The sequence below is a fragment of the Phocoena sinus genome, chromosome 11 (assembly GCF_008692025.1).
Source record: "Phocoena sinus isolate mPhoSin1 chromosome 11, mPhoSin1.pri, whole genome shotgun sequence".
Lineage (NCBI taxonomy): Eukaryota > Metazoa > Chordata > Mammalia > Artiodactyla > Phocoenidae > Phocoena > Phocoena sinus.
The window spans coordinates 42,931,201-43,197,426 of record NC_045773.1 but is presented as its reverse complement, the minus strand read 5'-3'; the positions used below and the strand labels follow the sequence as shown (position 1 = coordinate 43,197,426).

At 45.0% G+C, this 266,226-nt stretch overlaps 5 protein-coding genes and 1 pseudogene across 19 annotated transcripts; 3 read left to right on the top strand and 3 right to left on the bottom strand.

Annotated features, from left to right (window-relative positions):
* The first annotated feature begins 13,729 nt into the window (after window positions 1–13,729).
* CSRNP1 (cysteine and serine rich nuclear protein 1) lies at window positions 13,730–25,994 on the top strand. Of its 2 annotated transcripts, none has more exons than XM_032649459.1 (5): window positions 13,730–13,916; window positions 20,332–20,583; window positions 22,650–22,909; window positions 23,421–23,735; window positions 23,831–25,994. In XM_032649459.1, the coding sequence occupies exons 2-5, from the start codon at window positions 20,370–20,372 to the stop codon at window positions 24,809–24,811; spliced, it is 1,770 nt and encodes a 589-aa protein (XP_032505350.1). In that variant the 5' UTR covers window positions 13,730–13,916; window positions 20,332–20,369; the 3' UTR covers window positions 24,812–25,994. The 2 variants fall into 2 exon arrangements, with proteins under 2 accessions (XP_032505350.1, XP_032505351.1); XM_032649460.1 differs by lacking the exon at window positions 13,730–13,916 and adding an exon at window positions 18,446–19,472.
* A 2,003-nt stretch (window positions 25,995–27,997) lies between these two features.
* On the bottom strand, window positions 27,998–58,417 carry TTC21A (tetratricopeptide repeat domain 21A). Of its 5 annotated transcripts, XM_032650219.1 has the most exons (30): window positions 58,261–58,287; window positions 56,802–56,931; window positions 55,948–56,058; window positions 55,114–55,280; window positions 53,646–53,768; window positions 51,640–51,797; window positions 48,634–48,718; window positions 46,643–46,741; window positions 45,490–45,682; window positions 41,793–41,890; window positions 41,434–41,634; window positions 40,632–40,761; window positions 38,576–38,733; window positions 38,152–38,367; window positions 37,099–37,337; window positions 36,238–36,310; window positions 36,027–36,137; window positions 35,554–35,692; window positions 35,266–35,369; window positions 33,871–34,059; window positions 32,583–32,693; window positions 31,824–31,905; window positions 30,898–31,048; window positions 30,511–30,672; window positions 30,173–30,353; window positions 29,864–30,088; window positions 29,262–29,382; window positions 29,037–29,104; window positions 28,869–28,951; window positions 27,998–28,081 (listed from the first exon to the last, which is right to left on the bottom strand). In XM_032650219.1, the coding sequence occupies exons 1-29, from the start codon at window positions 58,285–58,287 to the stop codon at window positions 28,874–28,876; spliced, it is 3,930 nt and encodes a 1,309-aa protein (XP_032506110.1). In that variant the 3' UTR covers window positions 27,998–28,081; window positions 28,869–28,873. The 5 variants fall into 5 exon arrangements, with proteins under 5 accessions (XP_032506110.1, XP_032506112.1, XP_032506113.1 ...); XM_032650221.1 differs by lacking the exons at window positions 27,998–28,081; window positions 55,948–56,058 and having other exon boundaries at window positions 28,225–28,951; window positions 58,261–58,417; XM_032650222.1 differs by lacking the exons at window positions 27,998–28,081; window positions 56,802–56,931 and having other exon boundaries at window positions 28,225–28,951; window positions 58,261–58,396.
* A 64-nt stretch (window positions 58,418–58,481) lies between these two features.
* Window positions 58,482–69,675, top strand: GORASP1 (golgi reassembly stacking protein 1). 4 transcript variants are annotated; one of them, XM_032649425.1, is made up of 10 exons: window positions 58,499–58,624; window positions 59,322–59,367; window positions 62,677–62,762; window positions 63,266–63,469; window positions 64,928–65,014; window positions 65,158–65,288; window positions 65,526–65,763; window positions 66,504–66,654; window positions 67,109–67,261; window positions 67,515–69,675. In XM_032649425.1, the coding sequence occupies exons 1-10, from the start codon at window positions 58,562–58,564 to the stop codon at window positions 67,802–67,804; spliced, it is 1,449 nt and encodes a 482-aa protein (XP_032505316.1). In that variant the 5' UTR covers window positions 58,499–58,561; the 3' UTR covers window positions 67,805–69,675. The 4 variants fall into 4 exon arrangements, with proteins under 4 accessions (XP_032505317.1, XP_032505318.1, XP_032505316.1 ...); XM_032649426.1 differs by lacking the exon at window positions 59,322–59,367 and having other exon boundaries at window positions 58,482–58,624; window positions 62,682–62,762; XM_032649427.1 differs by lacking the exon at window positions 59,322–59,367 and having other exon boundaries at window positions 58,496–58,624.
* WDR48 (WD repeat domain 48) lies at window positions 69,615–114,745 on the bottom strand. Of its 3 annotated transcripts, none has more exons than XM_032649421.1 (19): window positions 114,665–114,745; window positions 102,279–102,419; window positions 100,035–100,113; window positions 99,221–99,303; window positions 99,011–99,140; window positions 96,992–97,080; window positions 96,509–96,610; window positions 91,586–91,810; window positions 89,833–89,907; window positions 88,794–88,896; window positions 87,880–87,977; window positions 82,716–82,823; window positions 82,308–82,404; window positions 80,154–80,249; window positions 77,517–77,622; window positions 76,526–76,613; window positions 74,099–74,175; window positions 72,472–72,664; window positions 69,615–71,638 (listed from the first exon to the last, which is right to left on the bottom strand). In XM_032649421.1, exons 1-19 carry the CDS (start codon window positions 114,710–114,712, stop codon window positions 71,543–71,545), a joined length of 2,034 nt encoding a protein of 677 aa, XP_032505312.1. In that variant the 5' UTR covers window positions 114,713–114,745; the 3' UTR covers window positions 69,615–71,542. The 3 variants fall into 3 exon arrangements, with proteins under 3 accessions (XP_032505312.1, XP_032505314.1, XP_032505313.1); XM_032649423.1 differs by lacking the exon at window positions 114,665–114,745 and adding an exon at window positions 114,261–114,476; XM_032649422.1 differs by lacking the exon at window positions 82,716–82,823.
* Window positions 114,746–115,839: 1,094 nt separating this feature from the next.
* On the top strand, window positions 115,840–246,135 carry SCN11A (sodium voltage-gated channel alpha subunit 11). Of its 5 annotated transcripts, none has more exons than XM_032649419.1 (30): window positions 115,840–115,977; window positions 118,723–118,838; window positions 146,405–146,452; window positions 168,258–168,392; window positions 175,223–175,496; window positions 178,994–179,112; window positions 180,131–180,232; window positions 183,297–183,425; window positions 184,861–184,964; window positions 188,684–188,851; window positions 189,637–189,700; window positions 197,436–197,577; window positions 198,213–198,410; window positions 199,315–199,488; window positions 202,129–202,258; window positions 203,286–203,524; window positions 207,836–208,021; window positions 210,284–210,652; window positions 212,259–212,690; window positions 215,209–215,328; window positions 216,090–216,204; window positions 218,592–218,746; window positions 221,947–222,120; window positions 226,868–226,969; window positions 227,450–227,719; window positions 228,413–228,466; window positions 231,015–231,152; window positions 236,979–237,083; window positions 241,038–241,308; window positions 244,257–246,135. In XM_032649419.1, exons 2-30 carry the CDS (start codon window positions 118,816–118,818, stop codon window positions 245,276–245,278), a joined length of 5,562 nt encoding a protein of 1,853 aa, XP_032505310.1. In that variant the 5' UTR covers window positions 115,840–115,977; window positions 118,723–118,815; the 3' UTR covers window positions 245,279–246,135. The 5 variants fall into 5 exon arrangements, 4 of the variants coding, with proteins under 4 accessions (XP_032505310.1, XP_032505309.1, XP_032505308.1 ...); XM_032649418.1 differs by having other exon boundaries at window positions 244,251–246,135; XM_032649417.1 differs by having other exon boundaries at window positions 231,015–231,156; window positions 236,983–237,083; window positions 244,251–246,135.
* LOC116762984 lies at window positions 164,966–165,088 on the bottom strand (annotated as a pseudogene).
* Window positions 246,136–266,226: the final 20,091 nt, after the last annotated feature.

Here is a 266,226-nt window from a genome sequence, read left to right as displayed (position 1 = left end):
CAAATCTCCCTCCACTGGAGTATCATCTCCATGCCAACCACTTCTCATGTTTATTGTTGCATCTCCAGTGCCTAGAATGGTACAGAAGCACATAGTAGGTGCTCAATCCATGTTTTAGAGTGAATAAATGAAGGTTTGTCTTTCAAGGAGTCATTTGAGCCCAGTTCTTCTCCCTGTAAGTATAGTTCCTATCCCAGCCCTTGATTTTGGCCTGGTCTGCTCTGGAGGAAGCCCAGTGTTTGCGTTGGAAGGTGGGAATCACATACAGTTTTTTGTTTGTTTTTTGTTTTCTGGCAGGGACTGCAGGTGGGGGAGAAAGGGCAGTTATTGGGGATTGAGCAACATGTAGCCAAATGAGATTCTGGAACAGTGTTCTACTGTAAGGGGTGTTGAAAACCCAGTCTGTTTCTTCTCATTCTGAACTCTGGAAATGCCCAGGTGAGGACTGTGGTTTTGTCTTCTGGGCCATCTGGGCAAGAGGTGGCCCTGAAGCCGCCCACACACCTATTAAGGTATGCAAACTCTCCCTGCTTTGTGACTGGTGAAGGACCCTCCATTTGATCTTCCCAAAGTCCTGAAGCCGGTACAGTTTCTCCTCTTGTTTTCTCCTGTCCAGGAGGGATGAGCCAGAGAAGTCAACCCAGGCTTCTCCAGGCCCCATCTCCTCACATCAATCTGTGGCTTACCCTTCCCCCTCCCTTCCATCTCCACTGTGGCTCAGGAAGAGTTTGGATGTCATTACAGCAACAGCCATCCCAATGCCCTTCCCACCTCCAGTGCCACCCCCAAACTGTCAATCCTCCAGTCCAGCCCTGCAATGGCTCCTCACCACCTCCACCATAAAACCCACACTCCTCACGTCATTCAAGGCCCTTCTTGTTCAGCTGCTGCCTGTGTTTATTGCCTCTCTCGCTCCATTCCCCCAAGAGAATCAGAACTTCCAGGTCCTTTAATGTTCTATCCAGGCTTTGTCACACCACCCTGGCTTTGTCCAGGGTCAGCTTACCCACTGGGCACAGCAGGCATGGATGGAGCCTCAGGCCCACAATACTTGATGGGCCCAACAGGAAAAAAAGAACTTTTGGGTAGAAGAAAATGGTTTAGTATATAACATTAGTAACCACCACAGTTGTTAAATATATTCTTTTTTTTTTTTTTTTTTTGTGGTACACAGGCCTCTCACTGTTGTGGCCTCTCCCGTTGTGGAGCACAGGCTCCAGACGCGCAGGCTCAGCGGCCATGGCTCACGGGCCCAGCCGCTCAGCGGCATGTGGGATCTTCCTGGATCGGGGCACGAACCCACGTCCCCTGCATCGGCAGGCGGACTCTCAACCACTGCGCCACCAGGGAAGCCCTTAAATATATTCTTAAATATTTTTTTATGGAGGAAGGAGCCCATGAAAGCCCGAGTGCCTAGGGCTTACGAAAGTCATAATGCAGCCCCCCTCATTTCCCCCTCCCGTTCATTTCTGTAAGCTTGGTGTTGAAGACACAGCTCTGAGGCAACCTTTTGAAGGAAGCAGAAGCCATGGAGGGTGTCCTTCTCTGACCTCTCAACTTTATGCAGTTTTGTAGCTTGGAAAACACCGTTGTAAACTTTCCGTTTTGTACGTGTCCCCCTTCCCCCCCCACTGTTGGTACCTGCGAGTCAGCGACACACACACACTTTTTCTCCCTCATGAAGGTACCCGCTCCCCACCTGTGGCAGAGCTGCCAAGTTAGACAACTATCTAACTTCGGAAGAAAATTCTGGCTGAGGCTCAGCCTGGGGGACACAGCAATTGGCTCCTGGTCCCAAACCTGTAGCGTCGGGCGCCCGGACGCTAGTCCCGGGTTGGCGCGCTCACCCGGCCGCGGTGGGTGTGGGGGGCGTGGGGGACGTGGGGGGGCGTGGGGGGGCGTGGGGGGCGGGGCCTCGGGTCTAGCAGGCGGCCGCTCGGCCTCACGCTGCTGCCAGCTCCACCCACCCCCGACCGGAAGCAGGAAGCTGCCTCTGAGTAGGGAGCTCCGGCTCTACCCTGACGCACCCCCTTCCTCCTCCCCTCTCGCCTCTGCCGTTAGTTTTCTTACGAAAAAGTGCTGCTGAGAATTCCCAGAAGGTCCCGGATGTGAAGTCACCGGCGTGAGGTCACCGAGCCTGGTTCCAGGAATCTGAAGCTTGTGGGGGAGGAAGGAAAGCGCCGAAAACAGGGGAGCAGGGGGGGAGCAAGTGGAGCCGTAGCTATTGTTGGCGGGGGCCCCCTGGCTCCCCTGAGTCCCACGCTTGTCTCCAGCTGGGTCTTCTGACCCCAAGAGAGGTTCCAAGGGAAAAGATGCTTCACTTCTCCCATAGTATAGAAATGCCAGTTGAAACCAATATACTGATCTAAAAGGAGTGTTTATCCACTTTTGGGAGGCGGAGGGGTGGGAGAGAAGTGGAGAACAACCTGGCGTTAGGATCAGAATTTTAAATGAACATACCCTTTGACCTAACAGTTGCGCGTACAGTAGCTCTATCACCTACTAACTAACCTTGGAAATCATACAGTATCACTTGCACATTTTGTTCATGATAGGTCACTAAGGCTGGCCCATATTCAAGGGGAGAGGAATTAGATTCCGTCTTTTGATAAGTATGAAAGAATTTGCAGCCATGTTTTTAAACCATCACAGCTGTTATTATTGTGGCCCTTAGTATACTCTAGCTTCTAGTAAGTGAATTATCTCACTTCTTACCTATCAGCTCCACGTGGGAGAGCAAGGATTCATTTGATTCTTAAGATCTCAGCCCCTCATCGCTTCCCAGTGAACCTAGGGCCCTGTTCACTGCAGAGCTCCATAGATGGTATAGAAATGAATTTCCTCTTGCAGGAGCTGGCCTTGGATATGGTGCTCCACTTCCACTGGATGACATCCCTGTTGGCCCCATAGAAACCATCATTGACACATGTGAGAATTGTGAGTGTAAGGGGATATGAGTGGGGCATGGCAGGGTCTGCTACACAGACAAGCAATTTTGTTCACATACATTTCATAAATGTGGGATCAGTGATCATTTCCACAGAAATCCCATTACCTTTGTAATCATCATCATGGTCTTGTAGGCACATCTGTACCACGAGAAGTGAGTTGGCCAGTTCAGCTCAGTTCATACTAAAGAGAATGCCATGGAGTCTAGTTTAGCTTGCTAAGAGATTTTTCACACCATTTACATGTGATTGTTTACATGTGTTATATTTCCATTTTATTGTTACTATTATATGGTAGTATGGCCCCAAATCATAAAGATGGATCAGTAGTTCAAAAGAGGTTCATTGGGCTTCCCTGGTGGCACAGATGGTTGGGAGTCCGCCTGCCGATGCAGGGGACGCGGGTTTGTGCTCCGGTCCGGGGGGATCCCACATGCCGCAGAGCGGCTGGGCCCGTGAGCCATGGCTGCTGAGCCTGTGCGTCCGGAGCCCGTGCTCCGCAACGGGAGAGGCCACGGCAGTGAGAGGCCTGCGTACCGCAAAAAAAAAAAAGAGGTTCATTAAAGTATAAAAATAATATTGAATATAGCAAAAAAATACTGCAATATAAAATATGATCATATATACCAGAGTAAATGAGTGTGTAGAATGAGATAATTTTACACAAGGAGAAAAAGAAGTGTGACTCAGAAAGACAGATATGGGAATGATATCTGAAACTGGGATTCTGTTAGCTGGTAATCATTTTGCCCTGGAGGCATCATCTCTTATGAAACTCTGTCAAACAGTGGCAGGAAGCCCACTGAGACTTTTGCATCCTCTTCACATCAGATCCCGTAAGCTAGTTAGAAAACCAATCAAGTCCTTCCATAATATGGGTAAAATAATACCGTCCAGTGTGTTCAAGATACATTTTGTCACTAAAGACAGAGAAAAGATCAAAACCAGAGAGGCATCATTAAAGGTGTCCAACTTACAGTGAAAACCTACACACTTCAAACTATGACATGTAAATTAAGTCATAAACTACTGAGGAAAAGCAGAGCAAGCTCCTGGCAAGATTACTTGACCAAACAAGACTTATTTTTTAATTAAATGAGTCTTTTTATTTACTTGACTTTTTAATATTTTCATTCTTTTTTTTAAAATGGTGACTCCTTTTCTTATTGATAAATTTATTTATTTATTTTTAGCTGTGTTGGGTCTTCATTGCTGCGCACGGGCGTTCTCTAGTTGTGGCCAGTGGGGGCTACTCTTTGTTGTGGTGCATGGGCTTCTCATTGTGGTGGCTTCTCTTGTTGCGGAGCACAGGCTATAGGCATGCAGGCTTCAGTGGTTGTGGCACGTGGGATCAGTAGTTGTGGCTTGCGGGCTCTGGAGCTCAGGATCAGTAGTTGTGGCACATGGGCTTAGCTGCTCTGCAGCATGTGGGATCTTCCTGGACCAGGGATCGAACTCGTATCCCCTGCATTGGCAGGCGGATTCTTAACCACTGCACCACCAGGGAAGTCCCCAAACAATACTTTTGGATGTCACATGATATAAATGGCACATAGTGTGAAAGAGCAATGGCTGTCCTAAGTGAGTACTAGCAGACAGTTGGCTTTGTTGTTGAATACCTTGTTCATTGTTGATCCAGAAATTTATTCCGTCCCTTCTTTCCTGATTTTGATCCATACACCAAGGTCTCCAATCTCAGGCAATTAATTACAAGTGGTCTAAATCAATCATGACCAGCCCATTTCCCACTTTCCCAGTCTCCTTTGCTGCTACATGAGACCCAGTTCCGGCCTATTAAATACGATGAAAAGTCTGCTGAGGGTACTTCTATCTATGAAAATTTTTGGTTTTGTTTTGTTTTGTTTTGTTTTCAGAAAATGGGTATACGTGCTGGTACCCCCCCCTTCCCTCTTATTCCTGACTTAACTATGGTCATGATGCCTGGACCTGGGCAGCCATCTTGCACCTATGAAGCAACCAGCACAAGGTAAAGGCTGAGAGAATTCTAGAGACACCAGCACTGACACTATTGAATGTCAGTGGCTGCCACCTTCCAGCCTTCCCATTACAGTACACAAGTAAACTGTAGTGAATTCTCTATTATTGGTAATTGAAAGCATTCCTAATGGGTGTACCACTGATGTGTCAGCTTGCCACATATTTTCCAAAAACACAGGAAGGAAATGTACCTGCTGACTTTTTGTTCTATGTATCACTGAATTCCTTTGCAAGATTAGATGAATGAGCTTCTGGTTTCCAGTTGGGTTCAGCCATGGGGAGATCCAGCAGGGACAGGAGAGGGAAGCGAATGAGATCAGGTATTCAGTTCTTTGGTTTCCTGCCTGTGAGTCTCCATGGGTTGGATATATTCTCCAGTGGGGGGGCCACTGGTCCTCCCAAGGCAGCCAGCCCACTCAGTTCTCTCCCTTCTAGTGACCTCTCCCTTCCCCCCACATTTTCCCTTCAGGTCTATCGGTGGTAACAGCTCTGCTGCTGCTCGTCCAGGTTATTGCACCATTCCTTGGGGTGCTCCTACACCTACATGTTTGTAAGTAGTACCATTGTAAATAAGCTTTCCTAAAGTGATCCTGTTTTGAGAGTGCCATTATCTGATGGTACACTGACTGTCAGATTTAAAAGAAAACACACACACACACACACACACACACAACTTGCATCTGAACACCAACCACACACCACTGTATTCACAAAGACCAGCTGTCAGGCAACAATCTGGCTCCTGATCTCGATATGTGTAGAAACAAATAGCAAGAAGAGTCAATGCCCTCTATTCATGCCTCTCCGACTATGCCTTTTCAGAATACTGTGTGGAGAAATGGACAGCAAGTAAAAGACACTGTTGAACAAAGTATGCTGGCTGTTGAGGGAAAGATATTCACATGAGGTTTTGAAATAAGAGATGAGATACAGCGTCCCTTTGTGGTACCGATAGCTCTTTGCCACAGGTGGCTCGCTAACTCAAGAAGCATCTCAGTGGCACGTTCAGTATCTTGGTTACCCTGAACCTTTGGGTTCAGGGCGAGACTATCACTATTTTTCATGTTGAGGATATCAAGAATTTTGTTTTGTTTTGGTTTTTGTTTGTTTGATTCTAAGGATATCAAGAATTTGAAGACAGAACTGTGGTGCCAAGGCTCAGCCTTTGAGAATATGACTCTTTCCCTACATTTGAAGGTTTTCTTCTCTTGGCAGAGAAATAAATCAATATAAAGGCAACCACTAGAAAAATTAAAAACAGACTATAAAACTTCAAATCATCAGACAAAAATACAAACACATGTGAGCACACACACATACATATCAAAGAAAACAAAAAAAATGCATGTAAAACATAGAAAACAGAGGAAGCATTAAAATGGAAAACACAGCAGAAGATAAGATGACAGAAGTAAGCATAATACATGTTATATCAAGAAATGTAAATAGAATAAACCCATATTATAACAGAAAAAAAGATTATGAGATCATAAAACAATGTTCTATTGTATGTTGTATAGAAGAGATGCATCTTTACCAGAATCACTCAGAGAAGTTAAAAATAAAATATAAACCAAGGTATACAAGAAAATACTGAGCTGAGGCTGCAATGTTACTATCAGTCAAGGTCAAATTCAAAATAAAAATGCTAAATGAGAGAAAAGGAAGTTAAACAGGAAAGACAGCAGTATCCACGTTAAGAATCTAGTTTTTTGAAATCTCTAGCATAGCTTCAAAACCAAGAATAAGATATGAGAGTTGAGAATAACAGTATACATACAGAAAATGCAAAGAGAAATTGGATGAGACATGAGTACATTTTAACTGACCTCATGGGCTTATGACCTAGTAAGAAACAAAAGATAAGGAGGAATGTGGGGAATGCAAATAGTAATTAGTAATTAAATATGATAGAACGTGAGGTGCAAAAATCTCAAATAAAATACTAGCACATATAAATCAACAATACCTTCAAAGAATCATTCATCATATCCAAGTAAGTTCATTCTAGTAATGCAGGTGGCCCAACATTAGGGAATTTGTAATAAAACTGACCATATTAATAGATCAGAGAAGAACTATGTAACATCTCAATACATGCCAAAAAGACATTTGAAAAATATCCCACATCAATTCCCACTTAAAACAAACAAAACCATAACAGAATAGCTAAATTATGCATAGACGATATGACTGAAAAATGCACAACAGACAATAAGAGAATTCAAAATGATGGCAGTTTACAAAGCTTAAGTAGCCTTCCTCTACATAAAAAACTCAGTAGCCTTCCTCTACATAAAAAAATACAATTTACCAGAATATATAATAGCAATTGCACTTATAATAGCAATCAAAAAGATAAAGTATTCAGAACAATACTTAAAAGACATATAAGGGCCTTTATGAATATTAAAATTATACAGGGAACATTCTATACTGACCTTTTGAATAGAAAGACCCAATATTATAAAAACATCAATGCTCACTTAATGTATCAATTCAATGTGATTCTAACTAAAACACAGGATTTTAAGGTGGGGAGCTTGTCAAAAAATGATATGAGGGCTTCCCTGGTGGCGCAGTGGTTGAGAGTCCGCCTGCCGATGCAGGGGACACGGGTTCGTGCCCCGTTCCGGGAAGATCCCACATGCCGCGGAGCGGCTGCGCCCGTGCGCCATGGCCGCTGAGCCTGCGCGTCCGGAGCCTGTGCTCCGCAACGGGAGAGGCCACGGCAGTGAGAGGCCCGCGTACGCAAAAAAAAAAAAAAAAAAAAAATGATATGAAACTCAAATGGGGAATTAAATAAGGGGCCGGGAAAGCCCTGTAAAAGAAAAGTAACACGATGCGGCTACACCTATCAGATGACAAAACACATTATGAAATTGTAATTTGTAAAGAAATTTGGTACCCAAAGATGAAATAGACAACCCAGTGGACCAGAGTAGAGAACTAGAAACAGACTCCAGAACACATGAGAATTCAATTTCTGTTTAAGGTGACATTTGAATTAAAAGAAAAAGGTGGTAGGAAAATAAATCATTTGGGGGAAAAAATAAAATGGAAACCCTATACCATACCTTAAGTCAAAATAAATTCCAAATGGATAAAGGATTTATATATTTAAAAATAAGACCGTAAAGGGCTTCCCTGGTGGCGCAGTGGTTGGGAGTCCCCCTGCCAATACAGAGGACACAGCTTCGAGCCCTGGTCCAGGAAGATCCCACATGCTGTGGAGCAACCAAGCCCATGCGCCACAACTACTGAAGTCCATGGGCCTAGAGCTCGTGCTCCGCAGCAAGAGAAGGCACCGCAATGAGAAGCCTACGCACTGCAACGAAGAGTAGCCCCTGCTCGCTGAAACTAGAGAAAGCCCGTACGCAGCAACGAAGACCCAACGCATCCTGATAGGGAATGCAACACACAAACACCAGGATCCCTAAGGTAAATATTTAAGAAATTTGGCTACATAAAAATTTAAAACTTCTGTATGATAGAACATACTATCAACCTGGGTAAAAAGCAAACCAGGATTAAGTGCCACATGTGTGACAGACAGAAGGGCTCATCCCCCTAATCCTCAAAGACCTAAAACAACACAAGATAAGTAAAGAATATAAACCCGTGGTTTAGAGGGAAACACAAACGGCTTATAAGAGCCTCAATTTCACTCATAATTAGAGCAATGCAATTAAAACAGTAAGATCTCTTCTTGGTTTCTCCTATCAGATTGGCAGAGATCAATAAGTTTGATAACACTCAGTGCCAGGGAGGGTGTTGGGAAACAGGCACGCTCAAATACTACTGGTTGAGAGTAAAATTGGTGCAACTCTGGGGAGGGCGATTTGGCAATATCAGTCAAAATCCTTTGACCCAGAACTCAACTGCTCAGATTTTCAATCCACAGATCTACACTAAAAAGTCTTCCAGTTTAGATGAACAAGAATGTTCAGGAAATGTGCTTGAAGACGTTCCCCTCTCCTGGTTTTCGCTTTCCACAGCCTTAGCTCAGTGGGTCCCAATCTTTGATGTGCATCAGAATCAGTGGAGGGCTGGTTAGAATGCAGGTTGCTGGGGATGCTGCCAGAGTTTCTGATTAGTGGGTCTGGGGAGGACCCAATAATCTTCATTTCTAACAAGTTCTCGGGTGATGTTGATGCTGCTGGCCTGGGAGCCACACCTTTAGCCTGTTTGAGGGACTAGGGTACGTGGAGGGATGGGGGCTTGGAGAGATGAGTTCCTTTGCGGGAAAGGAGGAGGAGGCAAGGTGGAGAGGAACAGGATGCTCCCCAGGACTGGGCAGAGGAGGAGGTGGTAGGCTGAGGTTATCCCCAGAGGGATGTTTGAGCCTCCTAAAGAGACAGGACTTAGTCCCCATTCCCAGTCTCACTAAAGACTCCTTCCTTCCCTTCCCACAACCAAGGTTGGCTCAGAAACAGCAGAGCCCACCTACTCTCTGTGAATCCATAGGCGTGGATAGGGGCATGCTACCCATGAGCAGAAAACATGGACTGAAGATCAGAGAGCCAGGCCATCTGGGACAGAGAAGGCATCCCCACTCCTCAGACAAACTTTGGAGGCAGCATATGGGAGAGGGTCCCTGCTGACTGAGGTTGAAGTTCTCCTTGGGACTTAGCTACTTTGATTTGACTTTGAAAAATAATATTTTTTCAGCCAGGGTGCTGGGAAAACTGGCTATTCACATGCAAAAGAATGAAGCTTGACTCTGACCTTATACCATATACAAAAATTAACTCAAAATTGATCAAAGACATAAATGTAAGAGCTAAAACTATAAAACCCTTAGATGCAAAAACCATGAACCTCCTTGCACCTAAGAATCATGGTGGAATAAAACTCTTACAGTAATTTAGATGGAGAGAAACCTAAAGAGCTGAACCTGACCTGTGAGCCCCAGGTATCCCTCACTGGTCAGGAGGTAGACTTACTGGTGGACAGCTGAGATCAACCGCATCCCTTTCACAGTTATGGCACTATGATTGTCATCCCCTCCTCCCCTCCTTTTATCAAGGTTAGACTTACATACAGTGACATAAACAAATCTTAAGAGTAGACCTTGAATTTTTACGTATGTATATGCTTGTCCAAGCATTGTCCAGAATAAGATATAGAACATCTCCAGTACCCCAGAAGGCTCATCACCCTTCCTAGTCAATACTCACAAAGGTAATATTATCTGTCACTGTGCTTTAGTTCTGCCTATTTTTAAACTTCATATAAATAAATGGAATCATAGTTATTCCTCTTTCGTGCTTGGTTTCTTTTACTCAACATAATGTTTTAAAGATTCATCCTTGTCGTTATATGAGGCAATTGTTCTTTTTCATTGCTGTGTAATATTTCATTGTATGATAAATCGTAGTTGTTTTCAGTCACCTATTGGACATTTGCGTTGTTTCTAGTTTCAGGCTGTTATGAATAAAGCTGCCATAACATTCTTGTAAGTGTCTTTCGTGGACATAAGCACCTTTTTTTCTCTTGGGAATATACAGAGCAGTAGAATTATAAGATCATAGAGTCTGGCCTTAGTAGGTACTGCCAAATTATTTTCCAAACTGTATCAGTTTACCCTCCCAACAGCAATGTATGATAAATCTGATGAATTCTCAATCCTGCTGCATTTAGTACTTAAAAAAAAGTCCTTTTAATTTTAATCTTTTGGATGGAAATGCATCATTAATTTTTAATTTAAAAAATCTATTTAAAACTAGTAGTAATTTTTTATTTACCTAAAATTGGGTGGTCCATGGATGCTGAATGTTTGAGAAACTTGTGGGACTCTCCAAAGTATTCAAAAATTCCCTGAGGGTGTGTGGGTGTGTTTTTGCCTATGTATGTGCCATAGTCACAGATGGATGCTGCTCCAGACCCACCCTCCTTGCCTTGGAACAGACCCTTCATTTCCCTACCAACAGGAAGAGCTTACTTGTGATCCCAGAGGAAGATGTTTCTCATCACCAGCAACATCTGGGGAACATCTGGTGAGCCCATCCCAGGACAGGGAGATGCTTTTCTAGAGAAAACACATCACTTATTTGATTCTTTTTATTCTCCTATGTTTTCCCTTATTTTCTCCTTCTTTTCCTGCCTCCCAAACCCTGTCAACCATTGGCCTCCCTGCTCTAAGCCCCCTCTCCAGCCCTTGCCAACTCCCTGCTCTGGTCTCTGTCCTGTCTGGTTTCCCTCATACACAGCCCAGCAGGATGCAAACTGAGACAGCCTGAGAGACCCTCATTAACTAGTGCTCAACTCTACCCAGTTCCCTGATCAGCAGGCAGCATCTTCTAGAAACTAGCTCAAGGAATGTTGAAGGTAGTGGAGTTCTCTGGTCTAATGCCCCCATCTCACAAATTGGAAGACTTGAGAGACAGAGACAGAGAGAGACTCACACACACACACACACACACAGAGAGAAAACTAGAACTCCACTGTAGGTCACAGAGACCTCCCTGTCTCCTGAGGACCTACCTAGAGGATTAGAGGCAGGAAGGAGGAGGCAGTGGAAGAAGTGATTCCTTGGGACCAGCAAGGTCTATCACCCAGAAGCCACAGGAGACAGTGCAGCTGAGTATTTGAGGGGGGTGGGAGTGGGTGGGTAGCCACCCGCCTCATAGCCCTAAGGGCTGAGTCATCTCTAGCAAAGGACACAGCTTTGTAGCCTTTCAACTCCCTCCAGAGATGTCTCAGCCACACCCAGGGCTTCAAGGTACCGGCTGTCTGCTGATGACCCTTCCATCCCCACTTCCAGCCCTGCCCTCTCCTTGAGCCCCAGCTCCCTGTACACGTTTACTGCATAGACAATTTATTCAATATGTTCTTAATGAGCACGAAGGATAGTCAGACATGGTCCCTGCCCTCCCAGGGCTCACAGACAACTCACATGGAAATACACAAGGAAACCATACAACTAAGTGGGTGCAAGGCAGGTGCAGGCTGGGGAGTAGCATCTTTGGAAGTTTAAATCAGGATGAGCAGGACACACCCCAAGAACTGACTGCTGGCAATCAGAGCTGGAGTGCAGTTATCAAGGGCGTGGGGTGGAAGTGCAGAGGTTAGGGTGGAAGAAACTTATGGAGGTACAGAACAGAATACCTCGTGTGTAAATTAAAACTAGGTTGTAGCAATGTTACAAGCACAATGTGCAAGTAAAAAGACGTGCACACATTAAAGACAAAATGGAGGAGCAGGGAAGTGAGTGGGGCGTGGGAGTTTGAAGAAAGAGGTGAGGTTGCAAAGGTGGGCAAGGACCTGATTATTCTGGCTTTGTAGGCCCCACAGAGTTGAGACTTCATCCTGAGGGCACTGGTAAGTCACTGAAAGGTTGGCTCCAGCTGTCCAGACACCTCCCCCCTGCAGGCCCCCCAGGTACACACATTCAAAGCATCCAGCAGGAACAGGGGCTGTAGCTTCCCCCAACCTGCATTCCTCCTAGGGTTCTTCCTTAGAAAGGTAAAGGGCAGGCAGACCCCTCCTGGCCCCCTCCACATACACACCTGTGGCTAGAGAGGCCCTTACCATCATCTCTACCCCAGATGCCATCCAGGCAGGACAGGTCACCCCCACCCGCCACCTGGAGTGAGGTAGAAGGGAATCCTGAGGGCTGGGCTAGTCACACACAGCGTTCTTCTAGGACAGTCAAAGAACCCAGAATGCAGCGGGAGCCAGACTGGGAGGGGGGAGGGTCAGGCTCCCACGAAGGCTCCCTGGAGGAGGCAGTGCAAGCTGAGACCTTAAAGGCGGTGGGATTCTGGTAAGCAGCGAGAGGGCAAGAAGGCGTTCCAGGCGAGAGGGACACCTGCAGGAAAGGTGTGAAGGTAGAAACGCTCAGGGCACGCGTGGTGGGTAGGATCTGACCAGCGCTTGGGAAGAGGGGTGGAGGGTGGGTTCCTGGGTCAGAACTCGCTGCCGGGGCATGCACACACTTTCCCCGGCGCAGTAATACTGGGAGAGTTGGCCCCTACCCAGGAAAGGCCTTGGCGGGAGCAGAGCGGGCAGTGGGCCATTTTAAGTGGCCAGGGTTTGGCTGAGAAGAAACCAGCCTTTTTTTTTTCTTCTTTTTAAAGAGAGGGATCGGGTGGCGGTGGGGATGGGGATAAGCTGGTTATAGGAACCCCTAGCTCAGGGCTTCTGCAGAGTCTCTGGCCCATGCAGAGGTGAAGGTCGGGACCAAGGATGACCTTGTCCCCCAACCCCCTATCTCTACTCCCATCCCCCACCCGTTTCATCCCCAGAGTATACTTTCCAGGCGATCTGGGGGTGGGGGGTAGGAAGGGGGCAGAGGAGGGAACGTTTGATGGGATTATAGTAAACTGCCTCGGGCTCGGTGGCGGTTAGGGCGTGTAGGAGGCCTGGGCTCTGCCACCGCCGGGTGGCCTGACGGACGCTCCGCGCTGCTCCGGGCCTCAGTGTACCGATCTGTAAACGGGGGCCGCGAGCAGAGGTGGGGATCTTCCCGACCTGCTCGGCCTGCCGGGAGTGTCAGAGACTCCCGGAACGCACGCGGGAGAGGGCCCGGGGTAGGGCGGCGAAGGGGCGCGGGAGAGGCTGGGGGCCGAGAGCGCCCGCGGCGCTGGCGCGGGGTCAGAGTCCACAGGGAGGCCCGCAGCCGCTAAGTTGGCTCGGGCCGGGAGGTGCGGTGCCTCCGGGGCAGGGGTGGGGGCGGTGCCACGGGGCGGGGCTGGGCGGGGCGGCGGGCGGGAGGCCCGGCGTGCGTCAGCGCCGTGAGCCCCGGAGTTTTCCACTGACGAGGAGGGCGGAGCTGCGGGCGGGGCCGGGCGCAGCCAGTCTCCCGCCGCCGCCGCCGCCGCTGCCGGACGCGCAGAGCGAGGGGCTGCTGGGCCGACGGCTGCCCACCGAGCGAGCGAGCGAGCGAGCGCGGGGTCGCAGCGCAGGGGGCGTTCCCGGCCAGGACGAGGGTCGCGGCGTTGCCCTTGGCGAGCGTCCGGATCGCAGGTGAGCACCGTGGGCTCCGGGCCGGGCGACGGGACCTTGAGGAGGGGGTGTCCCGCACGGGACGCGCTGCTTCCCGGACCCTGCCGTTTGCCCCCCGCCACTTTGAGCGGGTGCCGGGGCGGGGACAGCCCGGCCCCGGACGGCGCGCCACGGCCGGAGTCCGGGTCGGGAGACCGGGAGGCGACAGTCTCAGATTGTCCGCTCCCCTCCCCGCCCCGCCGCCGGGACCCCAAGAGGTCCCGGCGCCCCGAGCGCGGGGCGGGTGGCTGCCCCGTGGTTGCGCGCTGGCGGCGGGCTGGCCACGGGCGCGCGTCCGCGGGTGAGTTCCCTTTTGACCCAGTTGCCTGAGAACTTTTCAGAAGTTCCTCGCATGGCCGGAGCAGGTGACATTTGTCGCCTTCCTCCTCGGGCTCCCCCCGGGGGCGGGTGCCGGGGCTGCGGCGAGTGCCCGGCGTCAGTCAGGGAGGGAGTGGAGGGGTGAGAGTGGAGTGAGGCTCCGTGAGTCACGGACCCCGGGAGGGAGGGAGGAGGAGGGATTGTGTCGTACGCTCACCTGTTTGTCAGTCACCGTCACACGCAGAGGCCACCGCTGTGAGTCATGGGCGCAGCTACACCGGTCACCCGCGGGCACACGTAGGCTTCCCCCACGCACGGCTCCCTCCCCAGCACGTACTTCCTACAGGTCCTCAGTTTCCCCTCCCGGGGGCCCTTACACGGGCACGGCACTGTTGAGATGCCCACACTACAGCAGCCGTCACACACTTAGTCACTCCTGCTCCTTGGCACAGTCACACACAGCCCACACTCCTGACACAAGGGGGTCCCTCCCGGGCTCCACTGCCCACTCGACACCTCCACTCAGATGTCTCACAGTCCTCTAGAGCGGAACTCATAGCTTACCCCCAAATCCTCATCATCACTGCCTTCTTTGGTCCCCACCTCCAGAGGTCACCGGGTTCCCTTTCCCTTTCTCCTAAGCCTTTGGCTTGTCATCTCTCACCTAGCTCTGGCAGCTTGGTCCAACCGGTCACACCCCCTTCTGTCCCTTGCTGAGCCATCTTTTTAAAATGCAAATCTGGTATTGTCACTCCCTACTTCAACCCTTCTGTGGCTTCCTGTGCCCTCAGGCTAAAGCCTGCCCTGTCTGCCCTGGCTCCCTGGCTCCTGAAGCCCCCTCCCAGGCCGTCCCTTCCCCCTCACCTCTCTGCCTCTTCCTCTTCAAGTCCCTCCCGCTTCCTGTGCTCCCCTCTCTCTCTGGAGCTTTTCCTACATCCCATCCTTTACTCCAAGAGATCTGTCTTCACCCCCAGCTGTACCCCTCCCACCCTCCATCCTACCACTCAGCACGGTTTGTAACTCATTATACTCCTCCCCGCTAAACTCAAAACTTCAAGGGGGCAGCACTGGTCTGTGTCTTGCTCCCTGTATGCCCAGGTGTGTGACAGAGTGCTTGGCATGTCTTAGGTGCTGCATAAATATTTGTTGAAGGAATGAATGAATGAGAGTGAAGGGGGCCTTGCTTAGGTGGAAGAAGCAGTCTCTGTCAGGTGCAGTTTCCTTTCTGCAGGAGCAATTGCCTCATGTAGCCAGCAAACGTTTGGCACCTCCCCAGTGCCAGGCCCTGGAGACCAAGGCTGATGAACTGTCCCCTCTCCCGGGGATCACTTTTGGAGGGATGGGGGGGGAGGGGTGAGCCAAGGCTTCCTGCCTGCCCTCTCTGGGCTGCCTTGGCTGCCTTTCTAGCCAGTCCCCGTGGGGGCCTGAGGTGCTCAGAGGTGCTCTCTCCTTCTGCCAGTAAGTAGTTCCTGAGGATCCGAGGTCATCTGACCCCAGGTACTGGGGGGAGCTGGCCTGGCCTGGCCAAGGCCTGGGGCTCTGAGGTTAAAGGACATTCTTCAAATTCCTGAAGGAGGGTGGAGGCAGCTGAAGGTGCCCCCTTCTCAATACCAGCTCTCACTGGGGGCCAGGGCATTGGGACAGCTGTGGTCGAAGAGGAGTTGGTGTGACTTTTCAGAGGCCTGGGGATTCCTGCCCCCAAACAGCCTTTGTTTGCCTGGTATCCAGGGTGAGGTGGCCTTCCCTTGGCTCACATGGTGTGGCCTGAGTGTGTAGATAGTTGTGGCTAGTAGGGTGGGGAGGTGCCCCTCCTCCTCCTGGGCTGTCAGCTTCTGTGGGTGGTGACGGCAGGGCGGCCTGATTCTCAGGGCCCAGGCAGATCCCGGAAGAAGCCTGGTTCTCTTCGATTCAGGGCCTGTCTCCGGGGCTCCTTGGGGGTGTGGTATTTCTGTCTGAGCAGGCTCCTGGGAATTGCTTTTCCTTCCTCCAGGACCCTCGGAGGGGGCTGTGCTCACCCTGGGAACGGTGCCACGGTCAGGATCTTGATTCCTGGGTAGCTGCTGAGGGCCCCTCCCCCACCCTCTGACTCACTGTCTGACACTTTTCTTGGACTCTTTCACTATCTTTCATTCCTTTTCTGACTTGGCCTCTCCTGTCTCTGGCTGAGTCTTTTTGTGTCATCTGCCTCTGCCTCTCTCAGCCTCTGGATCCCTAGGTCGGGTGGCGGAGCACAAGAGCCAGGGGCTCTTCCTCCTCCCCAGTGTCAGGGAGGAGATGATTTCCCATTTCCAGGTCTGCAGATTTTGCTGGGTGCTCATCATTAGAACCTGCACCACGGGCTGTAGCTTTCCTGTGTCCCCGTTTCCCTGTCTGCAGCCTTGGAGTTTATAACCCCCTCACCTTAAGCTCCCAGTCTGTAGACATCCCTGAGGCAGAGCCAGGGTGTCTGGCTTGAACCTGCTTCCTTAACACTCCTTCTATTTGTTTACTCTTGGGGAACCTCCTGGGATGCCTGTGTTGGCACCTGCCTGCAGCCTGAGCTTCCTTTTCCTGCTCTCAGAGCTACCTCCTTCTGGGTGCTATTCTTACTCAAACCCTCAGGCACAGGTTGGGGGATGGGCACATCCTCCCCTCCAACTAACTGTGACAGGAGCAGGAGGAGGGCACACTGACCAGTGCACCCCCGTGACCTCATGTGCCTAAATTGTTTCCCTGTGTATACCTGATCTGCAGCGTCAGCTGCCTACCTCTGATGGTCCTCAGGAGGCTTCTCTGTGCCAGACTCTATTCCAGGCACAGGCACAGTGCCGATCAGGCCGAGAGGCCTTCAGCCTGGCATGAGGGAGATGAGCAGTGAGACCATTGCAGGAAGGGCCCGTAAGGGCTGCGATGGGGGAATCCCAGAGCCCACGGGAGCCCAGAGAGGCATGTAGTGGGGAGGAGTGAGGGTTTCAGGGAGGCCTTCTTGGAGATGACTTCTAAAGGGGAGTGAGGCTGGGTTCCAGCTTGTGCAAAGGCCAGGAGGTGAGCAGATCATGGCCATTTGGGCAACTGCAAGTTCAGCTGGAGCATAAAGTGAGGGGGCTGGGGAGAGTCTTGCATGATGAATCTGGAGGGGAGGCAGCAGCCAGGCCTTTATCAGCCTCTTTGTGGACTTGGGGAATTGTGGACTTGATCCTAAGGGCTCCCATTAGGGAATGATTTTCTGCATGGGGGTGGCAGTAGATAAACACGCGGTTTAATAAGATCACTCTAGCTGTAGGGTAAAGAGTGGCTGCGGGCAGAGGGCAGAAACAGAGGCAGGGGACATGGGTAGTAGCAGTGGAACAGAGACAAAGGGGTAACAGACTTACAGAATTGAAGGTGACATACGTAAGATGCACAAAGTATATGAATCTTATGTGTACAGTGAGATGTTTTAGACACTCATGGAACCACCACCCAGATCAACATAGAATATTTCTAGACACCCCTCACCCACGACCCCGCCCCCCCCCCCCCCCCCCGCCCCCGGGAAAATTCCCTCATGACTGTCCCCAGTGCATGCCCTTCCCACTTGCTGGATAACCACGATTCTGAATTGTATCATCACTGATTGGGTTTGCCTTTTCTTGAACTTCATTCACATGTAATCTTGTGTCTGGCTTCCGTCACTCAACATGATATCAGTGAGATCCATCTGTATTGTGTGTATCCAGGAGCTCTTTCTTTCTCAGTGTAGAATGACACATTCACCAAGCATTTACCGCTGTTCTAAGAACCTGACATGTAATGATTCACATAAACTTCCCATCCCTGTGAGGTTGTAAGACAAAGAATTGAAGACACAGAGAAGTTAAGGAACTTGCCCAGGGTCACCCAGCCAACTGATAGCCAAGACAGGGTTCGAATGTAAGCAGTCTGGTTCTGGAGCCAAGGTTTTCTTAACACTATGCTGGGTGGCCTCCGTGATACCTACCAAGTCTGTGCCTGGCCTTTTGTGGCTTAAATGAGCTAATGTGTACTTCCAGGACTGGGTGACTGGATGTGGATGGAGGGAGACAGGAAGGAGTTGAGGATGACTGCAGGTTTCTGGCTTGAGTAAGTGGGTGGGTGGCAGTGCTGTTACTAAGATAGGGAACACAGGAAGAGGAACAGATGGCATGGGGGGTGGGGAACAGAGACAAGGGGTTCGATTTGGGGCCTGCAGAATTTTGTTTCTAAGGGATGGCCAGGCAGAGAGACCAAGTGAGCCTTTGGTTCGGGGGAATCTCAGGCTTAGGTGTGTGATTAGGACAGCATTCAGCACCCTGTAGACAGCATCTAGAGTTTGGGAAAGGATGGGGTCTCCCAACGGGATTGTGGTGGGGACAAGATGCGTGGGTTGTGGTTTGTCCTTGTGTGTTTCTGTGTCTGGGTGCCTCTGTGCTCTGTCTGCTTGTGTATATGTGTGTGTATGCCTGCCTCTGGGCCATGAGTTCCCGCATCTCCTGTGAGAGCCTTCAGGTCAGCGGAGAGCTGGGTTGTGTTTGTTTGTGGTTTGACCCTGGGGGGTGGGGGGTGGTGCCAAGCCTGAGAAACTGTTTGCTGAGAAGCCCCCGGAAACACCTGTGCGTCCTCCTTCCCTGGGACCGTTGTTGTTGGAGGGTTGGCAAGTCGGGGAGCTTCTCTTGCTGCTCATGTGCCTGTGGGGAGAGGCTGTCCCTGGGATGAATTTCATCTAGCAAGTTGGTTGACGGCATACTGCCTGGGTCTGGGATCCACAGACTTTGTGGAAGGCTAGGCAAACGGGGATAGGGGTGTTTAGAAAGGACACCTGAGTAGGGGAGATCGCCAGCCTTCTGGTTGGTTTTTCCTGTTCACTCTCATTTCCTGTGATGGCAGTGGGGGAGGGGCTCTCCAGCACTGGGGCCTCTGTATCGTTTCCCCTTCCTCCTAGTGACCTCCTGGGGCCCAGCCCTGAGTGCTCAGGAGGCACAGAGAGACAGGGTAGCTGGGCTCAGCCCTAAGGACCGAGTCCTTTGGGGATTCCCAAGCAGTGGAAGGGGTTGTTATTTGCTGCAGCATTTAAGGGAAGGAGCCCCAAGTGCCCTCCACTCGGTTGAGGCCAGCCAAGCTGTGGGAATCTCTGGTTGCACTCCTTTGGAGGGCTGAGACCCCTAAAGGGGAGACACAGCGAGCAGTGTATCCTGGGGTGCTCCAAGTCACCCAGCTACGGACGGGAGAGTGTCGTCTTGGCCGGTCAGTTTTACTAGAAGAGGGTTGTTTTTTTTTAAGGGGAGAAAATAATTTCCCTAGGAAGTTATTTCAAACAAACAGGGTTAGATATTGGAGTGGAAGGCAAGATGAAGGTGAATTTTGAAGATCAAACAGGAGATGCTAAAGAGACACAAAGCCCAGGTGGCTCTGGCCCCAGTCAGGCCTGGAGGCCGGGGACTTCTCTTGTGGGCGGGGGTTTCTAAGGGAGAGTCCAAGCAGCTCCATCACAGGGAAGTTGGACGTTGGAAATCGGGGCTGGTGTCAAAGCCACGCTGTTCCCTGAGTCCTGGTCAGCCTGGCCCCTAACGAGGGCCCGTTGCTGGGGTGTGCGGGTGGCGTGCCTGTGGGTGTGCTAGGGGCAGGAGGAGGAGGAGGAGGAGCCACTGTACGAGGGCCGTGCAGGCTGTCGGCGTGCGCCCAGCCTCACACACACAAAGGCACACAGATGCAGCTGTGTGAATCACCCAGCCAGTGAGTCAGCCCCAGGATTCCTGCCGGGGAATGAGCGTGGCCAGGCTGAGGTCTGTCGGTCCATCTGTCGGTCTGGCGTGTGCGTGCGTGTAGGTGGGTTACAGGAGGTAGAGGGGAAGGTGCCCGGTGCTGTCCCAGGAGGGCTTTTGGGCAGAGGTGGCGGGAGTCTGTAAGGGCCAGGACGAGGGTTTGGATCTCAGTGCTCCGTCTGGTGCAAAGAAGCCTACTAGAGATGTGGCCCTGGCACGTAGGGCTCCTCGGGGAGGGCCTGGGTTGCCTTGGAGGGTGGGTGGGAGAGGTGATGACCAGGGCTGGGTGCCCACCTCCGCCCTCAGGCCTGCCATCTAGAGCTTTCCCCTTCCTGTTCCAGGCTGTCTGTGCCCAGACCCCAGAGTACCCCTCACCACCATGACTGGGCTGCTGAAGAGGAAGTTTGACCAGCTGGATGAGGACTCCTCCTCACTCTGCTCGTCCTCCTCCTCTTTGTCCTCCTCGGGCCGCCACTCTCCCTCCTGCTCCCCGAGCTCTTCGGCCTCCCTGTCTTGGGACTCGGATGAAGAAGGCCCCTGGGATCAGATGCCCTTGCCTGACCGCAACTTCTGTGGCCCCCGAAGTTTCACCCGTGAGTCCCTTCACCCTGGGAACGCATTACACCCCTCTTTCCTTCCTGAAGATGAAATTGGGGGGCCCTGATGAAGTCGTTCTGGCCTCTGGAGGTCGTGTCCCCATGGCTTTAGCTTCCCTACTTGACTCCCCACCTCATCCACTTCCTATCCTACAGGGGTCACTTGGGAATGCCCCCTGTCCAGAGGCACTTGGGTCCAGCTACATTCACCTTTAACCTTGGGACTCTCCAGCTTATAAGTCATCATGTTCAGGGCAGGGCTCCTCAGTGGCCCTGGGGCCTTCCCGCCCAGCTCTGTCCCTCAGTTCCTGTTTTGTTTCTCCAGCTGGCTCCCTATCCTCTACCAGCTGAACTGCCCGAGTCCCACACCCCACGCTTCTGTGCTGAGGGGCCTGTCAGGCCGGTCCCTCGCCTAGCAAAACGCTGTTTGGCTTTGCCTGAACGCAGTGAAAAGGTTTTTTCCCAGTTATTTTTTCAAGCTTGCCTAAGTCTGATTCCAAACTGACAAAGATGGCCCTAGAGCAGTGTTTCTCAACCGTATTTTTCATTATTGCACCCCAAACCCCAAGGAGCCCACTGAGACATTTTCTTCCTGATCCTCCCCACCATGATGTCTTAATACCACAGATATGTCTATTTATGTACTATATGCATATCTGTACATTATACATGAAAAAGTATAATTTTTACCAGATAGGATCTAACAGTACATTAACTGACTAAACTACTATGGGTTTACTTTGGAAATACAAGGGTGGTTTAATACTATAAAATCTAATCAACATAGTTTACCAAATGACTATGTCAGAGGAGGAAAAATATAAGAGCCGCTGTAGATACTGAAAGAATATTTGATAACATGTAATATTCCTTCCAGATAAGACCCTCTGTATGATAAGAATAAGTAAATTCTACCTTAAATGATAAAAAAAATATATGTCTCAACCTAAAACCTGGCATTACAATTAATGAGGAAATACTGGAAGCAGTCCCACTTAGTCAGGAACAAGATGAGGACACTGTCTGTCACCACTGTTAGTTGACATTGTTCAGGAAGTGCTAGACAATTCAGTTAGCAAAGAGAATGAGAAATATACTGGATTGGGACAGGCGAAATTGCCATGATTTGCAGGTGTTCGACTACATGATAAATTCCAGAATATGTATACAGAAAACCTATTAGAAGGGAATTCCCTCAGGTAGCTGGGTACAAAATTAATATATTAAGTTTAACTATATGAAATTGCTAAGATTTGATTATTTCATGGTAACTTCTTATGGTTCAACCTAATAAAAATCAATAATATATATACCAATATATATATCGAATATGCCAATACATAGCTTACTAATCAACATACTTAATAACTTATAAAGGGTAGACCTTTCTGAGCTTGTTGCAAAATACAGAAGCTATAAAGGAAGAGCTCAATATACTTTTGATTATATAAACCTTAGAAATTATTTCGTAAAAGCCCACAAGCAAAAATAAAGGACTAGCAGAAACTAACACAACATTGTAAAGCAACTATACTCCAATAAAGATGTTAAAAAAAGGACTAAAATATTTGCACAGATAGGTTAGATGATTAATGTCTAATATTGAGTATATATAAAAAGCTCCTACAAATAAATTTTTTAAGAACTATAGAGGGACTTCCCTGGTGGCCCAGTGGTTAAGACTCGGTGCTTCCACTGCAGGGGGCACGGGTTCCATCCCTGGTCAGGAAACTAAGATCCCGCATGCTGCATGGCACTCACCACACCCCCTGCTACAAAAAAAAAAAAAGAACTATAGAAAACTGTGCAGGGGAACTGTAAATGGCTACTAAGGTCGGGAAAGATATTTAATGCTCTCATTTGGACTGGTAAATAACAATGAGCCAGTGTTGACATAGGGTGATGTTGCATTTTACCAGCTCCAGTCTCGGCCAGGCCGGCTCCTAGGCTCAGATCCATTTCTTTTTTGGGGTGTGAGGAGAGAGGGTTCAGCATCACCTCCTGGGGGTTAGGCCCTGCCTCACAGAGAACTAATGCCTGCCCCTCCCCTGCCTGCCTTCCAGCCCTGTCCATCCTGAAGCGGGCCCCCCGGAAGCGCCCAGGCCGGGTAGCCTTCGATGGCATCACTGTCTTCTACTTCCCTCGGTGCCAGGGCTTCACCAGTGTGCCCAGCCGCGGCGGCTGCACCCTGGGTATGGCCTCCCGCCACAGTGCCTACCGCCGCTTCTCCCTGGCCGAGTTTACGCAGGAGCAAGCCCGGGCACGGCAAGAGAAGCTGCGTCTACGCTTGAAGGAGGAGAAGCTGGAGGCGCTGAGATGGAAGGTGGGGAGACCCTCTGCATGGCCCTCGCCCTAGGAGTTGCTCTGAAGTCCTAGCCTTGGGGGGACAGGTGTCAGGGTGGATGCCGATTTGCTTGTTGTGTTTGTGGGAGGCCTGTGGGGCTGTGATTGGCCTGATCAGGGTTTGCTGCCAAATTCTCTGCAGGCAGATGGGTATAGAAGGTCTCCTGTTTGCTGCAGGGCTGGGGACGTGGTGCCTGAATATGCCTGACCTCACTGGGAAGGGGGAGTGGATGGGACAGGGGGGGTCGGTGTATCTGTCTGGGGGAGGGGGTTTGTCCACGAACTGGGGGATAACATGAATACGAAACCTGTTTGCAAACGCCCTAAGGGTGTTTTCTTGGCTGTCCCATTCACTATGGCATCCACAGTGCCCAGCCCAGAGAGAGTAAGCACGTGGCAGGGGGTGATTTATTATTTATCAAGTGACCGATGCTGCCAGAAACTGCATCCGTGTCTGCCTCTCAAGTCCCTCCTCTCTTCTCTGGACACAGCTTTCGGAGGCCGGGATACCCAAGACGGAGGCCAGCCTGCCACTAACAGTGGACACTATAGATGATGCCTCTGTGGAGGAGGATTTGGCAGTGGCCGTGGCAGGTGGCCAGTTGGAGGAAATGACCTTCCTCCAGCCCTACCCAGCCCGGAAGCGGCGGGCTCTGCTGCGGGCCTCGGGCGTGCGGAGGATCGATCGCGAGGAGAAGCGAGAGCTGCAGGCCCTGCGCCAGTCCCGGGAGGACTGTGGCTGTCGCTGTGACAGGGTCTGTGACCCTGAGACCTGCAGCTGTAGCCTGGCGGGCATCAAGTGCCAGGTACGGGAGCCAGGCGGGGCTGGGAAGGCGAGCCTGAGTCAGGGCCTTCTCCGGGCTCTGCTGGATCCTCACCTGCACCTCTGCTTTCTTTGCAGATGGACCACACAGCGTTCCCCTGTGGTTGCTGCAGAGAGGGCTGTGAGAACCCTAAGGGCCGTGTGGAATTTAATCAGGTGCGAGTTCAGACCCATTTCATTCACACGCTCACCCGCCTGCAGCTGGAGCAGGGGGCCGAGAGCCTTGGGGAGCTGGAGGCGCCGGCCCAGGGTGCCACATTCAGCCCCAGTGAGCAGGTCCTGGCCCCCACGTTCCCACTGTCCAAGCCCCCCATGAGCAGCGAGCTGGGAGACAACAGCTGCAGCAGCGACATGACCGATTCGTCCACAGCATCGAGCAGCAGCGAGGCACCCAGTGGCTCTGCCCACCCGGCCCTGCCTGGCCCCGGCTTCCAGCCCGGAGTGGACGATGACAGCCTGGCTCGGATCCTGAGCTTCAGTGACTCTGACCTGGGTGGAGAGGGGGAGGAGGAGGAGGAAGGGGGTGTGGGCAGCCTGGACAACCTCAGCTGCTTCCACCCAGCTGACATCTTTGGTACCGGTGACCCCACTGGCCTGGCCAGCTGGACCCACAGCTATTCCAGCTCCAGCCTCGCGTCAGGCATCCTGGATGAAAACGCCAACCTGGATGCCAGCTGCCTCCTCAATAGTGGCCTTGAAAGCTTGGGGGAAGGCAGCCTCCCCGGCCCCCTGGTGCCAGCCATCACGGATGCCGGCCAGAGCAGCTCAGTGGACCTGAGCTTGTCCTCCTGTGACTCCTTCAAGCTGCTCCAGGCCCTGCCAGACTATAGTCTGGGGCCCCACTACACCTCCCAAAAGGTGTCTGATAGCCTGGACAACCTCGAGGCGGCCCACTTCGCCCTGCCTGCCTTTTCTCCCCCTGGGGACGCCAGCACATGCTTCCTGGAGTCCATCATGGGCTTGTCTGAGCCAGCCGCCGAGGCCCTGGCTCCCTTCATGGACGGCCAGTTGTTTGAGGACACTGCCCCAGCGTCGCTGGTGGAGCCTGTGTCTGTGTGAGGGTTAGGGTGCCTTTTCCCGGCCCCAAGAGCCCTGTTGCTGCTTCGTTGTAATTGGGGGCTCCCTGAGGTCTGCCTGTATGTAACCGTCTCCCGTTGGCTGGCTCCCATGTGGGCACTCCTAATTTTCATGCAACACTCTGGATTTATTTATTTATTTTTGTAACCTTCTGTGCTGAAGCGGGACGGGGTGGGGGGGGCACTTCCCCTTTCAGCCGCCTGGTCCCCCGTATGCCCACACCCTCTCTTCCACTTCCATGGCCGTGCCAGGAGCAGGAAGAAATGTGGCTCCCCTGGAGCTTTGCAGACTCTTTTTTGGTCTTGTATGATGTTCCTAAGCCCAAAGACAGCCACACGGGGCTGAAATCAGCCACTTCTTAAGGCTTCTTCTGCCACCCTGAGCCCTAGACTCATGGGTGGCTGAATTCTCTGGACTGTGAAGACTATAATTTATTTCCATAATTTATTTGGAGACTAGGTGGCTGGCAGGCAATGCTAGGGTTGGGGTGGGGCACAGACCCCTGCGAGTCTCTTTGCCTTTTAGTCCTGCAGCCCTGCCCTTGCCGGGGCTTTGGTGTAGACCAGGCATGGATTTGAGCCCTCTGTCTAATGTGGCAGCTGCCCTGCTTTGGCTGGCTGAGCAAGCCGGGGCTGGCCTGGGACAGCATCTGGGCAGGGGGAGGGGCTGGGCTGACCAACCGTGACCAAAACCCTCTTCTGCCCCACACAGCCCCCTCTCCTTCCTGTCCTCTGCCCCATCTTCCCCCTCCCCAAAGGCTGCAGCTTTTATTCCAAGCCCATCAATGTAGGAGGGGGAAGCAGGAGGCCCAGAGAGGGCAAGGGGCTGCCCCAGGGCCTGTAGCACGCCCCTGACCACTCAGGGCTTTCCAGGCACGCACTCCAGCCTGGTCCACCTGCCTGTACCCTAAGGCCAGTTGGCCAGGGGCAAGGGGTGGCTCCTTATGGCTTTCATGCCCTTTGTTTGCAGATGTTGAATTTCGCATCATAGTTTCTATATTGTCCCTGAGTATTAGAACTGTAATTTATTCATTTTTCTGTGTCTGTGCCAAGAAGCCCAGGCTCTGGGCCTGCCCTCTTGCCTAGGAGGCCTTGCCAGCCTGCGAGCTTGTGGGAACACCTTGTACCTGAGCTTACAGGTACCAATAAAGAGGCTCTATTTTTCAGTGTGGTCTGTTTGTGGATCTGGGAGCACATTTGTGGGACCAGGAGCACAAGTACACCCTCAGGTGGCAGTGAGGAGGGAGGAGGAGGGGGAGGCAGGCCCTGCTGGGCAGTATGGACATTGAGGCTGTGTTGGGGATAGAAGTGGGGGACACTGGCCCTCTCCATGCCAGCCAGTCAACTCAGAGACAGGAAGCCAGTGAGAAGAGGCTGGCCGGGCCGATGGAGCAGTTTTCCCCTTGGATGAAGCCATCTCCAGTGGTCACCTGGATGGTGGTGGGGAGCAGCAGGGCAGTCTTCTGGGACAGGGCTGTCTGTGTGGGATGGGTGTGGGCTTACTTCTTCCCTCTCACCCGTACTGAGCTGGGGCCTGGCCTCGAGGGTGAAGCGGGCAGTGGGATATGGCTGGTGCAGGCCTTATGTGGGACTGAGTTGCTGAGGTCCTTGGGGACCTGAGCACCAGAAGCTGCAGAACCTCATCCATCTGCACCAGCCAGACCTGTCTGACCTGTCTCTAGCAGGTTGGGCCAAAGGCCAGAAGAGCAGGCTGCACCCTGCCCCAGGAGGCCCCAGTCTGGGGGCCTGAGGAGCAAGGTTGACCTCCCCTCTAGGAATAATAATGATTTATATAAATGCTAGGAGGGGTCACCAAAAAGACCTGACTTGGGTCTCCCTTTTCTTGCTCTAATTCTCTGCCTATGCTGGGAACCCCTTATTTCCTCTCTATGGCTTACTGGTTAAGAGCACAGACCCAGAGTCCCAGGGTTCGAATCCCAGCTCTTATACTAACTAGTGAGGTGACTTGTGCAAATTACTTCCCCTCTCTGTGCCTGGGTGTCCCCCGTATTGTCCAAATAATAACACTGCTTACCTCACAAGCTTGCTCAGTTATATGCACCCAGTGCTCAGAGGAGTGCCTGGAACATGTAAGCCTCGGGTGCGTGTCTGACTTCCCATTCTGTTTTCATGTGTCTGCTCTATTTCTGTATGTTTTATCCTCTTTTTTTTGCCAGTTCTGTCACCCTTTAGGTATCTATCGCTTGCCTCAGGATATGTGTAGACATAGTCACGTGGTCATGTCGTCAGTGGAGTGGCTGTTAGAGAACTCATGGCTTGGAGTCTGGGCTATGGTGGGGCCGCCTGTCCCTGGTACCAGCTTAGGCAGGGACAGCCAGGTCTTAGGCATCTCAGGGTGGAGTATTCTGGTGCATCAAGTTGTCTCGTGGCCCATCTCACTGATCCCTGGGAGCCCTATTGTAGAGATTGCTCCAGCACACATGATCCAAAACCTGGGTCTCTCCAAGGGTCCTGAGGCTCTGCTCTGGCCAGCCTGGGGGTCTGGGTGGCAGCCCCCGACAGCTCCAATACTCTGGCTGGAAGCCCCTGCAGGCTCCTATCCCGTGGCCACAGCCCATGGCTGGACTGAGCCTACCCACTCCCCATCTAGGGCCCCAGGGTCACTTGGGTTTTTTTCTCAACATAATCCACCCCAAGAAACTAGGTTGTAAAGCAGATCATAATAAAGGCAGCTGGCTTCCCATAGGAAGGATGGTGGTAACCTGGGGAAAACATTCCAGATCACTGACTCATACCAAAAGGCCATGCACGAGATCAGCAATATGTTATAAAGACAAGGCTCGCAGCCATCAGGGATGACTTAGGCTGTTCTAGAAGGGACCTTTACCCGTTCACTGTTCCCAAACCTTAGTCACTGGACAACTTATCTTGAAAACTTTGCCATATCTGCATTCTACTCATACTAAGTATTTTACTTTATATCAATTATATCAATATGCTTAAAAGTTAGAACCATTCTACGTAACAGCACCCGCAAATTCATGAGTTTGTTGTACTATTTTTTCTATAAGGATGATACTTAAACACATAGTTATTAAACTTTCAAATGTTTGCTGTGTATCATTAGCAGGGATTTGTACCATGATTTGGGAACACAGAGATCTAGTCTAATTTCCTGCCACAGATGGGGACACATACCCAGAGGGGAAGGTCACACAGGGAGATTCTAGGCCTCCTGACTCCCAGTTCAGAGTTCCTTCCCCTGAGGTCAGACTGGCCCATTACTGCCATCCTGCAAAACAGGAAGAGAGGTACTGGGAGCACACCAAAGGTGACCTCGGTCACCCTCTTGCCAGTTACAATTAACACTATTCATCTACACAGGGACCCCTGCTTTTGTCCCCTGAGGTGTTAATAAGGGTTCCTCGAGGATGAATTAGTTGGTCACTGTCTTTTACTAAAGATGAAGTAGGAGCTAGTTTTACTTGGGATGTATTTTCCTGCCAGAGGCAAGAGTAATCAGGGTTTGTCCCAAACTGGTAAGGACCGGCAGACGCCGGCTGAAGACTTGGGGAGGGGGAGGCAGAATGCATGGACAGAGTGGGCCTGTTTGGGCCTCTGCCAGGGAGGACGCAGCGGGCAGCTTGGCAGAGAGGAGCAGTTGCTTCTTTAATCCAGGATTCCAGGGACCAGACAGGAGAAGAGAGGCTTGTACGGGCCCACATAAAAATATTAAAATAGCTGGAGGGTATTTTTTAAACCACCTCTTTGCTCCCCTTTGGCCTCTGAGAGTCTGGGATAAAAGCGGAGCCCATTAGAAGTTGCCCGGTGAGCTCAGTGGAAGCTAAGCTGGTTGATAACTTTCTTCCCCAGAGCAAAATTGCTTCTTGTGCCTTAAAAACATAAAGCTTCGGGACGTCCCTCAGACCAGATTAGGCATGATTCAAATAAACCACACACAATATAGAAATGGGAAGGATATGTCATTTTCTGACTCTCTTCTCCACTGACCCACTTCCCACCCCCTCCATGAAACTTCTGTAGGTTGGTAGTTTCCACCCACCCTGGCTCCCACTGACCACAGCTAGGGCCTCAGAGACCCTTGGGCCTTTTCCAAAATTTCTTCTCTGATTCTGGGGTAGTTGGGGTGCTCCTTGAGGACCTGGGACCAAGAGAGAAAGGGTGTGAAGCACCAGACAGGGCTCCCCGCCACTGCAGCAAGCCCCCCACCACTGTCGGGGGCTTACATCGTGGCAGACTTCGATGGCCTCCACGAATCTCTTGTCCTTCAAGTAGTTGAAAGCGAGTTTGAAGCCTATCCAGGAGCAGGGAGAATGCAGACAATGGGTGGCAGTCCGACGACCTGAGAACCCCTCTGGTTCCCACAACAGCCAGAACATAGGCCTTGTGTTGCGGGGTGAGTTTGTTGTCCTCCGGCCCAGCACCCACGCACACCTGCCTGGCTGCCTTACCGCTGGCAGGGTTGGCATGATGGCTGTACTTCCAGGCCAGCTCATAGTTGGTGGCTGCGTCCTTGTATGACTGTTCTCTCTCCATGATGAAGCCCATGTACTCGTAGGCCTTGCAGCAGGACTGCAGGGAAAGCCGGTCAGAGCCCCTGTGTAGGGGAAGCCACATCCCATCCCGGTTGGGGCAAGGGATGGGCGGTGGGTGCATTCACCCAAACCACTCAGGGACTCCAGCAGCACCACCCACCTTGGCGAGGGGTGAACTGTGTACCCTCTTCTCAGCTGTGCCCACTCTGACAGGACCCCTTCCTCCGCAGCCCTCCTGCCCTGACCTGCAAATGCCCCTCCCGGCCCCACCAAACCCTCCCTGCACGCTGCCCGTCGACCTCATGAACCCTTCCCATCTCTCCTCCCCATTCCACGTTCCCCCCTTCCCAGACACTGTGCGCCTCCTCTTGCCTTGCTCCGTGTTCCCATCCTGCTCTGTGGTCCACAGGAACCCTCTTGTCCCGCCTCTTCTCATCTCCTTCCTACCCCCGCATCTCTGCCCCCAAAGCCCATGTGCCCCTCCCCCGACCCTGCCCCGACAGCCGTGCGCCCCTTGCCTTGTTGTACTGCATGCAGCGCCGCAGCAGCTCCGAGGCCAGGTCGAACTTGCTGCCCTGGCAGTAGATGTCGGCCAGCAGGAGCCAGCTCTTCTCCAGGTCCTCGGCCTCGGCCAGTGTCCATGGGACCTTAGCCAGACGCTTCAGCTGCGTGCGTGCTTTGGGGACCTGCTTCAGCAGCGAGTAGGCCTGTGCCATGGCCAGCAGGGCGGGAATGCTGTCCTTCTGTGAGGGTGGGAAGCAGGTGTTGCCTCGCCCCGCCCTCGGCCTCCCCCCACCGCCTGTCCACCCAGTGGGCAGCTGGTGCACCTCGGCCTGGGCCATCTCAGTGAAGGTGCCCAGCGCCGCCTCCACGTTAGCCTTCTCCCTGGTGGCCAGCAGGCACAGGCTCTGCAGCAGCCGCAGCTGGGTCTGGCCCCAGGCCGAGTGCGGGTAGAACTCCCGCAGCAGCTTCTCAGCAGTGCGCACGCCGTGCTGCTCCAACTCCTTCCTGTCAGTGGAGCCGCGGGCATCGGATGCCAAGCCGGAGGGCAGAGGGCACTGGCCTGACAGCCTGGCCCTCGCCTGGCCTTGACCCAGAGGCCGCGGGCTCTCTCTGCCTTCCCCCAGGTCCCACCCCTGCCCTTGCCGGCCAGCCGGGCCCTCACTTGCTCTCAGTCACCAGGTTCTCGAAAGCCTCTCCACCCACGATCTCATTGTCTGGGTTCAGACAGATTTGCACCATGTAGTAGGTGGCGCTCTGGCCCCAAGTGCTGTCCTTGCGCGCTTTGTTTAGGAACTTCAGGGCTTCGTTGGGTTGCCCCATGTGCCTATAGTGGAGGAGAGAAACACTAAGAATCAGACAGGGAAACTGAGGCCCGAGGAGTACAGGGACACACAGGGGTCACTCTGAATCTGCACAATGCAGGGGCAGGATCGCTGGTCTCCCTGCTTCCTGATCTGGAAGCTGAATTTCTGCTTCCCTAGCAAACGCCAGCATGTCCGTTAGGGACAACCTCCTGCACATAACTGCCAACACACCCACCCCAACCCACCAGCAGTAGATGCCTCTGCAGTAGTTGAACCCTGGCTCTAAAGGCACCCGGCTGGACACCTTCTTGGCCAATTCAAAGAAGGCAGGGGCGTCCTCAAGTTTGCCACTTCTTCGTAGCAGATCGATTAGTTTGTTCAACACAGGAAAATTGTCTAAAACAAGAGAGCAGAAACCTTCAGGCTGTGATAACCAATAGCTGAATCAGGCAGGGAGAGGCAGGGAGGACCAGGAAACACTACCCATCTGGGCTGAGCAGGGGCAACCCAGTGGCTCCAGTGTCTCCACTGGTCTCCACGGAGACACGATAAAGTAGGTACTCTTATTGTTCCCATTTACAGATGAGGAGACTGAGACACAAAGGAGTTAAGTAATCTGCCAAAGGTTACAAAGCTTGTAAACAGAGGACCAGGATTCAGACCTAGACAGTCTGGCTCCAGGACCCGAACTCCTAATAGCTGTGATTGCTGGGTGACTCTGGTGTGGGCCTGGCTGGGGCTCTACCCTGAGCCTCGTGTCTGGCCCCTTCCCCAGCAAGAAGCAGTGGTTTTATGTTGCAGTGAGTGGGAATGGAGCTACACGTCAGGGGAGAATTTCTAGCTACCTCTAGGTGGCTGTGACCTCAAAAGGGGACTTATGTTGAGCCCCAGTGTCTGTGATTTGGGGATAGACAGGCTGTCTTGGGTCCAGTGCCAAGCACTGCCCTGCCTGAGACCAGGAACTGGCCCCTTGGACTCGGGAAGGGCCAGCACGTTCCACTGGGCCTTTATCAGTTTCCTGCCTCTCTGGGAACAATCAGAGAGGAGGGGGCTTCCTCTGCCCAGTCAGGAAGGAGGGGAGAGGGCCCACCCTTCTGGGGGGAGAGCAGCCCTCGCTTGGTGGGAACCGACACAGGCAGTCTCAGTGGGTAGGCTTGATGCAGGCAGTTACCTGGCGCTTTCTCCAGGACTTGGTGGTAGAGGTTGATGGCAGCTTCGTATTTCTGTTTTCTAAACATCAGGTCAGCCATCATCTATCAGAAAACACGCGATGCTGGGACAGCAGCTTGCATGGGCATGGCGGGGAGGCTGTCGTGGGAACGGGGTGGGTAAGGAGGGAAGGTAGGAGAGGATTTCCGAGGTAGCCTCTCTGGGCTCTGGGAGAAGCTGCCACGGGAGAAGCCGAGAAGGCGGGGCAGCCTGGGGTGGGGGAGCGGGGGGCAAGGATGGAAGTAGGAAGGAAAGGCTGGAGGTAGACATGCGAGGAGCTAGGCCCTCCACCCCCATCTGAGAGCTACCAGCTCCAGGCAGCGAGGTGGAATGGGGGCTCCCCACCTCTGCTGGGGCGGCCCTGAAGGTGGTCTGGGTGACAGGGTGGAGAGCGGCAGGACTGGGGATGGCTCTTCCCACACACTTCCCAAAGCCCCAGGAGCCTGTCCCACCCCTGCCTTCAACAGTTGGGTGTGGTTTCCCCCGGAGTGAATCAGCCTCACCACCTCCCCTCAGATTGGCCCGGGAGGTCGCTGCTGCCCCCTGCTGCCAGCCCGCCCCTCCCATCCAAAGGGCAGCGGGTCCAGTGCTGAGTCCTGCTGCCCGACAGCCCCTCAGGGCCGGGTCAGCCGGGCACCTGGGGTTACGGGGTTAGGAAGCAGCCCGCATGTGGTCGCAGGGACCCTGGGGAAGGCAGGGAAGAGGGCCCGGAGCCTCTTACCACGGAGGCTGTCTCATGGTTCTTCTCGGTCTGCAGGAGGATGGCGCAGTGCTGCTCGCACAAGTCCAGGTGGCCCTGCAGCAGGTAGAGCCGTGCCAGTTCCAGCACCACCTGGACAAGACCAGATACAATAACTAACCAGTGCACGTCATGGGAAAGCTCAGGGACCGATGCCTCGTTCTCTCACACCGAAGTTCTATCAGCTCTTCCTTCAAAATATGTCTCTGATCCCCTGGGATGGTGTCTCTGGCTTTCCCCTTCTCCCACCCAATACTCTAGTCACACCGTGCCTTTTACTAACTAACCGCTGAGAGTTGGGGCCTGGTTTACTCATACTCATCCTTCAGCTTCAGCTCCAACCTCATCTCCTCTGGGAAGCCCTCTGTGCCCCAGACACCGGGACAGGTACCCCTCTTCTGAGCTCCCGCGGTGTACTGAGCCCCATGCGGGTATCACATGGTATGAGAACTGCATGTGTACTTGTCTGTACCCCATGCCTGAGGGCAGTCTATGGGCAGAGACCGTGTCTTGCCCCACTGCATCTCCAGGGCCTAGGTCAGTACCTGGCTTGCACATATTGGGAATCTGTTAAATGAGAGCATATTAAATAAATGAATGGGTCTGTCACTAGGCTCTTCATCTACCCTCCGCCTGCGAGCTCCAGCCACCATTCCCTATCTGAAGCCACACCTCTCACAAGACTCTAAACCTCCTTGGAAGCTTAGCCTGGGCTTCATGCCCAAAGAGCCCCCAGCAGCCACGCTCTCATTGTCTCTCCATCTGCAAGGGGGACCTGAAAAGGGCAGACTTGCAGCACCTTTCAGCAACACCTTCCCTGCTCCACCCTCCACAAGTGGCTGTCCAAAGCGAGGCTTCCAGGGGACTTCCCTGGTGGTCCAGTGGTTAAGGCTCCGTGCTCCCAAAGCAGGGAGCCCGGGTTCGATCCCTGGTCAGGGAACTAGATCCCGCATGCATGCCGCAACTAAGAACCCGCATGTGGCAACTAAGACCTGGTGCAGCCAGATAAAATAAATAAGTATTAACAAACAAACAAACAAACAAAAAAAACAAAGCGAGGCTTCCAGTCTTGCTCCGAGGGCTGTGGTGGGTGAGGGCCCTGGGGTCAGCTGGAGCAGGCCCCCCCGGCACCAGGGGTCTGTGCCCCTTGCAGGGAGGCACAGAGAAGGAACTGGCCTCCGTTCCTAGTCAGGGAGCTCTGCGAGGCTTCGCGGCCCAAGAGAAGGAAGAGGGTCTCGCTCTTGAGGACCCACCTTATTTCAATCCCCACCTTATTGTCAATGGGTGAGTAGGAGAGGGCATCTTTGTAAGACTGCACTGCCTTGGCATACTCCTTCTCTGCCAGGTAGTACTCCCCAAAGTGGATGCAGATGGAGGCTGCCAGTTGCTTCTGGGAGGGGATCATTTCTGGTTGCTCCAGGGGAACACGCTTCAGGATCCGAGACTGGAGGTCCATGGCCTTGGGAAAGCAGTAAACTCTGCATCAGAAACCCAGAGCCTGATGTGCCAGATCTCAGGCCAATTCACAGCAAATCCCCAAGCTCTCAACTCAGGGCCAGCTGTCTTAGCAAGGGCATCTCAAGTGCCCTTGAGCAAATCTGGGTCGCTCTGGACAGGCAGGGCCACTGGCTGAGTACCCAGGAGGTGAACTGGCACTGCCTCTGGGGCAGGAGCAGAAGCAAAGGCACTCAAACAAAACACTCTATTGTACTTGACTTGTTTATCTGTTTCCATCACACCTTGGTACTCACTGTGTCTAATTTGCTTCAGCTGTCCTACAGGCTAGGACAAGCACACCGTAGGTATTCAACGCAGGCTGTGTTTTGATGGGTGCATTTGTTCTGAATACTGCCCTGCTGCGAACTTGAGGCGGCCCCCACAAATGTCCATGACATACAGTGATCAAGTGAGTTAACCAGAGAGCATTGGGGCAAGAGGAAATGAGGATGCCAGGGTTAAGTTTCGGGAAGTGGGCACAGATCAGCCCCGGGTTCCCTAAGGGCCAGACTGAGGAATGGAAATCCAGAGGGGAACAAGGGGATAAGTCACCTCAAGCAGTCCGAGATGTTCTACAACCACAGAATACACCCCAGGGGCAAGTGCCAGGCCATACCCTCGGGTAGAAAGAGTGAAGGAGTGGAAAGAATGGCCAGGAGTCTCCCAGCAGGAGACTTTGGGCTGGGACAAGCCAAACCTGGTTCAAATCTCAGCTCTACCACTTACTAGCAGTATGACTTTGGGTACATTTCTTAACCTCTTTGAGTCTTATCTGTTAAATAGGAATGTCACAGTGCTTAGCTCAAAGGGCTACTGTGAGAATTAAATAAGAAAGCAAAAAGCCTAGTACAGAACTCAGCACAGAGCATTCAATGCATGGGAGCCTGCTGGCATTATCTATTATTATCACCACAAGCATCCTTGAGGACAAAGGCACTGTCTTATGCCCTGCATTCTCCAGCCCAGCCCAGGCGGGCTTAGAGCACTTCCGTGCACAATCAATAAGAGAGCAAGGCTGGGGGGATAAATGCAAGGTGGAGGTCGGAGGTGTAACCTAGATCCTCTTTTGAGGACCAGGCCTGGAGCCTTCCAGACCTGCAGTCCTATCCTATCTTCAGCTCCCATCAGGAAATGGCAGATAAAGAGCTTGAGTCTACTTGTCAATTACCTTGTTCAAAGTGTCCATCACATCTTCTTTCTTATGGCTCTTGTAAACCTTTGCCAGCAAAAGCAAGCACCTGACATCATTCATCAAGGATGGGATGTCTTTGACTGCAAAATGGAAACTCAAAGTACTGTTTTCTGGCCCCTGGGAAGCGGGGCATGGGGGAGGATGGAGGCTGGGTTCAGAGCCCCAACCAGTGCCCGTCCCCTGCCCCATTCTGCAGGAGAAGAGGGTGCGGGCCGGGGGCAGTCTGTCTGCTCCAAGGCTAGGGGAGTGAGGATGCTGACTCACCAAAGTCATGATCCAGTGCCTGCTTCAAAACTTTTTCTGCTTTGTTGAACTTCTTTAACTTCAGGAGCAGTTCAGCCAGATCACAGCACAGAAAGTCCTGTCCACTAATCTTCTGGGCAGCCTCATAATAATTAATCGCCTTAGTGCACACAGGAAATATTGGCATCAAGTCTGGTTTTACTTGCGAGCACCTCACAGCGTGTGCACACCGCCCCACTCCCCGCCACAGCCACTGTGCCTGTGTGCCCCTCCAGATCACAGAAGCCTCAGGTGCAAAGGCCTCCCTCCTGGCTCAGGGCCCAAGCCTTAGCCTCGGCAGGTGGTGGGGGGTGGTGGGGAGTTGCTGAGTCCTCCCCTTGGCACCCCGTTCAGCGGGCTCTCCCCTCCCACCCAGCCTCCCACCCATGCACCCTCCTCCATCTTCCCTGCTGGGCCGGCCTTCCCCACCCCTTCCCACCCCAGCCCAGCCTGACCTTGGTGTACTGGTGGGTCTTCACGTATGCTTGCCCAATCCTGCTGATCAGGGATGCGTCGTGTGGGTTCTTTCTGTAGGCCTCGTCGTAGACCTCGAGGGCCTTCTCGGGCTGGTGGGGAAAGGGTCCGCAGTCTCTCTCTTCCCTCTCACTGGAGAAGTAAGTTTTTGGGGGGGGGGGCACTTGGTGAGGTCATGAGACCTTCACTCACCTCCTGAATGTTCATGAAAGCATCACCCAGTAGCAGGCTGGTGTGAGGGCCAGGCAGATGTTCACAGAGCTCCCTGCAAAAGTAAGCAAAACCTTAGCTCAGCCCTGTGCATCCTTCCTATTCCTGAATCCATCTCCTCTTCTTTCCCACTCATTCTGGCTGACATTCTTTCATTTACTCATTCATTCATCACTCAATACTTATTGGCTCAGATGAGGCATGGTGCTAGCTCCCTTAGTTCAGCCTCTCCTCATCTGTCATCTGGACCACAGCTGGCACTTCCACCCACTCCTCTGGCCTCCACTCCCAAACCCCCAGACCCCTCTTCATGAGGCAGCCTGCTCTTTCTAAACCTCCAGTGTGACTATGTCACCCTACTGCTTATTGGTTTCCCACTGCTCTTGGCATCACCTCCCCTTCCTCCTGAATTGCCTAGATAGAGTTTTGCCTGAGGAAGGGGACCAGGGCAGTACCCTTGAAGTCCCAATGTCAAATCGTAGAGACAGTAACTTGGGGCTTCCAATCCCTGCTCTCCATCCTCCTTCACTCACATTGGTACATCTAAGTCACTGAACATTTCCTCAAGGACAGGCAGAGCCAGGGGCTGGGGCAGAAAAATGATTCCCACCAGGATGTGACCCACAACGAGGGGCAAGCAGGGCTCAGGGCAGATTTACCCTTGTATCCTCACAAGTCGGCCGCAAGCTGCTGACTGACCTAACCCATGGGAAATTCCCTACTTTCATCAAACACACTCTGAGGACACATTCTGAAGACCCAGGGTGAAGAAGACAATCTGGAGAAAACACTCCCTGAGATGCCACTGGGGCTGGGGCTGTCAGTGCACTGCCCAGGACTCACCGGTAGCACCCGATGTAGAGGTGGACGTCCTTGCGGGTCTGCAGGTAGATGCTGGCCATCTTCTCCTTGGCCTCCGTGTAGCAGGGTTGCTTGGGTGTGATGTTCCTCAGAATGCTCAGTGCCAGGTCTACGTTCCCCTTGCTCAGGGCCAAATCCACGTTGGCAATGGTGATGCGGATCTCCTCCGGCGTGCCACTGAACTCGTTGATGGTGTCCTGCATGACCTTAGTGGCCTCATGCTAAGACAAGGGAACCCAACAGACCCTCCATTTGCTGTCACCCACCACTCCTGGAAGCCAAGGAGAGGATGGCCCACCTCCACCTCAGAGCAGCAGGAAGGAGAGAGAGCCCCTCGGCATCCAGGGCCACTGTTCCTGGAGGGCAGGGCCAGCGGAGGGGCACGAAACCCCTGACTGTAAGAACTTGTTCCCGAGCACCTCAAAGTCTGTTGGTGATTCCTTCCTATGGGAGACCTATGGACGCCTCTCCTTGTACCTTCCTGCTTTCAGTCAAAGATATTTTAACGTTATGGTATTGGGCACATAAAGGTCTATTTGAATTATATCTTCATTGTATACGTACCCTTGATTATTCTAACAAAGTTACTCTCTTTGCCCATTTTGGTGCTTCCTGCCTTTGCCCAGCCAGACCTTCCAAGGTCCCAGGGCTGCCTCATACAGTTGAGCAGGTTGTACACTGCAAAACTTCAAGGGGATGTAACTGGCATCTACTGGAGCTGTGCATTGCCCAACCTGCACAACCACCTGTGGTGGCCCTGGTGGGCCTGTGTGCTCCACCTCCCAGATCCTTATAGGGACAGTGATGTAGGCAGGGGACAGATCATGCAGGACTCAGTAGGGTTTGGAGTTTATCTTGAGGGCAATGGGAGCCACTGAAGCCTTTTAGGTAAGGGAGAGGGATGCTCCCAAATGAATAAAGGCTCAAATAAAGCACCAGGAGACATCAGCCAGAATCAAAGAGCCTTGTTCCCAGGCCTACCCTGGACCTCCAGCATGCCCCAGAACCAAGGGGAGAGAGCAGCACATTTCTTACCAGCTCCCCATTCATCCGGAGGGCATCTGCCAATTCCAGTAAGATGGATACCCGCTCGCTGGGCCGCACAGAGGGCCCATGGAACTTCTTGCTTTCTTCCATCTTCAGAATTGGTAATTTTATGATCATCTTCAGTGCCTTTATGGCTTCTGGGTAGTCTCCAGACTTGTTGAGGGCCCTGGCCTTGATGAAGTGGTAGAGGGGGTGGTCTCGGACCTAGAGGAGCATAAGCAAAGTGTGGGGCTCCAGCTTCCAGAGGGGAGAAGGCCACAGGAGCCCACTGAGCCTGCTCCCGCCTTTGGGCCAGCAGAAGGGGCTGAGGGATGCAGGCAGCTCCTGAGGCTACTCTCCTGAACCAAGTGGGGGCTGATGTTAGCTGGGCTGTGGGATGCTGAGCAGGTGACAGGGTATAAGGGACCCCCACCTGGAAGTTGTAGCTGACGCCCAACTCCAGGCAGTGGAAGCACATGGCAAAGTTGCCCTGAGCCAGGTAGATCTGAGACATGAGGAGGTAGGCGTCCACGGAGGTGGGGTCCAGCTCCAGGCAACGCTGCAGGGTGCTCTGGGCATTCTCTAACTCTCCTAGAAATAATAAACAAATCTCTACATCCAGGGATCCTTGGGAATCTCAGGACCCACTATGTAAAGGCAGAAGGAATTTTACATGTCCTTTTACCCAGAAACACCCAATAGGGCATTTTACCCAGTTCTGTTCTGCTTGACTCAGAGGTTTCTTCCTAAAATTAGAACTACAGTTTTTGCCTTGACCCAGACAAAAGCCAGGAAATTCAAACCTTGGTGTGACACTTCCCTTCTCTCTGTACCCTCAGGGAGATGGCTAAGTTACTTCACTGCTCCCTCTGGAAGCTCAGGGGAACACTGAACTCTCGATTCCCACACCTAAGGGCACAACAAAATCTAATAATAACAGCAACCATAATAGCCACAACTTAAGAAGCACCTGCTCTGCACCAACACAGGCAGAGCACTTTAGAAAGGCTGGTTTAATGTCTACCCAGCCCTGCAAGGTTGGTATTATGATGCAGGACTGAAACTTCAGTGATATGTCACTCAGCTTGGAAGGGACAAAGTCAGTATTTAAATCCAGGCCTATTGGCTCCTGAGGCTGAGCTCTGAATGCCTTGGCACGTTGAGGCTAAGAGGCCTCCCTGCAGCCAGGCTGGCCCTAAGCAGGTGGCAGTGGCAGCCCAGGAATGGGGTACAGTGAGGTGGTGGGAGAGCCCTCCTCCCTCTGCAGCCAGGTCCCTCAACAGCTCCTGCTTGGGGTCCATCACCAGCTGGTGGGGAACACCTGCTTCTGGGTCCCCAACTCCCTGCTCCTTCCCTTGTGCTGCAGAAACGTGAAGATGTCACCATGACAACCTAAGCAGCTGGAGACCTTGCTTTGTCCCTAACGGTGCTGGCAGCTGCCAGCATCACTGTGTGTATGTCGGGATGGGGGCGGTTTCTGCCCTCCCCTTGTACCCAGGAGACCTTCAAGAAGTGGGCAAACCTGGCAGCCGGATGAACACTGGGAGGGCCGAGGATGAAGACCGGGGAGCTCTGGACAGAGTGTAACCCACACAATGCAGAGCCAGAGGACACAGGCACGCCACGGCATTCTGGAGCCTTTGGCAGACGGGGGTGAAAGGCTGAAGGGAGCAAGGACTTCGGAGAGGACAACAGGCCCCCACGGAGGGCTCTCCCCCTTTCCCTCTCCCTCCAGAATCTCGGTCTTGAGATGGGACAGGATGGACGGGGACTGTTCTGGCTGCTGGAGGCTCTGAAAGTCTAATGGTACAGGGGCTCCCCTCCTCACAAGGTCTTCCTGACCACCTTTTAAAAACTGCAACCCTGGCACCCCCGCACGCCCTCCCCGGCTTTCATTTTCTCCATTGCACAATCGTGCCCTAACAACAATACTACATTTACTGTCCAAGTCCCCTCACTAGAACACAAACTCCATGGTGGAAGTTTTGCCTGTTTTGAGTACTGCTGTCCCCCAGGATCAGAGCAGTACCAGCACGTAATCAAGTTCAGTGACTATTACCTGGCACAGATCAAGCAAACCAGGGGTCCCCAACCCCTGGGCCACGGACGCGGCCTGTTAGGAGCCAGGCCGCACAGCAGGAGGTGAGTGGCGGGCCAGCGAGCAAAGCATCCTCTGCCGCTCCCCATCGCTCGCGTTACCGCCTGAACCATCACCCCCGACACACCCCGCTTCTTCGTGGAAGAAAAACTGTCTTCCACGAAACTGGTCCCTGGTGCCAAAAGGGTTGGGGACTGCTGAAGTAAGCTATCAGCAAAAGGGTGGGTTGGAGAGACCCCTGCTGGTGAGGAGTCAGGAAGGTGTCTGGGGGTTAGAGGCTGGAAGGAGTGGGCCTGCCGCCTGAGGGTCTGTGTGTGTGGACTATCCCAGGCAGGGAGCCTGCGGACACTCACCCAGGGGCCCCGCCGGCCATGAGGACCCACAGGCTCACCTGAGAGATACTTGACCTGGGCCATCAAATACAGCGGGTCGATCAGGGCTGGTGCTGCCTTGACTACAGGATTCAAGATCACAGAGACTTGTTTAAGAAGAGGAGACACAATCTGGCCTGGTGACCGGGGCTGTAGGAACACGGGGGTCTGGCTGTGCGGTTTGCCCTATTCCAACGGAGACTCCTGGAGTGCTCAGAAAACACTCTCGCAGTGTTTTACTTTTTTCCACATGTATATACCATCCACTCTGTACCACCTAGTGCAAGAGCATCAGCTCCCGAGAATGGGGACTTCCTTTTGTTCACTGTTTCATCCCCCCTACCTAGCATGGCATCTGGCACATGGTAGTGCCTTCAATAAATATTTGTGGAATGACATTACAAGGCACTGGGGGGATATTAAGGCGTATGAGATATGATCCTTGCCCACAAGGAATCTTGACTGTCTGGGAAAGCCAGACCAACAAGGAAAGACCAACATACTTCTTAGAAGACATCCGGCAAAAAGGGAGCCCAGTTCTTCTCCAGGATAAATGCAGACACAGGGGCCAGTGCCCTGCTCCTCCAAGTGCGGTACCTGGACCAGCAGCATCGGCATCACCTGGGAGATGCAGGGCTTGTGCCCCACTCCCTGGCTGACTGGTGCGCTGCACGTGCAAGTGTGAAAAGCACTGGGCTCCCCAACTGCCAGAGGCTCAAGCACCCTGGTGACTTGCCCGGTAGGTCCTGCCTCCGTCCAGACCTGTCCTCAGGACCAACCCCGCTCCCACCCTGCCGCCATGAAGATGCACTCTCCTCTAACCTGCTTGGGGCAGAAGACCAAATACTCCTTGGCGATGCAGACCAGGAAGAGGGGGTCAAGCCTTTCAAAGTACTCGGTGCTCAGGGGGAGGGCCTGTGTGCTGGAGAAGTGCAGCTCAGCCGCTTCCTTCAGCAGTGCCGCGGCCTCCTGCTCTCCCTTGTGCTTCTTGGAAGCCAGGAGGGCTTGGAGGAAAACCAGCACCTGTGGGAGGCAGGCCCAGGTCTTGGAAGCAACACCCTCTGCGCAGAGTTGCCAGAAGCCCGGGCTGTCTTGGGTGCTTTACTGGAAACTGGGGGTGGGAGGAGGGCGGGTCGGGGGGCACGATCCTGGAGCAACCCCAGTGCCCAGAGAGCTCTGACCTCGGACTTCCCAAGGGACTGCTGCACCTCCTTCAGGAATTCCAGCTGATGCTCAGCCTCTTCCAGGTGGCCGTCTAAGATCTGGCACCAGATGACCCCTGGGATGGGGCAAAACTAGGATGAGCAGCCAGCTCTGCAGCAGAGCCAGCAGTCCAGCAGTCCAGAGGCAGGGACGGGAGAGTGGATGGCAGGGGCCCTTCCCGACATCTTCACAAACTTAGAGTGGCACACACTCATGGTAAAGAATTCATATCATAAGGCAAGGAAAACATCCCTAGCTCATGTTCTGGCTGTGTCTCTCTCTAGAAAGAACCAACATGAACAGTTTGGGGTATACGCCTCCAAACATCTTTTGAAGCATTTATATGTTATTAGCATATACCATGTTTTCCCATCAGTTCATACAAATCTACCCCATTCCCTTTAATCATGACATAATATTCCACTGTGGATGTAACCGTTTATTTAACTACTGCCCTACTGAAGGACTCCTCATTTCACATTTAGTTTGTTTTCAGTGTTTAAATATTACAGTGCCATGGTCTACATTTGTGTGTGTTCTAATTCCTGAAGTAGAGCCGATGGGTCAAAGGGCACGCATATCTAAAACATTGATAGATAAGGCCAACTTATCCTCCAAGGATGTCTGTATTAACATTCCTGCCAAGAATTTGAAAGTGTTCTTTCTTATCTCACAACCTCACAAACATGCTTCACTCTTTACCACGTTAAAGAGTGAACAGTAACTCATTTTAATTCACATATAAAAAATTTTTTTAGGGAGAATGAACATCTTTTTATATATTTAATGGTCTTTTCTATTGGGAATTTCCTCCTGATAGCTTTTGCCTGTTTTTCTTTGGATGGACTTCTCTCTCTCTCTCTCCATATATATATTTTTCTCTTTATATATTTATATTCTCTTGATATATAGTCTTTGTTACATTTTCCATTAGTTCGCCTTTTACCTTTTAACTATTTTATTGTGCCTTTTGCCATCCATTAGTTTTACGTTTTTACGTAGTCAAATTGGTCAAATATTTTCCTTTACAGCTTCTGAGTTTGTGGTTAGGCTTAGCATCCCCCAGGAAACCCAAGTCCAACTTAATTTTTATGTTTAAACACCTAACTCATCTGGAATTTATTTTTGAGGATAGTGTGAGATGGGTATTTACCTTTATTTTTTTCATAATGGAGAGTCAGGTGTCCAATCACAAGTTATTGAAACTCTATGGGTTTGAAATGGCATTTATATCATAAGACCTGTTTCTATCCCATTTATCTATTTGTTTATTCCAGTGTCGGCCTCAAACTGACTTAACTACTTTTTTAAAAAAAAGCATTTAGTATTTATTTATTGCTACGTTGGGTCTTCCACTACTTTTTTTTAAAAAAACATTTAATATTTATTTATTGCTATGTTGGGTCTTCATTGCTGTGCGTGGGCTTTCTCTAATTGCGGTGAGCAGGGCCTACTCTTTGTTGAAGTGCACGGGCTTCTCATTGTGGTGGCTTCTCTGGTTGTGGAGCACGGGCTGTAGGTGCACAGGCTTCAGTAGTTACAGCATGCGGGCTCAGCAGTTGCAGAACTTGGGCCCTAGAGCCCGCGGGTTTCAGTAGCTGTGGCGCATGGGCTTAGTAGTTATGGCTCGCAGACTCTAGAGTGCAGGCTCAGTAGTTGTGGCGCTCGGGCTTTGTTGCTCTGCGGCATGAGGGATCTTCCTGGACCAGGGCTCAAACCTGTGTCCCCTGTATTGGCAGGCGTATTCTTAACCACTGCACCACCAAGAAGTCCAGACTTAACTACTCTTGTTTTGAGACACGTTTTGATATTGGGAGGACAAATCCCTTCTCTTCCTACTATTCTTCTTTTACAAGATAGTCCTTGGCCATTGTGGTGCAATTATTTCTGTCTTCCTAATTACCAACTTGGTTTTCAATTATATCCATCCCACTATTTGGCTCATCTATGGAATTTTTTACTTTGCAATAATCATATGTTAAATTTTCAGCAACTCTTTTTTGTTCTCTGTATTTTTTCCTAGTAGCATGTTCTTTACTTACTGACATAATACCCTCTAGAGCCAGCCAACATGGGAGGGGTTTGGCGGAAAAAGTCTTTTCTGTATCTGGCCTTAACTTTGCTCCTCAGATGGGCACTGCTTTGCATGTTCCACTTGGTCCCTTTTTCAAACTGCTAGTAGATTTATAAATGGACAAGAGTGATGAGTATTAGCATCTGGGGCAGATTTCCCAAATTGTTAGGGTCACTGATTTTCCCAGACGGGCCAGATAAGATGGATGAATCCAGGACACACAAGAGTGGGCTCGGCCTGGGCTGGAGTGTATGGACTTCCCTTTTGGCTGATCGGCTGGGGATCTCCCTTGAATGAGGAAGTGGGGAAGGACTCAGCCTGGTGGAGGAACATTTCGGGGGATTTGCCTATGTGCCGGGCATCCAAGTCTTTTGGTCCTTCATGTCCCTGATGGTGGTGGGATGTCATGGCGCGGGGGGGGGGGGGGGGCTCTGTTTTGCTCCCTCCTACCCCACCACCTGGTAAGACCCTCCCTGATCCCATTCTCTGGCTCTCAATAACCCTCCTGTTATCTCAATGACTACCCTATGGCATGTTTTGCTCCCAGCCTCTGGGGACCCTGAGCTCATGTTTTTAAAATTTTCTTTTTCCTGGAGCCCTTTGGGGAAAGCTAATCTACTCATTTCTTTAGCTCTACCCCAACCCATGTTGGCTTATGGGTTTCTAGACCTGCTTGGAGTTTCCATTTGTTGGATGCAATCTGCTTTATATCTTCTAAAAATGAGAAGTCCTTCAAAGTTCCTGGTAAACCTAAGGCACCTTTCCCTGTTTCTGGGGCTGCTACAGGGACTCATTATCTTTTTAAAAGGTCGCCCATGACTTTTGTGGGATTTGGGGAGGGAGGAAGAGGCGATGACGGATGAGTCAGCCTGACGTATTGAACCAGAAATCAAGACTAGTCACTTGGATTGCTTTTTAGATTGTGCCGCACAGATGAGGAAGGAGCCTGGAGTGTAGACAGAAGTGACTTGCCCACAACTCCTCAGAGCCAGGGCAAGAAGCCAGCCTGCCTGGAGCACTGGTTATGAGGCTGCCCCCACTAAGATCAAACACTGCTGCTTCAGGATTCACCAGATACCACCGATTTGAGGGCTTTGTGTAAAAATGAAAATCGGGCTCTGGAAAATTCATTTGACATTTAGATAAAGCCGGAGGGAAGCACTGGGACAGACAGGGAAGTAAAACTCTCAAAACTGCTCACTCTGGTGGCCTTTCAGCTCAGTGGCCCGAAGAGGGAGGGTCTACAGAGGTGAGGCTAGAGGCTTTGGGGAGGGGTGCCCTGGCAGTAGAACCTTCTCCCACGCTGGCCTGGTGAGGCCTGAGAGGAGGCAGGGCTGACTGAGCGTAATGGGCTGGGTATGGCTATTGGAGGTCGGCTGTAGATCAGAATGGCTTTGACCACTTTCGAGAATTCCTGTTCCTCTTACATCTATACTTGTAGATCTGTGGACAGGCACCCCATCATACAACGCAGCCCCAAACTCACACACACCCTGGGGAGAATGCTTCCCAGCCCACTCTCTTCTGGACCCACGGCAGCCACCCTGCTTGGCTCCCAGCCCCCGCCCTACCACCCCTCGCCCTGCCCTGCCTGCACAGACCAGTCAAGGCAGCCATGCTGCTCTCGTCCAGTTTCATGGCCTCCGAGTACCACAGAGATGCCTCCTTCACTTGGTCCTGCAGGATAAAGAGGTAGCCCAGCTCTGTGGCCACGTGGGCGTAGGAGGATGTGGCCATGAAGGTTCGCTCGAGGAAGCTACACACCAGCTGCAGAATCGCCTGGTGCCTCCCAGACTGCAAGGCACAGACACGGGAATGGGGAAATCAGTCAGGCCAGCCTGTCTGAGCACGGCCGTGTCACTCTGGTGGGACTAGGGGTTGCTCAGGAGAGCCCAAGAGGTACCCTGTGTCCAGGCAGCTGGGTCCGGGTAGCTGTCCACCTCCCAAAGGACCCCCCGCTGGCCACATCTGTGGAACCCGCCTCCAGCCGCAGGCCCTCTGAGGGACCCAGCCCCTGTCTGGCCACAGTCATTAGTCCAACGAGTCACCAGGAGGTTTTTCACAAATTGAAGTTGCATGAGAGAAACTCTTTGTGTCCCACTGATGGAAAGTGGCTCTGAAGGCTGCGAGCAGCCACTTTCCCTGCCACACGTGGAGAATGAGGCAGAGAAAATCAGACATAGTTGTGGAGGACAAGAGGGTATCCCAGTGGCATTCGACTCCCCAGAGCTGCCCCTGTTCTTATGGCAATTCCTTCTAGTAAATCTGGCTCTGGGGCTCAAGGGTCTGACACAGACAGATTGTTTGGCAGCCTGGTCTGTTTGCACCTTGCCTGGCATCAGAGAGGCCTAGGCAGGCCAGCCTCACCAGGTCTCTTCCACAGAAAGGATATGGGAGTCCGGTGCTCCAGCACCCTGAGGTTAGAGCTGGGCGTTGCTCTGCTGTACCACAGCTGTGCCACTGCCCTCTTTCCCCAAACAGGGCGCCTCCCTCTCTGAAAGCACTTCTAGACCTCACCTCCGTGATCTTCATAGCATCTTTGAAGGACATGTAGGTGCAGGCTACAAAGCCCACAATTCAGTGATTGGCTGGAGGCAGGCAGTGGCCCCGGGGTCTGGGCCACCAGCCTGAGAGGCCAAGTTTAAGCCAGAGAGGGGAGGGGCAGGGTCCTCAGGGAGCTTCCAGGGAGCACAGGTCTCCCCTGGGGAACATAACAAGAAGCACTCGTTCAGAAACCAGGGAGCACCTTCTTACCAGTCTGCCCACCACAAGAATTTTTTTAAGATGCAGGCTTGGATTTTGGGGCTCTCTTGTTTCCAGCGCCTTAATCAGATTTCTAACACGCTCGGCAGCCTACAAGAACAAAACACAATGTCAAAGGCAGTATATAAAAGGGGAGTGGGGCAGAGGTTCTCAACTGTGGCTGCCCGTGAACACCAGCTGGGAGATCTTAAAAACACCCAGGCCCCCAAGCCAGCCCCAGAGATTCAGAGTTAATTGGCCTTGGGCGGGCCCAGGCTTCAGTATTACTTCAGAGCCTCATTGGCGGAGCTTTCAGGAACATTATTCATCCCAGAGCTGGCACTGTCGCTTTGTTCATGAATTTGTGAAAAGCAGCTGCCCTTTGGGACACCCCCAGGCAGGGCCAGGAGCCACCTGTCATGGTGCCCACATCACAGCCCACCAGGCTGGCAGCAAACCACCTGGGCTGGCCCAGGAGCAAATGGTCAGGGCAGGTCCCTGGCCCCAAACCCCTGCTCCATTTTGACGTGAGTCACCACATTGGCTCTTCTCTGTCATTCCAGTGAATGCTCCCAACGACCCTGTAAGTCAGTGTAACTATAGATACCCGAATTTTTCAGTCCAGCAGATGAAGGGTCAGAAAGGTTAGGTCATTTTCTCAAGGTTACCCAGCCAACGAGGTGGCTGACTGACTCCAAAGCCTGTGTTCTTTCCAATGGACTCTTCTGCCCACTCTCTATGTGGGAGTAGGGAGTTTTTAATCCCCAGCTGCAAAGAAGTGCCAGAAGAGAAGCCCGGGGTAGGGTAGATCTTTTCTGCAAGACAAGAACTGGGCAGCCCGAGCTGGGGCGAGGGGCAGATCCCAGAGTTTGAGGTGGGAACGAAGGAGAAGAATTAAATGCTAATTGCCCTTGGGCCTAACCTTCAGGCCAGGCCTTAGGAAGGCCTGCCCAGGGCTCTGGGGTCTCAGGGAGCAGAGGACATGACTGTTCTCTTGTTCTGACCCAGAGACAGTGGTAGAGCCCTTTTTGAGGGTTCCTCCCAAATACGAACGGTGCCCTCCACCTCACCTCACCCCACAAAATCCGTAATTTCAGAGCTGGCCAGATGGAACCAGAAACTTCCTCTTCCCACCATGACCCCTTACAGCCTCTTGATATGTCACACTTCCTGCAGAGGCAATGTCTTTATTCAGAAGGCAGGGTTTTAGCTGAATACACAAACTCTTTTTGAAAATAAGAAGCTGTCTGGGCATGGAGGTTTTCATTAAGAATTCTAGGTGCTTCTGATTGGATGTGAGGGCTCTTTGGGGTTTCTTTGGAAAACTACAAGGCTTAGGAGCAAGTCTGGGGCCAGGTACTGCCTGGTACTGTCAATACCTGAGCAATTCCAACCATTCCCTAAAAAAAGCATTTCCTGAAATATGAAATACAACTGTGGGGAATTCCCTGGTGGTTCAGTGGTTAGTACTCAGCACTTTCACTGCCGTGGGCCTGGGTTCAATCCCTGGTCATGGAACTAAGATCCTGCAAGTCGTGTGGTGTGGCAAAAAAACAAACAAGAAAACCCCAAACAAACAAACAAAACCCCCACAACCATGACTTCTATCAGGTAACATGGAGCAAATTATTGTAGTACACCGGGCACTGTTCCCAGTTGTCCCACCTGTCATCTTAGTCCTTATGACAAGCTCACGGAGTGGGTGGAATTATCTCCATTTTACAGATGAGCATCCTGGGGCTCATTCAGGTGGAGACACCTGCCCAGGGTCACACAGGGAACATGTGGCAGAACCAGAGTTAGCCTCACTGCTGGCCTTTGGAACTCTGTGGCTCAAAGACCAGACCAGAGCAGACCTCCCTGGCAGGGAGTATGGAGGAGGGGGCAGGGAGCTGAGACCCAGGGAGCCCCCTCCAATGCCTTGGGGGTGGAGGTGCTGTGAGGGGTCCCTCCTTGGCTGTGTTGGTTTCAAGGCGTAACTTCTGAGTCTTGAAAGAACTTACTGTGGTTATGTTTCCTTCTCTTGCAAGCTCATGCACAGCTAGAATTTGGCAGGCATCAATATTGCTTTCATCTTTTTCTAGGATTCTGAAATAGGAAGAGGAGCCACGTGAATTGAGAATGTTCAGAGGCAAGGCTAGGAAGGTGTGGCGGCAAATTCTGATTGTCTCCTAACATCCATTCTCCCCTTCTCAATAATAGAACCCCCAAACTGTTGGGGCACGGGGCTACCGGAAAAGACTACATTTCCCAGCCCCCCTTTGCAGCTCAGGAGTGACCATGTGATTAATTTCTGCCCAATAGGATGCAAGCGGAAGTGCCCAGGATATATCCAGTGGTGCCCCTACAGCATGCCTTCCATTTCTTCTCTTTCCTCCTTCCTGCTGGTTGGAATGTGGACCATGTGAGCAACATTTTAGGAACAGGACAGCAACGAGAGAGAAGGGGCCTGGGACCCTACAGAGTTAAGCTGTCATCCTAGCCCTGGCCCACCACCCAAACTTTTCCCTGAGAGAGGAATAACATCTTATGTTATTTAAGTCACATATTTGGGGGTGTCTTCGTGACAGAAGCCCATTATGTCCCAAATAGCACAGGTATGACCGTGGTGCCAAGGTCCAGGGGGGCCAGAGAGGTGCTTGGGGGGCAGTCTGCAGCTGTAAGATGGAAAGGAACCTTGGTTTCCATCATATGTCCTTGGGAAGATGCAGCTCCTGATCATATTGTGGAGTTTTCTATATTCTGTTTCTTTTCTTTTCTTTTCTTTTCTTTTTTGGCCACACCGAGTGGCATGCAGGATCTTAGTTCCCCAGTCAGGGATCGAACCCATGCCCCCTGCACTGGGAGCATGGAGTCTTAAACACTGGACCGCCAGGGAAGTCCCAATATTCTATTTCTTTACAGGAAATTTCCTATTTTTCAGCCTGATCAGGGAATGGCCCTTCTGCTTAATTGACGGTTACTCTAAATGACATAGAAAATTCCAACACGATTAGGCGCAGTCAACAGTCAAAGACTTCTAAGCATTTATGATGAAGTTGAAGGCACTGTGAACCTCATAATTTGGAAATTAAAAAAAACTTTTAAAAGATGTATGGACTAAAAAAGAATCAGAACGAATGTTAGAAAATTTTTAGAACCAAAAGATACTGAAGATACTACTGAAGTATCCAAATGTGTAGATACTGTTAAATGGTACCTCTAGGGACATTCAGAGACTTAAATGCTTATCTTCTAAAAGAAGATTGAGAATGGCCAGGCATCCAACTCAAGAGTCAGACAATAACAACAGAGTAACTCCACAGGAGGTAGTTGGCAGAAAATAATAAAGAGCAGAAATTAATAAATTAGGAAACAAAGATAATAGCATCAACAAAACTCAAAGCTGGTTCTTTAAATGAAAGAGACAAATTATTTTAGTATCAGTGGAGAAAAATAAGAGAGAAGGAAAAAATAAACAATTTTTAGGGCTGAAAAGAGAAACACACCTACAGAGAGCAGAGATTTAAAGAGCAATGGGGATATGTATAACTGACTCACTTTGTTATAAAGCAGAAACTAACACACCATTGTAAGGCAATTATACTCCAATAAAGATTAAAAAAAAAAAAGAGCAATGCGGGAGGGGCTTCCCTGGCAGTCCAGTGGTTAGGACGCCGCGCTTCCATTGCAGGGGGCATGGTTTTGATCCCTGGTTAGGGAACTAAGATCCTGCATGCCGTGTGGTGTGGCCAGAAAAAAAAAAAAAAATTAAAGAGCAATGGGGGAACTCTATGAGCTGGGAAACCCTCCATGAGGGAAGGTGTTGGGTGTTGGACTCAACCCACTGGCACCAAACACCATCTCCCTGCAGGTGGATGCGGCAGGGCCTGGGCAGGGAGGCCGCATACACTCAAGGTTGAGGCCTTCAGCCAGGTGTTTCCAGGTATCCTGTGGGCCCAAGGCAGAGCCTCCAAAGCAAGCTCTTGACCCAGCTCCTGCCAAGGACACCGGCCAGGTGTCAACTGTGAGAGAGGGCTGCTGAGGACCTGCCCAGGCCTGGCACAGGCTGGAATCACTTTCAGTTTCCTACCAGCGCCTCTTTCTGAGACTCAAATTCCAGCTATCATCAGAGGAGTTATCATCCCTCCACAGGGAAGGAAGAGGTATGTTTGTGTTTTGTTTTATTTTTCCCACACACAACTTAGTAAAAACTTGTAGTGGTGACTCATGGTCACTCAGAAAAAAACGTAGTCCACTAACTCTTTTTAGGAAGAAAATTGGTACTGTATGCTTTAGGATTACTGTAATAAAAATAGTTAAAGCGTTAGAGGTTAAAGAGATAAGCTTCAGTTATCTAGAAAATTCCATTCTACAAAACCCTCCATCAAACATCCCTCCCCTGAAGCCATCTTTATCTCTATTCACAGTGAAAGTGCTTCAGGATCACCCTATACTTGGCGTCTGGCTTCCACAGACCGCATAACTCCTGAACCCTAGGCTGTCTTCCGGATGCACTCAGCTTGCTACTAAAGTCTTCTCTCAGGCAACAATGACCTTTGTCCCCTGAAGTTTTTATTAACGCATATCACACCCACAGTTTTTAAAAGTAACTAATACAGTAGTCCCTTTCTCCCTTTACTCTCCCCTCCCACCACTCCTCAGAGACAACTGCTCTTTACCCTGTAACTCTTGTTGCTTTGGGTTCCTTTGGTAGTTCCCTCCATCTCTCTCCTAAACACTATGCTTAGACCTCTTGACAGGCCTATTTCTTGATTCCTCCACTGCAGGTCTCTGCTGTTGGCTTCCTGCTATGACAGGTAAGTGTCTAGTTCACGTCCATCCTCCCTCTCCTCCCCCACCCCCAATGTCATAATGTCACTATTCATAACTCCTGTTGACAATACTGACTTTTGTGTTTTACTCCATCAAGTACACAGCAGCTCCCATCTCGCCTCTGTGTAAGATGGGAACGATTAGCCCCCTTGGCTAGCAAAGGAAGGAAATAGTAGGTTGGCCCCGTTCCTCACCTGTGTCCCATTTCTACCGTTCGCTCCCAGTCCTGCCGAGCCAAGAACAGCCGCATCTTTAGGACCAAGGCCGGCAGGAAACTGCCCCAGGCGACGGTGATCTGGTTCACCACCTCCAGGGCCCCCGAGTAGTTCTGCAGCATCATGAAGTACGTTGCCTGTCGAAAGCCAAAGAAAAGAGTCCCACTGGTGCCCACGAAGGATGGAGGGGTGTCAGGGTCCCCACCAGGACAGGAGCAGAGCCTGACATGTGGGCAGGATCCATCACTCAGAGTGACAAATCAGGGTCCACAGCCGTCTTGGGTTCCTTGAGAGACAAGGCAGGGGCTCCAGGAGATGGCTGAGCCCTGAGCAGGCCTGGGACAGAGCAAGGTCATGGGAGGGCCCCCCCGCCTCCCCAGCCCCCACCCCCAGCGGAGAAGCTGGAGTTGCTGGGCACCTTCCAATTCCACATATGGCCCATCATTTCCCATTCACTTTCCTAAAATTCACCACTGAAAACTGCTCACTGGGCCAGTGCAGCAACTCGGAGTCGGTTAGGGTTTGCAGGTAACCCTCCCCTCCCCACGGCAAGCCTGCGGTGCTTTTTTGCTCTCAAGGCACACCAGGCTGGGGTCATGGCCTCTGCAGGCAGCCAGCCACCAGGCTCTCCTGGGTGAGTCATGACACAGATGCCTGAGGGGCAGGGGGCAATGCTCCCAAAAGGCTTGAAATTGGACTCTGAAAGGATGGCTTCAGTTTACAGTAACTCTCCATTAAGAGACTTATTAAAAACAAGAGGAGGATTATTCTAAATAAAGATATATGCATAAATGTGTTCACTGTAGAACGTTCTAAGTGTATAACTAGAAACAATCTCAATATCCAAACAATAGGAGGCGGGGTCGGCAGATTACATTAGGCCCACACAACAGGGGCCTGGCTTTACGCAGACATTCAGAATGACACGTGCTTATGATATAACCTTACATGAAGAAAAAGAGACCAAACGGTAAGATGCCCTATGATTACAACTATATGAACTACCCACACTATCTCCCACCCCATGGTGGGTGCTGTGTGTGACCTCATTCAGGAAAAGGGGAGTTGGCCGCTGACAGCTCTCGGGGGAGTCTCCCTCCTGGGATCACCCGTGGCTGCAGGGAGCTGCCTGGTACCAGGTCACACACCTCCACGAGGGGCAGGTCACACAGTCAGCATCTTGTCAGTGAGGGAGTCAGTGAAGGGCCATCCCAGCTCCATAATTCCAAGCAGATCCGGCTGAGGCCTTCACTGGAGCTGCTTCACAGCCCAAGTTCTCGCTCCTGCTTCTTTCACTTTCTCCACAAGTGTTGGTCGCAAGGGCATAACCTGCTAAACCTCCTGTGAGATAACCTCATGGCCTCTGCTCCCCAGAAAACCACCGAAGGCACACCCCGAACCAATGCGTAGAAGAAAGACTCGGAGACATGGCCCTAAAATGTTAACATGGGTTGTTCGGGGGTGGTAGGGCTAAGGATGCCATTTTAAATCACCTTTTGACCTTCTTAGACTTCTGGTTTTTTAATGAGTAAGTATTCATTTTGTAAGAAAGGATATACAAACAGAAGAGGATAAGAGGATGGTTTTTCCATCATAGATTGATTCAACGAGGGCCACATCAGAAAAAGGAAACAATTTAAATTAAGGTCAGAAAATACAAAACACATACCTCCCTTCTCTTATGGCCAACTAAGTGAATTTAACAGGTTAGATGAGAAAGTGTGAAAGAAAGATGCATAGAAAAGGGGCAGTGGGTGAAAACAAAAGGCAAAGAGACAAAGCCTGCCAGAGCTGAGGGAGCCTAGCCTCCAAGAAGACCCCACACAGGCAACAGAAACTCAAGACTGGGCAGGTAGCAGGGAGGACTGGAGCAGGCTCGGGGCTGTTCTGAGTCCCTGATGCTCTCCAGACCTTTGTTCCTCATCCACCAGCTGGAGGGTCTAGAGACTGAGGTCTCTGGGTGGGGACATTCTTGCCCCTCCTACCTTTCCCATCAGCCCCAGAACATCTTTGGTGTCCTGAATGCCATGCTCGAGGTACTTGATGGATTTCTTCACAGTGTGGGGTTTGTCTGAGCTGAGGTCCACCCAGCCTCTGAGCACGTAGCCCTGGCATAAGAACAAGGGGAAAGATGAAGTGCTTGGTCCTGTATCGCCTCCATCCAGACTGCCTCTCCTGCCCACATCCCGCCCTTTGTCATTCCACTCCCTGAGGCCCTGCTGGGCACCACTGCTCCCAGATCCCAGGCGAGCCCTGCTCTCTCCCTACAGGCCTTCATACCTCTTGCTCCTTCGTCTGGAATGCCCTTCCCAGTACGCGCCCCCCAAACCAAGTCCCTTCATCTGATTAACCACCACCAGTCTTTAAAACTCAGCCGAGGAGGCCCCTCCTGTAGGAGGCTTTCCTTGACCTTCCAGGCTGGGTTGGGGCCCTCCCTATGACCCCGATGGTTCTCTTGCCCCTTATGGAGGCACTACCACCTGTCTTGTCATTGCGTGTTTATTTTACACTGGGGTCAGGGCACCAGGGTAGGGCCACTCCAGCTCTCTCCACTTCTTAGACCAGCACAGGGCCCGGCCTGCATGGGAAGCCGGGAATGCCCTCTGAGCGGGCAAGTGGCCATACTGAGCTCATGGGCCTTGGTGGCTCCCCTTCAGCCTTCATCCCGCCTCGCCTGGCAGGTGCCACAGGCCAGGCCCAGGAGGCAAGGTTAGAGGGGTGCTTGGAAGACCCTGCCCTTAAGCATCTCTCACAGCCTAGAGCAGGTTTCTCAATTCTTTTCCATTACTGCCCTCCTAAGGAGACTTTTTAGTCATTTCTCCCCCAATCATTCCCTCCCCCTCCAAGAAATTTTAATATCACAGATATACCATTTATGTACTGTGTTTATATCTGTGTTTTATATACAAACAGTGAGTTTTTTTTTCACCCCATCCTCTAAGAACCAATTTTCACCCCCTTGGGGGGCTGGGGGTGATATATACCCTGCTGAGATGCATGGCTTAGACTGAGGCTTCTAATTCTACCATGTACAATTCTACAACACATGACATCCACTGCATATGAGATCTTCTGTGTGAGCCACCGCTGACACCTAGCAGATCACTGCAAGGAAGGAATACAGGCCCGGTGTAGTCAGCTCATCTAGTTTTTCAAAAGAACCAAGAAATCTGGACTTTTAGGTAAAAATCTTCTGATTTCTAAATGTCAGCAAACTAATTTAAGATTTTAAAAATATATAGTGCAGGCCACAAAACCTATCTACAATCGGACTCTACGGACAAAGGCCAGTGTGTAGTTGTCTAAACCCTGAGCCAGCATGGGTCTTGTTGGTGTCTGGGTGTGGCCCTCCCCCAGCCCCAGGGCCCTCCATGGGAGTAAGGGCCACGCTTTAGGATGTGTTTGGACACTGCTTTCTTCGGCTGTTGCCCCCAAAATGCCCAGGGCTCGTACCTCTCTGGAGCTGCTGGAGACCTTCAACGTGCGATCAATGTATTCCTTGGCCTTGTCATGGCGGCCCATGAGCCACAGGAAGAGGCCGGCATAGTACAGGGCAGTCCCGCTGGCTGTCTTGCGGATTTCCTTCAGGCTGCTCTCAAGTTCCTGAATCGCGTCTCGGTCTGGGAATCCGAGAGAGAGGAGGAAGGGGACAAGTTAGGATGGGGAGGTCTGTCTGGCCCTGCCTCTCCACGCTCTGGGCCTCCCTCAACACATGGAGCTGACTACACGACAGCCCAGGGCCTGGGAACCAGGAACACTGGCCCGTGTGATGCCACAGGAGCTGCCCAGCCCTGGAACTGGGTTTGCTGGCTGAGATTTATCTTTTCTCCTCTGTGCCCAGCAGTTTGCTGGGCAAACAGATCAAACCTGAACCCCCCACCTCAGGCCCACAATCCATTCCGGGTGAGGAAATTGTAGTTTGTACGTGGTTTCTTAGAATCTCTTCCTGACTCTAGAGAGGTGCAGATGAGGGGCAGAATTTTTTATTTTGGCTTGGTTTTTCTCGACAAGATCTTGGCAAGGGAAACCAGGGTGTCTCCCCAGCTCTTGGGATGTGGAAGGAGGACCCCTCCCACTGTCATGCTTTCTGCCTGCGGCTCCCACTCAGTTGGGCCTGGGCATGGGGTCTTCTTTGAGGTCTCCATGGGGAGGGGAGGGGACCCACTCCTCACAGCACCTGCAGTCTCGGGCGCACACACCTCCTGCAGCCCAAGAGGGGCTATATCTCTGGAGTGGGGCTCTCTCTTCCCCACTGGGCCAGGCCTGGCTGAGCATGGCTGCACTCACCGATGGTTTCACAGCACTTGTGAGCATAAATGAGAGCCATGACGGAGCACAGGGACACATCTGGGTGATTCTGGATGCTCTCTAGGCTGCTGATGGCATCCTGGATGCGCTCTGTGAAGACAGCCCAAGTGGTTATTCTCTGGGGCTCCATGCTCAGAGGGCAGGAGGCTCCATGGCAGACACAGGGCTGACCCAAGGCTTGGTACCACCTGACCCAAGACTTGGACTAACTGGTCCAAAAGGTCACTAGTGGCCCAAGTTCCCCGAAGACTGAAGCTTCCTGAAAGGGCTGCTGGCGCCATGGTCCAGGAGTATGCACAAGGATTCCTGTAGGTTGGTTCTGAAGAAGGACCTCTGTGCATTCCCAGCTAGGTGCTCAGCTATATTTATCCTTCCATGTCCATTGACATTGGCCATGGGCAGCTCAGCTGGCCCCCCGCCCTGGACGACCTTCTAAATGTCAGTGAGTCGCACCTCCATGGGCCCCACTTCTCCCCCTGCTCCTGTCCCACACCTGCCTGTGGCCACACCTACCACTTCCTCCTTTTTCTGCACTACTGGCTCTCAGTTTCCAAGCCTGGGATTGGTTCAACAATCTTGCAGTCATCTTACTCCCAACTCATTTTACAGATAGGGAGACTGAGGTGCAGAGCAGGGGTAGTGAGGTCTCTGAGGTCTCAAAAGTCAACTAGATATGGATTACATTCTGTGGATTAACCTGGGAATCTAGCTACTGAGTGTAAGACTTTTTCCATGGGAACATGATTGGGGTAGAAGTAGGCATCCAGGTGGAGCCAGCACATTAGTGCTGGGCTAGTGCCTGAGGTCAGAAGGCAACACTGACGAGTCCCTACCTTCCCTGAGGACTCCATAGGCTTTAAAGAACTGCAGCACTGGGTCACTGCTGAATTTTTCCAGGCCCACGGCCGCGGCCTGCTGCACATGGCGGAAGTACTTTTCTTGGCTGTAATAAATGATCCCAGCCTACGAGGAGGAAGACACTGTTGCAATAGTCCCAGCCCCTTTTCTGTCTGTTCTGACCTGCACCCTCCCCTAGTCCCTTCTCCTCTTCCAATTCTGTAAAGAGAAGAGAAAGAATATTCAGACCTCATCCCATTCCTCCCCAGCCCCAGGAACAGCTCCATACAGTTTTCTTGGGAAGGAGTTTGGAGATGTTTGTTTTGGAATTAACCACAGATTCTGGTTCAAATGTGATGGGGAGTTCAACTCAGGTTTTGCCTTAGGAAGGGAATAAGAGGGAAGAAAGTGAACCGATAATAAGAATCATGACGCCAGTACTTAGAGGTACAAGTTATTGTGGGCTAACCACCTGTGGGGAAGTGTACCAAGGGCTTTACGCCCATCATCTATGCATTATCCTCTCCATATCCTTCACAGTTAAGGAAGCCGAAGCCCATGGAGGCTGTGGCTTGACAAAGGTCACATAGTAAGAGGCGCTGAGATTTCAAAGTGAAGTCTCACTTCCCCTAAGGTTTGTGGGTGCCGGGGTTGGGGACAGATGTGGTTGGATTGTGAACAGCCTTGTGGGCCATATGAAAAAGCCCAGACACCATCCTGAGGGTAATAGGAAGCAGCTGGAATGGTTTTAAGCGTTGAGCACGGGGGTGGGTGGGTGGGGATGTACTCAGGTGTGTGTTTTTGCAAACACTCTGGCGTGTGTGTGTGTGTGTGTGTGTGTGTGTGTGTGTGTTGGGGTGGTCGTGGATGTTGGTGGCGGTGGTGGTGGGGGGGGGGGGACTGCTGGTGAAGAAAGCCGAAGCAGAGAAACCAGTTGGGAAGGGGACTGTTGCAGGTGCCCAGAGGGGAGATGGTGGTGATCCTGGACTAGGAGATAAAAAGTGGGTGATCTCAGGAGACATTTAGGAGCTGATACTTCCTGCCGATAGACAGGATCTGGAGATTAGTATGGGAAAGAGTAAAGGCTGGGGGATCAAATGGTGGTGCGATCCACTGAGGTGAAGGACCCAGAAGAGGCACAGACAGGGGAAGGGGAGATAATGGCTAGGTGATGGAGCTGGGTTTTTATGCTTTGGTCTGGGGCAGCTCGGGGATAGGACTGGGTGGGGATGATGACTGTGGGCTCAGAGAACACTAGAGAGGATGCGCTTGCCACGGAGAGTGAGGCGAGAAGGGACGAAGGCAGCCTGAAGAGGCCGGGGACAGCGAAAGGCGGGTAGCGGAGGCAGCACGAGCGGTCAGAGAGGTAACAGGAGAGCTGCAAGGCGCGGGGGTCACCAGGCCAGGGGCGGAGAGTCCCGGAGGGAGCGGCTGGGCAGTGCTCGGGCCACGCACCATAAGGGAGGAATCATTGATGCTCATCTCCGGGCACCCGCGGCTCCGAGTCCGGGTCTGGTGGTGCCTCGCGGAGCGGGACTCCCAAGTCACAGTCCCGGTCGCGCCTCTCGCGGCCTGCTGTTGGAGGCGCGCGCGTCCTTGGAAACGGAGCAGCCTGCCGCTCTCTAAGGGCTTCAGAGTTAAGGGTGGGCGTGGCCATGCACCCACGTGACAAGGCGCGGGTAGTCGAGCGCCGAGAGGGCGAGTACGCTGGTGGCGCCGCGGTCCCGGGCACCGGCGCCCCGAGCCGACAGTGGCCATGGGCCTGGGCGCCAGCGCCGAGCAGCCCGCGGGAGGCGCCGAGGGCTTCCACCTGCACGGGGTGAGTGGCCCCTGCGGCACCGGTGGCCTTGGCATGGCGTCCCCACCATTGTGCGGGGGACGTCCGATCACCGGTCTGGGGGCGGTAGAGGCGGGGTCTCGGCCTTAGTGCGGTCGCCCGGGGGAGAGTGATGCCCCTTCCCGGTAGGAGCCGCCGGCGAGAGATGGCGCCACGGCATTCCTGGGCCCCGGCCCGTCTGCGGCCGCGGGTCGGCCTGGCGCCAGCCCCAAGTGCCAGCTCTGCAGGAAGCTGGAGCGTTTCCTGGTCGTGTCGGGCCGCCCCGGAATGGCACTTCTCCCGGTTGAAGAGTGAAAGCACCAGGTCCAGTCGGGACGCATTTGTGCACTTGTATGATCACATTTATGATCGCCTGTTGTGCACTGCGCTTGTTACTGGGCCTGGGGAGAGAGCCAACTAAGCCCAGGGCCCGGCTGTCCCCGCCCTTGGATCCAGGGGGTCGGGGCAACCGAGTGGACGCCAGCTGCGGGGAGCCTGCCAGCGCGCATCCTGCCTGTGGTGGGGTCGAAGACCGCTGAGAACCAGCCCGGGAAAGTGGGAGCGGGAGAGCCAAGAGAATGCGGCAGAGGGCTCGGGGAGAGAGTTTGCGGGGGATGGTGGGGGGAGGGCTCCCCGGTGGAACATTGCGGAGAAGCGCGGTAAGGCCGCGGCTGATAATGTGCCTTCGGTGTCGCCACAGAGGTCCCGGGGAAAGTGGAGATGGAGTGGGTTCCTAGAGCCTGAAGGTGAGGAGAGGGGCCCGCAGCAAGATGGAGATTTGGAGTGATTTGTACTGCGGAGAAGGAGGGGCTGTAACAGAGCTGAGAGGGGCAGGAGAGTGTCCGTCCCCGGCGCGCCGCGGGGCAGGACTCCCTTCTCCCTTGTGCACGGTGGATGGCAGCAGAGATGGGGGTAGGCAGACAGGCTTGTCAGTTTGGTGCTTGGCTGTTGAGCGATTTCTGCATTGTGATGGGAGGCTCTGTTAACAACTATGGGGGAGGGGGGCAGCTAAAGAAGAAGTTTCCTAAAAGGAAAGCCAGGATGGCTTCAGGACCCAGAGGTAACAGAATCTGTGCTTGGTGGTGGGCTTTCCCTAGTGGACGTCATGGTGAGGCACCGGACAGAAAAGGTGGACAGTGAAATGCATGCAGCCAGAAGAGTCTTACAACAGGTTTGATGGAAGGCAAATTGAGGATATCGACAATGGCGGGTGGGGTGGTGGTGGTGACGTTGGTGACGTTGGTGATGGTGGTGATGGTAAGAGTGAAGATGGGAAGGGCCTGTTGGAGAGGGACAGAATGGAGAGACTGGGGAATTGGAGGTCTTCATTCACAAAACAGTTTTTTTCCCCCCGTTTCATACGTGTAGTTTTATTTAGTTGATGTACAATATTATATATGTGTACAATATAGTGATTCACAATTTTTAAAGGTTATACTCCATTTATAGTTATTACAAAATATTGGCTGTATTCCCTGCATTGTACAGTATATCCTTATAGCCAAAACAGTGATTTTGAGCACATATGCTGTGGCAGGTAGAGTTCCAGGCACTGGAGATAAAGCAGTGAGCAGAAAAGATATTGTCCCTTTTCTCATGGAGTTTACATTTGGATGCCAGCAGAGAGTGAAGGGAGACAGACAGGAAATATATGGTAGGTGGTGATCATTGCTAGCAAGAAAAGTAAAGCAGAGTGAGGGGATCCAGAGTGATGAGTGGGTGCTCTTGTATACAGGGGTCAGGAAAGGCCTCTGATCAAGTCACGTTTGAACAGACACCTTGGAAGGAAGTAAGGACAATACAGATATTTGGGGGAAGAGTGTTCTGGGCAGAGGGAGGCCCTGAGGTGGGACTGTGCTTGCTGGGCTTGAGGAGAAGCAAGGAGGTGGGGTTGGTGTGCTTGGGTGGCGTGGCCCATGTGAGGAGAGTGCTAAAGCATGAGGCCAGGTTGCTTGGGGCCTTGCGTTTTGTCCTGAGGATTTAGGATTTTATGCTGAGCTGTGGAGCCACTGGGAGGTTTTAAGTGGAGGTGTGACACTGCCTCCTAAACATTTAAAAATAAAAACGAAGAGCAACTGTGCTGCCTTCCCTAAATATTGGCGTTCCCACGGTGTGCTGGGCATGGTGGAGGAGTCACTGACTTCGGCAGTGGACAGGAGCAGACTCTGGGTCAGATTTCCTGGGGTCAGGCTGTTGCTGAATAACTGAGTGCTTTTCCTCCCCTGTCAGTTGGGGTTAGTGAGACGGTTAAATGACAGGGGAAGCAGGTGGTGCAGTCTTCTGGCACCCAGCCAAGCCTCAGAAGGCGTAAACTGCCATCGTTGTTTATCACTCTAGGTGCCCTGATGGGAGATACAGGGGGGAGGGGGAGTGTTATGAAAGCAGCACTCGTTGTGGGGCTGCGGGATCTGGGGTGATGGGAACGCCCAAGGGAGAGCCAGACAGAGGGGACGCTTGTTGTGGGGCCGGGGGTGCGGTGGGCAGCACCACAGGTGATTTCCGCTGTGGAGCCATAGTGGGTGATGACAAGGCCCAGAGCAAGGGGCCTTGACAAGGCCAGACTGAGGACAAGGCCACAGGAGAGGGGAGGTGGAGGCGCTGGGTGGGCTGGGAGAGGGCCTGGCCTGCGCACTGGGGGCCCGAGCCTCTGAGCCTCATTAATGATGGAGGTTGGCAGACACAGTGTTGAGGAGGGTAGAGGGCAACCGGCCTCTGGAGTGGGGGCCTTACCCGAGGGAGGTGGAGTGGCCCAGAGCAGGGAGGAGCAGCTCCCTGCCAGCTCTCCCTGGCGAACTGTCCTCTGATTCTCCAAAGACCCCTCATCCTAGCTTCCCCCTGAAGGGACGGAGGGGCAGGCTCCAAGCAGCTGCTCTCTGGGCCAGGCCAACTAGGGCTGGAGTTGGTTTCTGGGCTCATTCTCACTGGAAGCCATGGCAGCTTCTGGAGGTGGCAAGGTGGGGCTCTGTCGGTTCCACTGCCCTGCAGGGAGCCCTCATTCCAGGGGTGAACTGGCCTCGATCCATAGCCTCAGCGGTGAGCTCTCCTTCAGTGTGGGGACTCCAAGACTAGAGGGGCTAGTGGGTGGCAGAAGCCATGGGGGCCTTCCCCTCAAGGAAGCATCCGGAACCTGAGGCCACATGAGCCCTGTGCCCTGTGGGCTGCTGGCCTGGCTGGTGCCTGACCAACAGGGCATCAAGTGCTCACAGCCAAAGGCCTGAGGGTGTGGGGCCCATATTCGGTCCAGACCTGGGGATAAAGGCTGCATTGTTTGAGCGAAGCTCTGTGAATGGGGCCTTTGAGATGGATTTCCACCATAGCTGCAAGCCTGGTTGTGGTGTTTTTGGAGACAGCAGGGAGTTCGGGAGTTGAGGGCAGGGCAGGAGCCCCTTGGGCTGGGAATGGCCGCTGGAGGAGCTCTCCTGTGTGGGGAGGTTGGATGGTGAGGGGACTCTGCGCTGCTCACCAGGCTCCCTGGCTCAGGCTCATTCCAGACCCTGGGGTCTGCTCTCCTCAGCCACCCCTCCTCAACAGCTCCTATCGCCCCACCTGTGGAACTGGGCCAGGATCTGTCACCACAGGGTCAGGGGCTCTCTGGGATCTGGCCACAGGCTGCCTTCTGCACTCCGTCTTTCTGGGCATGGCCCTGGCTCCATCCATCCTGGGGCACTCCCTTCCTGTCCACATCTAAACATTTCTGGTAAACCCTTCTGGCTTTCCAGCAGCCCCAGCCCAGGCTTCTGGGGCAGCCATCTGTGTCACCCTGTCTCCGTGTGGCCTACTGCTCTGGGTTCTCCTATGAGGCATCTTTGGAAGCATCTGTGGATCATACTCAGGAAAGAGTCATTTTCCAAAAGAGGAAAACCTGTGCCCAGGAAGGTAGTGAGAGAAGATGGAGTGAGCCTTGACCATGCCCATGTGTGGCCTGCCTGGAATGGTTCATGCTGGTGTCTCTGTCCTCGCCGGGACACGGGGAGTGGTGATGGTTTCTCGAATTGATGGCTGGGGGCTTCTGGGAGAGTCCCGGGGTCAGCGCAGTGACCGTGGCCTCTGTGCAGCACAGGTGCAGGAGAACTCCCCCGCCCAGCAGGCAGGCCTGGAGCCCTACTTCGACTTCATCATCACCATCGGGCACTCAAGGCTGGTGAGGCCCCCCTTCTGCCTCTGCTTTGCTTGTGTGTGTCTCCTGCTGTCCCACAGGGGCCCCAGCCCTGCTCCTGCCTCCCTTTTCTGCTGAAGGGAGGCTGAGCCCCATCTCCCCTTCTTCCTGAGCCTGATGGGGGCCCTGCCTGGAGCTCAGCTCCCGGGCTCTCAGGGGTGGGTTGGAGCAGGTGGACTCCTGGCACTGGCTGCAAGGTCTACGGGGCCTGCCCAGAGGGGCCTGAGAAGTGTGAGAGCTCTGGAAGGGGCAGCTCAGAGTGGGCAGTGCTGCAATGCTCTGGACCCCGGGGGCTCTTTGCTTACTTTGTTGTGTTCTCCGGGGGGACTGAAGGAGGAAGGTTTAGCAGGGCTTGGGGGTGCTGGGGGTCACAGTGGCTGCAGGCCCAGCCACCAAGGCCCTTGCCCCATCTCAAACCCAGACTTGTCTGGGGGGCCTGGCCGGGTGTGTGTGTGGGGGTCCGGGAGTCAGCCCCGCTGCCCCTGCAGAACAAGGAGAATGACACGCTCAAGGCCCTACTGAAGGCCAATGTGGAGAAGCCGGTGAAGCTGGAGGTGTTCAGCATGAAGACCAATAAGGTGCGCGAGGTGGAGGTGGTGCCCAGCAACATGTGGGGCGGCCAGGGCCTGCTGGGTGCCAGCGTGCGCTTCTGCAGCTTCCGAAGGGCCAGCGAGCATGTGTGGCACGTGCTGGTGAGTGGGCAGGGCGTATGGGATGGGTGTGTGGTGGGGGCCTCCCGGGAGAGGCCAGCAGACAGTGGGTCTATTAGAGGGTCCCAAGGGCAGGGTGTGGTCTCCCCTTTCCAGTGTCCCAGAGAGCGCAACTCCTCTCAGCCCAACAGTGCCCTGTGACTTAGGGCATTTTCTTACCCTCTAGACGTTGGCTTCTTCTTTGGAAAGGTGGGGGCGCCATCTGCTGGAAGCTTGGTTGTACTGCCAGAAGGCTGCTGCTGCGGCTGCTTTAGTCTTTATCTAAAAGAGTGTTTTTTTCTGGTGTACTCTAGGGGAGGGGTCCCCAACCCCGGGGTCGCAGACTGGTCCCCAGCCTGTTAGGAACCAGGCCTCACAGCAGGAGGTGAGCAGCAGGCGAGCGAGCAAAGTTTCATCTGCTGCTCCCCATCGCTCGCGTGACCGCCTGAACCGTTAACACCCCCGCCGTCCGTGGAAAAATTGTCTTCCACAAAACTGGTCCTTGGTGCCAGAAGGGTCGGAGACCGCTGCTCTAGGATATTATGATTTTTCTTGGCAGGTCCCCTGAGAGCACCCTTGGGCACTGGGCTGGTGCCTGGGGTCTGAACCTTAATGAATCTCTGTGACTGAGTTGTCACAGATGTTGCTGTTAGTGTTTGTTCATAGACACACATGCACACGTGACATGCAGTCACTCATGGGGCCCAAGTTCTTGAATGCTCGGTCCTACGGCTTGAGGGACAGAGGGTGCCCTGAGCTGGACACTGGCTGATTTGGTCTCTAGCCCCTTCTATTGCTCACTGACTCCTCGTGGGAGCCTTCTCAACCTTTTCAGCCAGCCTCAGTTTGTCCATAAGTGCAATGGGGGTGGTGATACAAATCCCTCTATATTTCCCGGGAGATTGGGGGTTGGGTAGTGGAGCTTTCCAAGGGAGAAGGCAATCCTCGTACCCACTTCTCACCACCCTCTCCATCAACCTCCCCCCACCCGCCACCCCATGGGTCTTCAGTTCTGTGCCTGCAGCCGTAACAGCAATGCAGTTGGGCACTTACTGTGGGCCAAGGTGTGGTTTTCATTCAGTGCATATATTATTTTTTTTAATCTTCTCAGCAACTCTTGAGTGAGCACTACATATCCCACTTTTAATTGTGGGGAAACTGAGGCCGAGGGGTTAAGTGCTTGTCCATAGCGCCCTAGCTAGCCGCTGGTGGAGCCAGGAGTTGGACCTAGGTAGTCAGATGTGGGAGCTCCTGCCTGTGGCACGGTGCTGCCCTCTGCTGGACAGGCTGTGGACCGGGGGAGGCAGGGGAACCAGGGGCTGGGCTGGGAGAGTCTGGGCTTGAGGTCCTGGCCTGGGGACAGAGGACAGGTGGAGAGGCAGCTCCTGGAGAGGCAGCTTCCCACCCGCCGCCCCCCAGAAGCAAGGCCGATAGTTGGATAGTTCGTGATTCTTTCCTCAGGATGTGGAACCCTGTTCCCCTGCCTCCCTCGCTGGCTTGCGCCCCTACACCGACTACGTGGTTGGCTCAGACCAGATCCTCCAGGAGGTAAGGAACCACACACAGCCTTCCCCCCGGCCCCCTGGATGGGGTGTGGAGAAGTGGGTACTGTCCATGAGAAGCGTCTTGTCTTGTGAGGCTTCCCATCCCAGGGTGGGAGCAGGGCTCAGGTGCCATGTTGTCTGTCGTAGTCCGAGGACTTCTTCTCACTCATTGAGTCCCATGAGGGGAAGCCCTTGAAGCTGATGATTTATAACTCCGAGTCCGACTCCTGCCGGGAGGTGACTGTCACTCCCAATGCAGCCTGGGGAGGAGAGGGCAGGTATTTCCTGGGGTTGCAGGGCTGCAGGGTGGGGCCCTGGTGGGGCCGTGGGGGACCCTGGCCATTGGGCATGGACCTGGAGTCCCATGGTGGGGATGGAGGGATGGGCCCTGGGCCCAGGGGTCCTGAGGCTGACAGTTGGTCCATGAGGCCCCCTCATTGCTGGTGGATGGGGGTGGCAGGGATAGGAAGGGCTGTGGGACAAGCCCTGGAGTGAATGTTTCTGGTCTTCGGCAGCCTGGGCTGTGGTATCGGCTATGGGTATCTGCACCGGATCCCAACCCAGCCTCCCAGCCACCACAAGAAGCCATCTGGTGTCCCACCACCTGGTGTCCCGCCACCTGGTATCCCGCCACTTGGTGTCCTGCCGCCTGGTGTCCCGCCGCCTGGTGCCCCACCACCTGGACCCACCCCGCAGGACTCTCCTGCCCCTTCTGGCCTGGAGACAGGCTCCAGGCAGGGTGACTACGTGGAGGTACGTGGGGAGCACCTGCCAGCTGTGGCGAGAGGGGAGCTTCATGTGGGCAGAAGGGCCTGCAGCTGGGAAGAGGAGACTGGGGGCTGTCCTCACTGGGGGCCTGCCTGCAGAAGCCTTGGGAGGCCCATCTGCTTGTGGGACCCAGTGGGAGAAGATGGGCCCATCCTGGGACAGCAGAACCTACTTCGGTTCTCCTGCCCCTTGGGTCTGGAGGTGAGGGTAGTGTGAGGCACTGGTTGTCATTTTCATTTCATGACTGGGAAACTAAGGCCCAGAGGTGGGCAGAGACTTGTTCTGTGCCTCCGTGAGTCTGTGGTAAAGTTAGGCCAGGGGCTGGGTGTCTGTCTGGGTCTGCAGCCAGATCGTGGCTGTTGAGAGGTCCCCCAAGTGCCTCTGGGCATTGGGCTGGTGCCTGGGGTCTGCATGGGGGCCCTTGGGGACTGCTGTCCAGGCATGGACTCTTCCTGTGGGTCATGGATGGGGCTCCGTCAGGTGGGCCCTTGGGGCTGCTCATCAGAGTGGGAAGGGTGCCCCGAGTCCATGTCCGCACTGCACGGGAGGCCAGCCAGGCCCCTCTTGCCTGACTTCACATCTGCTGTAGAGAGAGCGTTAGATGCCCAGGGCTGTTTGCTCCCTTGGGCTGAGTGGTGCTCCCGGTGGGTGTGAGCTGGCGGTTAGGTTTGACTACCCTGTCCAACAGGCCCCTCCTGTTCCTTTTTTTCCCTGGCTCCCTGTAGGCCCTGCTGCAGGCACCTGGCTCCTCCAAGGAGGAACAGCTCCCTGGGCCCAAGAGTCCTGGCCATAGCACTCCAGACCTTGACGACCTTCCCTGTTCCATGGAGATTCCTCTTCAGTCTCCGCCTCCACTGCAGCGAGTCATGGACCCAGGTACCGAGCAGGCTGAGGAAGCTGAGGGCCTGCAAGCCCTGTGCTGGAGCAAGTCCCGGGCTCTGGGCTGGACTTCGGCAGACCCACTGAGCCCTCCTATCTGATATCCGTCAAGATAACTGCAGGTGATCCAATCAGTATACGGATGGCAAGACTGCCGTCCAGAGGAGAGAGGGGGCCTGCTCAAGGTCACACAGCACCCTGGGCACAGAGCAGGGTCTGGGCCCTCTGCCACTGGGCTATTCCCATGGTACCCAACCCCAGGCCCCTTTCTTTCCTCAGAAACCAGCAGTGGGGAACCTCTGGGGTTGGCTGGGGGCATTGCCACGGGCTGAGGAGGTTACGGTCTCTGGCCGGGCCAGATGCCCCAGGAACAGGGTGCCGTGAGCCCAGGGCGCTGGCCTTCCAGTGGTCAGGGTTTTGTTCTGGTAGAGAACTGTGCACCTTCCCCTAGGCTTCCTGGACGTGTCCGGCATCTCCCTCTTGGACAGCAGCAACGCCAGCGCCTGGTCTGGGCTGCCCTCCTCCACAGAGCTGACCTCCACTGCGGTCTCAGCCTCAGGGCCGGAGGACGTCTGCTCCAGCAGGGGTTCTCGTGAGCGTGGTGGTGAGTGGCCGGCCGGCACCTTCGGAGGCCTTCTGGGAAGGCCCCCGGGTTGTGGGGAAGGCGGCCCTGAGTCTCTCAGCTGGGTTAGAGGCTGACCTGCAGGTGGAATGCAGCCGCATCAAGGCATTTGTACGCTAAATCGCCCATCCCCCATCAACGCTGGGGGTGGGAGTTGAGGGTCAGCGGGGTTACTGCCCCAGGCCACACTGGCCCTGGTCTGTGGGCCTCCTCAGCTCCACCCCGTGTGTTTCAGGTGAGGCCACCTGGTCTGGGTCAGAGTTTGAGGTCTCCTTCCCAGACAGCCCAGGCGCCCAGGCGGACCACCTGCCTCAGCTGACACTTCCCGACAGCCTCACCTGTGCAGCCTCACCAGAAGATGGGCTGTCCGCTGAGCTGCTCGAAGCCCAGGCTGAGGAGGAGTCAGAAAGCACAGAGAGCCCAGATTTCGGGGCACAGGCTGAGGGGGCAGCCAGCCAGGCACAGCTCTCCCCCCCCAGAATAACACCCCAGGCACTAAGAAGGGCCTCTGATGGCATTTCATGAGGCCCAGAAGTGGGAGGCAGCTCAGGCCACACTGCGTGGCCAAGCCCCCTGCATTACGCTTCCTAGGCTGCTGCTGACAGGGGGTGGGGGGTGGCGTGGCTTGTGTCCACTCAGACGCTACTGGTCTCCAAGAGGTGACCTCCCAGCATTCATTCTGCCTGATGGTCCTGCCTTTGGGGAATTGGCCACTTGTTTGAGAATCTCAAGTACTTTTGGGGTAGTAGGGGGCTGGGAGTAGCACCCAGGTTAAATAAGTTTTCCAAGAGATAGGGTCGGAGAACAAAGGATTCTTTGCCGCTCTGGTAGGGTGTGGAACTTCAGTGGCCGTGGGCCTTGGGGAAGGGCATCTTTGGGCCACGTACCCACTGCTTGCTCCTGCTCTGTGGGTGCACAGAAGGTAGCAGAGTCCAGGCACCATCAGGTGTGAAGATGGGGTGAGGGATGAAGGGCTTGGTGTGGAGTGTTTGCCTGATCGCTCTGTAGGGCTTGTAGTGATTCTTTCCACAGAGCTCAGCCAGCTCTATCTGTAATGGAAGGCACCCCCAAGCCCTGGGGACCCCTGCCGCTCCAATTACCGTCTCACTCTGTGCCACACAGCACAGTTGGCTCATGCTAACCACATATTCCAGCCATGGTTGGAGGAGAGGCAGTGAACTTGCCCACCTCTTCTGAGGGAGGATGGTTGGAAATTCTAGGCCCTTCAGCACACTCACCTGTGCTTGGACCACGATGCTTCTTCTTCGCCACCGTCTACACCCCACAGACCTGGGGACACACAAGTGTCCCCAGTTGTGACTCCTGTCAGCTCCCAAACTTTTACAACCATCTTTTCTAAATATAGAAGTCATCCAGCCAGCCCCAGTGGTGAGTAAAAGTTACAAATTTAATTTCACCATCCTAAGCAGACTCTCAGAGCCAGTCCTCCCGACTGGAGTTCTTCACACACAGCTCCCACTCCAAGGGGAGATGAGGGGCCTGGACAAGATTGGGTAGGGGCCCTTCTGTTCTTTCCTGTAGTACAGGAGAGGGCTGTTCCCCTCACCTCCAGTGCCTTGGGAGGCTAAGACTAGGTCGAGTCTTTTGCTCTGCCTGGTTCCTGCAGGAAGAAGAGGGCTCCATCCAGGGATGGCCCCCTCATCACTTGAAGTCCTCTCCTCTTTGGCTAGAGTCCCTCACCTTCCCACAGCCCTCGCGGAGTACCATGAAAGCTGCCTCTGGCCTGGCCTTCTAGTCTCGGCCCAGTCGAAAGTCCCACCTTTACCATTTGATTTGGAATGTGTGCACTTACAGGGAATTCAGAGTTCTCTTAGGCTCATAGGACAAGGACTGTATGCTTTGGGGGGCACAGACCAAGTATATGGAGGGAGGGCCCCAAACCAGCAAACACTTCGCTTCTAGCACTGTGACTACATTTAAAAAGCAAGTCTTTGTCAAGTCTACCAGAGCAGCTGATAAGCCCACAGAACAGGGAGGCATTGTGTCCAAAGCCAGTGCTGGAGCCTGGTTCCTAGATTGTCTGGGAGCCCAGTGCAGCAATCCAGGAAGTAGAAAAGAATCACCATGGGCCTGTTCTGAGGCCAGCTTCCCTTCACTGTAGCCTGGCAGTCCGACCCAGAGTCACCCTCACCCAAGGGACCTGGTTCTTCCCTCCCTCACTTTCACACACTCCCCTCCTTACATTGGGGGATAAAATGGATAGCAATGCTAATTATTTCCACGGTAAACACAAAACCAGAAGTTTCTTCCTTTCTCTGTAATCTGCTATGAAGGAAAATGACAAGTGAAAATAAATGTGTACTACACTTTGAAATATTGTAACTAAAGCCTTTATTCTATACAACTGTGAAATACAGATTTTTACCCTTTTGGCATTGCAGACTGTCAAGATTTTCTGGAAACTATTACTGGTTTGACTGGAACAACAAAAAAAACCACAACCATGCTGGGGGTGAGATCTATGACAGGAAGGGAGCACAGCCGCCCCTCGAGGCTCGGCACTCAGGGCAGCATGGCCCAGCGAGGCCCATTCCTTCAGCCCAAGGGCCCCTCGTGCAAACACAACTGAGGGCTGGTAAATGAGTTTTTTTGTTTTGTTTTGTTTTTGCCATTAATTCACAACTATTGCTAAAAAATGTGCACCAAAAGCGCACTGTTGTATTCAACAGATAGAAAGGATTTTTAAAAACAGCCGGTTGCTCTCTGCATAAGGGAGACAGGCTCACTGGAGATGCGGCGTGTCTTTGCGCACTTCTTCAAAGTGTGGCGGCAGTGACCAGCCCACTTTCCAAAGGAGGCTGACGAGCAGTGAGGAAACCCTGCCTCTACGGTTGTGCCGGTCGGAATATCTCAGATAGTGAGGTCTGGACTCAGGCCACCAGCTGCCTCCAGCTGAACCTGTGAAGGCGTAGAAAAGAAAAAACCTTCCCCACCCCCTCCGCAGTCCCTGCTGTTGTGGGGACGGGCCATGCTGGGGAGGCAACTGGACTGGAATAAACTGCCCTCTGAAGGCACTTGTGCTTCTGGCTTCATCCAGGAGGCTTGTCTTACGTAGTTTTATGGGGGTGGACCATTGTTCTATTCCAAATACAAATGACCTTGGGGAGAATCCAAAGTATTTTTTTCTGCCAAAAGTTGAAGTATTTATCCCCAATAAGTTATATTCTGTACAAGATCCAAATGATTCTATGAAAGCTTTAGATTGTTAGAAAGAACAGTGAAAAGAAATCTGGATACAGGTACAACAACAAAAACCTGCATATAAAACTGGAAAAAACAAACATGTATACTTCCAGGATGTGAATATCAAATTAACTCACTATAATACCCTTTTACTCTGACACCATAAATATTAGGTAGCATTTAAATGAAGTTAAAATCTCATCACAGTCTTAAGTTTTGTTGGTGTCATGCTGCTTACCCAGAGCAAGAACCTGTGGTGTCACCTGGCTTTGCCCATAAATAAAACGACACAGTGGAGGAAGGAGTAAGAGAGCTGCACCTCCCTGTGGCCGCCAAACAGTCCGTTCACCGTGGGGGTATCACCGCTGGGCACAGGCTGGGCGTACTCTAGGCTGGCAGTCCCAGTGCTGTGATCCAGCACCTGGAATTTCAACAGATCTTCCTACAAGAACACATCTGAGATGCAATATTAAAAACAAGCCCAACAATAATCATTTATTATGAAATGGGCTGGCTCTCGAATTGTGCAGCAGCAAATTCCTATTAAAAGTAACTGTCTTAAATGGTGAAAACAACTTGTTTTTTTTTTTTAAATGACAAACTTGGAAAAAGCCTTCATAGGTACTGCATGAGTGGAATGTACTCTTAGCAAAGCTCAAGAGTGTGGGTTTGGAGTTGAAACACAGTGACAGATGTGGCCCTACCAATGTGTTTCTAACAAGTGCTAACAGATCAAGATAGGGTCCTCTGAAACAAAAGGAGGAAGCAAAGTCTGCGCTGGCCTGTCGTTAGTTCTCTGTACACCTCGCAAGACACAGTCTGCTCGGGGCTCTTCTGCTCTGGCACTCTGCCTTCCTGGGGACAGCTTAATCTACACATGGAGACTGGTTTCTATATTACATCTCGATTAGTCACTTCAATTGAAAGAGAATCTCAGTCCATACCAAATCGGCCGTTAGAAGTCTTGTTCCCGTTGGGGCTCAGTGGGCTTCCTAGCACTACTCTTGGGGCCATAGAGGAAGGTCAGTAAATGAATACCCAGGAGCGTTCGCCCACCCTTCACGTGGACTTCTGACGGTAATGGAGGGTGAGGTCACCACCACTCTTCCATATGAAGTGTTTCACTGTTCGAAGGTCCATATTTGGATCCAAAACCTGAATAGCAAAAAATGAATAATAAAAAAGGTATATCTAAGGCTTTTATCGTTAACTCTGGGACTCTCCTTGCCCATGCCTGGTGGCCTCTTCTTGCTGACACAGCTGCTTTGCAAGCAGGCACGGATCTGGGCATGGTAAGATGTGCAGCTTGTGTGGCTAGGCCAGACAGGCCATGTTCAGTCATTCCTCTGAAGAAATACCTTGAGTGCATCTTCATTTACAACATCTCCACCGATGCTCCACCCACCTCCACTTCAAATCTTAAACTAACGTGGCAGATGCTGCCCTGCAAATAAAGACGAGCATGGGGCATCCCTGGTGGCGCAGTGGTTGAGAGTCCGCCTGCCGATGCAGGGGACACGGGTTCGTGCCCCGGTCCGGGAAGATCCCACATGCCGCAGAGCGGCTGGGCCCGTGAGCCATGGCCGCTGGGCGTGCGCGTCCGGAGCCTGTGCTCCGCAACGGGAGAGGCCACAACACTGAGAAGCCCGCGTACCGAAGAAAAAAAGAAAAAAAAAAAAAAAAAAAAAGACGAGCATGTATCTTTCTCGTCAGAAAAAAAAAGCCACCAGCACGTCCACATTTGTCTGTGTGTGGATTTAAGTCTCCATGTCCCTTTCCTAAAAACTGCCCCAGGGATAAATGGAAGCTTTAAGGTGGGCTCTAGAGCCCTTCAGAAGGGGCCTCACAAATAGGTGGGAGAGACCCAGTGTTCCTAAAAGCAAAAGCCCCCCAAAGGCAACAGACTTGGAAACTACAATCCCACCACATGATGAAATTCTGAGCACCAGCACTGGAAAAAATGGGGCTGTGTCCTCAAGTCCACTTACCTGGTCCTGGCACAAAAGTTCAATTTTCTCCTCTGCCAACACAGCAATATCCTCTTCTTTTTCCTGTTCTCCTGGTTTTTCATTATTAGAAGAGCTAGTGGTTTGAGACTCATTATCCAAGTTGATGATTTTCTCATAGACGTGTTCCATTACTTTCCGGACTTGAAGCATGTCACTAGCAGAGAGTCTATCTCTGTAAAAAGCAAGGGCAGACTGTGACATCAGGAAATCACTGGATATTATCTCTTCCATATTTCTTGGTGTTAACATTTGACAAAGATAAAACATACCAGAGAAACATAAACCAATAAATGTTCTTAGTCACTGCCGTAATCCATTTTTAGAATCGCCAATAGATTTTCTATAGTGTCCTCCCCTAAGACAGATTATGTGCAAATAAATGAGATTACATACATATCCTTAAACCTTCTATATACATAAGGAATAGCCGCCTGGGTTTTATTCCCTTAAAGACTTTCCCAGAGCATGGGCAAACTAAATGCTCATGGAAGGGAAGGCAGCCCCTGGTGCTTACCAGGCTCCGATGATATATGTGCTCATTTCTCCCAAGGCTTCCTCCTCCTATAGCCAAGCCCTTGAGTTTCAACTGCCTGTCTGATCTCCAGACCTACCAACACAACAGCTAGCTAGGCAGCTCCAGCTGGATGTCCCAAAGGCACCTCAAACTCTACATGTCCAAAACTAGATTCAGCAATTTCCTTACCCCCAAGCCTACTTCTGTATCTCTGACATCAGTTAATAATGGTCAAACCAAGTAGCTAAGGCTCATACTCTGAAAGTCATCCTGAACTTCAGTCATTAAACCTAGTTGAAGTGATATCCAGAACTTGCTTTAAAATAATCTGTGTGTGTGTGTGTGTGTGTGTGTAGGCAGGTGGGTTCAGTGGGAGGGAGGGCAGGTAGAGGTATAGATGAAACAAAATGTTTAGCCATATGTTGAGAATTATTTAAGCTGTGTGATGGGATAATGGGGGTTCATTCTCCTATTGTCTTTTTTTGCATATGTTTGGAAATCTAACAAAAGGTTTTAAAGTCCTACTGATTCTACTTGCTGGGATACACATCAGTGAAACCTTAAATGTTCTTTCTGACTCCCCTCCTAGCATCTCCTGGCCACCCCTCCATCCTATGCTGCAGCTACATAGGTCCTTGACAATTTCAATATCTTATGCAGGCTCCTACTTCCACATCCCTGATCGAACCATTTTCTGGACCTGGAATATCTCTCTTTTGAAGTTCTATCCATCCTTACATGTCCAGCTCAAATTCCATGTCCTTCAAGAAAGCTTTCTGGAAAGCTACAGCCAAAAATTCATTTCTTTCCCCTACACTCATCATTCCGTAAGTATCCATAAAAGCAGTTACTATACGCAGACTGTGTCCTAAACTATGAGAGACAAAATCCACGTTTTACTTATTTTGAACATCTGCAGCCGGCCACAGTAGGTACTTGGTATATGGTTAAATTATATAAACTTTCAATACTATGAAATTAGCCTTAGATCTAGTACTTGCCTCCTGTGCTATAAAAGCAACTATAAGGAATTTAAAAAACTCTCTGGCAATAAATTAGATCGAAGTATCACACAACACTCCATTTACTTACTTTTTTAAGGTTTTTGCTCCTGAAGATGCATGAGGTTGGAGGTAGAAAGGAATTTTGTTGAATTTGGGCATATTTTTCTGAAACATGAAAAGTGAAAAAAGGTAAGATAGTTTCTGTTAGCTGATAAACTAAAATGATGTCAACAGGAAAACTATCCACAAGTTATTTCACAATTAAAAGTGACTGTCTATGAAATTTATAATAAGCTATCAAATTATCTACGTCAGCCTTAGTGAAAAGGTATCAGAAAAGTATAATGTTTCATTTTGTAATAAAAGATACATAAAGACAAATTATATGCAATGTCAGTGGCAATATGAAATTGCAGCATGGATCTTCTCAATTAACAGTTCAAGGAATGAAAAGGAAACAAATTTTAATTCTTTAAGCCATACAAACCAAAATCTGAGTTCTACATTAAAATGCCCAAACAAAAAATTAAGTGTCTTGCGAGAAACCCACAACATTCACCTTTGAGCAAAACCATACGCTCTACGCTGTTGAGGCCCATTATCCAACTGAAAAGGCCAATCAAAGTCCTCCCACTTTCTTTTCCTCTGACATCAGAGTAAGGTCTGAGGCTTTAAATGAGTGGAAACTTCAGCCAACCACCTAGATGTCCACCATGAGGTAAACCACATACTTAGATGAAGGATAAAATTAATTGCTCATCTTTTCTCTGGGGATTAATCCTCTCCGAGCCTCCATATCATATCCTGTCTGGATGTCTCCTCTGAGGAATGAGCCACAGGCATAAAGTCAGCAATGCATCCAGGTGAGTTTAACACTCAAAGGAAGTTGTGGTTTATGGGGAGCTCAGATTTAGAGAAGACCACAGAATATCTATCAGGTGTCAGACCAGTTTTAAGTTCTTGGAGATATATCTGGGACAGAAAATGAATTTTCTGCAGGTTCTAGAGATTAAATCTCTTCTCATATATCTTTAGAAATATAGGTCAACAGCACATAAAAGAGTCTAGAAACAGACCCATGTGTGTATAGAAATTTAGTATATGATAAAGATAGCATTTCAAATTAGTAGCAAAAGTTTATTCAATAAATTGTGTTGGCACACTGGCTATCCATTTGGAGAAAGTTAGCATTCTACTTCACACCAAACAGAATAAATTCTAATAGATTGAAGATCTAGACACAAACCATTATCATAAACATACTAGAAGAGAATACAAGAAGAGAACATTTTTGCTACTTTGAAGTGGGAAATACCTAAGCAAGACATGAAACTCAGAGCCAAAAAGGATCTGATCATATAAAAATTAAAACTCTTTGCCTGCCAAAAGACATCATGAACAAAGTAAAATTCAATTGAGAGGCAAGATAATAGTCAAAGGGTTAATATTGAATACGAAAAACGCCTACAAGTCAGTAAGAAAGACAAATAACCCAATAGAAAACAGTAAAGAATGCAAATAGGCAATCCACAAAAGAAGAAATAAAAATGGCCAACGTGAAAAGATGCTTAACCTCACCACAAATTAAACCAAAACCAAAAAACACATTAAAACAATGAGATAATATCTGCCTATAAAACAAAAATCTGCCTATCTTTCAGCAAAGATTATAAGTATCCAGCATTGGTGAGGATGTGCAGTACTGGGCACTCATACACTGTTGGTAAGAGTGTAAACTGGTACAGCCTTTGTGGAGGGCAATTTGGCAATATCTATCGAAATTTAAAATGTGCATACCCTTTGATCCAGCAATTCCACTTCTAGGAATTTATCCTAAAAAGTACACAAAGATATATGTACAAGGATGTTCACTGAAGCATTGTTTGTAATAGAAAACACTGGGTACAACCTAAATGTCCATTTATAGGGACTGGCTAAATAGATCTTGGTACATTTATACAATGGAATACCTTGCAGTCATTAAAAGGAATGATCCATATACAGACATGAAAAAATGTCCAAGATATATTTTTAAGAGAGAAGAGAAAAAAAAAACAAACAAAAAAATCAAGTTGCAGAACAGTATATATAGTAGGAGATTTTGTGCAAAATAAAATCTATACACACACACAGATATACACAAATAATATATGCTTGTGTACGCATAGAAAAAACTACTGAAGGCTATGCATTAAACTATTAATATTTACTACCTCTGGGAAGAAGAATAGGGAGTGAATAAAAGAGAAACAGTGATTGGGAAAGGGATGGGAATTTCACCTTATTTATTATTTTCTTTGATAAGCATGTATTATTTATATAATTTAAAGACATAAAGAGATATATAAATAATTATTAATACTTCTTCTGAAACTTTGGAACTGCAGGGAAGCAGAAGAGGATTCCACTTGGTAGTGTAGTTTTAATTAAAGATTACACCGTCTAAAGTAGTTCTTAATTGTCTTCATGATTTGGAAAAAAATAAAAGGGCAAAATGGGAATGGAGGATACTTACATCCACAGTGATGTCAATTACCCATTGTGGCACTGTCTCATTCAGAAGCATGGACTCAGTCTCACCCCCAGAGTCTCGGCAGAGCAGCCTAAACATAATCCAACAGGTAGTAAGTGACAAAACAAGCACAGATCCCCAAATCATTGTCAATAAACGTTAGGGGGGGGGACTGTTACAGAGTTCATTTAAGGATAACCCTCACTTGACAGCTGAGGAAATAAAGTGAAGGCAGGCAGAATGACTCACTCTGCTAAGAGGGAGAGCAAGCCCTAGAACTCAGGCCCCCAGATTTTGAGGCCAGACATATACTACAGCTGCCTGATTCCCTGGGTGAGGATAGGAACCTGGGTATAGGCAAAGCACTTGAGAAAGGTCGTCTGCCAGTGCTATAGAGTGTGGCACTCCACACACAATGGGGGTCAGGTTTATCTTTGGTAACCACACTCTCAGGAAACCATCATAAAGGAAGAAAATTCTGCCCTCAAGGGCAAGACAAACATTTTTCTTACTTCTGGCCCTACAGAAGACTCTAGTAGGCTTTCCCCCATGACTCTCCCTGGGCCTTGGCTGGCAACTTGGAGATGAAGCCAGTCTAGCTCTTGTGTGCAGGGCCTCATGAAGGACTGCCTCACGCCTCAGGTCGGGCCACTGTTGGGCACAACAGTTCCCAAGAGCAGCCCAGTCCATCTCCCCTGGCCAAGCCTGAGGGAAGTTATCTACTCTGATGCTGACCTGTGGGCAGACACTTCCGGTGATGGTTTCCTGCAGAAACCACTAAGAAGCTGCCTCAAGGCAAGCTATCAACCTCATTTGAACACTAGAGGCTCAGCTCACAATTAGAATGGGGTCTAATAGCACCAGACACTTAACTATGTCATGGAGATGAAGAAGCTTCCAAACCCCTGACACCCCTAGAAGTTAAAAATAAACATGTGCTTGAATGAATACTTCTTGGCAAACAGGATGCCCTCTTAGCCCTTCTTACCCATACCTGAACAAGGTGCGACCTCCAGCTTCACCAAAGATCACAGGAGTGTGTGGGGGCACCTGGAAATAGCCATTTCCCTTCTGTACTCGGTTCTCCTGCTCCCCATTTACTAGGAAAAGGTACAGATGGTGTCAGGATCCAGAGTTAGTGCTAAAAACACAGACTCTATAAACATTTCATTTCCACAGAGCCCAACCATTGCAAGATTTTTTAAGTCAAAATCCTGTACGTCAGTCAGAGACAAAAATAAAGGTAAAAAAACAGTTAAATTCTTGAAAATAAGAAATATGGCAACTTGGGATGTACCTCATGAGAAATGACTACATTTTAGAGGATTTTAACAGAAGAGATTAATGTCTGAGATTTGAGACAAAAACATAACCGTCTATTTCAGCCACAGGTAAGTACAGGACAGCCTCTTTATAAACGATGATCTCTTTTTTTGTTGTGGGGACAGGATGGGGCCGGTAAAATGCTGAGCTCAGAAAAATTTCTGTCAGAAAAAACTTCATGGTTAACGGTAGTCACAACTAATGGCAGAGGTAACAGTGAAAAACAAAACCTCAAAGAGGTAATAATCTCATTTTTACTGCTCTCTGCAGACTTCATTTCACTCTGCTTTCTTTGTAATCTTTTGAACGGAGTGCCGTCGACCCCCACTCAAGTGCCAGCTTGTACAAAAACACTTCCCTGACGCATCTGGAAGCAGTCTTGCCCTCTGCAACCTTACAGCACTCTCAGAACCTCTCTCACAGAACCTACTCTCTGATCTCATAATGCTGATGTAAGCGGCCCTTTGCCCAACCAGAATGCCAGTCCCTGAAGGGTAGGGTCCATGCCCATTTATCTTTATTACCCCCACCTGCAACACAATACAGGCCTCAGAATACTTGAGCTGCTCCCTAAGTATAATCTAAGCAGCTCTCGAGTATCCACTGAGCATGGTGCAGGTGTAGCAGAAGATTACCAGACACGTAGAGTGTGCAGTGTCCTGAGCTCTGGCTGGGTCCTGCCCTGCCTTTACTATGCCAGTTTGATTTTAAGGATGATTTGGGGTTTCCTGTGACTTTTTCTTTATACCCCCAACCAAAGCCTGGATCCAGGAGGTGCTGATTGTGCCACTGTTTTGTTTTTTTGATCTTTTTTTTGAATTTTGTTTTATTTTATTTTTATACAGCAGGTTCTTATTAGTCATCTATTTTATACATATTAGCGAATATACGTCAATCCCAATCCCCCAATTCATCACACCACCCCTACTCTGTGCCACTGTTTTCTGTTTTGTTTTTAAAGATTTTTTTTGATTTTTTTAAAGTCTTTATTGAATTTGTTACAGTATTGCTTCTGCTGCTTTATGTTTTGGTTTTTTGGCTGCGAGGCATGTGGGATATTAGGTCCCCGACCAGGGACTGAACCCGCAACCCCTGCATTGGAAGGCAAAGTCTTAACCACTGGACCACCAGGGAAGTCCCTGTACCACTGTTTTTTCATTACTTAATATGTATTATTGCTACTTGGGCCTCTGAGGGCACCCTGTCATGTTACAGATGGAGAAAGACAAGCCAAGAACAGGAAATGACATGCCCATAACTACATGGCTGATAAATGGCAGAGCCTATACCAGAACCTAGCTTGCTCAACCCTCTGTGAAGAGAAATTTCCACTGAATTTCTCTGGCTCACAGCCCACTGTACAATTCTAAAGGGGAATAAAGTGGGCCAGGTGACAAAAGAAATGACATCACGGGTGGGGTCAGTGCCCTCTCTATGACAGGGAAATCAGGAGACTGGCTTTCAGAGAAAGAGGTATGTCATCCTTGCAAAACAGATTTAAACTCCAAAAATCATTCTGGATGAATCAGTCAGCCAGAACAAAGTCTCTGGCAGGAGGTCCTCATCACTGGTGACCACCGTAAGTGGGCAATCTTCAGAGAATCTTCAGCAGATAAGTCCTCAGTGGGTGGGACTTAAGGTTACATATGAGTTGTGAAATTTTAAGATTTCTTTTCCCCTTTCTTTAATGAAACTGAGCCAAATTCTCCTCTGCTTCCCAGAGAAAGTTACTGCCGCTGCCTGTGGCACACAAAGCTTTTCAATGCCCTCAATGACATTAATTCTTTACACATACTCATTCACTTAACCTGACACTTCTGAGTTGGGATTTGAATTTTTGAGCCAAGATCAGGTAGATCATCAGACTAGGTAATATCTACATTTCAAGCCAATGTGAAGTTTGACTACACAAGGACAAACCTGGCTTTTTGATGTTAATTAGCGAGCACTGGAGGTAAATCTAGCCGGTCCATGGATACCCTAAGAAATATCTTTGGAATAACCCTGCTAAGCTGCCTACGTTTAAGGACAAAGGTCATTTGAATACACAGGGTTTATTCTATATATCTTGTGTATAGAATCTCACTGATTAAAAGCTCTCTTGGAATCTCAGTTAAGACTGGATGGATGTTCTCTAGGATGTGGAAGGGAGGGCAGTAAATTGGGCACATCACATATATTTATTATGTCACACTTTAGCAAATGCTTAATTTTTTTTAAGAAAACATTCTCAGGATAACACACAATCTAAGTATCCTTAACTTCTGAGTAAAATTTAAATCAATTATCCTGATATAAAAACACGAACCATGGTTTACTTCATTTTCTTCTTCATCTATTGGATTCACATGCGTCCTAGGCCAATATTCTAGGAGGGCCTGGAGTAAAAGTCCTCCTAAGTTCACTGCAAAAGAGTTAATATAAAAAAGAAATGGAAAAGAGAATCATTAGCTTTAACCTAAAAATAGAGGGAAAGAAGTAAAAATTACAAGTTTCCACAAACTCTGATGTTACATTCTTAACCCAATGCCAAGGATGTTTAAAAGCAAGATTTAGAGATATCACGAAGTCTATTAAAATTTTATCTTAGAATGTTTAAAGCTGTGATAATATGGAGCAAACACATACTCTATTTGGTTGTTCAGATACAGCCATTCTTTAAAAATGAACAAACAAAAACAGCAACTGTAGTCTTTAAAGGGCTATTTCCATACAAAGCCAATACACTATATTTATATATATCAGGTATTTCTACATGCTACATTCATAATCAACAAAATATAATAGACTCTTGTGAAGATGAGTCTCTTCTCAACATACACAAGAATTAACTCAATATGGATTAAAGACTTGATGTAAGACCTGAAACCATAAAACTCCTAGAAGAAAACACAGGCAGTAAGCTCGCTGACAATGATCTTGGCAATGATTTTTTTGGATCTGACACCAAAAGCAAGGGCAATGAAGGCAAAAATAAACAAGTGGGACTACATCAAACTAAAAAGCTTCTGCAGAGCAAAGAAAATCATCAACAAAATGAAAAGGCAACCTAGTGAATGGGAGAAAATATTTGCAAATCATGTATCTGAAAGGGGTTAATATCCAAAATATATAAAAAATTCGTACAACTCAATAGCAAAAGAACTGAACAATCTGATTAAAAAATGGGTAGAAGATCTGAATAGACATTTTTCCAAAGAAGACACACAGTCAACAGGTACATGAAAAGATGCTCAACATCATTAATCACCAGGGAAATGCAAATCAAAACCACAATGACGTATCACCTCACACCTGTCAGAGTGGCTATTATCAAAAAGACCACAAGTAACAAATGTTTGAGAGTACGTGGAGAAACAGGAATCCTTGTACACTACTGATGGGAATGTAAATTGGTGAAGCCACTGTGGACAACAGTACAGCAGTTCCTCAAAAATAAAACTATTATATCTAGTAATTCCACTTCTGACTATTTATCCAAAGAAAAGGAAACCACTAATTCAAAAAGATATATGCACCCCCATGTTCACTGCAGCACTATTTGCAATAGCCAAGATATTAGAAACAACCTCATTGTCCACTAATGGATGAATGGGTAAAGAAAATGTGATACATACACACACACACAGAAATATTATTCAGTCATAAAAAAGAATGAAGTCTTGCGATTTGCGACAACAAGGATGAACCGTGAAGGCATTATGGTTAAGTGAAATATGTCAGACACAGAAAGACAAATACCACTTATATGTGGAATCTAAAAACAAAAAAGCCAAAAAACAAAGCTCACAGATACAGAGAACAGATTGATGGTTGCCAGATATGGGGAGTAATGGAATGGGTAAAATGGGTGAAGGGGGTCAAAAGGTACAATCTTCCAGTTATAAAATAAATAAGTCATGGGGCTGTAATATACAGCGTGGCAACTGTAGTTACTAATACTGTATTGCATATTTGAAAGGTGCTAAGAGAGTAGGATCCTAAAAATTCTCATTTAGAAAAAAAAATTTTCTGTGTATGGTGATGGATGTTAACTAGACTTATTGTAGTGATTATTTTACAATATATACAACTATTGAATCATTATATTGTACATCTGAAACTAATACATTATATGTCAATTATACTTCAATAATTTTTTTTTAATTGGGGGGGAAAAACTGTTTCCTAGATTCACTTTCCTAACCTAACAGACTTCCCACATGGTTTAAGGGTAGAGAGTGTGCTGCATGTTTAATTGTTAAAGCTAAGCCATAGATTGTGAGAAAAATCAAGACCCCCAAAACATTTAAAATGAATAGTATTTTCCATTTCCATATGAGAGAATATACAGGTTTCTTGAAAAATGATTTTTGAAAAACCCAAATATTGTTTAAAAAAAAAAGATGAGCACATAAAAAAACAGCACAGATCCACCTTCTCTTTTGGAAGGAGAAAGGGAAAGAAGGACACTTAAACTCACGTTTTGGATCTGACCCGTCAGGGCTGCTAAAGCCAGCATCTTTTGCAGAAACCCAAGCAGCAAAACAGTCACTCTCATCCAAAGTAATTGTCAACATCTGTCAAAAGAAAAAAATTGTTAGTGACATTCCATGTGAATACATTCTCCAAATAAGGCTCTAAACCATTACTTATTTGTACTATTTAACTGAAGTGCTAAGCCACAGAGTCAGAACCAAAATGTGTTTCTGGGTGATTCAATGCAACTACAATTTAATATACTGGCATATGAAAAGGCATTTAAACTGCATAAAATTTTTTCCTTTCATACATAAAAACACAGGACTCCATAACTAATAATACTTAATTTTGAGCTATATTAGAAATTTTCAACTATCCCAAATCGCACAAATATCAATTGCTAACTTACCCCTGTTTTTAAGTCTACTGAGAACCAATTTGGTACATATACCATCTTAAATCTTTTCTTAATTTCATCTTCAAAATCCACTTTGCCCAGATCTTCAACTTTACATGCCTATACATCAAAAATAAAGTATGATAATTATCAATGTTAAGTGGTCAACTGATTTGATTCTGACTTAGCTACTCAAAATTTTACACATTTGCCTAAATATAATGGAGTCTTAAATACATTCCAAAAAGAACATGGTCAAATATTTTTATCTTAAAGCATTTACCTTTAAGTAACTACGTCCTATTAAAATTTTAAATTAAGAAACCACAAACTGTTCTTTTTTGGGAAACTGTAACCTAATTTTGCTCATACTGATATAGTATACCACCACACTTATCAGGAAGCAATGTCAAATGAAGCAAAAAAAATCTTCAAGGAACAAATAACAGTTTATAAGCACTTTAGGAGAATTGTGAAGCTATCAATACCTTCAGACAACAGCTATAATATAGGCAGCAATTTTAAGTTTCTCTTTCTTGACCATTACAATCCTTTTTATTCATTCCCTAAATATCTATGCTCCCCAAAAGTATGTCCTGAACTTCCCCTCGTGCCATGGAGCATTTCCAATCACAGTTCATCTCAATCCTGAACAATATCACAGAACGTTCCCTCTACCTATTCTTCCTAACAGCAAACTGGCTCTTTCCTGAGGGTCCCATCTCATCAGCTGTCTTCTCAAAGGGTGACTCTGCATCATCTCCTACATCCCATAACTCTCTAATGGCATACACCATCACTATGTAAAAACTCCTATTTCTTTGAGCCCATATCATTTAGCTGCAGTAAACCGTACCCCTTTTCCTCACAGCCATCTAGCAACCTCTGTGCTCACTCTCCCTCATCTCCCTCATTCAATGGCAACTTGAGCCTGGCATAATGTCTTAAAACCCATCTTGAGATCTTGCTTGCATCCTGGACAATATGAACATCCACATGGACAACACACAGGACAAGATGGCCTCTCAAATCCTTGACAGTATTCCCACTATAAATATACAGTCATTAATGCTACCTGGAACTTGTTTCCAAAGTCAGTCCTCCACAACATCTTTGTCAAATCTCTACTCTCCTCATACCCCTGACCTTGCTGCCACCACCTCCCTCACTACCCCCAGCACATGACTCTGACCTCTACTTCTCAAAAAAAGAGAAGCCTTGACAGAATCCTCTTAACTTTCTGCTACTGTTCTTCCTGGTGCAAGGAAAAAGGTGCCCCTCCTTTCTGTGCTCTGGATCCCCTCACCTCTTGCTTCTTGGGGACCTTGTACCATCATTTACCTTCTCATGTGTCTATGGGCTTCTCCCCATGAACAGTGAACCACGATCAAATTTCTCCCATCTTAAAAATGCCTAAACACCAAAACAAAACCTTCCCTTGCTTGACCTTCTCATGCCTAAATCTTCTCCAGCTATTGCCTTTCCTGCCCATCTCACCAAAGTCAAATTTCATCTAAGATTGTCTCCCCTCAAATTCTGTTTCTTCACCTCCCAAACACTATTCAACCCACTCTATCTGGCTTTTGCCCTTAGATCTCCCTAGAAACTGCTCTCCCCAGACACCATCCTCTTTATTGGCTAGATCCATGTGCACGTTCCATTCCACTGTCTCACACAAACTCTCAGCAGGCCAATGCAGCTAACCACAAGCTCCTTTCTGAAATGCTTAATTAGTCCTTGAGCTCTTCGTTTTCTTACCCCTTTTTATTACACACCTTTGTGGCTTCCTCTTTTTCTAAAAATTCTTAAAAGGGAGATGACTTGGTTTCTTCTATTTTCAGTATAGATGTATCCCTTAGGAACTCTGACCTTTCTCATGGCTCCAATTATAATCCACAGCTGAAGACGGCTGAACCGATTTCTCCAGCCCAGTTCTTTCATTTGTGCATTAGGTTGTATAGCTCTCTGCCCAGCAAACACCTCTACCCAGATATCTCACATAAATCCAAATCTGTTGTCTTTCTCACCATGTCCCTTTCGCCCAACAATGCTTTCTCCTCTTACGTTCCCTGTATCACTTCCACTCAACAAACTAATCCTGAAACCTAGGACTAATCTCTGCTCCTTCCTTTTCTTGATACTCCCTTTTATTCAAGCATCACTCTTATCTATAGGCCTAAATCTCTTTCTAATCATTCTGTTTTTTTCCCCTTGTTCCCACCCCACTCTAGAGGAATATCCGATATTTCGCCTGTATTAGTACAACAGCCTCCTAACTATTATGTGTCAGTCACTACAGTAAATACTCCTCAAACACCCCCTTAACATTACCAAGAAATATGGACCATCCAGATTTTACGAATAAAGACAAAGGTAAGCATATTCTGGAGATCACTTGGCTAGTAGCTGGCAGAGCCAAGGTCAGAATGCAGCTCTAACTCTGAGCCTATGGTCCTAAATACTCCTGACTTCCATATTTCTGTATAATGCCATGTCTATTTTGCCTGATCACTTGATCTTAAAACCTCAAGGTCTAGTGTCTGGATATGGGAAGCTGCCAGGGACACAAAAATGCCAATGATGGTGCATGCCAGCTGAGCGCCCCATCTAAGCAGAACTACCTCCCATTCAGACAAAAGGACTCTACTCAGTCTTCAGCTAATTAGACCAAGAGAGGACATCAGACTCATAGGCAGAAAATCAAAGAGGAACTGGCTCGATTTGACTTTGTTAGATATTCTGGAGAACGTCAGATGCTGTGCAGCATGAGGTAAAGCCTAGCCACAGGGCAGAGCTAGGGCCACATTAGTGGTGAAGCAGCCAAATTCCTACTGATGAGGTCCTTTAGAGCTACTCTGGATCCTCTCCGTCTTCACAGAACCCCTCTCTGAAACAAACGTGAGTTTCTGGTCCCCTGACAAGCACATCTCTACTGTAGGAAAAAAACCAATTGGAATTTTTGGAGCCTACTGCAATTAAATTTTCCACTCAACTAAGGTCTCTTGTTCTGAAGCCATGCTCACCAAGCAACTGTTCTGTAATGTGATTTCCCACACAGCTGCGCTACAGGGAGGGGATGTGTTAGTTAGGCCAAGGTTTCCATTCAGAGACAGTCCCCTTTTCCGAGAAAGAAATGTGTTTATTCTTTGGATCCAGAAGTTAACTTAAGTGAACCTCTGTTCCTTATAACCAGGAACCTAAACAAAATACCAGATCTTTTCAATTCTTCCTTTAAAATATACCCAACATCTGTCTCTCCTTTTATTTTTGGATCAAATCGTCTTATTGAGGGACTCCAGGGGAGGGTGGAAGGCTTGGAGGACAATGAGATCTGATGTCTTCGGTCTGGCCAGGATCTCTCCAAGGCTTCACAGTGGCCAAAACTCATCCATCTCTTTCTTTAGATCCTCAAGTCATTATGCTTAAGACAACTGACTTCCTGACTTCCAGCTTCTTTCCCATGATACGTACTGCTACTGCTCTGAACATAGGGTTTTCCTGCTCTAAAATCATCTATGATTAAGAATCTTTAGGAAGTACCAAAGAAAGGCCAAGCCTGGAGCCTGAAATTCATGACTTTTTGGTAAATGACGTGAATCTCATCTTTCATCCTTACACACCCCTACTACTCTTATACTTACTCTGGTCTCCAGCTATACAAAACTGTTCACCTGGCCCTGAATAAGTATGTTTTGATTACCTTCCTCTTGTGCCTTTGCCATTCACTCCCTCTTCCTAAAATGCCCTCCCATAATCCATCTGCTGGAATCCTTTAAGGCCCTGTTCAAATGATTTCTCCACTGTGAGGTTCTCCTGATTTCTCCAGTTGTAAGTAATCACCTTTGTCCATAAGCTATCTTGTGCTCTGTTGTCCCTCCTACAAAAAGGGATCATGAAATATATTTTTTCATCATTTGTGACCCTCAGCACAGTTCTGTGCACACAGTATTCATTCATTCCAGAATTTTTTTGTTTTTTTGTGGTATGCGTACCTCTTACTGTTGTGGCCTCTCCTGTTGTGGAGCACAGGCTCCGGACGCGCGTGCAGGCTCAGCGGCCATGGCTTACAGGCCTAGCCACTCCGCGGCATGTGGGATCTTCCCAGACCAGGGCACGAACCTGTGTCCCCTGCATCGGCAGGCGGACTCTCAACCACTGCGCCACCAGAGAAGCCCCAGAAATATTTTTTGAACAAATGTAACAACAACACTAAGAAGGAACATTTGTCAGGATTCTAAAAGCAAACTTTTCAATCTGTCTATAAATTCTTCAGTGCTATTTATAATGTGGTTGAACAGCTTAATACATCTCAATTATCCAAGGAGTCACTGTAACATGACCCAAAGTAGTAACTGCTGCTCACAGTGATGGCTATAAATCCTAAGAAATGGCCAAACTTATTTTGTGTACTCTAGTGGTTCTCAACCCAGGGTGATTTTGCATCCTTCTTCTTCCTTCCTCCTCCTAAACATTTGGCAATATCTAGAGACATTTTTGGTTGTTATAACTGAAGTGGGGGATAGGGATGAAGGTGGTTACTGGCATCTACTGGGTAGAGGCTAAGGGGTGCTCCTAAACATCCTACAATGCATAGGACAGATCCTACCCCGCCCCCCCCCGCCCCCCTGACAAAACGTCAACAGTTTCAAGGATGAGGAACTCTGTTGTTTTCATTTTAAGGGAAGGCAGCACAACACAGTTTGTAATACACTAAACAGAGAAAACGGTTCCATTCAAATTCTGGGTACTTAAAAAGATAAACTATGGGGCTTCCCTGGTGGCACAGTGGTTGAGAGTCCGCCTGCCGATGCAGGGGACACGGGTTCATGTCCCGGTCCGGGAAGATCCCACATGCCACGGAGCAGCTGGGCCCACGAGCCATGGCCGCTGAGCCTGCGCATCCGGAGCCTGTGCTCCGCAACGGGAGAGGCCACAACAGTGAGAGGCCCGCGTACCCCTAAAAAAAAAAGATAAACTATGGCCTTATCTAATATTCACATAAGAATATAAATATCCACCCCAAAATAAGGCTGCAATTAAATCTTTATTTATATGATAATTATCTTGGTTATTTGATACACACACACATATAACACATATACACATACAGACTACAATAAAAAATAAAGGGATACATAATCCAATAACCTATATTTAATTACAAAAAGATACTTACCTTTAATACATCCCAATATGCCACATTATTATTGGTATCTTTGGTTAATATATGTCTCTTATCATTAAGAATGTGACACTGAATAATACTAGCACCCCCTAAAGGAAACAAATCCACACAATTAGGAAAACAATCCTACATTTAAATTCACAGTACAGCAATAATGTTAACTGGCATGTATTGTAACAGAATGTAAATCATACTAGCCCCCAGAAAGGAGAAGGTAAATCAGAATACCATATAATTATACCTAAGGCAATGTAAGGCTAACCAAAGAAAAACTGTCTGATTTTAATAACAGATTAAAAGACTCTCCATTCACTTCAAGGGTCTACTAGTGGAAAATTATTAAGAACAAACCCCTTAATAATTTTTTTACCCACTAGGAAAAGTCCACATGATGTAAGGAAATCTCTGAATTAGTCCTATCTCTCATTAACTTTTGTTTCCTATCTTCCTTTTCCTGAATGGACATTCTATCCTAAAGGTCACAGCGTGGACATCTAACTATAGATAAACACACCATTCAATACTCTTAATCCCCTTGAAGTCAGAGCTGTCACTTGCAGTTGTAGCATGCAGAATTCAGGGGCCAGATCTGACCATTCTGGCTTGTGCCAAAAGACAACATTAAATCTTATATCTTTTACAAAGCGGTTGCTGGCTTTACCAAGACCATGATTATTCTAATGCTGGGCAAAAAGATTAACTCAAGAAAGCTCAATTTTTAAAGTCACTAAAAAGCATTTAAAAAATATTTTTCTTCTATTAAAAACAAACCAATATACTATTAGTCTTTTGTTGACATCAGGATTACATTTAAAGGAAGGTCATCTTCTTTATTTTTGTCAATTTCTTCGCAAGTATAATTAACTTCAGTAAAACGGACAATACCTTCCAATATCCTTACTTACCTTTAATAACCTGGTCGGGTTGTGTACAAAGGGGTGTTATAGGATTTGTACAGTCATTGTCATAATCTCCAGAGGCTCTAAAATTATGAATTCCTTTCAATGTCTAAAGGAACAAAATTCATTATTTAATCATTTTATGCCAATTAGTTTAAAGTGGCAAGAAAAACAAAGAACAAAAAAGAAACCAACAACAAAGGACAAATGAGAAAAACCGACAATAACAACATCAATCAAAAAATACTTAGTCACAAAATACAATTACCTACCATGATTAAAAAAAATACAAAACAAAAATTAAGAAGGGAATGTTGTCTTTTTGGAGAGAAGACTAGGCACTCTTCCAGGTAAAGCTATGTTGATCTCAAATTGGCACAATGAAATTTAAACAAGTTATATAACATTTTTTTTTACAAGTACAGAGAAAGACCACTTGATCTACATATAAACAGGAATAAACGCAAACACTTTCTCTTTTGTTATCCACAAACAGTCTGGTAAGCGAGAAAACTTTAATCTTCTCTAATTAAGACTTAAGAATTAATAGTACTTTTGTGATTTCTCTCTGCTTATCCTTTATTTCTATACCTGTTCTTCATGCTATAAAGAAAAAGGAAATGAATTTGAAAAAACAACTTTCTGCTTTCTCTACGTTTAGAAAAACAGAATCCTAGAGTTTCCCTGCTGTGTTGGTACTTGGGCTGCCTCTTTTCAAATACAGCTTCATGAGATCAGAAGCTGTACTACTTTAAAGCTGTACTTTACTGGTTTTATCAGGGAACAGTGCTTATTCTAAGCACATCAAATGTGTATCTTGGCTCCTGACAAAGAAGTCAGAAGCTGCATTCTGACTATGACCTTAATTTTTGTACAATCCTTAGGATCACACCTGCATTCATAGGGGCTTTCAGATTTTTGTCACTGTCCAAAAGCATGCTGAGAGTCAGGCTCATACTGAGCATTTGCTACTGGTACCTGGGAGGTCCGTGATAACAAACCACATGTTTATAAACCTTTGCCAGATATACAGTGGCTCACTTACCCATTTATTTACTGTAGACTTCGTTGTTGCAACCCAGATTGCAGGAGGGGGATCAGCTGATCTGTCAAGCTCCATCTGAAATAAAGCACAAAAATATTGCTTTGTGGAATGTTGGCTCTTCTGAACTGCCAGGACCAGCTATACACTATTAAATATCAACTCCTTCATTCAACATCTGTGTGCTGACGATACCACAGCGTGTGTTAAAAGCTAGCGATGCACAGAAGAATGAGTCTCTTTGCTATAGGAATTCATAGCCCTATAAAAGTGTAATAGGGGTGACTACTTACCAAAAACAGTGGCTTAAAGTTTCAAGTGTGGATAATTTAAGGGTTCTAGATGGGTACAGTCAAGAGGATGACTTACTATAACTTTTTGGTTTTGTCACTCCTGTGTTTGGTCTTCATGTTCTTAGTAACAAGGAAATATGTTTTTTTCTTGGAAAATGTTTGTAGCAAAAACCAAAACAACCATTCTAACAACACAGCAAAAGGAAAAGTACCCACATAATGTACCCCCCCACACATTTGCTTAAGGAATACAACTGTACTTTGTGAACAGTTTACTGTGTCCTCCTATATTTTTAAAATACCATACATATAAAAATACACATATACCCATGTATACATTATGCAAATGGAATGACTCTACATTTGCCCACTATTCTTCCTGCACCAGGAAATTGCAGGTTTTTAGACATGGGGACAGGGCTGAACCACTAGCAAGTAGGAATCCTCTTCAGTTCACAGTGATGCTCCTTACAACATGGTTATGCCTGTGCTAAACACTTCTAGTCTTTTTATCCACAGCCAAGAGATCCTGGCAGCTGCAGGACTCGCAGTGCAGTTTCTCCTCCATACGTGATTCTCCCCATCAGTGTGCTTCCTGCACACATGTTGTGCCTGTATTTTAGCCTCCACTCTCTTGCTTCTCTAAAGGATTATTGCTTTTGTCCATTAGGCTGTGCCATCTGTTTTAAAGAACTGTAACTGGCCAGTATTATGTGAGCTCTTAGACCATAGGCATCCTCTCAAGTATCTCATTTGACCTCTATTCCCTTTTTCAGTCCTTCCTCCTATACTGTGGTTTCAGATGTCACTTAGTTTCGTAGATGATGAGTATTTACAATTGTTTCCTGCTTTCCTTGTTGTTTTCAGATGATTTCTGAGAAGGGGTGGGGGGGAGTGCTGCCTTTATGCCTCCATTTTAAACCTGGAAATCTCCTCACCGTTGTCTTAATGTGCAATTCTGTGAACATCGGTGAGACTGAACATCTTGTCAATGATGACTGGCCATTTTCTAGGCTTCACTTTTAGCAGGTGTCAATTTGGATGGCTTCTCAAGTACCCTTTTACCCACCACCCAGGACTATTTTGAGTCAGTGATGGTTTGGAATATGAACCAGCTTCCCCTCTTCTTCAGGAGAACTCTTCTACATCCTCCTCTTGAGGCAGTGGACAAATTTCTGCTTTGCTGTCCACTCTCAGATACCTGAACTCCTCATATTCCTCCTCTAAGGACAGGTTAGGAAAGCCAGGAGAGCTCAGGAGCACTTTGGGGCCAGCTCACTAGGATTCGCCAGTGCGAGAGCCATCCATCCCTGATGTACCCATGAAATCGCCATTTCTTCTATGGGTGACTAACAAGTATCTTTTTACAACCTCACAGTTGATTTGTCTTTTAATATTGATTTTGCTGTATTTGGCTAGCACATGTAACAATCTTAATCATAAAACTAAAACATATGACATACCTTGAGAACTGGTGCTTTTTCTTCACAGATTAGCACCCGAATGTCAGGGTTTCTTAGGTCTGTACAATAAATCTTCCGGTCCCTTCCTCCAGAGTACACATGTGTGAAGGTGTCATTGACCTGTAGAGCCCAAACACCTTCATCATGCACTCGGTACGTTGCTATACATCTCTGCTGGCCAAGGGACCAAAGGCGAATTGTCCCATCAGAACTGCCGGAAAGGCACTGAGAACAAAGAAAGCTAAGGTTAGAAACCTGCCAAAAAGTTCCTGCTTTCTTGTGCTTTGCACTTGTCTTCGCTCTTGACTCCACAATGTCAAACACACACCTCTAACAACCTGTATTCCTGACTCTGATAAAGACTTCTGACAAGCATACACCATAGCCTGAAACGACCAAAGGCAACAGTATGGGCTCAAGCAGGGGAACCCTCTGAGCAAAACTTCCTCTGTCCTGTGTACCTGGCCACTTGTTGCATCACCATCCCTTGGGAACATGTTAAAAATGTAAATTCCCCGTTCCCATTCCAGACCTAATGAGGCAGAAACTCTGGTGGGGCTCAGCAATCTGTTTCGACAGGCTCTCCAGGTCATTCTGGTATGCCAAGTTTTTTTTTTTTGCGGTATGCAGGCCTTTCATCTTTGTAGCCTCTCCCGTTGTGGAGCACAGACTCCGGACGTGCAGGCTCAGCGGCCATGGCTCACGGGCCCAGCCGCTCCACAGAATGTGGAATCCTCCCGAAGCGGGGCACGAACCCGTGTCCCCTGCATCGGCAGGTGGACTCTCAACCACTGCGCCACCAGGGAAGCCCTGGTATGCCAAGTTTGACAAGCATTGCACTAGGCAAGGAAGCCTTCTGCAGCCCTGGGTCACACCTCTGTTTTGTCCCCCACCTCACAGCTCTGGATTCCTGATGGCCTGCCAGGTCTCCTGGATTCTACTGACAGGAACCAAAAGCAAAATCCAGGCTTGCCACTCACTCTGTGAGCTTGGATACTTTCTATATGAGCTTCAAGTTCAACATCCATTTTTATAGGGCTACATTAATACAAAATGTAGACCCTCGGCATTCAGAGTTAACATTGGCAATTCTGACAATTTCTAAAGGCTCAGGAGTGTCAACTACATAGAAGTTGCAGGTACACAAATCAGGGCTGAGCACACAGAGAGTGTGACAGAAACAGGCAGAATCAGCCACCCCACATTCACATTCAGCATGCCTGGTGTTCTCTACTAGTTACTGTGGTGACCTGAGGAAAGGGATAAAAACTTATTTCTTTGGGGAAAAAAATCACCCTGAGGGGAAAGGAACTGCTGGTGCTGGTGTATGAAATTAAGCAGGCAAAGACCTTCAAAGAAGAGAAGATAGTTGTGGGCTTGGAGACCTGGACAGTGTTTGAACAGATGAGGCCTTCAGGAATATTAAGGATTTACTGGCCTGCTCTGACTTGAAGGGGCCTTCAGACATGTTTAATTAAACAAACACCATACTAAAAGACTCCCCCATAAGCTGTCAGGAGCATCAGTGCTTTAGTCACCAATTCCAACTAGTTCAACAAGAGAACCAAGAGACTAACCAATAAAGAAACTGTCAGGAGTAAGGTGGCAAGCAGACCTTCATCACGTGTGTAGGAGCACTGTGGCAGTCTGATGGGGAGAAGGCAGGGAGGAGCTCTCCACTCCAGGAAGAGATGCTACTCTGTGGTGGCAAAGCTGTTAGTAAAGCTTTGATCACTCAGATTCTAGACCATATATCTTCAGGGAATAAGGTCTGACAACTTTAGGAAAAGGAAGGCAAAGATGATGGGTTGAAAGTCCTCACAGGCTGGGTGACTTACAGCAGTAAAGAGATAAGTTCCAAACCCAGAATGCACAGGTGAAAGTGCATGAGGAAACACAGTATATTAGAGTTCTATATCAACCCTGATATAGAATACAAAATAATCTTTGATGGTAGTCAGTATTCTAAGACTGCTAAAAAGCAGGCTCCCAAATAGACAGCAATCACTTTTAGAGTAATATGCAGGCGAACATCTTTGTAGCATCTGGTAGTATGGTTGAAGGATGTGCCCATTTTATAGGAATTCTAGTACCTGATATCCTATAGGAGCTAGAGGAGTCATCAAAACATTTCCCACTGTCTCCACCCTTCCACTGGATAAAAATGAAGACCCCTTCATTATGAGGTGGCCTCTGGGATTAGGACAGAATGCCCCAAATGGTTCTGCTAAGTCAGACTTGGGGGAACAGATTCTATAGCCTGATCAGGTGCTCTGTGCTTCTGCCAATGGACATGAGAGGTACCAGTGTATTGGGGCCAGGCTGCTGTTGACCAACACAAAGTGTTTCTGAGATGGTCGCTTACACACAATTGTAATTGCCAATAGAGAGCAGCCCAGTGAGCAAGTGAGGGGCAAGGAGTGACCTAATGCTCAGAGACACCCCCGACCTATGAGCTAGGTTCAGCAGGACTTGTATTACCAAGGAAAACCCTGTGAGTGACACACAAGGATGTGACTGACTCAGAGCAAGATGGCAGGTTGTCCCAGATCCTCAAGCAACTGCCTGAGTGAGTACAAGGACTGAAAAGTCAGCTGGCTTGGCCCATGAATGTTGGCACAATCAGAACAACTGCCATGGTGACAGACCTCAGATAGTAAGACTTGCTAAGTATCTTACTATCAATACAACGAAGGAAGTGAGGCAATAGGCTGACATCGATGGGATTCTTTGGTCTATTATACGTATCTTATCATAAGTCCCTGACTTACAACGCCAGCAGAGACCCTACATTAGAAGCTTGCACGGCAACTCTACAAGATGCAGTATATACTCTGGTCCAGTAACCGATGGTTACTTCTTCCATGTTGCAAGAGTTTGTGAATCAGTATGTAAAGGTTTCTTTTTTCCTCCTCTCTTTTCTCAGCTGAGTAGCTATTACAGATGTTTTCTGATCAATTCCCTAATGTAAGGATGCCGTGTTGTTGGTGGCTAAATCTACATTTAGTCTCTCGTTGCCAATAAGGAAAATGGATGAAGAAGGAACGAGAGGAGGAATGGTATCTGCTTAATTATTTACTCTAAGGCTGACAGGCAGTTTTTTTTTTTTTTTTTTTTTTTTTTGCGGTACGTGGGCCTCTCACTGTTGTGGCCTCTTCCGTTGCGGAGCACAGGTTCCGGACGCGCAGGCTCAGCGGCCATGGCTCACGGGCCCAACCGCTCTGCGGCACGTGGGATCTTCCCGGACTGGGGCACGAACCCGTGTCCCCTACATCGGCAGGCGGACTCTCAACCACTGCGCCACCAGGGAAGCCCATGACAGGCAGCTTTTAAAGTAGTACTACATCACCTTCTCTGCTTTCAGTAAGTGGAACTGACTACAGGTGAAGTGCATGTGTAAGTAAATGTGCTACCTAAATCGTCTTAAGTAAAAGCACATTCATAATTGTCTATATAGGAAACAAGGCATGGAGTGTAATAGACAGGAGGAGATTTAAGAAAGTCTGACAGGCCCACAGCCCATTTCTGGAAACCATCTTGTCTATAGCCTCTAGTTAAGCACAGTCCCATGGAGACCATATGATCTAGTTCAATCCTGGACAAAGCTAAAAGAACTAGGCATGGAGAACCATCTCAAGTGTAGCCTAGCAGCTACTGCAACAGTGAGGAGCTAACTGTACTGGGCTTTTTTTGGCCACGCCTCACGGCTTGTGGGATCTTAGTTCCCTGGGCCCTGGCAATAAAAGCATGGAGTCCTAACCACTGGGCTGCCAGAGAATTCCCCTGTACTGGGCTTCTTAGACTCACATGAAAATGCTGCTATGAAGAAACTCAAGAGCTCTAGAAAATGCCATGGCTTACAGACAAGAATATACTTATTATTTCTACTCTTCTCACCAATTACACTAACTAAATATTATGACTCCCACTTTGCAGATAAGCAAACTAGGGGCCAGTAGATTCCTCTCCTCAAGGCCACACAATACTTTAATATCAAGATCCTTCATCTCCAAAGATCTCCATGGGAATATTCAAGCTTCTCTGCCTGGTTCTGAAAAAATAATTTCTTTCCTTTGGCTAGTTTTTCAAACCTTCCTTTCACCTCTGGAGACAAAGGCTTCTCTAATTCATGTGTGAGGCAACTTCCATGACATAATTTCCACAGGAGTAACAGACCAATGGTGTTTCTCATCTCATCACATTCATACTCTCCTTCTTCTAAACCAATCACAATCAATTCCAATGATCCCTGCCCTATGCAAAAAATGGCAGCAGTACATGGTAGAGGTATGTCATAACATAAAATGGTGCTCAGTTTTTGTTTTTTATTATCTACACTGATGAAAGATCATTTTTCTACTGCTACAGGACAGAATTGTGATATATAATTCACAAATTATGTGGCCAACAGAGTATTAATACATGTTCAAACATTACCAAAATGTTTTTCTTTGAAATGTTCACTCTAAGTACTATGTTAGACAACTAAATCTACAGACTGTATCTACATAGTCAACTGACAAGATTTGCTTGGAAAACAGACCCAGTGTGAGGAAATTTTGCATTTACTACACTGCCAGAAAGCATTCAATACCAAAGCTTCCTTCTGCTTTACACAAGGGAACATTTTAAATTATTTCAGCTATACATATCATAACTGCATATACTCACTTGCATTAAAATTATTCTTAGGAAATCCTTTGCTTGGTCTTTATTTAAAAGTTAGGCAAACAGAGAGATTTTGAAATGTGGATTATTATATGTGCAACTGAGGATTTTAAGGATTTAAAAATTAGACCACAGTTTCTAATATGTGTGGCTTTTGGTTCAAACCAACTATGCAACAATATACAAAGTGGGGGAGCTTCTGCTGTATGAAATTTTGACAAGGTCAGTAGGTAAATGTTCATGTGAACTGCATACCTGTGTGCCATCTCTGTTCAACAGCAATGCTTTAACATTATCTGTGTGCCCTTTAAGCTTCATTAGTTTTGCACATGTTCTTGGATCCCAGACTCTTAAAACCTGTGAATTTTAACAAAGTATCATACAAATGATCAAAGTTAAATAATGGATGACTTTTATAAATCAAATGACAACTATTAAATTCTGAGAGGGAAGTACTACTTCTGCCAATAGACAGTGTCCAAGGCTCCCAACTTTTTTAAGTAGGAGGAAGTCTTTTTAATGTCAAAAAAAGCACAGGCTTCCCCTACTCCACCCTCCACCTCTGTTACCACACACGACAGTAATTATACAGTTATACTCTTATTTGTTCAAATAAAACCTTATTTTAGTAGCCACCAGGCAAAACCGCTGTCTATATATTCTGTAATTACCCAGATCAAATTATTTTGGTTTCTTTACTTTCTAGTGTTAAAATATACCCTTTAAGTTTCCCCTTACCTTCTCAGTGGACCCTGATACAATGATTGTTCCCAGTTGATTCATTGCCAGGCTATAAATGGAATCTTTGTTCCCACTTAAAGAAGAAGCTAGTAAGGATAAATGGAGCTATATGTTAAAATCATAGCTGTTTAATAACTAGTTAGCACAAATTGCAAGTTTCATTATTCGATTTAGAAAATCTTATCTTTATGAGTACTCTAAGGAAAAGAAATCCCTATAATGGAAATAATTCTAAATCATAATATTGTTAACAAAATTTACATCTCTTCTGGATTTGAGCATACACAAGTGCTCAATAAATATTTGCTAAATTGAATTGCACTGCCATTTAAGAAACTATATGCATAAGTAAAGTATTTTCAAAGATGCACATGTGCCAATAAAAATGAAAACTATGGCTACACTCATTATTTACAAGAAAACACAAATCAAAACAAAAATACAATGTTCACCTACCAAATAGATAAAAAACAAGGCAATACTTAATTCTCAAAAAATACAGTTAAAATGGCACCCTCATACATTACTTGTGGAATGATAATTTGGTACAACTCTTCTAGAAGGAAATTAGACAATGTGTAGCAAGAATCATATTCATGCCCTTTGATTCAGAACTCAATACCACTGAAGTATGTATATAAAATTGTCTATACAGTATGATTCCAACTGTACAACAAAGAATAAATTTAAACAAACACACCGAGATGCTGTGAGTAAAGACATGTAAAGTATTTAGAAAACTAACTGCTTGTATTAAATGCTCAATGTTAGCTATTATTATTACCTCCATAATTATAAAAAACTTATTTGATATCCTCTCTAAACAATTCTAAGCAAGACATATCTGTTGCAGAATCTATAACCACTAAGCCTCGTCTCTGACCTTGGGACAATCCTGATTTTTTTGCTTCGTTCCTTCTTGTTAGTGCCTCTTTCAGGCAGGCCTTACATCTAGAGAGAGCTAAATGATGTATTATGACAGCCCCCAGCGGGGACCAGCTGCTGAATCCCTGAGATTGTGTACAGGTGAAAAATCACGGAAAACAAGGGAAGAACAGTGTTTAGACCTTCACATATTTCCTGAGAAAAAGGGCAAAATAATATTTAAGAAATTATAAACACCGGTCTCCCAACCTACTCTTCTTGGCACACACTAGATTATATTAGAACTGTTAGTTATATCAACATGAGTATTCCACAGTCATGACAAATTGGACCTGTTATGTAGGAATGTAGATAGTTCAGGCCCATATCCTGAACACAGACCTTCTAGGCCAGGCTTAGCCGTAAATGTGCTCTCAAGAATCCCTACTGACACCTGGCCTAGAGAACTATTATTGGTTGGGCCAAGTGTGAGCTGAGTTTCAAGTCTAGACCTGTCTGGATCTGACTGGGTAATTGAGATCTCTTAGTTGATGAGGCATCCATGCTACTAACCTGCTGTGAATCTCTCTGAATTGCCTCTAGATGTTAGGTTAGCCTTCCTGAACTCTTCTGTTCAGGAAGAGTTGGCTGGATTCTTTAGGGCTGCTCTGAAAGGGTCCCACAATATTGGCACTAAAACCCTTTCTTTCCTTTGGGTATTTTCCAAGTTGGCCATTAACTCAAAGGCTCTTAGTATACAGTAACACTTTTAAAGTCAAAAACTGCCTACTTTTTGCCAGGTAATCACCACCTCCATCAATAATATCTGCCTAGAGTGTGGCTTTGGGCCAGGCACAGCTGGGATATACAAAGTAATAAGACAGGCGCTTCTGCCCTGTGGAAGCTTACACTTCAGCTAGGGAGCTAACACGTGCACATGTACAAAAATAACCAGGTTACACCTGGAGAAGTTACCATTTTTAGATTGCAGTGAGAAACTAGTTCCTTGTTGTTTAATCATACTCTTGGGGGCTAGAACGCTGTAGGTAGAACCACTCTCTTAATGCAAACTTATCAAACTTGTTTTATAAACCATTCTTTATTTATGTCAATTGGGATCACTTTCAAAGAAATTTTTTTCAAACACCTTACTTGTGACAGTGTTATTTGAGGCAGTCAATGCTGTTAGAGTATTCACATCCCAAAGGAATATTTGTCGGTCCAACCCAGCCGATGCTACCAGTTCTTTATCCTTGGCATATGCTAAGGCTTTTACATAATCCTGCAACAAAATACACATACTCTGATCTACTCTGTAGATCAATAAGCAAATGACATTGAAAATTGTGTTAGTTGTTTTACCTTATGAGTCCTTAATGTTGACATGCAAAATCCCTTATGTGCATTCCATACTTTTACTGTTGTATCAGAAGAAGCAGATATTACTAGAAGAGGCAAAGAATTAAACCCCTTAGTAATGTGACTTAACACCATTTTAAAGAATTAACGTAAAACAATGTAACATTGTCTCAAACTTTCACACATACATACAAAATGTTCATACATAAATATTTGAATATTTATGTGTATTGAATATTTATAACATTCCTAACATTAATTCAAACATCTTAATATTCATAAACACATACACATATACATATATATCTGAAAGTTCTTTCTAAAACCTATTGTATTTTGTCTCAAATATTTTTTTAGATAGGCAAGACAGACTTTTTTTAATGTTTCAGTTGAAGGCACAACTAATTTGATTATGCAAAGTTTCTCTAACACAGATTGCAAAACCAAGAAATGGATCTTACCATAATGAAAACAAAAAGAGATATTAATAAGGTTAAAAGAAGGATACATGTTGTATGAGTCTATTTATATACAATGACAATGCAGGCAAACTAATCAATAGTGCTTGTAAGACATGAGAGCAGTTACCTTGGGACAAGGGGTAGTGACTGAAAGGGTGGCATAAGGGGGCTTCTGGTAATCTGTTTCTTGATATGGATGTTCACCTTGTAAAATTTTAATGAGCTGTACTCTCGAGGTGTGTGTGCTTTTCTGTATGTATGTTATACTTCAATAAAAAGGCTTACATAAAAAAAGAAAAATATATCAAATTGAATTAAAATCTTCCAGCAGCCCCAAAATTCAAAGAAATACTTACATGTTTTCCCATTACAACAGAGTACAATGTCATTTACCCAATCGGTATGGTGTTCCATAGATGCTATATATGGATCTTGCTGAAATTAAAAGAAAAATCATAAAAATGTCTTTAGTCTACATTAGAGGATAAAATATATCACAAATTATAGATATGTTTATATTCTTCAATTAATGTGACACATTGCTCTAAGGTCTTAAAATTGACAACTGAATTCAGAGTAGAATTTCATCAAACAATTGATGCTTCCATATGACAGATATAAACAAGTTTTGTTTCAGGACAGTTTTATTACTGATGAAAGTCCAGGTTTCCAGGAAAAATGCTTAATTTTTATGCCCTGAGTTAGTGAAGGCAACAAGATCTGGGCTAGGCACTGTGTGTGACACGAGTGCAATAGGAAGGGGTTCACTAGAAAGGACAGGACATGAACAAATCTGCAAGCTGGGGGGATCTGACTCAGCAGTGGTGAAGGCTCAAAGCTGACAGCAGGGACAGAAAGGAAGCTGATGAGAGTGGTGAGAAGCGTAGCCAGACTGCAGAGAGGGATGCACGCTTCTGCTCTTAGCTGCCTACTGCTGTTTTTATCTGTGAACTAAACATTTTGTCACAGTATCTACAGTCCTTCAGAGAAGAAATGGAAGCCAAGGGCTAAAGGATCATCATTTCAATTCAGTAACTCAAGATTTTTCTATTCCTCTCACTTGGCTTAATCACCAGAAGAGGACTTTTGAAGAAGAATATTTGGTTACATCCTACACCTAAGACAGGCAAGTTCAAGATGATTCACGGGCAAAAAGAACAGCTCTCTACAAGTCTAGTTGAGAAATGATGCTATTCAATCTTGTCATAAAAATGAGGACCAGAAAGAGATGTCTGAGGGCAGGATAGGCAGCTTTCTAATTCTTCCAGGCTAGTTCTTGTGTTTTCCTTAATTTGTTTGAAATATTGTAAATTTCCAGGAAAGTGACATTCCAATTCAAATATAAGTTCCAAAAAGCATTTCAGAGCCATAGTTTTCTTACTTTCCATGTTTTTAACATTGGGCCACCACTGTTTCCACTGGTTAAAGAATTCAAAGCCCGCTGGACCAAAGTCCATTTAAAGAAACTATCCAGGAACCGTGCAAAGTAGTGGTTCCTTTTCAGATGGAGCATCAGACTTGTAGAGCTTGCTAAAAGACACAGACTTTTAAAATGACAAGGTCTAACATCAGGGTTTCAGGGTTAGATTGGGTTCTAACTCTGTCATGAACTAGCTACTTAACCATGGGTTAGAGTCTCTGAGTCCGTTTTCCCACCTATGAAAATGGATCTTAATATCTGCCTTGAAGGATTATTAAAACCATATTGGATACGAAAGTGCTAAGTGTCTGGTACATAGCTAGGAGTTCAAGAAATGCTCCTTCTTCTTCCCTGAATCTTTCTTTCTATGTCATTCATAATACAGGCATTCAAACAAAATACAAAAAGAACTCCTTTCCATTTGACTGGGGATTTATCTTCACATATCATTAAGTCCTGCTCCTGTTTTCATAGTTTTACACCAACTTATACTATATAATAAGGCCCTATGGGTTTTGTGGGCACCCTAATCACTTTTTTTTTTTTTTTTCTGCGGTACGCGGGCCTCTCACTGTTGTGGCCTCTCCCGTTACGGAGCACAGGCTCCGGATGCGCAGGCTCAGCGGCCATGGCTCACGGGCCCAGCCGCTCTGCGGCATGTGGGATCTTCCTGGACCAGGGCACGAACCCACGTCCCCTGCATTGGCAGGCCGACTCTCAACCACTGCGCCACCAGGGAAGCCCCCCAATCACTTTTAAATGAAGATATCAAATACTTGTTCAAGGTTAATTATAAATGTAAAAGCATATTCAATCTTTTTTTAGTAACACTGAAAAGGGATGCAAGAAAGCTTTTTGGGAACATATTTAGAACAGAAAAATAAATTGTTGCAAAGAAGCTCCCTACCAGACAAATCTCTTTGTTCCTTTGCAGCAAAGGGCTCTTATCACAAACCTAGTTTATAGAGTCCCTGTCTTAGCTAAAAACACTTCTGAAACTCCCCTGGGGTGTTTTTCTCAGCAGCTTACTGAATTCTGGTTGCAGAGTCTTTATTTATAGAGTGTACCAAATAACTCAGTGCTCAAAGAGATTAAATCTGAAACTGTGAAAGGCACCATATTAGACAGACCAAAACTTACTGAATATAGATTTAAAATATAAACTCAATCCCTGACTTACCTTGTGCTGATTGACACTCCATATTCTTATGATGGAGTCTCGACCTGCCGTGAAAAGTCTGTTTAGTGCTGGGTCCAGTTGCAGGGCATTGACCCCATTTCGGTTGTACTTCTCCACTTCATCTCGAATAACATAGGAAACCTGACAAATATGTCAAGATTTGCTGTTTATGAAGCTACAAACATGTGATAATAAAATGTAGCCTTCTAGTGGCCAATCTGAAATTCAAAATCCCATGTTTTCTAATATAAAACTTATTTCCGAATCCAATAAAAACTTTATTTTACTCTATAGAGACTGAAGGGCTGAGGAGAGAAGAGTGACATTAATAATAGCCTAGACCAAGATAAGCAAGTTTGAGGCTAAACCACTGCAAATATCTTCTAACTGGACTTTCTCTCCTACCCTTGTTTGTCTTTAATCCATTTTCTACAAAGCAGCTGGATGAATCTTTAAAACATGAATAGAAATATCTTTTTAAAATGTAAATAGGAATATCGCTCCCTGTTCATAAACCCCTCTGGCTGCTTACTCCACTAGACTCAGGATTGGATCTGGACTCCTCAAGTGCCTCTCCTGCCCCTCATCCTTGCTCACTGCTCCCACTCCTTGCACATACTGTGCCTCCAGACGGGCACATGTGCTGGTCCCCTCTGTCTAGAAGCTCTTCGCCCCACTCTGTCTGGCTAAGCTCTTCCTCCCACTCTGTCTGGCTAACTCCTACTGCAGTCTTTAGATTTCTGTTGAAATGATGCTTCCTCAAAAAGACCTTCTCTGACCTGCTAAGCAAAATGAGGTTTTGCTCTCCAATAACACACTAAACTTTTCTTTCAGAGAACTTTTCCCTACTCTATTATGGTTGATAACCTCTGTCTGCTCCATGAGAAAACTGAAGAGAATCAACCAAAAGCAATTACAATCAAGAAAAACTCAACAAGCTGGCTGGCAGCCAAAAGCAAAACTTTTCTATTCTAATGAAATAACCAGTTAAGATATAATGGGGGAAAGGGGACCCTATTTACAATAGCAACAAAAATAAATATCTAGAAATTCATTTTGCAAAGAAGATACATAATCAACAGGACAAGGTACATAAAAGAAAACTTGAATAAAAGAGACATACCATATTAGTACAGGAAGGTAGTACAGGAAGATCCAAAATAAACAATTTTTTCCTAACTTTGTGATTTTAACCCAACTGTGGTCAGAGTCTCACTGGATTTCTTTCTAGAAGTTGACAAAATATATACCAATAGTACAATGCTTTGAGGGGACTACCCAGTCACTTTTTTAAATGAAAGGATATTCTTTAAATATCTTAAAAGGTATTATAAAGCTACCAGAATTACAAAGGAGGACCACAATATGAATATATAAAAGGATCAATGAAATAAAACAAAATTCAGAAACATATTTTCCCATTATACATTTTTTATTTTGATATAAACAGATTTTGAAACAATGAGGGCATGATAAATTATTTAATAAATTATCTAGGAACATCCAGTGATTCTATTGCAAAAAATAATATCCTCTCTCCAAATCTTAAACCAAAATGAATTTTCATATGGACTAAAAATTGAAATTTAATAACCTAATCATGAAAATACTTGCAAGTATTTACATAGTCTCTACATAGAGAAGGCTCTGGTAATGTGACAAGAAAGACCACAATCTTTGCAAAAGAAAAGGGCAACGCTGATCTGACCAAACACAAGCCAAAACTTTCTATACATACACAAATGTTCACAGCAGCATTATTCACAAAAAAGGGAAACAACTCAAATGTCCATCAACTGAAAAATCCACAGACAGTAGATTAATGGTTTTCAGGGGCTTGGGGAAGAGGAGAATGGGGAATGACTACAATGGTGTGCAGGATTTCTTTTTGGGGGTGATGTTCTGGAATTAGGTGGTCAATGCACTTTGCAAATATATTAAGAATCACTGAGTTGTATACTTTAAAAAGGTAAATTTATGTGAATTTTATCTCATTAAAGCTGTTGTTTAAAACAAAGCAAACTTCTGAATGTCAAAAAAATAACATGAGCAAGGTTACAAGGCAAACACCTAACTGGGGAAAAAACGAATACAAAAGACAAGAGTTTACTCTTGACAACATACAAAGATTCCTCAGATAACAACAGAAAAAGTCAACCTCTCCAACAGAAAGAAAAACAGAGATCACGAAGAGGAAATTTTTTTAAAAGAAAAGAAAATGGCCAACAAACACATAAATAATAAAAGATGTGAAAAGGGCCAGGGTTGTATACACAAAGACAAGGATGTTGTTTTAACCCGGCCTTTCGGTGCAAGTAACTGTAACTGAAATCTACTCAAACAAGCTTAAATATTTTTAAAAATGGAGAATTTAAGATGAGAATTTAACAAGGATATCTAACAGAGCTCAAGGGCAGGAAATTCAATCATGACTCATAAGAGACATTTTAAAATAAAATCATGGCACTTCTCTACTTAAGCTTTTCACTGCATTTAAAGTCAAGTCCAAATTCCTCATATGCTTTGGTTCTACCCTGCAAACTCACACTCACCTCAAACTAACTTCCCCTACGCTCTTTGACGACAGTCGTACTAAACTCCTTCCTGTTCCTCAAACACATCAAGTTCTTTCCCATCCTAGGGCCTTCATATTTACTTTTCCCTGTGCCAAGAAGATTCCTCACCTCTCCCATCCCCACAAGAATACTATTCTCCCAGCTTTCATCTTGGCTGACTCACCCTCACCTTCACACTCCAGGTCTTAGCAGAAAAGTAATCTCCTCTAAAAGGCCTTCCCTGATCTCCTTCCCCTATCACCTCCCCTACTCCATTTCTTCTACAATTCTTACCACGCTGCATATTTATCTTTTTTGCTATATCTTCTCCATTAGAATAAAAGCTGCAAGAGGGCAAGGAACTTGTCTGCCTTGTTCCTCCTACCACAGTATCCTTAATATAGTATCTGGCATACAAAAGACATCCCATAAATATTTTTTGCATGAATCAGATACTGAAAAACCATCAGGAAACAAGCTGGCTTCAATGTTAGTTTCAGTCTCTCTTAATGCCTCTTCCTCTGGGGCTTCAAGGCTCCTTATCAGCTTTTCTCAGTACATTTCCTATTTAACGAAGATGAGGTAGCATATATGAATCTTGATTTTCAAATTTCTGGGAGATGATCTGATTGGCCCAGTGGGAAAGGGTCAGAGAATAACATGATTGTCAGTCCTCATTCCAGGTGGCAAGGAATTCTCAGCAAAACAAGTTTGGACCAAGCTCTTTAAGGGCATCTATTACAGATGTGAGATTAAAAACAGCAAATAGGGCTTCCCTGGTGGCGCAGTGGTTGAGAGTCTGCCTGCCGATGCACGGGACACAGGTTCGTGCCCCGGTCCGGGAAGATCCCACATGCTGCAGAGCGGTTGGGCCTGTGAGCCATGGCTGCTGAGCCTGCATGTCCGGAGCCTGTGCTCCGCAACGTTAGAGGCCACAACAGTGAGAGGCCCGCGTACCACAAAAAAAAAAAAAAAAAAAACCAACCCCCACCCCCCCCAACCAAAATAAACAGCAAAAAACTAGAAGTATCCAACCTAGTTGGGTAAATTTTGGCACACACATCTATAAAAGAGAATACTATTTAATCATTAAAAATGTTGGTGTAACTCTAGACTGATTAATATGGGAAGAAACCCAGGGTATATTTAAGTGAAGTATGCATGGTCTAACACAGTAGTGTATAATAATCATTACTGTAAAAATGTTGCATAATATTAAATATACATATATTTAAAAATAAACACACAAGTTTAGAAGGATATACACGTATAAAACTACCAGTAGTTATTCCTGAGTGATGGAATTATGGTGACTGTCACTCACTCATGCCTTTTTAATACAGTATGAATGTTTTATAATAGGCATATATTACTTAGTTTTTTGAATTTATAATTTAATTCTTATCCAACTAATTCTTGCCTGTATTCAGAAAATCAAATAGTACTGAAAGACAATAATGAAAAACCATCTCCCTACTGTCTGGTTAAGACTCCCCATACCCAGTCTTAATCCTTAGAGGTAATTAATTTCAACTCTTGGTTGTTTCTATTAGATAGCTACTGCATTTCTCGAAATATTGTGCTTATCCTTATCCATTTTAGACATCGCCTATTTACTCAAGCTATGGTAGGTTAGGAGGTAGCTCTGAAACTTGCCTCAGTAATTCTTCCCTCTACTCTTCTGATATCGATAGATCTATCACTGTTTTTGGTTGATTAAATAATCAGTGCTACACTGTTGGACTGTAATTGCTATCTACTGACTAGCCAAGTACTATATTATGAATACATTTCCTTCCTCAGAGAGCTCTTCATTTTCCCTAGAGTTCCTTCTTTCCTTCAATGGCTCCCTCTACTTTAACTTCAATTTTCTTGAATTACTGCAGCATATTAGATAGTCCAGCAAGAACCCACCTCCAACCCCCACTTTCCCACAAGGCTTCCCCCTCAGAATTTCCCACATTCTCACTCTAATCTGGGCTGGCTGCCCTCTCAGTCTGCTGGCACAGTTGTCACCTTCGGTGCTTCCCTTTACTGCTTTCCTGGGTTAGAGCCATTGTTTCCTGAATTCCAATGTCTCTTTTCCTTGCTCACTTCCCAGTACGGCAGAACTACATCCCCAGGACCTTAAGAAACTAACATAGAAGAAGGTACATGAGAGGTGACTTAGCCCTTGCATGTCTGAAAAGGTCATTACCTTGACACTTGATTTGGCAGGATAAAGAAGTCCATGTAGAAAAAAACTCAGCTTTTGAAAGCACTACTCTAATTTCCTCTAGCATCCAGTGCTGCCACTGAATTCAATGCCAATTCTGTTTCACTCAACTTTAAGGTGATCCCATTTTCATTCTCTCCCGCACCACCACCTATACAGCCCAAGATTTTAGGATCTTCTCTTTTTACTTGGTGGGGTATTTTTTTGGGGGGGGTTCTTTATCATGATAATTTTTGGTCATTTTATCATTAATTTTGCTGTGTACTTTGAAAGCCCTTTCAATCTAGAAACTTTCAGCTCTGGGAAATCTTACATCAATTCATTAATAACCATCTCTGTTTTCTTTGCTCCTTCTTAAACTCTCATCAGTCAGATGCTGGAACTTTCAAACTGATCCTTCATCTTTTATGCATTCTATACTATCTATCTCTGTCTTTTTGCTTACTTTTGTAAGACTTCCTTTACTATTTCGTAACTCTGCTATTAATTTTTTTGGTAAATTTTTAGCATGATGGACAAAATAGGAACAATAACTTCAATAAGAAAATGGCTAGGTCAATTATGGTCCATCCATTCTATGTAGTCATTAAAGAATAAACTACACACAATGATATATTCCAAGACATATCACATTAAAAACTTGTTAAAGAAAAAAAAATTGGCTGTAGACAGAAGAAAAATAGGATTCAAGTCTTTCAACAAATACTGATTAAGCATCCACCAGTTGCCAGGCTCTATTCTAAATGCTGAGGATACAATAGTGAGCACAGAAGCCCTCCGGGAGCTTTCATTCTAGTGGGGGAAAGACAGTAAGTGAAGTTTTTTTCTCAAGATATAGGCAAGCTTTGCAGGCAGAAGAGATGGAAGTAAAAGAAAAAGAAGAGTAGAAGGTGCTGGACACAGAAGCAATAAATGAGTGAACAAAGTCCTGGAAAAACTTCATTTAGGCAAAGTCAAGAGTACAGGCAAAGGCAGAGAAGATGAGGACTCATTTCTGCCTTGATTTGCTTAAAAAAAAAGGAGGGGGGGGGAAGGAAGACAAGGTACTATAAGGACTCTGCAAGGGATGGGAAGCCAGAAGCCAGACCATCAGTACGAAGTATGCATTTGGAAGAGACAGTTAAAGGGACTCTGACAGGGAGAAAAATGACAGGGTATTTCCCCCAGTAGCAATATCCAGTTAGGTTACGCTAGGAAAGCCTGCTCCCAAGCTCATTCAGGTTGGTGGCTGAATTCAGCTCCCTGAAGTTGTAGGCCCGAGGGCCCTGTTTCCTTGCTTGCTTTTAGCCAGGGATTCATCCTTGCTCCTGGAGGCTGCCTGCAATCTTCATGCTTTCTATGTGCCTTCTGCAACAGAAGGGCCGCCCTCATGTCTCACATTTTTCTGACTTGGTCCTCCAGCGGAGAAAGTTCTCTACTTTTTAAGGGCTCACATGATTAGATTGGGCCCACTGGGATAATCCAGGATAATCCTCCTATTTCAAGGTCTGTAACATTAATTACAGCTGCAAAATCCTTTTTATCATGTAACCATAACATATGCATAAATTCCAGGGATTAGGGCATGGACATTTGGCAGTGGTGGGGGGCGGGCATTCTGCCTACCACAGTAACAATTTTTTGTATGAAAACAAATATGGATATATTACAGAATGAGTACAGAATCACAATATTTTTAAGAAAAGAAAGGAGACTTAAAAGCATTTCAGGCTCACAAAGAGGACACTCTGGGCTATTCCCCCCAGGTTTCCCGGAGGTGTGCATTAACTCATTTCCACTTGGATGTCTAACAGACATCTTAATCACGGCATGTCCCGAACCGAGCTCCTGACAGTTCTCTCCAAATGAGCTTTTCCTGTCTTCCTCATTGATGACGTTAATGGCAACTCCATTCTTCCAGTTGCTCAGGCCCAAAACCTTAGTGCCAGCCTTACTTCAACTTCTCTCATCTCACATCCTGTCAGCCAGTTTTGTCATCCAGAATTCAACCCATTTTCACCACCTTGGGTGGAGCCACTATCATATAGCACCTGGATTTCTTAAATAGCTACTGGTCTCTCTGCTCTGCCCTTGCTCACCTGCAGTCAGGTGATCCTGAGAAAACACATTTCTTCTGCTCAAAATCCACCAAATGCTTCCTACCTCACTCAGGAGTAAAAGCCAAAGCCCTACCATGGCCTGCAGTGCTCTACATGATTTGGCCTGCAGTTACCTCTCTGATTTCAGCTCCTACTCCCTTCCCCTCACTCACTCCATGGCAACCACAATGGCAACTTTATTATTCCACAAATAGGCCAGGTACATTCCCACCTCAGGACCTTTGCATTTGATATTCTCACTGGAATGCTCTTCCCCCAAGTAACAATCTCATTTCTCTTAGATTCTTACTCAAAAGTCAGCTTCTGAGCAAGGCTTTCTCTGACCACCACAAAAAAATTTCACTTTCCCTCCTCTGCTGCTTATCATTAATCATTTTTTGACATTTAAAGGTTATTTTTCCCCCAACATCGTATTATGAAAAATTTAGAGAACATATAAACGTTGGAAGAATTACACAGCAAACATCCATATATCCATATGGATATATTCTACAATGAACATTTTCTATCCATTTGAACATACCCATCCATTTGATCCATATCATTTTTCAATGGCTTTCAAATTAAGTTGTGCATCATTAATAGTATTTCCCCCTAAGTACTTCAGCATGTATATCATTGACCAGAGTTCATTATTTATTTATGGCTCCTTTTTCAAAGGTAAGATTTACATTTAGTGAAATGTACACATCTTAAGTATACATAGATACGTCTGACAAATTAATACACCTGTGTAATACAAAATTCTACCAAGATATATACATCACCACCCTAGAAAGTTCCCTCATCCTCTTCCCAACCTCTACACCCCACCCCCAGACAATCTAGAACTGACCCTTTTCACCATAGATTACTTTTGCCTGTTCTGTAACACCTTATAAAGAGAACCACACAGCTCTTTTGCGTAAGGCTACTTCTAGCTCTCAGGCTACATCAGGCTAAATTTGGCCAAGAAAAATTGGCCAAATATGAATAATTCTTACATGTGTTTTTTCCTGTTCAACCTCGTGGACCATGACTTTCTGCTTGTCCCTATGTTTCGAGAGTGCTGATTTTAAAAAGTATTCTAAAAAGCAGTCTTGCAAATAAAAATAGGACAATTTCTAGCCTGACTTCTCTTAGTCAGGGGTTAGTAAAAAAACTTCTACAGAGGTTAGTAAAAAACCACCCAAGGACCAAATCCAGGCCAAGGTTTGTTTTGTAAACCAAGTTTTAATGGAACACAGCCACACCTATTCATTTGGATATTGTCCTATTGCTGGTTCCATGTTATAATGCAGAGTTGAGTGGTTACCAAACAGGAGAATAGCCTGCAAAGCCTAAAATATTAACACCTGGCCCTTTAGAGAAAAAGTTTACTGACCCCTGTTCCACTGGATATCATATTGGCACTGAATTTTTTATTACCATCCTATATAAAAGTAATTTACCTTGGACATATGGCTAATTTATAAGGGTCTTTCCTTGAGAAACCAGGATTTGGCATCATCCTACTGCTACCTTAAGAAAGTCTTGAAGATTAAACAACCCCAGAATTGGGGCTCAGAATGAGGAGTAAAGACCACACTGAGCTCTGACTAGGTCTAGAATAACTAAATATTTGGCAGGGAAAGGGGATTAGTACTGGTAGAACAGACATTTGTTGGTTGCCTCTATATTCCCCCACTGCTCCCCAATATCTTCCTCCAAAGCAAGCAAATGCCAGAAGAAATTGTGTAGGGACTATTTAAGGAGACTGTTTACCATGGATAGTATGGGGAAAGGATTTGAGGTCTAGAAACAGGTGCAGCCACCATGCCACCAAGAGGGAAGACCCAGATCTAGGAGTTTGGAATAGGAGAGGACAACTTGGAGGCAGCCCAATGGTAAAGGTGACTTTACATCACTCCTCAGGGTAGAGAGGTCACAGTGAATCTGCTGGTTCAAGATTTGCGTGAAGCTAGCACCACCTCTTGAGTTATCATTTATATGAGCCAATACATATGTTTATTGTGTGAACCCGGTTATGTTGGATTTGGGGTCATTTCCAACAAAAGAATCATCTTGTTATGAAAGACCAAGTATTTACATTCTTGGACCAACACTGAGTACTAGGGCATGGTTATTGCTCCTAAACCATGAACACTAGTAACTTTTGTCCAACCTCATTCCAAGAGTTCTGAAGCAAGTAAGGAAAAGAGGCCACAGCTGAAGGAAAGATGGAGACAGACAGCCAACCAACCAAACCCAGGTTGCTGGAAAATCATAACATTAAAGGGATTGCCAGGACTGAAAAGCCTTGCTGTGATATCCTGATTACCAGGAGAGAGCTGCATCATATATTTAAATTCACACATTTGTCTGATCATGTTTCAGACAATCACAAATCCACCCCTCCTCCGCATACTCACCTCCAGTCTCCTTAGAAGTTTAAGATGGTAGGACATGTGCTCATTCTTCATTGTGTCTATAATTAATAAGTAGTATGCTTGGACCCTTCTCCACTGGTTATTTATCAATATTATAAGTCTCAACGGTTCTTTCTGGCCTACTATTTGATAACGGAGCTCAGGGCTACTGCCTCTTAGTACAAGAAACAGACAGCCAAGAGGCAAAATAAATTACTGTAGCCATATATATTTTTTCCAAAATGGAAAGATTTTTTAAAAATTTATAAGAGCAAAGAATGTTGTAAAAAGTTAAAAAATATAAAGGTTCATTATTTTAAAGTAAAAGATATTCTGTTTCCCACCTTACCAATAATCACATAATGTAATATTCCAGAGATAATCACTGTTGATATCCTTCCAGACTTTGAAAATGCCTTATTTCCTTTGTGGAAATGGGACCATGCTATGTTGATTTCCTATTTTGACTTCTGGACACCTTTCCTTTTTAATAATATATATCTAGCTTATCTTTTAATTGCAAACTAGTCTACTATATGAATGTACCTAACTTATCTGCCAATTTACTACTGATAAACATTTAGATTTTTGCTTTTCACAATGACAGCATTCCTATAATAAACACCCTTGCATAACGAGAGAAAGATATATGCATACATACTTTTTTTTTTTTTTTTTTTGTTGGTATGTGGGCCTCTTACTGTTGTGGCCTCTCCCGTTGCAGAGCACAGGCTCCGGAATGCGCAGGCTCAGCGGCCATGGCTCATGGGCCCAGCCGCTCCGCGGCATGTGGGATCTTCCCCGGACCTAGGCACGAAGCCATCTCCCACTGCATCAGCAGGCAGACTCTCAACCACTGCGCCACCAGGGAAGCCCTGCATATGTACTTTTTGTAAAACAATTTTTTTAGACAAGGAATTGCTGGGTCAAAGGAAATGTGTATTTAAAAATCTGACAAACAGGAAGACACGAAACAGTGAATATCATGACTCCACTTAGAGTAAAAAAATCACCTAAGTCGGGTACACACACGAAGAAGTATAGAACATTAGTTTTCAACCAGCAACAACTCTGCCCTCCAGGGGACTTCTGAAAATGTCTAGAGTCAATTTTCGTTGTCACAACTGGGAAGGTGCCAGTGTCTAGTGGGAAGGCAGGATGATGGAAAACAACAGTCCTCCCACAATTAAGAATTATCCAGCCCAAGATGTCAATAGGGCTCTCAGTGAAAAACCCTTAGCTAGGATTATATCTCACAGTCTTCAAAGCAGTTTTCTTTGAAGAGTGGAAGACAATTATCATTTACACTTTTGTTTGTGGGGTTTTTTTTTTTGCAATGAACATGCACTAGTTTAAAAAACATTTCCATAAACAAAAGTTCTCCCTTGTGTTGAGATAAAATCAATCTCTGCGGCTTCTCATACTGGTTCTACACCTTAAAGACAAATTCTGAAAGCAGCTAACAAGACTCATTGAATCTTCTCTTCAGCAGACTGATCTTATATGGTTCTTCTGAATGCTCTTCCTAGGAAATAGCTTCAAGTCACTTCACCGATCTGATTGCTATACCTATTAAGAACAAGGTGCTAAGTGCTGATCCCCAAACTCTAGTTTTGTACTCTGATCAGTGAAGAGTGAAATGATCATCTTCCTCATTCTGCATACAATGGCTCATACTCAGCTTATTAAAACACTCAGTTTTTCCACACATGCTGCAGCTACTTTACATTTCCCCCATCCAGTACTTTTATATTGACTTTTAAGTCTAAATGCAAGAAACTAAGACACTTGATTAACTCTCCTTACTACCCTAAGGAAGGTGGTAGCACTCTAGTGTCTAGAATATAATCAAGTTACAATTTTGAGTTACATTTTAGTCAGGAACAGACATTCTCACCTGACTTGGATGCTGGGGTTACTTAAATCCCATCACTGATGCACTTAAAAATCACCAACAAGGTATGCTATTTTAGATTCTTATTAATGTCACTCAATTCAACAAACATCTAAGTGAGTGCCTAGGACACTGTACTGATCAATGAGATCAATAAAACAAAGAAGTGAACTGGCCAGAAGACTTTATGACCTACAGCCATTTCCTCAATGAAGGAGCCCCTTGTCCGGACTACCTATTAAACACTGGCTGATTTCAACCTGTAGAACTATATATAATGCTGTGTTTTATAAAGAAAGCTTGGGTGTTACTTATTCCTGTACTCTCTCAATTCTTTGCACATTTTGGGGCCTAAACTAAGTGCTCAGTGAATGTTTAATAAGTGCACCGTACTGTCACCACTACATACAACATACCTGCAGGTAAACACCTGTAATAGGGCTTTTACTCCTCAGATCGTTGAAAATAATAGAGAGCAATAACGCTTAAACGTACCCAAAACAAAACTGGATTCACGAAGGCATAAAGCACACACGGGCGGGTTAGGTAACTCTTTACCCATGAATAATACATTAGAGAAACAGAAAGAAAGATTCAAGGATGCACTCTGAAGAAGAAATGGTGAAGACGAAATTAAATTCCAAAACACTGAAAATTATAATTCCCCCACTAACACCAGCATACTCCCACGTCATTTCCACCGTGGGGGTGGGGGGACGCTCCCGCATAAAAGGAGGCAGGGGGCTCCCACATGCAGACCCCTGCTTAAAAACCCTGCAGGGCTCCGCAGCCCAGCCGCAGCCCCGCCACGCCCCCGCACGGGCCCACTCACTCCGCTGCCCGCCCCGCGGGGAAGCTCCCGCAGGCCTCCGCTCAGACGCCGCTGGGCACAGCGCTTGGGAGACAGGCAAGGGAAGGGAGGCAGACGGGCGGGGAACGAGCCCAGCCCGACCACGCAAGCCCAAGCCTACGAAACAGTGGACGACCGGCAACCCCAGGATCCCAACCGCGCGCCCAAGGGTCCCGGGACGGGGCCCCGGCGGGTCCAGTCAGCCGCCCCCCGCCCCTTCCTCAAGCCGTTAGAGCCGCAGCCCCACCCCTAGCCGCCGGCCGCGCCCCGTCCCGCTCGCCCCAAGCCGCTACCCCGGCCGACCGCGGCCCGAGATATCTGCTCGCTGGAGGTGGGCCCGGGGATGCCTGCCACGCCCGGGAGGTCGAGGAGCCGGGGTCCCCTACCTGTACTTTCCTCCGCCCTGCCGTGTTCTGCCGGTGATGGGCCGCCATCTTGCATGTTGACAGTCCTACGTCATTTCCGGAAGTGGCTTGGACCGGGCGGATGTCCCGCCTCTTCCCCTTTGGCCGAGGCATGGTGGAGCTTTTCTCGGGGACGATTTGTCGCTGCGGCCGGTGACCCTGTGGTGCGGCAGAAGCACTTAAAAATCGTTGCGTGCATATAGTGCTGGCGGAGAGAGAGGCAGTTTGTGACCCAAGGGAGCAATCTGTATCCAGCTCTGTGTGGGCCTGGACCCTGGCTTGCGCTGTTCTCCTCAGAGGCCCAAGTAGGCATAAGAAAAGCGCTGAAAGAATTAATGTTGGAGATGGGCGCCATGGACTCCACCTCCACTCCCTCAAACATTCGTGGGCAGCCAAAGGAACCGGCCTATTTGCCATGAAGTACCTAAAAAAGGCGGAGGATTATAAACTGGCCTGGAAGGAGGAGAAATAGAAAGGTTTGCAAAGGAGGTGGCCCCATCTTATGGAGGCGCACAGTGTTCGTTTAAATAAGAGATGGGGAATTCCCTGGCGGTCCTGATTAGGATTCAGCGGCCAAAAAAAAATTGATGTTATAAGAAGGCAAAAAATACTAGTTAAAATTGTTTACAGCCGGACTTACCTGGTGATCCAGTGGTTAAGACTTTGAGCTTCCACTGCAGGGGGCATGGTTTTGAGTCCCTGTCGGGGGCGGGAAATAAGATCCCGCATGACCCACGGCAAAAAAAAAAAAAAAAAATGTTGACAGAGACGACTAAATTCCAAATCCTGAAGGAGTTGGGGCTCATTCTAGTATCTGGTTTAAATCATCTCATACTGGGACAGTTAGACCTTTCAGGATGAAGGTCTGACCTGAGGAAATTTTCCTGACACTAATTGTAAGTCTTGATGGTCCCAGGCTAATTATTTGGCCAGTTGGTCGAGGACATGGAAAGAGCACGATTGGAGAACTGGTGACAAGGAAGCCTTGGGAAGGGATATGGTGATGGACTTTGCAGAATGAATCTTAAGAATCATATGGATGAAATGAACAGCTTTGTGGATTAAACTCAGCCTCCTTTTCCAGGCTCAGTGATTGCTCAGTGGACTCATGAATGAAATGGTGATGATAACAAGGTTGGAGCTGTGCATGGGATCATCAAGCCACTGCTGAGCGTTCAGGTTGCTAGCAGCAGTGAGCAGTCCTGAGTTGGTGATATGCCTCATGCTCCAGGAGGACCAGCCAACCACTTGGAGGCAAGCGGATTCCATTGGCCCTCCCAGTCATCGAGGAAGTGGTAGTTATTTGTCCTCTCTGAAATACACTAAGTTTAAATTTGCTTTCCTTGATTGCTCTGCTCTGTCAGCACCACCATCTGGGAACTTCCTGAATGCTTTATGCACTGTCATTGTGTCTGACACCATATTGCTTCTGATCAAGAAATTCACTCTGTAATGAAAGAAGCAATGCAATGGGCTGTTGCCCATAGAATTCATTGGTCTAATTGTATAGTCTATCACCAAGAAGCACCTGGTCTTATTGAAGTCTTAGTTATGGTGCTTTCTGGAAAATAACCCTTTTTGATGCTGTTTTATAGGATGCAGTATATGCTTTGAACTAGTGTGCAATATTTGGCACTCTTTCTTCCTGTTCCTGTTATCTACTGCTGTATAACCACCCCAAAACTTAGTCGTTTAAAGCAACTTCAACATTTACTTTGCCTACAAATCTGTAATTATGCAGGGCTCAGTGGGGACAGCTTATCTCTGTTCCACTTTCCACCTGATGCCAGTTGGGGCAGCTAAAAAGTTGGCAGCTGGCATCATCTAAAGGCCCACTCCTTTACATGTCTGGTGACTGATGCTGAATCTGTGGGCAGAACACCTACTCATGGCCTTTCCACAGTGCTGTTTGGCTCCTCACAACATAGTAGCTGGGTTCCAAGGGCAAGCATGCCAGGAGAGAGAAATCCAGGTGGGAACTGTAATGCCTTTTCTAAACTAACAGTAGAAGTCCTGCAGTGTCACTTCAGCCACATTCAATTCATAGAACTTAGTCACTAAGGCTGCTTATATCTAAGGAGACTCCTTTTTTTTAAAATGGGAGAAATGTCAAAGAATTTGTGGATATGTTTTAAAACCACTACATTTCCAAAGGTAAAATTAGTGGATTTAGGAACAGAGGGATATTACACCTAATGTCCCCCAATTACAATTTTTTAAACTGCCATTCTCTGAGATTCTGGACTTTGCTGGTTTAGAGGTTTGTTACCAAAGAAAGGAATTCCTCCAACAAGGCTGAACGACGGTTCTACTGATTTGGAGCTGGGACTGCCACCTCACCATTTTGCATGTCTTGTGTCACTGAATAGGAAGGAGAAGAAGAGCAAGGTTATGGTTTTGGTGGAAGTAATTAACCCTGATCATGAAGCAGAAATAGGTTTGCTGATATAGCTTTAAACAGATAGGTACATCAAACACTCAGATCCCTTAGAAATGAAGGTATTGGTTGAAGGTAAAGGGACAACAGAATAGCTGGTGGAAAAAGGAAGTCATAAAGGGAAGTGAAATTCTCATGATCAGGGGAAGAAATGAGAACAGTCATGTTTCCTTTCCTTTCTTGATGTATCATGTATACTTTTAAGTGTTTTAACTTTTATTTTCTTTCTTTACCCTTTACTTCACTATTATATGTGGGGTGTCCTATTGTTGGTAAATTCATTATTTAGTAAGTTGCAGAGGAAAAGATAGCAACTAGAGGTTGTAGACTTAGAAATGGAGGATGGATGTGGTAATTGATGAAGCATTGGGTTGACTCTTTTGGAGGGTGACAGAGTGAGTGCATCTTTGACTGTGTAAAGGATAGTTGCAGTATTTTAAGTGACAACTTTTTTTTGAAGTATAAGCATTGAAAGCAGTGGTTATATTGGTGTTGGGCAGCCAGAGGGATGACTTTACATTTGATATTTTTGTGGCTTTATTTTCTGCTGTCCATCATTTGAGTTCTCTTTCTGTGTTTGGGGAATTCCCCACTATGTGTCTTGGTGGTGAGCACTGCTTACAGAAAGTGATAAAGACAGTTACTCAGTTTTTCTGGCCTTCTTATAGCAAGAGTCTATGCATGTGACCTCAGCTTAATTAATCAGATGACATCTTGACTGCAACTTGGTGAGAAACTCTGAGGCAGCACTGTTCAGCTAAACTGCTCCCAAATTCCTGCCACTGCAGAAACTGTGTGAGATAATAAATGTTTGTTGTTGTGGGATAATTTGTTATGCAGCAATAGATAACTAATGCACCCTCCCTTCTCCATGAGGAGGGGAAATGTCACAGCACTTTCACAACTTTACAAAGATAGTCTCATCATCAGCTTCTTCAATCTCCATTTAATTCTCTGTCTTTTCTTGTGTAACTGTCAGGAGGCTTATCCTGGCAGAATTCCTTCATCAGTCTCTTAGAATTTCCTCCATAGGAAGATTGGTACCTTTATTCAAAATGTAAGAAGCCTTGACACCTACTATATTTTTCTCAGTTTTTGAGACCTCTGTTTAAAGTCCTAGGCAACATGAAAACTTTAACATCCTGAAAAAAAAATCCACATACGTATTAAATAAAAATACAATCGATTTAAAAAGTAAATAAGAGTTCTAGAAGGCTTCTACTTCCAAATAAACCAGACTGGTTCTTGTTAAATCTTACTCTGGAGGGACCCTCCCCTCTGTCAATTAACTTCTTACATCTTCAGTTTTTTAAATCTGTAAAATGGAATCACAACAGTACCTATTTCATATGGTTCTTATGAAATAACCTTACCACAGTACCTGGTAGGTAGGAAATATTCAATATACTTTAGGTATTATTTTTAATCATCACCTTGCTCAGGAAACATTGCCAAAATGTTATAATAACATTACCAAAATGTTGTAATTTCCCAGGATAGATTTTCTCCTGTTTTATATAATGTAGGCTCTATCACTTTGTAAAGTTTTCAAACCAGCTTGAAATTTATCTTTTGTTCTTGCCTGCTTTCTTGTTTTCAACAGCCTGGAAAAAGATTCATGAAATGATAAGGCCTTTTAACAGATTTGTCCACATGTTTAAATACATGTTTTCTGGCTCCATGACCAAGCCATTTAATGAAGGAAGTGAAGGTGACCAGGTATGTCTTTGAACCAAACCCCAGACTTACCATCATCGGGGGGGAGACATGAATGTTTTCTGTTTTAATTGTTTAAGAGGAATTAATATGTTTTGAAAATTTGTTTAAAAGCACACAATCATGCAACGCCTTGGTTTGCAGCTACTACGGTCTGCTAGTGCTTAATGCATTAATTTGGATATTTTAAAGATGAATTTTAAAAAGAATAAAATTTTAAGCCTTATGCAAGTAATGTGGCAGTGCTAAATAAACTTTGTAAAGCAAGCCTGTCATGATATCAACCAACTTCATGAAGAAATTGAGAAGCTGCATTATTTCCTTATAATTCTTTAATGATTCTCTAAAACAATGCTTCCTTAAAGAAATAGGGGGTTATGATATATAATAGACTACAAGATCATAATTAAATAAACATGCATAAGTGAAGCAATATTATATAAGTAAACATAGAGACTCCAAATGCTTAAGATGTTTATGTCAAAAGTTGTATGCTAGTTTATGTCTTGTCAGCAAATCTTCAGGTTTAAATACAGTCTTAGAAGGCTTTACTGAGTGACTCCTTATTCAACGTTAACTTATTTCTGCACACACTGGGAAAAAAGTATCCTTTAGTTCTTTTTGCTTTTTTTTTTTTTTACATCTTTATTGGAGTATAATCGCTTTACAATGGTGTGTTAGTTTCTGCTTTATAACGAAGTGAATCAGTTATACATATACATATGTTCCCATATCTCTTCCCTCTTGCGTCTCCCTCCCTCCCACCCTCCCTATCCCACCCCTCCAGGCAGTCACAAAGCACCGAGCTGATCTCCCTGTGCTATGCGGCTGCTTCCCACTAGCTATCTACCTTGCGTTTGGTAGTGTATATATGTCCATGCCTCTCTCTAGCTTTGTTACAGCTTACCCTTCCCCCTCCCCATATCCTCAAGTCCATTCTCTACTAGGTCTGTGTCTTTATTCCTGTCTTACCCCTAGGTTCTTACACGCCAGTATTAGGAAGAGAAGCCAGTTTCTTCCGTTCCAAAAATGTTTTGACCTTGTCTAGCTTTCCCACTGGAGGGCAGTAGAGAACCATCCAAGCCATCCCTGATTTTGAACCTCACTGGCTCTAATGTGTGACAAGTCAGACCTTAAAATCCTTGGTACTTATTTCCTACTGATAAAATGTCATAATCAAAGTACATTTTTAGAAAGCCTATTCACTCCCATAAAAACCCATAATTGATTGTGGGAATAAAATAAAGCAAAATGAATGCATTTATAAGTATTTACTAAGTGGACAAAAAAAATTAAACCTACATCACAAATGTACTTTAAAATTTTATTTATTTATTTATTTATTATTCTTGGCTGCGTCTGGTCTTCGTTGCGGCATGCGGGATCTTTTGTTGCGCTGCGGGGGCTCTTCGTTGCAGTGCGCGGGCTTAGTTCCCCTGCGGCATGTGGAATCTTAGTTCCGAGACCAGGGATCGAACCCGCGTCCCCTGCATGGGAAGGCAGATTCTTTGCCACTGGACCACCACGGAAGTCCCACAAATGTACTTTTTTGTGGTGGAATTTTTGTACAGGAGCTGAACTGCCTGAGGCTTCCTAAAATACTAGTCCAAAAAAGTACAGTGTATGTGAATCTTACTCTAAAACTTTGACATATAATTATATCATATTAGCTTATTGAAATTATTTATAATTCTGAGTTCCCAGACAGCCAAAATGATGGAAAAGTCATCCTCAGTTATTATTAAGACTCCTCTGACTACCTTGATCCACCATTAGGTCACTGACGAATGACCAGGAGTCATACAGGGAGGCACCAACAATCCTCAGGCCACAGTGGTTAGGGCTGAGGTGCCCAGTGTCCTTTGAAAGTGGCCAGGCCTCTGTTCTTTTCATCCACTGGGACTGGGGGTTTTTGTTATACCTGGAAATCCTAGTGCCTAGGGCCCCACCCTTCTAAGATATGCAGCCATCATTGACCAGGGTCTGTCACCAACTGGGATGCTTTCAACAGTGGTCACAGGTCTTTACTCTTTGTAGAACCTCTCTTCCTGCTTCCACTGACCTCTCTGCCCTACAAAGAGTATGGATTTTTTCCCCTGCACACCCTTTCCCACCTAGATTTGCAGCTTAAGCTCTTCAGTGAGCTTGGGCTTTCATTAAAGGCAAGACAAGAGGTAGTCTTTAAGCTTCAGGACCGCTATTACAAACCACTCCTGAGATCAGCAAGTACTGTGGACTGGCAACCATCAGCAGAAGGTGGGGGAAGGAGGGAAAACTGCTGCAAAAACAAAGTATCCTCGAATATCTCAGCAAATTATCTTGCACAGAAGCTAGAACCCAAGACAATTATTTTCCTGGCAATCTCCCTATAGAAACCACAGGTATTCTTTATGCCTCCAGACACCTTTAAACTGCATTCAACATTAGGGTTGTGAGTCTGGAAATCTTTCTTTGCTAATTTGTTGTACATGAATGCCTGCAGAAGCTTTTGAATGCTAAATGCTGTGGGAGGGCTAGTTTCCATGGTAACTCTTCAGTGAGTCTTTTTCTTGCACTTCAATTAGATCCCATTGCTGAGCGGTTGTGAATGAGAAGGTAACAGCTCAGTCACTTCTGGAGGGCTGGAGAGTTGCAGCCTTTCTAGATGCAGCTATATTCTCAGTTCACTGAGTTGTACTACGCTTGTCTTGCCCCGTCTCTTCATGGTACCCCAGCACCACAATGGGAAAATATATTTGCAACACACATGACAAAGGGCCAATTTCCTTAATATACCAAGAGAGCATACAAGTTAATATGAAAAGTACCAAAACACAATGGAAAAAAAATGAACAAAGGACATAAATAGGCAGCTTACAGAAAAAGAAAATTAATGGCTTACATTGTATGAAAATGTGTTTAATCTCATTCATAATGAAGGAAATATATATTTAAATAAGATTCCATTTTTCACCTACCAGATTGGAAAAGCTCTAAAAATTTGATAATATACTGTGTTCAGAGAATGTGGAAAACCCATCATTTTAGAGACTCTTCGTGGGAGGGTAAATTGGTATAATCTCCTTGGAGGGTGATTTAGCAGTTGCTCTTCTAGAAATTCATCCTACAAGTGCAATTACATTTAACTTAAAAATACAGTAAAAGAATATTTATTGATGCATTGTTTTTTTTAATGTGGTTTTTTTTTTTAAAACATCTTTATTGGGGTATAATCGCTTTACAATGGTGTGTTGGTTTCTGCTTTATAACAAAGTGAATCAGTTATACATATACATATGTTCCCATATCTCTTCCCTCTTGCGTCTCCCTCCCTCCCACCCTCCCTATCCCACCCCTCCAGGCAGTCACAAAGCACCGAGCTGATCTCCCTGTGCTTTGCGGCTGCTTCCCACTAGCTATCTACCTTACGTTTGGTAGTGTATATATGTCCATGCCTCTCTCTCCCTTTGTCACAGCTCACCCTTCCCCCTCCCCATATCCTCAAGTCCGTTCTCCAGTAGGTCTGCGTCTTTATTCCTGTCTTACCCCTAGGTTCTTCATGACATTTTTTTTTTCTTAAATTCCATATATATATGTGTTAGCATACGGTATTTGTCTTTCTTTTTCTGACTTACTTCACTCTGTGTGACAGACTCTAGGTCCATCCACCTCATTACAAATAGCTCAATTTCGTTTCTTTTTATGGCTGAGTAATATTCCATTGTATATATGTGCCACATCTTCTTTATCCATTCATCCGATGATGGGCACTTAGGTTGTTTCCATCTCCGGGCTATTGTAAATAGAGCTGCAATGAACATTTTGGTACATGACTCCTTTTGAATTATGGTTTTCTCAGGGTATATGCCCAGTAGTGGGATTGCTGGGTCATATGGTAGTTCTATTTGTAGTTTTTTAAGGAACCTCCATACCGTTCTCCATAGTGGCTGAACCAATTCACATTCCCACCGGCAGTGCAAGAGTGTTCCCTTTTCTACACACCGTCTCCAGCATTTATTTTTTCTAGATTTTTTGATGATGGCCATTCTGACTGGTGTGAGATGATATCTCATTGTAGTTTTGATTTGCATTTCTCTAATGATTAATGATGTTGAGCATTCTTTCATGTATTTGTTGGCAGTCTGTATATCTTCTTTGGAGAAATGTCTGTTTAGGTCTTCTGCCCATTTTTGGATTGGGTTGTTTGTTTTTTTGTTATTGAGCTGCATGAGCTGCTTGTAAATTTTGGAGATGAATCCTTTGTCAGTTGCTTCATTTGCAAATATGTTCTCCCATTCTGAGGGTTGTCTTTTGGTCTTGTTTATGGTTTCCTTTGCTGTGCAAAAGCTTTGAAGTTTCATTAGGTCCCATTTGTTTATTTTTGTTTTTATTTCCATTTCTCTAGGAGGTGGGTCAGAAAGGATCTTGCTGTGATTTATGTCATAGAGTGTTCTGCCTATGTTTTCCTCTAAGAGTTTGATAGTTTCTGGCCTTACATTTAGGTCTTTAATCCATTTTGAGCTTATTTTTGTGTGTGGTGTTAGGGAGTGATCTAATCTCATACTTTTACATGTACCTGTCCAGTTTTCGCAGCACCACTTATTGAAGAGGCTGTCCTTTCTCCACTGTACATTCCTGCCTCCTTTATCAAAGATAAGGTGTCCATATGTGTGTGGGTTTATCTCTGGGCTTTCTATCCTGTTCCATTGATCTATGTTTCTGTTTTTGTGCCAGTACCATACTGTCTTGATTACTGTAGCTTTGTAGTATAGTCTGAAGTCAGGGAGCCTGATTCCTCCAGCTCCGTTTTTCGTTCTCAAGATTGCTTTGGCTATTCGGGGTCTTTTGTGTTTCCATACAAATTGTGAAATTTTTTTGTTCTAGTTCTGTGAAAAATGCCAGTGGTAGTTTGATAGTGATTGTATTGAATCTATAGATTGCTTTGGGTAGTAGAGTCATTTTCACAACGTTGATTCTTCCCATCCACGAACATGGTATATCTCTCCATCTATTTGTATCACCTTTAATTTCTTTCATCAGTGTCTTATAATTTTCTGCATACAGGTCTTTTGTCTCCTTAGGTAGGTTTATTCCTAGATATTTTATTCTTTTTGTTGCAATGGTAAATGGGAGTGTTTTCCTGATTTCACTTTCAGATTTTTCATCATTAGTATATAGGAATGCCAGAGATTTCTGTGCATTAATTTTGTATCCTGCTCCTTTACCAAATTCATTGATTAGCTCTAGTAATTTTCTGGTAGCATCTTTAGGATTCTCTATGTATAGTATCATGTCATATGCAAATAGTGACAGCTTTACTTCTTCCTTTCCGATTTGGATTCCTTTTATTTCCTTTTCTTCTCTGATTGCTGTGCCTAAAACTTCCAAAACTATGTTGAAGAAGAGTGGTGAGAGTGGGCAACCTTGTCTTGTTCTTGATCTTAGTGGAAATGCTTTCAGTTTTTCACCATTGAGGATGATGTTGGCTGTGGGTTTGTCATATATGGCCTTTATTATGTTGAGGATAGTTCCCTCTATGCCTACTTTCTGCAGGGTTTTTATCATAAATGGGTGTTGAATTTTGTCAAAAGCTTTCTCTGCATCTATTGAGATGATCATATGGTGTTAATCCTTCAACTTGTTAATATGGTTTATCACATTGATTGATTTGCATATATTGAAGAATCCTTGCATTCCTGGAATAAACCCCACTTGATCTTGGTGTATGATCCTTTTAATGTGCTGTTGGATTCTGTTTGCTAGTATTTTGTTGAGGATTTTTGCATCTGTGTTCATCAGTGATATTGGCCTGTAGTTTTCTTTCTTTGTGACATCCTTGTCTGGTTTTGGTATCAAGGTGATGGTGGCCTCGTAGAATGAATTTGGGAGTGTTCCTCCCTCTGCTATATTTTGGAAGAGTTTGAGAAGGATAGGTGTTATCTCTTCTCTAAATGTTTGATAGAATTTGCCTGTGAAGCCATCTGGTCCTGGGCTTTTGTTTGTTGGAAGATTTTAAATCACAGTTTCAATTTCAGTGCTTGTGATTGGTCTGTTCATATTTTCTATTTCTTCCTGATTCAGTCTTGGCAGGTTGTGCATTTCTAAGAATTTGTCCATTTCTTCCAGGTTGTCCATTTTATTGGCATAGAGTTGCTTGTAGTAATCTCTCATGATCTTTTGTATTTCTGCAGTGTCAGTTGTTACTTTTCCTTTTTCATTTCGAATTCTATTGATTTGAGTCTTCTCCATTTTTCTCTTGATGAGTCTGGCTAATGGTTTATCTATTTTGTTTATCTTCTCAAAGAACCAGCTTTTAGTTTTATTGATCTTTGCTATTGTTTCCTTCATTTCTTTTTCATTTTTTTCTGATCTTATTTTTATGATTTCTTTCCTTCTGCTAACTTTGGGGGGGTTTGTTCTTCTTTTTCTAATTGCTTGAGGTGCAAGGTTAGGTTGTTTATTCGAGATGTTTCCTGTTTCTTAAGGTAGGCTTGTATTGCTATAAACTTCCCTCTTATAACTGCTTTTGCTGCATCCTATAGGTTTTGGGTCGTCGTGTCTCCATTGTCATTTGTTTCTAGGTATTTTTTTATTTCCTCTTTGATTTCTACAGTGATCACTTCGTTATTAAGTAGTGTATTGTTTAGCCTCCATGTGTTTGTATTTTTTACAGATCTTTTCCTGTAATTGATATCTAGTCTCATGGTATTGTGATCGGAAAAGATACTTAATACAATTTCAATTTTCTTAAATTTACCAAGGCTTGATTTGTGACCCAAGATATGATCTATCCTGGAGAATATTCCATGAGCACTTGAGAAAAATGTGTATTCTGTTGTTTTTGGGTGGAGTGTCCTATAAATATCAATTAAGTCCATCTTGTTTAATGTATCATTTAAAGCTTATGTTTCCTTATTTATTTTCATTTTGGATGATCTGTCCATTGGTGAAAGTGGGATGTTAAAGTCCCCTACTATGAATGTGTTACTGTCGATTCCCCCTTTTATGGCTGTTAGTTTTTGCCTTATGTATTGAGGTGCTCCTATGTTGGGTGCATTAATATTTACAATTGTTATATCTTCTTCTTGGATCGATCCCTTGATCATTATGTAGTGTCCTTCTTTGTCTCGTCTAATAGTCTTTATTTTAAAGTCTATTTTGTCTGATATGAGAATTGCTACTCCAGCTTTCTTTTGGTTTCCATTTGCATTGAATATCTTTTTCCATCCCCTTACTTTCAGTCTGTATGTGTCTCTACGTCTGAAGTGGGTCTCTTGTAGACAGCATATATATGGGTCTTGTTTTTGTATCCATTCAGCCAATCTGTGTCTTTTGGTGGGAGCATTTAGTCCATTTACATTTAAGGTAATTATCGATATGTATGTTCCTATTCCCATTTTCTTAATTGTTTTGGGTTCGTTATTGTAGGTCTTTTCCTTCTCTTGTGTTTCTTGCCTAGAGAAGTTCCTTTAGCATTTGTTGTAAAGCTGGTTTGGTGGTGCTGAACTGTCTCAGCTTTTGCTTGCCTGTAAAGGTTTTAATTTCTCCATCAAATCTGAATGAGATCCTTGCTGGGTAGAGTAATCTTGGCTGCAGGTTTTTCTCCCTCATCACTTTCAGTATGTCCTGCCACTCCCTTCTGGCTTGCAGAGTTTCTGCTGAGAGATCAGCTGTTAACCTTATGGGGATTCCCTTGTGTTGTATTTTTCCCTTGCTGCTTTTAATATGCTTTCTTTGTATTTAATTTTTAACAGTTTGATTAATATGTGTCTTGGTGTATTTCTCCTTGGATTTATCCTGTATGGGACTCTCTGTGCTTCCTGGACTTGATTAACTATTTCCTTTCCCATATTAGGGAAGTTTTCAACTATAATCTCTTCAAATATTTTCTCAGTCCTTTTCTTTTTCTCTTCTTCTTCTGGAACCCCTATAATTCGAATGTTGGTGCGTTTAATGTTGTCCCAGAGGTCTCTGAGACTGTCCTCAGTTCTTTTCATTCTTTTTTCTTTATTCTGCTCTGCAGTAGTTATTTCCACTATTTTGTCTTCCAGGTCACTTATCCATTCTTCTGCCTCAGTTATTCTGCTATTGATCCCATCTAGAGTATTTTTCATTTCATTTATTGTGTTGTTCATCGTTGTTTGTTTCATCTTTAGTTCTTCTACGTCCTTGTTAAATGTTTCTTGTATTTTGTCTATTCTATTTCCAAGATTTTGGATCATCTTTACTATCATTATTCTGAATTCTTTTTCAGGTAGACTGCCTATTTCCTCTTCATTTGTTAGGTCTGGTGGGTTTTTACCTTGCTCCTTCATCTGTGGTGTGTTTTTCTGTCTTCTCATTTTGCTTATCTTACTGTGTTTGGGGTCTCCTTTTTGCAGGCTGCAGGTTCGTAGTTCCCGTTGTTTTTGGTGTCTGTCCCCAGTGGCTAAGGTTGGTTCAGTGGGTTGTGTAGGCTTCCTGGTGGAGGGGACTAGTGCCTGTGTTCTGGTGGATGAGGCTGGATCTTGTCTCTCTGGTGGGCAGGTCCACGTCTGGTGGTGTGTTTTGGGGTGTCTGTGGACTTATTATGATTTTAGGCAGCGTCTCTGCTAATGGGTGGGGTTGTGTTCCTGTTTTGCTAGTTGTTTGGCATAGGGAGTCCGGCACGGTAGCTTGCTGGTCATTGAATGAAGCTGGGTGCTGGCGTTGAGATGGAAATCTCTGGGAGATTTTCGCTGTTTGATATTATGTGGAGCTGGGAGGTCTCTTGTTGACCAGTGTCCTGAAATTGGCTCTCCCACCTCAGAGGGACAGCACTGACTCCTGGCTGCAGCACCAAGAGCCTTTCATCCACATGGCTCAGGATAAAAGGGAGAAAAAGTAGAGAGAAAGAATTAGAAGTAGGAAGAAAGAAAGAAAGAGGAAGGAAGGAAGGAAGAAAGAAAGAAAGAAGGAAAGAAAGAAAGGAGGGAGGGACGGTGGGAGGAAGGAAGGAAAAACGAAAGAAAGGAAGAAAATAAAGTAAAATAAAATAAAGTAAAATATAATAAAGTTATTAAATTAAAAAATAATTAAGAAAAAAAATTAAAAAAACGGACGGAAAGAACCTTAGGACAAATGGTGGAAGCAAAGCTATACAGACAAAATCTCATACAGAAGCATACACATACACACTCAGAAAAAGAGGAAAAGGGGAAAAAAATCATAAATCCTGCTCTCAAAGTCCACCTCCTCAATTTGGGGTGATTTGTTGTCTATTCATGTATTGCACAGATGCAGGGTACATCAAGTTGATTGTGGAGCTTTAATCCGCTGCTTCTGAGGCTGCTGGGAGAGATTTCCCTTTCTCTTCTTTGTTCTCACAGCTCCCAGGGGCTCAGCTTTAGATTTGGCCCCGTCTCTGCGTGTACGTCCCCGGAGGGCATCTGTTTTTCAGCTCAGACAGGACGGGGTTAAAGGAGCCGCTGATTCGGGGGCTCTGGCTCACTCAGGCCGGGGGCAGGGAGGGGCGCGGAGTGCGAGGCGAGCCTGCGGCGGCAGAGGCTGGCGGGACGTTGCACCAGCCTGAGGCTCGCCGTGCGTTCTCTCGGGTAAGTTGTCCCTGGATCCTGGGAACCTGGCAGTGGCGGGCTGCACAGGCTCCCCGGAAGGGGGGTGTGGATAGTGACTTGTGCTCGCACATAGGCTTCTTGGTGGCGGCAACATCAGCCTTAGCGTCTCCTGCCCGTCTCTGGGGTCCGCACTTTTAGCCGCGGCTCGGGCCCGTCTCTGGAGCTCCTTTAAGCAGCGCTCTTAATCCCCTCTCCTTGTGCACCGGGAAACAAAGAGGGAAGAAAAAGTCTCTTGCCTCTTCGGCAGCTCCAGACCTTTTCCCGGACTCCCTCCCAGCTAGACATGGTGCACTAACCCCTTCAGGCTGTGTTCACGCCGCCAACCCCAGTCCTCTCCCTGCGCTCCAACCAAAGCCCGAGCCTCAGCTCGCAGCCCCGCCCGCCCCGGCGGGTGAGCAGACAAGCCTCTCGGGCTGGTGAGTGCCGTTCGGCACCGATCCTCTGTGGGGGAATCTCCCCGCTTTGCCCTCCGCACCCCTGTTGCTGCGCTGTCCTCCACGGCTCCAAAGCTCCCCCCCTCCGCTACCTGCAGTCTCCGCCCGCGAAGGGGCTTCCTAGTGTGTGGAAATCTTTCCTCCTTCACAGCTCCCTTCCACTGGTGCAGGTCCTGTCCCTATTCTTTTGCCTCTGTTTTTTCTTTTTTTCTCCCAGGTACGTGGGGAGTTTCTTGCCTTTTGGGAGGTCTGAGGTCTGCCAGCGTTCAATAGGTATTCTGTAGGAGTTGTTCCACGTGTAGATGTATTTCTGGTGTATCTGTGGGGAGGAAGGTGATCTCCGCGTCTTACTCTTCCGCCATCTTCCCCTCGTCCTCTGATGCATTGTTGAAGCAAATGACTGGGACAGATTAAATGAGTTGATACATCCAGACAGTTATCCACACTGGACAATGAGAGACAGAAGTAAAGTTGGGTTTTCCTTAAATCCCAGAGTTGTATGTTCAGCCTATTTGTGAAACGCTGTTAAAGGATAATTCTTAAAAAAAAAAAATCATGACTTCATGCAGATATAAAATGAACAAGTGTTAAAGATTTCATTTTGCTCACAATGAAGGCCTGTTGTCAAACCTAGGTTTGTGTGCCCAGCGCACAGTGAGGCCAAACAAACCAAAACGTCGGCTTTTGGAACAGAGAAAGTTTTATTGCAAGGGCCAAGCAAGGAGTATGGGCTGCTTGTGCTCAAAAGACCCAAACTTCCCAATGGCTTTCAGGCAAGGGTTTTAAAAGATATTGTTAGGGGATAGGGTCGTGGGATGCCTGATCAGTTCGTGAACCTTCTTCTGATTGGTTGGTGGTGAGGTAACAGGGTGATGTATTAGGAATCTCAGCCTTCTGGTTCCAACCAGTCTGGGGTCTAGTGCTTGTGGTCAGCATGTAGTCACCATCCTCCACCTGGGTGAGGGTCTCAGTTTCTGCAGAACAACTCAAAGATATGGATCAGATTGTTATCTATATTCCTTCAGGAGGAACCAGGAGTCCTGTGACTCTCTTTTCCTAATCATTAACGGCTTGAGCCAGCTTTTTGGAATGTGGGGAAGGCCTGTGAGACTGAAGCCTTTTCCCCACAATCAAGAAACAGGGACATGGAAAGACTTTTATACTGAGGAGGGCTAGGCAGATGTCATAACTGGCTCAAAGGAGAAGTCAAGAAGCACAGATTCATGTGCAATAAAGGATGGTTGAAATGCATGTGCAAATGAGGGCCAAACTGGTTTACTACCAGTGGGGGAGGTTGTCCCTGCACTTGACAGAATTGATTTACATGTCTATAGATAGGAGTTATTCTGCCTTGTTATCAGTTGTCTATAATTTACAGAGTTGTAAAATAGCTCTCATAGAAACAGAATCAGTAATGCTGCAGGGTTGACCACAGTGTATAGTTTTCCATTTTCTGTACAAGATTAAAGTGATAAATGCAAGAAGTCTAACAGAATGTAAAATCCTTTGGTCCCAATTGTGTGTATGTGTGTGTGTGTATGACATTCAAGTATATGTACCTGAATATGGCATTGGTGGTATAGTGGTGAGCATAGCTGCCTTCCAAGTATGTGTACATATGTACATATATGTGTTCACATACACATCGACTATTTCTTGATGGAGAGAGGAAATTGATAATTGTGTCTGACACTCGGCAGAGGGACTGAAAGTTGGGAATCTGAGTTGAAAGAGAAATCTATTTTTCAGTATACCTTTTTATACTACTTGATTTTTTTCTTTACTTTTGCCATGAACATTTTTTTCATGGCAAGGAAAAGGAAATCTTTCATAAACCTTAATGTGTCAAACAATAAAGCAATGAATTATAGAAATGAAGCATTGCACAAAATACAAGGGGAAATGGAAAGAAATGCAATAGCCATGGAAAGGGAACCCTTAACAGACCTCTTTCAGGTCTTGGCAATTGAGCAGACTAAAAATAAGTAAGGATATAAAAAGCAGTTTTCAACATGGGCTGCCTATTAAGAACAATTAGGGAGCTTCCTTAGAAAAGCTTTTTTATTTCAAACATATGCAAGCGTAGACAGACTAATCTAATGAACCCACGTGACCCACACCACCCAACTTTGACAGTTACCAATTCATGGCCAACTTTCCTCACCCACTTTCTCCCCTTCTATATGATACTGAAGCAAATCCCAGAAATCATATCATTTAACCTACACACATTTCCTCCAATGAGTATCTCTAAAATATAAGGAATCTTTTTAAAAAATATAATGACAATACCATTATCACTTTTTTAAAAAATTAAGAATTCATAGGTACAATATCATTATCCCACCTAAAACATAGCAGTAATTCCTTAACTTCATCAAAGATTCAGTATTAAAATTCCCAATTGTTTTATAAAGGTCAGTTTTACAAATAGTTTTGTTTGAATTAGGATTTGAATAAGGTCCACACGTTTTGATTAGTTGATGTGTCTCTCAATCCTTTTATTGTAATCTATACATTACCTGGGGAGCTTCTAGAAAATATTGTAGTCCAGGCTTCATCCTGACAATGTTGAATTTTCCCTGAGCCATGTGCTCCTGGAAAACAGGGACAGTTAAAGAAACACACACACACACACACACACACACACACACACACACGTGTGCATGCACACACAGAGCTTTTTTTGTGTTCTGGAAAAGACTGCAAAGAACCATCCTCTTCCATATGACTTAGGTAAGACTTAGCCCCCTTGTTTACCTATGACAAGACTAGACACAGACCCTTTAAGTTCCCATTCTTGGCCTCATAAATGATTAACTGAACTGCTTGTTCCCATTGACCAATCAGAACAAAATGCTTGTTAAACTTCGGTTAAGATTCTTTCCTCCAAGGTCCCTAAGCTTTAACCCACGCTCAATCTGAGCCAGCACACAGTCCTCCTTGTGAGCAAAAAAAGAATGAGGAGTGTAACTCACCATCCGGTTCTACAAAGGTTAAGTCACAACCTACTGCAGTCACCCACTGACAGTGCACAATGGGCCTTGAGGGGAATTCAGGATGAAAAAACAAAATGAGGCACTCTGTTCTTTGAATCGATGGGCCCCTAGATAGCTAAGATGCATATCTCAGAAAGTATTCCAGTGACCCCAGCTTCTTGCATCTTCCTGTACATGGAAAAGCATTAAAATCATTAACTTGATTTTGTTTGCGATTAACTTTAATCTTTTTTTTTTTTAGCATTAATCTTTTGCCAAGATGTATGCTTGAGTTGTGTATATGTCTTAGCCAAAAAATTCATAAAAATACTGTCTCCTCTCCTACCTCTTTGGAGCAGTTTACTCAGAGCTACTGAATGGCTGGCTCCCAGGCTATAGTCCTCAGTAAGACCCTGAAAAAAACTTAAACTCACAACTCTCATGTGCATTTTTGTTTAAGTCAACATCCTTAACAACCTCTCCTGAGAAAAGGCTGGCCTCAGGGTAAAACATTCTCTGATCTACTCCCATCAGGTCACTGTTGGGGCCCAGGGCAGACCACCCCAAAATACACCACAATGGCATATTGATTATTTGTTAATTAAAGTTACTTAAGAAATGGCCCATGCAAAAGGGACACTTTGAGCTTTCTGTCTGTCCACTGAAAACAGGAAATACATATCCTATGAAAGTTTCCCCTCCCTGTAGAAAGGTAATTCTTATCACCAGAGATAGGGAATTCAGGACTGAGAAGCCTATATAAGAAAACTTTGTTACTTCTTTACTAATTTACTACCCAAACCCAAACTATGCTTAAATTCCTTACTCATTAAGCACCCAAAGCCTAAGTTTCTTTGTTCTGTCAATTCCTCACAAATTTATTGTTTCTTTGTTTAAAAAATTTAAAAACTGCCTGCTTTGGCCACTTCTTAGGTTCCATTTCTATGAAACCTTGGTGTGCACAAATTAAAATTGGTTTCTTTTTTTCCTATTAACCTTTGTGTCAACTTTATTATTAGTCCAGACACAGGAACTCAAGAGGGTAGAGGGGGAAATTCCCTCTCCCCAACATCACTCTTTTACCCCACTCCTCCACACCTGGTTCTTTCTAGTCTTATTTACTCCTCTGTATAAAAGAAAAACTTTTTACCTAACCTTTGAGGTCTTATGGCTAGAGCCTCTCCCTATTGCAATAGCTCTACTCCCCTTAGTGCAAAGGTCCCTTCTGCCCCCCTTTGCAATAATCCTTTTGAATAAAATCTCTCCTTACGAAATCTGGATTTGGTTTTTTATTTGCCAATCTCCAGAAATATATTTTTCTCCAGTTGATTATAATATGAAATGAGATTTAAGAAGCACTCCTTAGAGGATGTGAACAATACAATTACTAGGATAATTTAATACATATGTATCTGTGTTAGTGTTCCTCCAAAAGGCAGATTCTGTGCAAGGTCTTGGTGCAGCTCGTTTATTTAGGAGGTCATCTCAGGAAGCACAAGAAAAAGCGCAGGGACGGTGAGACAGAAGGAGGAAAACCCCATCCAGGATTCATAAGAGAGTAGGTTTCCCTGTGGGTAACTGAAGCTCAGTTCCTCTGAGGATTCTCTGAGGAACATGTGAAATGCACCTTAGATTTGTTCTCTCCAGGGACGGAAAAGACAGGGTATTTATCCAATTTCTCCCATCCCTAACTGGTTAAGAATTATCTCTGAGGGTTTTAAGTCCCAAACCCTGGTGGGTACCTTCACGTAGAGAAGCAGGCATGTATAGGTCCTTGAAGAGACTGTCAGCACACTGTCCCCTACGGCTGCAGGCAAACTCAGAGCAGGCCAAGGGGTTATGGAGCTAGGATCAACAGCATGTGCTGCCATATTGAATTTTATGCCCACAGAGAACATCTTTTTTTAATTCTTGCAAGTGCCACTTGAACAGCAAAAGTTGACCACAAAGGACCTTCTATAAATTCCCCCAAATATAAATTAACTAAGATTTGTTGAATAATTACTATGTGCTAAAGGTTTTACATGAATTATTGTAATTTAATTCTCAGGACAACCATCTGAGATAGGTATTATTATTATCTCAATTTTACAAGTGAAGAAATTGAGCATTAGATTAAATACTCTGCCCAAGGTCATATAGCCAGAAAAAGAGCAGGAATTTAAACTCCAGCCTTCTGACTCAAGAATGAAAACTGTTAACTACTGTGGGATATGCTTCCCCACAGCCTTTAGTCATAATGTGGGAAACCACATGTTAATAATAACAATGGTGTAAATGATCCAACAATAATACTCCAACCATTTGGGGATTTAAAACATTCTTCTACAGAGAAAATGAAAGCAATGATAAGAAAAATCCTATATGACAAAATTTACGAGTTATGGTTAAAGCTGTGATAAAAAGAATATTATAAATAAGAAAGAGTGATGTTACATGAATTAAACATTCTATTCAAAAGGTTAGAAAAAGAACAAATTAACCTTGGACAATGGAAGTAAGAAATTAATACAAATGATAACAGAGAGGACTTCCAATTCAGGCAAGAGTTCTTAGGACAGGCTTCCAAAGAGGAGAGAATTGCACTCAGAGAGAAACCAGAGACCTGTGGGTTCTCCTCAAGTATTTGGGAGAATACTGATCAGGTGTGAGGAAATAGCTGCGGCCAGGGAAACAAGTATCCAAAAGGATAAGAGAGAACAGTGCCCAGTGCTCTGGGCTATTAATGCTGGAGTTTATTGTTAAGGTTTTCAAAGTGGAGGTCAAGAAAAAATACTAAAACTTCGGCTTGTATTATGCATTTATTAGGGTCCCAGAGTGGGGTATCTAGGGTTTCATGGGTTCACTCTTCATTGGCTAATTTCAAGCATAAGAATGGGAATTGGGATGCAGGAAGGGAGAAGTGGGGTCACTCAAGTGGTCAGTTATCTAGGTTACCCAGGGCTTTCTGAAAGAGGGAACTACATTGGTGGTGATAGCCTAATTCCTTATCTGGTTGTTTTGCCAGTAGCTGTGTCAGACAACTGGTAATATGCTTACTCAAGATATATATCTTTTGAAATGGATGCCTCAACAATGAAAAGCCTAATGTCAGGCACTTACACTACCATTCTGCGTTAGGTACAAGCACAAAGTCGTTTCAGAGAGTTAAGCATGGGTAGAAGGATGGGAGTGAATGCTGAGTAGCACAGGGGTACTATGCTGATCCTGTGCTTATTTATGCCTCGCTCTGGTTGACTGGGATTCCCCTCTGCAACCCGCATTTTCCAGACTCTCATGTCAGCTGGCTTCTGGCTGGGTTCAGCGTTACTAGGAATACGAAGAAAAAAGAAAGAGGCCAAAGAATCTCTTCCTCTCTGCTCTGGGCATCATCTCTGGCAGGGAGGGGCTGTGTCTCCTCCCTAGATCAGCTATGGCACATACAGACTTTTGTATATGTGAAAGATTATGTGTGTGCTAAGCCTTTGAAATGTGTCTCTGGACCACTATATTTGCTATAGCTCCAGGAAAAGGATTAGGAAGACACTATTAATGATGCAGTCTATTAAATGTGGCTTTCTCTAAGTGGTCGCATTATTGATGACTTTTTCTCATTTGGTTATTTTTTTAAAAGGAAAAAAATTATGCTCTCCCTCACCTCCATTAATGCTCTTTGATGAATAGTGCAAACTATCACCTGGTATTTATTTTCATGAGCCCCTAATTACAGCTAATCAAGCATTTACCTTGCATTTACAAGCTCTTGCTGCAGGTACATTTTTAGCCATCCTCAGTAAAGAAACATAATTGCAGTAGACCATAGAAATGAACATGAGAATAAGTAAGAGTCAAGTATCATCATTTATTACCTAGGCATACCTCCTTTTTTTCTAGCCACATAGAGATCAGGAAGAGAAAATAGCATCTAAAATAGAATTTATGGATCAGAGAAGTTGTTGGCAAGGAGCCTAAATAAAAACACCATGGCATTTTCATGTAAAGAAACTGTACACTGATTTTACTCAACAAATTGAATTATATATTATTTAATTGGTAAATCTCAAAGCTCAAATCAAATATTATTTTCTTTTCCAAAATGTTTTTATTTCTATTTCAAAGATAAAAGAGTTTCCTTGTCTATATCAGTCTGACCTGCCTTTGCCGTTCAGAATATTGGTGGAACATACAACAATTTTTAGACTTAATTATAATCTTAGTGACCATCAAGTGCAGCCCTCTGCATTTAACATGAAATTGAGACCAAGTTACTTGGTTAGGTAAGTGGAGAAGCCAGAACCACAAACCACCCTCTTGACTCTACTTTCACTGCTTCGCATAAATATCAGTGGTTCTTAAATGAACAGTGCTTTTTCTTCAAACTACAGGTACCTTCCTCAGCATTCCCGCCCTTGTGATTGTCTTATGTTCCCTTTCCCAGTTGAAAGCCAGCATTTTTTAATATTCCATTTCTCAAATCAAAATGTAGAATCCCAAATTAACTATGATGGTGTTCTCTGATGTGTAAGATTAAGCTGCTATCTCTTATGAACAAATCAATCCCATTTTCCAGATTCTACTTTTTTTCCACAGAAAAATCGATATGCAAGGTATGGAAATAACTTGTCTATCTCCATGTCAGTCTTAAACAAATTAGATCATATCTGTATGATAGGGGCTAAATAATACGATAACTTGAAAGATCTTAAGAAAATTTGTTTTTGTCTGTTCCTCTTCATTCATTTGCTTCCTAAAGGTTTATGTTCACACCCAGACTCTGTGATGGGCTCCAGGGGCACAGCTCCTGCTGTTAATGCTGGAGCTTATTGTTAGGGTTTTCAAAGTGGAGGTCAAGAAAAAAATACTAAAATTTCTACTTGTATTATCTATTTTCAGTTTTTACCTTTATCAAAACTATATATGATGAGAGTTCAAAGAGTCAAATAGCTCTACCAAAACAACAGGGTCCTACTGTATAGCACAGGGAACTATATTCAGTATCCTGTAATAAACCACAATGGAAAAGAATAGGTAAAAGGATATGTATATATATACATATATATATATGTATATATAACTGAATCACTTTGCTGTACAGCAGAAATTAACACATTGTAAATCAACTATACTTGAATGAGAACAAACAAACAAAAAACGCTAAATTCAGGAGGCTGATATAATTTGGGCAATTTGACATGATCATGGTATTTATTCATTCATTTAATAAAGGTTTTTTTAAAAATTTTTTGAATTTTATTTATTTTTTTATACAGCAGGTCCTTATTAGTCATCAGTTTTATACACATCAGTGTATACATGTCAATCCTAATCTCCCAATTCATCACACCTCCACCCTCACCCCCTGCCGCTTTCCCCCTTTGGTGCCCATATGTTTGTTCTCTACATCTGTGTCTCAATTTCTGCCCTGCAAACCGGTTCATCTGTACCATTTTTCTAGGTTCCACATATATGCATTAATATACGATATTTGTTTTTCTCTTTCTGACTTACTTCACTCTGTATGACAGTCTCTAGATCCATCCACATCTCTACAAATGACCCAATTTCGTTCCTTTTTATGGCTGAGTAATATTCCATTGTATATACATACCACATCTTCTTTATCCATTCTTCTGCCGGTGGGCATTTAGGTTGCTTCCATGACCTGGCTATTGTAAATAGTGCTGCAATGAACATTGGGGTGCATGTGTCTTTTTGAATTACGCTTTTCTCTGGGTATATGCCCAGTAGTGGGATTGCTGGATCATATGGTAATTCTATTTTTACTTTTTTAAGGAACCTCCATACTGTTCTCCATAGTGGCTGTATCAATTTACATTCCTACCAACAGTGCAAGAGGGTTCCCTTTTCTCCACACCCTCTCCAGCATTTGTTGTTTGTAGATTTTCTGATGATGCCCATTCTAACTGGTGTGAGGTGATACCTCACTGTAGTTTGGATTTGCATTTCCCTAATAATTAGTGATGTTGAGCAGATTTTCATGTGCGTCTTGGCCATCTGTATGTCTTTGGAGAAATGTCTATTTAGGTCTTCTGCCCATTTTTGGATTGTGTTGTTTGTTTTTTTAATATTGAGATGCATGAACTGTTTATATATTTTGGAGATTTATCCTTTGTCTGTTGATTCATTTGCAAATATTTTCTCCCATTCTGAGGGTTGTCTTTTTGTCTTGTTTATGGTTTCCTTTGCTGTGCAAAAGCTTTGAAGTTTCATTAGGTCCCATTTGTTTATTTTTCTTTTCATTTCCATTACTCTAGGAGGTGGATCAAAAAAGATCTTGCTGTGATTTATGTCAAAGAGTGTTCTTCGTATGTTTTCCTCTAAGAGTTTTATAGTGTCCAGTCTTACATTTGGGTCTCTAATCCATTTTGAGTTTATTTTTGTGTATGGTGTTAGGGAGTGTTCTAATTTCATTCTTTCACACGTAGCTGTCCAGTTTTCCCAGCACCACTTATCAAAGAGACTGTCTTTTCTCCATTGCATATCCTTGCCTCCTTTGTCATAGATTAGTTGACCATAGGTGCGTGGGTTTATCTCTGGGCTTTCTATTTTGTTCCATTGATCTATATTTCTGTTTTTGTGCCAGTACCATATTGTCTTGATTACTGTAGCTTTGTGGTATAGTCTGAAGTCAGGGAGTCTGATTCCTTCAGCTCTGTTTTTTCCCCTCAAGACTGCTTTGGCTATTCGGGGTCTTTTGTGTCTCCAAACAAATTTTAAGATTTTTTGTTCCAGTTCTGTGAAAAATGCCATTGGTAATTTGATAGGGATTGCATTGAATCTGTAGATTGCTTTGGGTAGTATAGTCATTTTCACAATATTGATTCTTCCAATCCAAGAACATGGTATATCTCCCCATCTGTTTGTAGCATCTTTAATTTCTTTCATCAGTGTCTTATAGTTTCCTGTATACAGGTCTTTTGTCTCCCTAGGTAGGTTTATTCCTAGGTATTTTATTCTTTTTGTTGCAATGTTAAATGGGAGTGTTTCCTTAATTTCTCTTTCAGATATTTCATCATTCGTGTATAGGAATGCAAGAGATTTCTGTGCATTAATTTTGTATCTTGCAACTTTACCAAATTCATTGATTAGCTCTAGTAGTTTTCTGGTTGCATCTTTAGGATTCTCTATGTATAGTATCATGTCATCTGCAAACAGTAACAGTTTTCCTTCTTCTTTTCCAATTTGCATTTCTTTTTCTTCTCTGATTGCCGTGGCTAGGACTTCCAAAACTATGTTGAATAATAGTGGTGAGAGTGGACATCCTTGTCTTGTTCCTGATCTTAGAGGAAATGCTTTGAGTTTTTCACCATTGAGAATGATGTTTGCTGTGGGTTTGTCATATATGGCCTTTATTATGTTGAGGTAGTTTCCCTCTCTGCCCACTTTCTGGAGAGTTTTTATCATAAATGAGTGCTGAATTTTGTCAAAAGCTTTTTCTGCATCTATTGAGATGATCATATGGTTTTTATTCTTCAATTTGTTAATATGGTTTATCACATTGATTGATTTACGTATATTGAACAATCCTTGCATCCCTGGGATAAATCCCACTTGATTATGGTGTATGATCCTTTTAATGTGTTGTTGGATTCTGTGTGCTAGTATTTTGTTGAGGATTTTTGCATTATATTCATCAGCGATATTGGTCTGTAATTTTCTTTTTTGTAGTATCTTTGTCTGGTTTTGGTATCAGGGTGATGGTGGCCTCATAGAATGAGTTTGGGAGTGTTCCTTCCTCTGCAGTTTTTTTGGAGAGTTTGAGAAGGATGCGTGTTAGCTCTTCTCTAAATGTTTGATAGAATTCACCTGTGAAGCCATCTGGTCCTGGACTTTTGTTTGTTGGAAGATTTTTAATCACAGTCTCAATTTCATTACCTGTGATTGGTCTGTTCATATTTTCTATTTCTTCCTGGTTCAGTCTTGGAAGGTTGTACCTTTCTAAGAATTTGTCCATTTCTTCCAGGTTGTCCATTTTATTGGCATAGAGTTGCTTGTAGTAGTCTCTTAGGATGCTTTGTATTTCTGCGTTGCCTGTTGTAACTTCTCCCTTTTCATTTCTAATTTTATTGATTTAAGTCCTCTCCCTCTTTTACTTGATGAGTCTGGCTAATGGTTTATCAATTTTGTTTATCTTCTCAAAGAACCAGCTTTTAGTTTTATTGATCCTTGCTATTGTTTTCTTTGTTTGTATTTCGTTTATTTCTGCTCTGATCTTTATGATTCCTTTCCTTCTGCTAACTTTGGGTTTTGTTTGTTCTTCTTTCTCTGTTTCCTTTAGGTATAAGGTTAGATTGTTTATTTGAGATTTTTCTTGTTTCTTGAGGTAGGCTTGTATAGCTATAAACTTCCCTCTTAGAACTGCTTTTGCTGCATCCCATAGGTTTTGGATCATCGTGTTTTCATTGTCATTTTTCTCTAGGTTTTTTTTGATTTCCTGTTTGATTTCTTCAGTGATCTCTTGGTTATTTAGTAATGTATTGTTTAGTCTCCATGTGTTTGTTTTTTTTACCTTTTTTTCCCTGTAATTGATTTCTAATTTCATGGCGTTGTGGTCAGAAAGGAGGCTTGGTACGATATCAGTTTTCTTAAATTTTCCGAGGCTTGATTTGACCCAAGGTGTGATCTGTCCTGGAGGATGTTCCGTGCGCACTTGGGAAGAAAGTGAAATCTTCTGTTTCTGGATGGAATGTCCTATAAATGTCAATTAAATCTATCTGGTCTGTTGTGTCATTTAAAGCTTCTGTTTCCTTATTTATTTTCATTTTGGATGATCTGTCCATTGGTGTAAGTGAGATGTTAAAGTCCCCCACTATTATTGTGTCACTGTCGATTTCCTCTTTTATAGCTGTTAGCAGTTTCCTTATGTATTGAGGTGCTCCTATGTTGGGTGCATATATATTTATAATTGTTATATCTTCTTCTTGGATTGATCCCTTGATCATTATGTAGTGTCCTTCCTTGTCTCTTGTAACAATCATTATTTTAAAGTCGATTTTATCTGATATGAGTATTGCTACTCCAGCTTTCTTTTGATTTCCATTGGCATGGAATACCTTTTTCCATCCCTTCACTTTCAATCTGTATGTGTCCCTAGGTCTGAAGTGGGTCTCTTGTAGACAGCATATATATGGGTCTTGTTTCTGTATCCATTCAGCAATCCTGTGTCTTTTGGTTGGAGCATTTAATCCATTCACGTTTAAGGTAATTATTGATATGTATGTTCCTATGACCATTTTCTTAATTGTTTTGGGTTTGTTTTTGTAGGTCCTTTTCTTTTGTGTTTCTCACTTAGAGAAGTTCCTATAGCATTTGTTGTAGAGCTGGTTTGGTAGTGCTGAATTCTCTTAGCTTTTGCTTGTCTGTAAAGCTTTTAATTTCTCTCTTGAATCTGAATGAGATCCTTGCCAGGTAGAGTAATCTTGGTTGTAGGTTCTTCCCTTTCATCACTTTAAGTATATCATGCCACTCCCTTCTGGCTTGTAGAGTTTCTGCTGAGAAATCAGCTGTTAACCTTATGGGAGTTCCCTTGTATGTTATTTGTCATTTTTCCCTTGCCGCTTTCAATAGTTTTTCTTTGTCTTTAATTTTTGCCAGTTTGATTACAATGTGTCTCGGCGTGTTTCTCCTTGGGTTTATCCTGTACGGGGCTCTCTGTGCTTCCTGGACTTGGGCGGCTATTTCCTTTCCCGTGTTAGGGAGGTTTTTGACTATAATCTCTTCAAATATTTTCTCGTGTCCTTTCTCTCTCTCTTCTCCTTCTGGGACCCCTATAACGCGAATGTTGTTGCGTTTAATGTGGTCCCAGAGGTCTCTTAGGCTGTCTTCATTTCTTTTCATTCTTTTTTCTTTATTCTGTTCCACAGCAGTGAATTCCACCATTGTGTCTTCCAGGTCACTTATCCGTTCTTCTGCCTCAGTTATTCTGCTATTGATTCCTTCTAGTGTAGTTTTCATTTCAGTTATTGTATTGTTCATCTCTGTTTGTTTGTTCTTTAATTCTTCTAGGTCTTTGTTAAACATTTCTTGCATCTTCTCGATCTTTGCCTCCATGCTTTTTCCAAGGTCCTGGATCATCTTCACTATCATTATTCTGAATTCTTTTTCTGGAAGATTGCCTATTTCCATTTCATTTAGTTGTTTCTCTGGGGTTTTATCTTGTTCCTTCATCTGGTACATAGCCCTCTACCTTTTCATCTTGTCTATCTTTCTGTGAATGTGGTTTTTGTTCCACAGGCTGCAGGATTGTAGTTCTTCTTGCTTTTGCCTAATAAAGGTTTATTGAGTATCTTCAATGTGCTAGGTAGTGAACATGTACTAACAAGATTAAATCATGACAGTTGTACCCAAAAACTTTAATCTAGAGGAAGAAATGGATTATTAAAGGATTAAGTTGCATGTGGTAAGTATTGTTACAGAACCGAATAAAACTTATGTTACACAGAGGAAAGGGAGAACAGCTTTGGGGAAGTGGAGACAGCCTTTATAGAGAGGACATTTGAACTTGATCTTGAAGGAGAACAGTTTGACAGTGGAGGAGAGGTGGGCCAGCAGGATAAAGAACGTGCAAAGTCAGACATGAAAGAATGCACCCTATCCCAAGAATGAATTTCCCAATTACTGTGCAAGCCTCGAAGACTTGTAGAGCCAAACTTCACCCAGTCTGGACCAAACCAGACAAAAATCCAGAATCTCCCAACAGACTCCCAACAGGAAGAAGAGGTTTTAAGCCTTGCCAGACCTTGCAAAGTTCCTCTGACCTGTTTAGAGCTAAGCTAACCTATCCAAGTGATAGACTGCAATGCATTGCCTCCTAGAGTCAGTTATAGTGTAGATAACAGTAAAATTGGAAATGAAGCTTAATTTCAGTAGGTGGCAGTAGTCACAAAGCAGATATTTGTGTTTCTTTTCAGTTATTTTAGCTTTAGGTGTTGACCAGCTTTAGGGCTTAAACACACTGACTGAGTTTGGAAGCCAGAGCCTGGAGGGACCTTAGTCAGTCCCTCAGCCAGCATCACACGGTTTACAGTTGACCACCTTCACCAGTGGTGGACTCATCACAGTTATCCCAGTGGAGTCCTTTCTCCTGAACCCGCAATGCTACTTTGGTTTTTAAGAGCAAGGGAACTTCATTATCAGAGTACTTACTATTGGAGTACCAATAATTACAAGTTGTGATGTAAGAGTCATCCCAACATGAAATGTTCACTAACAAATCTATCCTTACAAAGCTAGTCCCTGTTCACACCTCCTTCTGGCTTAACATGGCATCTACCCCCTCCCCCCCAACATTAGTGTCAGATGTTGTCACTGTGATTACTGTGCCTACCAGTTGCAGAGTGAAATTGCCAATCTTGCAAAAGATGCAGGGTTTCACTAAGATAATGAAAGTGATGATTGAAGACTGATTCAATAATTGTTAGAAACCCTCCAAGAAATGAGAGCCTGGCAGAGTTTGTCTGGTTACAACTGAAAAAGAGAAAATCAACAAAGATGATGATATAGTAAAGGCTTCAGAAGGGGATGATTAGAAATGCAAAGGATTTGGAGAAGTCCTGGGGAAAAGTGATGAAGCCCTTGACTATTTTGCAAAATTTACCTTTTTTAAAACCTTTCTGTGAAGGTCAAATAAGAAGTGATTGACTTCATATTTTGCTGTCTTAGAATTTTTTTTTCAGAATAAACATGCCCCAAAGAAGTCTTGATTCATTTTTCTGTTCTAAGAAATAGTCCATGTTTTACAGTTATAATCAAAATGTGATTAAATATAAAATAAATTTACTATCATAATTTTTAGTTCTTTTTAAGATAAAGCTCCAATCCACACACACCCCCACCAACCCACACACACTATTTGCTCTAAAATATTGCTTCCCATTTAAGTGAATTCACTTGAGGTGACCTTTCTCCAGGACTAATTATTCTCAGAAACTTTTTTTCTAAGGACTCCTATAATTCTACCCTGTAAGAGCTTATAGGGCGCACTAGGCATGAAGACATTTTAGATGTGTTGTGTGTTTGGTTAGCGAAGATTGCAAACCTGGCTGCAGATCGCTGGCCCAGTTCCTTCCCGCAAGAGGAGTGAGGTTTCCCGCATGATAGCTGCATCTGCTTGTTCCAGGCTTGAGCCATGGAAGTGGTGGACAGGCTTATAGAAGCTGCTCTCTGGGGTTCATGAGAAATTCAGCTGCTGATATAACTGACTGTTCGTCCTTCCTTTATAATGCAGCAGCCACATTAAACGAATATCATATGCTAACACATATATGTGGAATCTAAAAAAAAAAAGATTCTGAAGAACCAACGGGCAGGACAGGAATAAAGATGCAAATGTAGAGAATGGACTTGAGGACATGGGGAGGGGGGAAGGGTAAGCTGGGACGAAGTGAAAGAGTGGCATGGACATATATGCACTACCAAATGTAAAATAGATAGCTAGTGGGAAGCAGCTGCATAGCACAGGAAGATCAGCTCAGTGCTTTGTGACCACCTAGAGGGATGAGATAGGGAGGGTGGGAGGGAGACACAAGAGGAGGAGATACGGGGATATATGTATATATATAGCTGATTCACTTTGCTATACAGCAGAAACTAACACACCATTGTAAAGCAATTATAATCCAATAAAGATGTTAAAAAAATAACTGGACAAATGCAAAAAAAAAAGCAATTCATGTAAATAAACAATTTATAAAGTGAATCTCAATGCTAGGGGAAGCCCTTTTTTCAACATCTTTATTGGAGTATAATTGCTTTACAGTGTTCTGATTTGCATTTCTCTAATGATTAGTGATGTTGAACAGCTTTTCATGTGCTTCTTGGCCATCTGTTTGTCTTATTTGGAGAAATGTCTATTTAGATCTTCTGCCCATTTTTGGATTGGGTTGTTTGTTTTTTTGATATTGAACTGCATGAGCTGCTTGTATATTTTGGAGATTAATCCTTTGTCAGTTGCAAATATTTTCTCCCATTCTGTGGGTTGTCTTTTCGTCTTTTTTATGGTTTCCTTTGCTGTGCAAAAGCTTTGAAGTTTCATTAGGTCCCATTTGTTTATTTTTGTTTTTATTTCCATTTCTCTAGGAGGTGGGTCAAAGAGGATCTTGCTGTGATTTATGTCATAGAGTGGGGAAGCCCATTTTTAAAAGTAGAGACTCCCCCTTTTATGGTTTTTGTAAGGATTAAGTGAGATTAAAGCTATGAAAGAATTTTAGTATGACACAATGAATGGAAAGGTATTTTTTTACTATTTAAAATGTCAGGTAGAAGGTAAAGGGACTCCTTTTTTGGTTGAATCATTCATGTGCTATATATGAGCAGGAGAGCGGTGTGATGGGAAGTTGGTTGTCAAGGTGGGAAGATCAGCCAGAGGAATGTAGATTGTCTGTAAAAACAGATAACAGAAGCCAGCAGTTATATTTAGTAAAACCATAGGCTGAAGGGAGAGCAGTGTGTTTCTATCCATTTTTCCAGGCATAAAAGCACAGTGCATTCTTGAGGAGGATTGAGCGTTGTGCTACATGAATGATTCGGCCACAGCCAATTCTGGATGGATTGAAATCCAGGTCTTTACTCTGTATCTTAACTGTGATGAATCAATTCATCAGGCCATAAATAAAAAGCTTCACTGTGAGAGGATGTGTGACTGGGAAGGCTGTGTTGGACTTGGTTCCTCCACTCAAGGATCTTGGGGAGAACAGAACTGTTAAACAACTGGAGATTATTTTGCAATCTAAACCACAGACTGCAAATCCAGCTTCTTACCAGGACCCAGCAGGGGATGTACCTGAGGAAGTATGTCAGTTCTTGCATGGATTGCATGGATGTATATAAATGCCATTGGACCTTAATGTGAGAATATAGGCAGTGGTAAAGACAGAGGCAAACAGAGCTTGTGTCACGTCAAAAGGGGCAGCAGCCTCAACTCAGCTTCCCAGTTGCCCAGTGAGAATGCAGGCCTAGAATTGCCAGATCTTCTGGTTTGGTCAAAAGAAAAAAGAAATCTAGATGTTTATATGGAATTTCTCAATTTTTAGAAGTTCTCAATATTAATAAAATGTCAAAACACGGGTCTACAGCTTTCTTTGTGATCTCTGCAAACACGTGGTGATTAGTGGAAAGCTGGGGACGCTCAGAGAAGAGAGAAGAGGGTGAAGGTGAGCCTGGCAGACGTCTGTGGCCTGAGGGATGGACCCTTTCACTGGGTGGAGGGCAGGTCCCCAGCTCCCTCTGGGTGGAGGTCAGGATGCAGAGGCTCATCTTCCCAGCACACTCCTGTAGCCCAAGGACTGGCTCCGACTTGGTCCACTTGCCCTCTTATCAGCTATTTCCCTAGGAGAATGATGGGGACATAGAGGAGAGTCTTTCCTTTGTTCATTTTTTGACGGAGCAATATGGAATTGTCAAAGTGATTGGAGGCAAAATTTTCTAACATTTGGAGAATTATAAAATAAAAAGTAAGAGCTCTCTTCCCATTTCTCCCCTCCTCTCTATTTCTGTTTCCAAGAGGTAATCACTGATAACATGTCTGTTATTCCAGAAATTTTCTAAGCATATAAAACCATATATGTGATTTCTTTTTTTTTCTCCAGGAGACAGAGGAAGGATGATTGGCCATTGAACAGGGAGCACAGTTCCAGGTCTGTGGTTTTGTGTGTATAGTGTTTCCTGCTTGGGAGACCTTTCTTTTCCTCCTCCTCTCCTGGTGCGAACGCCTTGAAAGGCAGCACAGTGCAGAAGAGTGCAGACCCCCAGCCAGGCTTTCTGGCTCCCAGCCTGGCTCTCCTGTTTACTAGCTCTGACTCTAGCTGAGTTACTCAGCCTTTTCATGCCACAATTTTCTCATCTATAAAAAGGGCATTAAAAGTAGAATCTGTCTCAAATAGTTGTTACGAGAAATAAAAGTGTTTAAGTACATGAAGGGCGTGGGACAGGATTTGTCATCAAGCAAGTGCTATAGAGAGGTCTAGTATTTGTTTCCTTACTGTCAATACTAGGAAACCTTCCTCAGTCATCCCTAATTCCTGCTTCTCTCTCCTCCTCCACCTTACCTCTTTTAGTGCTAACTATGCCACCGAATTTGGCACCTAATTATATGGCCTCACATTGTCTCAACAGGGGTCATGTGTGCCTGTGCATTGCTGACCTGTCTAGGGCAGGTGCCATGCCTCTCACTTCTTTTTGTCTTTGCAGAGGCATCACATGAACAGAGATGGGCGGGGATGCAGGTGCAAGGACCTACGGGTCTGTGTCCTGCTCTGCCGGCTGTCTCAGAGGTCACTGAGAGGTCAGGGAGCTTGGGACACAGCTGCCCTTGCTTTGAGCTGCTTCTCTTGCTTTGAGCTGCTCTCTATATTACCCAGAAGGTGCCTTGTCAAAATTTAGAGCAAACAGTTTTAGAAACTGTTAGCTAGCACCAGGGCCTTAAGGGCGGCGATGCTCGGCACTTCTCCTCTCCCCAGAGAGCCTCTGAGATCATCTCAGTAAAATTTAATGCCTGGAAGTCAATTAGAGTGGCGAATTCTCCTGTAATCAAAAGAGGCAGTGCTTTTATTGGAAAGGTATAAACAAGAGGGGAAGGATGGCAGCTGTGTGAGGCTCTGTAGAGCTAATGGCTTAGGCTGGGAAAGTTATTTTGACAGAGTCAGACCATATCTACCAGGCATGAAGACAAGGAAAGGGGCTGTGGAGTGGGCAGAGGGGGAAACGGGCTATATAGGTGGCCTTCATGATTATCTTCAGAGTGTGCTGAAGCATTCCCAGAGCAGATTTACAGCTTCGCTTTCCTGGGTCATCCATCAGATCCATGAAGTGAGAAGAATTACTCTCCATCTCTCATTTTAGAGAGGAGGAATGGAACTTCAGAGGGGTTAACATGGCACTGGAGTTAACACCACAGTCTCTCTACTTTCAGACAGCAGACCTTGCTGAAGTGAGGAGTGTGGATGAGGAGGTGGGGGAGCCCTTCTCTCTCTAAGCACATTCCCCGAAACTGGTACCTTCTCAGTGCCTGCTAAGAGAATTCTGAAAAGCTGTTAGAAGTCATGTGAAATTTATGACTTAAATATCAGTGGACGGATGCACGGGTTGTACGTGTCTGTTCCATTTATTGCTGCATAACAAATCATCCCAAAACTGACTATCTTCCAAAAACCATTCTATATATTCACAGATCTTGTGGGTCAGGAATTCAGGCAGGGCAACAATGAGGATGGCTTGTCTGCTCTATGATGTCTGGGGCCTCAGCTGGGAAGACATGTAGCAGGGACTCACTTGACAGCTGGAGGCTGGCATCTTCTAAGGGTCCAGTTGGCTGGACATCCAGGATTGCTCATCACATGGCTGGCAGCTGATGTTGGCTGTCAGCTGGGAGCTAAGCTGGGGCTGTTGACCAGAGCACCACATGTGTCTTCTCTAGCATGACAGTCTCAGGGTATTTGGTATTCTTCTGTGGAGGCTGGCTTTCCTCAGAGTGAGCCTCCCAAGAGAACCAGGCAGACCTTTTATGACATAGTATCTCTTCCACTCCAGTCTATTGGTCAAAGTAGTCACAGACCTGCCCAGACTCAAGGGAAGGAACACAGACCCCACCTCCCACTAATGCTGAAGAATATGTAGCCATTGTTTTCAAAAACCACAGTGCTGTCTTATTCCTTTATGTCCTCACTCCTTTATGACCCCATTAATCCCTAATTACGTAGGAGTTGTAGTTGAAGTCAGCAGGTGCTGGAATCCTACCCTGGCTTTGCCACTAACTAGCTGTGTGACCTTGGAAAAGTTACCTCACCCATCCAAATTTCTGTTTTCTCATTGATAAAAGTATTTATTACAAAATAAATAAACTTTTAGATATCTTTTGTCACGTATAACATATATTAAAATTTTTTTTATTGAAGTATAGTTGATTAACAATGTTGTGTTAATTTCTGCTATACAGCAAAGTGACTCAGTTATACACATATATAATTCTTTTTTATATCCTTTTCCATTATGGTTTATCCCAGGATATTAAATATAGTTCCCTGTGCTATGCAGTAGGACCTTGTTGTTTATCCATTCTATCAATATACGTAATAGTTTGCATCTACTAATCCCAAATTCCCCGTCCATCCCTCCCCTACCCCCTCCCTTGGCAACCACAAGTCTGTTCTCTATGTTTGTGTGTCTGTTTCTGTTTAGTAGATAGGTTTGTTTGTGCAAATATTTTAGATTCCATATATAAATGATATCATATGGTATTTGTTTTTCTTTTTCTGACTTCACTCAGTATGATAATCTCTAGGTCCATCCATCTTGCTGCAAATGGCATTATTTCATTATTTTATTATGGCTGAGTAATATTCCATTGAATATATGTACCACATCTTCTTTATCCATTCATCTGTCACTGGACATTTAGGTTGTTTCCATGTCTTGGCTATTGTGAATAGTGCTGCTATGAACATAGGGGTGCGTGTATCTTTTTGTACAAAATATCTTTAAAATGTAGCTGTCCTGGGCTTCCCTGGTGGCGCAGTGGTTGAGAGTCCGCCTGCCGATGCAGGGGACACGGGTTCGTGCCCCGGTCTGGGAGGATCCCACATGCCGCGGAGCGGCTGGGCCCGTGAGCCATGGCCGCTCAGCCTGCGCGTCCGGAGCCTGTGCTCCGCAGCGGGGGAGGTCACAACAGTGAGAGGCCCGCATACCGCAAAAAAAAAAAAAAAAAAAAAAAAAATGTAGCTGTCCTGTACAGCTCTGAGCAGGATTATGGTAAGGGATTGGAATATTACCAAGCTGCAGGCAGAACTCTTTTGTGGGGCCGAAGCTTGGTGACCTTGGAGGGAGAAATGGGAGAGGGCCTTGAGAATGATGGTGGGAGATGGAGAAGGGCTGGGCTGAAGTGAGAGGAGTGTGTGAGGACCACCCAAGACAGGAAGGGACTGGAAGGTGATCCAAGCGGTCAGGTATGAGCTGTGGGGATACCACTGCTGCCCAAGACGGGAAGAGAACTCTAAGAAGGAGGGATGGGTTAGGCCAGAAACATTGATGATGGAGACCACAGGACATGTCCCTGGATGGGGGTGAGGAGGGTGGTGGTGGTGGTGGTGGTGGGAAGATGAAATTTCCTAGGCTCAGAGAGTGAGAGACAGACAGTAAGACAAGGAAGAGTATTGTTCCTTCAGAGTCCTGTGTGGCTCTGCCCGGGGCTGGAGGGGACATGTAGGGAGACTGGCTGCATGAATGTCAATAGCAGGCATTGGGGCTGTGCAGTCACGGGAAGTAACAGGTAGGCAGTGCTGGCTTCACGTGTGTGCAACCCATACAGTCACACAGGGCCCTCACCTAGGAGGGATCAAGCTTGGTTTAATGCTCTGCTGTCACCATTTTGAAATTCAGATATAAACACTTCTCTTTTACAATCTATTCCCTTGTTCTCACCACTGAGGTACTGTATTAGAGCTAGGGTTCTTGGGTTGCAAGCAACAGAAACCAACTTTTTCCTATTTAAAATAGCAATTACGGTAACAATTAATGGAAAGCTTACTATGTCCCTCTGTGAGGGACCCAGAAACTTTATTAGGAATAAGAGAATAGTTATCATCAAGACCAACACCATCTTAAAATAGAAGCTCACAAGGGAAAGCTAAACTATACTTTCCCAATAGAATACTGATAAGAAATTGACCAGAGCCTATTGTCTGCCCACATTGCCTTCCCTGTCTTGATATTCTGGAAATCCTCCAGGAAAATTGAAAGCCCTCTTCCTATTTTCCAAGTTAGGACCTCCTTCCCCTTTTGGACTTCATAACCTTTTGCTCCTCTTGTCAGTCATTTCTGGTTCACTCTCATCATTACCAATCAATCCCTTTCCCTCTTATTTCCCACTTCTCCACCCTGCCAGAGAGCTCAGTAGTACAGCTTGGTGAAATCATAGCACGAGCACTGCCCTGGGGTCATAGTGTCTGGGTTCAAATCTTGGCTTTGATCTTTATTATCTGTATGACCTTGACAAAGATCTTTAACCTCTCTGAGCCTCATCTGTAAAAGGAGTGAACAGTGCTTAACAAGCTAGTGTGATAACTGTGATTTTAGATAGATGGATAGATAGATAGAGATACACATATATACATCAATATAGATATACAGGTATATACATGTATATATCAATATCTACATATACACACACTTAAATGTCAATATATAAACCAATAGTTGATGACATACAAATCACAATCTGTAGTTTTCTTAATTAGCTATTCATTTGCCTATTTACCATATTCTTACTGCAGAATTGCAAGCTTCATTAGGAAAGAAAATTGGTCTGTCTTGCTATTGTACCATCCTCAATGCCTAGAACAGTTTCTGGAACATAGTAGGTATTCATTAAATATTTTTGTAAAAATAAATGTATGAATTGTTAAAAAATAAAATAGCAATTATGGAAGACAGAGGTGGGGGTGGGTTCATTTGATTGAAGACAATGTTGAAGAGCCAAGAAGAGGCAGATAACAGGCAGCTGTGAACATACTGGTCTCCAGCTGGACATAGCATCTGCCCCTCTGGAGGGACCTCTGTTGAAGAATGAGTAAACCCAACTTGGAGAATATGGTCTGAGAGAGCTCTTATTGAAAAGGACCTGCTGGTCATAGAGCAAGACCGCTCTGTGATTCCTCCTGTGGCCTGGCAGTTGAGGAGGTGTCGCAGGTGGGGGGAAAGAGGGAGACCTTTGAGAAGGATAACTGGTGTAGAAACCTTTCCAAAGTAATTGGACAAAAAAGAATTAAAAATGTGATGAACAGGACTTCATTTTACCCCATTCTCCTGGGAACAAATCAGTGAACCGTCGTTATCTTCACTGGAGGCCCATTTAGTAAGAGAACATTTGAAAAAGCACATAGAACTGAAGGACTTGTAATCTGTAAGTTTATCTCTAAGTAATTTCTGTCTCTAACTTCCTGATGGGTAAAACACAAGACAAGCTTAGCTTAAGTCGAAAGTGGTTTTGTTTTTTAAATAGAGATAGATCGTTCTTTCAAGAAACCACTGGTGAGTCATGATGGCCAAAGGGCTAGAATCAGAAACTTTAGAGTCCTTAGCAACCCAAAGGGGTTCTTACTCTGTTTCTTACAACCTCCCTGTAAGGTAGGTGCTATTATTAACTCATAGGTGAGGAAACTGAGGCACAGAGAGGTTAAGTAATTACCTTGTCTTGCTCCTAGGATGGGCAGGTCCTCATTCGTCCTGAAACAGTCCCTGGGGGTTTCAGAATGTCCTTGTTCATTCCTCCATTACTTCCTTTCTCCATTCAAGTGAGACTCAAGCTCCTGGCACAGGGGAGGGCAGGCTGCAGAGGGCCCGGTGTCCACTGAAACTCTATGTCATAGGGCACAGAAGTGCCCTTCCTCAGTCCCCAATATTCCTGCTTCTTACGAGTCCTCAACTGGGGGAGCCCAATGTTCTATACCCTTTGTCTGAGGCCTGAATATTGATGAGTGACCTGACCACTCTGAGCAGGGTGACATGGAGCAAAGAGCATCAACTCTCAGGGTAGAGGATAAATCACTGAGACCATCTAATCCAGGGGCCACAGACCCACAGGCTGCAAGAGCCACTCAGGCACCATGAACAAAATAAGTGGGACAAGAAGAGTGTGAGGGCTGCGGCTGATGGCCTCATCTTAGAACAGCCTGACTTCTGCTCAGCTCTGGCTTATTCTGCTACGTTGGACTGGTGCCCAACATTGTCAGATTTTCTGATTTTTTTAAGAGAAGCTAGGCATTATTTTTCTCCTACCTCATGAGGTTATTGTAACAGTTGAAAGAAGTAACTCACCTAAAGTGCTTAGAACACACATGTGGCATTGGAGGAAGCTCTGAGTAAGTGCTGGTCACTGTCATTATAGCATTTCACAGATGTGGAAACCACGGCCCAGAAGGGGCTTCCCAAGATCACAGCCATGTTACAGGCTAGCCCACGCTCCTGACCCGGTTTCCCCCTCCTGCCCCAACCCTTTCCTGGGCCATCCACTATCTTCACTGCATAGCATGACACATTTTAGGTAACCACATAATGCCTTGCCACAGTATTTCTGCTGATTCCCTACTTTTAAGGAAATCTCCTTCCCTTGATAAACGAAACCTTTCTTTAAGTTTGTTCCAACAAAACAATCTGCAAGGTTCTTTCATCTGCCTTTAGGTTCACATAGGAGTAGCAGCTGTGAAGCAGCTCCCCGCCCTCTTTTATTAACTCCAAGGGCCTGTATTATACAAACTCAGACTTTTCCCTTTAAGTCAGGGGCTCACCTGCTATTTACCCAGGGCCATTAAACCATTAAGAAAAATGATGTTTCGTGGGCCAGGACAATTTGTGCACTTTGTTGAGAGTGAAGCTAATTTCCTCTTGCTTTGTGAAAAATGTTGTTTACTCTCATTAAAAGTTCCAGGAATTCTGCACCCTGAGCTGATCCAGGTGTGGTCCCAAAAGAGCAGGTAACAGGACTACCATTTCCTCCTGAACACTTGGCGTTTGAGCCCTAACAGCTCCAAACAGGGCTTGGTGTTGGCCTCAGTCTCTACTTTTGACTTATGCTTGTTCCCGTGGTTCTGAGTTAATGCCAACTCACTTTCCCTGTCAGATTAATCCCCCTCACTAGAAAGTCTGAGGTTGAATGGGGCCGCTCTCTGTCCCTCCTGGTATTTGAACTGGAATTCTCCCTGCGGATTGCCATGTTGCCTCCTTCTTTGTATTGGGATGGCCACCATGACACTTGACCTCAAAAATCTGTCAAAGTCAGACGGCCTGCTGCCTTTTCCAGAGGCCACAGATGAAGAGGGCAAAATGAGAAACTGAAGACCGATCTCTAAGGACACAACCACCGGGCTGTATCCACGAGGCACTGGCTCCCCCTGGTTTTCAGTGTTACTACTTTTTCAGTCCTTCTCAGCTGACAGAGCTCTACTTCCTGTTGGAGCCAACTGTAAGCCATTTTCCAGGTCTGTTTTTCTGAATTCCTTCTTGGAAATGTAATTAAGGTGCAAGGGGAGACAGCTGCACTCTTTGCATTTGCCATCAGGTCAGGAAGTGACATTCCTGGATAATAAGAATTTCCATAATAGATGGAAAGTCCAACCCCAGAGAAGGCTTGTGGTTGATGAAATTAAGGTTTTTCCAAATGAAGACGATAAGGAGCCACGTAAAATAAACTGTGGCCTTGGAAGCTGTGACGTGTACCAACAGATGTAGGCAGAAGGATGGAAGTCTACAGAGAGGATAGACAAAGGAAGACCAGCGATAAACCAATGTCAAGGTTTGTTTAGCTGCAGCCAAGGGAGTAAGGCACTGTGTCTGGTGTTCTGGTGTATCTCATCCTGGGTTTTAGGCAAACCAGTTCTCCACTGCATCAGAAATTTCAGGCTCTATATAGGTTTTGGTTATATAAAAAAAAAATGTGTCTGCAATTACCTGATTCCCTTTGGCTTACTTCCACCCCTAGTGAGTAAACTTCTGGTTAATAATTTGGCTTCCCTGAAATTCTTTTTTTAATTTATTTTTTTTGGCTGCCTTGGGTCTTATTTGTGGCACTGGGATCTTCGTCGAGGCATGTAGGATCTTTTGTTGCGGTGCGCAGGCATCTCTCTAGTTGTGGCAGCAGGTTTTCTCTTCTCTAGTTGTGGTGCATAGACTCCGGAGTGCGTGGGCTCTGTAGTTGCAGTGTCTGCGCCCTCTAGTTGAGGCGCACAAGCTCAGTAGTTGTGGCGTGTGGGCTTAGTTGCCCCGCGGCATGTGGGATCTTAGTTCCCTGACCAGGGATCAAACCCGTATCACCTGCATTGGAAGGCGGATTCTTTACCACTGGACCACCAGGGAAGTCCCTGGCTTCCCAGAAATCCTAATGTTGGGAAGAGGCTTCCTGGGATAGTAGTCATGACTATTTTGTTAAATAGATGAGATATTTCTGACCCATCAAAGCTGAGGATAAGATTCTGTGTCTGATTCGACCCTGCTAGACACAACCACCTACTGGAAACTTGAAAAGCTCCCAAATCTCTCCTGGGTTCCGAGACACCTGAAGCCTCTGACATGTCTCTCCTTGTCCTCCTGCCTTTCCCACAGTGTTCAGTTTGTAGTCTCCATACTGCAGACTTGGAGAGGGAAGTGGCCTGCCTGGGCTCCTGCAGTGAGCGCATGTAGCAGCTGCGACTCCTAACTCCCGTTAATGACTGAGATCACAGTACACAGTTGCCTGCACTGGATCTGGGTATTTTGCTGCACTGCTCACCCATTAACTTCCCTTCCTGGAAAGATGTTTTAAAAACCACTTTGCTTCTGGAATTGGGCTGTTGGCATGCTGCAGGCCTGGGTTAAATCTCAGTACAGATTTCTCGTTAAGGAAGTAGGCTGAGTGGTGAGGTTAGACCACGCTGAGGAGGATCTTAAATGTTTGCTGGGAAATTCTTGAAGGATTTTGTAGGGAATTGGGAGACTTCAGCTTTTTCAGCTAAGAGGCAACCTGCCCATATATGAATTTTTGACTGTGTAGAGAATTGATTAGAGAAGACCAGGACTGGAAGGGTCTATTATAATGGTACAGATGCCAGAGGATAAGAGTGGGATTAGCAATCGAGATGGAGAAACAAAGTTAGAAGAGATTTTGGAGGAACGCTATGCAGAATTGGCAAAGAAGTGTTTTATGAAGGGTGAAGTTTAAAAGGTTCATGGAAGGCCATTTAAAACTTTATTAGTTATATGTTTATTTTTACGTGTTGAAGTCCCTGCCTGCCATGGTCTCATGTGAATGACATGGCAGAGGTGTGCAGAAAATGGACATGGAAATGGCAGTGTCTGGAGGACTCATAAAGTTCAGAAAGCTCTGCTTCTCAAAACCTGTGAGCAGTATGCCCTGCTATGCCTTCATGGTCCCAGGAAGAAGTTCTGACCCCACAGGAGAAAGCTTGTAGTGTCTCCCATGCCTCATTATCAAACTGGGAACCCAGAAGTTGAGTAAGGAAGAGAAAAGTTACACCCACAAGGAGTTGCCGGACTTTACTACTTTATGTCTCAACCATCTAAGAATCATTCATTCACTCATTCATCCATCCACTCATTCACTCAGTGGATACCATTGAGTGCCTATAATGTATCAGGCACCATACTGGAAATTTAATGGTCAGCAAAACCAGGAGTGGTCATAGCCCTGGTGGAATCTAAAGAATCCAGAGGAAAAGACAGATGTTAATCGATCTCATAAACAAATAGAAAACTGCCCCTGAGATAAGTGCTAAGGAGAGACTTGCGGTGCTCTGAGGCCTGAGAGTGGGAGGATTTGGCACAATCAGGGACGCCTGTGAAGTATTCCCAAGGAAATATCTTACACTGATATTTGAAAGGCTGGAAGGAGTTTAAGTGCGCTAAGAGTGTGGTGGGGAAGAGGGTTCTGGGGTGCAGGGGGGGACAGCATGTGCAAATACCCTGTAGCTTCAGGAGCCATGGAGAGCACTAAGGACAGGAAAGAAAGCTGTTGTGGCCAGGGGAAGAAAGAAGCGACAGGAGGCTGGAGGGGGCAAGGCCAGACCATGCCAGGTCTGTGAGCCATGGTAAGGGGCTTGTCTTTATCATTGCTTATCATGTTTAAAGCCTAATCACATCACGTTGTCTTCGCTATATTGCTTTTTTAGGATTATTTTCTATTTACGGCAAGTATTATTAATTTTTAATGTGTCATAGTGACTTATAGATTATTTTATAAAAATATATTTAAGATTAAAAATTGACTTGATTTAAATAAAAATAGTAATAGTCATACAGGTGGTAAGCAGAACTGTCAAGAATTGCAAACATGATGTGGAGTCAACTCTCATGGAAGGAGTGTTGGTGCTGATCACAAGTCTAGTTACCATCCATCACCATGCAATTGACCCCTTTCACTTATTGTACCCCTTCCTCTCAGGTAACCACTAATCTGTTCTCTATATCTATGAGTTTTGTTTTGTTTTATTTTGTTTGTTTGTTTTGTTTTGTTTTTGTTTTTGTTTTTAGATTCCACATGTGAATGAAATCATATGGTATTTGTCTTTCTCCATCTGACTTATTTCACTTAGCATCATACCTTCAAGGTCCATTCATGTTGTCGCAAATGGCAGGATCTCATTCTTTTTTTATGGCTGAGAAATATTCCATTGTGTGTGTGTGTGTGTGTGTGTGTGTGTGTGTGTGTTTTATATATATATATATATATATATATATATAAAAGAAAAGGAATAAAGAATGGAGATTGTTGGACACTATGCAAAGTGAAATAAGCCAGTCACAAAAAGACAAATACTTTATGCTTCCATTTATATGAGATACCTATGAGTAGTGAATTCAGAGAGAAAAAGTGGAATGGTGGTTGCCAGGGGCCGGGGGAAGGGTAGAATAGCCAGTTAATGGGTGCAGAATTTCAGTTTTGCACAATGAAAAGAGTTCTGGAGATTGGTCTCACAACAATGTGAACACTTAACAGTATTGAACTCTATGCTTAGAAGATGGTACATTTTTATTTACAATAACCAAGATACGGAAATAACCTAAGTGCCCATTTAATTGGACTTACAATAGGCTTTCTTAATCTATCCTCCATGTCTCTTAACCCCTCTTACTTGTTTTGCATCATTTTGTGTTCTTTTGCTGCACTTTGGTTTAATTTCTTTATATTTATCTTCCAGTTATAAAATTTTCTCTGCCTGTGTGTCTACTCTGCTGTATAACTTGCATACTACATTTCTACTTGCAGTTGCTAAATATTTTAATTTGTGGACATTCTGTTTGTTTCATTTTAAAATTTGCCAAGATCATTCTTTATAGTTTCTTGTTTTCTCACATTTTTTCTGTTAGTTCTTAAATTTTCTGTCTGGTAATTCTAGTACCTAAAATCTTTGTGTTGTCCATTGCTTTGACTGGCTCTCACTGATGGTGACTTATTTCTTTCTATGTTTTGTGATTTGGATTGTGAACTGCTAATTTTTATTAAAACCTTACTTGTGGGAATTGCTTGAAGCCTGAATCAGAGTGGAATTTCTCCAGAAAGGATTTGTATTTGTTTCTGCTAGCCTCCTTCTAGAGGCAGTTTTATTTCTTGTTCACCTTACTTTGTGGGTGTAGCCCTTAGATGCTCCAATTTTACACAGTGGACTCCTCTTACATATTCCACTTTAGGGGCCCCCAGACTTTCTCTCCTGCTCCATACTCTGTGTAGCCATCTAAACAGCAGCATAAGGGCTTGAGGGCGTGGCAGAGGTCCTTTAGGTAAAAGATAGTTCCAACACTCTCTTTCATCCAAGGGTTTCTGTTTTCTCTTTATCTCTAGAGTCCTCAGAGCTCTTTAAGTATTTTAATTTTTCATCTTTTAATATTTTATCCAGTATTTTAATTGTTTCAATTGCAAAATTATTTAGGGTATTTAGCTCTCCATGTCAGTCCAGGGTCCTCTTTAAGCTTCACATTTTCTTTATATAAAAACCATTATCTCATATTCCTTTCTTTGTTACTGTTTTGATTTTGCGATATGTGTATATATATGTGTGTGTATGTGTGCGTGTGGGTATAAATAAATATATATATATATATATATATATATATCTCTCTTCAGTTCTGACTTCAAGTAGAACCTATGAGCCTCTAATTAACAGGCTTGTGAAAAAGTTTTTTTCTCTTGAGATTACATTTATTTATACAAAAGTTTCATGGAGAGGAGTATAGCAATTAATTTTTTTTTTTTTTTTTTTTTTTTTGCGGTACGCGGGCCTCTCACTGTTGTGGCCTCTCCCATTGCGGAGCACAGGCTCCGGACACACAGGCTCAGCGGCCATGGCTCACGGGCCCAGCCGCTCCGCGGCATGTGGGATCTTCCCGGACCGGGGCACGAACCCGTGTGCCCTGCATCGGCAGGCGGACTCTCAACCACTGCGCCACCAGGGAAGCCCCAGCAATTAATTTTTTGCTGTGATAAAACTGAAGGTTGAGAATAGTGTTTAAAAATAAAATTAAATATAAATTTAAATTAGGAAAAGGAACATGGTCTTCAAACTTATACCTGTGCTATAACTCTGTTTTTCTATGTCTGTAATCATAAGAATATCTTTTGCTAATGTTTGTTAAATTGTCCTGTAGGCATGTGGATTTCCACGTTTGAATGTTGTCTGCCATTATCCTGTAACTATAACTCTCTAGGCCTTGCTAATAATTGTCATACAAGCATTACTTGTGAAATCCTGGTCTATAACAGATCTATATGTTTCTAAATTTCTCTTTTTGATGATGGTGTTATCAGGCTCACTTTGTCTGCCTCTTCTCCCTTTCACTGTGGAATTATTAATTTATTCCCAGACTCTAACACATTCTTTGTCTTAAGTGTTAGCAAGATTTTTTTTCTATGCAGCCCACAATGAGTTCAATATGCTTGTATCTGCACTCCCAACTGAGTGAAGGTAGAAGCTGTGTCTTACTCATTTCTGGGTCTAAGTGGTTTATAATTTAGGAGGAACTCAGGAATATAATGAATAGAATAGAAACATAAGAAGAAAAAACAGCGTCAGAATCCAAGTTTTTGAATAGCAGTTAATCTGCTGTTGAGGCCACCTGGCTTTCTTCAGGTTGCGAGACGTCTGAGTGGGGTCCAGCAGGGGCAGGGTTGGTGTTCAGAACCTGCCACTCAGCCCAGCCTTCTGATTCTGTCTCTCTTAGGCCACCTGGCTGCCAACAGCTCCAGCTAAAGGAGCACCAGAGTGTGGGTAATGGGACCCAGCCACCACGGGAGGCTGGAGTGGGAGGTTGGCCCAGTACTTGTCATCTCTGCATGATGGCTCTGTGGTCCTGGGGAAGCTACAAGCCTGAGACTGCTCCCACCTCCCCTCCCCATTAGGGAGGCCCAGCATTTTGTTCCCTCCAATTAACTGTGCATAACAACAAGGAGTGAAACCAAGTGATTTAAGTAATAATTTATCATATTCAGTTCACCATTAACAGCCGTCTAGTGTTTCCTTTGCCCTTTTAAATGAGTCTTTGTTCTGATGCTCAGCTCTTTTGTGTATTCCATAAGCTTTTAATGCATGCCTTCCCTCCCTCCCTCCCTCCCTCCTCCTGCCTTCCTTGAGCTTTGAAGCACTAGTGTATTTCTAGAAGCAGCTGAGCCACCTCTCATCTAGCATCCTTGTCCCATTTAATAGGGAACTTGAGTGTTAGTTTATGAGCATGAACTCTCGGCTGCATGCTGAGAAATGCAAGGGAAAAGGATACAGTCTTTGCTCTGGACCAGCTTTCAACCTAACTGGGGGGATGAGGCTCATCCAACATGTAGCCGTCAGAGGAGGAAGGAGGGGACCGTATTTGTCAGTGGCAGCAAAGTTCGGCCTTGCTGTGAGGAAAGCTCCCTGGAGGAAAGGACTGAAACCAGTTCTGAATGTTGGTGTGGATTTGGGGAGGCAGTAGAGGAGAGGGCAGCCCACGCAAGGGCCTAGTGGGAGCACAAGTGTGGATTTGGGCAAATCTGGCGTGAGGGCAGGTGAGGTAAAGTCAGGGAAGTGAACCTTAACCAGGGTAGCACTGATTAAGGGAGCCTTTAGTCTGCCTGCTTGCTAGTTTGTCTCACCTATGGGATCAACTGGCCTATGAGCCTCCTTTTCTTAACCCCATGGTTTCTGGGGTGTGGAGAACCCGACCTTACAGAGGAAGTCAGGCAGTTTTAGGTTTTCTTAGTTTATTTACTTTCACAGCTGTATTCTGGTGGGCTCTGTGTGTGTGTGTGTGTGTGTGTGTGTGTGTGTGTGATCAGGTATGTGTGAATGCACACCTTGGTTATCAGGGACTCTCATCAGACAGTTGTTTCTGGATTTGGCGCTGGGGTGGTAATAACTGAACTGGGGCAGCAGGGGCCATAGCTTTGAGTCACTGAGGCTGTGAGACCCTGGGCCCCTGAAGAGGCCCTGATAGCAGATCTGTCCCTACCTCAGGCCTGTTGGGCTCCCTGATGGTGGAGGACGGGCCTAAGCATGGGGAGACAGGGAAGCCTGTGCCTTCGGTGGAGCTGAAGGAGCGCCTACACAGGTCCATCCTCTCGAGCAAGGTCCCGGGGCTCTGGGGTCACATTGAGGGTCCCATAGTCAGGGTGTGCCCACAGCCCAGTGCACTGTTCCCTTCTCAGAAGGAAACACCATGCTGGGGGAGGGGGTCTCACTGGCCTTCCAAGGAGCCAAGGTGCTAACAGACTGGACTGCCCAGGGCACAGATCATCCCGGAGAGTGAGCTGAGGAGGGAGACGATGTGGAGGGACCCCATGGTCTGACTCTCCAGCCATCTAGGAGCCTGTATTCATATGCTCACTTCAGGGTGTCTCTTGGCTAAAATGTCTTAAAAATGAGGCCTCAGGGGGAAAAAAAACACATTAAGATTTCTTTTCAATTTCTGAAATTAAATACAAGTTGAGAGCAAGCAAAATAAGACAACATTACCTTTAATTCCAAACTATGGCAATCCAATGATGTGGAGACCTACTTCTTTACTCAGATGTCTTTTGGGAAGAGCATATTATTTATTTGAAAGAAATACTCAGAGAAATTGCTTGAGGTGGAGGGTAAGACCCCAGGGGCATGCACGTAAAAAAATAGATGGGGCATCTTTGAAACTGTTATGCTCGAGGCATCAAAAGAAATTTGCCTCATTCCTGAGAGGAAAGTTGGTAGGAAATTTAGGTGAGTAGAAAGAACTGAGGGTCCAGTGGAGTTGGGGAAAGCCAAGAGAGATCCTCCAGGGCCAGAAGTGAGGGGCAACAGGATTGGATACAGGTGACAGCAGAGGGACAGGCAGCTAACATCTGTGCGACAATAAAAGGACACATTCTTTTAATGGCAACAGATGGCCACAGGGTCAAGCATACCTGGGGGTTTTGGTTGGGCCACCTTATACAGAAGTAGCCGGGGAGGTTCTGTGCTCAGGATTTTAGAGAGAGAACCGAGTGTCATCCAGTTTAGGTTTTGACATGAAACAATTAACCCGAGGCCACATGGTGAACTGAGGAGGAAGGTCTTCCAGTTTCTCCTGTGACACTCAGTTATTCTATTTCTGAACTTAAACCTCAGTTAGCAGATATTGTCTCTGTTCTATGTACACTCATTTCCAGATGCCTTTAAATTTGCTCTAGAAATACCAACATCCTCTTTCTGCCTAGTCAGGAAAGAGCAGAAAAAGAAAGCTGAAATGTCATCTCGAACACTGACTGCAGCCCCTGGACCACCTTCAGCCTCCAGGGGATGGTGGGAAGGAGGCGGGGGGCGGGGGGGAAGGATGGGAAGCGGGGGAGGTCAGGAAGGCAGCTTCACAGTCAGGTCAGATGTGTTTCTTCCTGTTGCTGCAGCTCAACTCCCTTCTTTTGCGTTCCCCAAGGACTGACTGTGCAGATATCTGATGTCACGCAGGCCACTGAGTTTTTGCTGAAAGCCTAGACCCATTCTTCCCTTTTACAAGCTTGGTGGTGCTGCCCCTTTAAGACTTTTCCTTGGCTTTACCTCTTCCCTTCGTCCCTAACAAGCCCAAGACCAAACCGAGAAGAACGAAGCCAGGGTAAATTGAGAAAAAATATTTGAAACCTATTAAGTGTGGCTACAAGTTTATTGCAATTCTTAAGTTAATTATATCCTTTTTGACTTCCAGCCAGTCCCTCACTGGGCTTCCATATAGACTTGGCCACCTATCCCAGCCTCAGGCTGGCGGCATGCCTATCTGTCTGCCTCATTCCTTCCCTCCCTCCTTCCCACCACCTCTTCCCCCCTCCCTCCTGCACAATTAAGTAGCAATCCTCTGTAGCTACTACCTCCTGGAGCTTAAATGTGGTCAGGGCTGTAGTGTGTATAAAGAATTTGAAGTGTGTGTGTATTTGTATCCCTGTGAGGGGCAGGGACATGGTAGATAGTGGAAGATCACGTATATAAACGTTTTCTCTTACCTCAGCCACAAACATTTATTTTAGCTTGTACCTTACAAAGTGTTATCCCCTGGTCATTTAAATCTCATGAATCCTTTGTACAAGTAGGTGTTATCACTGTACATCCAGGTGTTTATGGATGAAGAAACTGAGGCTCAGAGAAATTTTACAAAGGGATTGATCGCACAGCTATTAGGTGGCAGAACAAGATGGGATTCAAGACCAGGTGTTCAGTTCTAAGTTGTGTGTGTGTGTGTATATGTGTTTCCTCTCTACACTACACTTGTTCTCAAATAACAATAGAGTTGTACCTTTGTATAACATTTAAGAGTACAAAAGGAAGTTCATTCATATTGCCTTATTTAATCATTAAAACATTATGATGTTGGTGCTGTTCCCATTTGGGTTCTTTAGGAGTTCTCCTCCCGGATCTATCCCCAGGTTGGCATTGGGAGCTCCCTGACCTCTAGCTTCCTGATCCTCTGTTTATTGGTTTAGATTCAGGCCCCCGAGCCAGGTGAGGTCACTCAGCCCCTTCCCCGGGAATTTTGAGAATGAAAAAGGTCAGCATGTAAACACAGTGGTTGAGAGTGCCCATTTTCTGTCAGGTCAGCTAGGACCAGAGAAAGCCAGTGTACAGTAAGACAGGAGAGCAAAGAGGCTGGGGAACAGCAACAGAACCAAGAGATGAGGAGAAGCAGAACTTCCTGAACGTCCTGCAGGTCTTCAATCTTTGGTTCTATTCCATGAGAGTCAGCAGCTTCTCTTCCCTTGGATTCTGTATGACACTCCTGTTCCCTGCCAATAAAATCTTTTTTGCTTATACTGTATACTAGGGTTAGGATTTTCTTACTTGCAACCAAAAGAATCCTGAAAAATACATATCAGAAAATGGAAGCAGTGAACTAAGCACTAAATATAGGTACAAGAAGTGAACGATAGGAGTTAGAGGATGGAGCAGTTTTTGCTGTTGCGTTGCAGGAGACCGCATGAGCTGGGCTTTGAAGCCTTGCTCACAACCTACATGTATGTAACCGTTTGGCAAACCCTGTGGAGGGGAAAGAAGAATACACAGGAACCATCTTTTAGGAAGTTTCCGAGCATAGCAGATGCTTTCGGTACTCCTGACACATTCCGTCAGACTACCTCTGATTTCAGCTAAAGCTGTGCTGGACAGCTCTTGTGTACTAACAGCATCCCACCTCAAGGCTCTGTCTTGCTTCTCTTGGCTTTTCTGTCTCAGTGCTTTCTCCAAAGCCACGGGAGCTCTCTCAGCCCATGAGCAAGCATAGCCCAGAGATTTGGAGGATGGAGAGAAGTTACCCCCAACTGAGATTGGAGGATCTGCTTCCAAGATGGCTTACTCTCATGGCTGATGAGTTGGTGCCAGCTCTTGGCAAGAGGCCTCCGTTCCTCCCCATGCAGAATCTCCCCAGGGCTGATTGAGTGTCCTCACAGCATGGTGGCTAGCTCTCTCCAGCGGGGCAATCCAGGGAGAAGGCACGTTGCCTTTTGTGACCAAGCCTCAGAAATTATACCCTGTCACTTCTGCAATATCATGTTGGTTATACCTGTTCAATTTGGGATAGGACCACACGAGAACATGAATACTGTATCAGAGGTAAGGGTCACTGGGGCTATTTTAGAGGCTGATTACCATAATGCCCCTGTGGACAACCCTCAGCCAATAGGGGATGTAAGCTAGAGGACAAATGCCCAGCCTCCTAATTCTGAAGTAAATTCTGCATATCTCCTCAGAAGCTCCCCAGAGAGGCTGAGCCCCAGTCTGTCATATCTGTAATCATCTGAAGTGCACACCCTTTGTTGGCTTCTCCTCCTTCTTAGCTTTCTATTCCTCTCTCCCTCACTCCCGTTTCCTGTGATTCACCTCCCAAACAAACTCTTTCACTGAAGTACTTGTCTAATGCTTTTGGAGGAACCTAACCCAAAACACAAAGGTAGTATGTAAAATAATTTCGTTTGTTTTAATATTTATTTATTTGGTTGCAGCAGGTCTTAGTTGTGGCACGTGGGCTCCTTAGTTGCGGCAGGAGGGCTCCTTACTTGTGGCATGTGAACTCCCAGTTGCGGCATGCATGTGGGATCTAGTTCCCTGACCAGGGATTGAACCCGGGCCTCCTGCATTGGGAGCACCAAGCCTTGCAAACTGGGCCAGCAGGAAAGTCCCTCGCTAGGTCTATTTTTATACACAGGAATATCAGGCTTGCTTATTCCCACAAGCCCTCAAAAAATGGAAGCAACAGTCATACTTGTCCCTCTCCACATGAATCTTTAGTAAAAGGCAAAAGATTCATTCGATTATGAATTATGAAAGTACGAGTATAGATTAAAATAGTTTTGAAATGGTGTGGAGCTGATCACGAAGGTATGTGATATACTGCGCTGTTGGAATATTGATGGTTAACCATGTAGAGGAAGCTCACAGAGGGATAGCATGGTCATGAAAGCTTTGTGGAAGCATCAGGAATTGAGAGATGGAGGGATTGGGGGAAGGGGCAAGAAGAAAGGCAAGAGGAAGGCAGCTTTAGCAATACCTGTACCTCTGTATATACCTATACCTCTGTACCCTGAGCGAGGCAGGGAACAGAGAAGAGGGATGTGGCTGGGAGAGGAGTGGTCAGTGCGTGGGACAGTCTACCAGGAAGGGGCTGGGGCAGACTGTCCGTTGGGAAGGCCATTGTGACAGTCCAGTGAGCGGTTAGAAGGGCTTGTACATCTGGAAATGAAGGATGGAAGTGAAGAGCAAGATCTTACAGAGCAGGACACTCCAGGGCTTCCTTCCCAGAACCAGACAGACAGGATTGAGGAGCCTGCATTGGGTTTCAGAAAGGACTGTGAGGTTAGCAGTTCTTTTATTCATCCATAAATAATTATTAAACACTTATTAAATATGTACTCTTTTAAGCATAGCAGTGAACGAGATCATGAAACTGTGTCCTCAACAAGCATGTTTTCTGTAAGGAACTATCTAGGAACCTCCCTTAGGATCCTAAAGGCAAGTGCATGCTAGGAAATGGAATCTGGACTTCCTCAGAGCTGTGTCCTCAGCATCAGTCACAGCTAGTTCTCCTTGGTTTGCTCATTCCAAGTTTCCCCACAAAATGTCCTGTTCCCTTTGGCTGCTCTCACCTTCTGCTGTGGTGTACATCACACCTTCAGCATCACTCATTAACATCTGTTCATTTGCATGGATGTCTGATTGTCAGTGTGATTACAGCCATGGTGCATATTAGGGAAACAGGACTTGGTGGTTATTCATAAAATAGTCAGAAGCCTAAGACAGTGCTAGTGCCACGCCTGTGACTCAATACAAGTTCAAGTTCATACTCATCAGTATCCAAGTGGTATGCAAGGCCATGCAAATCATCCCTTCATCTTAGCCTCCTCCTCTTCTATCCCCATGGAACCACTTGAGATTCTCTACACATGTCCTATCCTTCCAGGCCTGTGTGTCCTGGCTCGTGCTTTTCCTGGAAAGCCCTACTTTCTCACATAGAGTTCTTACTCATTTTCTGAGCCTCAGCTCAAATCCCATCTCTTCTTGGAATGAGTTGCTCTCTGCTCTCTGCTGCGAAGGCCTCTGTTTGCATCTTGCTTGCAGCCCCTTGATGCTCCCTTTCTTGTTTTATAGTTCTTTGGACAGGTTTCTTTCTCATAAAGAGACTGCAGGCTGCTCAAGGGCCCAGGTCTTATTTTGGTATTTCCAGGTGCTCTGCAGTAGTGGAGATTGTGTCATCTTTGCTAAATCAACAGATGGAAGGCATGACTGCTGCTAAAGCTGATGCACCACCTTGACCACTGATGCTGAAACTGATCAGCTTATCAGATGGTGGGACTGAGACTGGCAAGATCTTGCTGCCTGCTAGCACTTGAGGGAGGTGATGATGCTATATGACTCGAGGGATGCAAATGTGGGTGCTCTGGCATTGGCATCTTACATTATGAAGTCCCAGCACAGGTGCTCTGCTCCATTTTTCAGACGCATGTTTGCCTTCCCTAAGTTCTCCACAAGAGACATGAATCTAGGGAAAGTCCTGAATGCAAAGCCCCATAGTGCTCAGGCGGCCTGTGTTTCTGTTACTCTTAGTCACTTAAGTCCTTACATTTGGAATCATTTTCACTTCCTTGAAGATGGAGCTAGAAAGATTCTTTGAAACTTCAGATTGGGGAGTCTGAATCTGACTTAATAGCTTAGGAAAATAATATTTGCAAAGAGTTTATATTAAAAAAGGCCAAGGCCTCTTAAGATAATGGATGTAGAGGCCTCCTTTACCTCTTCAAATGCACACGTTTTTATCCACGTAAAAAATGCTTATTAACTCTAAGCACTTCCTTTATTCTTTGATCTTCTCTCATTCTGAGAGTCACCCTAAAATCAGACAAGGGTTTAGAATTTCTGATCACTGCCTTAAAAAGTCAGGTCATATACGCTGTGCCAGGCCTGGTACTAATCCCATCCCATGTCTGTGATTTCATCCTCTCCATGGGGTCTAGGTGTTGAGTCAGTAGAGGTAGAAAAGCAACCAGGCCTTTTCTCTCTTAAATTAAGATGCTTATATCTAGTGTTTGCAAAGTGTTTTCACAGCTATTATCACATTTGCTTCCTAAGACTAAGGAGATTTGGAAGATTATCCCATTTTATAGGGAGAAAATAAGGGCTCAGAGAAATGGAGTGATCCATCCAATATCACACAGCTTAGAGTGGTAGAGCCCAGTTCTTTTGACCAATATTCAATGCCCCTTCTGGCAGGACCCAAATCTGCCTGTGATTCCAATCCAGCACTCCTTTCAACACCTACTTCCTACTTCCTACTTCATGCTTCCTTATAAACACACATCTTGTATCCTTTACCTCAGTTGGCTGTCAGCCGGCCTCTGTAAGGTGACAATGGCTGAAAATAGCTTATGGTATGACATTGCCCAGCAAGATTGCATTTTTCCCCAAGAATTAACAAAACAGAAGCCTACATGGGAGAGTTTGGGTTTGGTGACAGGTCCATTGTGGGGTTGCTTTGGTAGCCAAGGGGTCTTCTTGGTGTCCCTTATGACAAACATATAAGCAAGCATGTATTTTCATAGGTCTGAACCCCAGTGTTGATGGCACAAGAGAAGAGAAAGAAGGAGGAGCTGAATGGGTGTCTTGTGAACAGTTTCACGTTGTGGACCTTGGTAGGTCCTGGGGGATGAGACCTTAGAGCCCCCAAGTTAGTTGGCCTGCAGGCTAAGCTGAATGCAGAAACAGCATGGCTTTTCAGATAGACTTTTCCATATTTTCTCACCCACTTGGATGAGGCCAAAGAAAAAAACAACCTGTTTCTTTATTAATGATGCTTTCTGCAGAGTTAGATTAAGCACTGATTAAAGGCAGATGCTTCCAAAGTATAAATGTAAGTACCGTCTCAGTCACTCTCCGGTTACAGGGTTTCCTACACGATTCTTTAAAATCACTTTGGCTCTCTTCCCATTTCCCTTCCTCTATGCTCTCCACCCAGCTTTGGAGCTGCCCCTCCCAGAAAGGCTTCAACTGCCAGGAGCAGGAGCTTGGACTCTGCGAGAGACTTGCTCTGCGGAGAGCTTCAAGAGGCACCACAGAGGCTGCTGCCTGGAGCCACCTTACCAGGAGGCAGGTAAGTCCTCTGGGCTGGGGGCAGCCCTGTTCTTCGGTCCTTTCAGGGCTGGACCTGCCACTATGGAACTTGCTCTGTTTTTTTCATCAAGACAGAGTACAGGCCTTTTGTAACCTTTTCCTGCTCAAATCAGAGGCAGAGACCAGGTATAGGATACATGGCTCAGGTGATGGGGTCCATCAGGTGGTTCTCCTCCTTTCAAATGCTCTGAGAGGGCATGAGGGCATGGGGACAGGAGATGGCTGGCTGGCTGGCCTGGTAGGTGCTTGCAACCCTGGACTTTGTGTCAGGAATTGGACTTTTCTGGAAATGATGTGCTCAAGTCTTGTGTCCATCTGAGGCTATGGTGCAAATCCTCCAAATATTTTCTGAATTCCCTGTGGCCAATGAACTTAATCAGAAATTGATGTACATGAGGGGTTTTGTTTTTGTTTTTTTGTTTTTGTTTTTTGCTGAAGAGCTAGCAACTTAATCTTGGGATTGGCTTTGGACTGAGATCAAACTGTGTTAAAATCTGTTCAAGTTCGCTTTCTTTCTGATTTTCTTATGGGATTTATGAAGGAGGAAGAATATATATTCTTGTAATCCACATTAACGTACATAGCTTATGAATCACCAAAGTTAGGAACTTGTTACGCAGACCACCACCCAAAATGGATGAAGGGGCATCCTGTAGGATATATCCACCATTGGGTTGTCTGGCTTGGATGAGTGGGAGGGTGTCATGGTGGGGCCAGTGGAATGCCTGTGGGAGTGACGTGAATGGAGCGGTGGTGGTGAGGCTGATGTCCAGGGAAGAATGTCACACACAGTGAGGGTGCCGTCGACCCAGTGCAGCCCAGCTGGAAGCTGTGTGGCTTTCTCCTCCTGACTCCCTTCTCTCAGGAAGGGGTGTCTTAGTTTGAGTATGAAGAACTAGGCAGGTAGGTGGAATTGCATGGTAGTGACTGTTTGGGACTGAGATTTTCCAGCACTTACGCGATCATAGGCAAGTGTCTCCATTTCTCTAAGCCCTAATGTTTTCTTCTGTAAAATGTGGATGATATAATAATATCTACGCTGTAGCTCTCTTGGGAAATTGTGAGAGATAATCCATTTAAAGTGTTTGACAGTGCTTAGCCTATGGCTCAGAACTCTTATTAACCTCAGTATGGACCTTTGGCATTTTAGGTTGTGTGGACCAGATCCATGCCAAAAGGTTCTGGTTGTGCAGCTGCAATCCTTTTGTGACTTCTCCTTACTGGTTAGGGTAAAGTTTAAGGGTCAGGTTGTCCAGTTTGGCTCCTTACCTGGAGAGAAAGTTAGAGAGAAACACTAGTCAAAGGAAGATATAAGGTTAAAATCTCTGCCTCTTAGGAGAAGAATTCACCAGATGAATATTTCCTTTCAGAAATCCCCCAAGGATAATATTTATCTCATGAGGTTGCTCTGAGGATTAAATGAGATAATAATTTTGCCTGGAACAAGGTAGACATCCTTAAATGATATCTATCATTGTGAAAATGTTTGTGATATCACGTTAATTGAAAAGTTCATAGGGTAAAATTGCATACCCATCATAATGACAGCTATGTAAATATATCCACAGAAAGACTGGGGAAAAGTAATACACCAAAATGTTAAAATTTACATGTGTTAGGTAGCTTTGGTGAGTGATCATTTCCTTGTCTTGTTTTCTAAATTTTATTTAATGGATGATTCTATCAGCCCAAGCCCTGGCAGGAAACAACTGGCACATTCAAACTGGGCATTTTGAGGATGTTTTATTGAAGGGACATTTTACAAAAGTTTAGGCAGAGTTACAGTAACAGAAACAAGTGACAGTGCCGTTCTCAGGTGTGCTGAGAGTGGGGAGCCATTACACCCTGCATCTGAAGGGGCAGGGGGAGGTGCTGTATAACTGGAGGAGAAGCTGTGTGGATGGGCCATCTGATAGGAGCTGTGGTGCGTGCAGCCATCAGGGAGAGAGTTGGGAAAGAAGTCTCCAACCTCATTCTCCCCTATTTTCTGGATCTCTTGCTGGTGCCTCCCATTGGCCAAACTCAACCAGAAGCCAGAGTTCAGGGGACCCCAGTGAGGGGTCCATGTGGATCAGCTTCATGGGCACTGAGCAGGGTGGAGAAGGATGGGGAGAGACCTGTAGGGCAAACCGAAGATGGCCAGCACAGTAAGATTATGTAGCTTTTGTAATTATAGGTAAAGTCATAAATAAGAAACAAAAGCCTTTTGCTACCCTCAGTGCTTTCACACATGCATACTCTTCCCTCTTTCCTTTCAGCTCCATGACTTCATCTCTGTAACAATGCCCTCCTCTGGGCTCCCACAGCACCCGGTGCTTCCCCTAGTGAGGCCACACTCATTGTGTGGTTTCATCCTTTGTCCTTAACTTACCTGATTCCCCACACCATTGTAAGACCCTTGAGGCTGGGATGGTGTTTTATATCACTTTGCATTTCCAGCACCCAGCACATGAGTGAATGAATGATTGGAGTTCAGATCTAAATACCTCTATAAAGCTATAGATTTGAACTAAGGTTCAGAGCTACCTAATCTTAACAGAGTGAATTCCCAAAGAATTTAGGGCCTCTGCTTAAGGAAGTGAGGCTTTGGCTTTCTTTCCTAGATGAGTGTTTGTTTACTTTCTATTTAGTGGGAGTGGGCCCATGAGCCTGCTGAACACAGGCTGGTCCTCAGAGGCCCTGACAGATGGCTCCCCACCTCCCTTGCCAGTCTAGCCCATCACCTGATGGAGGTCTGGCAGAGCCTCCTAGCAGGCCTCCCTGTCTCCCATGATTGCCCTGTGTCAAGTTATAATTCACATGTTGCTGGCCTCCTGGTTTAGGACTGCAATTTGAGATTAAGCTTGCTTCCTTTCTGACTCAAGGAGATTTAGAGCCTGTCTTCATACCTGATATTGACTCTCTATTTTGATTCTCTATTTTAACTCTCTTTTTTGAATTAGGGGATGTTTTGAGCCCTTGAAGGATTTTTACAATCCTTTCGCAATCCTTTGGGCGTAACATACATGCATATAATTCAAATAGCTCAGGAGGAAAAAATGTTGGGAAGGATATAACATGAAAAATAAAATGTCTCCACCATCACCTATATATCCAGTCGCACTGTTAACCATTTCAGTTTTTCAGTCTTCTGGTCATTGTCCCACTTAAATCTAAATAATTCTCTTATTCTTCTATTTCTTGATTTATCAAGTTTAAGTAAAAAATATTGAATTGCCCCTACGTGCGATGAGGGATTTAGCTTATTGACAGTAATCCTTCTGCCTTTCTCATGATTCCTTCCAGTTTTTATTCCTGATATTTCTAATTTGGTTTTGCACTTGATTACCTGTGTAATTTTAAGGGATAGACTTATACTTGTATTGCTTGATCCGTTGACCTTCCATAGAACGTCTTAATTCTCCACGTGTTTAGGATGAGGAAATTGGTGCCTCTGAGCTTCCCCTCACCTTTTCTCTCCAACTCCAGCTTGCAGCAAGATTTTATAACATTGATAATATTTGAAGTCTATTCTGTAATTATAATTAATTTTGCTTTATGTATCAGATTGTTAAAAATCAAAAACTAATATATAACCTTTATGATATAAAGATTTTGTAGCTACTAGTCTCTAAAACCAAGTACTATATTGGGACCCATAAAGAAGGGGATGGACTCTGATGTCACTGACCTTCTGCTGCATGAAAGAGAACATTCTAAGTGTCAGGGTCAAGTGGACTCTCTTTTTTTCCCGTTATTATATTCTGTCGGCTGCTCAGATCATTTAGCTGGCTTCATATGTAAAATGTGACTTTCTGAAGAACATTTTGTTTCCATGGAATTTCTAATTACCTTTCTTTTTTACCTGTTAATAAACCAGTTTTTTTTTTTAATTTTAATTTTTTTGGCTGTGTCGGGTCTTAGTTGTAGCATGCGGGATCTTTCTTTGCAGCATGCGGGCTCTTTGTTGCGGCCACGTGGGCTTCTCTCTAGTTGTGGCACTCGGGCTTTACTGGCACGGGCTCAGTAGTTGCAGTGCACAGGCTTAGGTTCCCCGAGGCTTAGTTCCCCGACCAGGGATCAAACCCGTGTCCCCTGCATTGGAAGGCAGATTCTTAACCACTGGACCACCAGGGAAGTCCCCATCAATAACAAATTTTGACATGTGCAGTTTCAGGGGTTGTCAGTTTTATTTTGTGTTATTTATTTTTATTAAGTCTCTTTTCCTCAAGGACCCAGTCAAAATACCCCAGGGTCAGAACAGCAGGGCCAGAATGTCCAGTTTCTTCTTTAATAGTCTCGTTATTATGGCAGCAGCCCTCCACTGGATTTCTTGCTGCAACTTAGCATAAGGTCCAGTTTTTGCCATCCATGGTCTTTCCTGGCTCATCCATTTTATAGGATCAACTAGCATTCATATGCTGTGTACTGCAAAAGACTTCATGCTTGTCTTAAATATCTTTTATGAGCCCTAGAGCCAAATTCAGTAGAGTCTCATTATATGCTCACTTCATTTATACAAATTCAATTACATATGTTTATGAGAGAGCGGTGAGGGAAGAAATAGAAGGGAAGAGGAACGGAGGGGAGAGGAGAGGAGAGAGAATAATTTAAATAGTATGGCCAATTCCATTATCTAGGAGCATCCATAAAGATCTTGACCCTGAATGAATGCAGGACAGAATGCACTGAATCTATGGTCCCATATTTGGTTTCTGTTGACATATGGCTCACACCTTGTTAGTACTGCATTACCCTTAAGTGTGTTTAAAGACACATATGTTGCCCTTATCGTGGCCTTTAAACAGAATCCAACTACTTTCTTCACTGAAGAAAGAGGTTCTATTGAATTTGTTGACCAGTGAGTTGGGATGCCTCTTCAATATGGTACCTCCCTAAGGGATTGGCAAGGGAAGTTTTGACTGTTTTTTGTTTTTTTCTTATGTGCTTTTTTTCAGAGGCTAACACGTGTAAGCTGTGATTTCTCTGTATTCAAGTGCTTCCCGGTTCTCTCCACTTGCAGGTCCCATCAGTGGCTTCAACTCCATGTGTTTTAATCTGAATCTATTCCCCCAAAGCTTTTTCCTTCCCTAGTGCTCTCTATCTGAGCGAGTGGCACTGTTGACTCACTTGCTGAAGCCAGGAGCCTTGGCTCCTTCCTGTGCCTTAAATCCCTCTCTTCCCATGAGTCACTTGTCAAGGCTATTTTTTAAGTGACTCTCAAATCCATGCACTCCATTAGGTCATCCTCAGTGGTTATGACCTGTTGCAACAGTTTCCAGGCTCATTTCTCCTATTCTGGCCTTCCCAACTCCTTCATTCCCCTATCCCAAGCCTATCCATTCTCACCAGGAGGAGGGATATTAAAAAAATGATAGTGTTGCTCCTCTGGAATAATAATAATAGCAATAACCCACCCTTCAGTAACACTCCGCTACCCTCAGGGTGAAGTCCATGATCTCTACTAAGGATTACAGGCCCCCACATGCTCTCCAATGCTGACTGACCATTCCACTCCGCACAATCTCCATTCTGGGCAAACAAAACCTGTTGATGGACACCATGTTCTTTTTCAACCAAGTGTCCTCGTACATGCTCTTTCCTCTCCCCCGCAACACTCTAATGTCCATTTTTTTCTTCTCTGAGACTTACGTCTCCTTCAGGTCTCAGCTGAGACATTAAAGCTTCGGTAAGCCATCCCTGATTCTGCAAAACTGCTTAGATGCTTATCCTATGAACAGACATAGCACCCTCTATTTATTTCCTGTAGTAGCATTTGTCTTACTCTACTGTAATTTCATGTCTTTTATCTGTCTTCTCCACTACAGCAGGCAGTGTAACTGTAGGGCCTGGAGGAGAGACTGAGGTTTTTTCACCATTAGTGCCTAGCACTGTGCCTGGAACAGGCTCTGAGCACATGGTTGTTGAATGAATAAACCAATCCTATGTTGGGTTCCTCATTGTAATTCCTTGGAGTGGTGTGGGAGTCAATCCTAGATTGGCATTCAGTAAATTAGAAAGGAAGAAGATGCCTGGCATGGGGAGTAAATGCATTTAACTTAAACACTACTGCTTTTTCTCAGAGTCTAGTTTTAAGCCTGAAGCTGTAGAGAAAGTCCGTGTAGAAAGGGCTGTCAGGGATAGGGGCTGGGAGAGCTATTTTCCCATGATAGAGTGACCTATTAGCTTTGGCAAATGCTTTTTGCTTTCTTGGGGTCTCACTTCTGCCAGGTCTGGGTCTCAGAAGTTAGGGAGCTGGCAAAGGATCATAGATGTTAGTGTAAATGTTCATGCCTGTGTTTATGTCTCTTTTGTTTCCATCCTGTCACATTTCGAGAAATTTGCCGACCAAAGGTGAAGACTCATGCACTCATAGTTTTGATTTTACAACCCCCAACTATGGCCCACTTGATTCCCTATTCCTTCCTCTCCTGTTCACACTGCGTCCACTTGTCTACCATCTGCAGGTCCCATTTCAGCAGTTCAGCTGGTTCAGTCTTACTGTCTTCCTTGATGCTTGGGTCTCATTTTTAGAGGCTGAGCTTCTTCTGCTCATTGACCCTGAACTCAGCTTCCCACCTATTTCCAGGTCCTCCAGGAATGATGTCCTGTTTTGGTCTCGCCTATGCCCCAAATTCTTTTTATATCCACAATAGTGGTCACCTCTTCTGACATTCTCCACAGCTAGTGAGTTCCCAGGCCCCCTCACCTCAGTCTCAACTCTTGTAGACCCCATGATATGGTGCTTGGAGAGTGGAATCTCAGGGCAGACAGTGTAATTTTCTACCTCCCAGAGCTCTCTGAGGATCTGCTGCTTGTCTCTGCCCTGAGGGTGAAGATGGATGACAGGTGCTACCCGGTGATCTTCCCAGATGTGAGGAATTTCCGCCCCTTCACTCCTGACTCTTTGGCTGCAATCAAGAAGCGGATCGCCATCCAAAAGGAGAAAAAAAAGTCCAAAGACCAGACAGCAGCAGAACCCCAGCCTCGACTTCAGCTTGACCTAAAGGTGTCCAGAAAGTTGCCCATGCTCTATGGTGACATTCCCCATGAGCTGATAGGGAAGCCCCTGGAAGACTTGGACCCATTCTACAGAAATCATAAGGTACCCTCTGTGGGGAGGCTGGGGTGTTCTAACCATATTCTAACCACCAGCTGTAATTGGCATTGCATGGATCTCCAAATATTGATCTCAGGGTATAAAGAGGCCAGACCCCACTTCTCCTTTGCTGTCACTCGCTGTCATTGCTTTCACAGTCCTGAGAATGGCTTTCAGTACTAAGTTTCTCTCTGTAATAATGCATGTCTTGGAAAAGAAGATGAATGAGGACGAGGAGCAGCAGAAGGGTAAAAGGAGAACAGAGAAAACATAAGATGGTGTCAGGAAAGAGGACTGGACTAGCAGTCAGAAAAGTTGGGTGTAGGCCATTTCAAGCAATTGGATTTATAACTTTGGGTAAATCACTTCACTTATTCTTACTTTTCTAATCAGTAAAATGGGAATAATGCCTGCTCTCCCTACATTACAACATAGGCATGCTATGGAGCCTTTAAAAACTGTAAAACTTTATAAACTGTAAGGCATTATACTGATATGAAGAATTAATATCACTGTCCATGAATGTCCATTTCAGCAACTAGAGTTTACCTTGAAAAACTCATAGGCAATAGGCTTTTTAGGCTATTAAATGAGATTTATGAAGGTCAAAGCCCTAGACCAACACTTGGCACATAAGAGGAGCTCAATAAATGAAGTTTAAGAATATTGTAATCAAGTAGGCACATGCAGATTACATGTAAACTCCATGCCAATATGTGATAAGCTTGCTGTTTTATCTACCTAGATGTAGGGAAATTCTAGTAAAAGTTCCTCAAAGGGGTTCCTGGATGAGGAAACGTGAGCTCAGGCTCTTCTCATGGCTGTTTGAAAGCCTGGGGCAGTGAGGAAAGTCCTCTACAGACCATCCCCTTTCAGGAAAGACTCAGAAGACCTTGCCATCATCATCTCACTGTGTGATCCAGCAGAGAATGGAAAACCCACTTTGCCAGACTGAAGACAGGAAGGAAGGAAGCTGGGGAGTTTGGGGCAAGTCCTGGAAAATATGGAATGCTGAGAGCATCCTTTTCTGGCACCCATGAGAAACTGACTTCTCCAAAGAAAGATTGCCTGGTTTGTATGTCCTTGAATTGGACAGACTTGGGGTTACCAGGCCGAATGGGGATTGTGTGATGGAAGAAAGCTGGGTATGAGTGGGAAGGACAAAAAAGGGGAAAAGAGACGAAGGAACAAAAACACTCCAATATTTCTCCTTCTCCTAATGCCCCAGAATTCCAGGGGCTTCTAGGAGGCAGAGTAGTTGGAGGTGAGATAACTCCTGGAGGCCTCCTTCTGCCTCTAGGCTAGGTAGGAGATCCAGGAGGCAGGCAGCAATTTGGTGTTTTGCAGACAGTCCTGGGAGGACAGGCTCTGATACAGCTGGGGTAGATGTTCTAGGACCATCTCTTCTCAGCCTGGGTCCTCCTTTTAAATCAGGAGACATGATACTTGTTCAGAGCTCTGCACACCCATGACCTAACACGTCAGTGCTCTCAGCAGTCATGTGAGCTATGTGTGGTGTCATTTGCACTTCACCTTACAGATGAGGAGACAAAGCCTTGATGGGGAAGTGGCTTATACCAGGTCAAACAGCTAGTTAGTGGTGGAGCTGGGACTCAAACCCAAGGGCTCTTTCTGTAGTCGCAGGTCACTTCCTCTCTTTTCAAAGCTTCCATTTTTGAAGAGCTACAAGGAAAAGCGTGGAGATGTGTCAGCAAGCAGACAGGTTTAAATCATTAAAACCCTGGCAAGTGTAGTTAAATACACCATTAGTTGAAATATTTAAAGCAGTCAGAGGAGGCATTAATAAAATATCAAAATCAAAGGACATAAAATGGATAACTAATAAGAACCTGCTATATAAAAAAAATAAATTAAATTCAAAAAAAATCAAAGGGCATAGAAGTAGAGCCATATCATGCCACCTATAAATCTGGGTGACCCACCTTAGGAAGAGGTTTGCTCTCTGCCCTAAAATCGTCTTTCTGTCCAAAGGAAGGGCACAGAATCCCCAAAGTGAGTCTTAGACTCCTGGGCTCATAGCTTTTAAAGAACCCTGTGGCCCATTTCATTTTGTTACGGAGGAAACAGAAAATATCCTAGTCCACATTTTCCCTGCAGCCAGATGGCCAGCAGACAAGTAAGTTCCAGCAACTCAGTGAAGGAAGCTGATGTTTGGCAGTGGCTGAAGTTCCGGTATCTCAACCAAGGCGGCAGCTACCCCACTGTTTCTGGGCCTGGGTGACAAGACCTGTCTTTCCTGTCTGAGAATATGCTGGATTACATGTCAAGTAGTACTTCTCTGCAAATATGAAAGGAGCAATGACACAGAAGACAGGAATGACCCTAGTTCTATGAAGGCTTTTGTAACAGCCTTCAGGACATATAAGGGGACAGCCAGATGACAGTTAAATGGAAAGGGAGAGGTCTGAGGGTTGATGTTAGAAGCCTGTGAGTCATTGGTTGTTGTCCAGGTGTGGGTTCAGGCCCAGAGCCCAGGAAGACATGCAAGGAGGAAACAGGTGCAGGTTTGGTGTTTTTCAGTGGGGCCCAACTGGACACTTTGGGTGAACAGTGCACCATTTGGTGTGTCTGTCCTGGATTTGGCATCCCAGGACGTACCCACTACAGGCCAGTAGAGCCTCCAGTGATTGTGACAGATAACCAAAAACAACCACACACATTTCCATTGCCTTCTGTAGGCCCTCCCCTGCCAGTCGAGAACCTCAGGCAGATTTGCCTATGTCCAGGGAGGTGGGGGGAATGGGAGAGTAAGTCTGGGAACCGTGATGATTTTTTATTGAAAATCCTCAAGGTTAGAAGTGAATGGCAGACTCTTTCATGTAGCACAGCTCAGGCATAACAATATAAACTCTCTAGGTACCTGACTATTCTAAGATTCATTACAAAGTTTTTATTTAGTTTTATCTTTTATTGAAGTATAGTGGATTTACAATGTTGTGCCAACAAAGTTTTCATTAGTAATCAAAATAATTTAAAATAATCTGCTGAGTGTGAATGTTCAATTCTATTTCTGTCTCTTCAAGTTTTCTTCTAGTTCTTATCTCCATAAATGTATATACCATGGAGTACAATACAGAGGGTTTTGTTTGACCCAGTTATTACTCTTCACCCCTTTTTTCTTTACTTGCAGGGCCCATGTGCTTCATTTCTGGGGCTTCCAGAGTATTTCACTGGGTGGACAGTCCACAGCTCAACAGTTATTTTGGGAGTGAGGGATGACTTTCAATAGATCAGAGTCTTGGGACTCTGAGTGAGACCTAAGCCACATGGGGAGATCTCTTGGCTTCCAGAGTGACAGTGTAGGCTGGTCAGAAAGTACCTCTGGCTTCAGAAGACAGGTCTCCAATCAGAAGCTACAGTCATCATAATAAGATAAGCCATGACTCAACCTGTGGTTCCACCGAATTTTCTCTGAATGAACTCATGATAAAAATTGTTTGGTCACTGCATGTAATTCCTGTTGTGTTTGTTTTTTTTTGCAGACATTTATGGTGTTGAACAAAAAGAGAACAATCTACCGCTTCAGTGCCAAACGTGCCTTGTTCATTTTTGGGCCTTTCAATTCAATCAGAAGTTTAGCCATTAGAATTTCAGTCCATTCATATCCTTTTGTTGCTTCTTTTACCAAGTCCAGGTCATGTGAAGTGTGCAGAAGCCCTAGGGGTTCACATGTTTGTTGAGTGGAAATAGCTTATTCTTTTAAGAAATACTGGGTGAGTGGCCCTGCTGTATGGCAGGGCTGTGTTGGGACTGGCACCTGTCTGGGATCCTGTGGCCTCAGAGGAGACAGGTCAAAAGGCAGGCAATTTCTTAGTGAGATGGGCAGTCTGGAAGTGGGAGTGTGGAGAGGCTCTGTTGTGCTTTGCAGGTATCAAGAATGGCCTCCTGAAGAAAGGACCATCTAAGTTGAGACCCAAATAAAGGGTAAACTGTCAACCTGTGCACTGTGTTTAGCTGATAAATGAGTCGTGCTAGAACTACAGTGTTTAAAGCTTTTTTAGAAACACTTTCTAGTGTTAAAAGTCCAGATTTTCAGGGGGTGAGGAGACACCAGGCAGTTTTAGATGGGGGGAAGGGGGGTGTGGAAAAGACGTGGGTTGGTAGACGGAAGTACTCAGGAAAACGGGAAGGAATATCTATTTAAGTTGGGTTCCCTAGAAGCAGAGCCTGAGATGGGATTCTTATTTAAGTGATTTAGTGGGGGAGTGCTCTCTGGAAAAGGAAAAAGGGAAACAGCATGGAGCAAAAGGAGAAGCCAAGCAAGGACAGGGTCTCAGCTGAGCCCACATCAGACATCAGCCGGAGCCACGGGGATCTCCAGAGCATGAATCTATCACAGAGCTGCCCCGTCTGAAAGCCAGAGGCCCGGTTTCTGTAAATCTGTCAGTCAGACATGTGGAAAGGGAGTGTAGCCCTCCAGGGTGAGGAGGCTGCCATTCAGGCTGAGGACAGTTCTTCAAGGGAGGGGACAGCTGTGGGTTGTTCTCAGCCAACGCTCACAGTTAGAGGACAGATGCTCCTGCAGAAAAGGGGCCCTGCAGGGACCCCCACAGCCTCAACTACAATAACTAATGACACATGCCATCCTGCAGGGTAGCTGCCTTAACGGCCCTAGTCACATTGTTCAGCATGTTCATCATCTGCACCGTCATCATCAACTGCGTGTTCATGGCCATGACTCGTGGGAAGGACAGCGTTAACGTAGATACTGAGAGTGCGGAGTAAGTGTTTGTCCTGCGTGCATTTGTCCTATGTTTTTAAGCAAATAAACCTAAAAGAATTATGATTACCTCAGATTTTAGCTGTGGAGAGAAGAAAAAGTCACCCATAATCCCAGATCCCCAGCACAAATGCTGGCAGAGTCAGTTTCATTTTTGTATGTGTACACTTACAATTGTCTTTAAAGGCCTTTTAAACTTACATTTGTAATAAACAGCACACATACAGATTTTATGTCTAGTTTTAAGTGGTCTTCTTTGTCCTTATGTAGGCTTAATAGGAGCCCATTTTGATGCCTATACAATATTTCATCAGGTGACTATACCATAATTTACTTAACTACTCTCGTATTTTACTACTATAAATAGCATTGCAACAAGCATCTTTTGGTATAAAGCTACTTTAAAAAAATCATTATTTTCTTAGAATAGAGTCTTAGAAATGGGTTTACTAGCTAGACAACCATGGCCCTGACTGGACACCCTAACTATGGTTGAACTGACAGTGACACACCCCAGAGGGCCTGATTTGCCTGGTGGGTTGAGGTCTCCCTATCATGGAGATCTCAAGCCCTGCTTCCTGCTGGTGGGCATGGCTGTACTCCATAGCAGATGTCATTTTGGTCCACATGTCCCACCACTGGCAGGCTTCTGCTGGAAAAGAGAGAATGGCAGGGTGGGAGGTGGAAGGCTAAATGGCTAGGCAGAAATAGCAGTCAGAGGTGGCTGTCTCATTTGCTTGAGATCTAGATGAAGACTTGCAGAATCCCACACATCTGCAATTATAGCCTTTTTTTCAAAATACCTATAATTTTATAAATTATACCTGAGTTTAAAAGATGGCATTTAAGGGCAGACATTAATTAACCTTCTGTGTTTATTTGTCACCTAAAAGGTGAGCAGTTTAGAAAAAAGCTGAAGCAGAAGTAGCTCTTGCCCAAGGCAGCCTCATGACCATTTCTGCTCTTGGACTTAGCTGCTTTGGGATTCTTCGCGTTCCCAAGACCTTAGTTCTTTAGCTTTGAGGGCTAACAATGGTTGGACATTCTACCAGAAAAGGTCCTCTTCTTTTACTCTGAACCAGCAGAGTGTTCAAAATCATTGTTTCTGTCCCAGATGTGGGACCAGCGTGTGTGTGTGTGTGTGTGTGTGTGTGCGTGCACCAACCAAGCATATTTTTATTGGGATTATAGCAAGAGAGCTAGAGTATTGTCTTTTGGAGGAGGAGGAAGGGGAAGAAGGGAAATAAATTAGAAGGCAGAACATGATGAAGGACTAAAGGAATAAAATGGAAATAGTTCTTTTAAAAATTGTGGTAAAATACACATTACATCACATTTGCCATCTTAATCACTTTTAGGTGTACAGATCAATGGTATTAAGTACATTCGCACAGACGTTCAACCATTACCACTCTCCATCTCCACAACTCTTTTAATTTTGCGAAACTGAAACTCTGTACTCATAAAACAATAACTCCCTATTCTGCCCTCCCCTCCAGTCCCCTGGAAACCACCATTATACTTTATGTCTCTGTGTATTTGATTACTCTAGGTGCTTCCTGTAAGTGGAATCATACCATATTTGTCTTTTTAAACTAGTTTATTTCCCTTAGTATATGACCTCAAGGTTCATCCATGTTGTCACATGTGACAGGATTTCTTTGTTTTCCTAGGCTCAATAATATTCCATTGCATATATATATACCACATTTTATTAATCTATTCATCTGTCAATGGACATTTGGGTTGCTTCTACCTCTTGGCTATTGTGAATAGTGCTGCTGTGAACATGGGTGTGCAAATATCTCTTCAAGACTCTGCTTTCAGTTCTTTTGTATATGTACCCAGAAGTGGGATTGCTGGATCATATGGTAATTAGATTTTTAATCTTTTGAAGAATCTCCATATTATTTTCCATGGTACAATCCCACCACTAGTACACAAGGGTTTTAATCTCGCCACATCCTCACCAACACTTGTTCTTTTCTGCTTTTTTTAAAAAAGTAGCCAGCCTAATGAGTACGAGGTGATATCTCATTGTGGTTTTGATTTGCATTTCTCTGATGATTAGTGATATTGAACATCTTTTCATATGTCTTTTCATATGCTTGTTGGCAATTTGTATGTAATCTTTGGAAAAATGTCTATTCAAGTCATTTGGCCATTTTTAAGTGGATTATTTAATTTTTTGTTGTTGAGTTTGTAGGAGTTCTTCATATATTCCAAATATTAACCTCATCAGATATATGATTTGCAGATATTTTCTTATAGGAGTCTTATAGTTTCAGGTCTTTTTTAAATATTCACAACATTTTTATTTATTTATTTGTTTATTTATTTATTGGGTCTTCGTTGCTGTGCGCGGGCTTTCTCTAGTCACGGCAAACGGGCTACTCTTCGTTGCGATGCACGGGCTTCTCGTTGCAGTGGCTTCCCTTGTTGTTGAGCAGGGGCTCTAGGCACGTGGGCTTCAGTAGCTGTGGCATGTGGGGTCAGTAGTTGTGGGTCGCTGGCTCTAGAGCGCAGGCTCAATAGTTGTGGCGCACGGGCTTAGCTGCTCTGTGGCATGTGGGATCTTCCCAGACCAGGGCTCGAACTGGTGTCCCCTGCATTGGCAGGCTGATTCTTAACCACTGCACCACCAGGGAAGTCCCTAGTTTCAGGTCTTACATTTAGCTCTAATCCATTTTGAATTAATTTTTGTACATGGTATAAGGTAACGGTCCAGCTTCATTCTTTTGCATGTGGATATTGTGCTTTCCCAACACCGTTTGTTGAAAAGACTGTCCATGTTGGCTGAAGCTTCTCTCAAGAATATGGCTGTGAAGCTAGGTGTTTAAAAGCAGCTTTACAACTTTATCCATGGGGCTCTTTCTCAGAAATCCCAAATACCAGAACTTGCTTGAGGACCTTACCTTTCTGAACTCTGATTTGCTAAGACAAGAATGTTAAATGTCACATTAAAATGGAATCTGACCTCATGAAGGTCATATCAGACAAATGGGTTCTCTCTTTTTCACATAGCTTATCATATTTCTTCTTGTTCTGAATGATTTGCTTTGTAGGTATATCTTCACTGGGATTTATATATTTGAAACATTAGTTAAAATATTGGCAAGAGGTTTTATTCTGGATGAGTTTTCTTTCCTTCGAGATCCGTGGAACTGGCTGGACTCCATTGTCATTGCAACAGCGTAAGAATGTTAAGATTTTTACCAAAGAGACTAGGGGTGGGAAAGAAGCCCCTTGGCTTCCAGCAGGGCCCTGTGTAGATCCACATGACTGGCTGAGTGCAGCCAAGTAAAGCCTAGAACTGTGAGTGCAGTGCTGGTTGACACTGAACTGCACCACGTAGCCAACTGACCAGAGGCCTTCACACACACAAATCCATTTCTGGCCTCACCGTGAGGCTTGTGGGATCTTAGTTCCCCAACCAGATGTTGAACCCAGGCTCATGGCCATGAAAGCACCAAGTGCTAACCACTGGACTGCCAGGGAATTCCTCACAAATCCATTTCTAGGCCAACACTCATGATCTTACTTTTTCAGCCATTTATTTACCAAACACTGACCTGTTATGGGGCCAGGCTCTGTGCCAGATATAGGGCTTGTGATAATGAAAAAAAATATATCATGCATGGTTCTCACCCTGTTGGAGCTCGCAGGTCAGAGGGGAAGTGAGGCATTTAATGACCATTATAACCTGCAACAGTGAGTGCTAGCATAGGAGCTGTGCATGATTCCAGCTGTTAGAGCATGGAGGAGGAATTAAGGGGTCTAGAACATCTTTGTCTACTGAACGGTCACAAAGAGTTTCTCTCATGTTTCCTCCTAGAAGTGTTATTGTTTTGGCTCTTATGTTTAATTAAGTTTGTGGTCCATTTTGAGTTAGTTATTGTATATGGCATGAGGTTAGAGTTGAAGTTCTTCCTGAAGGAGAGGGCATCAATTTGGCATCCGAATGATGAGATTCCAAATTCATGAGTCAGCAAAATAAAAAGCAAGAGGGGCAATGGCCCATTGCCAGCACAATAATAATAAACCCAACCTTATTTAATTTGTGCCAGCCATTGTCTTAAGCACTTTGCATATATTTTTCTGTTTAATATTCATGAAAGCCCTTTGAAGTAGTTAGTATTAATTTCAGAGTTTTACATTTGAAGGTCAATGGTCAGGTGCTCCTGGTTATTGAGAGATGGTGTAGTATGTGGGCTCTGGAGCCAGACCGCCTAGGTTCCTTCTGGGCTTGGCCACCTGGTGAGACCTTATGGAAGTGTACTGGGGCCTGGAACTTGATAGCAAGTCAGTAAATGTTTAAGTTGATTTCTGTTATCCATGGATGTAGCCACAACTGCAGTGACTATTTCAAGGAATTCTCATCTATGTCCAAGTGTAAAGGTTAGCTGAGAGCAGCCTCCTGTGCAATCTGTGGTCCATAGGGTCCATAGCAATAGAGCACTAGTGGTATTGCCAGGTCCTGACATGAAGGTGGGATTGGAAGGGGAGGTTGCAGATTTCATTCTGGTGGACACACACCTCAGGCTGTGCCTACTTGTGACCTTTGTGGAGATGTGCAGGGCAGACGCATGCCTGAACAAGCCTGGACTTTCCTTGTGCTTTGTCTTGTAGGTTTGTATCATATTCACCATATATCAAGGACAGCAGCATCAGTCTGTCATCCCTGCGTACCTTCCGAGTGTTCAGAGCTTTGAAAGCAATTTCAGTAATTTCAGGTAAGTCACTCTAACTTTCAACACTGGCTCTTAGCGGAAGAGAATAGTTAAAATTTCTCAATATGTCATGTAAACCACAAACTAACAAACTCTGCTTTATTCATTTATTTGATCATTCAACAAATATGTATTGAGCACCTAATATCCACTGTGCTAGCTGCTTGGGATATATCAATGAGCAAACAGACAAAGGTCCCTGCCCTCATGGAGTTTACATTCTAGGTGGGGGGTTGGGAGACAGACTTAAGCAGTAACTATAATAAATGAGTAAATTATATAGCGTGCTGGAAAGTGACATATGCCATGGAAAAATAAAATGGAAAAGTAGGCGATGTGGTGGCTCTTGGAAGTCACGGGGGTTCATGGAAGCAGGTTGCAGTTTTAGTGGGGTGGTTAGGATAGGTGTCATTGAGAAGGTGAGATGTGAGCAGATTTGAAGGTGGTGAGGGAGTTTCACAAGCAGATATATGGGAAAGAGTGTTCTGAGCATAGGAAGCAGCCAGTCTACAGACCGAGGACTATAAAACATGTGGGTGGGGCTGGAGCAGACAGAATGAGGGGCCAGGTGGTGGAGGAGGGACCACAGAGGTGAAGGGGAGGCACCTAAGTACCGGGAAGACTTGGGCTTTGCTCTGAGAGGAATGGGAGCCATGCAGGGGCTTTGAGCAGAGGAGCCATGACCTGACCCAGGCTTTAAAAGGATTACTCTGGCTGTTGTGTGGGGAACAGAATGTGCGGGAGCAAAGCAAAGCAGGAAGACCAGATAGGAGGCATGTTGGTCACCATGGAAATGTGCTGCTCAGATCTCCTGCTGCAGGGAGTGCAGTTGACTAATGGTCCCCGCTGCCCCCTCTCTGGATTCACCACTGCATTCATGTTCATGCCAAGATCACGCTTTCCCTGCATGTGGGGGCCGCTAGTGCAGGCCCACCCCTGAAGGGTATGGGACTCCTCTATGTGGGACTTTGGCTCAGCGGCTCCTCAGCAACCAGGGTGAGACTGTCTCACAGCAGCACTGCAGTCTGAGGCACTTCCTGTCTATCCTGCTTCCTTCCTGATCTCCTTTCCCAGGTGTCAGCCCTGTGTCACAGTCTGAGGCTCTCTTTGTCCCTCCACTCACTCCCTCCAGATTATTCCTCACAAGCATTTCCCCAAGAAATCTCTTGCAATCTGGTCTCAAAGTGTCTGCTTCTCAGAGGGCCCAAACTGACACAGGGGGCCACTGCCATAATCCAAGCAAGAGGTGGTGGTGCTCTCAGATCAGGCAGTGGAAGAGGAGTTGGTGAATGGTGGTCAGATTCTGTGTAAATTTGAAGGTGGAAACAGAACTTCCTGACAGGTTGATTGTATACATGATATGAGCAAAAGAAGAGTAAAGGATGAGTCAAGGTTTTTTGTCTGAGGGACTGGAAAGTTGGAATCATCACTGAATGAGAAAAGGAAGTCTGTGAGAGAAGCAGGCCTTGGGGGTCAGATTAGGAATCAGCTTTGCATGTGTTCTGTTTGAGATGGCTGTGAGACATCCAAGTCAAAGTACCAAGTAGGCAATTAGATATGTGAGGCTGGAGTTCCAGGGCCACAGATATAATTTTGGAGATTATGAGCCTGTAGATGATATTTAGAGCCATGGAATCTGATGAGATTACCAAGAAAATGAGCATAGACGGAAAGTAGAAGAGGACAAAGGACTGAGTCCCAGGCACTGTAGACCTTAAAGGGGAGGGGAGAGAGGAGAAACCAGCAAAGGAGATGAGCAAGAGCCACCAGTAAAGGAGGAAAGAGAGCAAAAGTGGTCTCTTGGAAGCGAGGCAAGGAAGGAGCTCTGTGGATCAGGATGAAGCCAAGGACGGGGTTGTAAATATGAATTCCAGTTTATCAGAAATGAGGTTATTATGGCACAGTCTTCTCCTTCCCCTTTCCTCTCTTTCCTTTACCAAAAAAAACTTTATTAAAAAATATTCTCCCTCTGGACTCCTTCCTTCCCCCCTTCTTCTTCCCTTCTTCTTCTAGTCTCTTCTATCAAAACTCCAGGCAATTTGGATCTTTTTCATACAGAGGCAGTGGGTTATTTTTGGAAACTCCAGAAGAACAACTGCATAGTGATAAGCAGCTGGCAGTCAGAGGACACTTTACGTAGAACATGCCACTCTTTCTCTTCCTCTTTTGCAAGGTGGACCTTGGTTTCCCAGGTAGATTTAGGGGCTTTATGCCTGAGCTGAGTCCCTCATACTTCGCTTGGGTAAAATATACATTCAGGGAGACACTTAGCAGCTTTCATATTCCCTTCCTCATCTCTAAGCAGGTGAACATACTCTCCATTTTGACTCATGAAACGCGTGAGATCCCTGGATGCTTTTTGGAAGGAAGAGTATGAGATACAATCTTTTATGGGACTATGTAAGAATAATTCAGGAATCACAGCTATCTTTCATCCAAATCATCTTGCTTTGGAGAAGACTCGAGCCTCTTGTTACAGATGAAAAATCAGGCGTAGATGAGGTTACACTATTTTCGTGTTTGGTGCCCCTGACCATGCAGGGGAAACGTGATCTTGGCATGAACATAAGTGCACTGGTGAATCCAGTGGATGTCCCAGCTTGGCCTGAAGTCTCCTCCTCATGTGGCATCATCCTTGGTGGAAGGTCATCTGCTGTGGGCTTGGCCTCCCATCAGATGCTGCTTTGTGTTCTCAAGTCTGCCATTCATGGTTTATGCTGATCAACCGAAACTTTGTCACTTAGTGTCATCCCACACATTACCGATGCCATCTGCTGGTTTATCTCTCCAGCTGTGCTGAGAGCAGAGCCTGTGACTCAGTGTTGTGCTGGGACTGACTTGTTCCAACTCCCCAGCAGACTGTGCACATCTTTTTCCAACTCTGCATCCAGGGACGTCATGTTGGTAGCTTGAAAACAGCTGGGGGAGAAGGGTGTATGGAGGGAGAAGAGGGATCTACACTCCGGAATTCAGCAAACAAGGACATCTGTAAATGCTGCACATGAAGACTTTCTCTGTCTCCCCTCCCCGCAAGAGCTGATTTTAAACATTTACCAACAGACTGCAAGACTATGTCCTTTTTATTTTGTAACTTTGGCAGCCTGACAGTGTACCATGGACATAGTAGGTGCTTGGTAAATATATTTCTTGAATGAATTTTTTAAAACCCTTATAATAAGTAGTAATCTGAGTTTCTTTTCCTAAGACATCTTATTATTTGGGTCCAGACAAAGCTCCTTCTTCCAGCTCCCTGACCCCCCAATTTAGCTATATCTCATGGCACCTCCTGTACCTTATAGTAGGTAATAGCTACCAAATGTGAAATACAGCTCTGCTCCTTCTCTCAGGAGGCCTCACTTTGGCCTTAATGCTGCCTGTGACCCCCAGCCGTGGAGGTGCCTGCACAACTGTCCTCAAGTTATGTCTTGTGTCTCTGTGGCATGTTTCTGCTCAAAGTCTTCTCACTTGCCCTTCAGAGCAACCCTGTGGCATCTGTAGAGCAGGATAAAGAGGCCGAGTCCTAGACCAGTGGACCACTCTGATGACCCGTAGCTTCTAAGGCACAGCGTTTATGCCTCAGAATCCTAGGTCAGGCCAGTTTCTGATACCAGCATGCAGTCAGACAACTTTTGAGGCCTTGTTGCTCCCTCTCTGTTCCTTGCCTGTGTCTGGTGTGTGTGTGTGAGTGGGGGGCTTCTCCCCACATCTGTACGCTTCCTCAGGTCTGAAGGTCATTGTTGGGGCCTTGCTGCGCTCTGTGAAGAGGCTTGTCGATGTGATGATCCTGACTCTCTTTTGCCTCAGCATCTTCACCCTGGTAGGTCAGCAGCTCTTCATGGGAAATCTGAACCAGAAATGTGTGAGGAAAGACTGTGGCTCTGACTATAAAGGTAAACACCCCACCTTTCACTCCTTGGTTTGTGCATGGTTAGCTTTTATTTATCCCCACTCATATGTCTGCTGATCTGCATTACAGAGTGTCTTAGGATCAAGGGATGACTTGTCCCCTCTAGGGTTCTCAAGTGGGCAGATGCATTTCTAGAGAACTGACTCATTCTTTGGGTTTCCATGAAGAAGTAAAATCCTGAAGCCACATCTACAGGAGTGGTGTCATCTTCCATCTCTGCCCACTTCCTTGTCATGTTTTGCAGAAGTCTTCAGAGTGCCTGGCTTTGGCCAAAGGGGACCAGCAACTTCCCACAATGCCTGCCCCCACCCAAGTATTTTCTTCAATGATATTGCTCCTTTTATGTTGCACCCTCTCCACTCTGAGGTCAACCCTATATCAATTTCATGTGTCCTGAATTTTATGTGGCCATACTTTCTCCATGACTGTCCTGGTTTATGAGCTTCTCATGGGCTGACCCTGTGTCCAGCTTCTCCTAGGGGTGGTCTCTGGTTCAGTTCTATGTACTGAGAGGCAAAGTGGTGGTGGTGTTACTGCTTACTCCTCTTATTTCTCCTTCCTTCTCCTTTTCCCTCTTTTTCTCTTGCATCTTCCTGAGGGCTTAGGCGCTAGTTCCTCTCTGGATCATTTCATTGAGATCACTTTGATCACTTGGTCATTTTGGAGGATTCTGAACCATCTGTTTCAAGCATAATCTGGCATATTTGCTATTCTTTTTCTTTCAATGTTGTTTTTTCAAATCTGAATTTATAATTATTTCCTTCTCAGACGATTGCTTTGAAAAGAAAGATTCCACTGAATTCAGAATATGTGGCACATGGATGGAGAGCGGGTAAGATGTTATACTCTTCATTCTATCTTCTTGAAGTGATGTGGCAGACAGTCTTTATCTAATGACTTGTAGAAGCAGTGGTGGTAGTTCTCAAACACTACTATTTCATGTGTCTAAGAAAGTTTATTTTATTTGGTTTTTTTAACATATTTATTTATTTGGTTGTGCTGGGTCTTAGCTGCAGCAGGCGGGCTCCTTAGTTGCGGCTCTCTAGCTCGTTAGTCGCAGCACGTGGGCTCCTTAGTTGTGGCGTGCGAAATCTTAGTTGCGGCATGCATGTGGGATTGGTTCCCCGATCAGAGAATGAACCCGAGGCCCCTGCACTGGGAGCACAGAGTTTTATCCACTGCGCCACCAGAGAAGTCCCTCTAAACAGGTTTAGATGTGCATTACTAAATTAAAAATTATTTCCAAGTGTTTAAAGCAGTTCTCTCTCCTAAATTATATTGAAATTTGTATCTGATGAGAAACCTACTGAAAACATAGGGATATTTTGACATTATGGAGCGGATATTCAAGGCCATCAAGGTAAGAAAGGATGTTGTGACTGAAAGCCCCATCTAGACGTATTTCCTGTTCAATGACATGGCCCTGATGGAAGACATCTCAGCACACGTCTTCTGTTTGTTGATCTGTGACCCCCACTGCCTCTAATTGCACACACTGTTGTATGTGTGTTCATACACATTCACTTCAACAGTTAGTAGCCCTCTGACCCTTTGGGGATACTGTTCCTTCTTCCAGGATATTAGTACTCTCTGTGGTGAGAGATTCATTCAGTGAAGGTTTATTGAGTGTATTTCAAATTAAGATAATATGCTAGGCACTTTGATGAAATAGACGACATTTATCTCTCAATAACAAATAGGTATCAAGGGCCAACGTTGTGCCAAGCTCTGTGTTAGGCCCTAGGAATCCAGTACAAACAAAGGAGTGCTGCCCTCTTGAATTGACATCTTTCAGGCAACAGAGATGTACAGTAAATTCTTGAAAGTGTGATGAATGTTGTAAAGAAAGACCTGTAGATGCTGAGAGAGATAACAGAGATGTAACCCTGCCTGTAAAATTAAGGACGTCTTCTCGTGGTGGTCACAGATTCTGATTAGGTCAAACTCACAGACTTATTAGGTTTTAATACAGGGTTTATTGAGCTCTCTAGAATGATCCTCGGCAGGACATACTGCACCTACATCGTTTTCATTCAATGAGGAGCCCAACAGCTGTCACAACAGTGCTTCTTTGATCCATCATCCATGCAGGGCAGGTATGGTAACTATAAGCAAAATCCAAGGTGGGGTGGGCCATCTAAACATACAGATGCAGAAGCCTTAGTTTCCAACTGTGTGCCAGTCACAGCTCTCTCAGTCTAGGTATAGTCTCAAAGCTCAGGAGTTTTACAGTAAGCGAACTCCTAGTACATGACCTTCGACACTGATCATAACGTGGTAGTTTCCAAGGAGATGGCAGATCTGAGGTCACCTTCCCAGACGGGCCTCTGTTCAGGGCCCAGGCCTGGTTTTCAGCCTTTACTCACTGCCTCCTCTGAGGACTGACTGAGTGGTGACTACAACATGGATCTGAAGCATGAGTGGGAAGTTCTGGTGGATGAGAAGATAGAGCAAACGATTCCTGATGGTACAAATAGCAAGGATGAAAGCCTCAGGACATGAGGACATGCGGGGATAGTAAGAAGCCCAGAAGCTTGTTAGGCAGAGGGGCAGGAGACAGGAGCCAACCATGCAGGACCTGGTAGCCCATCACTGCTGAGGATTTTGACCTCAATCACAAAGGAAACAAGACCTGATCAGATTAGATACTTTTAAAACTCACTTATGTCTGCTACATGGAGAATGGATGGATAGAGTAGATGAAGCAGCCACTTAGGAGGCTATGTTAATACAGATGAGAGTCACGAAGCTGTTCAGTGGAGATGAAGAGAAATGGATGGATGAATCCCAAAGACGTTTAGGAGACAGAAAGAACAAGACTTGTGGATTGAAGAGGGGTGTTGGCATGTATGTGTCTGTGCAAATGCACGTGTAGGATAGTGGTGAGAAGTGCAAAGGGGAGAATAGAAAAAATCAATATAGAATTAAAAGATAAAGCAATGAAAGAGACAGAAAATATGAGAATAAATATCAATCCAGAAGTTTCAGCTTTTGACTAAGTAGGAATTCCAGAAATGGAGCACAGAAAAAGCAAAAGGGAGGAAATTAGCAAAGATAATACAGAGAATTTCCCTGGGATTAAAGATGCAAATACCTCAGTGGCCCATAAAGTAGCCAACACAATGAATGAAAAAGGACCATCTCAGGTGCATTATCATGGCATTTCAGAACCTTTGGGGAAAAAGATCTGAAAACCAAAGAGAAAAAGGTTACCCACAAAGGAACAGTATCAGAATCCTCAACAACAACATAGGGTTAATAGCTGAGCAGTGATTTTATGTTTCTGAAGAAAAACTATGTTCAACCCCAAATTCTATTTCTGGTCAAACTGTAACTCTACTGTGAAGGCAGAGTAAAGATATACCCATATGTGCAAAGATCACCCAGTCTTCCTAAAAAGCTACTTGAGGTTTGGTCCAGAAAAATGAGGGAGTAAAACTTAGAAAGAGCAATACGAAAGAGCCAAGAAAAAATGTATCTGACGCAGGAGACCCAATGACACAGGCCATGATATTTTCCATGAAGAGTGATATAAGTAGTGGTGAGGTAGGGTGGGATGTTGGAAAACCCTTATCTACCACAGCAGAAAGCTAGTCAACAAAGACTAAAACTGATAAATCAAATACCAGGATAAGCATTTTAAAAAATTATAGTATAGTTGAATCTCAATATCATATTAGTTTCAGGTGTACAATATGGTGATTCAATATTTTCATAAATTATACTCTAAAATTATTGTAAAATATTGGCTATATTCCTGTGCTGTGTAATATATCCTTGTAGCCTATTTATTTATTTATTTATTTATTATTATTTTTTGTGGTACGCGGGCCTCTCACTGTTGTGGCCTCTCCCGTTGTGGAGCACAGGCTCCGGACGCGCAGGCTCAGCGGCCATGGCTCACGGGCCCAGCCGCTCCGCGGCACGTGGGATCCTCCCGGACCAGGGCACGAACCCGTGTCCACTGCATCGGCAGGCGGACTCTCAACCACTGCGCCACCAGGGAAGTCCCCTATTTATTCTATACATAGTAGTTTGTACCTCTTAATCCCCTACCTCTATTTTGCTCCTCCCCCCTTCCCTACTGGAAACCACTAGTTTATTCTCTATATATTTAATTCTGTTTCTGTTTTTTTTTTTTTTTTTTTTTTTATGCGTTACGCGGGCCTCTCACTGTTGTGGCCTCTCCCGTTGCGGAGGACAGGCTCCGGACGCGCAGGCTCAGCGGCCATGGCCCACGGGCCCAGCCGCTCCGCGGCATGTGGGATCCTCCCAGACCGGGGCACGAACCCGCGTCCCCTGCATCGGCAGGCGGACTCCCAACCACTGCGCCACCAGGGAAGCCCGTGTTTCTGTTTTGTTATATTCATTTGTTTCATTTTTTAGATTCCATGCATAAGTGATAACATTCAGTATATGTCTTTCTCTGTTTGACTTATTTCACTTAGCATAACACCCTCTAGGTCCATCCACACTGTTGCAAATGGCAAAATTTCATTCTTTTTTATGGCTGAGTAATATTCCATTGTATGTATATACACCACATCTTTTCTATTTTTTATATAGGAGTATAGTTTATTCACAATGTTGTGTTAGTTTCAGGTGTAAAGCAAAGTGATTTAATTATACATATTCATACATCTAATCTTTTTCAGTTTCTTTTCCCATATAGGTTATTAAAGAGTATTGAGTATAGTTCCCTGTGCTCTACAGCAGGTCCTTTTTGAATATCTATTTTATGTACGGTAGTGTGTATATGTTAATCCCAACCTCCTAACTTATCCCTCCCCCCGACCTTTTCCCCTTTGGTAGCCATGTTTGTTTTCTAAGTCTGTGAGTCTGTTTCTGTTTTGTAAATAAGTTCATTTGTATCATTTTTTTAGATTCCACATAAGTGATATCATACGATATTTGTCTTACTCTGTCTGACTTATTTCACTTAGTATGATAATCTCTAGGTCCATCCATGTTGCTGCAAATGACATTATTTCATTCTTTTTTATACCACATCTTTTTATCCATTCATCTGTTGGTGGACACTTTGGTTGCATCCATATCTTGGCTATTGTTAATAATGCTTCTATGAACATTAGGGTGCATGTATCTTTTTGAATAGTGTTTTCATTTTCTTCAGCTATATACCCAGCAGTGGAATTGCTGGATCATATGGTAATTCTATTTTTTTTGTGTGATACGCGAGCCTCTCACTGTTGTGGCCTCTCCTGTTGCGGAGCACTCCAGATGTGCAGGCTCAGCGGCCATGTCTCACGGGCCCAGCCGCTCTGCGGCATGTGGGATCTTCCCAGACCGGGGCATGAACCTGTGTCCCCTGCATCGGCAGGCGGACTCTGAACCACTGCGCCACCAGGGAAGCCCTATTTTTAATTTTTTGAGGAACCCCATATTGTTTTCCACAGTGGCTGCACTAATTTACATTCCCACCAACAGTGTACGAGTCTTCCTTTTTCTCCACATTCCTGCCAACATTTGTTATTTGTAGACTTTTTGATCGTAGCCATTCTGACAGGTTTGAGGTCGTATCTCATTGTGGTTTTGATTTGCATTTCTCTAACAGCATTGTTCTTCATCTTTCCATGTGCCCGTTAGCCATCTGTATGTCTTCTTTGAAAAATGTCTATTCAGGTCTTCTGCCATTTTTTAATCAGGTTGTTTGTTTTTTTTGATAGAGTTGTGTGAGCTGTTTATATATTTTGGATATTAACCCCTTATCGGTCATATCATTTGCAAATATTTTCACTCATCTAGTAGGTTGTCTTTTCATTTTGTCAGTGATTTCCTTTGCTGTGCAAAACTTTTTAAGATTAATTAGTTTGTTTATTTTTGCTTTTGCTTCCTATGCCTTAGAAGAAAGATCAAAAAAATATTGCTATGATTTATGTCAAAGAGTGTTCTGCCTATGTTTTCTTCTAGGAGTTTTATGGTTTCTGGTCTTACATTTAGGTCTTTAATCTGTTTTGAGTTTAATTTTGTATATGGTTTGAGAAAATGTTTTAATTTCATTCTTTTCCATGTAGCTGTCCAGTTTTCCCATCACATTTATTGAAGAGACTGTCCTTTTCCCATTGTATATTCTTTCCTCCTTTATTGTAGATTAATTGACCATAAGTACGTGAGTTTATTTCTGAGCTCTGTATTCTATTCCATTGATCTGTGTCTATTTTTGTGCCAATACCATGCTGTTTTGGTTACTGTAGCTTTGTAGTGTAGTCTGAGGTCAGGGAACATGATATTCCAGCTTGTTCTTTTTTCTCAAGATTGCTTTTGCTCTTCAGGGTCTTTTGTGGTTCCATATAAATTTTAGGATTATTTGTTCTAGTTCTATGAAAAATGTCATGGTTATTTTGATAGGGATTGCATTAAATCTGCAGATTGCTTTGCGGTAGGATGGACATTTTAACAACATTAATTCTTCCAATCCATGAACACAGTATATCTTTCCATTTCTTTATATCATTTTCAGTTTCCTTCATCAGTGTTTTATAGTTTTCAGAGTATAGGTCTTTTACCTCCTTGGTTAAGTTTATTCCTAGGTATTTTATTCTTTTCAATGTAATTTTATATGGGATTGTCTTCTTGCTTTCTCTTTCTGATAGTTTATTATTAGTATATAAAAAGCAACAGATTTCTGAATATTAATCTTGTATCCTGAAATCTTACTGAATGCATTTATTAGCTCAAATAGTTTTTCTGATGGAGACTTTAGTTTTCTATCTATAGTATCATGTCATTTGCAAATAGTGATAGTTTTACTTCTTCCCTTCCAATTTGGATGACTTTAGGTTTTTTTTTGTTGGCTGATTGCTGTGGCTAAGACTTCCAATGCTATGTTAAATAGAAGTGGTGAGAGTGGGCATCCACCTTATTCCTGAGATTAAGCAAGCATGTGCATATGTTCTTCATGAGCAGAGTCTCAGTTTGTTACAGCCCTCCTGTAAGTCCCACTGGTTTTCAAACCAGCTAAGAGAACTTGTCTTCCTGGTGTTGGACCCCAGGACTGGGGTGCCCAATATGTGATTCAAACCCCTCACTCCCCAGGGAGGATCTCCAAGCCCACGATATCCCTCTCTTCTGTGCCCCTAACTAGGGAGTCCCAACCTGATTGCTTCTCCTTCCTTCCTTTCTGACTCTGTGTGGATCTTTCTTTACAGTCTTGTGTCCAGTTTGTTTTCATTGAGAATTGCTCCACATGTAGATGTTTTTTTTAATATAAATTTATTTGTTTCTTTATTTCTGGCTGCATTGGGTCTTTGTTGCTGTGCGCGGGCTTTCTCTAGTTCTGGTGCATGGGCTTCTCATTTCAGTGGCTTCTCTTGTTGTGGAGCATGGGCTCTAGGCGTGTGGGCTTCAGTAGTTGTGGCACTCAGGCTCAGTAGTTGTGGCTCATGGGCTCTAGAGCGCAGGCTCAGTAGTTGTGGCGCATGGGCTTAGTTGCTCCATGGCATGTGGGATCTTCCTGGACCAGGGTTCAAACCCGTGTCCCCTGCATTGGCAGGCCCATTCTTAACCACTGCGCTACCAGGGAAGTCCCATGTAGATGTATTTTTGGTGTATTCATTGGGGGAGGTGAGCTCAGCATCCTCCTACTCCGCCACCTTGACCTTCTCCCAGTAAAAGCACTATATTTAGAGATAACAGACCTAAAAGAGCTAGAAGTTGTTGAATTTGGGGTGTATAAATGACAGATGAAGAATGATGGAATGGTTTTCATTACAAGCCTTTTGGTGCCATGTGACTTTTTTTAAACCACATGCATGTGTTACTTTGATAAAAATACTATGTTTATTACAAATTAAGAAAGTACATACTCATAGTATATTCGATAGATGCACTCAATGATGTGTTTTTGGTGATGTGGACAAAGACCTATATGCAAGATATCTACTGTTTTTAAAGTAAAACCCAAATGTTTGTAAGAATAGAGGACTGATAACAATTGATATCTAAATATTTAGCATTAGCAAAGCACTTATATAAATCCCAGAACTGTAGGACATGAAAAGAAATGAGATATTTCCTTGTATGCTGGTGGAAAAGACCTCCAATCAATACCATTCCATGAAAAAAGCAAAGTGCAAGAGAGTGTTCAAAGAATGCTCCCATCCATATATTATAGAAAATGTATATTGATAATATGTGCTTTTATATTCATAGAGGACTTCTGGAAATTTACTAAAGTAACTGTTAAACTGTGCCTCTAGGAAGTGGGGCTGAGTGGGGAGAGAGGGAGACATCATATTCTTTGTATGTCCTTTTTTTACTGTAAAGTGTTCACTATGTCACTGCACTTAATTTTTCAATGAAAAACTGCCGGTATGAACTTCCTAATCAATCCATTTGAGAAAAGTCTATGAGTGCCCATGTTTAGATACAGAATGGGAGGCTTGGAAGGTGGAGGATGGCCAACTCTATAAATATTCTCTTCACCTAGGACTTTTGAGTGTGAGCCCATGGTTCCTGGAAGAATCAGTGCCCTGGGCAGGGTGTCGAGGGGAGGTGGGCTACAGGGTATGTAATTCTTTCTCTGTTCCTTTGTTTCCAATATCTAGGGCTTGTTCTGAACAATTTGAATGCAAACATACCAATAAAAATCCTGACTATAATTACACGAATTTTGACAGCTTTGGCTGGTCTTTTCTTGCCGTGTTCCGGCTTATGACCCAAGATTCCTGGGAGAAGCTTTATCAACAGGTTATCTATTTATTCATTCTCTCTTTATTTCCCTCTCTCTCTCTCCCCCTCTCTTCCCTGCCCCTCTGCCTCCTTGCCTCCTCTCTCCCTTTCCATCACTTATCTATCTCTTCATCATTTATTTATAACCTACCATCTCTCCTTCACCTTTGTCATCTATTTCTTATCCTTAACAGTTGTACTGTTAAATTGTGTTTTAGAAATTCTATTAGAAACATCAAAAAAAAGACTATAAATGTGACATTTGGAAGAAGAGTACAAAAAAACTCCTCTTCCTAGAAATATCACCCCTCTCCAGATTCCCCACTGACAGAAGTTCCACCACTAGTGCTTCAGCTTTCATGCAGCATTGCTCTCTCTCTTGCCTTTTTAATTTAAAAAATGCAAATACCCTTGAGAAAGTCACAGTAAAGTCACTCTGACTCCTGTGTGAATGTACAGATGGCATTTCCTTGCTGAGAGATAGGGCATCAGGAGCTCTAGGTGATGGGGGAGGCAGTAGATGATGCTGCAGGTAGCTGAGCCAACCAGGGCTGGGGAGAGACCAATTGCTACAGTGTAATCTCCACTCGAGGTCAAGTCACCCCTCTGCGGAGGAAGGATTCAGACGCCAGCATGTGCTGTGTCCCTTGCAGACTTTGCGCACCTCAGGGCTCTACTCAGTCTTCTTCTTTGTGGTGGTCATCTTCCTGGGCTCTTTCTACTTGATTAACTTAACCCTGGCTGTTGTCACCATGGCTTACGAGGAACAGAACAAGAATGTAGCTGCTGAGACAGAAGCCAAGGAGAAGATGTTCCAGGAAGCCCAGCAGCTGTTAAAGGAGGAGAAGGAGGTAGGGGCACGTGGTGTGAGACAGTGGGGTCTGCTTGGGAGGACCCCAGAGGCTGTGGGGTCTGACACTCAAGGTTTCTGTATAAGGCCTAGTCTCAGTGCTTTCCTAACTGGTGCTTTTCTGAGAATTTTTAAGCCCTTTGCAGCTGGCTCTGCTACAGTCTCCCACTAAGATGTCCAGGCGCAGGGCTCTTGAGGAAGGGAACCCTTGGTTTTGATGATCTTTGACCTTCTGAAACCTGAGCCTTCAAAGATAGATCCCAAATTGCTGGCTAGAGGATAAAATGTATGTGTATGTAAATTAAGGCTCTGCTCCAGGCTTTCTTGTGGGAAGCTGGAGATGTTTGTGTCCAGGGACTTTGCTTGCGAGAGTTTGGAAAATCAGTCATGGTGGCTGTAGAGATAGCAGTCATGATCCTTTCTTATAATCCTTGTTATATTTACAGACCATTCTTATTGTTTCCGTGACATCTTTACAGTTTTTCAGCTCTAAGATTCTAAGATTCGATTCTAAGATTTCAGAGCAGGGCCATGTTTTATGCTTTTTCTCATCCTCCACAGAGATTTGTCAGGAGGAAGCCCATCTTAAGTGCTTGATGTCTGCAGCATTAAGCGCAAACATTTACTGAATGCTTAGCACATACAGGGCACTGTGCTAAGGGTTAGTGACACAGAGGTATCTAAGAGTTAACCCTGCCTTCGAGGGCTGCAATCTTGTGGACAAACAGGACATGTTCCCCACATAAACAATGACAAAGCTAGCATATTACAGTTGGGCAATGAGCAATCAAAATGGTCCAGTGCTACCAGAAGAGAGGAGAGAATGCTTACTGAGGTCGAAGTCATTTACAGTGTTCTGTGGGGAGTGTGATCTGTTCATTAATTGCTTTTTTTCACTCTCTAAGGCTCTGGTTGCCATGGGTATTGACAGAAGTTCACTTAATTCCCTTGAAGCATCATCTTTTTCCCTGAAGAAGAGAAAGCTATTTGGTAATAAGAAAGGAAAATCCTTCTTTTTGAGAAAGTCTGGGAAAGACCAGGTTCCAGGATTAGATTCTGATGAAGATTCTTCAAAAAAGGCAAGTTTGGGCCAAGGGATTGATGATACTTTAGCACTCTTCAGGGGGACAGGTCAAGTTGTCAATCTAATTGAAAGGACTCATTCATTCACTCAGTCATTTATCCATTCATCCATTTGCACATACTTCCCTGCATCCATGTGTCTATTCAATTATCCATTTATTTACAGATGTCTATTTAAAATGTTGACAGTGTTTATTTGGCACTGGGGTAGGCACTGGGGATACGTGGGATATATAACACAGGCAGGTAATGGTGAAGGCACACTGACAAAGAGGCAGTTACTGTTCAGTGTGATGACCGACACGATGATCACTGAGGGAGAGCAGAGCAGGAGCATCGTCTTAGGGGCAATGTTTGTTCCCTGCAAGGCAAACCCTGAGACGTTAGAGTGCAAGTAGACTATTTGGGAAGTGATCTCAGGAAGCACTAAGAGGGGAGGGGAGAAGTGATACATGGAAGAGAAGGTGGCCAATTAATGTGCATTATTAAACCAGTTTAATCTCCCTGGAGTGAGGGCACTAGAGTATTTATACATCAGCTTTGGTCCATCATTGGTTCAAGACTTCTGTGGTCAGGAAACAATAATTTTTCTGTATTTCTGACGTGTTATGTGTTAGGGCAAAAGTGTTTGGGTTGCCAAAGGAAGCCTGAGGACATATGGATGGGGCCAACAATAGTGTCTGCTTCAGACAACCAACCCCAGACTTGGTGGGGGCTGGGAAAAGAGCAGTGGATCAGAAAAGAGTTCCCAGAGGAATCAGTGTGTAAGCTGAAAGGATGAATTAACCGGGTAAAAGGAAGAATGAAGCACTACACATAGAGAGAACAGCACACGCATAGGCCTGGAAACAAAGGAGAGCAGAACATGACCCAGTAGAAAATGTGCAAGTGTGTGTGCGCACGCGTGTGTGTGTGTGAGATGAGGTTGGGGGGGTGGCAAGAGGCTTTAGTGGTAAGATATGGACCATAATAAAAGGCCTTGAAGCCAAGCTAAGGAGTTCATTCTTTACACTGAGAGCAAGTGGTAAGCAGTATGGAAAGGTTTTAAGCAGAAGAGTGATATGAGTAGATTTACATTGTGGAAATCCTGGATGCATTGAAGAGAGGGGATTGGAGGAGTGCGAGACTGGAGGCAGCCAATTAAGCAGTTGTTGCAGTGATCCAAGTAAGAGGTGACAATGGCTTAAACTATGGTTAGGGCAGTGAGGATAAAGAGAGATGAACAGGTTACAGTGATCTGCAGAGGAAAGGATTTGGCAATTGACTAGATGTAGAGGGTGGGGTTTATGGCTTGGGTAGCTGACTTGTTGGTGGGTAATCTACTGAGATGGGCAAAGAGCATGTTCTGGGGGCGGGGAAGATAGCAAGCTAAGTTTTGCATGTGCCAATTTTGAGGTGCCTATGGGGCATTCAAGTCAGGCTATTGAGTAGGCAGCAGGATATGCAGAAAAGAAGCTACGGGAGGATGTACTGTAGAAAAAGAAAGCTTATTCTTATCATTTAAGGTGGGGGATCTTTGAACATGTTTTAATTCTGGAGAAGAGAAGTCAAAAGAGAGGAAGATGTTGGTGATACAGGCCAGGGAATAATGGCTAGAGCCTCTTTACTGAGGTAGGGGGAGGATGAAGCAGGCAAGAGGTGGGTGTGTGTGCTTGAGCCCGGGGTGGGGAAAGGGAGTTCAAGGGCCTTTGTAGAAGTAGATGCACGGACCTCACCCACTGCTCTGAGCAGTTCTCTGATGGAGTGACAGGGCAAGATCTCATGATTTAGAGGCTTCTTTGCTGTCAGATCACAGCATATTCAAGAGACTGCATATATTTTTTAATATTTTTCAAGTTTTTCCTCATTTCACAAAGCAATAGACAAAGACCCAGACACCTAACATAAAGTGTCTTTTCCCTTTAGCTAGAATAGGAAATAGCTATAGAAAGACTACAGGCTCCCTTTAGAATAGCTTTTCAGAAAGGGATAGTTCCCTCTGGGGCCATGGTTGGTCAGAACTTTGGGGGAATAAGTAATTACGGATACCTGAGTTTTCTGGATAGCTGAAGGTTTATGTCCTTTAATCTCTAGATACTTTAGAGTTGTAGATAAGGTGAGAAACAATAAGCTCTTAGACATAGCCTGAGTGCTTGAAGTTTAGTATATGGATTTTGTGATATTTATTTTGACTGTTCTTTTTAGTTACTGACTATTTCAAAATCTATTTAGGCAGCCACTCAAGGCACTTCACTATGTGGCCTCAATCCACCTTTCTAAATTTATACACCACTTCTGCCCCTCGCAAACATTGTTTCTAAATCGCACTTTTTATTGTTTTCATACCCTGAACCATTGCGCATTCGTTTTCGTAAAATATTTTTTGCTCTTTGTTGACAATGAATAAAACACAGAGAAAGAAATGTTTCTGTAGGTACAACTCTAGACTCTAGAAATGGGCATACGTAAGAAGTATGAACGTTCAAACCATATTTCTCTTATCTATTAAATGTGAATTAAGAAAACTGCACCTTTGGCATGCCATGAAGTTGAAGTGAGTTGAGCATCTTCGCTGCATGTGGCATTGAACCAGTTTGTCAAGTTTTGAGGAGAGGTCGCCCCTTCCCTTAGACAGTCCACCATGCCTTCTCTTATAGCCACACCTACTTGAACAAACCAAACGACTGTCCCAGAATCTGTCAGTGGACCACTGTGATGAGCACAGAGACCCCTTCCAAAGGCAGAGAGCGCTGAGCGCTGTGAGCATCCTCACCATCACCATGCACGGTAAGTTCTGTTCCAAGACCAAGGGGGAGCCTAACTTCAAGGATGCCCTTCCCTTCTCCCTCTCTCCAGCCCCCCAGAAGCCCTTTGCAACCCACTGTACTTCCTGCAGAGTGACTCCCCATGCTTCTTTGGAGCATGTGAGCAAAATGGTTTGGAAGAAGCAGGCCTTCCTTTTGGGCCCACCCTGAGCTGCCACTTGGGTAGTGGTGGGACCAAGCGCACCAACGGGACTTCTCGTTCAGGCCAGGCAGTCACAGGAAGTTTCAGTGAAAATGATAGCCAGCCAAAGAAGAGAAGACATAGAAGTTTCCAGGAGGTTACAGTTGTCATTGAAGTTAGAATAGGGATCTGACACGAATAATAGAAGACTTGTGTATGCAGGCTGGAACCATCTGATGGACCTGATTAACAGGAGGCAACAGGGACCAAACTGAGGGGTTCGTGTTCAAGGGCAGGACTCAAGTCCCAGCAAGAATGGGATCAAATGGGTTCTTAGCACTTTTGAGCCTATTGCATCATCTCATGAGGCCTTGAAATTGTGTGGAAATCAGGGTGCAGCAGCTTTCTGGTCTGATTTCAACCAACTGATAGCATGCCTTTTGTTTCAGTGCTTATAGATGTCCCTGCCTGAATATCTCCCCTTCCCCTGAGCCCTGGTAGCTTCCTGTGCTCTGGTACAGCCGTCACCATGGTCTTCCTTGAGTGAACATAACTTGGGCTTGTGTCTTTCTCTCTCATGGGTTCATAGCCAGTCAGTGTTGACTTCCCCATCTGTATCTCCCACAGTGTGGCCCTGCTCCCAGATTCTCAATATAAGTATAAAGACTTGATTGAAGTGCTTGACTATACCACATGGAAGTTGAGTGTGGGAAACCTTCCTAGCTATGCGTCAGTACCTTTCTTGACTGATCATGTTGTAGCACAGGAGATGCTAGGGAAGAGGGAGGAAGGAATGCACCCAGGCAAAGAACAGCCAGACTGGCTCAGACCTAACTCCTCAAGTGCTCTTTCAATTCTCCTTCTCCAGAACAAGAAAAATCACAGGAACCTTGCCTCCCATGTGGGGAAAACCTGGCATCCAAATACCTCGTGTGGGACTGTAGCCCCCGGTGGCTGTGCATTAAGAAGGCCCTGAGAACCATGATGACTGACCCCTTTACTGAGCTGGCCATCACCATCTGCATCATAATCAACACTCTCTTCTTGGCCATGGAGCATTACAAAATGGACCAGAGTTTTGAGAACATGTTGTACACAGGGAATTTGGTAACTCTAGGCTTTTTAAAATATAAAACATATTTCAAACTTTGAATTATAACTCTTTCAAAGTCTAAACATTTTGTGAGTGGCCTAACCTAACGTAGGTCTTTGGTCCTCTTAGGTGGAGTAGAGGGAAAAGGTGACCGTTAGGATTTTATTTTTACCCATTTCAGTAATTTTCCATGGGCCCCTGTTTGCTCTCTAGTACGTTGAGGTGTTTCTTTAGTCATCTAATGGATGACTAAAGGGTCATTCAGTGGTAAGACAGAAGCAAGGAGACATCTTAAACGGTCAACTATTTTGGATAATCAAGAAAACATTAACCACATCCAGAGATCCATGGTAATGAGTACCATGGTCCCCAGTGATATTGATGACATCATTTGTCACAAAACAGTGTGACTGCCATTACTAAGTGTTATTTTCCCTGGAAAGGTGAGTCAGAGCGTGGAAGCTGTAGGAGGTTCTTTCCTAGGAGTAGGTGTGAGAGGCTTGTGGGGTGGGGTGGGTGTGGGGTTCCAGACTTGAGCTTGTTTCAGTGTGTTTGTTATTGGATGAAGCTACTCTCAGTTAAATTTGGAACATTAAGATAGGGGAGCAGATTTTTCAAGAACTGTTCACTTTAATTCATAGCTCCTGCAGAAGGCCCAAGGGAAAATTAGTTTCCCAAATATCAGAAATAATAAGTAAGTACCTAGTGAATGTTCTACCCTAATTTGCTAATGAGTTAATTAGCTAAAAATCTTACCAGAATGTCTAGCCTTTTCTTCTTACAGTTTTATGTTATTTTTCTAATTTAAAAAGCAATGTATGTTTTTTTAAATTTTAAAAATAAGTAACAATACAAAGAAGGGAAATACAAAGAAACTCATTTCCTATGGTCTTAGTAGCAAAGATGATCATTTTTAGCATTGCAGAGTATTTCCAGGCAGTATGTATGTATGTAGGTATTTTTAAATTTTCCTTTTTTTTTACTTTGACAAGAACCCACAGTACGTATTGAATCAGGAGTTGGTCCACAGAGCTGCTTCCATGCATCAGGTTTAGGATGGTGTAGAACTGTAGACAGGTGCCTGTTACCCTTGGTTCCACATCGCATGCAGGAAGAGTAGGGAACTGCAGTATAAGAGCAGGTGGATCTCCTTACAGACAGTCTGCATTTAAGTTCCTTTTCCCATACCGCCTTTGTGAAGAAGTGCCCTGTGGGTGTGCATAGGTCAGATTAGATTCCATGTTGCACAATAAAGCTAACACACACAATACCTTCTAACAGGCTGGCATCTTCTGGGCTCCAGGCCAGGGTGTTTAGCTCTCTCCTGTTGAGGTGTCCCAGAATGGCCCGACGGTTTAGTTTCACTTGGAGGCAGAATGCTGTGCCCTCAGGGCCACAGTCCCTACCTCGACAGAGTTAGCAGGACCCATCTTTCAGCATCTCCTGGTAGATGGAGTTATTGGATAAATTCCAGAGAATACTCAAAGAACCCAGAGTCATCCCCTTGGACAGGGCTTCTCAGTTGCAAAGGTGGTCTGTCCATCACTTCATCTGCTGGTCCAACTGTGGGAAATAGCCAAAGCCCGCCTCTCACATTTCCCACTGACCAGGTATCCTGGGTGCTGAGGTGAAGTTACATTTTACAGTTGGAAGCTGGCAAATTAAGTGACATTCTTCTTCACTCTCTCCAGAGGCAAAAGGAACACAGGGACATTGTTGGTGTCTGAGAACACAGGCAGCAGCTGGACCCTGGATCCTGAAAATGGAAGAGAAACATGCAGAGCTGGTTTTGTAGCCTGTGCATCTATTCCATGTGCCCCATTCCCTAGACATGCAAAAAAAGGGGCAGCCACCTCACCTCTTGTGCCCTCGTGATGGTGGTGCAGGGAGGCCTTGGAGCCCTGAGCTTGAAAGAACACATTCAGACCTCTCCTGTCTGATGGATGGACCAGGATTAAGCTGGCCTGTGGAGTTCTCTGTGGACTAGACTTAGAAATGGACTCTCTAGGCTTCAGAATTGCTTGAATCAAGCGAGTACATTGAGCTCCCAAGAAGTCATAACTAGCAATTGAATTGGATTGCAAAACCAATGGTCCCAAAGCATCTAGGGACGCTGTTGGGCTCAGACACCTAAAGCCTGAAGGAGACAGGAGGAGGAAGAGTGGGTCAAAAGGGGATGGAGATTAGTCCAGCACAATTAACCGGAATGCGCAACACTGCCTGCTTTTAGGCGCTGGTTATGGCACTGGGCAGGAACAGGCAGCAATGTTTAAAGGGAGAAGATAGGTATAAACTTTGATTTTTCTTTGCCACCCTTGATTTCTTTTTATTTGTCTATTCTGTGTTTATTTATGCCTATCCTTTTATTTTAACTTGTGTCTTTTTATCTTAGGGATGGATTTTATAAATAGTAAGTCATTGAATTATTTATAAAAATAGATCACGTTGTACTTTTTAATAAGGAAATTTAATCATTTAGGGGTTGTTTTTGCTGTTTCCAGAACTAAAGAGGAGAGTCTTATAACACAGCGGCCCCCAACCTTTTTTTTTTTTTTTAAGATGTTGGAGATAGGAGTTTATTAATTAATTAATTTATTTTTGCTGTGTTGGGTCTTCGTTTCTGTGCGAGGGCTTTCACTAGTTGTGGCAAGCGGGGGCCACTCTTCATCGCAATGCACGGGCCTCTCACTATCGCGGCCTCTCTTGTTGTGGAGCACAGGCTCCAGACGTGCAGGCTCAGTAGTTGTGGCTCACGGGCCTCGTTGCTCCGCGGCATGTGGGATCCTCCCAGACCAGGGCTCGAACCCGTGTTCCCTGCATTAGCAGGCAGATTCTCAACCACTGTGCCACCAGGGAAGCCCCAGCGGTCCCCAACCTTTTTGGCACCAGGGACCGGTTTCGTGGAAGACAGGTTTTCCACAGACTGTGGAGCGGAGAGATGGTTCAGGTGGTAGTGCGAGCGATGGGGAGCGGTAGATGAAGCTTCGCTCGCTCGCCTGCCGCTCACCTCCTGCCTGGTTCCTAACAGGCCACAGACCAGTACTGGTCTGCGGCCCGGAGGTTGGGGACCTCTGTTAATACGGACATTTTAGGGGCTTCCCTGGTGGTGCAGTGGTTGAGAGTCCGCCTGCCGATGCAGGGGACACGGGTTCGTGCCCCGGTCCGGGAAGATCCCACATGCCGCAGAGCGGCTGGACCCGTGAGCCATGGCCACTGAGCCTGCGCGTCCGGAGCCTGTGCTCTGCGGTGGGAGAGGCCACAACAGTGAGAGGCCCGCGAACCGCAAAAAACAAAACAAAACAAAACAACAACAACAACAACAAAAAGGACATTTTAAAAGACTTTAACCATTTTCATTTTACTGTATTATTTTCATACTCTTGTTTTTCTCATTTCTATTTAATGTGTGTGTGTGTGTGATAGAGAAAGTGCTATTTGCTGTGAAGGAATGCTTTGCTTTATCTTCTGCAAAGAATAGAAGATAGATTTAGTTTTGAGTTTGGCTACTAGGCTACATTTTGCAAATTTCTTAAGCCTGTATTATCTAATTGTTAAAGACAGAGAATTATTTTCCCCTCGGAAAAGACATAGTTTAGTGCTTTTTAAGCTCTTGCCCCTCCTTTTAATTCTTTGATATTTTGTTCTGGAATGATGCACCCTGCATTCTAGTGAGTCTTTAGGATTATATTCTGACTCACTAATCTTCCTTTCAACCATAACCAATCTAGGGTTTATCCTCTATATCAGGTTGCTCAAAGACATTTTTCTGTGCCTGGTAGTATTTTTCAGTTCTCTGCTCTGGGCCCTTTTAATTTTTTTTTTTTTTTTTTTTTTCTGATCAAGGTGTTGAGATTGAATGGTTAGGTGAACTCCTCCTGCATTCTGGTTTATGAACGATATTTATCTTTAGTTTTCAGAGCTGTTGTGTACTCCCCCCACTTCGGAGTTATGAGTATCTTAAAGAGAATTCAGAGGAGGAATTGCTTGACACTTCCTATTACTCTGCCATCTACCAAGAAGTCAATTTTGCTTTATTTTTTAACAGAATGGAAAATGATATTTATTCTCCATCCTGATGTCTCTTAGCTTGGTGACACTGGAGTGGAGGCCATGGAGGAGGGCAGAGAGAGGGGCAAAGGTAGAGTGAGGTTCACACTACAGTGGTAAATGTTTTTTTTTTTTTGTGGATTGCAGGGCATATTGTATCAAGCATGAAAATACATTTTAGTTCTTTGTAACCTCTGTAATTCCCTTGGACCATTCTTAAAAGTGTATCTCCAAGAAGAGGTAGCTTCCTTTTCTCATTTTTCTTTGTCTCGCTGTAGGTTTTCACTGGCATTTTCATGGCTGAAATGTGCCTAAAAATCATTGCGCTGGATCCCTACCACTACTTTCGTGGAGGCTGGAACATTTTTGACAGCATTGTTGCTCTTCTGAGTTTTGCAGAGGTGATAATAAACAGTATGTGTCCAGGAAAACAAAGTTGTATGTCACTTCGTTCCTTAAGAGTGGTAAGGCACTTTCTTTCCTTCTTTTTTTTTTTAAGGGGCTGTCAGGATGATAATCCAATTTAACCAGCTCTTTATTTATTTATTTGGTTGCACCGGGTCTTAGCTGTGGCAGACGGGCTCCTTAGTTGCAGCAGGCAGGCTCCTTAGTTGTGGCATGTATGTGGGATCTAGTTCCCTGACCAGGGATCGAACCTGGGCCCCCTGCATTGGGAGCGCAGAGTCTTATCCACTGCTCCACCAGGGAAGCCCTATACTGAATAACTTATCTGACAGGATTGAAGAGTCTTGAGTGAGTTCAGTAGCTAGTTTGGATTAAACTTTACCACCTTACCTTAACCTGAGAACCAAAACTGCACTCCTCCTCCCACCCAGGTCTTTAATACCTTTGTGAGTCCCAAGGCGTCTTCTCTCAGGTGAACCCCTACTTTCCTCCGTCTCCCTCCACAAGATGATCCTTCAGGCAACCAGATGCAAAATTGTGTCTTCTGGTATCAGGACTCTGCTCCTTGCTTCGTGTACAACCCCTCCAATGATCTCTTCCCCCACAGAGCTCTGAGCCAGGCATCCTCACAGCTGGGCTCACCAAGTGGGTGTAGACTACATAGCCCAGGACGGGGGTCGGGTGCTGCCTGCAGGTGTTATCTCACAGGGTCCCTCCTCATTGCTGCCAGTACCACATTCCTTTTCTGTAGTCTTTGCCCTCCATTCACGAACCATTGGAGGCATCCTGGCACCCTTTGCCAAGCATCTGATATGTACATGAGGGAAGGTTCAAAGGTGAGGAAAACACTGCCTACAAGGAGTTTGCAGTCTAGGGAAAATACAAGACAGGCCCAGAAATGACCATGAGGTAAAGTGGAGTGTGACAGACCCCACAAGAGGTATGGACAGAAATCACAGAGAAATCACATGTGGGAGGGTAATAGGGAAACCACAAAAGGTGACCTCTTGTCCACTTTCAGAGATTTACTTTTCTTTTTGGCATGGATAGGATTTCTAAGCCTGTAGAATCAGACATTTGATTCAGTTACTTAAGCATACATTTTATACTTGGCATATGTTAGAAAATCACACTGCTTAAAGTCAGGCGTTATTAGGCTGCTCCCTAAAGTTTTATTGGTGCTTGGGTGAGCAAAATTACATTTGCTTTACTATTGTTTAGGCTTATTACAGCCATGCTATGAGGCAAGGAGCTCTGTGGCATTGCCTGTGGATAAGAACAGAACCACAGTTTCTCCCTGAGATGCCCTCAGCTCCCCTCTAAGTAGACAGTTGTGGTCCTTCTCTTGTGATATAAGTCTTACTGATCTGCAGTATCGCCCAACCCCCCAAATAGTTGATACTTAACAGGATTGTACTTTGGAGTGAAACCACTGGTTTACATTGAAAGTTAGTATAAGAAATAATCTATGAAACTAGTTGCTGTGTTTTTTCTAAGGTTATTGTCTCCTATAAGGTCTGTAAGTTTCCATGGAGAAAATTTCTCGTGGAAAAAGAGAGTGTGTCTTGACTGGCTGATTGCCTTTTCTCTCCTAGGTACAAAACACCATGTTACTCTTGTCATCCTTATGACGTTTAGATTCAAACTTGTGACCTCAAATATATAATACAGGAGTTAGCAAACTTTATCTGTAAAAGGCCAGATGGTAAATATTTTCAGCCTTACAGGCCATATGGTTTCTGTCGAAACCACTCAGCTTTGCTATCGTAGTACAAAAGTAGCTGTAGACAGTAGAGAACGCATGTGTGTGGCTGTGTTCCGATAAAACTTTATTTATGGACATGGAAATTTGAACTTCATGCAATTTTCATGTGTAATGAAATATTTTAAAAAATTATTTCCAACCATTTAAAGATATAAAAAACATTCTTACCTCTCAGGCCATATAAAAGCAGGCAATGGGATGGATTTGGCCCTGGGGCCAAAGTTTTTGACCCTTGGTATATTATATAGGGTTCCAATACATTCATTATATTTAATAAGCATGTATGCTCAATTCCACCATCATGATCCCAAAGTCTTTATCATTTAAAATCTTAGACCAAAATATTCCATTTTTAAAACAAAAAGTAGATACAGGTGAATATTAGATTGGGACATGGAGTTGGTGACCATGTTTAGGATGGATCTGGCTTTGAAAAGATTTTTGAAAGTTATAAATGCTGTGGTTTGGGAACATGCCATTTAAATTATAGCTGAGCAGATGGAATTTGTTCTTAACTGGCTTTTCTTCCATTTTTGTTTATTGTCTGTTTTTACAGCTGAGGGTCTTCAAGTTAGCCAAATCCTGGCCAACTTTAAACACACTGCTTAAGATAATTGGCCATTCCGTTGGAGCCCTTGGAAACCTGACTGTGGTCTTGGCCATTGTGGTCTTTATTTTCTCAGTAGTTGGCATGCAGCTTTTTGGCTCTAAATTCAATTGCATAAAGAGTAATTCAAAGTCCCATGACCCTGCAGTCCCATGTTTACGACGCTGGCACATGGGGGATTTCTACCACTCCTTTCTGGTGGTATTCCGCATCCTCTGTGGGGAATGGATCGAAAACATGTGGGAATGTATGCAAGAAGCTAACCAAGCACTGTGCATTATTGTGTTTCTGTTGATCATGGTGATAGGAAAACTCGTGGTGAGTGTCTTAGTTTTGTTGTTGTTGTCATTGTGTTAAATACATGGACTAAACAAATGCATTGGCTTCTTTTGTAACACTTCACTAGTGAAAATTGTTACTCTAAGTATAGTATTATAAATGTAATGTTATACAATATTTTAAAATCTGCATTTGAATTTTGTTTGAAGACAGTACGGTAAGCATGAAAGAAAACCTTGTCACGTAGTGCTCATAAAGATGTCCCAATGTCTATCCTACTCCAGGTGGTTATTCAGATCGCCATTGATTGGCCGAGGTAGGGGTTTTTGACTTAATTTGTTCAATAGATGCAAAGAGATGTCCACTGAGGAAGGTTTCTTGTTGTTTAAAAGAAGAAGAAGGAGGAGAAGGAAGAGGAGGGGGAGGAGGAAGGAGGGATGAGGAAAAAAAAGTAGTCCTTTTTCTTCCTCTGGACCTTTTATGACCGTGACTCTTGGTAGAACTGCAAACATTATACAACCATGAGAAGAACTAAACTAAGACAAAGTAAGCACTGAGGAAGATAAAGGGAAGGTGGGACAAACCTATTGTCGAGTCATAATTGGTCCCCTGTTTAAAACGTTTCAAATATCTTGTCATGTGACATTTTCTTACTGTGTAAGCTGCCCTGAGTCTGTTACTTGCAGCTGGAAACATGGCTATTTATGGAGAGGCTAATTAGGTGTACACCAGTGAGGGTATGAAGAGACAGGAGACAGACAGGGATACCTGAGCATAAGTTCTTCAGAACTGAGTTGGGGCTATCATGCAAATATAATTAACAATCCGCATAGAAATAAAATTAACTCTCCTAAATACCTAATAAGTGATGTTGATAGACAGTAAGAGATACGAAAGATCAGAAGGGCAGGGTATCACCCAAGGGAGTGGGAAGGGAGCACTAAGAAAGGCTTTGTGGGAGACACAGTACTTGAGAAGGGCACTTAAGAGGCAAAGAGGACTTAGCAAATAGAGGAGAGCTTGAGCAAAGATTCGGACCTGGGAATTCTCCTGGTGAAGCTGAGGAAGAGTGACTAGACCCGTTAACACCCACAAGACACTTCTCCCAGAGAGCTGTATATGTTTGAGCTGGCGAGAGCCACAAACAAAAGAGATTTTAAAAAGCCTGCACAAGTATACCATCTCTCAAATTGCACAGACAGGAGAGGACCTCCTAGCACAGCAGTCTTAGACATCAGACCCATATCCCTGTGGGCAGTTCCAGAAAAAGTCCAACCTCATGATTCTGGCTGATCCCCAAGGAATATCCACGTTTGATTTTGCCACATGGTTTCACCATTCAGCCTTACCCTGGCCAGGGTCTACAATACGTGCTGCTTACACACAGACGGACTGGATATGTCTGTCTGCACCCTTTAACTTCAGTTTTTCTTTGGTCTTATCTTGATGCCCCTATTACTTCGTCAATCTTCTCTCCTTTTATTTATTTTACAGATGAACTTTCTTGGGAGGCAGAAGGACATAGAACTCTCATTTGATTTTGTTTTGGGTCTTGGGGAAAAGTTGTTGTGGAAACCTACTGTATTCTTTCCTTTGCTAAATTTTTCATTCTCCTTATGTCCCCCCTCCCTTTGCCCCTTCCCAGGTACTCAACCTCTTCATTGCCTTGCTGCTCAATTCCTTCAGCAATGAGGAGAGAGATGGACACTTGGAAGGAGAGGTCAGGAAAACCAAAGTCCAGTTAGCCCTGGACCGGTTCTGCCGGGCGTTTTGTTTTGTCATATATACTCTTGAGCATTTTTGTACCAAGTGGTGCAGGAGACAACATTTACCAAAGGAAAAAGAGGTGACAGAAGGCCCTGAGGCAGAGAGCAAAGGTGTCATTCCCCTGGTCATAGAGATGAGAAAGGGCCCAGAGACCTGGGAGGAGTTTGGTGTACTGACTTCCGCACCAAAGACCTTGAGTGTCGGGCATGATCGGACTTGGTTGGCCCCACTAGCAGAGGAAGAAGATGATGCTGAATCCCCTGGTGAAGATAAGGCACAGCCTATCACACAACCTGAGCCTGGAAAACAGGTATGAAGGTTCACACGTAGACTTAGAGGTTGTACAAAGCTAGAGTTGCCATAGGGCACTGGTTGCCTGCCCTGTTCTGAGCACTATGCAGAGATGATAAGGGTATAAAATGTGGCAGCTGCACATCCGGGACTGGTTCTGATCATGGTCCTGCACATGTGGCACAGGTGGGTGGTGTCAGAGGAGTTCAGAGGGGAACACGATCAGAGTGGGCTGGGGCAACAGGGGAATCAAGTGCCTTTGGTTTAGCCCTAAAAGAAGTATAGACTTTGAATTGGCTGAAAGGTGAGAAAGGGAGTGTGGAAGGTAAAGTGAATAGCACAAAAGGAGATTTTGTTTCTTATGTATTGCCTACCACCCTGGGAAGGATCACTTAGCCATAGCCGCTACCCCTGGTACTCGGAGGGGCAGTAGTCTCTCATCTCTCAGCCTCCCTCTTCCTTCATGGAACCTCTGCCCTGCAAACTAGCTGGAGTAAGGGTGATAAGGGCCCCAGTATTCTCAAACTTTTGAACCTGGAATAGAGTCTGTGTCCTATGAGTAGAAACTGAATTGAAAAAGGAAATCCAACTTCTTGGCCACATTCACCAGAAATTTAGCCTCTTCAACTCAGAGTTGGAGGAGATGAGAAAAGTTGGTAACCTGCACCTTCTGGTGAGATACATATCTCTTGATTGGGAGCTGAGGGTAAAGGGAGCCCCATCTTCTTGGTCACATCTGCCTAGAGTGGAGCTTCTGTCAAACTGAGCTGGGGGTGGGAAGGAAGAGAGCAGATCATGGCTCAAGTGACATAGACTCCTGCTGTTATTACTGAAATGTGTACTTCTTTTAGTAAATATTTCTTCATTTGCTGTATGCCCTTAGGACAATTTCCAGAAACTTAAATGATTTTTTATGAATATTTTCCACCACTTATGTTAATTTTCCTGTGGAGCATGTCTGCAGAGCTTCTTACTTTACTATCCAGGAAGCGAAATTCTGTATATCTTTTTTAAATTAAATTCTAAACTTGTTAATTTTAATGATGCTTTCAGATTACTATACTAATTTCACTTTTTTCTCAAATAAATTCACCTCCTTGTAGCTAATTTTTGAGGGATACTGGTTTTATGTTTGTCTCCTCATACATTTTGGAGTGTGAATTTGAAAACTCATCTTTGTGGGAGGATCTGTCCCCCTTTTTGCAGTCTAAGTTCTGTGGTATCTTTAATCGACCCTCCTAGAGGATCCATTTCAGAACTAAGTCTTGTATTGCCAACTTGGGATTCTTGTCTAATAGTGATACTAGGCATTTTGCAGATCCAGTCACTGAACCAGTGGCTCCCTTTGCCCGGGTCTTTTTTCTGAGGCTGTGCTTCCTCCTTCCTCTCTAGGTTTGCAGCTTTGTATAATTGTAATCCCAAGCATTGGCCACAGCTTCTTTTATTTATTTATTTATTTTTAACATCTTTATTGGAGTATAATTACTTTACAATGGTGTGTTAGTTTCTGCTTTATAACAAAGTGAATCAGCTATACATATACATATATCCCCATATCTCTTCCCTCTTGCGTCTCCCTCTCTCCCACCCTCCTTATCCCACCCCTCTAGGTGGTCACAAAACCACAGCTTCTTTTGACTTTCTCTCTTAAGTGCAAGAACTTCAACCCAGCCCATAGTTTCAAGCTTTGGACATAACTGTGGTTTCCTTCCTCACACGGGGCACTTTTATTCACCATTACCTGCTACATGCTTTAAATTGTTATTACTTTATATTTTTGTTCTGTGTCTGGTCCATAGATAATGTGTACCTGTTTATTGTGTGTATATGTTCAAAGGGGAAAAGTGTTCTTAAATCATGACCTTACAGTGTCAGATTCACAGGAACCCTCACATAGATTTTAGGATGAAACCTTCACTTAAGGTGTGACTTTGCATATATCCTTCTTGGATTTAGCTGCAGGTCATAAGACAAAATTTAGTTTTTATTTTTATGTTGTGATATATTTTCATATTTTCTTTATGTCTTTCAGTTACCTATTTAGCTAAGCCAACCCTCTGTACCCAACAGAGTGAAATATTATTTTCCAAGTTATTCTTCTAATATTTTATACATCTATTTTTACATCAGAATATCAGATGATTATGGATTTTAATTTTTACTATATTCTGACATTGTAATATTTTTTCAGGCATAACTAATTATGCCAGTACCATTTATTAAACAATTTATTATTTTGCCATTGAATTGAAAGGCTACAGTAAGTTTCACCTCTTAATTATTTGGTGAATTTTGTATCCAGACCATATTGTTTTGATTACATTACTTATGAGTAAGTTTTGTTATCTGTTTCCTATAGTAGTGTTCCAGAATTATTTTATGTTGACTTTTTCCAGGATCAGTTTTCAAAAGTAAAGCGAAAAATGTTAATAATGTAATAATTTTCATGACAAACAGAAAACCAAATAGAATTCAAACTTGTTTCATCTCAAGTGAGATGTCCAGGAGGAATATTAATTCTACTTGGGGTTTCTCAGTGTCAGGCCAGTGAACTCCATCAGAAGACCAAGGAGCCCACCAGTCCAGGAGCTCAGATTGTGGAAATGGACATATTCTCTGAAGGTGATCCTTATCTGTTGGTACAGAATCCCCGAAAGGTAATTTTCCCAGGGTGTTCCCAGAAGAAACATGGCTCATCCATACACCTTCTCCAAGATAGCCGCTGTGGAAAAATATCAAGATTAGTACAAGGCAAACTGCCAGAATTAGATCTTAAGCAAAGGTCTAGGCCAGGGTTTCTCAACCTCTCCACTATGACATTTGGGACAGGATAATTCTGTGTTATGTGGACTATTCTGTGTATTGTAGGGTGTTCAGCAGTACTCTGGCCTCTACCCACTAGATGCCCATAGCATCCCCCCATTGTAAAAATAAAAAATGTCTTTAGACATTGACAAAATGTCTCCTAAAGGGTAAAATCAATGACATTGCCAAAATGTCTACTGGAGGGTAAAATCAACGAGCAACACTGTTCTAGGCCTATTATTCTGGGAGTTGAGGTAGCTGACAGTTTCAGTCTCAGTAAAGTAGCATCCTTCTCATCACCTGGCTTCCATATTTGGGGTTAGTCAGCAGATCAGGTAAGATTTGGAGGGAGGAAAAGGTTGAGGCACTGTGTCTTCATGTGCCTTATCTTTCATCAACCAAGGGAGAGCAGTTAGAGAATTCTTTCCTGAAGTCAGGGCTGGTCAGAACATTTAGGAAAGAACACAACAAGAGGTATACTTTCTAGACACCCCTCATACCTTTGCCTAGCTAATTTCATGCATAAAAAGTCATAAAATAAAGTATTAGGTATTAACCATGGTGACAGAGGGTGTTGGAAAGTGATTCCCCCTTTCTTTGTTCTGATGTACAGAAGTCTGATGCTACGAGTGTGCTCTCAGAATGTAGCACCACTGGTCCACAGGATCCCTTTAGGCGGGTACTTGAAATGGTTCCCAAAAAGGAACCAGAGAGATGTTTGCCCAAAGGTAAGTGGCAGTATTCCTACATTCAGTTCATGGAATTTTTGGATGGGATTCTGTTATTTTTTGAAGATCTATGGTTTTGATAGATGCCTTCTTTCTGCTTCTACTGGAGACAAAAGTGAGGCGTCTTCCCTGGATTCTTGGGACCATTTCAGGAAATTCTTTTTTTTTTTTTTTTTTTTTTTTTTTTGCGCCACGCGGGCCTCTCACTGTTGTGGCCTTTCTCGTTGTGGAGCACAGGCTCCAGACGCGCAGGCTCAGCGACCATGGCTCACGGGCCTAGACGCTCCGCGGCATGTGGGATCTTCCCGGACCAGGGCACGAACCTGTGTCCCCTGCATCGGCAAGCGGACTCTCAACCACTGCGCCACCAGGGAAGCTCTCAGGAAATTCTTGATTTAGGTGGGGTCAACTTGTACAGCCCAAGTACCAGGGCAGAAAATCTAGAAAACTTTCCCAGAAAGCCCACTGGGCCGGTATTTTTGCCACTTGGTAGAGTTCCCAGTACATCAATTGTCAGGATGTACTAGAGGTCATAGACCAAGAGAACTTGACCATAAGTCTGGGGTTGACTAGAGCCCTTGACAGGCCCTCAACTCATCTCTCAAGATTTTTCTCTGGGAGCAAGGGTCCAAGATAGTGGCGTAGGAAGTCCCTGAGCTCACCTCCTTCCATGGACACACCAACTGTACACCTACTTATAGAGCAGTTCCTCCTGAAAAAGACCTGAGGGTTGATTGAACAGCTACTGCACATAGAAAGACCACATAGAAACAGGTAGGAAAGACGGAGACATGGTATCCATGGGAATCCCACCCCAACTTAGTGACCTACAGTAGGAAGGAATATGGCTACGGGGCCAGAGCACAGACTCACCTACCTTGGGATGCAGCAAGAAAACAGCAGTTTAAAGGGCATCTAGACTATACTGGAAGGAAATCCATGTACTAACCCTAGAGCTTCTCCCAAATGAGCAGGGAAGTACTGGAGCCCTCTGTGGGGTCAGAGGCACCAGAGAGGGCCTTTGAGTTACCCCTAGAACTCCCCCTAGCCCTCACTCACTCCAGCTCTAGCTACCCGACCAAGACAGCCTTGGCCTCAGCACTCCCCAGGGACTGACTCCAGCCCAAGCCCTCTCTAACCCCAGCTGCCCCGCCTGGGTGGACTTAGGAGGAGTGCTCCCCAGAGATTGCCCCTGGCAAGCTCCAGCCCCAGTTGCCCTGCTAAAGCTGCCAGGTGCAAGCCATCTACACAGGATACTCACACACGAGTCCACTCCTTCGAGACCAAGATAGGTAGCTGTTTAACCTAGTTCATAGAAACAAAAACTGAAAGTCGTAATGAGGAGATAGAGAAATGTATTCCAAATGAAAGAGCAAAATAAAGCCCCAGGAAAAACCCTAAAGAAACAGAGGTAAGTAATTGACCTAATAAAGAATTCAAAGAGATGATCATAAGAATTCTGACCAAACTAGGGAAGAAAATGAACTTCATCCCAGTAAGAACTTCAACGAAGACTTAGAAAATGTAGGAAAGAATTGAATAATACAATAATAATACAATCCACACCAAGACACATTATAATTAAAATGTCAAAAATTTGAATCTATTGTGCCATTCCCTTTGCTCTGCAAAGTTTCTGCTGAAAAATCATCTGACAGTCTTATGGAGGTTCTCTTGTGTAAAGCTAGTTCTTTTTCTCTTGCTGCTTTTAAGAGTCTCTCTTTATCTTTAATTTTTTGACATTTTCATTATAATGTATCTTGGCATGGATCTCTTTGGGTTCATCTTGTTTGGGAACCTCTGTGTTCCCAATCTCCAAACTTGGATGTCTGTTTCCTTCCCCAGGTTAGGGAAGTTTTCAGCCATTATTTCTTCAAATAAGACTTTTGTCCCTTTTCTCCTTCTGAGGCCCCTATAATGCTAATGTTAGTATGCTTGATGTTGTCTCAGGGATCCCTTAAACTCTTCACATTTAAAAAAATTCTTCTTTTTGCTGTTCTGATTGGGTGATTTCCACTCCCCTGTCTTCCGGATCACTGATTTCATTCTTCTGCATCCTCTAATCTGTTAATTCCCTCCAGTGCATTTTTCATTTTAGTTATTGTATTCTTCAGTTCTGATTGGTTCCTTTTTGTATTTCCTATAGTTCTGTATCTTTGTTGAATTTCTCACTGAGTCAGAACTGGCACATTATGACTCCTTTTCTGCTCTGTTGGCCAAATGTTGTCACATGGCTGAGCCCAGATTCAAGGGGTTGGAAAAAGGCTCCACCTCTTTAGTTGGAGGATTTTCAAAGTCACATGGTGTGTACAAGGAGGGGTGAAGAGTTGGGCTATTAATGCACATGTATTATAGACACTAATGATAGTGATGCTAATTCCTTGCAGGCCTGAATTACTGTTCTCCATGCTGTACTATGGACAAGAGGAAGTCCCCCTGGATCATTTGGTGGAACCTGCGGAAAACCTGCTACCAAATAGTGAAACACAGCTGGTTTGAGAGCTTTATTATCTTTGTGATTCTGCTGAGCAGTGGGGCACTGGTAAATTATCATGGTCTTGTTGGGGACATTGGGGATCAAGGCAGCTGGGTAGCTTCATTCTGACTTGGCCCCTCATGGGGCTGTGAATGTGGGGAGGCCAAGAAGAAGTGGGATCTCTGCTGTTGTATCCCCTTAGGGGACAGGGTTTTGCACAACAGGTTCTGGAGGAACGCTACAACTGGGAAATCCCCAAGCCGAAGATGCTTTACCTGTGGGAAGGATGACCCAAATTGGCACTTTTTCTTTTTCTTCCTTCCTCCCTCCCTCCCTCCCTCCTTTCCTTCCTTCCTTCCTTCCTTCGCCCCCCCTTTCCTACCAGGGATTGAACTCGTGCACCCTGCAATGGAAGTGTGTAGTCTTAACCATTGGACCGTCAGGGAAGTCCCCAAATAGGCACTTTAAAGTGGCTATTGGAGTCTTGCTCTTGGCTCCAAGTCTGTCCATCATTCATGGTGGATTTCTAGACATTTTCACTGTATCCTACACGTTTCCTCCTCTAGACGGCAATGCTCCTATTCTCTTTTTTTCTGAAGACCATAGTGCTGCTTTCTAAAAGGTAAAACATTAGGAGGAGAAGTCAACAGGGACCAGATTAGGATATAAGTTACCTTGGTATTTTTCACCACTCATGATCCCTTGAGAGGAGAGACAAAGAGATACCACTTTATCCTTCTAAATTGAGGTATGGTGTGATTTCCAGTGAGGTTTGGGAATAACTAAATCCATCAGCCTCCCTAGCCATATAGTCATAAATTCCTTTCTGCTCTCTCTTCTCACCTTGTAGTCCATCTTTCCTCCTCTGCACATATATCCTCACCTTGGGCAACAGTATGCTCTCTCTTATCACCTACATGTTTCTCTCTTTCCCTCCCATTGTGTTCTGTGTCTCCTCTTAAAATGGCCATAATATAAAACTAAATTCTCTTATTATTTGTCATGTCAAGTGAATGGAGTACTGAGCTATCCCTTATGGATTTAGAGTCACAGAACATTTCACAAGTTGCTAGGAGGGACAAGGACATGTCTTGTTCCTACACTCCTGCCTTCCTGGTTAGCGCTTTACACCTGTGTAATCTCTAGGTGAAAGGAGAAGAGCACACATGGGGGCCCACCAGAGCCTGTGATCAACAGACGTCCCCATTTACCTGCTTACTGCAATATAAATTGTCCCTGAAACAAAAAAGAAAATTTCCCTAAGACCATCCCAGAGAACTCCCTTGATTAATTTTTATCGCTCACCCTGTAGGGTTCCCTGTAATCTTCTGGTGATTACATCTCACCAGCTGTCTACACTTCCAAAAGACAGCATTCTTGCATTTATTCCACAAATGGTCATTGTTGTTAGTCAGTAGAACACGCCCTGTGTTAGTCAGTAGAAAAGCAGTGGTGTTGTCACAAGGTCACAGACACACACCCCATGCACCGTGTGAGAAAACTTATAATCAGAAAAGTAGCAGAGGGCACACAGTCCTCCTAGTTCTCATCTGCCTTCACATGAGGCAAACGTAGGCTGGGCAGAGTGATACTGAGCACACAATGCAGAGGGTTCCAGGAGAGGGACCCAGGCCCTGTTTCACTACACGTATTTATAGAGAAATGGAGACAAGAAACATCTAGTCCCTCACCACCGTATGTGGCATATGAACCAGCAGCCTCATATCACCTGGCAGCTTATTAAAAATGCAGAGTCTTGGGCCCACCCCAGACCGGCTGAATCAGAATCTAAGTGATTTGGGGCTCATTAGAGTTTGAGAAGCTCTGATTTGGGCAACTACTTAATAATGGGAGCTTCCTGGATTAGGAAATGGCCTAGTTATATTATGGGAGCTTCTAAAGCTCAGTTGCTGATATCGGCCTGCTCTTCCATTGGGCAAACTCAGACCTGCTGAGCCAGCTTGTTGCTAAGTTTTCAAAATGAGAGAGGAAATGAGCTTCCAACACCACTCAGATATGTCTCTCCTCAAGAGGCAAACAGACAATCCCTGACCTTCAGGAGCTTGGAGGCTAGTAGCGAAGACAGATGGAGTCCAGAAAATTATAGACCAGGGCCATAGTGATACAGTCAGAGAAGCAGTGGGTGACATGGGGCCATGTAGGATGGCACCTAACCTATTCCTGTGGAAGAAGGACAGTTTCCTATAGAAGATATAAGCTAAGCTGAGATCTTAAATGCTGACCAGGAGCCAGTGGGGCAGAGGAGGAGATGAAGGGCCTTCTTCAGTCAAAAGCCCACTTGGGGGTTGGAAGTGAGACTGTTTTATTCTTTATTCTTTTTCCCTAGGGTTGTGGGACTGTGGGATTACCTTAGTCCCTGACAGCAGGGCTGATTTCTTTCTTGCCTTCATTTGGCATTGCCTGCCAAATAACTTGGCAGGTTTAGTACCTCTTCTCCCTTTTCTTTCATCCTCATTAACACTGTAAAGACCAAAAGGACAGCTTATACCCTAGTAATATAGACCCTGAAGAGTCACACGCACACATACTTCAGGTGAAGGAAGTTTGGATGTAGCATGGAAAAGCGTCTCTCCAAAAGCTTGGATATCTAATTTTCATAAATCACACTTAATGAAATTTAATATTCTAGGTAATTTACATTGGGAGCTCTAGCCCACTGCTTCCCAAACTTTTGCAAATCATGGTTCACATACAAAATGATCACATCTGTAGGGAACACTGGCGTAACGGCTGATGCTGTTTGTGGTGGAAGATGACGAGCCTCAGGGTTGGCAGGATCCAGAGTGTGGGCTAAGGTATTTGGACTTGATGTTATAAGCAACAAAGAGCCACTGAAATAGAGCCATCCAGGTAACTAGGGGGATGAGAGAGATGGTGTATGCCACTGGGAGGTTCTGGAAAAGTTGGCAAGATATTGTTGGCAAGAGTTGAAAGGATTAGGAAGACCAGGAAATAATGTGATGAATATTTTTTTTTTTTTAAGATTTTTAAAAAAAATATTCCAGGAGCCAGTGATGAGAGCCTGGGGAACTATAGTGGCAACAGAAATCTAGAAATAGGATTTTCCTTCTTCTGGTTTTACTTACTCAAGGAATTTTTTCTATTGGAAAAGTTCAGCCTTAATACCTTTTGTACAAAACCTTGTCACCAAGAGAGGTACTAGTTTATTCAAATAAGGAAGAAAAATAAAAGGTACAGTCAGCAAAGAGTTCAACTTGGCCTATGGATGTGCTTTATCATTTCAGGTATTTGAAGATATTTACCTTGGTACACAACCCAAAATCCAAACAATACTTAATTGTACTGACAGTATTTTCACATACATTTTTATCTTGGAGATGGGTCTGAAATGGGTGGCCTTTGGATTTAGGAAGTATTTCACCAGTGCCTGGTGCTGGCTCGATTTCATCATTGTGATTGTAAGTTTACCATCTCTGTGTCCCATGCAGGTGGGGGTTGAGGGGTGGATGGGTAGGGGTGGAGGAGGGGATCACGTGGGTGCTGCTTTTCCTGTGTGCCTTATATGAGTGCCTCTCCAAAATATTTTTCTTCACATTCATCCATCAGCAGTCCAGCCTTTCCTTGTTCCCATTCCTCATACGCTGCATCTCATACGCTCACCACCTCAACCCTTTCCATGATAGTACTCATTCACTTCTCTCCATAAGCACTGCTTATGTCTGATGTAAATCTAGGATAACTTTGCATATTCTCTACTTTTATTTCTCCTTCCAACTTTTCATTTCTTTTCAAAACTTCTCAAAGCAGGTCAGCAGCGAGCAGATTAGACTGGTCTCCATCTTGATTGTCAAGCAACAAAGAGGATTATTCACATACATTTTTTCATTTAATCTGAACAACAATGTTCCAAGTTAAGCAGACCTATATATCACCTACCACATTACAGACAAGGAAACCTGAAGCTCAGAGGGTTAGCAATTTGTTTCAGGTGAAATTGGAATTCACACTTTGGTCTGTATGATGCTAAGGCCAGTAGTAGTAATAGTAGATCACATTTTTCCACTGCTTTCTCTGTACCAGAGAAAGCAGTACTTTGCCATATGCCTCATATGCATTCTATCTTTTAGTTATCACAGCCTTTCCGTGTGGTTATTGTTATTTTTCCCAGATACAAAGGAGTAAACTAAGTCATAGAGAGGCTAAGAAACATGTTCAAGGTTGCCCAGCTAGAAGTGACAGAGGTGAGACTCAAACCTAGTAAGCCTCACTCCAAAGCCCTTGATTTTAACATCTATCTATATCCTTGCTACCATGACCTAATTTGTTAGACTTTGTCCCTGCTATCTAAGGAAGTAGATATGACAAATGCATAGCATAAGCTGTGTGGTCAGCACACCACACTGGAGAGCCATAGTTTTGTTGGTGGGCACAAATAAGCTGTGTGGTTCAGGAATTTCAGAAAAGCATCAGTGCCGTTGGAGCTCCAACACAAGCAACCCCATGATCATCATGTCGATCCCTGTGAGTTTCCAGAATGCTAATCACTCTGTACCCATTATCTTATTAGATTATAGTGAAAAATGCATAAGACAATGGAAAGATTATTGGTATTTCTGATCTAGGACCTGTGGTTTACTGGCCTAAACTTAGGAGACTGATTCTAAATCTTCTTTGTTTACTCTCTTTCTGTGTAACCTCAAGCAAAGTGCTTGAAGTTTTGACATAAATTTTCATATGGGTAAAAATGAGAGTGTAGATGCTAAATTGCCCAAATTTGACCAGATACAAAATTGAAAACATAAATCTAACAATAACCATTTAAATATCAAAACAGTAGTTGAATGCCACACTTTCAAAAAGGATATTAGGCCCAGGTGGTTTTGAAAACAAGTTTAGCAAACTTCCAAGGAGCAGTGGCTATAGACTGAATGTTTGTGTCCCACCCCTACTCCAAATTTGTATGTTGAAACCTAATCTCCAGTGTTTTGGTGTTTGGGAGGTGACTAGGACATTTATTCCTGAACCCTCATGAGTGGGATTAGTGATCTTATAAAAGAGACCCCCACAGGGTTTTCTCACTCCTTCTGCCATGTGAAGACAGGGAGAAGATGGCTGTCTATGAACCAGGAAATGGGCCCTCAACCAGACACTGACTGCCAGCATCTTAATCTTGGACTTCCCAGCCTCCAGACTGTGAGAAATTTCTATTGTTTATACATCCAGGCTATTGTATGGTATTCTGTTATAGCAGCCTGAACTGACTAAGGCGAGCAGTTAACTCCAACCTTGTTTAAATTGTTACAAAGAACAGAAAAAGAGGGGAGGCTCACAAACTTATTTAATGAGACAAACATAAAGTTGACAATGAAATGAATGGAACAGAAATGAGTAGAGCAAGAAAAGAAATAATCCTGTAAATATATATCTCTATAAATCCCAGAGAAAGCACTCAATAAGTGTGGTCTGGGGCTTCCCTGGTGGCGCAGTGGTTGAGAGTCTGCCTGCCGATGCAGGGGACACGGGTTCGTGCCCCGGTCCGGGAAGATCCCACATGCCGTGGAGCGGCTGGGCCCGTGAGCCATGGCCACTGAGCCTGCGCGTCCAGAGCCTGCGATCCGCAACGGGAGAGGCCACAACAGTGAGAGGCCCGCGTACCGCAAAAAACAAAACAAAACAAAACAAAAACAAAAACAAAAAAACAATAAGTGTGGTCCACTATTACTATTATCAGCCTTAGCATCATACAGACCCAATTCCACGTGAAACAAGTTGCTGATCCTCTGAGCTTCAGGCTTCCTTATCTGTAACATGGTAGTGATGTACAACACTGCCTAATTCAGGGCATTGTCATGCGGATTAAATGAGAGAGAGTGTATGTGAATACTCCTTTTATGTTGCTTGTTACTCAAGATTATATAAAATGATCTTTATAATTGTGGAGTAAGAAAATGCAAACACAACCACAAATACATACGTACATACATATAGACATAAGTTTACCTATTTCAAAATGTAAAACTTTCTTTTTTTTTTGTTCAACAATACCATAATTATAGTTAAAGACAGGCTAGACCCTGGAGACAGTATTTGCCATATACATAACAGATAGTTATTGTCTACAGTATGTAAATACTCCCTACAGATCAACAAGAAAAAGACAACCCAGTGTAAGAATGGGAGAAGGATGAAAATAGGCAATTCACAGAAGGAGCTCAAATTGCTAATAAATGTATAAAGAAATACACACTAGTCATATCACCAGTTAGCACAGAAGTGCATATTAAAATGAGACACTTCTTTTTACTCATCAGATAGACAAAAGTTTTTAAGTTGGATAATATCTAATATGAGAAAAATTTAGGAAAATGGAATTTTTAGTCACTGCTAACTATCGTACAGTCAGTTTGTGGAAAATTTTGCACTCTTAAGTAAAATTACAAATGAGCCCAATTTACAAACCCAGAAATACCACTTCTAGTTATACATTTAAGGAAAACTTTTGTGTATGTACCCAGGAAAAATGCACGTCTCTCCAGTTTGCTATTGTTCATAGTAGCAAAGAAATGGAAATAATTTATATATTCACCAAGAGGGAATGAGTTAATAAAATATGAATATTTATATGCTGTAATATTTCATAACAGTTAAAAGGAGCAAACCATGAGAATATATATCAACATGATAGGAATCTCAAAAACATAGTGTGGAGTGATAAATGCAAATTAGGTAGAAATAAAATAAAACTAGTGAAGACTTCCCCCCTGGAAGAATGCCATAGAGTGGGAAAGAATGTGGATGTTTTTATGTTTGCGTGTCTCATCAATGTCTCCCAATTGGTGGAACAGAGACCGGGGGTGAAGTTCCAGGCGAAAGGGTGTACAATGCCCCTCTAGGAACATCTTCCCCACCCATGGTAACAGTCTTTTAGTAAAGCCAGAACTGCTAAGCTTTGCCATCCTTTTCCCTCTGGCTAGGAACAAAGTAGGTGTATTTGTGGAAAAGCTGATTAAATAGGTCTCCCAACAGGCAATGCTGTCACAAACAAAAGAACAAAAACACCTACTTGAAAAAACCATTATAAATAAACACATTTTGAATTGGTGGTGATTTTTTAAAGTTGGTTACAAATTTTAAAATCTGGTTATTCTGTCATATTCACTCAATTTCTCTCAATTTGCAAATATTTTACTTTTACAATGAGATTGACAGGATAATTCACTTCCTGTCATGCTGAGCCACTCCCCTTCTAAGCTGAGCCTCTGAAGGGTCTGCATAATCAATAAGAATGGCTGAAGATCTGCAAATAGTGGCCTTCAACTTAAGCTCAGCAGGTTTGTTGAGTTTTAAGTTAGTGTATTTACGGAGTTTTCCAATCCTCAGTCCTCTCCCATTGGGAAGAAGTACGTTAGGAGAGAAAATTGGATTTAATTCTCCAAAAGGGAGCTATTTGAATGGAGGGAAATATTAGCAAACAAAGAATTATTTCTTCATAACTTGATTTTGATATCATTTCAAACATATGGAAAAATTGCAAGAAGTAGTGTAAAGAATCCCTTACACTCTTCCCCCAGATTCACCAGTTGTTAGCATTGCAGCCCATCTGCCTTATCATTTTTTCTATTTTTTTCCCCCTAAACTGCTTGAGATTAAGTTGCAGGCATCACACTCCACTAGCCCTCAACATTTCAGTGTGTATTTCCTAAGAACAAGGATATTATCTCACACAGTCACAATACAGTTATCAAGGTTAGGAATTTAACATGATCCAATACTAAAACCCACATCCATTTTCAAATTTTCTCAATTGTCACAAGGTTCTTTATGGCTAATTCACCCTACCCACACACCATCACCTTTCCCCCCACCGTAATCCAGGATCAAACTCAGGACCTCACATGACTTATCATTGTCATGTCTCTTTGGTTTCCTTTAATTCACAACAATGTCTCAGCTTTTCTTTGTCTTTCATCAAGCAGATCATGTAAGTGCATTGTTCTCACCCATATGGGCTGTAGCTTTGCCAGGCAAGGAGGAAAATAGCCTCTCACCTGCCCTCCCCTTCCAGCAGGGTCTGGCTGGTTTCTGTGTCTGGATAATCCACTGTGGGCGCAATGAGTTTGCCTCTCAGAAAGACAGCTCTTAATCCCCACTGGGTTCTCTGGGCACCAGGTCAGGTGCACTACCTGTGGCTTCTTTTCCCACGAGGTCTCTGTGACCAGTCTCATCGACTTAAAGGTCTTGAAGTCCTTCCGGATTCTGCGAGCGCTGAGGCCTCTGCGAGCGCTGTCCCAGTTTGAAGGAATGAAGGTATGTTCTTTAGATGGATGGGAGGAAAGTCAGCTAGCAGGGAAAGGCAGAGAAGCCAACTGCTCTTCTTGGGCTGGGCTTCCCTTAAGTTGCCAAGCTTTTCCTGGACTCCTTCCCATCCAGCCCACTGCTTAGAATTTCAGAGATGGAGAAAAGTCTAAGATACAGTCTTCACCTAGAAGTGCTTCTGTGACAGCCGAGATGGGCTCTGGCTTCCCTTCAATCCTAGGGTAGGTGTCCCATAAGTCTCGTAACACCATCATCAGAGGACACTTCTCAAGTGATCCTGTGGCAACAGAAAGGACCCATTATGTATGGAGCTGAGAGCAGGGCTTGCTGTGGGGTGTGGGTTCGGGGCTGGAATGTAAAGACGGGGCTCCAAGAAATCCAGCCCCACACGTTAGGCTCATCCTGGGAAGATCAAGAGCTTGTTGAGTCTCACACGTCTATTATATTTTTCTTCTGTTTTGCTTCCTTAAGGTGGTAGTTAACGCTCTCATAGGTGCCATACCTGCCATCCTGAATGTTTTGCTTGTCTGCCTCATTTTCTGGCTCATATTTTGTATCCTGGGAGTAAGTTTGTTTTCTGGAAAATTTGGAAGATGCGTTAACGTAACAGATGGAAACTCAGTTATAAATTACAACATTGTTGCAAACCGGAGTCAATGTGAAAGTGGAAATTTCTCCTGGTTCACCCTGAAAGTCAACTTTGACAATGTGGGAATGGCTTACCTCGCGCTGCTGCAAGTGGTAAGCGCTGTGGGTTTGTTTTTCACTCTGGGGAAAGAAACCTTAAAAGAATCATAAACCATTTCTCAGCTAATAAAAATACAGAGACTCTATTGAGATAAGAGAATCAAATCCCAGTTTCTCACATGGGAGCTAATGCCCTCTGGAATTGTTCCGCACCGAGCACCTCCAACCTTATTTTCTACTGAGCCTCAACCTCCAGGCGATATCCCATAAGGGTCTGGACCTCTCACTCTGTCCTAAATGGTGCCTTGCTCTCCTGAGCTCCAGCCAGAGAGGCGTAGAGCCTCAGATGCTAAGCCACTCCATTAGTAACAATTCCCTGTGGGAAGTCAGTCCCAGGTTAAATCGTGGTTGCAAGGTTTTGGACAGATAGTGCAAACAGATGTGGAATCAGGAAAGAGCCTTAATCAGGCTCTTTGCAGCAGTTGGTTCATAGCTTGTTTAGCAATTTTTAAGGCAGAAATGTTCTCTTGTTTTTAAACTTTTTGTCTTGTGAAAATGAAGAAAAAAAATCCAAGACATCTATCCTTGAATTTCCTTCTGCTGTTCTTTTATGCGGACATTCTGTCCTGGAAGGGTGGGACATTGTCTTAGGTACATCTGCCCACTGGACTTGCTGGCTTTTGTATGGCACTTGTCTGTTGATGGCAAGTCTATAATTACGTTCATGTTTCTCTGCTTTCATTGCAGGCAACATTTAAGGGCTGGATGGATATTATGTATGCAGCTGTTGATTCCAGAGGGGTGAGCTTGTGTTCTACCATGTTCTAGAGTGCTAGGATCAAATCAGGAATATCATGACTACATGGACAGCCCAGAACTTCCTGCATCATAATTCCAGTGGCCAGGATTCTTTGCCTTGTTTTCATTAGGACAAACACTATGAAACAGGGATTAAAAGGATTCTTATTCATCCTCCTATGAGTATTACATCCTAGCATGCTACAAAGTCAAGTCCTCTTTCTCCATACTGACCACTCATGTAGGAGGTGGAGCCAGAAGCAACAGAATCACAGGATGCCTTGATTTTCCTCTCTCACCTCCTCTTCAAGTGAGTGGAAAGGCAGAAGCCAAATTTCAAAGGGTACCTGCTCTTGACTGTGGGAGAGAGAACCTTAAGATTGGACTAGGTCTGAGCAAGAGACCCTTCAATGGCTCCAGGTTCCCCAGAGAATAAGGGGATTTCTAGTAATTGCCAACTGTCAAATTATAGTTAAATAAAAAGTGATCATGGATTCCCAAGGTTAGAAGAGTACTCAGCAAAATAGTCCATTTCTATTTCCCAGTTGGGAAAATTGAGGAATAGAAAGGAAGAGTGTTGCCCAAAGTCATAGTGAGAGCAGATGGTTGAATCAAGAATGGAATCAGCATTGTTTATTTTTTCCTACCATCACACACATATGTGTTATTGTTTGAGAGTATACAGAGTTGATGCCTGGCACATAGTAGATGTTCAGTACAGCTGGTAGTAGCAGTAGAGGTGATACGAATAGTGTTATAGTAGTAGTAGAGGCAATTTATAACAAAGGAAATATTTAAAAATATTAATGTGCTTATTTTTTTGTCTATATGAATATATGAACTTCACCTCAGTTTACCTTAGACATCCATCTGCCTTGAGGTGGAGCTAGGGGATAGGGAGGAGATCTTATGTATGACAGAAGAAGTGAATTGAGTGAATGATGGGTGGGTGGAGGTGTGTGGAGGTGTGCCTGTCCTGATGTGGTCCTGGGATATCCTAACTGGTGTGTGCTAGTATAATGACCTTTGTCTGTGTAGTCACAGAGCATCCTACTGTTCTCAAATATTGAAGCTGCAACTGGTGAAACCATGGGCCTTTCTCCTCCTTCAACTCCTCCTAGCCTCAAACACTGACTCTCTGCCATATCCTTCATACGGTCTCCTGGCTCAGCAGTCTACTCCCATCCCTTACTATGAAGCCCACAATGGCAGGCATATGGCTGTCAACCCCACGTCCAAGCCACGAGAACTAAAGAAGGTTCAAGAGACCGCTGTCTGCCCAATTATGCTACTCCAGTCTCTTAAGTCATCCTGCCTGCCCAACGTATCCCAGGCCTTCCCAGCAGTAGTTTTCCCTTTGAAAAATACCAAAGTTGAGCCAGAACACACATTCTTTGCTCTCCATGTTCCCCTCGATTTACTGGGCCCCAAGCCCCCTCTCCAAACCCAAAGAAGGGAAAATCAGGACACACATCTCACAGCTCTGATGTTCTCTCTCTCTCTGTTTCTCCTTCTGACAGTTCCCTGGGTACAAGTGAGGTGATCCTTTCCGTGTTCCTCTTTCTGTCCGAACCTCCCTCTGCAAGATGATTAGCCTGCTGCATAATCTTGTTTTCAATGTCAGATACTGAATATTAATGCTTCTTTCCATTACATTGTTTCTAGACTAATGCCTATCCTTAATTCAAACAAGTAGATGCTTCCAGCCAACTGGGACTAAGGTCAGGTACTCTTCAAGGCAAAAGAGAAAAATAATTGTTTCAAATATTTACCTCTAATACACTAGTCTGTATGGTGGGTTTTGAAAAGCAAGTATCATGAGTACATTCAACACATAACAGAGCTATCAACATTCATCTCTGTGTTTGAATGTGATCAGGGGAAAGAAAACAGAGATGCTCCTGCCACCTATCCCCAAAATGAATAAGACCAATGACCATGTGAAGATCTTGGACGCTTTTGGTCATGCCTTAAGCTAGGGGAGCTTGATTATAGTCCATTCTTGTCCATTCTAGAGCTTGATCATTCATCCACTCATTCAATGTGTGTGGAGAACCTACATGTCACAAGCTGTGCCAGGCACTAGGAATTCAAGAGTGACAGGATGCAAGCACAGGCTAAATACAGTAGTGAGCCCTGTTTGAAGGATACAGCCTTTCAACAAGGGTTGGTAGTCAATCTCCTGAAGTGAACATGTCCCTTCTCTGGTGGATATCTCCAATCTGGCTCCCTCCAATTATGTGTCCATATGGACATCCTAGAGACCTTTTCAAAGGACACATGATCATGCCACTCTCCTCCCTCACAACCCTTCAATGATTCTCCTTTGCTTAGAAGGAAAAGCCTAATCCTCCACCACACCCCCTCCCCACTGTATGGCACCACTCAAGCTGTGCTGGGGGAAGCTGAAAGAGGAGAGAGGGGCTCCTTGCAGGGCCACGGCTGACTGGAGGAGGCTGAGTGGTTAATGCAGCTGCTACCAGGCAGTTAAGATGGCTCATGTTTTTCTCCAGTAATTGTTTTCTTCTCTCATTTAAAAAATCCCTAACAGGAAGGACAACAGCCAAGGTTTGAGGAGAACTCATTAATGTATGTTTACTTCGTAGTTTTTATCATCTTTGGCTCATTCTTCACTCTGAATCTCTTTATTGGTGTTATTATTGACAACTTCAACCAACAGCAGAAAAAGATAAGTATGGGGGTTGTCCTGATTTGGTGTTTTTACCTGTCTTCTCCAAAGAGCTTGAATGGAGCATAAATCTGTTCTAAATTGTTGTGCAAAGTAGCCTTTATCATCTGCATGAGAACAAAGAGGGAGCCTCCTGGAGAAGAGTCTTGAGGATATGGCTGGAAAGGAACTAAAACAGCTGGGTTTTATTAAATCATTGTTTTTATTCTCCACTCTACCCTCTTAAACAAAGGAACTCTAATAGAAAAATAATTACCAGGATTAGTATTTATGTCATATTTTAGTAACCTTTTAAGCGTACCTTGTTATCCAGGATAAAAAGAGTACAAATGATTCCCGACTTAGGATGGTTCAATTTACACAACTTTAGCTTTATGATGATGCAAAAGTGGTACTCAACTGAGTAGAAACTTTACTTCAGATTTTGAATGGTGATCTTTTCCTGGGCTAGAGATATGCAGTACAATACTCTCTTGTGACACTGGGTAGCAGCAGCCACAGCTCCCAGTCAGCCACGCACTCACTGAGGGTGAACAATCGATATATACTTACAACATTCTGTACCCATACAACCATTCTGTTTTTCACTTTCAGTACAGTATTCAATAAATTACATGAGATATTCAACACTTTATTATAAAACAGGGCTTGTGTTACGTGATTTTGCCCAACTATAAGCTAAAGTAAGTGTTCTGAACATGTTTAAGGTAGGCAAGGCTAAGCTATGATGTTCAGTAGGTTAAGTGTATTAAATGCATTTCAACTTACAATATTTTCAGCTTACAATGGGTTTATCAGGATGTAACACCATTGTAAGTAGAGGAAAATCTGTAAACGCTTTTTCAGTAAACTTGTGTCTTGCCTCTCAACACCCAAATCTCAGCAGATTTACTGAACTTACTTGGAAAGAAGATGGTTGGGGAAGAGACAGGTTTTTTTAGGGAGTTTTTTTCCCCATGCATTGTAACAACAGATATTTATTTTTTTGATTCTACAATCTATAGGAGCACTGTAGTAAATGTGGAAAAAAAGGAAGAGAAAAAGAATATTTAAATCACCCATAAGATGACCGCCAAATAATAACCATTTTAGATTAAGCCTCATCATTTTGGTACCATCTTTTCCTGTTACTTTTTAACTAAATATTTCTTTTACACCGTTGAAATTATGTAATACTTTTAACTATCCTCTCCATTAGTTATGAGTTCATGTCATGAGATCATCTTTGTTATAAGAATTTTCAGGGCTGAATTTCATCCCATATTATGGATAGATCATAATTTGTTCTAATCATTCCCCCCACTCCCCTTTTTAAGGACATTTAGGGTCATTTCCAAATTTCTTGCTCTTCTAAAATAATCATGAACATTCTTAAAATTCTGTCTGTGTATCTCTGATTATTTCCTCAGGATAAGTTCCTAGAATTTAAGGCATTAAAGATATATTGTCAAATTACCTTTCAGAAATGCTGTTCTGGGTCCCATCCTTTTGCAAGATATGAAGATGCCTGTTTACTCTGTTCTAATCATTCTGACTTTTGTAATTTTTAATTATCTTTTCCAGCTCGATGGGTAAAAGTGTTATCTCATAGTTTTACATTCATTCATTTGACCATATATGAAGTTATACACTTTTTCACAGGTTGATGGCCATAAGTATTTCTTCCTTGAGTTATCTGTTTACTGTCTTTGTCTCTTCTTAAAATTGACATTATCATCTTTTTCTTATGTTTTTATATAGTAACTCCAATTTGTGACTTGCTTCTTACATTTTTGTGATGACAGTTTTAACTTATAGACATTTAGCATATTTATGAAGTCAAACTCTCAATCTTGTCCTTTTTGGCTTCTTTTCTTGCATTTATATACTGAAGGCATTTCTCAGTCCTAAAATCAGGTAACTAAATATTCACCTTTGGTTTTCCTAATTGTTTTGTGGCTCACTTTTATTTTTCTGTTGAACTTTTTAAATTCATCCACAGTGTATCCTGATACTGTTGAGCTTTCTTTGTGTCTGCTGGGAGAATCGTTCACGGTCCCAGGCAACTATATGGCTGCTGTTATTCAGGAGTGTACTATGTGGTGTCATCTCTGTAATATGCACCTACAATTTGAATGTCAGGCCTTGTGATTTTAGATTTAAGTTTACATTTGAAATCACTGTTTTGATCAGTCCATAGCGTTTTTGTTCTTTTTTGTTTTACTTTTTATTACAGAAAATTTCAAACATGCACAAGAGTATGGTAGAGTGAACCTAAAATATCCATCACCCGGCACAACATTTATTGATTTAAGAACATCCTTATGCCATCCATGCCCTTACCCGATCCTTCCACCGGATTTTTTATAGAGCAAATCACAGATATCATATTATTTCATTCACTGATATTTCAGAACATATCTCTTTTAAAATATAACTACAATTCCATTATCAAATCTAAAAAGTTTAATATGAGCTCTTTAAACTCGTCAAAAACCCAGTCAGTGTTCAAATTTCCTCCAGTCTTTTATTTTCTCAAAATCTGTGTTCATTCTTTCATTGATTGACTGACTGATATTAAAGTTTGTTTCTTTTCAAATTAGGATTCAAATAAGGTCCTCCCATTGGATGAGTTCCTTGCTCTCTGGAATGACAATATGTTCTAGGCCTTGTTTGTACCCTTCCTGCCCCAGATCTGGAATCAGCCATTTCTCTAAGTTGTGCTGGGAGGTGGTGTTCCAAGACAGTCTGGAATGCTTATTGTGATTATTTTGAGACTTTTTCAGTGGGCAGAGCTACTTCATATTTAGGACTACAAGGAAATATATATGTGGAAATATGAATACTCATCATTCAAGTTCATGACTACAAGGTTTTCACTTAACCAGTACATCTATATCTCCTCTTTTCCACACTGAGAAAACTGGTTCTCATGGGTACAAAAGATGATACCTTAAAATTTTCCATAACTACTCATTTTATTTATCTCACAACACACACATAGGACAGTCTCATAATAATAGTATTAATACTATCATGATGCATAAGATTATTGAAGATACTTGTGTCTGCCAGGCATCCTGAAAAAACCTGGTTAACTTCTAGGGCTGTTCTTTTTTTCAATTTTTTTTTTTTTTTTACTGTGCAAAACACTCATAACATAAAATTTATCATCTTATCCAGTTTTAGTGTACATTCAGTGGTATTAATTACATTCATAATGTTGTACAACCATCATCACCATCCATCTCCATAACTCTTCATTTGTAAAACTGAAACTCTACATGCATTAAACAGTAACTCCCCATGCTCGCCCCCAGCCCCTGGTGGCTACCATTCTACTTTCTGTCTCCGTGATTTTGACTATTCTCAGTATCTCATGTAAGTGGAATCGTATAGTGTTTGTCTTTTTGTGACTGGCTTACTTCATTTAGCATAATGTCCTTAAGGTTCATGCGTGTTGTAACATATTGCAGAATTTCCTTCCTATTTAAGGCTATGTATATACCATGTTTTGCTCTTTCAGCCTTCTTTTGATGAACAGTTGGGTTGCTTCCACATTTTAGCTATTGTGAATAAAGCTCTTATGAACATAGGTGTGCAAACATCTCTTTGAGACCCTACTTTTGATTCTTTTAGGTCTATACCTAGAAGTGGAATTGCTGGATCATATGGTAATATGTACAGTATACAAAGGTTCTAATTTCTCTACATCCTCACCAGTACTTGTTTCTGTTTTTTCGATAGTGGCCATTCTAATAGATGTGAGGTGGTATCTCATTTTGGTTTTGATTTGCGTTTCCCTAATGATTAGTGACACTGAACATTTTTTTCATGTGCTTACTGGCCATTCATATATCTTCTTTAGAGAACCGTCTGTTCAAGCCCTTGTTTTTGAATCAGGTTGTTTGTCTTTCTGTTGTTATATTTTTGGTGTCCTCTATATATTCTGGATATTAATTTTTTATCAGATACATGATTTGCAAGTATTTTCCCCATTGTGTGGGTTGCCTTTTTACTTCATTGATAGTGTCTTGGATGCACAAAATTTTTAAGTTATTATGAAGTCCAGTTTGTCTATTTTTCCTTTTGCCTTTGTGTCATATCCAAGAGATCACTGCCAAATCCAGTGTTGTGAAGCTTTTGTTCTATGTTTTCTTCTGAGAGTTTTATTGTTCTAGATCTTACATTTATGTCTTTGATCCATTTTGAGTTAATTTTTTTATATGATGCTAGGCACTGATTCAGCTTCATTCTTTTGCATGTTGATATCCAGTTTGCCTAGCACCATTTGTTGAAAAGACTGTCCTAGGGCTGTATATTTTTGGTCCATACTGGTGGTGTAAATTCAAACCACACACCCTCATCAAGGCAGGCTTGGATTCACAAATTATCAGGGAAGACTGGGTTTTTACCCATAGTACAGACTGAGACAGTGTTCTGGTTGTCTTCCATTGCCAACGGACAGGTTTGGTTTTCTTCTTCACCCTTTAATGGCAGCACTTGGAGAGCTCCAGATTCACACAGGGTCCTTGGCCTAACCCCACTGCCTTCTCCCCATGACCCCCTTGTAGTTATTAAATCCCAAGATTCCTGTTTTTACAGAGATTAGCAAATGCCGTTAGGCCAGCCATGGCTTCAGGACTAATTTACTACTCTTTCTTTGTGATCTCTCTTGATTTTCAGACGATGGAGATGTACCTTACTTTTGTGCAAGTTCAGCTATTTCTCTTTTTTTTAACATCTTTAGTGGAGTATAATTGCTTTACATTGTTGTGTTAGCTTCTGCTGTATAACAAAGTGAATCAGCTGTACGTATACATCTATACCCATATCCCCTCCCTCTTGCGTCTCCCTCGCACCCTCCCTATCCCACCCCTCTAGGTGGTCACAAAGCACCTGATCTCCCTGTGCTATGTGGCTGTTTCCCACTATCTATCTGTTTTACATTTGGTAGTGTATATATGTCCATGCCACTCTCTCACTTCGTCCCAGCTTACCCTTCCCCCTCCTCGTGTCCTCAAGTCCATTCTATTTGTCTGCGTCTTTATTCCTGTCCTGCCCCTCAGTTCTTCAGAACTGTTTTTTTTTTTTTTTTAGATTCCATATATGTATGTGTTAGCATACGGTATTTGTTTTTCTCTTTCTGACTTACTTCACTCTGTATGACAGACTCTAGGTCCATCCACCTCACTACAGATAACTGAATTTCGTTTCTTTTTATGTCAGCTATGTCTTTTAAAGGAATTCTGTTCCATTTTATCCCACATTTCTAGATGTTTTACGACTCCCCCAACCCCAATTTCCAGAAATGAAAATCTGACTTCATTTTTCTATTCTTTCTTCCCCAGAAGTAAAAACATTTAAAGCTCTCTAATTTTTTTTTTCTTTTTCTGAGAATGGCTCTGGACAGATTTTTTTGAAATTTTACTAGTAGTGATATATGCATTCACATATTTAGGAGAATTTTAATTGTCACCTTTTAGGATTTTTTGTTTAAATTTTTGTTACTAATTTCTATTTTTGTTTCATTGTGGTTTGATTTATACAACTTGAAATATATTCCGTTTTTGTAAAGATTCTGTGGTTGTTTGCAAAGAATTTGTAATCTTTGTTTATATTATAAAAAGAGAAATGTAACTGATAAAAGTAACATTTTTCCCTTCTTCCTTAATCTAATAAACCCTATTTCCTTTCAGCCCTCCCCCAGAGTCTCTTTCTGCTTCCCATTGGAATTTTAGGAATTGTTGATGGAAATGTAATATAACTTTAAAACTATTTCTGAAAATTCAGAACTTGTTTCCAAAAGTCCATTAATGATAATTAGCTCTCATCTTCTCCATATACTTAGGTGGCCAAGACATCTTTCTGACAGAAGAACAGAAGAAATACTATAATGCAATGAAAAAATTAGGATCCAAAAAACCTCAAAGGCCCATCCCAAGGCCTCTGGTGAGAGCAGTTGATTGATTCTAAACACATAGATGCATTAAGTGGTTATGAGGAACTCATATCTGTAGTGCCATTCTCCTTTAATTTTTAAATGTATAGACTTTACCTAAGAAGTCAGTATGAACCCAGGTACCACTGATGTATGGCTCAAGTCCTTCGGAAGATTAAACATTCAAATTCAATAGTAAGAGCTTGGGCAACAACTTTAATTTACCTTTTAGTGAGCACACAATAGCTGCTTAGTATATACTCACTGCAGTGATGTGAATTTAGCAGTTAGTTTTAATTTACTCTTGGCCAATTGAAAATGTATTTATAACATCTTTTACCAGCTTTTTCTGGTATGAAGTTGAGGTCATGCACACTCACTTCCACTTCACAAATACTTATGATAAACTTTCTATGTCAGGAACGTGCACACCTTTTCTGTAAAAGGCCAGACAGTAAATATTTTAAGCTTTGCAGGCCATGTGGTCTCTGCTGCTACTACTCAGCTTTGATGCTGTAGCACAAAAGCAGCCGTCGGCGATGCAGAACAAATGCGCTTGGCTGTGTTCCAGTATAACTTGACTTATAAACACCAACATTTGAATTTCATATAATTTTCGTGTGTCAAAATTTTATTCCTTTGTGTTTTTCTCCCAAAAGTCATCCTGAGTAAAGCCCATTCTGAGCTCACGGGCTACACTAAAAGAAGTGATGGGCCATATTTGGCCTGTGGGCCATATTTTGCTGAATCCTGCCTTACGAGATACTAACAGGACTGCTCTGTGCTTACAGTCTAATTGAGGAGCTGGAATTTGAGAGCATTAGATTATAAAGTAATACAACAGGCACAGTTGGTAGCTCTGACAAGTGAGTTTGACGGCTTTCAAGACAGGGAGGGTCAGTGGGGCCGAAAAGTCTGGGAAAGCAGTATGGAAGAGGGGCTTGATATCTGATACATGTAGAGGATTTGGAGATTTTCATTCAAACATGAGACCACAAATTATCAAAGGTGTGTTTAACTTCCTGCTATTCCCAGCAATCAGAACAGAGTAAAGTGTGTTCTCAGTAGTTATTTGTTGAATAAAAGAGCATGTTTTCAGGCATACACAAAATCCATCCCGCTAGAATTAAACATTTGTGTTGCACTAAAAATGTCTACAAATGTCAGGGCCAAGTGTTTAGAATTTATACAATGAAGAATTTTTACAAAAGGGTTAATGATAAAATTATCAATATATTTGGGAAATTTTCATCTGATGACAGTATGTGGAACTTCATTTTACCTAAGTCAGATCTAGCTTTTAAGTACCAAACTCACTTTCTAGTACTAATTTCACTTTGAAGTTCTTACTTGAACTTGAGCCAACAAAAGAGACAGACAATTTTTATTTACATGTGCACGCTATGCAACAACCGATTCAGTACCAGTTGGTCCCAGATTTGGAATTAACTAAAAGACTTTTGAGACACATATTTACCAGTTTACTTCATGAAGGATATGAAGCCAGCAGTGCAGCACACAGCCGAACAGAACTTGCAGTGGCGTGGATGCAGCTTCTAGGCCTCTCCACTGCACTGGACATGCTAGGATGCGAGAGATGAGCTTGAAGTGGGCATGGACGGCTTTAACGAAGGGAAGCTGCCATCTCCATTCCTTAACCATCTTTTATAGCTTGTTTGTTGCATGGCTTATCGGGGAGTAGGTGCTATCCCAAAGCCCTTCCTGCATGGCTCACCAATCAAGATTTCACAATGAGTGATTCCGACAGCCACGTACAACTCACCAGTTAATGCTGAACGTTTATCTTAACCTCTGTATTCCACAGAGCAGTTTTGCATGAGATAAACCCAAAAGCATATCCCCTGGTGTCCCTGAGTTTGAGCTAAGACTTCAAATCAGCTGTTAGCCCTTAACTCACAACTTTACCTCCCCACGGATTTTTTTAAAATCTCTAAAGTCTACATATTATCTTTTGGCCTTTGGAACAAAGGAATAGCAATTGCATAGAGGGGGAAATACAGCTGTTTTAACCTGAGGAGTGATGGATATTCTTTCTAGCAGTAAGAGCAAGAAATCTGGAATCATTTCTGATTCTACCTGAGGTACCCCCACAAGGTAGCTTCATTAGTGGGGTTAAAAATTATCCTGAGGTATAGGAGTCCCTGTACATCTTAAAATGACATAGAATGTGTTTTGATCATCTACCACGTTTGGTAGCTTATACTTTTAATCTCCATTTTCTAAATATTAGGGTTGAACTGTAAGGCCAATGCTTACCGTTCCTTACATTTATTCTCAGCCTTCGTTCTGCTTCCCTGGAGAGCACCCTTAAAAGTATATTTTCTCCAGGTCCTTTCTGACTTCCCGGATGCATTCTCACATAGGAAATGCATTTGACATTCAAGTTTCTTCTCCAGACTCCTTGATAAAAGCTTTAGGGCTCCTGGAGCAAAGTTTGAAAGACACAAACTTACAGGTAGTATCTTACCACTGCCGTCCCGACCCTCTTTCTTTTCATTGCCCTTGCTCTCCCTGAGTGATATCATTCATTCTCTTGGTTTTAGTTCATATCAGTACTGGTGCTGTTGTACTCCACATCTGCATTCCAGCTCTCTGCCTGAGCTCCAGACCAATACCTCTACCTGCCCATGTCCCTTGGATGCCCCACTGGCACCTCAAACTCCATGTGCTCAGGACCCATTCATCATCTCCCCCCAGAACTCCTCATCCCCTGTTCTCTGGTTGTTTGAATGCTCCACCAAGCAGAAATTATAGCCTCAGCCTTAACTTTCCCATAACCTACTCCATTCAAACATTCTCTGACTCCTGCTGCTTCTACTTCCATATTAGTTTTTAAACCTAAATGCTCATGTCTTTCTCCACTGTTACCACCACAGACCAACATCATCTCTTGCCTGGATTACCTTAACAGATGCCAGGGGTTATAAAGATGAATTCTTAGGGGGTCTATGAGGTTTCTAAATAGAATACTATATGTGTACTTTGATTAGATGATATGTAATATGAAATAATCTAATATATACATATAATGTAAAACAACCAGTGTATAGCCAAGTATGCCATACAATATCAGTGTCTGAGTTTGTGTTTAAGAAAAGTTTCCACTTAAGTAAAGAACAAAGTGGTACGTTATAGATGTTAAATTAAAGAAAATAGTGGAATAATTGAGTCATTTCACTGCGCATGGTAGATTAGACATGCAAACTTGAGTTAGAACCTGTACCAGAGCAATCAGCACATTTTTACTTTGGAGCAGGCCATCCATGTACAAACCAATATGCAAGTTCACCATCAGTAATAACGTGAAATAATCAGTTTTTCTGTTTCCATTTTTAGTAATCGTTGGATCAGAATCCCATTTATCTAGCCTTATCTTTAAGTGAACAAGAATTAGAAAATTGGCATTCAAGAATTGCTTGAATACAGAGTTTTGGTTAAGTATAAGATCTGATTATTCTGAACTGACAAATGGAGGCTTGGAGATGTTAATTCTCTTTTGTCCAACATAATTTTGTGAGCAGGTATTCTCTGCATTAGTATTATTGAAGTCAAAATACAGAAGCAGGTGAAATACAGAGACCGAACTTCATTTTTTATGATTAAATCCAACATGAGCTATTTTATTTCAGCAAAAACAAATCATCCACCACATCAAAGTTATGTTGTTACTAAAAATTTAATTAATTTACTTATTTGGTTTCAAAATGGAATTAAAGCTATAAGCCTACAACTTAAAATCAGTTATCTAATTAAATTTAATGAAATTAAATGAAAAAATATCTATAGAAGAATTTCTTGCCCTTTAAAAAAGGTCTGTGCATTTTCCAAGAAACTGCTTTAATTGTAAGAGAGGACAAATGCTGCTGTATGTGCCTTTTAATGTATGTGATTTCATTCCTACAACTCAAAATGATCTATGATTCCTTTTTTTTTTTTTTCCTCAGAACAAATGCCAGGGTTTTGTTTTTGACCTAGTTACACACCAGGTCTTTGACATCGTCATCATCATCCTCATTTTCCTCAACATGGTTAGCATGATGGCTGAATCATATGGCCAGTCCAAAGCCATGGAACTCTTCCTTGAGCGTCTCAACCTGGCCTTTGTGGTCGTCTTTACAACTGAGTGTCTCATCAAAATCTTTGCTTTGAGGCAATACTACTTCACCAGTGGCTGGAATTTATTTGATTTTGTGATCGTGGTCATTTCTATTGTTAGTAAGTAAAATTGGCAGCCAGAGGGGCTTTAATCTAAGAGCCAGAAGTAAACTTATAAATCTTATCATTTGGAATTATGTCCAGAGCGTCCACAAAGCAGAAAATTAAGCTTAATGTGATTTCTGAAAAAATAGATGAACTAATGCCATTCTCTTTGGGGAGTTGCTAGGAGATACAGAGTAATTTCCATTCCCTTCACTATCTACACAATTGAAATAGAGTTAAATAATTATGTGGATAATTTATTCAACGGAGGTAGGCAAAATTAAGATGACTTCAAAGTTTTTGTGGGGCTACCTGCTTTATCCAGGGAGTTGAGTCAAAGTTCTACCTCTCTTGTGCAACTAAAGAGCATTTCTTGTTTTAAGGATGTGGCATTTAGTTTCCATGTTTTTCCCTAGTTCAAAATCCATGTTGATGTCAGATCACAATTACTGTGCACCCGTGACATTGCCAGGCCTTCCTGTACCTCCTCCTTATACAGGGCCTCCATGGCCCAGCCTAGATGGGGTTTGCAAGAGTGTGTCATAAGGACAAGTAATGCTTTATCTTTATTCTGTATCTCATGTTAACTTAAACCACAGTGGGAACTACACTTGTCTCAACTGCTTGGATCCCATTCACCAACCAGCCTCACTCTATAATCAGCATATTTTTCTTAACCACAGGCAGAAATTAACTATAAGATTTATGGAAGAAGAATAGGGAAAAAAGAGGGTTATTGCCATATACCTTTTTATAAAACATACACACACACACACACACACACACACACACACACACACATCAACTTTGAAATTAAATTCTTCATGACTAAGCTATAAGATTTCACTCTGGGTTTTTGAAGTCTGATTTTAACTAAACTGATAATTTGACTTTTTATAATTGTGTAAAACTGCCCAGGGGCTCTTCTCATAGTTCAAAGAGCAATGAAGACAATGAAAACTGATTTCACAAGTGGAAGTTTTTGTGCTATCTCAGAAAGGATGCATTAAACAGATATGCTGGATCAAAATATTTTGGTTCCTATCACCACAGCAGCAATGCAGATGTTTCAGAGACCAAGAAAATGAATGGTATAGTTCATAGTCTGTTCTGGTTTCTAAGCCATAAAGTTTATGTAGATAAGGTTTAGTAATAGATCTTTCCACATGGTTACGGTTACATAGACTGTTAATCATTATTAGTCAATTCCAAGCATTATTAGTCATTTCCTGGTGAAATCGACAGCAGCAGTAAAGTTAGAAAATGATGACAGGATGAGTCTGGGGCAGCCCTGTGAGCACTTAAAGGGCTCTTCCTCCAATATGCAGAGAGCAGCTCATTCATTTCACTCTTTACTGACCTTCTGCAGGCAGTGCCAGGCACTGTAGAGTTCATGGAAATATCTCTGACTTCTGTCCTATGAACAACTGCTAAGCGATTGCAGCTACACTGCATAGCACTGTATAGCATCTTGTTCCAATGGATGAGAAGGTCCACACATTGAACCAAGTCCTACTCACCAATGTGGGCAGTATTTTCTATGTTTTTGCCAGTTGATCTGCCATCCAATCCTTAGCCTCTACATTTTCTCATGCTCTCCCCTGAGCTTTTAGAGAAATACAAAATGAGTGTGAGTCAAAGTTATTCTCTCTATGGGGTTTACAATCCAATTGAGGTATTAAGACCTACCACCTTAAGGGATCAGAAAAAGAGAAATTGATTGAACCCCAAATCACATGGTACACAAAAGAACTGAGCTCAGAGAAAAGACAGATTACTCTGGGCTTGATTACTCAAAGAAATATTCATGGAGGAGGTGGGCCTTAAAGGAGGGACCTCCTCCAGTTGCTGCTGAATTGGTTTGTAGTCAATTTCACATCTCACCAGAGTTGCCTGCCCAATTAGCATATGAATTAAACTTCCTTGATACAATCAGACAGTCAGTGAAGTATATCACCAACTAGTTCTCTTTAATCATTAGGCGATGGCAGGTAGTGTTGGCCACCCATCATCCCTAATGACCTTAGAGGATCCCCAGAGCAAGAACCAGGCCATGTCTTATACAAGGCAAGCATGTTCCAGCCATTCTATAATATTTGGGCCAAAATGTGAGTTGTTTTAAATTCTTGTATCACTTGATTGCAGAGCAGGCAATGAGAAAACAGGGTGACATTTTAGGCCAAATATTTAGCAGTCTGCAGAAACCTTTGCTTGAGATGCCATTTCTGGTGTATCTACAACATCAGAGAAACTGTCTCCAATTTAGTCCCTTAAGCTTTTTGAATTAGGTCTTCCAGAAGAACTTGGAATGAGCATACTGAAAAGATGAAAGATCCATGGCAGCTTTAGCCCAAAAATGAACATCCCAACACCACCCTCTTTCTCCAGCCCTGTCCTCGCCTGTAGCAGGCTGTGTTCAAATTCCTCTATGATAAGAACCTGTTTGTTTAAGAAGTTTTGGGCTGGGATCGTACAACTTCCACTGATAACTTAGGCTCAAGCTGACCTTCAGTAGCAGAAATTTCTCGTTGCATTCTAATCTAAACTCCATCCGTAGTTTTCCATTCTATATATACAATAAATATGGAAAACTTATATTTGTTACCCCATGAATAACTTTAAATGCCCAACATGGATAAGGTACTTCTAGTGCATACGATAACTAATAAAATAACCTGTCATAAACAGCATTTTATTTCTTTTCCTTGGGGGTCTTCAGTATTTTAGATGTCCTATCCCATCTAAAGTCCCATCTAAAACTGTACGAACCTTGGAAATTATTCTCCAACTTAAGGCACAGATATATATTTTCCCTGATATAGGTAAAAAAGTCTTAATTTTGTACATAAATTAAGAAGTAATGATAGAAAGTTGCTCCCACTCAGATTCAAGGCAGCAGAGAGAGGCTATGTCAGTCTGCCTGCTGGAAATTGATTGACCCTTCTCCTTCTCTTAAGGTACAGTTGTTTCTGCCTTGAAAACCCAGGCACACATTCCTTTCCCTCCAACATTCTTCAGAATTGTCCGCTTGGCTCGGATTGGCCGAATCCTGAGACTTGTTCGGGCAGCACGAGGAATCAGAACTCTCCTTTTTGCGCTAATGATGTCTCTTCCCTCTCTATTCAACATTGGTCTTCTACTCTTTCTGGTTATGTTTATTTATGCCATTTTTGGTATGAACTGTTTTTGCAAAGTGAAGGAAGAGTCTGGAATTGATGACATATTCAACTTCAAAACTTTCAAAGGCAGCATGCTCTGCCTCTTCCAGATAACCACGTCAGCAGGCTGGGATGCCCTCCTCAGCCCCATGTTGCAATCAAAAGACTCATGTAACCCCAAGTCAGAGAACTGTCACCTCTCTGCCATAGCCATAACCTACTTCGTCAGTTATATCATCATCTCCTTTCTCATCGTGGTCAACATGTATATTGCTGTGATTTTAGAAAACTTCAATATAGCCACTGAAGAAAGTGAGGACCCTTTGGGTGAAGACGACTTTGAAATATTCTACGAAGTCTGGGAAAAGTTTGACCCGGAAGCAACACAATTTATCGAATATTCTGCTCTTTCTGACTTTGCTGATGCCCTTCCTGAGCCTCTGCGTGTGGCAAAGCCAAATAAATACCAATTTTTAGTCATGGACTTGCCCATGGTGAGCGGAGATCGCCTTCATTGCCTGGATATTCTGTTCGCTTTCACCGCTAGGGTACTTGGTGAGTCCAGTGGCCTGGATAGCATGAAAGCAGTGATGGAGGAGAAGTTCATGGAAGCCAACCCTTTCAAGAAGTTATATGAACCCATAGTCACCACCACCAAGAGGAAGGAAGAAGAAAGATGTGCTGCTGTTATTCAGAAGGCCTTTCGAAAGTACATGACGAAGACCAAGTGTACCTTGGAAGACAGGCCTCATTCACCCCTCCAGACACTCTGCAATGGAGACTTGTCCAGCTCTGGGGTGGCCGAGTGCAAGGTCCACTATGACTGAGCCCCTCACCTCCACCCCTACCTCACAGCCTCAGAGCCTTGCCTCCAGCCTCTGAGCTCCAAGGGGTCCACAGCTCAGTGTGCAAACAAGCAGTGGACTCACTGAACTAGCCATTCCATTTTTCTTTTTCTGGCTAAAAGAAATGGTGTTTCTGAGTTCACTTCAAATGGTTCTTATAGAGATATAAGATAAGGCTGCCCGACTATAACCACCGGTACTGTTTTAACCAGGAAAAAGACACTAGAATGGGCTGTAGAGCAGGGGTCTCCAACCCCCGGGCTGCAGACCACACTACCGGTCCGTGGCCTGTCAGAAACTGGGCCGCACAGCAAGAGGTGAGCAGAGGGCGAGCCAGCAAGATTTCATCTGCCGCTCCACATCACTCGCATTCCACCCAAACCACCCCTCCGCACCCCAGTCTGTGGAAATACTGTCTTCTGCAAAATTGGTCCCTGGTGCCAGAAAGGTTGGGGACCGCTGCTGTAGGGGACACTAATGTGAGGATTGAAGCACAGTTCAAATTATATCAAAAGAAACTAATAAGAAACAGAAAACATTAACATTTTAAATTGTGTTTTTCCAAATGTTCTTAAGTACAGTATCCAATACCTTTGTTTGATGTTTTCCCCTATAAAATATATGGCTTATCACACATAACTCTTCTGCATGCTAAGTGAAAATTCAAAACCTGCCAATAAATACTTATTGCAGATTTTTTTTTTTAACCAGCATTAAACTTTTGGGGTTTATTTCAAACCTAAAAGCATGGTCATGACTTGTCAGTTACCACCGTATCTTTCACCAGCTGTAATCTCTGTTATATATTGCCAGGGAAAAATAAATAAATGAGACTTTCAGTTTGCATTTCATTCAGACACTACACTAAAAATCCTCTTGTTTGGTGGTTGTGTGAGTAGTGGTTTAAATGTGGTACTTTGCTTGGAATTAAAGGCGGGAGCCAGTGGTGTGCTGATAAGTGTATAACAATTGCTCTTCAGGAAAAAAAAAAGCCACGATTTGTAGCATTTACTGATTTCTGTGGTGAATACTCCCAGCATGACTGATTTCAAGCTACCAACATGTTTCTGAACGTAGAGCTGGGAAGAGACGTCCACAATCAGTTCTCGCGAGCTGCCCGGAGCTGGCTCAGCACACCACTGGCTGGAACCAGTAAGACAGTCTCACTTACCTCTGGTTAAAATATCTGCAATGCGCAACTTGGATGGAGAGAGCAACCCCTTAACAACACCTGGACCCCAGGGCGGGGGAGCCATAAGACATACTGGTTAGCCGGTGACCTCAGGCATTTGATGAGCCCTACATTCAGTTCTGGCTGAATGTCTGCATCAAACACAGCCCAGAGAACAACCAGGTCGATCAGAAGGGCCTGGCCCCAGGAGTAGCCCAGGACCTCCCTAAAACCTGGAGATGCCCAGAGGCCAAACAAGACATTAGCTGGACTGGGGACAAAGAACTACACTGTGATAATCTAGGCTTGGAGGAGAACCCTACAGAAATAGTCCTGGAATCCTGTATCTCAGACAGACTGGAGGAGCTGATGTGTCTGTAAGCAGCCTGGAGTCTGAGGCCTGAGCCTCTGCCCTGCCCTTCACTGTCCAGTGGAGGTAAGGCCAATGCCAGATACTGTGGTGCACGGAGGGGGTGCTTATTTACAATGTGCACAAGATCTAACCCTGACTCAATGTATTCATGTCCAGGGCCTGAGTTTTGTAGGCAGGCTTGTGCTCTGGAGCATTGGCAAAAAGTAGTAATATCATTATCTAATTATTATCAATATCTAATTTTTACTTAGCATTTGCTGTGTGTCAGGCACTGGCTAAGTGTTTGCCACGCATAATCTCATCTGTACCTCACAATAGCCCGGTGAGTGTGCTGTCACTCAGCAGGTGGAGCCTGAGCCTCTGTGCCATGCTGAGGCAGGGGAGTGGCCAGAACAAGGGCACTTTTGAGACAGGGCCACAGGGCTCCCATATAGGGCTGCAGGAGCCTTGTGGAAATCACCAGTTCTAAAGTCATGGCCAGTTCTGCTTGAGGCCCTGGGGATTACCTGTGTCTTCCCTAAAAGATGCCTCCAATTATGAACTCTGGGTGTTTTACGGATCCCTACCAAGTTTTCTGGAAAAGATGGCTGGCCCTGATTCTACTAGGGATATCCCCTGGCTGGAGGTAAGGGAGGATCTGGAAGGACATGGTCTTGTCTATTCCAGATTACAATTTAGGGGCTTGAATATAATCTGTTCTGTGCAATAGCTTCTGCCCTTCTCACACACACCTGTCCACCCCCACATGGTCCCCTTTCGCCAGTGCTGGATTCCTGGAGCCAGCTTCTGGGGAGAGCACAGGATCCCTCCCTCTGGCTTCTGCAAGAGGCCGAGCCATGCTTCCTTCACTAGATGGCAGCAAATGCCCAACATGTTCTTTTCTGAAAGCTGCACAGCATCTCTCTATATGAGCCTAGAGCTCAAAGAGCCAGAGGGCTAAAGGGGGAGAAGAGAGTCAAGGCAAGGAAGTGTTCAATTACCTTGGATGGGTGCTAGAGAACTCACACTCCCCAGAGACAGCTCTCACTGTGCAAGGAGCCAGGATACCCCCAAGAGGCAGAGATGTTGGTCTGAGCTCTGTCCTCCTGGGGCCGTGCTGAATGTCAACCATAGACAGCCCTACAGGCACATGAAGCCAGTCCCCTGTCTTCTGAGCCTTCTTTTCTCCAGGCAAATCAGCCCCTGCTCAATTCAGTCAATAGACAAGTTGCGGAGGGCCAATGCAATACCACCTTGTGCAAACTGCTTCTAACCAATGGCTCTTGACCTCAAGAGTATATATGCTAATTGGGAGGAGATTTAGACAGGTGTTTGTGTGATGACAATACAATGCAAAATAACAAGTGCATGAACCAGGACACAGCTCTGCTCTCAAAGTGAGTGGAGACAGGCTCACAGGAAGGCTTCACAAGAGAGAGAGGGGCATCTGAGATGAGCTGGGTAATGTGTGGGATTGTGACGGATGGAGGTGGTTCGGTAGGGTGTTTGAAGGGGAGGAGACCGTATAGGCAGCACCCTGGAGTGTAAGGAGTGTAAACAGTGGAAGGAAGCACGAGCTCCTCAACTGGGCTCAGAGTATAGACAGTGGAGCAGCAGCAGCTGAATCTAGAAATGGACAGTTTTGTGGAGAGCCTCGAATGCCAGAGCGAAGGGTGCTAACATATTTAGGTAATAAGGAGGCATTGTCGGTGTTTGAGCAGGGGAGGAAATTAACTGGACAGAGTATTCAGGTGGAATGGAGGAGAAAGAGATCAGAATGCGGATCCTGGTGTGGAAGAGGCACTGAGTGAGGACGAAGGCAGGGGGCAATGCGGTGTGACTCAGATACCTGTGCCAAATGCCTGTCCATGGGGGAGGTGTCTAGGGAGGAACCTTAAGGGCCAGGGTGACAAGATAAATGGCAGCACAAGTTACCAAATTAATGAGCCTAGGAGGGATAAGGTTTTTTTCATTTATTTTTGTTTGTTTTCATGAAGGAAGAAGAAAATCTAAAAATCAATTCAGTTTTGAACATTCTGAAGGTTTAAGATGCCAGGTCCAAGTGACAATGTTCAGCTAGGCCTGGAACTTGAGGACATGGCTTGGACAAGAGTCCTCAGCACAAGGGTGACATGTGAAACCCCGGGAGCAGACTAAATCATGGAGGGGTGAGCATACCAGAGGACTCACCCTGGGGGCCATGCTCTCAGAGAATAAAGGTGAGGAGACGGTTCAGAGAAGGGTGTGGGGAGGTAGGTGAAGGTAACACCACAACACACATCGTGGGCACAGAGCAGGCTTCAGAAGAAAGTCATAGCCAACAAGATGAGATACATGATCCCACCTTTTCATCCCTTCCCCCAAGAAGCATTCAAGAAGCCAGGGCACAGCGCGGTGGTGTTCCAGGAAGGGATCCCTACGCTTTTATGGAGCAAGCGTGAGAGTTTGCCTTATAAATAATCCAGACTCAGGAGCCAGCTGTTCAGGAGAGCTCTCTTGGAATGTCAGCTACTAGCACCCAGTGTCCTTAGAGAGGCTGCAATCCTGTACAGCTCCTCCTGCTCAAGGAGAGGGAGCCACTGGTCCCAGATGGTTGTTGCCTGACAACCCAGATGGAACCTCCAGGGTCATTCAGTGGGCAATCCTGTCCCTCACTGCCCAGGAGTCATCAAAGAGGCGGTGAGAAGACAAGTGCAATAAAAAAACATTTATTGAGCACTTATTCTGGACTTAGTAGCCACTTTCCAGTATTACCTTGTTTAATCTTCACAACAGCTCTAGTAGGGATAAACTATTTTGAATCTTCATTATTCTGATGAGAAAACTGAGGCATGTAGAGTGAATAAGAAGCTTGTTCAAGGCGACGTAACCAATAAGTGGCCCTGACAGAATTCAAACCCAAGCAGTCTGGCTCCAGTGCTTAAGCTATATCACCACTGTAGCGCACAGAAACGGTGTGATTCAAGTTGAAGGGAAGGTACAGGGTTTTTCTCGTTATGTCCACGGATCTTTTACTATCCATTTCTTCTCCTCTGGAGACAATGCATGTCTTCAAAGTTCTTACATTGTGGAAACATCCTCTACGTGGGAGGTGCTATGTTTCCTCTCTAAATTTAACAGCCTCAATTCTATGTACTCTGTTCTCTAATACTTTGATGTAGCTTCAATCCTTTTATCATTTTCTCCCTTCTTCTCTAGGCAAACTCTGGTTAATCTATATCCTCTAGCATCTGGCACCCAGGGGGCAAGAGAGGGACTATCCCCTCCCTTTGGACAATATATCCCTATTAATGTAGACTTCAAGTGTGCTAGTCAGACAGTGGTGGTATCAAGAGGTGACAGTGAGGGTGCTGATTTAGTCTTCCTTAATCTCCATCAGTCCCCCAACCCAAGCCACCCTGAACGAGCATACAGTCTAACTAAAAGCATTGTATCCTCTGTGCCATTACAGCTTCAAGTCTCCTTACCTCCATCCCATACTCTAAGCTCTTTCTATATTTTAATATCACTTTTGGAGCCAAAATACAATGATGGCTTATACTCTTTTTCTTTTCCCCCCAGCTCTATTGAGGTGTAATTGACAAATGAAAATTGTATATATTTAAGGTGTACAGCATGATGGTTTGAAATACGTATACACTGTGAAATGATTCCCACGGTCAAGTTAATTCTCACATCAATCACCTCACATAGTTACCCTTTTTTTCCTTTTGGTATACTGAGAAAACTTAAGATCTACTCTCTTAGCAAATTTCTAGTATGCAATACAATATCATTACCTACAGTCACTCTAGTGTGTGTTAGACTCCACAGAACTTATTCATCTTATAACTGAAAGGTTGTACCCCTTGACCAACATTTCCCTAATTTTCCCTCCCCACCCCCTACCCCCAGCTCCTGGTCACCACTGTTATACTCCCTGGTTCTATGAGTTTGACTTTTTTAGATTCCACATATAAGTGAGATCATACAGCATATATCTTTCTGTGTCTGGCTTATTTCACTTAGCATAATGTCCTCCAGGTTCATTCAAGTTATTGCAAATGGCAGGATTTCCTTCTTTTTCATGGCTAAATGATATTCTATTGTACATATATACAGGACATTTTCTTTATTCATCCATTTATGGACATTTAGGTTGTTTCCTTGCTTTGGCAATTGTGCATAATGCTGCAGTGAACACTGGAGTGAAGGCATCTCTTCGAGATTGTGATTTCATTTCCTTTGGATATATATTGAGTAGAGGGTTTGCTGGATCACATGGTTGTCTGTTTTGAATTTTTTGAGGAACCTCCATATAGGTTTCCATATTAGCTGTACCATTTTACCTTCCCACCAACAGTGTACAAATGTTCTCTTTGCTCCATACCCTCAGCAACACTTGTTACGTCTTGTCTTTTTTACAATAGTCATTCAAATAGGTGTGAGGTGATATCTTATTTTGGTTTTGATTTGCATTTCCCTGATGATTAGTGATGTTGAGCACCTTTTCAGGTACCTGTTGGTCATACATATGTTTTCTTTGGAAAAATGTCTACTCAGGTCCTTTGTCCATTTTTTAATTGGGTTGTTTGTGTTTTTGCTATTAAGTTGCATGAGTTCTTTACGTATTTTGGATATTATCACCTTATCTGATACATGGTTTGCAAATATTTTCTTCCATTCTGTAGGTTGCCTTTTCCTTTAGAAAGAAGAACATGTAAACTAAACTATAGTGACAGAAAGTAAATCAATGGTAACCTGGGGATAGGGGAAGGGTTGGTAAAAAGGGCAGATAAAGGGACATGAAGAAACTTTGGGGGATGGTGGATTTGTTTACTATCTTGATCGTGGTGGTTTTCGTTTGTAAAACCATCAAGTTTTACAAGTGAAAAATATATGTCTAGGGACTTCCCTGGTGGTCCAGTGGTTAAGACTCTGCGCTTCCAATGCAGGGGGCACGGGTTCAATCCCTGGTTGGGGAACTAAAATCCTGCATGCCGTGTGGTATGGCCAAATATATATATATATATATATATATATATATGCCAAAATTTATCAAATTGTACTCTTCAAATATGTGCAGTTTGTGGTATGTCAATTATACTTCAATAAGCCTGTTTTAAAAAAAAGCCCTTGAGGGCTTCCCTGGTGGCGCAGTGGTTGAGAGTCCGCCTGCCGATGCAGGGGACACGGGTTCGTGCCCTGCTCCGGGAAGATCCCACATGCCGCGGAGCGGCTGGGCCTGTGAGCCATGGCCGCTGAGCCTGCGCGTCTGGAGCCTATACTCCGCAACGGGAGAGGCCACAACAGTGAGAGGACCACATACACCAAAAAAAAAAAAAAAAAAAAAAGCCCTTGAGTTTTTTGAATCTAAATGGAAGTCTCAATATGCCTCTTGGAGCTCTTATTTTAGCACTAAATCTGAAGGGAGAGGCTGCTGGGGAGACACATCAAACAAAGGTGATATCTTGCCTGGATGTGTAGAGTGGCTGCCTCAATATTTGGAAAGAAACCTTGGCATAAGAATTGGGATAACTCCTTCATTAGGGAAAGACAAAGCTCAAAACATTTCAAGACATCATCTTGTATAGCTCCTCATTATACAGATAAGAAAACTGATGCCCAGAGATTGGTTGTGATTTATACCAGGTCCATGATTGATAGTAGGGCAGGTTTAAGGACAAAAAGATGAGTGGACATGGCCAGGGGTTGGGGGGCTGCTCCCTATGAGCAGGGACTAAGTCCCTCTGTCCTTCTCCCCACCCCCACAGTAGTTACTCATTGCATAGTCGTGACTGCTCAAGGGCCATCATGCCTTTGAGTGGGTGGTCTTAGCTCCCGTTCCCCACCCCCGAGAATTAGTGAGAACCAGGTGGCCACTGAACACTCAGTATCCTGACGTGCAGTCTCTCCCAGGGCCTCACCCTTCTTTGCCTCCCAGGGGAGGGCTCCATCCTGCAGCCTGGAAGATGGGCTTTTCTGCACCCCAGACGCTGCCCCAAGAGGCAGGAAATGCCAGGCACTTTCCTTCTCCCTACAGATCTTGTGAGCTCATTCTGGTAAAAGTTTAATGCCTAAAGTCAATTACACTTAAGAATGCTCTGCTGAGCCCCACAGCTCAGTGGCTCTTTTCTCAGAGCCACTGGGGCCTGTAGCTGCCTTCCTGCTCCCTTGATGAGATGCTGAGAAAACTTCCCTGCCCTTCCTCACAGTGCAGCGGGGGCCTGTGCTCTGCTTTGCCACCAACTTGCTGTGTGACCTTGAGCAACGCCCATGCCCTCTCTGGACCTCACTTTGACACTAACAAAAAGGAAGCTGAGAGGGTATGCTCAACTTGCTCACCCTTGCAGCCCCTCATCTCTGGGTGAGAAGAGCAAGAACAGGAGGACACATCAAGATTGGAGGCCTGAAGGGGAATGGTCAGGAGCAGAAATGCCCAAGATACCCTGAATGGGCTCTGAAGTGCACCCTGCAGCCCCAGCCAAGTCTTGAGGTGACTGTGGCCCCTATGAACAGCTTGCTGACAACCTCATGAGAGTCAGAAGCACCCAGCTAAGGCACCCCCAGATTCTCATCCTGGAGAAACTATGTGAAATCATAAATGTATATTAAGTTGCAAAATGTTGGGGTAATCTGTAACACAGCAATGGGTAACTAAAGCAACTGCATCCACAGTCTGTAAATAGTCCTTCATTCAAGTTTCCTGAACCACCTGAGGTGGATTCTGCTTTCTGACTAGTACAAGGGCTCAAGGCAGCAGCTACTCCACAACTGGCATGGAAAATATTCAGTATCTGATGGCTTTTCTCCCCAAGAACAAAAAAATAACATGGGACCTTTATTTGCTCTAGGACTTGGCTGCTGTGGCTGTACTGATGTGCTCCATATGAATATCTTCTGACCCATTCATCAGATCTGGGCTTCTGGGGCAGAGCTGCTGTCCTTAGTGAGGGCCTTGGACAGGGAGAGCCTATGGATTGAGGAGGGAATAGGGCCAGGGGAGCGGAGGAAGGCGGCGGGGGGCGGGAAGGGAGAGAAAGGAAGTGAAAGGCAGACAGATAGGGAGCTCAGTGGCAGAATAGAAGATTCAGGTCTGAGTCAGTCCACAAGAACCCAGGAAGACATCTTCCCGGTCTCCACCGGCTCATCAAATGGGATCAAGATGAGAGCCAGGGAGAGTCCAGTACAGGTAAGAGTCCCTGGACTGGCAATTATGTGTGGTTAATTTAGCATTTCTAGGTGAGTTTTCTTCAAGGCGCTCAATCCTGACAGTGTTGGACTCTCAGCCTCACCGTGATGTCTGTCTCTGCAAGCCAGCATGGGCCCCTCAGAGAGCTCCAGCCTAGAGAAGACAGCGTCCCCTCCGTGGGCGGGGCACCTTCCTCCCTGCAGTCAGCCGGCAGCCTCATATTACTGCGCGGGGGTGGGGGTGGGGGTGGGCCCCCGGGTGCCCCCCCCATCCCTGGGGGCCCCCGCTTTGTACAGCTGAGCAGCCTCGGGGTGCCCTCTGTGAGTCATTTCCTGTTATTCTCCTCAGAGAAGTCCTGCCATTCTTTAAAGCAAGATTTGACATTTTTACAGGACTAACTTCTGGGGCCTTTTTGTCAAAAAAAGAAGCAGGGATACTTTCTTTTATATTTACAAAGCCATTAATTGGCTTCTTTATAAAATTAGACTCCATTATAAGCTCAATCAGAGTGGGAGCACAGCTTTGTTTAGTCCAAAACATCAAACAGTCTTAAAGGATTCTTTTAAATAACGAAGTGCTCAGGGGCAAGAAGACTAGTGAGGTAGGCTCCGCCGCCTTCTTCAGCTGAAAGCCGGCAGCATTGACTCCGTGATGCATTTGCTGTTCACCTGTGCATCTCAGGTGTGCCCACCTCTGCCCTGGAGAGGGAGAAGGGCAGGAAGGAGGGGTGGTCCAGAGCCATCACCGGAGCGCTGCCTGCAGCCGCGCTTCTGGCTCCAGGTACCCATCCAGCTCCAGAGAAGTGCCTGATGAGGAAGCCCCAAGTCTGATCCCGGCTCCAGACCTAGCCCAGGCACCCACAGTACCAGCCGCGTGGCTCACCACCCTGTGTTCTGCCAGTCACTGAGCTTTCAAAGGGAGTTTATGTCCACTCAGCCCAACCCAAGAAACTCCAGGAATCAGTGGTCTCCCATCATCCACATCACAGGCTGGGGACCTGGGACCAGTTGCCTAAATGACTTTGATTTCTCATTTCAGAGCACACAGAGCGTCTAGTGCAGGGTTTCTCAAACTTTAGCATACAGATGCCTCACCTGGGGAGGTTGCCAAAATGCAGACTCTTCTTCAGTCACTCTGGGTTTGGGGGGACTGCTGAGTTTCTGCATTTCTTCCAGGGTGATGCTGATGCTGTTGATCAAGACCATACTTTGTGGAGCAAGGATCTGGTGCAAACCCTTCCTATAAACGGTTGGGAAGACCGAGGCCACAGGGGGAGAGTGACTTTCCCAAGATACTTCATCAGGCTGGAGGAAGGGTCTCAGGTGAGCACACCTGTCTCCTGTCACCTGGCCTGCCTTGTGATTCAATCTCACGGCTTTAGAGGGAAGTGCATCTGAAACTTTAATGCACCTGAATCACCTGCGGCCTGGTTAAAATAAAGATTCAGTAAGGCTGCAGGGGGACTGAGAATTTTCATTTCTAGCAAGCTCCCAGGTATGCCAGTGCTGCTGGTTCTTAGTGGTGAGGCCATGGACATCATACTTTATGAAGTGCTGTTACACGCATTAGCTCCTCTGAGGCTCACAGCAGCCATGGGACATGGTCAAGCCAAAGGTATTTATTCTCCCTCAATATAGGTGCTTTCCTACCTGAGGCCAGCCCAGAGACGGGCTGTGCTACTGAGGCTGCTGCTGGAAAGAGTTTAAGAGCAGGGCCAGGCTCACCTCAGGTTTCTGATGGTCAAGCCACTTACAGCTTAGTCTCTATGAAAGTGTTCCCCAGGGCTACCCTTAACTACTGGGACTGAAGTAGCCAAGGCAAAGTAAAGTTGTGGCAGAGGTGGTGAGGGGCTTACCCAATATCCACTCTCCTCTTTCGTTAGTAAAAGAAATCTGATTTTATTAGAGGTGTCAAAGTGCCTACCTTAAAAAAAATACGGTTTTAGGGCTTCCCTGGTGGCGCAGTGGTTGAGAGTCTGCCTGCCGATGCAGGGGACGCGTGTTCGTGCCCCGGTCCGGGAGGATCCCACATGCCGTGAAGCGGCTGGTCCCGTGGGCCGTGGGCGCTGAGCCTGTGCGTCCGGAGCCTGTGCTCCACAGCGAGAGAGGCCACAGTGGTGAGAGGCCTGCATACCACAAAAAAAAAAAAAAAAAAAATACGGTTTTAAGTGCCCACCTTAAAAAAATACAGTTTTAATTCTACCTTGAACCTAGGAGTAGACTTGCTCTAAGTCCTGGCCAATGAGTTATTGGGACATTGCTGAATGAGGCTTCTAGATAAGCTCCTTAAAAGAGGGGGCTAAATCAGTTGATATATGCCTTTTTATCCTTTACCACCTCCTCCTCCTACCTGCCTGGAATACAGATGTGATGGTGGGGCTTCAATAGTCATATTGTGACCATGAGGCGAACTAAAGAATAGAAGCCACATCCTCAGGATGGCAGAGGAGAAAGATAGAAAGAGTGTGAGACCTGAGGGGATCATGGCTCTGCTGCATTAGCTCTGAACCACCTACTTCTGCACATCACATTACGTTAGAGAAAAAGAGATGCAGATTCTTTAAGCCAATCTTTAGTGAGTCTCTGTTTCAAGTGATTGTGGGGAATTTCTAACTGATACAATGGTTCTGTCATCAACTTTGAAGGGTGACACAACATTTCCTATGTATTCCATTCCCAGAATGAAATAATAGAATTTAAATTGAATTTAAAATGACCAGAAATAGATAAACTTGAACCAGAGAGGGTGCCGCTGGGTCTGTGAGTGCAGTCTTTTCCCAGCCCTGTGCCATCCTTATTGCAAGGACTCTGCTGCTGTCTCTGGGCCAAAAACATGGCAGACAATGGCAGCTGCATGGGTCTCACATCCACGCTACCCAATAGTAGCAGGGTGACCTTGGACCCAGTCCTCAGTCTCTCTGAGCTTTAATCATTTTAAAAATGAAGACAATAATGACCATACCTATTTCATGAGGCAATTATGATCCTTAAGTGAGATATGGCTCAATTAGTATTAACATTACTATGTGTTAAGTATTTATTGATGTATATTGTTAGATTTCAAAGGGATTTGATGGGGATACAAAGATGACAAAAGAGTAGTCCGGTTCCCCCAAGGAATCTCCAGTCTCATTCCTTTAGTCTTCATTCCTTGACTCTTGTTGCCTGTCTTTGATTGTTAGGAAATCATTTGGATGCTGCCAAAGAAACAGCTCTGCATCCTGGGACCCAGCCCCACAAGCATCTGGATGGACATTCTCCTGAGAGTCCATTTCCCAGGATCCCTAGGGACTCTGCAAGGTGAGTTCTGAACGGGTTTCTCTAGTGTTCTGGACAGTGCAGAGGTCTTTAAGAAACTGGTCACCTCAGTGTCTTGCCTGGCCTTTCCATTTTGTCTTAGAAAAGTTTGTCCCTAAGTCAGTTTCCTTGGCATTAGAATGAGAAAGATAAAACCACTAGTGACTCAGGGCTGCTGTGAGAGCTCAAAGAGGCTTGTAGGTGAGAGATTGGGTGTGCTGCCCATCACCTGGGGACAGTCAGTGTCCGTCCTCCTTCTGGTGAGTCTGCCTGTGGGTCCTGGCCCCATGCAGCCCTCGTCTGCATCTCTCTGGCTGAGGGTCCACCTGCCAGGCCCCCCTGCAGCTGCCCAGAAGGTTGGTCATGGAGAAATGCAGTAGCCCCCATGGTGCTGGGCCTAGAGGAACAGGAAGAAGGGGGAGTCACATGAATAACTGCAGCAAACTGACACTTACCCAAGTAAATGGGTCACTCCCTGGCAAGGCAGTCAGGGCAGCGCTGCCTCTGATGTCTGACAGTCTGAGGCCCATCTGTGCCCACCCCAGCACTGCTCCCCAGAGAAATACCTGCATAAGGGAACCTTTCCTTCCCTCTTTTCCAAGAGCTGCCTCGTTCTGCTCCAATGCCTGGTTGGGGCTGTCCCGCCACCAGCCAGGTCAGGAAGAGCCCCCCAGGTACGGGAAAGAGGGAGAGCATGGTTTGGGGGCCAGGACCAGCTTCCTTTCCGTGCTCTCCCTCTACCCTGGTTGTTTAGCCATGGCCAGAAGGACACATACACACACTTGCTTTTCCCAACCAGGGAGGCTCCCAGGTGATGGCTGAAGGGTTTTGGGGGTGAGTTCAGGGGACGACCCAGAACTTGCTTAGAACATTTCATCAGAGGAAGCCGGGAGCCACTCTTGGTCCTCCTGGCCATCCCAGCCCCTCGGATGTCACTCGGCAGCTCCCTTCTCACTCGCAGCTCCACCACCTTTGTCCTCATTTCGTTCTGGGAATTAAGTGCAATAACCATGTAAGCCTCTTGGCATGTAATAAGCAGTGTCGGCTGGATCACTGTTAGTGTTGGTGCTATTCTCCCTGCTTTCACCGTCTGTCATGGCCTCAGCCTTCCTCCTTGGGTCAGAACAGCTCACTGGACAAGTCAGTGCTGACCATGTCCCTGCCCAGGGCAGGGTGCACAGCTGCCGGGTCTCAAAGAAATGCATGAAAGCACTCCCCACTTTCCTAATGGCTCATGGATAAATCTCAGTCAAGCACTGTAGTTTTAATGCTGCTGAGGGAGCGGTCTCTGGATCTTCTCCCCCGACACTGCCTCTGGTGGCCACCCATTCCCATTCTGAGCTTGATAGTGAGAGCTGGATGCTGTGGTCCACGCTTATCATTAGAGGGGGGAGGACGTGTGAAGCTGCCCACTGGCCAGGCACCAGAGCTCTGGGCTGGGCTTTTTACCCGATGTCCAGGGAGAACAGGCCTCCCAATGCTGACAGGGGTTACCTCGGTGTCTGAGAATGTGTGCACATATGTATGTGTGTGTACGTATGTTTCCCTAGGGCTTCCAGATCTACCACACATTTTCTGATGAAGTACATGGTAATTTTATGGTTAGTAGAACCAAGTAAATTATAAGATATAGTTGGAACAGAGGAACCAGGCCCACATCAGATGAGAATGAAAAGAGCAGGGCCAGTGTGGGAGTCATGGGTGTGGGGGATCTGTTCCTGCCCTGGAACCTGCCTGCTGTGTGACCTTGGGCAAGTACCTTCCCCTCTCTGGGCCTCTGTTTCCTCATCTGTGAAACAAGGAAACTGATTAGATAAGCTCTTGGTTCTCTCTAGCGTCGACATTCTATGATCCTCTCATTCTGGTGGAGACACTCTGGATCTCTTTTGGTCCCGTTACTTTTCAGACAGTTAGGAAATATGCTCCCTGGCTCTTTCTTGCCTTCCAAGGCTGGGTGACCCTGCATATTGTGCCTCAGGTTCCAGAGACCTAAATACTCCAAGGGAGCTGGTAGGGATAGACCATTAAACTCTGCAGTACAAACTCAAAGCTTCCACCAAATCACCAGCTTTCACCTGTTCCTCCCAAGCCCCTACCCAAGGAGGAGGCACAGCAGCGTCCCATCACAGGCCTGCTGGGCACAGATCACGGAAGACCTCCCCTCCCAGAGCAGAAGGCATGGAGTGGTGCAGGATCAATGGCCTGGGTCTAAGAATGAAGTGAACATTCCCTGGAACTAGGAAGAGAATTTTCTTGAACGATAGAGACCTCGGTACTTTGTGCACTCTCTTCAGTTCGGCTGGGGAGAAATTTTGAGCTAGGGGTAATGAGGGTGTTCAGGGGTCAGGGCAGAACCAGAGCAAAATACCCTTGTGATGTTCAAGGGAAGTTGCGTTCCAGGCCCTAGGTGTCCCAGCCCTGGCAAAAGATGTCTTACCAAGCAGGGCACCAAGCAGTCAGTTGCCACCTTCAAGAGACCATGCAGGTTTAAACAATGAGCATGACCATGGTGACTGGTGCAGGTGCAAGGCCAGGGCACCTTCCCAGATGCTCCAGACCTTGTAAGGAAGGCCTGGAGAGATCACTCGCTCCTGGGAGGAGGTAGAGAGAGGAAGCACCCCAGGGATGACTGAGATGAAGTTCTCATTCCTCGGAGGGATGGACATATGTCATTTAATGTTAGAAAAATAAAGTCATATAGCATTACTTGAGTTATAGTGCAGTAAAACCCCTGCTTACTACATGCTGATCCTCAAATGGTCTGAAACAGGAGGCAGAACTGACATCAGTCCTCTCCCTGCAGAAGATCCTTTGCCAGTCTTGGTCCATCTCACTGAACATCCTCCACCATCCTCGGCCAGGTATCCAGGCCCCAGTTCCCTTCCACAGGAGTGGCACCCACTGTGGACTGGTTTGTGTCCCCCGAAATTCATAGTTTGAAACCCTAACTCCCAATGTGGCTGTATTTGGAGATAGAAGATAATTAAGAAGATAACCAAAGTTACAGGAGGTCATAAGGATGAGGCCCTAACCTGAGAGTGCTGGACTTCTTATAAGAAGAAGAAGAAACACCAGAGATCACAAGTGCACAGAAGAAAGGCCGGGTGAGAACACTGTGGGAAGGTGGCTGTCGACAGCCAGCAGGCGAGCTCTCACCAGAAACGCAACCCTGCCAGGCTTGATCTGGAACTTCCCAACCTCCAGAACTGTGAGAAAATAAACTTCTGTTGTTTAAGCCACCCAGCCTGTGGTATTTTGTCATGACAGCCCACGCTAATACAGTATCCAAAGTCTAATGCTTGACACGCTGCATCAGAATCATCCAGAGTGAGATGCACTTGTGAAAAATGCAGTTTCTTGGAATCAACTGCAAACCTAAAACAAAAAAAAAGAAGAAGAAGAAATCCCTAGAAATAGGGCTCTGGACTATACATTTTAGGATCACCCCTGGCAATTTTGACAGGGGCTGCTGGACAGGATACTCCTGTGAATGACATTTGGCTGCCCCTCTGCTGGTCCATTGCTGGGTCTCCATCCATCCTCGCTCTCTACCCTCCCCATCCAGAGGAGCCCAGATACAGCCCTGCCCCTTCCAGGAAAGCTCCAGCCTGTCCAGCCTGCCGTGACCCCCACTCCAGTGAAATCCTTCAATGAATTTTCTGCTCTGAGTGCCAGGAAGCATACCCTAGGGAGATCTGAGATGGTTTGTCATGTTCCAGTCATTTCTGACCAGTGAGAGGGGTTGTGGGCCAGGGTACACCTTTCTCCTTTGCATTAACAGCTGTTTCTCAACAGACACAGTTCCCACCCATCTGCCAGCTGCCCTTCTTCAGCTCAGCTCCAGCTCTGCTGTTTTATTGGCCACAGATGCAGACAGGTTGTTCTAGAGTTACATGTGACAAGTGCATGAACCTTCACAGCCAAAACTGTGAGTTTGTTGAGGGAGAGGTCATCTGAGTGCCTCCCCTGGAATGCCAGCTCCATGCACAACTCCTGATACAGAGAGACTCAGTCCCAGCTGGTTCACCACCCCAGCCTTGCTGACCAGCACCTGTCTTCATCTTTCTCCCAGTGGTTGGGTCACAGGTCAGAAGGGCACCATCTCTGGCCTGGGAGAGTAGGTATCTCACTGCCCCTCACAGGAAACTGTCCCCGACCCAATTCTAATCTTATTCTGACTATTGAAGTAATTTCTTTTCACCGTAGAAAACCTGGAAAGCACAGGAAATTAACTGCATTGTTAAAAGTACATTTTCAGAAACCTCCTCTACCAATGCAACTTCATTTGTTCAATCATTCATTCAGCAAATACTTGAGCTAACAGTTCTTTCCCCAAATAAGCATTAGAGAGGGAGAAAATGAAGGTCACAGAGCAATTCTCTTTCTGCACGGAATCACTAACATCATTTTTGATTTAAGATATGTAGTTTATTTCAATTAAATATATATTATACTGAAATGCTCCTTGGACTCGTATTTCATCTTGGATTGAAATATCCATTAACATCCATTCTGTATTTCCTTTGTCCATTTAGATTAAGTTATATTCAGAGCTCCCGATTCTCCAGGGCCTGGCATAGCTCTTAGAGCACACCCTGCTTCTTCCAGCCCAGCTCTGAGTTTTTCCTCCAGCCGAGGGCTAAGAGGTTTGAGATCCCAAATGTCTTCTCTTCTTATAAGAATTTCTTTGGCCAACTTCTACTGAATCCATATCAGGCAATGCATTCTCCTCTGAACAGTGTTTTGTAAAGTGAAATGCCATTGTCTCAGGCTGGTGCTTTCTGATTTCACTGCCATCGCTGATTTAGGCATCTTTTCTTCTACCTATTTTTTTTCTCTTACTTTGAAATTATGAAAGTAGTTATCAATTATGACTCTAAAACAATTGTCATTTTAATGAATGTGCATCTATTTCAGAGATAATGTGAGCAACAGTGCACTTCTCCTGCCAGCACCGCCCCCATCCAATCCTATTGTAGCAAGGAACTCAGGGTACAAAATAAAATCACACCTCCTTTAGTATTCAAATTCATGTAACTCCAAGCTCTGTTCTGTTCCCTTTGAGGGGGTCTTTCTTCCCCAGTGCCACTGGCTCATGCAAACTTCAAGAATCTCAATGGTGAGTTCACTGTACTTAGTTCATCCAGCCAACTTGGAACCCCAGGGGAAAAGTCATGGTATCAATCCATTTCCTCCCAGATGACTCCTAGACCCTATGCAAATTGTCCCTCTTTCATCCCAGGCACCTTCCTATATCAGGAGTTTTGGTGGGATGTGGTTCAATGAATCTCAGGCCTGCAGAACCCCAAACCTCCCAAACAAATATCCTGTTATACCTTCCCATAGAGCAATGGGCACTCCAGGTCCTGAAGGGCGTCCTTAGTGCCTATGCCTTATCCCCTTGGGTCTCAGCTAAGCTCCAGGATTTAATCTTGCCTTTAGCACTTTTTAGCTGTGTAAACTCTGGGACTACCTCTCTGATACCAGGCTTATTATCTGTAAAGTCTGCACAGAAAGCATATTGAAAATGGCAGCCACTCCCAGTCATAGCTCCTGGAGCAAGAGGGTCATTTCTCTCCTGCCTGAGTCAACAGCGGCCAGCCTTGGGAGAGGGGCCCTGCTTGGGAAGCCGATCTCAGAGTCTCAGAAAGCCGGTTGCTGGGGAGGAGGGGCCCGTGGAAACCACCAAACCAGTGCTCCTCACAGCAGGGCCAGGACCTGCTGCTTTTTAGGAACGGAGAACATGACCCACCCCCGACCTCCCCACCAGAGTCAGAACCGCTGGGGTGGAGCCCAGGAATCTAGTTGAACATGCCCTCCAAGTGATTCTAATGTACACTGAGATTTGAGAAACACGCTGTAAACCATCCCATCTCATCTCTCCCCTACTGCCACCTCCTTGGCCATTTTACACCAAGGAACACCGAGACTCAGCCACAGGAGACCAGGTGTCCCGAGTAGTCCCCAGTGGGGTGCCATTCAGCACTGCCTTCTAAACCTGCTCTTAGACCCCCTGTAATGGTCACCAAGCCAGCTCATCTAAACTGCCCTTTGCCCACAACTCAAACTCCCCCTCTCAAGATTCTGCTTCCGAAGCTCGTCTTGCCGTGGCTTTCGGAACAACCAGGCCCCACATCCCAGTAGCTCTGCATGACTTTCCTCTCCTTCCTGCTGAAGCCCACAAGACTACATCCTTCTCTAATCCTGGCCCCTTTACCTGAACCCTCTCTCAATCCCCTCAACACCACGGTCGATCAGACAGACTAGTTAGATTCAAGTCCTGTCCCGCAATGGCTGTGTGACTCAGGCGAGTGACTTAACGCATTTGGGGCTCTATTTACCGCTCTATGAAATGGAGGCGACAGCCTCTGTCTCCCAGGGCTGTTGTGAGAGTGAGATGATGTCCGGGCATAAGCCCTCGCCTGTACTGGCCGCTCAGTAAACGGGGGTGAGCATCTTGCTAAAGAATTAGCTGTCAGGAGGTGGAGAAGGAAGAACAGAGTCCACCTCACAGATGGTGCTTACAAGGGAAGAGAAGGGGATGCAGGCACTGGAGGAAGATTACCAAGTGAGTTACATTTCAGGTCCTCAGTGCTTGGCTCCCCACTCCTCCTCCACTTTGACTGAATGGAATTCTGCTTATAAACCCGACAAGTGCATTTCTCAGTGAGCGTATCTTTTCTTTTATGTGTCACTGCTCCACTCCCTAGACCCCAAGGACAGTCCCAGGCCCTAGCCATGGATGCTTGAGTAGGCAGTAGGTGGCTGGGGAAGGCGTGCTGTAAGCCTCACCCTGGTACCTGGGGCTCCTGGCAGGTAGCGACACCTCGTGGACGGGCCTGCCCTTGCATGACTGTCACATCGTCGTCCCTCAATCTTCCAGCGCAGTTGTGGGAGCTGCAGTGAAGAAGGAGGCCATTCCACCTGGAGGTGAGACATTCTGCACAGGGACCAGACTCTGCCACTTAGGTGCTGGGGACCTGGTCATTTACTTTACCTCTCTGACGTTTGCAACCTCCTCTTCAAAGTGGGATAATAGGTGTGCCTATCTCATAGGATGAAACGAGATGATATAAGTAGAGTGTGAAGGTCTGGAGTCTGCACACATGTCATAGGCACTCAGTAATGATAGTTATTTTTGCTGTTATTATCATCTCCCTGACTCGGGAGGCACCAAGCCTGAGCGGGCTTTCCAGACCTCTTACTCCAGACCCATCAATTTTCCAACTGCGAGAGCTGCCCAGGACGAAGTTGTAGGTGTGGGTGAGGTATGAACTGTGCACAAGTCCCCTGCACTGAGGACCCACCGCCCAGCTCTGGCAGTGCTGGAGGCAGAGGCAGCTCCCACCTCTTGGGACAACCTCAGCGGCAGGCAGCTGCCTCCAGGTCCTGCTCTTCTGGGGATGGCCCACCTCTAGCGACCCACTAAGGGGGGGTGTAAAAACCTGGCCACCTGCCTGATGTAAGACGCCTCTGACGTGCATCTGAGTTCCAGAGCTGCCCATGGGTCGATCACAGCTGACCTTTCCTCCTGCCTAATCCTGCCACCGCCCCTTCCTCACAGGTGCTGACCCAGGGCTTTCCTCTGTAGGCTGACCTCCCTCCCTGAGAGTCTTCCTGACCTGTGGCAGGAGGTGGGCAAGGCATCTGTCAGCGGACGGCCATGTCTCCCGGCTCCTGGTTCCTGCCATCTCCACGCAAAGGTACAGAATTGACGCCTTTGGCCATACCGGGTGGGTAGGAGGCCCCTGACTCTGAAAGATTAGTCACAGCCTCTGTGACCTCACCAGAATTTCTGCAGCCACCTCACTGTCCTCCCCACTGCTAATCTCCTCCTCCTTAAATCGGTCCCTTCACAGCATCCTTGGTGACCTTTCTAAGTCCAGCCCTGTTGCTTTCCTGTGTAAAATGACTCCTCTTTCCCTGTAAGATACAGCCCGAGCTGGGCTCAGTGCCAGGCTCAGTGCCGGGCTCCTGCCCATACCCCAGCCATGCAGCCTCCTCTGAGCTCTTTCCCCAACACCTGGAACTTTGGTATTTCATACAGCATATTCTTTCCTCTTACATTATTGCAGGAGCCCCTCCCTCTGTTTGGAATGCCTCCTGCTCCCCTTCTGAAATGTTTCCCAGAATTGAGCATCCCTCCGGCTTCTTGTTCTTAGTCCCACATTGCTGGCCCCGATGCACTGTCATTGCTAGCTTGACGGACTGTCTTGCTCGCTCCCCTTAAGGGTGGGGACTGTGCCTCAAGTCATCTTGGTGTCCCCAGGCCCTGGCACAGAGGGAATGCCCTGTACATGACACAGCCCCACCGGGCCAAGTTCTTAAATCCACCTTCGGCTGAGGGGTGGGTTAAAGGACTAAGGCATCTGAAACTCAATCTTTCTTCCAAAGTCTGTGAACTCGAGAGGAGCTGCCTGAATCGCAGGGCAGTTCTGATCTGGGGATCTGACTGCAGGCAGCGTGTGCCCACTGCCATCCCCATGGGAACCGTGTCAGGCAAAGCTCCAGCTCAGAATGAACAGCGTGCCTCGGGCCTGAACCTGGCGGGAGCCGACATGGGCACAGGACTGGCTCGGGTCACCCGCAGCCCTCACCTCAGGGGGCCAGAGAGGGGCTGCAGCTGTAGGGACCGGGTGGGCAGGTCGCCATGGAAACCAAGCTGCTCTTCTTTCCCTGGTACTTGGAGTTCTGACAGGAAGGCCAGACTCCACAGAGCGCCCTCACCCCTGGGCTCCTCCTCACCCTCTCAGTCTGTGTCCAGGGCACATCACAGGCTGGGGCTCGGAGGAGCACGGAGAGCAGAGGGACCAAGAAAGTGGCAATGACTCTCTCCCACTGCCATGATTCCTGGGGATGGTTACTGCCTGAAAGAGTTGGCTTGTCCAAGGAGCAGTAACAAAAGGAGGCAAGAATCACATCTGGGGAACCTGTGGTGTC

What these genes read in the sequence shown, in the direction of transcription:
- WDR48 (XM_032649421.1), bottom strand. Translation starts at nt 114,712, where the DNA reads ATGGCGGCCCATCACCGGCAGAACACGGCAGGGCGGAGGAAAGTACAG. An exon ending in TATCAGGGTCCACTGAGAAG is followed by an intron (nt 96,611 to 96,991) that starts GTAAGGGGAAAC and finishes TAAAATTCACAG; the next exon opens with GTTTTAAGAGTCTGGGATCC. An exon ending in GGAGGTCGCACCTTGTTCAG is followed by an intron (nt 76,614 to 77,516) that starts GTATGGGTAAGA and finishes GATTATGTTTAG; the next exon opens with GCTGCTCTGCCGAGACTCTG.
- TTC21A (XM_032650219.1), bottom strand. Translation starts at nt 58,287, where the DNA reads ATGAGCATCAATGATTCCTCCCTTATG. An exon ending in CCAGGTCAAGTATCTCTCAG is followed by an intron (nt 38,734 to 40,631) that starts GTGAGCCTGTGG and finishes TATTATTTCTAG; the next exon opens with GAGAGTTAGAGAATGCCCAG. An exon ending in GCGTCAGCTACAACTTCCAG is followed by an intron (nt 38,368 to 38,575) that starts GTGGGGGTCCCT and finishes ATGCTCCTCTAG; the next exon opens with GTCCGAGACCACCCCCTCTA.
- GORASP1 (XM_032649424.1), top strand. Translation starts at nt 59,392, where the DNA reads ATGGAGATTTGGAGTGATTTGTACTGCGGAGAAGGAGGGGCTGTAACA. An exon ending in GCCTGGGGAGGAGAGGGCAG is followed by an intron (nt 65,289 to 65,525) that starts GTATTTCCTGGG and finishes GGTCTTCGGCAG; the next exon opens with CCTGGGCTGTGGTATCGGCT. An exon ending in GGGTTCTCGTGAGCGTGGTG is followed by an intron (nt 67,262 to 67,514) that starts GTGAGTGGCCGG and finishes CGTGTGTTTCAG; the next exon opens with GTGAGGCCACCTGGTCTGGG.
- SCN11A (XM_032649418.1), top strand. Translation starts at nt 118,816, where the DNA reads ATGAAGGAAGTGAAGGTGACCAG. An exon ending in AACCTGAGCCTGGAAAACAG is followed by an intron (nt 212,691 to 215,208) that starts GTATGAAGGTTC and finishes GGGGTTTCTCAG; the next exon opens with TGTCAGGCCAGTGAACTCCA. An exon ending in ACCTCGCGCTGCTGCAAGTG is followed by an intron (nt 227,720 to 228,412) that starts GTAAGCGCTGTG and finishes CTTTCATTGCAG; the next exon opens with GCAACATTTAAGGGCTGGAT.
- CSRNP1 (XM_032649459.1), top strand. Translation starts at nt 20,370, where the DNA reads ATGACTGGGCTGCTGAAGAGGAAGTTTGACCAGCTGGATGAGGACTCC. An exon ending in TGGCCCCCGAAGTTTCACCC is followed by an intron (nt 20,584 to 22,649) that starts GTGAGTCCCTTC and finishes CCTGCCTTCCAG; the next exon opens with CCCTGTCCATCCTGAAGCGG. An exon ending in TGGCGGGCATCAAGTGCCAG is followed by an intron (nt 23,736 to 23,830) that starts GTACGGGAGCCA and finishes CTTTCTTTGCAG; the next exon opens with ATGGACCACACAGCGTTCCC.